Source organism: Pogona vitticeps, chromosome 1, assembly GCF_051106095.1.
Source record: "Pogona vitticeps strain Pit_001003342236 chromosome 1, PviZW2.1, whole genome shotgun sequence".
Classification (NCBI taxonomy): domain Eukaryota; kingdom Metazoa; phylum Chordata; class Lepidosauria; order Squamata; family Agamidae; genus Pogona; species Pogona vitticeps.
In genome coordinates this window covers 175,301,651-175,590,008 of record NC_135783.1, presented here as the reverse complement: position 1 = coordinate 175,590,008, position 288,358 = coordinate 175,301,651, and the positions used below count along the sequence as shown (strand labels likewise).

The 288,358-nt window shown below is 41.3% G+C and overlaps 2 protein-coding genes and 1 long non-coding RNA gene across 10 annotated transcripts; 2 read left to right on the top strand and 1 right to left on the bottom strand.

Moving 5' to 3' along the window:
- Positions 1 to 105,485: 105,485 nt before the first annotated feature.
- On the bottom strand, positions 105,486 to 246,836 carry IKZF2 (IKAROS family zinc finger 2). 6 transcript variants are annotated; one of them, XM_078379150.1, is made up of 9 exons: positions 246,334 to 246,836; positions 243,587 to 243,635; positions 242,899 to 243,003; positions 172,882 to 173,151; positions 161,618 to 161,785; positions 137,453 to 137,590; positions 122,673 to 122,816; positions 117,346 to 117,906; positions 105,486 to 116,046 (listed from the first exon to the last, which is right to left on the bottom strand). In XM_078379150.1, exons 1-9 carry the CDS (start codon positions 246,349 to 246,351, stop codon positions 116,033 to 116,035), a joined length of 1,467 nt encoding a protein of 488 aa, XP_078235276.1. In that variant the 5' UTR covers positions 246,352 to 246,836; the 3' UTR covers positions 105,486 to 116,032. The 6 variants fall into 6 exon arrangements, with proteins under 6 accessions (XP_078235276.1, XP_078235279.1, XP_020636325.2 ...); XM_078379153.1 differs by having other exon boundaries at positions 172,960 to 173,151; XM_020780666.3 differs by having other exon boundaries at positions 105,486 to 117,906.
- Positions 143,942 to 207,409, top strand: LOC144586116 (uncharacterized). Its single transcript, XM_078383842.1, has 3 exons — positions 143,942 to 156,117; positions 201,471 to 205,336; positions 207,386 to 207,409. The coding sequence occupies exons 2-3, from the start codon at positions 202,688 to 202,690 to the stop codon at positions 207,407 to 207,409; spliced, it is 2,673 nt and encodes an 890-aa protein (XP_078239968.1). The 5' UTR covers positions 143,942 to 156,117; positions 201,471 to 202,687.
- On the top strand, positions 244,955 to 252,965 carry LOC140701646 (uncharacterized). 3 transcript variants are annotated; one of them, XR_012080565.2, is made up of 3 exons: positions 246,843 to 247,439; positions 248,096 to 248,374; positions 248,643 to 252,965. It is a non-coding gene; the product is annotated as an uncharacterized LOC140701646 (long non-coding RNA). The 3 variants fall into 3 exon arrangements; XR_012080566.2 differs by lacking the exons at positions 246,843 to 247,439; positions 248,643 to 252,965 and adding an exon at positions 244,955 to 245,986 and having other exon boundaries at positions 248,096 to 248,570; XR_012080563.2 differs by lacking the exon at positions 248,643 to 252,965 and having other exon boundaries at positions 246,837 to 247,439; positions 248,096 to 248,570.
- The last annotated feature ends 35,393 nt before the right edge of the window (positions 252,966 to 288,358 follow it).

Genomic DNA, 288,358 nt, shown 5'->3' with positions numbered 1-288,358 from the left:
GACTGCAGAACTGCAGCCAAAATCCATATAATACATCCTAATATGGATTTTGGATTTTATTTATGGTCAATAGAGCTCTCTGCATGTTCTATATGGATCTGTACGGAGCAAGTATGTGCATCATTAGTGAGGATAACACAAAGCGAAACAACATTTGTTGTTTTCCATTTGTCCTGCCCATGAGGATCAAAAATAGGAATACAGAGAAAATGGAAACCAACGTCCATCTTGCTGCAGCAGTCTCAAAAATTTATTCTAAAATTCTATCACTATATAACATTAAGGAGGTATGCAAAAATATTGTATCTGTGTTTTTCAAGCTTCTTATTTGCAAGGTTGCATTTCAACTTTGACTTCTCTAAATAACAGTACACTTCTACAGAACTCCAATGTCTTAACAAGATTTGGGCACATGTTCTTGGATGTTAGTTCTCTTCTTGTGTGATACTAGAAAGATCACTTGGGGTCTCATCATTGTCTAGAAGTAAAGCAATGTATTTCTGAAGTTGATCATTTGAAATCTTGAAATGGCCATGTTTTCTGGTACCTTTTTCAGAATTTGATGACACTTGCAAGCCTTATAGCCTCAGGATGGAATAATACTGGACAAATTAAAGGAAAACAGGTATGCCATTTCATGTGCTACACCTTTTTTTTAGTTGAAATGCCAGTAAATTTTTTAATTTTACTAGATGTGGTTGAAGAATATATTCTGAGAAAAAATAGGGACATATAAAGTGCATGAAAATAGGGACATATAAACTGCCTCTGTGCTGCAGGGTCAGAAGACTAGCCATCGTAAAATCGAATCCACGCGACGGAGTGAGCTCCCGTCACTTGTCCCAGCTCCTGCCAACCTAGCAGTTCGAAAGCATGTAAATGCGAGTAGATAAATAGGTACCACCTCAGTGGGAAGGTAACAGTGTTCCGTGTCTAGCTACGCTGGCCACGTGATCACGGAAACTGTCTTCGGACAAATGCTGGCTCTATGGCTTGGAAACGGGGATGAGCACTGCACCCTATAGTCAGACACGACTGGACTAAATGTCAAGGGGAACCTTTACCTTTATTAAACTGCATGAGACAATAAGCATATAGAATTTCCACAGAAACACCTTGAAATGGCATGATGCACAGAATATATTTACGTGATGGGCAATGACACACACATCTCAATTATGAATCCTCCTTGTTGAAGTTAGAACTGACAGTTTTGAGGACCTATTATTTTAGGTGCTGTTTCATCTGCCTCAATATATGATTGTGATCACATCACAGCTAGTAGTCTACACCAAGCATCTGTGTGGGATTTTATTGTCAGTCTTTACAAAGCATTGTATTGTATAGCTCATGTTCATTTAATTTCTCCCCTATTAAAATCCAGTTAAGCAAGTAGACGTTCATCACATTTCACAAGAAAGCTGGCATCAGGACAGAAGGTCCATTTGCCAGATTTCAAATACAGAACAAACATTTTTCTGCATTCTAAACCCATCAATATAATCATTTCAATGGGAAAAATCCAAATGATCCGTACGCATACTATTAGAAAGTGGAATATATTATGGCTCTAATGTATTGGAACAAGGCTCAGCAACACATGGTCTGCCATTATGCTAAGCAGCTGTGTTGGCAGCTTACTGATTTTGTGGCCAGGTCAACTGCATCGGATGAAAATGTACAGATCATTTAAACGGCCGAGGGTGAGTGTCAGGAGTTTCTTTGGCTCTGTGTGTACCTCTTCCATGCAGTTGACTGTCAAAGCTATAGTTTAAAATACGTCCTCGGCCCTCCAATATTTCCTTGCCCATTGCAGCTGCCCATTTGGCCATCCTTAACAAGAAGGGCTTTTTTAAAAAGGGCATCCTTCTTAGGCTAGGATGTTGCTTGAAGAAAACTTGCCTTCCTAGTCTCATCCTGACTCACTTCCTTAGTGGTTTGGCTCTGGCTCAATCCATTTCCAGCTCACTTCAGGCAACTGACTCAGTCTTAACTGGCAACCGGTGATGATTTTACCACCTCCATTATGTACCATGAGGGTCCATCTGCTGGAAAGGTTGAACATTTTTATCATCCAGAATTCTTGGGCTGGCTGTTTTATGAGACCAAATATTCTCTCCGTATTAAACGGCATACCTGAAGACAAATAGAGAGACCGAGTGTTGTCATAAAAAGGCATTAACCTACTCTCAAAGGGAAAAGCCCCAGGGGCAAATGCAATTCCAACCTAGATGTATATAAAAAAGATGGCAATAAACTTCTCCCATGATTGATGCACCTGTTTCAAGAAATGTGGATACAAGGCAAAATCCCTTAGGGCTTCATCTGGAGACCTTTATAAAAGGAAAGGCAAGCATCAACTCTGTGACAGCCACCAAGGCATCTCTCTTCTAAATACTGCTGGGGAAATTCTGGCAATAATCCATCTGAATCACCACACAGGACATTTGAAGAGAGGCCTCTTACAAGAATGTCAATGTGGCTTCCATAAGGAATGAGGGACTGTTGACATGATGTTGGCTATCCAACTACTACTACACGATGAGTGTCACGAGCACCATGTCAACCTCTACACAAGGTTCATAGATCTGACTAAAGCTTTTGATATGGCATGCAGAGAAGGTCTATGGATATTTATGAGAAATTTATCTGTCCTGAGAAGTTCATGCACTTCATTTGGGAATTCCATGGTGATTTGAAAGCTCAGGTTACCAACAACGGTATCTTCTTTGATCCCTTTCTTATTGCCAATAGTGTAAAGAAAGGATGTGTTCTTGCTCCAACTCTTTTACATTTTTGCAATGGTTTCAGATGCTTACAGGGAAACAAATCCCTGGTGCTAACTTTTGATATTGCACTGATGAGAAATTCTTTTATCTGTGGTGTTTTCAAGCCATAATGAAAATCTCATTTTGTCCAGCGTGTGATCTCTTGTTTGCTGATCACTTCACTCTTAATGCAGCTGGATTTCTGGATGTGTAAATAAGTCTCAGTCTATTTTTCTCATCTCGGAACTGTTTTGTCTTGAACCAAGATGGTGGTGATGTACCAACTTGTTCCAGGTATACCTTATAAGGAACCAGTTCTGAGTATATACGAATCTTTCTGTTTGCAGTGGATAAGTTCATGTATCTTGGAAGTCCTCTCTCCCACTGTGTTCTCACAGGCCATTAAGTGACCTCACAAATCTCTAAAGCCAACATTGCCTTCAGAGGACTTCAATTCACTGTGTTGAATTGACATGGAATCAATCTTTAACCTGAAGATGTGTAAAGCTGTTGTTCTATCCTCCTTGCTTTATGGATAAGAGTCGTGGACCTCTAACACCATAGAAGAAAGCTCAATAACTTATATCTTCCCTGTTTACCAGTAATACTCCATTTCAAATGGCAGAAGCCCTGAACCCACAAGTCCTTGAGCAAACACAAATGACAAGTATTTTTACGATCTTCAAACAACAATTTCAGTGGACTGACCATGTAATTAGGATGTCAGGCAGTGCTACTGTTCAAACTTAACTGCTCACTTCTTTTCCCCTAAATGTTAGCTAGACATGGGAGCTTCATATTCATATCCCTGGGGATACAAATGTAAAGCGTGGCACCTGAATTAGTGTGGTCCACTCACTGGGCTTCTCATGGTGCACGTGTCTATCATTGGTAACATCATGCTAATTATGGAAGTAGCCCGGTTGACGCTTCCCCACCTCCATGTGATGCTGACCACTCCCACAAGGGGGCAGGATGACAAGTGTCCTCGTTCAGCTGCTGAGTGGTCAGTTCTGCAGGGAGGTGGGGAAGTGCCAGCTGGGCTACCGGTACGTCCGTGATTGGCACAATGTTACCAACAATGGATGAGTGCATCAAGCAAAGCCTGGTAAATGGACTGGTCTGGTTCTGGGTGGAAGGTCCAAAGGGCCCAGCCATCTGTTCTGGCAATATTCGCATTTGTCTCCCTTAGGAGACAAAGGTAAAGGTAAAGGTTCCCCTTGACAATTTTTCTTGTCCAGTCGTGTTCGACTCTAGGGGGCGGTGCTCATCCCCGTTTCCAAGCCATAGAGCCAGCGTTTTGTCCGAAGACAATCTTCCTTGGTCACATGGCCAGTGCGACTTAGACACGAAATGCTGTTATCTTCCCACCAAGGTGGTCCCTATTTATCTACTCGCATTTGCATGCTTTCAAACTGCTAGGTTGGTGCGGGAGCTGGGACAAGCGACGGGCGCTCACACTGTGATGTGGATTCGATCTTACAGCTGAAGATCTACAGCCCTTACAGCACAGAGGCTTCTGCGGTTTAACCCGCAGCAGCACCACATCCCTCTAGGAGACAAATATCCAATGTTAAATCTGATGCAAGTGGGTTTTTTTTTAAAAAAAAAACAACAAAACAAAGGGCAGTCTCTCTCTCACTCTTATGTGTCTTGATGTGTGTAGATGAAACATCACACATCAAACTGTTGCCTTCTCTTTCCAGGTTGCTCAAATGCTTCTGATGATATAGACTGACTTCATTAATTGCTTGACAGAAACATTTCAGAGTATGAGGAAGATATAGTAACTCTTATTTATTTATCTAAAAGTGGCCAAAATCCTGTTGTTTAATGTAACAAATTGCACTAAAGTTAAGCCATTTAATCTAAGGGGATTTTGTGAATCAGCTTCTCTATAAGTGCCATTGATTCAAATCGACCTAATCTAATTGTGATGTTAACCACAATTAAAATAATTTAGTAAATCACAGTTAAAATAAGCCCATTAAATCAGTGGAATTTATGGAGGAGCTGACTCACTAAATCCAAGTTGATTCCATGAGCCTACTCTAGGGTCATTTAGCATACTAAACAAAAGGATTTGGCCAATATTACAAAACCATGTTTACACACCTTATTCCATAAATATTAGCATTGAATCCAATGGCATAAAATGTGTAATAACACCAACATCCAATATGCAGCCTTGTAATATTGATGCCTAAGTTATTTCTCTTTACTGTGGAATCTTCCCCATCATTCAAACTCAGTTGGCAGCTATATCCCTGATATTTATTTGGGGATGTTTCATTGCCACCTAAAATTCAACAAACGCAAGACCAAGCTTCTCATCTTTCCTGTCAATCATTCTTGAGAACTGAAGAAGAGACATGGTAATCAGAACAAAAGTGAATGTAGTCTATTACACAATGATCAACTGGTTAGTTAACTGTGGGTAATCTATCAACTGCAACTGAACCTAATGATCCTCAGAAATTAATACGTAAAAACACATTGCTTCTGACCATGAGGTGACTGTCATACTACTGATAGTTATCCAATCTCTTACTCGTCGTCGTTTAGTTGCATCCGACTCTTCGTGACCCCATGGACCAGAGCACGCCAGGCCCTCCTGTCTTCCACTGCCTCCTGGAATTGTGTCAGATTCATGTTGGTTGCTTTGATGACACTTTCCAACCATCTCATCCTCGGTCATCCCCTTCTCCTCTTGCCTTCACACTTTCCCAACATCAAGGTCTTTTCCAAGGAGTCTTCACTTCTCATGAGGTGGCCAAAGTATTGGAGCCTCAGCTTCAGGATCTGTCCTTTCAGTGAGCACTCAGGTTTGATTTCCTTTAGAATTGATAGGTTTGTTCTCCTTGTAGTCCAGGGGACTCTCAAGAGCCTCCTCCAGCACCACAATTCAAAGGCATCAATTCTTCGGCGGTCTGCTTTCTTTATGGTCCAGCTCTCATTTCCATACATCACTACAGGAAAAACCATAGCCTTGACTATTCGGACTTTTGTTGGCAAGGTGATGTCTGTGCTTTTTAAGAAGCTGTCTAGGTTTGTCATTGCTTTCCTCCCGAGAAGCAGGCATCTTTGAATCTGTCACTGCCTCCATATCTTCCCCGTCTATTTCCCAAGAGGTGATGGGACCAGTGGCCATGATCTTAGGGTTTTTTTTATGTTGAGCTTCAGATCATTTTTTGCGCTCTCCTCTTTCACTCTCATTACAAGGTTCTTTAATTCCTCCTCACTTTCTGCCATCAGAGTGGTATCATCTGAATATCGGAGGTTGTTGATCTTTATTCGGTCAATCTTGATTCCAGTTTGAGATTCCTCCAGTCCAGCCTTTCACATGATGAATTCAGCATATAAGTTGAATAAGCAGGGGGACAATATACAGCCTTGCCATACCCCTTTCACAATTTTGAACCAATCAGTTGTTCCATATCCAGTTCTAACTGTTGCTTCCTGTCCCAAATATAGATTTCTCAGGAGATAGCTAAGGTGGTCAGGCACTCCCATTTCTTTAAGGACTTTCTGTAGTTTGCTGTGGTCCACACAGTCAAGGGCTTTTGCATAGTCGATGAAGCAGAATCTCTTACTAAACCTGTTCAAACTGGCAGGCATTACTACATCTTGTGGCAGTGAGTTCTATAATTTAATCGTACACTGTGTGAAGAAGTACTTATTTTTATCTATCTGGGACAGCTGTCCTTCCTTCCTTGTCTCCATTAATAGTGTCATAATCATTTCCTGTTGAATAAGCATAAATATGTGGAATTATCTTTGATTCCTCCCTTTCCTCCTCCCACCCTGTTTCCGTCATGTCACTTGTTTCTTCCTGTGCAGTTTTGCAAAAATAATAAAAATTTAAAAAATGCCCTGTCACCAGAAACACTAGTTTGTGGATGAGTCATCTCCCATCTTAATTATTGTAATCTTGTCTCTTTTGAACCTCCATTACCAGCTCTAAGTTCTTTGATTTCCATCCAACCTTCTGCTGCCAAAATAATTCTCTCATTGCTCCTCTTTCAGCACTCAGACAATGTGATATGCCTTCTGATATCTCAGTACTGACTTCAGGTGAGCGCCTGGAAACTGCACGTCTTCATCTCAAAGCCCTCCATGACCTTCTCGTTGCAACCTTATATCCCAACCTACCCTAGGCCATGGCCTTCACTCCTTCAACTCCACCATGTCAGTTGTTCAAGGTCATTATGTCCCTTTAAACAAATGTCCTTTCTCCTTGGCTGCTTATTCTGCCTGCAGCTGTTTCTCAGAAAACCTGAATGTTTCCTGTCCCTTCAGCTTCTCTTTTCAAAAGCTGTACTTTCTATGCATCCCTTGGCACTCTCTCTTAAGTTCTCATTTGCTACTGAAACTCTGTCCAAGTATCTTCAACTCAGCTTAGCAACAAGGAGGCAAATCTTCAGTTATTTCATTCTCATAGGTGAGAAATGAAGATTTAAAAAGTTTTCTCCCTGCTTGGTAGGATTATGGGGGATTTTGTACTCTTCCCCCCCCACCCCATATGAGGGCTTCTTTCTGAAAATGTTGTGACATTGGTTTTTGCTGAGAAATTTGTATTTTGCGACATAAATGTTATATTCTGTCCACATAACACAGTATTTGTGGTAAATGCACATATTTTTGCTAGCATGTTTTTTTTCCTTTTGTGCAAGTTCAAATATCTTTCAGCTGTTGACATTTTTTTCAGCAAAATGTCTGGATCCATTGATTTTTTTTTCTTTCTGTTTCTGGACTGTGGAGGATACCCAGAGCACCATCTACAACAGTGGATCCCAACCTTGGGTCCTGAGATGTTCTTGGATTAATACTCACAGAAGCTTTCACCACGAGCTATACTGGCCATGATTTTGGGGAGTTGTAAGCCAAGAACACCTGGAGATCCAAGGCTGGGATCCAGTGATCTACAAGAAACATGGGCACAGACCGTTGGCCAAGCAGGACTGCAAACTGAAGAGAACACCTACTAACCATTAGGTAATACTAGTAATTTGGCTTCAATTGGTTTCACCTAGTGCTTAGATTGAATTTTATCCGTTATTCTCTGTTAGAGGGTTTGCCATGTTTCTGTGTACAGTGGGGTCTCTACTTAAGAACGTCCCTACTTAAGAACAATCCAACTTAAGAACAGCTCCATTTGCTAAATTTTGCTTCTACTTGAGAACAGAAATCCAAGATAAGAACAGGAAAAAAAAACCTTTCCTGCTCTTTTTTTAACCTTAGGTCATCTTAGGTTAAAAAAAATTCTCCCCCTAGTGGTAGAGTACGTATTAACCAGCTTTGCATTAGTTCCTATGGGACCTCTACATAACAAAAAAACAGCCAGAACGGATTAATTGGTTTTCAGTCCATTCCTATGGGAAATTTTGCTTCAACTTAAGAACATTTCAACTTAAGAACACCATTCCAAAACGGATTAAGTTCTTAAGTAGAGGTTCCACTGTAGTTTCTATGGACGGAAAAGAGCAGATACGGATTAAATGGTTTTCAGTGCATCCCTATGGGAAATGCAGATTCAACATAAGAACTTTTCAACTTGAGAACCACCTTCCAATACGGATTAAGTTCTTAAGTAGAGACCCGACTGTAATGCCAATCCCTATCTGAGAAGGAACATTGGAAAGTAAGGCAAAGTGTGTGTGTGTGTGGGATGCTGCCCTTTGTTTGGTGAGTTACAAAACATCTGAACATTCGAGAGAAAATTGGACAACCATCTGTCAGATCTGCTTTAATTTGGGTTCCTGTTTTCAGCAGGGGGTTGGACTTGATGGCCTGATAGGCCCCTCCCAACTCAATTAATCTATGATTCCATAATCCAACCAATGGCCACCAGGAGTGCAATCTGAACACTCCTTACCAACCGTCAACAACCCAGGACAATGGGTGGAGAAGGACTGCAAAAGAGGGATGGATATATCAGGAATCTCCTACCAACTTTCCTCAGACTGAAGAAGCTACTTGAATGCATAGCAAAACATTTCAACCTAACAAGAAAGAAGTCCAGTTGCCAGGTCTCAACTTCCAGATAACCTCACCTGGATGACTGAGAATCTTCACAGATATATTACACTCTTGACATGCCATTACTTTTTGAACTTTCATTTATGTGTATGTGTGTGTTTTACTGGTCTAATAAAGGTCTAACATAGCCTCGCCCTATGGTACATGACACCAGATAAATTATCAAAAATATATAAAGGTACATCAAATGTATGTTGGAAATGTAAATTACAAGAGGGAACCTTATCTCATATGTGGTGGACATGCAGAGAAGCAAAAAACTATTGGATACTAATACATGAGTGTTTGCAGAAAATTCTAATATGCAATATTCCATTTAAATCAGAATTATTTTTATTAAATACCTTGCCAGAGACTTTGGATAGGAGAAAGAATCATTTGGTAATACATATAATAACTGCAGCCAGAATACTATATGCATGGAAATGGAAGAAAACTGAAATACCAAACCGTGAAGAATTTATGGAAAATATTATGGAAGTGGCAGAGATGGACATATTAACAGAAGCTTTAAAAGACAATTCAATCCACAAAGTAACTGAAAAATGGGGCCTTATATATAAATGGATCCGTTCTATAACCTGAAAGCCAAATGTGATAACTTTAACACAAAATAGTCAAATAATTCTAGTTAGAAGTATATAAGGAGCTAACAGATAAAAAAGTTCTTAATGTAATTATATGTGTAAGTACAGATAATATGTGATAAGAAATGGCATTATATATTCCCTGTTATCCCGATTCATTTCCCCTTAACCGGGGTGGGGTGGGGTGGGGAGCCTTCTTATTGAGGATGAGAAAATTTGGGTCCATTACACTGTTACTCAAACTATTTCCTTAGTTTATCATTCCCCATTTTCATCTGTTATTGCCACTCCATGCTGGATTTTAAATTGCAGTCTCATCAGAGGCCTGCCCTTTGTTGTGTTTACTGTGTAGTGATCAATGTACATTGGTAGTGCCTCATCATCAACATTATCATACTTGTCATCACCATCATCAATGTTGTTATTGTCAAAACAGTCCAATATCCACAGACTCCAGTTAGAGTCCAAGGAGGGTGTTGATGATGAAATTTATGAAGCAAATAAAGCATTGACCTAGAATTATCAGTTGTTAAGGATGGCTAAACATTTGAGCAAGAGGAACACAACCAACTTAAATAAATTAAATATGGGCCATTCAAATGTACCTATGGGTACTGTGCTCCTAGGAATGCACACACTTTTATATATGTCAAAAGTAGCATGTTATTTATATGATGTCAAGTGTTATGATTAAAAGACATGTAAAAATACATAAAGAGTGTATTTACCACAAGATACATTCATGTGCAAAGTTAAAACTAGGTAACCACAAGATACTTCTACGTTCAAATTATGTTTCGCACTACAGTACATTGTTAAAAATTGCTCCTGCTGCTTATATTACAACCAAATGTTTTATTTCATATTTAAACAGTTATTTTCACTGACTAATTTTCTAGTGAATGTTTAGTTTCCATGAATGAAATCCACAAGAAGCCGTTTATTTTTGAAACAATGAAATATGAGTGCTCTCTAGGAAGCAAGCTACTCTGCTATAATAATAATTTCTTAGAACTGCAGAGCTGGAAGTAACCCTATGGATCATCGGGTCCAGCCCCTGTCAAGAAGGTACACCAGGGAATAAGAACCGGCTCCGCCGCCAGAGACCTAAACCATCAAACTACCAATCTCATATGCCTGCTAGATACAGAAATCAGTTCTACTAAACTCTAGTGCTGTCCCACCATGATGGCACAACCTCAGGCCTCAGACGTGATGTGTATTCTGATCTAGCCAAGTTTGTCCCTATCCAATATCCTACCAAGACAAAAAGCATATGCCACAGATCATCTATATACAACACGATTCAGCATTTGACTTCCAGTTACATGCTAATAGCTTTGCCAATAGCCAAAATTATTGACAGTGAGTGGAAGGTCAAAAGAATTATTTTCCATCTGCTTATTTTCTAGCATCCAGGGAGAAAAGGGTTATCACTCCCACAGCAGACCTAAGCACATTGACTTGAAAACTGAGCGGCACTTGCTTTCAAGTAAATGTACACATGGTCAGACTATGTTAAGGAAAAAAACTCATACAAACTGACCATTTTGTTCTATTGCCATCACTTCTTCAATACTTTCACAAGAGCATCACTTCCTGCTATGGGACCCCACATGCACAGTTTATATGACATCAGAAACATTTGCTCTCTTTGAATTTTCAGAATGTTGTCACATAATTACATTAAAAATGTAATGGTGAAATAAAATTCTGATAGCTCAAAGAGAACAAAGCCAACATAATATGGGTACCACAAGAACCCTTATTTTATTTATTTATTTATTTATTTATTTATTTATTTGATTTATACCTCGCCTATCTGGCCCAGAAGACCTTATCAATCCCCTTTAGGATAGCATTTTAAATAATACATACTTTTGACACGACATTTTAGACACTAGATGTCACTGTTTCACTTACTTTTATTGAGATTTCATTGATACAACTTACTTTATCCTGTGTTCCAGTCCAAACGTCACATACCCAAAGACTTGGAGCTCAGTTTCTCTCAGCAACAGATACCTGCTTCTGAACTAAAAAGAATGATCTCATGCGTATTGTCTAGGAGACTGGGGGGGGGAAGGGGGAAAGCAGCTTGGGATTTGGCTCCACTGAGTCTGTTAAAATGTAATACATTTGCAAATTGCCACTTTCTGAAAAAATTATCTTGCAAGCCAAAAAAAAAAAAAAAAAAAATAGTAAAAGAGCACTAAATGCAGCCTATAAACAACTGGCATTGAATCCAGTGGCGATGGTTGATTGAAAGCTAGAGAAATGTAAAAGAAAATAAATTTTCTATGAATCCCCCTTCCCATGGTGGCCTACCCCATTCCTCAAAGCAATGCTGAAGAGAAACACTCTGAGGTCACTTTTATGAGAAAATATTCTAGTATAGGGCCCATGGCAGAAAATACCCTGCAAATACCCAAAATGAATAAATAAATGTGTGTGCACACACACACACACGTGTGTGTGTGTGTGTGTGTGTGTGTGTGTGTGTGTGTGTGTGTGTGTGTGTGTGTGCATGCATGTGTGAATTTTCCACTACAAATTTTGCAGGGTGACTTTAGAATCTGAATTTCCAACCACAATTAAATCAGAGCAGAACTAAGAATCTTGGAACCATTGCAAAAGATAAATCCACTAATGTCTAATTACAGCACCCCTAATGGTTGCTCCTGCTTTTTCAAAAGTGTTTTTAATAATTGGAAGTAATTGTCTTAGTACCAAGACAAGACAGGTGTCTTATGATGGATTTGCTACAAGAACACAATGTTGCAACACAGCTGTTAGATACATTCAGTGCCTTCTTACTTCCAAACCTGCAGTTACCCAGTGCTGGTGTTGAATAACAAATGTTACTGAATATTATTACAGCAGAAAATATTTGCCATTGAATTTGGTGGTGCTGGGAATTTATTTCAGTTCAGAACTGTCTTCCAGCCATTCTCATAGACTCCTCACCATGCTTCCAACTTTCTAATTGTCATTATGTGCTGTCAAGAGACTTGTGGTGACCCTATGAATCACTGGCCTTAAAATGATTTTCTCACTAACAGTTCTCCCCATGTCTTACATACTCAAAGTCCTGGCTTTGCTTATTGAATCCATCCATCTCATAGTCTTCTTCTTTTCCTACTGCCTTCAACTTTTCCGAGCATTATTGCTTTTGCCAGAAAATCTTGTCTTCTCATGATATTCAGTTTCAACTTTCAACACAAAAGAGATTGTCTTGTCTATAAAGGGCATTTTTATGGCTACAGGGGTTCTGGCAGATTCATTGCATCAAAGGAAACAATAACCAAAGACATAGTTTTGGAAGAGGTAGCCATGTTAGTCTGCAAGCATACAGTATCAGGCAAAATCTAAAGATACAAAACAAAGCAAAGCAAAAAAAGAGTGACACTTAAAGGCTAACTATTATATTTTGATGTGAGCTTTCATTGACACATCCACTTCAGACATATGGAAACAGACAAATGGTCTAGGGCAGTGAAAGCTCACGATGGGAATGTGCTTTGTTTTTATCTTAACATCCTTCTGGTCACCAATAGTGTTGTAAATTCACCAAGTATGAGTCCATACTTAGACTGGAGATTGTTAAACCTAGTTTGGATAACCATGGTCTATATTCACCTGCTAGAGTAGACCAATTGATTAAATCGCTGAAGAGTGCATCAATATTTGAGTAAACCCTAATGATTCAATGGGTCTAATTTAGTTGGACTACCAATTGAATTCAGGACCATTTGCCAGGGATGATTTAACTGTGGCTTTCCTGCATGAGTGGCCTCCCACTCTATAATTTTTTAACCACACAGGCATGACTAATCTGTGGTTATTGGTCTTGAGTTTACACTTTAGATTAGGAACATAAAAATTTCCTTTGTAGATGGGTCAGATCAAGGCCTGCATAAAGCAACAGTTTTGACACACCAATAAGTGAGCTCTCTCTCTCTCTCTCTCAATCAAAGAGAGAGGACATTGAGCCAGTGTGCAACCAGTACTATGTGGTGCATTAAAAATTGCCATTTGGCCACCTATTCATCACATATCACTTTCTACAATTGTGATCCATGTCTTTCTGCACCACGAGGTGGAAACATCTGACATCCTTTTGGCACCCTGTAGTCACCGCTTATATTTTCACATGTCAAGGTTTAAAATTTGTATGTCTAGAGTGTTTAAAAAAATTTAAGGGGGTAAGTATAAAGATAAAGCAGTGAAGGAAAAAATGGATTAGGAAGGAAAAGCTCCAGGTTGATTCACATTTATTTGTATATCATATAATTAACAGAAAATAATATGAACCTGACCATTTGAATCCCGGAGCGATTCCCATGTTATTTGCCAATGTGGTTGGCTCTTAGTTCTAAGCAAACAAAGATCAGTTATGGTGGCATACAAAAATAAATACCGATAAAATACACTCCAACTTTAAAAAAAACAATGTAAAGGCACTCTTCCCTCAAATTTTTAGAAATGTCATTTCTAAGAGTTTTGGTACTTAACTGGATCCATTGATTTCCCATGAAACTGGCTATTCATCTTCTTCTGAACTTTACATCCTATGTAAATTTAAGATATTCTGTACATTTTAAGGGTAAACATTGTTGCAACTCTAGGCAAAGTCCATATTACATAAGATATTGATGTGGTGTAAGAATAAAATATTATTAAGTGTCCTACTAAAGCACTGTCCTACTAAAGCACCCAACATCTTTATTGTAACCACTAAGTCAATATTTCTAAATCAATCTGTGATCTATTTTCCCCCACTAATGCCTGTGTGAGGAGAAATTATTGGTTAATTATATGAAATGATCTGAAAAGAAGCAATTACCCTATGTGGTTAAGAAATACTCCAGCTACACCTTACCTTTTATTAGACAACAACCAAAGAGGAAGAAAATGTGGAATAAGGGTTTGGTCCACCAAGACAAGTGATACCAACTGCCTTTGGATCAGAAACCTATGTAAATAATTCTCCAGACAAAAAAACCCCAAAACTATTATATTACTTTTGAGATAATTTCATATAATTAAGCAATAACACTCAAGTTAATCATTAAAAACCATCAGGGAATAGCAATAGCTCTCATGAAATAGATGTGTGTATCTGGCCAGTTCAAACAGATCAATTATTCTGCCATTTAATTATGAAGAGTTCTAGCAAAGTTTTTTTTTTAAAAAAATCAGTGTTTATAAATGACGAGACCTTCTATTTTGAGCAGGAGGATAAGGCACACTTGATAAAGAGGCACCTTTCCTTAACTAAAAGCTTCGAACACGGATTGTGGAACATAGCAAGGACAGGTGTTGATTGTGCCTCTTCCCCCTGTGTATTTGTATAATGCCAATAAAGGCATCATCATCCTATCAAGGGCAGTGTGTTTCTTGTGTATGGAACTGGCTAGTAAAAGAGCACCCAAAGTTCCATCCGGGGACCGGAATTGTCCTGGCACCCACCCTCCTGTCCTCAGCAATGTTTGTGCCCCCCACACACCTACTTTGAAATCATTGTCACCATCATCTGTTTCCCGTCTGTGCACGGAAATAAACCAAAATATTTGTAAAACCCTGCACTACACGGTAGAGGAAATACAGCTTTCCAAATATTTAAACTTTTAGCAGTACTCAGAGGCACAGAAAGGACCACAGGGAAAGAAGCGGTAGCCCTTTCACAGTAGAAAGATCAATGTTAACATGCTTATATCACTCCTGCAAAGCCCAGTGTTGCAAAGGTCATACAGATTCACAGCTGGTGCAGAAAATTGTAAAACTTTACTGAAAGGACAAAGGCTAGGCTCATATTTGAAATTAAATCTAAAAATAAAGCTGCCCAGCAGAGGAGCACGTCAAAGGCCTCTGCGCTTTAGATGTACTTGGTAATGATACAACCAAAATAATCTGCTACGACTAAGTAATCATGGAGCATTCTTTTAAGCAAAGGTTGGCAAAGAATCCTAGGAAATCCAATTTTCTGGTCTACTTCCCTCCCAAAGTTACACAGTGGCCATCTAATGATCCATTTATTGCAAATGCTGAAAATTCATTATTTTCCTTTCCAGGCATACTGCTGTAGGACCTTGAGTCACTGCAGGCTGGTTGAGTCAGAAAGGAAAGTGTCGGGGGAAAGAGCTGGCTGCCCTTGGTTTACGCTCTGCCTCAAAACTTAACAGAGGAAGTTATTGGTATCCATCACATGTCTGATGGGTGATTGCCTTCCTTTATCCCAGAGCAGAGCATATGCTTCCTTGAAGATTAAAAGGCATATGAACAGAATAAATGAAGTTACCTAGACAATGAGAACTGCCATTTTTTCCTTTTAAAAAAGACACCTATTCATTAAAATAACTTAAACAAAGAAATAATTAAAAAAAAAACACCAGTTTGCATTTTTCCTGACTGTAAGCAGGCAGATCAATATTTTATTTCTCATAAAATATGCCAGAGTAGGTGTAAATGGATCGGCATCTGGATGTCGTAAAGATTTTAGAAGGGGGCTAGGTAGGAAATCTACGCCCACATCAATCAGACAGCTAAACCGGATAGAACAAAGACCATACAAACAAAAACATTCATTCAAAAAGTGGAGGTAACGTAAAATAAATAACCTACCATAAATAAATTTCACTCTTTATGTATTTATGTTTTAATAAATGGCCAAAAGCCCCTGGGTTGTTTAAATTGGTAGCAAAACAAAACCAAGGAAGAAAAATAAAGGGGAAAAAATAAAGAGGAAGAAAAATAAAATAAAAACAACAATGCTGCCAAAAACAGCTCTGTCTTCAAAGAAAAAGTCTTTCAGAGCCTCTGCGATGTTCACATGGTGAGGACTTTCTGGGCAGAACATTCCAAAGCCCCTCCTCACAAGCAACCCCTAACCGCTTCTCTGTGTATTCCTCCATGGGTCTGTGTGGGGCATATGCCAGGTCCATGTCGGCTATCTTCACCACATGGAGAAGATAGTCAAAAGCAGGCCTGTGCCAAGGCATTTTGTTGCTTGAAATGATGGATAACATGGCAAGTCCTTTACCTTCATGTATAAAACCGGACCACACTGTCAGTTGCATCTTATGTCTAAGTGAGCAATGGGACGGTGTCATCATGGAGGTGAGCAGGCTGCCTCAAGGACTACAGGGCAGGCCATGGAGTACACCCAGTTCTGTCTTTAACAGCCTTTGTGCTGTTTCCTGCTCCTGGTCATCTGTCACCTGAGGCACCTGCATCATTCTGACCAAGGATAGGGCTGCCCTCTGTCTAAAAAGGTAAAGGTAAAGGTTCCCCTTGACAATTTTTGTTCAGTCGTGTCCGACCCTAGGGGGCGGCGCTCATCCCGCTCTTCAAGCCATAGAGCCAGCGTTTGTCCGAAGACAATCTTTCCATGGTCACATGGCCAGTGTGATTTAGACACGGAACGCTGTTTACCTTCCCACCGAGATGGTGCCTATTTATCTACTCGCATTTGCATGCTTTCGAACTGCTAGGTTGGCGGGAGCTGGGACAGGCGACGGGAGCTCACTCCGTCGCGTGGATTCGATCTTACGACTGCTTGGTCTTCTGACCCTGCAGCACAGGCTTCTGCGGTTTAGCCCACAGCGCCACCACGTCCCGCCCTCTGTCTAGACAGTAGTTATTGCACATGATATTTATTTGGCCCTCCCTGTAGGGGTGTCTTTGGCCTGTTCAGTCCTAACAGAGTGTTTATTTTAGTATAGGAAAGGAGGAAGGGCAGTAACAAAGAGAGACTGGCACAGAGTCTTCACTTAATCACAGTTCAAGAATGCTACTTTTTGGAGGCCATCTCCCAGAGTCCAATAGCCAGGCAGGCCACCGCTGGCCCTATTGACTAGAGGATTCTGAGAAACACAGTCCAGAAATTAACTTTTCAAAGTGTTTGACATGATTAATATAAGCATGGTGTTCTCCTTGGCTGTTTTCTTTTTATAGTTGCAAAACCATGAAACCCTTTTTCTGTGCCTAGTGTGTCATGCTGCCATAATACACTTTGCCCCCAGTCAGGTGAGAATGATTCTCAAAATCTGCCTTGTTTGTTTCCTGAGGGGGTCCTGGACCAGCAAAAAACCTCTTACCGTGAAATGATGCAGCAAGTGTAACCTTCCCTCACCAACTCTTGTTGCATAATAAATCAGATTATTTAGTTACATGAGACAAATAATCCCATGTATACCCTCACTATGCCTGAAAATAAGTTACAGTACTAGCAACATACGCACATAACAATCTGGTTCCTTTTCACAACACCCAAATTCTGCTGCCTAAGGCAACTGCCTCACTTTGTTAATGGTGGGCTCCATGGTATCAATGGAGCACAAACCTATGGATGAAAATCTGGTTTGTTTCATCCTTGCTTGGGCTGATACAAAACTGCAAAATTGTTCTTTTTGTCCCGCAGGAAGGGGGAGACATTTTGGTTTTACTTTGGGTCAAGAGGAACACATGAAGAAAGGAATTTTTTTTGCTGTAGTTTAAGCAAAACTGCACAAAATGACATTTTATAAATAATTCTGCAGCTTTGTTGCATGGACTTTTAAGGATTAGATGCATCAGTGGGATTGCTTACCTCTTTAGACAATTCTGCCCTTATTCTCTGTCCTTTTTCAAAGAGAAAGGGCACTAGTTTTACACAGAGATAGTTTACAAATGTGGAGATTTTGAGCACAGCCCATTCTGTATGTGGAAAAAGAAATTAGCACCCTTCATTTTGCTATTGCCTAGACAGGTGAGATATCTCACAAGGCTTGAAAATTTTTCATGAAAAAGTCTTATCATGTCATGATAAGCAACAAGCTGGGAGCTGAGGCCAGATCAGCCACCTAAGTAAAAACATGATGATGGTGATTGCAATGATGATGATGATGATGGCACATCTCAGAACAAACTTATGCATAGCATCATGTGTATGTTGGACAAAGTGGAGATTTAACAGAGAGGGCCTCAGAAAGCTACAGTGTCCGAATATACAGTGTGTATACCATATACTCTTGACAGTGTATGGAAATAATAGGTCAAAAACTAGACTTTCATCCTGGAGATATGAATCCATAAACTCATCAGGCAGCCTTTGGCAAGCCATTCCCTCACAGAGACAAATCTCCTATGTAAAATGGTAACAATAAATCGACTAGGGGAAGTAGGGACATCATGGAATGCAGTATGTACTAAATTCAGGGAGATGTGTTTCAAATGGTGGTTTTTAATATTGTTATTTGTTTAATTGGTTTTAAATTTATATTTTTGCTATGTTTTTAACTGTGTTTACTACAGTGGTGCCTCAGCTTACAAACTTAATTGTTTCTGGAATATGGTTGTAACTCAAAAAGGTTGTAAGTCAAAGCACCATTTTCCATTGGGATACATTGAAATGCAATTAATCTGTACTGGCCGAAGAAAATAAATAAATAATGAAAAAATCACTGCAAGAGCCATTGGAAACACAATTAATCCCTTCTGGCTGAAGGGGGGGGGGGAAGCAATCAAGCATACAAGACCTATCGGAAATGCAAAGAGAACAAAGGGAGCAGGTCAGAAATGCAAAGAAAACAAAGGGAGCAGATCGGAAGTGCAAAGAAAACAAACCAGGTTGGAAATGCAAAGAAAACAAACAAACGGAGCAGGTCAGAAATGCAAAGAAAGCAAAGCAAAAAGCAAGGGAACCATGCAAGACCCATTGGAAATGGGGAAAAAACTCCAAAAAGCAACCAACCCCCCCAGACCAAAACCCCCCAGACCCGACCCCTCCAGACCCAAAACAAAAAACAAACATACCCCCAAGACCCAGCACAGCACAGAAACAAAAACCCCCAGCCCAAAACCACACTGCAAAAACACCCAGAACAGTCTTTAAAAAGCAGAAAACAGCACCTTACCTTACCAGGCAGCCTCCTCTGATCACACACTCTCTAACTGCTGGGGCGAAAGAGCTACAAAGAAGCAGCCTCATCACCACCAACAGTTAGCAATTTGAATTTCCACCTTTTCTCACTGCCTTTTTGTGTTTGTAACTCGAACCTCCGGTCGCAAGTAGAAGCAAAATTTTGTGGCCGGAGCTGGTCGTAACTCGAAATGGTCGCAAGTAGGGACGTTTGTAAGTCAAGGCAGCACTGTATGTTATTTTGATTCTCTCTGATCTCACTTTTGTTCATTCCCAGTGATTGCAAGCATTGAAATCAACCAAAATGGAGTAATGCTACCTGCACCAATGAAGCAGACGTCCCTGAGAGGGAACCAAAAGGTGCAATTAGGACCACTCTCAGGGTATTTATTTATTTATTTATTTATTTATTTATTTATTTATTTATTTATTTGCTTTTTACCCCGCCCCTCTAGACAACGTCTACTCGGGGCAGCTTACATGAGTTAAAACACGTTAAAATAGCATATAAAATGGAATTATACAGTTAATTCTAAGCAACAGATTTCCAAGAGGGCAATACACAAAAGAAGAAAAAGAAAAGGAAAAAGAAAATCACTTAATCAACTGAGGGGAAGGCTTGTTTAAATAACCAAGTTTTTAATTGGCTTTTGAAAACACCCAGCGAGGGTGTCAGCTGTATTTCAGTCGTGGGGGTGTTCCACAGCCGAGGGGCGACCGCCGAGAAGGCCCGGTTTCTAGTTTTTTCCTTCTGGGCCTCCCTCGGCATCAGACCCCCTCAGCCGTCCCTGCTGGCTATGTCAGGTGATTTGGGTAGATCCGGGCGGGAGAAAACCATCTGCCAGATATTGAGGTCCCAAACCGTTTAGGGTTTTATAGGTAATCATTAGCACTTTGAAGTCGATGCGGAAACGTAGGTTGGCTTTCTCAAGCAATTGCATTATTGGATTGCCAGAAAAGGGAATGAGCCAGGCCATCCCTGCAGCAGACTGAACAGCAGGATAAAACCCACTTTGATTGCACCCTAACTTAATTTTGTTGGTTCCAGTTCTGAGTGAAAGGCAAGACACAGACCAAATAATTATATTACAGATGTAGTTCACAAGTTAATATAATATAGTGTCACCTATTACTTAAGGTTCCCCCCTCCATTGTCATAACAAGTGATTATTAAAGGTTGATTTGGAATACATGTATGTCCAGTATGGGTTCAAGGAAGATTAATATAAAGTGGAAAAAGTGCTGACAAAATAGCACAGGTAGGTTTTTTTTAATGAGAAGAAGTTGAAAGAGCTTAATTTCTAAATTAATGGCACCTACAATATATGCTGGAGGCCAATCCCTCCTATAAAACAGATGGCTACTGTAAGATTTAATGCCTATTTCTAGAAAACCAAATGTCTTGAGAAGGCGAATGTAAAATGTTCAATCATGCAATTTTTTTCATTGAAGGAAAAGGAATTCTTCCACATTCATGTCCATATAAATATAATTATCATGTGGTTCTGAGAGTAATTTGGAGATTCACTGTGGTTTCTGGCAAAAATCATCTACATCTATTAGCTGTTTCTTTCCCCAAAGCCCTCAAACAAATGGAAATATCCTTTGGAACAATATTTGCACTCATTGGCTAATTGGAAACATCCCCCCCTGCTGGTGGGTATTTGATGTCTCTTTGATGGATCTGTGGTGGGGCATGCAGCTTGCTCTCTCCTTATAGAGAAAGAACAAAATCTCTCTCTCTCTCTCTCTCTGTTTTTGAGAAAGGAACGAGAAAGGAACGAGGTACCCAAGCAAGTCACATTTTTCTTCCTTTCTATGTTCCTTCCCCTCGAACATTTACCTCTTCCTTCTTTCCTTAGCTCTCTTCCAGGTGTTTGCTCCCCCCCTTCCCATGCTTCCTTTGTTTAATAGTTATCACATCAGTAGAATGCGATGGGGGAATGCTCATTTTCATCATCGCCTCCTCACCTTGTCTATAGGAAATCTTCCACAACTGGTTTTGGGGAATCCAAAAGAAAAGAGTGCTAAAAATTATGTCAGTGGAATATTATAGTGAACCTTATTTTCTCTCTACAGTGCTTGGAGCACATAACTTTAGAAATTAAATCAAATAATCAAATAAACAAATAAAAAATAAAAAATAAACAACAACAACAACAACAATAACAACAACAACAACAACAACAACAATAATTAATAATTAATAATAATAATAATAATAATAATAATAATAATAATAATAATAATAATAATAATAATAATAATAATAATAATAATAATAATAATAATAATAATAATAATAATAAATTGGTTGTGACCCGTTCTTTAAGCTTAGCTGTGTAACTGAAGGACCAATTTTGCTGCCCTTTATTATGGCGGAGTCCTAGACTTGTCAAAGCTTCCTTTCATTAGCTAAAGCTGATTCTTTCTGAAATGTCAGAAAGAAAGGATCATAATGCATTCTTTTGTATAATTCGTTCCCACTGGGAAAATATTCTTTAATCTGTCAGTTAATAGTTCAATAGGAAACTCAGCATGGAAAGTAATGTATCTAATTCACTAAATGAGATTATTGCCGTGTGCCACAATATGTTCTGCTTTTCTTGGGAAGGTGTCTAGAGAGACTTACCGAGTTCTTCGAGTCACTCGGTGAAATGTGGCTGTTGATTGTTTGTCAGCCATCTGGTGACAGGGTTTCTCCGTTTTAATTAGTCAAGTTGTGCTGTAATAGGGAGAAGCTGTGTGAATAACTGAGCATAAAGGGAACAACACACCACACAAGATCAGCAATGCAGAATGAAATTATCAGCCTAATGAGCCATGAAATGATCCATTCAGTTGCACGGGAAGTTAACAGCAGCCCACATTAGACTCAGTCATGGTTGACAGCGCTTTCTCAGGAGAGCCCAGACAGGTAAGAGGGAAAGCATTTACATTTCTCATAGTTGCCTCTATCCTACAGAGGTGGGGAAACTGTTGCATGGATTTTAGCAGCACATTGGAATAAGCAATGAATCCATCACTTAATTGGTTTGTGGGTGTAGGAGTAAGATTAAGGAGCAAGATGCCCTCACTGGAACACCCACATGTTCACCTGCACCCACACATCACAACTCATGCTACTTCTTTCTCACCCACCTTGCATCCCTCCCAAAGGGATATGGAAGATGCCCCACCTATGGTCCTGTTTTGATCTCCCATTTCTGCGGAGTCTCTTGTGGTAGTGAAGGGGGAGAACAAACTCTGGTTGTGATGCTTGCTGGCCCCAAACTCTTTCTTTCAATGTGTTGAACACTGATAGGCTCCAAAGGGGGGAGAGAGAGAGAGAGAGAGAGAGAGAGAGAGAGAGAGAGAGAACTGTGCACTTCTTTCTCTCCTGAGAGTGCCTCCAGAGACTTGGCCTCCTTGTAGGGCCATCTCAAGCAGGGAGCAGCAAGGAGGAGCTCAGGGAAGGACTTGTAAGTGTTGAACTTTCTGTCCTGTATCCTCTCAGGCAGACCATAGAGCTCCAAACATCCTGTTCTATGGTCAGTGCTGAAATAAGATCCCACAACCAGCCCAGCCACCTTTTCTACCTGGGGGAAAGAGCACTGGTAGTGCCATCTTGTAATTTATCTTGGGGGAATAGTTATAAAATTAAACAATTTGAAATGTAATAATAATCTTAGAACAGCAGAGCTCGAACCATTGTTCTAGCATCGTAGCACCATTGAGAGTGTCCTAACCTATGGCATTCTGGCATGGTTTGGGTGTAGCTCTGTAGCGGACAAAAAAGCTCTACAGAGAACCATTAAAATTGCCCAGAACTTCTTTGGGCTCCAGCTACCAACCCTGGATGACATCTTCACATCCCGCTGTCTGAGGAAGTCACACCGCATCCTGAGAGACTCTTCCCATCCTGCTTATAACTTTTTTGAACTGTTACCATCTGGCAGAAGATACAGAACAATTAAGACTCGGACCACACGTTTTCTCAATAGTTTTTATCCCAGAGCTATAATTGCAATTAATAATGAGCTTAAAGACCACCAGTAGTGAATAATTGGTTGGACTGTGTTACGTGGCCTGAGGTGTAGATGTTTGTATTTTTAGTGGGGGACTTTTAGTGGGTGGGGAGTGTTTGGGGAATTTTATATGTGTGCATGTGTCTGGTCTCTGGGTGTCTGTGAATTTCGTTGTATGGGTATACTATGTATATACTTACAATGACAATAAATTGTTATTATTATTATTAGAAGGCACCCTATGGTTCAGCCCCTGTCAGGGAGGCACAGTGGGAAAAATTACAGCAATCACACTATAACTATAAAGCAGTTATAATGTTAAATTGCAATGAAGTTTGAGTTGGGAAAAATGTTTACATGTTTCTTTGAAAGTTAAGAAGCATGGCACATCCATTTTTTAAAAAAAATCTTAATAGATAGGTGGTTTCTGAAAGCCCACATACATAGGAAGATCTTTGCCTACTGGCAGAAGGACAAGAGGGAACTAGGCAGGCTTAGTTTCGCTTTGAAGGGGGCTTCATAATCTGGGAGGAACCATCAAGAAGCCCTGCTCTTCAAACAGGTCTCTAAGAGTGACAGGACTAAGGACTTCTCCCACACATCTCAAAGCCAGAGGCCCTTCAGACAGCCTGGGCCCAAGACACATTGGAGCTTGTAGATGGATCACTTTTCTACTGCTCTTAACTTAAAAAAAAGATTGTGAAGTAGTGGTGGGAGGCTATGAACTGTTTTCTCAGAAACAATGTTTCAAAGTGATGCTTGAAATTCTCAGAAATTCCCAGGGGCAGGAAGGGCAAAACAGAAGATGGAAAAACAATAATAACATAATGGAAAGGAAAGTATCTGCACATACTTCATCAGAGATGGTTCAGTATGTACTGTTTCAAAGGACTAACTCAGGTACCATCTTCTCCTTTCTTTCTGACATTTTGTTACTTCCAATCCATTATTTCTTCTAGCCTTCTTTCCAAACAGCAGATGTAGAGTTTGGCCAAAGCACTTTGAATTTTGCATCCGAGAAAGCCCCATGTTGCCTGGGGGATTTGGGTACGGGTAGTCCAAACAAAGTAACTTGTTCAATCTCCAAGCCAATGTCATGCCTAAAATATGGGGATCCAGAAAGGTGAGCTATCAGGGTCAGCATAGATGAGCTTCCTCTATATAGCTAAAATGAAAATTTTCAGAAAATTTAGATGAATTCTCTGAGGATTTATTCTTCCTCCAAACTATTAGAGAACTGTGGAGCATCTCTGAGAATATTTTATGAATCCCATCCCACTCCTGCACGTGTCATTTCATGACCTACAAATAGAGAGTGGAGAATTGCAACTTTGGATCCAATCCAATGCCTTTTATTATTGCTGAAGTGAGCTTAAACCTTTATCATTCATTCGTGCCCTCCGTTCTTAGCATATTGGTTCCTTCAGTCACCAAAAGAACATTTTTGTTCAATATTAACTAAGAGAATAAACCACAAAGTATCATTTTAACTGCTGAGAATTTGCCCTCTCCCATTGAAATATTGGGCATTGCACCTCCCCTCCACCTCTATTTAGCTTTCAATAAATAATGTGAGCAATATCAGAATATCACTTTTCTACTTGGCCTATAAAAAGATGAGCTGGATAGTTAAATAACTGGAGCACTTGGCCAGCAGCTGGAAGTGCAATTCCTTACTGTCCCTTGTAGGAGAAGAGCCAGCCTGTGTAGCCTTGGGAAAGTGTCACCATACGTTAAAATCTACTTTATGATTATAAAGGAATTAACATCTTCATAAGGTTAGTGTGGTGTTGTGGATAGTGTGTCAAAGTATGACTTCAGAGACCTTCTTGTCCTCACAGAACCATAAAACTCACTGGGTGACCTAAGGCCTGTCCTTCTTGCTCAGTCTGACCTACGTCGCAGGGTTATTGTAGAGATATAATGAGAAAAGATGGGATGTAAATGTAAATAACAGCACCAACAATGAGGAGGAAAGTGAGGAGGTGCCAGCCTGTGGATGTCTCACTCATTTTAAAGTGCATTTTATTCCTCATGCTTAAAGTATCATGAGAACACACTGTGATTATACTTGTGCAGGTTCCATGAATAGATGAGCATTAAAAAAAACCTCTTTAAAATCTTGTACTAATATTGTTTGAGGAAACAAAAAGTTCTGCTTTAAATTGTTGGCAAATATTTATGCAGTTATTTCCTTCTTTTTCCTCTTATTGTGTTGTTAAATAATGCCACAAGAGGGAGCTAATGGGCCATGTTTGCTCCAAATTTTTTGCGCTGTAGTTTGCCTTTCAAGCACCAGCTTCTTTGAGGTGAGTGTTGACTTCCTTTAGACAGGAACCAAATATTCAAGTCCTCTTCTGCACCTAAAAACATATGATTAAAGTCAAAATCTATTTTTTTCTGCACTAGAACAAATCAGGTTGAAGGACATTTATCAATAAAGATTCAGAGAAAAAAGATAAACTCAGTAACTTCAAGAATCGTTTAAATACCAAATTCTTGGCTTCAGTCCTCTCAGATCTAGATATGTTGGCATTAAATGTAAATGTGTTACCTTCTCAGCAAAGACTACAACATCAAGCACATGCAAAGTGCAAACTCAAGGTGCATACTCTGAAAGTATGTGCAGGGTGGATGGGTGATGGAATAGCTAGACTACAAAAATTAAACTATTCTGCAAAAACACTCATAGACTTCAGCTGATTTACACGGCAAATCATTCTTACATGTTAATGAGCTCCACATAAGGAGAGACAACAAGAACAACAATCAAAGTTTCTCATGGTATTTCCAATGGTATACTTCCATTCCATCCACCATAAGTCCTCCCTTCCTCCTGAAACTCCTGTACAACCTACAATTCTGATATGGAGGGAGGGGAAATCCTTTGAGGCAGATGTTTTTGGCACCACAGACAGCTGCAGAAGGAGGCAGAAGGTACAAAAGCTGCCTTTGCAATGGTATTAGTTAAAAAAGCAAATTACTGGGTCATGGCCATATTTTCTTTACAAGACACACAGCTATGGAGAAGGTGATGTGCAATGTCCTGGCAGTGTTCTCCCTGTAATACAATGCTTATTGTATTGTAAATAAATATATATAGAAGGCCATCTGCAAACAACAAAGTCTCTGGCTTAAATATTGCCTTTCCCATCTATGCCTTATAGGACTAGGTACTGATCAGCATCACAAATTCCTTGTCAGGTTCACTGAAAGATGGCTTTGAACTAGATATGGAGATGAATAATTAAAAAAAAAGAATTGCGATATTCATAGAAAATTGCGGATTCATTGCCTATTCATTGCTTTGTATTTGTCAATTCTGGAGACCCTGATGAATACAAAGGGATAAATATTTACCCACTTTTTATTCTTCCCCATAGGCAGAGAGGAAAGGCTAGGCTCTTCCGGCAAGCCAGCTGATCAGCAGTGGTGGTGGTAGAGGAGAAGGCAGCAGGACAAGGCAGGGAGGTGGCAGGAGCAGTGGGAAGGGGGCAGGAGGGAGCCTGTGGGGGTGGGGGGGCTCTGCCTTTTTTAAAAAACAGGCACAGGCTTTCTAAAAAAAAAAAAATCCCAGGCACCAATGAACCAATTTGTGATTCATTGCTAAAACATTAGTAAATTTGTGGTTCGTGATTCATCAACCTCGACGAACCATGAACTAAGAGGAACCACCATTTTGGTAGTTCATCCCCATCTCTACTTGGAACCTTAAAAAGTGATGAGAGAAAATAAATGAGGATTGGCGCTTTCAGGAAAAGATTAATTAATATTGTTAGGAGTTGAGAATGGAGAATGATTCCTCTTCGTTAGTTAAACCTCTTCAACTACAGCCAAGAAGGTTTCCCCTTAACTATCTGGCCATTCCTCTTCTGACTGGCTGATTGATAGTCAGTAGCGTAACTGCATGAATGTTATTACACAGGCAGATAGGTAAAAGCTCTGGGGACTTGTTTACTCTATCTGTGCAATGAGAGGACTTGATTGGTACTTCTGTTACCTCTGTTCCAGGAAAACTAAAGACATAGACACCCATCTATCTCCTATATCTCTGTATGTCAGAAGGTGAAACAAGGGAATTATTTTGTCACAGAAACAGCCATCTTTGTAAGCAAAACATCCAGATGCAATTCCAGCAGAGATCTATATGAAAGTTGGCAATTAACTTCTTTAATGATAGATGCACGTGTTTCAAGAAATGTGGACACAAGGCAAAATCCCCAGAACATAAAATGTGGAACAATTGTTACTCTTTACACAAGGAAAGGCAAGTGCCAACTCAGCAGCAGACACAAAGACATCCCATTTCTAAATATTGATGGGAATATTCTAGCAGGAATCCTTCTGAATCTCCTGACAGGACACTTTGAGAAAGGCCTCTTACCAGAATCTCAATGTAGCTTCTGAAAGGAATGAGAGGCTGTTGACATGATTGTTGCCATTCAACAACTACAAGATGAGTGTCACAAGCAGGTTCATAAATGTAACTAAAGCTTTTCATGTGGTGTGTATAGAAGATCTATGGAAAATTATGAAGAAATTTGGATGTTCTCAGACATTCATGCACTTCATTCAATAATTCCATGATGCACGCAAGCTCCTGTCATCACCAGGAAACAAATCCTGGTGTTGTCTTCCAATATCACACTCATGGGAAATTTCTCAATCTGTGGCACTTGCCATCCCTGACTAAAGTTTCATTTTGCACAGTATACGAACTCCAATTTGCCCATGAATAATGAATCATAATTAACTCTTAATTCAATCACAGTTCTAGATATGAAAATAAATATTGACCACCACTTCTAATAATTTCAACCTGAAGATCAATGCCGATGAGTTGTACATTTTGAAGGGATTAAATATTGATCATGTAAACTGGGAAGCTCTCAGTCAAGACTGAAATATCAGGGGAAATGCCATCAAACAAGAGGCCAATTTATTTATTTATTTATTTATTTATTTATTTATTTATTTATTTATTTATTTATTTATTTATTTATTTATTTATTTATTTATTTATATCCTGCCCATCTAGCCCGAGTCTACTCTGGGCGGCTAATAATACTAAGAATAAAATAAAATAACAATATTAAAAACAAAAAATAATTTTTTTGAAGAAAAAAGCATCAAGGATCCACAAAGAAAGAAAGATTAGAAAGCAAAGGTGTAACATCTCAACAGTTCAAGGGGTCCAAGATCAGGCTCTTTCACATGCGACAGGACTTTTTTTTATGTCCCTTATGCCATATCCAATCATTGGGATATCTACCCCACTGTTATGTGCTCTGACTGGCAGCTGTATTCAAGGCTCTAGGACAGGGCTGTCCAACCTTTCACCTTCCCTGGGCCACATTAGAAGATGAAAATTTGATTTGGGCCGCACATACATTTGGTTTGGGCCGCATGGGAGGGGCAGCCCTAGCCGTCCTCTGCAGCCCCCCTCCAAGTGCGCTTACCGGCAGCTGCGATCTCAGACAGCAGAGGCTGCCAGCTTCGACTCTGGCGGCTTTATGGGGCCGGGAGGGGGTCCGCCTATTGACGGGGATGGCGCAATGCAGTCACACAGCCCCCTTGTCCCCTCCCCTCCCACTCCTTCCTTCCTTCCCTCTCTCCCCCTCTACTGTTGTGACATGCCCCGGCCACATTCCGGCCGCAAGCGCCAGCAGTGTAACCTGAAACTTTGGAATTTCTTTAAAAATAAAAAATTGCACTGGGCCGCATTACGAGCTGACCTGGGCCACATGCGGCCCTCGGGCCACAGGTTGGACAAGCCTGCTCTAGGGCAAAGTTCTTCCCCTCCTGCTTCCAGCCCTGCTGCCTGACAGCCTTTTCAATGGAGCTGCCAGAGTTCAGATTTAAGAGCAATTGCCTTCAAAGCCTCTGCTCTGTTGTTAAGGCCATTACCCTCCCTTACCCACAGCATCCAGATAACTGAACATCCCTGTTTTGTTAACCCCCAGACTGTGGCAGTTTCCTACCAGCATCCTCATAGTGACTCTGGGACTTTACATGAGATAAAAACTTCAGCTGATATAGTCTCTCAGATAAACTTTGTTCATCTTACTGCTGCTAGCAGGCAGGAGAAACTTCTTTTAAAAGCTACATGCTGGCACATGTAAACACCAACACTTTTGACCTTCTCTTAGATTTTTATGTCACAGTTAATCTACACATCCCACTTCCATGTTGAGTCTAATACCCACACCTTGCAATTCACTGATAAAAGGGGAGTGATGAACTCCCCACTGACCAGTAGATTATGTTTCTTTCTCTTTTTTTACCTGAAGGAACCCATGCAATACCTACCAATGCCAACATAAATTCAGCACGTTTCTTACTCCTGAAATAAGCTTTGATTATGCCCAAGTATTTATTAATTATATTTATTATATATTAAATATATTAGTGCACAGCATTATTCTGGGTGGTGAACACAGTGGTAAAAGCCAAAAACCATGACAAGAACAAAATGAAATAATAGAGTTATAAAATAAAAACAAACAAACAGAATTTAATAGCTTCAATTACAATGGTGCAACAGTACCATATGAGCAATAGGGCACAAGGCTAAAAATTCAGATGAGGTTGCTATCAAAGTACTTTAGGCATCTGTCTTTATTTATTCATGATGGAAATACATACCCCACCTTTCAACTCGAAACCAACTCTTTGAGAAAAACCACACAGAAACTGACCAAATTGTTTAGAATATCTAACTCCGGTGCTCCCATTATTTTTCCTTACTTGTCCTGTTTGCCTTTCTCCTTCCACTCCATTCTTCTTATATTGTACTCAAGGTACCATTGGCTGTCATTTCATAAAGTGGGATGTGGTCTGCAAACCAGCCCATCCCTGAGCCATACCTACCTTTGTCTTTTTGGCTCTCTGTGAGACGCTACTGTGGTTTGTTTGTTTGTTTGTTTGTATTTTTGGTGAAAGTAGGACTGTTCCATATCAGTTCCAGCATGTATCATTGCCGGGATTGAGCCAAAGTGGATGGTTTCAGCTGTCCGCTTAAGTCATCTTACAATTTTGGGAAATAGAAAGCTTTCTCCCACTCCTCCATGGAGGGGAGGGGAGGAAGCAAAGGGTGTTCTTTTTAATAGCCATTATAAGGGAGCACTGATGCATTATGCCTCTTAGATTTTTTTTAACTGAAGGCTTCCTCCCCCTACCCACCCACAGAAGAGGGAGCAAGGAGGGGAATTTTGGAGTGCCCTCCCCTTTTTTTCTTTTTCATTAAATGGAAGAGAGGACAAACAGGGTTGCTTGAAAGTGTTATGTGATTTCCTGGCCTGAAACTACCCAATCCTTCCATGTGGATTCAAGGATCACTCCAAATGATGTAATGCACCTCAAAGCAATCCTGTTTAGCATGATGTAGCCTGATCCAGGCCATCTAGTCACACCCTCCATGCTGGAATGTCAAATGTTAAAATGTCAGGCTTGAATCTTTGCACAGAAATCTGAAAATAAGTTAGTCTGTAATTCATTTTATATTCCCTTACCTCTCTCCTTAAATATGGCACACAACTTTGTAAGATTGAGAAACCCCATGGAAGGTAGTTTGTTTCCTGGTCAAAGAGCCCCCCCCCCCAGTCAAAGGACAGCTTGAGCAGGACTTTCAGGATCTTACACCTGAGTTACCTCAGAGTATCATGCCCCCATTTTAACTTGTGCGACACAATGATATGAAGAAAGGAAAAAAAGAAAGAAAGAACATAGTCCAAATGTCTCTTTCATCCCTAGTGTTCAGATTTTCCACAGTTAGACCATGAAGTTACCAGAAAGATTGTATGCATGGGAGGAAGAAAAAGCAAGTCCACCCAGAAAGGTGCAAAGCAATATATTAGATGATTCCCCAACCAGGAGAAGAAAATAGCGCCATTAGCATTGAGGGACTATGGTAAACATACCTCCCCCAAGCAGGTGGCACACATTTAACCTAGTTTGCCCATGTACATCCCCCTTTTGATTCTCATAATTTAAAGTCAGGACTCAGTATAGCTGATTTCCACACTGTTCTAATGACTGGATGAATGTAGGTGTATCCTTGAGTCAGGGTCAACAGATTAGAGAATGGTTGCTGCTCCTTGAATCCTAAATTTATTTTTTGTTTCATTTAAAGGAGAAAGACAGATGCGTATCCAGCTAGGCCTGTTCTCTGAAACTGTTGGGGCTTTCTTGTAACACAAAACACAATGTTCCAAAAATATATTTGTACAGTTCAAAATTTAAAGATGTAACATTTTTTAATATTAGGTGATCTTAAAAAAAAACTTATTTGGAAAAGTAAAATGAATAGTTAAGCATCCTTGAATGCTCAACCGAGATCAAAGGCAGCCACTTGGCTCTTCCTTCTCCCCAGTTATTCTGCATAGTATGTTGTTCACTTGTGTGTCCAAAGTGAAGGAATTAATCACTGAACAAATCTTGTGAAGTTGTGAATGTTGTGCTAAAAGTGCTGATGCCAGCTGTACCCTGTGCACACAAAACAAAAACCACAATACAACACAACACATTCTTAGGTATTTTCTGCATTCAGGTTTTTTGCCCTCTTACTCATTTTTCCCGCTAACGTCCCTCTGTACAAACATTTTTTTTGGAATTCAAAATTCGTTAATCGTTAATCCTATCATATTTCAAGCTCTGAGGATTCTTCTACAATTTCTAGGCTTTTGAAAACTACTGTTTGTGGACTTTTAAATGTCATGGAAAATGATGCTAAGACTCAAAGGAGGTGTGTGCGCACACAAGTAAAATACACAAGTGCATCATAGGGGTACATGCTTGGCATGCATATTATGTTCACAAAGCACTATGCTGTCACCTGGAGGTGGGGGAAATCCTGAAAACAGCCTTGTATTAAATAAGTACTGATTGTTTGTTCCCAATTGTTTTGGAAGTGCAAGTGCTAGGAGCAACCCCCACAGACCTACATCAGTAGCAGGAAATTACTAGCTGCCTTCACGTACCATTATTTGGATTCAGTGGAACTATCTTCTTTACGTGAGTACTGAAAACAGAAATAGCAGGACAACAACAGTAACACAACCACAACCAAACTACATGCTACAAAATATACAAGTCTGCATTCCATTCAGCAACACAGTGCCGGAGTAGAAATTCCTCGTAGGAACAATGAAATCACGTAAATATCTCCATAATGGGCTAGGAACAAGTCCCAGGTATCTTTATCATCCAAGATAAGAAGGTCCACAGCACAAAGAAAATGGCTCCGGGTGTATGATGCTTAAGGCCCTAAAATAAACGAAGTAGCCTCCAGGAGAACAGCAGCTTTGGCCTTCTCCAACCTTCCCTTGCCCTTTCTAAAGTAGAATTTAGAATCATAGCCCCTTCCTAAGATCTCCCCACCCACAAGACTGAACCAAATAGTCCAGAGGGGGGTACACTAGCACATACAGTAATTTGGCCCAGAATGCCTTCAGCATATTTATGTGTGCACATAAAAATATCGGAGCTCAGAGGTTACTCTTTTTTTTTTTTTTTTTTTTTTGGACAAATCCCCAAATTCCCCAACCAGTATGATGTCCAGAACGTAACCTCTGGAAAATAACTTCTGAAAGATTTGATTCTTTTGGTGGGAAGAAACCAATGAGTGACATCTCTGGACTTTGGAGTATTTTGTATGCTGGGGGAAGGAATGTATCATGAAAAATAAATTACTACTGCTCCAAGGAAAGCTAAGGCCATGAGGGGGACCCCCTCTTATTCCCCCGCCCCATGATTATCCTGGGAACAACACTACACCATGACAACAGATTGTTCATACATTTGAAAGTTTGTCCCTAAATGGAGAAAACAGTGGTTGGATTTGCAGCTCATTGTGTCATCTGAATTTTGGAAAGGATTTTCCTGTTCCAGCTAACAGATGTAACCTTTACTGTCCTTGAACTCCTAGTTAATAACTGCAAATAATTCTATTTTATCACAAAAAAGGTCTTCTCTTCTCAGAAAGCACAAATCAATAAACAATCAGATAATTGGGTACCTTCCTGGAGCCTGTTTTAGGCAGAGTATAAAGCCCTATTGGCCTGAAAATTTGTTAATATGTGAAAATAATTAGGTCAAAATAGGATTTCTTTCTAAAAGATAAATTTTAGTTCACTGCCAAGTAAATGGACTGGCTAGAGCAGTCACCATGTGACAATCTATAGGCTGCCATGATCCATTAGATCAAGAATCATCACAATGATATGTCCTAGTGTTAAAATATGCCATTAATCTTACAAACAGTTGAGTCAGTTTTGAGTTAAGTAAAACTCAGGAGACACATTATCCAAAGGATTATCTCCCTTCCTGTTTACGTATTTACCTCTTTGCCCATATTGCATATTTTAGCTGAACTCTTTTTTTCAATAGTCACATTCTACTCTCTCTCTGTCTCTCAACTCTCCTTGTGTTGTTCTAAAAGAAACCTACAGTCTGAGCTTTTTAAACAGTAGTCATGTCTGGTATCAAAGGACACCGGCCACCAACAACCAAATGTAGATGCCAAAGTCGTGTCTGAAGAAGAAAACTACCGGCCTGGATCCCATATGGTGCTCGGTTTTGTTCCCTTCCCTTTCCCTATATCCCTCTGCATGACCCGGACATCATCTCCAGCCTTATGGACAAGGTTTTGGGAGTATAAGAGGGGTAGCAGTGGGAAGGAAAAACACTTTGTTGTCCAACTTCTGCTGGATTCCACTGTGTCATCAGTGGAAGCCCAGGATTAGGTCTTGCCCACTGTTAGCTGCGGTTGGCGCATACTGAAGACCATAGTCTCAGAGACTGCTAGCACATTATAATTCAAGAAGATCTAATAATAATCATGTGCTGTCAAGTTTGTTCTGACTTATGGCAACCCTTTTTCAAGGTTTTCCAGGTAGAGAGTACTCAGAAGTACTTTACTTTTCCCTTCTTCTGGAGGTGCCCTGCCCTTTGGCAGGAACTGTGTAGCCTGCCAAAGGCCACACAGGCTGGCTCTATTTGCAGGAGCTATCCAACAAACTAATTCAAGACCTAGTGAAACCTTTTTGCACCCACCTCTTTAAAATACTCTATGGCCAAAATACTGGGCCTACTTTAGTTGTGGCTTACTTCAGCACAGTATGTGGCAGTTAGAGTAGACCCATCTGAGTCAATTGAATATACAGTGGAACTGATTCACCAAATCATTATTGATTCAAAGTGATTATGTTAAGGAACAGGATTTTGGCCTATGTGTGCCAAGTATTGCTGTTTAAAAACAGATCTAAAATGGGAAACTTTTTCTATTGAGACAAAATCCTTACGTTGTATGGTTATAGAAGCTAGTGGCAGGCCACTGTGAAGTTGTCAGATGGTAAAGGGGGGGACTATTGATGACATTAGTGCACAACCAGTAATATTGCTAAAAACTTAAGGCAACTCTTATTTATGTCTGGTGAAGAAAGGCCATAGATAGCAAAAAGCAGATGAAGCATTTCCTTGTTGTTGTTACCAAGGTGACAATGACCCCTTCTGAAATGCATTCAAATGAGGCATTCATACAATTACAGGAAGGAGACTCCCATGACAAAGCTGCTGGATGAAAAGTGTGGAAAAGGTTTATACCAGGAAGTTGATTGGGCAAGACAGATAAATCCCATTTTATCTCTAATTTACCACACACAAAGCCTATTTAAGCCCAAAAGTTATAATGAACACTCATTTAGGAGAGCACGTAAACTCAGGGCATTTTAAAAGAATCATACATTTATTGTGGCTGCCCTTGAAAAGAGTCTGCTTCCTCAGGGACAGAGATCATACATATTTGGTGAAAATGGCACTTTCCTTGGCCACAGAAGCAGCTCTTGCCATAAATGTCTTATTCCATGTAGAAATCTTCTCAGGCAAGTCATTCACACATATCCCAGCTTAAACGTTAAGAGAAATGATGATTCGTCTTGCACACAAAGTCACCTGATTAGGGGAGGAAATCCAAACTAAACCAAGCAAATCAAGCCCACAGACAATAGCCTCCTCCAAAAGCCAAATTCAAGCCTACCTTAGGCGTCATTCACCTCTCACACTGTGGTGGGTGAATGTTTTTCCTGGTCTGTGCACTGCAGTAACTGAAGCACTACCCCAGAAGATAAAGCAAAATATATTTTGATCTCCACAGAGATCAAAAGAAAACCCTCAGTTTTCTACCTTATTTGCTTTATTTTATTTATTTAAACTATTTTCAACTCTCCTTTCTCCTTAAAAAGGTGGCTTAGAAGAATTAGAAGGCAGTATTTAATTTAATAACAATGGGTATACAATACTAAAAGGATCAATGAATACAATACCAAAAAATAAACAACACTAAAACACATTCAATGCAGTAAGGTACAGCAACCTATTAAAACACACACACACACACACACACACACACACACACACACACACACACACACACACACACACACACACACACACACACATACAACACTTGGCAGGCAGCCACTAAGGGGAAGCTTGCCTGAAGAAAAAGATCTTCATCTGCTTGCGGAAAGACAGTAAAGTGCAATTTCCAATGGGAGAGAATTCTAGAGCCTAGGAGCAACAACAGAGAAGGCCCTCTCCCATGTCCCTATCAGATGCAGATGTGAAAGTGGCCGGACCAAGAAGAAGGCCTCTCCTGATAATCTTAACACTTGAATAGGATCATAAAGGAAGATGTAGTTATTTCCCATTATAAAAAGGAAAGCCCTCAGTTTTCCATATTTGCCTTCAGGGACAAAGGACAATTAACTGGAAACTGGTTTGAGGTCTGGATTAAAACCAGAAAGCAATTCCAGATTTGGGCCCTACATTTGCTTTTTCTTCAAAACATCTATGGTCACTGAAGAATTTTTATTATTTTTTAAAAATTGGATTAAACCCAGTCCCATGTAATTTGATCCTTACACACACTCCAATGATAATAGCACCTGAAGATTTTCATTTTCTTCTATAAATGTGTTCCAGTCATTTGCTAAAGAATTAATTTGTGAGTTCATGTGCTTTTATTCAACTGAACAAAGTTGTCCGTGCAGCTTATTTTTTCCACATTTTTCCTCTATCTTCTCTAATATACCTCCATCTTAAGCCTTCTGACATACCTTAAGTTCACATGCCTACAAGCCCCTTCCCCACAATGATTTTGGAGACTTGTTTTTTTTTCTTGCTTGAAACCAATATTTTCAAATAACTTATGATTGATTGGTTGCATGGTCCTTGAATACCCACCATCTCTTCTTTCTTATTCCATATCAGGATTCGGAACTGCTGAATTTTTAGGACATTTCCATTTTAGACATATTGAATCTGCTTTATTACATTAACATATCCTAGAATGGGAAGATGGTTACCAATAAATCTTCTTCTGTTGTAGATAATACTGTGCTATAATTTTAGTTACACAAGGTTATTATTTCTTTCCAACCTCCCACCTGAGCTGTACAACATAAGTGAAACTAGATTCTTAATATTGAAACCAGCAAGTTTCAGATTAGCTAATGTCCCAGAGGTCTCAGGTTGCTTTGACTATTTAATGTTCCTAATTAATGGTGCAATGCATTTGACACCTTATAATCAGTATAACTATCATCATGATATTTTAGACCACCTGGAATTTCAAGGAGGAAATTCCCTGCTATATAAAAACACAATTTTCACGATATACTTCTTTTTGCAGTGAATGTTAAATGTATTTAGACTTTTATATCCTAGATTGAAATGAATTCACACTAACAAACTCATCAGTGGATGGAACATCAAATGGAGGTGTATATAGATAAACCAGCCATCTCCAAACAAGTACTCTAGACAAAGCTTTCATCCCTGACAAGCTAATTTCCCCTTAAAACTTAAGTTTCTAAATCATTGTCTGATAAGAAGCCAAGAGACAAACATGCTTATGTGGAGCAGCATGTGGGCAGAAAAGCAATGTATACATACTTGAAATTAATAAGGAAGATCTGGATTCTAGTAAATATTAATTCACATATCATTATTTTACAATGGAACACTAAGCATGTTATTACTTCATAAATTGTTGTATCTTGTGAAAAAATATATGGACCAGAATTGTTCTTGTTTTAATCATGTGGGTGATGGTCTGTCCCATGCACAGTTGTCCTTTCTCAGAGTTTGTGTGAGGAGGTATTCAAAGGCAGAAACCTCATTGCTCTCCATGGGGCAAACTTCCTCTCATGTAACTGTGAGCTGGAAGTCGTGTGGAGCTCTGTAACCATGAGCTGGTATGGTCTACATTGCCTTAACAAGGTACTGGCTATAGAGTTCAAATTCTCATGGAGGTGGAAAACCCGTGTCCTGATTGTACTGTTGGAAGTTTGTATGGATATTTCTTTGGAATATTGTTAAGGTGAAAGGGATTTATTTACAAGGGGTACAACTGAGTGAGTTCTCACAACATGCGCCCATTCTTATGTCAGAGGTTTGGTTTCTGAATGAATAGTCCTCTAATCATTAAAAAAGAGAGTGGGAATACACTCATCTGGAACATAAAAACAGGTGGGCCAAATGGTAGTAGTGTCTCAACAGGGGGGAATTTTTATTCATGGAGCTACCTTCCCTCATAGGAGAGCTCCCAACAGAGGCCAGGCCATTCTGTTATGAGAAATAGGACTACGTTACTCACATCTCTAAAGACCTCAATGAGAGCAAGCTGTCACCACATAACACTTGCCATTTCCTGCATATGCAGATGTCTTCGATATTCCATGTCCAACCGTAGTGAGGGGACATTTAGGTGATTTGTTTCCGAAATACGAATTTGTCCTAAGTCTTTTGTCAGTTGCCATTTGTATACTGCTGTTCTCAACTGACACTTGTTGAATTACTTTTATTTTTGTGCTTATACCTTCAAAAAAACAACTAACCTGGTTAATTGTTTCTACCCTCAAAGCTATGGTTTTCCCAGTAGCGATGTATGGAAGTGAAAGCTGGACCATAAAGAAGGCTGAAGAATTGATGCTTTTGAATTGTGGTGCTGGAGGAGACTCTTGAGAGTCCCCTGGACTGCAAGGAGAACTAACCTCTCCATTCTGAAGGAAATCAACCCAGAGTGCTCACTGGAAGGACAGATCCTGAAGCTGAGGCTTCAATACTTTGGCCATCTCATGAGAAGAGAAGACTCCCTGGAAAAAACCCTGATGTTGGGAAAGTGTGAAGGCAAGAGGAGAAGGGGACGACAGAGGACAAGATGGTTGGGCAGTGGCATCGAAGCTACCAACATGAATCTGACCAAACTCTGGGAGGCAGTGGAAGACAGGAGGGCCTAGTGTGCTCTGGTCCATGGGGTCACGAATAGTCAGACATGACTTAATGACTAAACAACAAAGCAATCTTCCTTGGAACCTTAAGGAAGTAATGATGGTATCTGTTTAAGAAAAAGAAATAAAAGAAACCCTTGCAGCTTGGGATTTATTCTCTCACAGAAATCCTTTGCTTATCACTTCAGATGCTATGCCCACCAGTCTCATTTCATTGTGATCATCTGCAGGACACAAAGATGTTAACTCCTCTTCAACTGGATCAAGAGAAAGAAAGACTGAGCTTTTTTCAGCCCAGAAGAACAGGAGCAGTCTGAAGTCCTCCAAAGGTTTCCCTGTCAAAGGTAGCTCATTTGAAAAATGTTATGAGCCCGTCACCAAGAATACCTGGCTTGGGAATGGCAGTGGGTGGGTCTCTGGATCTGAAGGCCTTCTGTTTCATCACTCCCATGAAACTTTGGTCCTCTTCCTTGGCCCAGAGAAGCGCCACTCCTGTCGATGGAGCTGAAAGTTATTTAGGGGTCTTGGGTGGAGTTGTTACTAAGGAATAGAGCTTTCAAATATTTGCTGTTTCCCACTTTCAGCTGTCCTGCCTTTGACTAGAGATCAAAGCTTGTAAAAACATCCAGAAAGTAAACGGACTAGTCTAGCTTGCTCAGGTAAACATACCTCATGTAATCATGACTGCCAGAATTTTCGAAGCTGGGATGACTATGGAGGCATACCAGGGCGTTCCATTGAATTAAATGAGACTTAATCCCAAATAAGGAGGCTAGGGGTCCGGGAAAGAAGCCAGCAAGAAAGGTACATTGGCATGTAAGCTAGTACCTGGAAGGAAGCGGAGGCAGAAAGGAACAGGTAATGTTTTAAGTACAAAGTCTCACAGTCCCTTTTGTGTTAATTCAGAAATAAGTTGCACATATTTCAGTCAGACTTACTTCACAAATACATGTGACTATGATTGTACCCTCAATGTGAGTTTCTGCCTGATGCAAGGAGCTTCTTGTACTTACATAATGTGATTTTTTGGTCATTGCACTCAACTTGTGCAACTACATAGATAATGAGATACAAACTTTACCACAAGACCCAGTGTGGGAGGAGACTTGATATATAACCATGTACAATATACTATATTTGTTACAAATGACTGGTTGTTTGTAATTAATTACTTCTATGCTCTGGGCCCTCTGCCCAGAGCATAGAAGAGAGTGCTTGAAGCACTATGGGGCGGTATATAAGCAGCATGATTTGCTTCTGCTTTCCCTAGTAGATGGGCTGGCAATGAGGCAATTCCTGTTGGTTTCAATGAGCCGGGAGCCAACTGCTACTCAATTTGTTCGTAGTTATCAGCCAGTAACTCCCTAGCTCTGATCTATGATTAAAATTATGACAATTAGTTCACTGATTATCAGCTACATCGATTAAGCTGACCAGAGCTAAGGATATACGACACATACAAAGATACAGGAACAGATCTATGTCTCACCACTGAGACTGCACTGGAGACTTTAGATATGTCTAATTGCTTCTGCAATATCAAGTAGAACAGGATAATAATTCACTTAAATAAGAGATTCATGCCATGTTCTGCTTTAATTGTTATTGTTTCCTGAAATTCTAATACAGGGACATATAATAATAAGAAACTGAAATATTACTGCTGGAAAATTACACTTTGCTACCTACTGCAAAAATCATTTAGAAACTGTAATGTATGAAGTGTATAGTCCCTTTATATCAATATTTTATGTTCAGCTTTAGGGATCCAAGTTTGCAGTTAAATGTTTCAGTCAAAGTGGAAGAAAGAGCTCACAAGCCAGAAAGTGGTGTGGCATGATAAAAACACCATTATCTAGTATGTTTCTTAAAATCTCCAAAATCCATTGGAGAGGTATACCTTAATTAATAATACTAATTATGTGCTGTCAAGTCCATTTGATTTATGGCAACCCCTTCCAGGGTTTTCCAAGCAGAGAATACTCAGAAGTGTTGTACCATTCCCTTCTTCTGGGGACACCCTGGGACTGTGCAGCTTGCCCAAGGCCACGCAGGCTGGCTCTACTCTCAGGAGATACAGTGGGGAATCAAAGTCCCAATCTCTGGCTCTGCAGCCAGATACCTGAACTACTGACCTATTAAGATGGTGACCAAAGAACAAAAGATAAAATACATTCACACCTCACCACTTTCATGGGTTCCCAAATTTGATGTGTATCTAGGAATGCTGGAGATATTTCCATGTGTATGCCAGGGTTAAACCTCCTAGCTTTGCACTTGGAACATGAGTACCATATTTTCTCTGATCAACTTCTTCCGTCTTAAAGAGTAAAATAGAACACAGGCATTTCATCAGTACAGTGACAAGCTTGGGAACATTCACCAAGTTGCCTGTGGGAACTAAAATGGAATGGAAATGGTGACCTGCCACATTCTCTTGTGTTCAACCAGACGGGACATGGAAAAAATATATTCTGGCCATTTTTTGCTTTGGTCTCAGAGAGAGTGTTCAACATTCCTAAGATTTGTTTTTGGGGTGGGGGTGAGTTATGTTTCTGGAATTACATTAACTTCTGCATTGTTATACACATTAGTAGTAAAAGAAGCATTAGAGAGGTTGTTTGGGAACAATCAGTCTATCCTTTTAAGTCTGCTCTTTGTGTGTGTTTAGTCTCACAAAGGGGAAAGGACCTGTAGTCATTTTGCACAATTATGAAAAACAATGCCAAGGAAAAAAAATGGTTGTCATCCCACTCTTGTATCAGTTGCAGAAATTTTCATGAGTTCTGGAAATTTCTTTGTCAGACAGTGCCACTCTTTTAAGATACAAGGGAAGTGATACATATTTGTAACTTTTTTATTCTTGGCATTTTTTTTTCTTTTCACATCATCAAAACTCCTTGCCAAAATTTTCTCTGCACCTGCACGATTTCCCAGCATAGATGAGAGAGAGAGAGATAATCTCTTTTCTTCTTGTGTCTTTCTTGTATAAAATGTGGGGAACGTTATGGGCACAATGTTTTTATAGTATCTTCTGCAAGTTTGATAGTATCTCTCACATTTTATCTTTCTTTTTCTTAAATCTTTTCTGTTTTTAGTGCATTGACTGCTCTTTGTTCTCCTGTCCTGCCCTGCTACCTGGACTGAAGATAGATTGTTATAACCCTATGTCCTCATCTTCTCTTCCTCTGAGGAGGTTTTGGCTAGGTCAGGCATGACACATCGCTTTTCATGATCCACACAGTCAAAGTCACAAAATGATTTTCTTCAGAAATTCCTCAGTATGCTCCAGTAGCTAATGTATATTCGCAATATGATCTCTAGTGCCTCTTCGTTTTCTGAACCAAGTTTAAATATCTGGCATTTCTCACCTCATACATGATAAAAGGTTTTGCTGCAAAATCTTGAGTTCACTTTGCTTACATGTGAAATGAATAAAATTGGTCTGATCTCCCTTTTTGGGGATTGTGATATATATTGAAAGTTCATTCTGTGGGTCTTTATTTTGTTTTTAATATTTATTGACATATTTTTGTTAAGGCTTTCACAGATTCAGATTGATGATCTATTTTTTTTCCAATTGCTTGGAGAATAAGTTCACATTACTTTCTAATACTGCAGGTTCTTCAACAAAGGATTATTCTTAAAAGCAATCTGTCATATTTGTATCACTTCTATATAGTTTCTCAGTATATTGTTTCTGTGTTTTCTTTATTTTATCCTGATCTGTGAATATATATCCTTGTCAATCTTTTAATATCCCTAATCTTGGTTAAAATTTCCTTTCATTTCTTTGATCTTAAGGAAGAAATTTGTTTGTGTCCCCCCTTTGTTATTTCCTTCTTTTTTCCCCCTTGCTGGCAACTCTGATGTGTAACAGAATCTAGCCTCCTGATGGAATTGTCCCCAGTGTCCTTGACTCATTCAACTTTCCTCATCATGTTAAGGCATGTGTTCAAGAGGAGCTACACAGTTGGGTATCCTGAGAAATCAGTAAACCTGATAGTGTGGAGAGTTTCCATGTATAACAGGCTGTCTCCTCTTCAAACAATTGTTCTTCACAGTTTCTCAAGTAGAGTAAGGCTAGAACTATTTCTCTGCTCACTTTTTTCAAATTGCCCCCTATTTCAAATGCCTGAGTAGAGCTGACCTGGACTTTCAGCTGAATCTAATTTTACATTCGTACTGGATATATTCCCCAACACATCTGAGGTCAGCAAGCTAGCTTACTCCCCATTTCCCCTGTGTCTATGAAGATAAAAATGCTGAAACTGTAACTACTCAACTTGTTCTGACTTATTTCTTTACACTAGTTTTTCTTTTTTTGGATTTGATTGTCAAACCCAATGTACAGAAAGAAAAGAGGGTTTGTTTCGGGGGACATCAGCCATACTTCAGGAAGAGTTCTTGGCTTTATTAGTTGAGCACAACTTGGTAAGAAAACAGAGTGCCAGCTGGTTTCTTGATTGCACATTGGTTTTGTTGTCTCTTTTAGCACCAAAGAAAGACGTATGAGTCCATGTAGTCTAAGCACCAAAAATAAACGCCAAGGCTAGCATCAGGGCAGGTGCCTTGGGCTGGCATCACATGTCAACGTGATGGAGAGAACAAGAAAAAAAATGAAGGAAGAAAAAGAGAACCTTCTCCACATTTGAGACATCTGCCCACTCATTGCCCTACGATCACATATGACCTGAAGCAACAGTATTGAAAAAATTTACCAAATGGCATCTACTGCCCACCTCCTCTTTCCATTATAGTGTGTTGCTCACTTGTCCCATGAATAATGTGTCTGTCAAGGAAGATGCAGGGGGAATGGTTGAAATTTTGAAATGCACAGAAGTCAGCAAAATCAGGGTCAAGCCACACATTACATTTTTAAAAAGTAATCAGAGAATATTGGCTGGAATCTTACTGGTGTTCACGTAGAGTTTACATAATGTGCTGCAGCTAAATGCAGTGGCTTGATGCAGCAGAGGGACACATTTCAGTTGCAGAATCACACGTGTGACCAGACACTCGAACAAGACATACTGTGGCTCTTCATCAACTATCTTCAAATAAACAAACCAAGGTATACAACTATTACAATAACAATAATAGTATTCTAACCATTGTGTTTTTAGAGTGGATTTCAAATGTAATATGTGAATAAAGCACACATATACTTAGAACATAGATCAGAAAAGTTATGACTGGCTGTGACTGCCAGTAAATGGTACACACCATTGCAAACCTTTGCCTCTGGTCCTGTGTTGTGTGGAAGGACTATTAGGAAATCTTCCAAAGAGACAGGAAAAAAAAATGAACTTTCTTTCTAGCAGGGGGGTTATACCTATAGCTCTGTGAATGTACAGGGATATATATGTCGGTGACTAATCTGCAGTATGGCAATAATGACCAGAGTCCTACTGGAGGCCTAGCAAATCAGGTGCTGAATGGTCAGTGAACTATAATGGAAATCCCATTGAGTCTACTATAACTGGGACTTACTTGGGGGTGATGGGACCATGATCAGGTTCACTATTACGATGTAATGAGTATTTTTTAAAAATTCTTCATTCCCATTGGTTTGGCTCTTCTTTACTTGATGAGACACATCCAAGAGACATTTTCAAGCACTGTAAAATGCCCTTTCTAAAATTCCAAAATTCCAAGAGAAAGACACTTCTTTTAGACTCATCAGATCTTCATAGATTAGTGCAAACTGTCTCTGTGCAAAACAAGTGTCCTTTCTCTTTGAGAAGCAAACCACACACACATGCACACAGATAAAGCATTGGATACTGTATTGTTCTTTATAAGGACAGAAGCATCTGCTCTGATCCATCTAACCCTTAAAAGACAAAGCAATGATACAGCAACCATCATCATTTTGCACAAGTTGGATTTTAAGCCTTAATATGTTATTTGCCTTTAAGCATTATTTGTTTAATTTTGCCTGAATTCTGCAAAATAAATGAATGAATGAATGAATGAATGAATGAATGAATGAATGAATGAATAAATAAATAAATAAATAAATAAATAAATAAATAAATAAATAAATAAATAAATAATAAAAAACCACAGGGAAAAAAAATCAGTTTTTCCTCTTGTTTTCTTCTCTTTTCAAGAGCTCCATAAAATACCTCTCCCTCTCATAGGGGTGGAAGAATAATTTTCCCAAGTTCCTCACAGGCAAGAACGAGAGAAGCGAGGATTTATATGCCGACACTCTTGCTGCTTTGCAAGTAGGATTCCACTTTGGTTGTTTACGCTTCTGCTCATCATTTAACTTAACTGATACTGCACTTAGAGCTGAAGCATCATGAAGAACAGATAGTAAAGCTCAGTTAATTGGAAAAGATGAGCAATTAGTCATGCTGAAATGACAAATGATAAAGCGGTTCAATTGCAAAATGAGCAAGCTTCTGTGTGCAAATGTAGTCACCCTTGCCGACTCTTTATTTTGCTCAAAGAACAAAATGCTTGTAAAAGTCTCCCTTCCCCTCTTGCCTTGTCTAGCCTCCCAAACATTCACACTTCCCTGGGCCACAAAGAGAGATGGCCGAGGAAACATGTGCCAATGTTGAGGAGGAGAGAAAAGGCAGGACCAGTCTTGCTGCGTTCAGATTTCTCAGGTGACTTGTTTCGGCATAATTCTCCGAGGCACTCAATGGGGGGGGGGCAGCCACTGTTCAGTACTGTCTGCACTGAGGCACAGCCTTCTCCAGGGTTCCAAATACAGTAATAAACTTTTTTTTGCTCCGCCAGGGATGCCTGCTTTTGAAGCTGGGCCATTAGCATGCGAACCGTGACCTCAGATGCTGAAGTAGAGAGATGCAAACTGCAGGCTAGGAATTCCGTACGTAGAGCAGAGGTGTATGACTTTTGACCCTCCAGATTTTTTTTTAAATTGCAAGTTCCAAACTCCTGCCCTAGTAGCTGGTAGTTGCTGTCCAACAACATCTGAAAGGCCACAAGTTGCCCTCCCCTGTGGTACCGATACAGGGATTTCAAAAAGCATTATGAACACGGCCCACGTTGGAACTTTTATTATGCCCCTTAAAATGCTGTGGTCACTCTGTGAAATTATCAGCACTGGAAAATACAATACACAGCACCACTCCTCTTCATTACTCAGTCTTTCAGACACAATATTCTGATGCTCAGAGGCTCACCACTACTATAATGAGGACTAGGAACAGACTTTTTAAACAAGTACCATGTTTCCCCGAAAATAAGACAGGGTCTTATATTAATTTTTGCTCCATAAAACGCGTTGGGGCTTATTTTAAGGGGACGTTTTATTTTTTATTTTCATGTACAGCAATCTACATTGATTCAAATATAGTCATGCCATCTTCTTCTGGTTGCTGCACAATGTTGGAGGGTGGGATTTCACTTCACTGGGGCTTATTTTGGGGGTTGGGCTTATATTACGAGCATCCTGAAAAATCATAGTAGGGCTTATTTTCAGGTTAGGTCTTATTTTGGGGAAAACAGGGTAGTAGTAATTTGTGTCAGAATATTTGCTACCACATTAATAAGCATCATTTGCTGTTCACAATATTAAAGAAAACTTTCTAAGGAGTTGTCTTGTCATATTAATAAACAAACTAGTAACGTTAAACAATGACTGTAACACATACATGGAAGTGTTTATTTATCAACTATAAGTCATTAAAATACGTTAAAATAAAATAATAAGCAGCAGGTGAGATAGTTAATTAAAAAAGAAAATACAATAAGGCGTAAGCAGGAATCAAAGAGACAAATGTACAGGGAACAAGCGAGCTCGAATGTTAATTGCAGCCAAGGCAAAGTTTGCCACGTTTAAGGTGGTATTGGCGTTAATGTCAGCCAAACTAGTAACGTTAAACAAACTAGTAACGTTAAACAATGACTGTAACACATCATTCTATTTTATAAAACATGGGTGGAGACACTTCTCCAGCCCAAGGCCCAAATCCAATTTCTGTGTGGGGTATGTGTCAGTGGTGGATGGATGGGGATGCATTCCATTGGTGGGTGTGACCGCTGCAGTGGGCAAGGTTGAAGGTGAAGGGAAGGGGCCAGAATATTTGTGTGTTGTAGTTTAAGGATCTCAGCCACCAATAAGTAAGCCTTAGAAGAAGCATTTCAACATTTTGATGGGGTTTGATAGTTGTGTTTTATCATTGGTTATGAGGTTTTCTAAATGCATTGCATTATAAGATATTTGGCGCTCAAGAGATGAAGGAGTGGGACGTCTCATATATGGGCAGACAATATAAGATAAAATATGGTGAAGGAGATTTGAACAAAAAAATAGTAACTGCAGAAAGAGGGAAGGGGCAGCAGAGGAAACCTGGCAGTTAGAAGGACCAAAGAAAGCCAGCATGGATTTCATGGACGAAGATGGGTGGTACCATTACAAAGGTGGTACCTGTGACAAACCCAGACCTACTGGGATATGCCACACGTTAACTAAGCTGCCACCAACCATTCCCTATAAGAAGTCACACAGACCAGGGATGGATTTTTAACCAATAAAAGAATAAGGTTTATTTAAAACAACACACAGGGAAAATAAAATGATTAGGTGAATAAGATATAGTAACGTGGCTTAGTCTCATTCATGCATGCATACAGTTTGGTTCACACAGAACCCTTAACTTGAAGCACAGACCCTGAACCTATCAGTTCTGGCTAACCAACAGACACCTGAACCTATCAGGTTGGTACTCTGACACACAGTAGTACCCTGTCTGACACACAGACTCCCACACCAGCTTCTTCTTCCCAGCTGCTGCTTCGTCACATCCCAGCGTCTCCCCTTCACCACACAGGCTTCACATTTATATACAGTACAGCCCCTCCTCCTAATGTCCCGCCTTCCACTCCCCATAGGATGGAACTTTCCCTCCAAACCCATGACAGACAGGTAACATCAGTGCTGTATGTAACACCTCCCCTCTTTATAAGTTGTTTTGTAGGGGGAAAGCTAAGGTGCTTTTTCCCAAAAAAACAACCTGGATAAAACACACAACAACAGTTATACATACCATATCATACTTACTTATACTTACATTCTAAGTTAACCATATCAATTAGGCATTTAACCATTTACCATATACATTACATCAATTTACCTTTATTCATACAAACCAAATTCAAAAAACAGGTACATTTAACTTTTTGTCATCAATATATATACATAGTCCATGTTTCTTTCGCCATCTTCATTCTTCAGGTCTTCTTGACAAGGCGTCAGCAACACAGTTCACTGACCCTCTGACCACCTTCACTTCAAAGTCATAGTCCTGCAGGTTTAAAGCCCACCTCATAAGTTTGCTATTGTGGGTTTCCATTGTCTTTAACCATTGCAGTGGTGAATGGTCAGTGCACAGAGTAAAATGTCTTCCCCAGATGTAAGGCTTGGCCTTCTGGATCGCGTAGACTATGGCCAAACACTCCTTCTCCACGGTTGCCAAATGTCTCTCACCTTTTTGAAGTTTCCTACTCAGGTAGGACACTGGATGCTGGTCACCATTCTCATCCTCCTGGCACAGAACTGCTCCTACCCCGCTGTTAGACGCATCGGTGTAGATGATGAACTCCCGGTCGAAGTCTGGAGCCCGCAGCACTGGATAGTTGATGAGCGCCTGCTTCAACCTCTGGAACGCCTCCTCACAGTCGCTGGTCCACGGGATGCGGTCATCAGCCTTCTTCCTCGTCAGATTGGTCAGCGGAGCCGCAATCTCGCTAAACCTTGGGATGAACTTTCTGTAGTAGCCCACCAACCCAAGAAATGATTTGACTTTTTTCTTGGTGTTGGGTCTAGGCCAATCACGAACAGCTTCTATTTTGGCCTCCAGGGGTTTTATCACTCCTCCCCCTACCATGTGACCCAAGTATTTTCTTTCTGGGATACCCAGCTGCAGTTTGTTCTCTTTGCAGGGCCTAGGCCAAAGCACTTCCTCCCCTGGGTTAAAGTGCCTCTCACTGGCTCTCTGGTCATCCCAAGCTTTCTTTCTGACCTTTTGAGCTTGCAGGGTCTCTGCTGCTAGCTCTAGGTTCCTCTTTAGGTCTTTCCTTAAAGAGTCTATATATGTCACAACGTCTTGTGGGTCATCCTGGGTGATCTGCTCCCAATTTTGTTTGATCAAATCAAGGGGCCCTTTCACCCTTCTCCCAAATAAAAGTTCAAATGGACTGAACCCGGTACTGGCTTGTGGCATTGATCGATAAGCAAACAAAAGGGATTGCAGCTTCTGGTCCCAATTGTTTGGATTCTCTGCCAAGTAAGCCCTAATCATGCGCATTAGAGTCCCATTGAACTTCTCAGTTAACCCATTACTTTCAGGATGATAGGCAGTGGTTTCCTTGTGCTTAATTCCACAGATTTGCCATAAGCGTTTCATGAGCTTTGATGTGAACGATGCTCCCAAATCTGTGATTATTTCTGAGGCAAATCCCATCCTGGACATATACCCCACCAAGGCATCTGCCACTGTGTTAGTTTCAATGTTAGTCAAGGGTATGGCTTCAGGGTACCTCGTGGCATGGTCCACAATGGTGAGAATGAACCTGTTCCCCCTCTTTGTGGCCTTGGGCAATGGTCCCACAATATCCACCCCTATGCATTTGAACGGAGTGTCAATCACAGGCAAAGGGCACAACTTTGCTTTGGTCCTGTCGCGGCTATTCCCCTGCCTTTGACACACATCACATTGTTTACAGAACTCCCTGATCTGCTTCCCTATGTCAGGCCAGTAAAAATTCTGTGTGATTCTCTGCTGTGTTTTGTTCACCCCTAAGTGTGCAGCAAACATGTCAGAGTGCCCCCTTTGTAAGATCATGGGGCGATACTTTTCAGGTACCACCAGCTGACTTCTGATCCCATCTCCCCCTTTTGAGATATTCCTCAGGGTCTCTCTATACAAAATCCCCTTTTCCTCTAGAAATCTCACTGGGGTTTCAGGTGCTAGCTGGGCGTCAGTCACCTGTTCAAAACACTTTTGGAGAGTGGCGTCTGCCTTTTGCTCTTGTCCAAATCGGCTGTCTGTGGTCAAGGTTTCCACCACAGCTTCTGAACTCCCCCCACCTGCTTCCGTCTCTGGCTCATCCTTACCCCCCTGAACTGTCCCCGTGGTGGCTTGTGAACGTGTAATCACTAGCACCCGTTTCACATGTTCAGCCAGGTCATTTCCCACGAGCACGGCTGCTGGCAGAGTCGATGAAATCGCTAGCCGCCAAACTCCCCTCCAGCCTTGAAAGTTGACAGGTACCTCCGCGACTGGCAGTGAGATTATCTGCCCCTCAATCCCTGCCACCTTCATGCTCTCATTTGGGATTACATATTCCCTAGGAATAATATCTGGATGGCACAGGGTCACCTGAGAACAAGTGTCCCGCAGCCCCCGATACTGACGGTCAAGTATTCCTACGTCCACCCCTGCTGTTTCAAACAACTGGGAATCTGTCCTCACCAACAGGCAGCGCCTGACCTCTACAAGAGGACCATTTTCCTCAGCCTGATCAGCAGATGTAGCTGTTCCAGATTGAGTAGCCATGGCAACAGGCTCCCTCAGTGACAATGAGCCTTGCTCTTTCTGGACACAGAACACAGCTTTTGGCTTGGTTCCACTCGAATCCTGAGGCACCATTCCTTTTAGCTGCTTTAATTTCTCACACTCTGAGATTAGATGGCCCTTTCCCTGACAGAAATAACATTTTCTGGTGTATTTTGATTCTCTCTCATCTTGTTTTGGTTTTCCCTCCAAAATCTGAGGTCTTGGTTTCATGTCTGAGGGCTTCCCTTCACCATGGGCCCCTCCCCCTTGCTGGCTTTTCCCTGGTCCCTGAGAGTACTTGCTGTAGGTTTCTTTGGGTTTACCTACAGATTTCCCCTCACCCAAGGGCTTTCTTATTTGGGAAATAAAATCTGCAATCTCGGCGGCTTCTGCCACAGATTTCGGTTTCCTTTCCCTCACCTGGAATTTCAGTTCCCCATGCAGGACTGAATAGAACTGTTCCAGCGCTATCAAGTCTTTAAGCTGCTGGTAGGTCTCTGTCCCCTCCTGAGATAGCCATTTCTCAAGCAGCCTCACCAATTGGGCCCCCACTTGGGTAAAAGTCTGCTCTGGTTTCTTTGTGAGGGACCTGAATCTTTGCCTCAGCTGTTCCGCATTTATCCCATGTCTTGCAAACACCAGTTTTTTAAACTCTGCAAAATCTTTCATCAGTTCCTCAGGCATCTCGGCATAGACCTCAGCCAGGCTACCACTGATTAAAGATCGCATGATGGTCATCTTCTCAGTTTCCCTCACTGAGAAGTCCACAAACGCTCTTTCCACTAGGGAAAAGAACACCTCAGGACAATCTCCCTTGTGGTACACAGGGAATTTCTTCAGGTCAGCTTTAGACAATTGGCCTCCCTCAGAATCCCTATTATTATTATTGTTCTGATTCATCAGTTCCAGTTTTCTTAATTCAAACGCCATTCTCTCTCTCTCCAATCTTTCTTCCCTTTCCATTCTCTCTCTCTCTAATCTTTCTTCTTTTTCCAATTGCCTTTGTTTCTCTTCCCTTTCTATTTCCCTCATCCTCAGTTCATGCTGTTGGGCTATGAGCAATTTTCTGAGTTCTGGGTTCTGTTCTCCCGTGCTGTCACCTTGCACTGAGCCAAATTCATCCTCAGAACCTTGGTCAACCTGGGGGTCTTTCACTTCACCCATTTCTGCCATTTGGCTTCGAGTCAAGGGCATAATCCCCCCTCAGAACAAGCTGCTTTAAAAAGTCAAGCCTCAAAATAAAACGACCACTTTTTTTTTCTTTTGCCTCAGAACCAGCTTTCCCTAGAGATTGCTGCTGTCCTTCAGCACTACTTGCAACTGTAGCAAGCTAGAGCCTACCCCCCTCTGCTGGGCCTCTCAGCAGGCAGGCTAAATCACTTCTACTACACAGCTTTGCCTCAGCTTTTTCCCGCCAAAAACAGGCTGCCTCAGAGCACCCTAATCTAGTCTCCCCAGTTGGCACGTTCTTCCACTAGCGCACCTCCCCGTGAGGTACACCTAGAAGATTACCTACGCGCCTCAGATTGTCCCTGTCTAGACCCCCCTTGCTCTGGGCACACTTGCCAAGGCTTTGCTGGACCGCTGGACAACTGGACCAGTCGTATCCCACACGCTGGACACCAATCAATGTGACAAACCCAGACCTACTGGGATATGCCACACGTTAACTAAGCTGCCACCAACCATTCCCTATAAGAAGTCACACAGACCAGGGATGGATTTTTAACCAATAAAAGAATAAGGTTTATTTAAAACAACACACAGGGAAAATAAAATGATTAGGTGAATAAGATATAGTAACGTGGCTTAGTCTCATTCATGCATGCATACAGTTTGGTTCACACAGAACCCTTAACTTGAAGCACAGACCCTGAACCTATCAGTTCTGGCTAACCAACAGACACCTGAACCTATCAGGTTGGTACTCTGACACACAGTAGTACCCTGTCTGACACACAGACTCCCACACCAGCTTCTTCTTCCCAGCTGCTGCTTCGTCACATCCCAGCGTCTCCCCTTCACCACACAGGCTTCACATTTATATACAGTACAGCCCCTCCTCCTAATGTCCCGCCTTCCACTCCCCATAGGATGGAACTTTCCCTCCAAACCCATGACAGACAGGTAACATCAGTGCTGTATGTAACAGTACCACCCAGTCTGATAAAGACATCTGCAGGAGCTGAAAGCTAGCTTCTGCTGGGGAAACTTTAGTGATTTAATAAAGGCATCAGCCATCCCTGTCTTCAGATTGTGTACAAGGACTACACTGCCTCCCCCACTTTTTTGTTTGTTTAGCAAGGGTGGTATTTTGCTTTTAAGCATTAGATTTCACAAATGTAGCACCACCTACTGACATTAACGTTAAATGACACCTTTAAAATGTGTGCTTGTATCTAAAAAATGGCAGGGAAATATGCCCTGCATTTCATTTTAGACAAATATATTTCTGTTCTGGAAAAAAGAATTGAGAAATGATTAAAGAATCAAACAGAACACAGACAAGATCAACAAAATATCTTACAGATCTCAGTACATTTTTTACTGTCATCATCATTTTTAAAACATCATCCTCATCAAAACAGCGTATTAGCTGGAAATGCAATATCTTCACCAGAGCAGTGACCCTGCATGTTTCTTACAAACAGTGCAGAGATATATTAGTGTTTGGAAGTAACATGCTGAAGTAATGACTTCCCAGTAATGTGCCACTTTTGGGGGAACAATGGGAACATGATGTTACTTGGATAAATAGCTAAAAATGGGAAATAATGTTAGATTTGGAGGTAGTGAGTAATGGCCCACATATAATTTATATTTTGGAGTATCATTTTGTCACATTTGGTGGCTTTGGGGGTCATTATTTTAAACCATTAAAAAAATCAAAAGCAGTGTGTACTTAGCATGTTGCTAAGAAGTAATACTGCTCAATAACCATGAGAAACAAGCAAGTGACATTGACCAACAAACTACTCCTAACGAGAAAAGCTAAGGTAGACATACTCTGGAATAACTCTGACATTTCCTCAACCCCAAAGGTAAGGGAGTCTTCCTCCAATATAAGAAGTGCCTGGTAAAAATTGGCTGAATGAAAGTGTAAGTCAAGTCATGTCACTTAAAAGTGCAGACCAAACAGAGCCTTCAAAACCCAATACACACTTCTGTCCGGAATGGGTACCAGAATGTGGTCCCAAGAGCTGCTTTGTGGCTTCCTGCATCACTCTTCTCTCATCAGGTAGGACAGGTGAATTTCGTAGGACTCTTCTGCTTTTAAGTCAGCATGTGTGGATTTCTTTTTATTTTATTTTTTTGCAGTAATGATAGTATTTTAATAATATTAGAATGTTGTTCTTAGGGTCATTTTGGGTCTAGTTGCATTCTTCTAGCTAGATGGGATGGGTGAATTATGTTGGCTTCTCCTACTCAAAAATTATCATTTCAGACTATTTTCTGAAATATTGTGTTGTTTTTTTTGCCTAGAACAGGTATTGGTTTGGAGGCAATAAATGGTTAATGAAAGCAATATTCATACAAGTGATTCTTAGTGATTTGGTACTGCAGTAGCCAATGGGCAATGTTTGTGAACCTGTAAGGCCTATAAACACTGGCTGGGTACGTACCTCGGTGAGTTAGGCATTGGGAATTCAATTCCTCTCTCTGCATCTCAGTTCAGCCCCTCTTTGTGTGGCATTAGGCAAGCTGCACAGTCCCAGAACGTGCCCAAAAGAAGAGAAAAACCACTTCAGAGTACAGTATTCTCTACCTGGAAAAGAGTTGCCGTAACTCAGAACTGGCTTGACAGCACACAATTATTATCGAAGCTTGCAGGAGATATGAGATGCTGTGTTCGGGCACAGAACGTTTCCTAACCGAATACGTTTCATATAGTTAGAACTCCTGTCCTTAGTGAACATTATGGATGTTGTGGTCTACCTGGGAGAAAAAAAATGACACAGAGGAAAAGCCATGAAAAAAGTGTCAAAAAAGGCTTGTGAAGAAGACAGAAATGTCCTGCTAAGGGTCAGTGGTGACAACCAACTTGCTATCCTTTGTAAACCCAAACATTCATTTTAAACATAATGATTTAGTTAATAAATGAATAATGCTATTTCAACATGCAATATGTTTTTGGGTTTAAACATAAAAGCAATGAATTAAACTCCCATTTTTTTATGTTTAACACCAACAAATTAATTTTCAGACCTAATGTTCCAGGCTTTGATCATTATATATTTTGGGAGAATCAAAAAAAGATGGTCTTTTGTGATGAAGGACAATCTATAGATATTAAACAGAACAAAAATAATATTGGGCATGATTCAAAGTTAAGCACTTTAAAATCTTCCTGGTTTCAACAGGCTGGACTTTTTATTTGCAAGTTAGGAATGGTTGAACATTAATAATTGTCATATACTGAAAAAAAAACAGGATTCAAGTTCCAAGTCTACTGATATTTAATTAAAACAAACTGGGATTTTATTCATCTGTGCATATCTCTTAATTATTGAGGAAATAATGGCTTTGGTTTGAACTAAGTAATTATTAAACATTGAGTTCATCAACAGATTTTCAGCTGCAGTCAAAACAAAATGAAAGAAATGCATGTGTAGTAGTAACAGTAAGAAAATACAATGAATGAATGAATGAATGAATGAATGAATGAATGAATGAATGAATGAATGAATGAATGAATCCAGATTTAGAAAAAAAAACACCTTTCTGAATACTAGGCAAAGACTGAAATACTCACCGATACAAATGACAAAGGTCTCAAGAATTCAGGTCAACACATTTCTGATTCGGGCTGTCATAGGTTCTTTGGGCATGAACATACCTGTCATGGTCGCTGCCTACCTTTCCCCTTCTCATCAATTTGCACATTTGGGGAAGCAATCATCTTTTCAAATGTTGGGCAAGAAACATCTGTTTTCTATAAAAAATGCTCTATGGAATGAACATTTTGGTGGATTTGCCATCACTGTCAAGCAGTTTCTCCCCCCGCCCCCCGGGTAAACATACCTAGACGACACTGATTGTGAGAACACCTTTCTTCTCTACCACATTTACAGCTATGCTCAGTGTCACGAAGTCATTTTTATACTGAAAAATTGCTTGTCAAGTGAATAGAGGATCCCTGTGAGATCAACCTATCATTGTTTGCTGGTGAAGTTCTCTCACGAAATTATTTTCCGTACCCTATATTTTCCTATCCCCAGGCTCTGGTGGATTAGCAACAGGTTGGCTTCATGATCCAATGATCCAGATGAAATATACGTATCTAGTAAAAAGAGACAAAAGAACCTAGTTAAATGCTCTTCCCTCTCGTTGCTATAAGACACTGCATGTAAGACCTCTTCTAAAAACATGCATAGGTTTTATTTTATCCCCTTATCATTTTATCTCTTTATTTGTTCAATCTGTATGCAGAACATATAGGGAAGGCTAGGCTAGATTCAGATGAAGGAGGAGTGAAAATTGTGGGAAGAAACATAAATAATTTAAGATACGCAGATGACATCATCTCACTGGCAGAAAACGACAATGACTTGAAACAACTTTTAGTGAAAATGAAAGAAGGAAGCAGGACTGCAATTGAACATTTAGAAGACAAAAATCCTGGCTACAGAAGAACTAAATTAATTACTCTATGACTTTCTATGCTAAAGTAAGAGTAAAGTAGGCTCATCTGAATCAGTCAAACTTGTGGAGAAGTTGATTCACCAAATTGTGTTGATTCAATGGTGCTACTGTAATATGGTTTACTATACCAAGCAACAGAATTTTGGCTACTGTGTGTCCTTGAGACACACACTATCTCCAGCATGACCTACTCACAGGGGGTAAAGTGAGGAGAGGTACACAATTTTGAGTTCATTTGAGGAAAGGTAGGATATAAGTCTCACCGACAAATAAACAATAATATAAACAAACACACAACACTTGTTGCATTGCAGGGCATGTGACTCAGCCGATATGTGTTGGATCAATTTGTTAGCAAAAGCAACATCAAGAAAAAAACATACTGAAGATATAATGACAAGCGGGGGGAATGGAATAGGTGTACACCCTTGGTGCCACTTACAGTATATTTGGAAGAAGTAATGATCTTTACACATTAAAACACCAAGGCTGGAAGAGTAGTTATGACTGAAGCAAAAATATTTATCCTGAAAAATTCTTGTATTGTTTCTTCTGTGAATGCTATTAACTCATAAGCCACACACAAGCATTTTAAAAGTGACTACTAATATTAAATTAATTATAGAATTAACTTTAATGTTGGAAGACAGACAGCTTAAGGACACAAATCAAAGAGCTGTCAAAGCTGTCAGGTAATTAAGAAAAAACAATTCACACCCTGGTAATTGCTATTAAATTCACTTTTTATAGGAGTTCAGGGGATATGACTCATCTTTTCGTGTTTTCAAAGAGACCTGTTCCTCTGCTGTTTAATGTACCTGTGCGGTTTCTCAGAGTTCTTGGCCACAATCCAGAGCGACTCCTCTCTACAGACGAGTGGGGCTCCTCGGCCTGCTTGCTGTGGAAGGAGGAGAGGTTTTAATCTTCTGCTGTGGCCACAAACAGGAGCTCCACACACACAGGGGCTTCTACATTAACCAGGGCTATTGGAATAAGTATTTGGAGAAAACACTTATTCGGGTTATGAATCTTTCTTACATTTTCAAATGTGAAACCATCCACTCTAGGGGAACCAGCCCTTTCACAGTTTTCAACAACAGCCCCTCAATAGACAGTCTCAGTCAGAGTGTGGTGCAGGTCATCTTTATATAAGTGTGACAGGGAACATGTAGCCCTTTCGGTATTCTTGGACTCAAAACCCCAGCATCCCTGACCAATATGGGATGATAGGACTTGTAGTTCAAAAAACTAATATTTGGCACCGCATAGCCATAGATGTTTATCTCTTGATTTTTCACAAGATAGGCAGCCCTACAGGAATGTTCCTATTTGCTCAATTTATTTACTTATTTTTAATTCCACCTCCAACCTCTTGAAAACAACTGAGGGGAACATCCATAGGCCTTTCCCTTTAAACTCCCAACAACCATGTGAGGTGGAATTTATTTATGCATTACATTTTATAATAATCCACTAATAATTTTTTTATGGATGGTGTAGTCTGTTCAAAATACAAAATACGAGGAAACACCATAAAAATGCAGAACTGTATGAGCACTACAACGGTTCTTAAAAAGAATGAGAGAGTATAAATATCTTATCTTGCTACTGAAAAGAGCATAGTGGAGGCTCTGGGTGCACTTAGCTGGGGATGGCATTCTATAGACAGAATGCCACCACTAGAAGGGACTTCTCTTTTCTACCCAGCACTTTACCTCATGTGGTGGATACAGGTTCAGTTAAGGGGAAGTGAGTGGTTTACCCAATTAGCTTGGTGGATAAGTGTGAGCTGATCTTGGCTTCCCTCAGCCTAAATCCGACTCTCTGTTTTCTGAATTACATTGGCCCAACTCAATCTATATCCACACAAAATGAGGGGAATGTGCTAACCCAGCCACTCCGCTGTTGCTTTCAATATGTGAAAATGGCAGTCTAAGACGCGGATGCTCTATTCTCTGCATAGACTCTCCATGTGAACCAAAACAGGAAAAAATAAGGGTTCTTGCTGATGTGGAACACTTACACACATAGAAAGGCCACATGCTTTACATCAACATTTTCTGTGTATTCTTCATTGCACGTGGAGAACACATGCTTAAAGAGTGACTGAACAGGGCTATGTGCTATAATAGTAGGACCCTGTTTCACCAGCATGGAGGAAACATGGAGCACATATACTGTAGAGCAGCAGAGTATGGTGTGTGTTGTAAGTTTAAAAGTAAGTAGGCAATTGATGTGTAGCTTTGGCCATAATATCACAGCTGTTGTTGTTAAGTCATGTCCGACTCTTCATGACCTCATGGACCAGAGCATGCCAGGCAGTCCTGTCTTCCATTACCTCCCAGCGTTTGGTCAAATTCATGTTGGTAGCTTTGATGACACTGTCCATCCATCTCGTCCTCTGTCATCCCCTTCTCCTCTTGCCTTCACACTTTCCCAACATCAGGGTCTTTTCCAGGGAGTCTTCTCTTCTCATGAGACAGCCAAAGTATTGGAGCCTCAGCTTCAGGATCTGTCCTTCCAGTGAGCACTCAGGGTTGATTTCCTTCTGAATGGATAGGTTTGATCTCTTTACAGTCCAGGGGACTCTCAATAGTCACTTCCAGCACCACAATTCAAAAGCATCAATTCTTTGGTGGTCAGCCTTCTTTATGGTCCAGCTCTCACTTCCATACATCACTACTGGAAAACCATAGCTTTGACTGTGCAGACCTTTGTTGGCAAGGTGATGTCTCTCCTTTTTAAGATGCTGTCTAGGTTTGTCATCGCTTTCCTCTCAACAAGCAGGTGTCTTTTTATTTTGTGGCTGCTGTCACCATCTGTGATGATCATGGAGCCCAGGAAGGAAAAATTTGCCACTGCCTCCAAATCTTCCTCTTCTATTTCCCAGGAGGTGATGGGACCAGTTGCCGCGATCTTAGTTTTTTTGATGTTGAGCTTCAGACCAGTTTTTGTGCTCTCCTCTGTCACACTCATTAAGAGGTTCTTTAATTCCTCCTCACTTTCTGCCATCAGAGTGGTATCACCTGCATATCTGAGGTTGTTAATTCTGGTTTGGGATTCCTCCAGTCCAGCCTTTCGCATGATGTATTCCGCATATAAGTTAAATAAGCAAGGAGACAATATACAGCCTAGTCATATCCAGTTCTAACTGTTACTTCCTGTCCCACATACAGATTTCTCAGGAAGTAGATAAAGTGGTCTGGCATATTGAGTGTAGCACCTTAACAGCGTCATCTTTTAAGATTTTAAATAGTTCAGCTGGTATGCCATCACCTCCACTGGCCTTGTTGTTAGCCAGGTTTCTAAGGCCCGCTTGACTTCACTCTCCAGGATGGCTCAAGTTCAGCAGCCACACTATCTGGATTGTCCAGGACATCCAGATCTTTCTGGTATAATTCCTCTGTGTATTCTTGCCACCTCTTCTTGATGTCTTCTGGTTCTGTGAGGTCCCTACCATTTTTGTCCTTTATCATGTCCATTTTTGCACAAAATCTTCCTTTAATATCTCCAACTTTCTTGAACAGATCTCTGGTTTTTCCCTTTCTATTATTTTCCTCTATTTCTTTGCACTGTTCATTTAAGAAGGCCTTCTTGTTTCCCTTCTCTTCTCTGCTTGTTGGCCTCGTAAAGCCTCGTAGGACAGCAACTTTGCTTTCTCCCATTTCCTTTTCTTTGGGATGGTTTTTGTTGCTGCCTCATGTACAGTGTTATGAGCCTCTATCCAAAGTTCATCAGGCACTCTGTCCACCAAATCTAGTTCCTTAAATCTTTTCTTCACTTCCACTGTATATTAATAAGGGATTTGGTTTGGATTATACCTGACTAGCCCAGTGGTTTTTCCTAGTTTCTCCAGTTTAAGCTTGAATATTGCTATAAGAAGTTGATGATCAGAGCCACAATCAGCTCCAAGTCTTGTTTTTGCTGACTGTATAGAGCTGCTCCATCTTTGACTGCAGAGAACATAATCAGTCTGGTGATGTCCATATGTAGAGTCACCTCTTGTTTGTTGGAAAAGAGTGTTTGTTATGGCCAGCTTGTTCTCTTGACAAAGCTCTATTAGCCTTTGCCGTGCTTCGTGTTGAGCTCCAAGGCCAAACTTCCCTGTTGTTCCTTTTATCTCTTGACTCCCCTCCTTTAGCATTCCAGTCCCCTATAATGAAAAGAACATCTTTCTCTGGTTGTAAGTCTTCATAGAATTGGTCAATTTCAGCCTCTTCAGCATCGGTGGTTGGTGTATAAACTTGGATTACTGTTATGTTGAAAGTTCTGCCTTGGATTTGTATTGAAATCATTCTATCATTTTTGAGATTATATCTCATTACAGCTTTTCTCACTCTTTTGTTGACTAGGAGGGCTACTCCATTTCTTCTACAGGATTCTTGCCCACAATAGTAGATATGATAATTGTTTGAATTGAATTCACCCATTCCCATCCATTTTAGTTCACTGACACCCAGGATGTCAATTCTTGCCATCTCCTGTTTGACCACATCCAGCTTACCAAGGTTCACAGTAGTGCACTTCAACAAGAGAGTCAGAGGGAGAAATGATTGACCTAAAATCCAATTATTGGTTTGAACCTGAGTAGACCTAATGAACAAATGGGGCTTATTAAGCTAACACATATGGAAACCCCACTGCTTCAATGGGACAACTCTAGTTATCATGAATAATTGGATTTAACCATATAGCAATACATTGCAGATCTTTTCTAGTAATTTTCAATGCCCAGCTTGATCAAAATGTGTGGAAGTTGTAGTCAGAGGTCTTCTACTGACCAGGTGCAGAATTATATGTTGAGATTGGTTCTTCAAATGCATCCTGCCTGAAACAAAACAAAACAAAGCTAACCTGAAATAAATTTTCAGAGAGAACTTTTTTCCCAAGATTTGGTGGGCCATTGCCTGTAAAGTTTGAGAGATTATGTGGGCCAAGGGGAGGGACTGCCAAAAAAGTATTTTTTAAACCATTTCCCCTAAAATTTTGTTTCACAGCCTCTCATATCTGCAGACAAATCTGGAGACAAAACAATGTTTCTCTCCTGCCTAGCCACTTGCTGCCAACATCCTTCATTGCCTGCTATTTGAACTTTTTCACACCCCAATCTCTGTGTCATTTCTTTGGCTCACTGAGCTGTCCCATTTCATCCTCCTTATTGGCAAACTTTGCATCATGCCACCCATTGCCAGCAGCTGCCCTGCCTGCTTTCACATTCACCGTGCCCTCTCTTCCCTCCCAACTGCTCCAGATGCGAGGGCTGTTTTCTGACTTCTTTGCACAGGTGCTGATGCACAGTCTCTCAGGTGACCCTGTGGGGTTAAGAGCAGACCTTTTCAAAAACTATTAGTCACATTTACACTCCCTTGCTTCACACTAACCAACACTAAATTGGCATTTTTAAAATGCCTTTGCATTCTTGGTGCATCTGGGTAAAAAAACCTAAATAGAATATGTTTTTGCTAGTCTCTGCCACTTCCTACACATCTTCACCTCAAATGCATTTTAAATACATGCTCCAAATTAATTTTTGCTCTCAAGATGTACACCTCTAAACTGTCTCCCCCCCCCCTTTTCAAAATAAGCAGAAACCAATTGCCTTGTAATTCTGGGTCTCATGCCTTTGAACATTGCTAAGCCTGTCATAGCTATCTCTCAGTTGAATAACTGTAATGAAGGCTGTTCTGAGTGTCCTGTCCCATGATAAATGAAGGCTCACAGGGATAGCTGGATGCAGCAGAAGTACTTACTGGTATGACACAGCCATGTTAGGCAAGGCAGTATTGTGTCAGCCATGGCAAGGTCAAACCTGGTGAAGCAAAGCTGTGGTAGAAAGAGCTGAGTCAGGTCCAGGAAGGCAGAGTTATGTTTAGTTAGGGATGTAAAGTGATTTGTTCTACTTAATTTAGGCTGTCCTGACCTGATAAGATACCTGGATGGGAAATGTGTAAGTATTGCCAGATTCCTCACCCCCAGCATGAAAACAAAGCAAGTGCTATTTGCCCCATGAAAGTCTCTGTGATTTGCATAAAATGCCTCTGAGGAAAACTAGTGTGTTTTCCCACTGTAAAGTAAAGCACATAGAGCAACTATAGAATGATTCTCTGGTTGTTAAGAAAAACTCAAATAGCACCAGCAATGGATCCACTCCTGATATTCCCTGAGTCTATAAAAAAACAGAACAGAACAAAACAAAAACCCAAATATGTTTCCGTTCTCTCCTTTTGTTGAGAGCAGCACAAAATACCTCACTCTCTTGCGGGGCAAGGAGAAATGTTTTCGTGGTTTCCTCCTCACCTATGAGGGGGAAACAAGTGAGGATCTACAGTACATCCTGTTATTTAGGCCAGGCAGAGTCTATCAGAATTCTCAACAGAGCACCACGGGGGTGTGGGATGGTCTCTTTCGCCCCCATGAGGGAGACCTGTTGCCTTATCTACATGCAGAGGATGTAGCCCATTTTGCCCTCATGGGGCCACTGTTGACTTCTGCAGACCATGATTTCTATGATGTATATACGGGGCACACTGGGAGTCAATGGCTGCAGTCTCATAGCAAGTCAGAACTAGAGTGTGTCCATTGAATCAGTGGCACTTACCTAGGTGTTTACTCACCAAATCCCCACTGCATGACTGGGCTACTGTAGTTGTGACTTTCTGCTGGATTTTAGCCAGTAAGTTTCTTCCTGCAAAGTTTCTGAGTAGGGGATGATGGCTCCTTGAGAGATGCTTTTTCCCCCATCTGTGTCTTTTTCTGAGCTTTAGCGAAGCTCAGACAATATGGCAATAATCAGCTCTGCTTGGTTTCTGTGAGAAGAATCAGGGTGAGCTGATTGCCCTGCTCTCAAAAGAGAGGGAAGGAAGCTAGCCTTGAATGCAAGCTTAGGTGGAAACTCAAGTTGTGGTTCTTGTGGCAACCTGCTCCTTCTCTAATGCTCTGCTTCCCACCCCCTTAACTTCTTTAAAATCCTCAGAAGGTATCCAAGGATTTTGACACCACAGCCTTTTTTCCTGCCTATGATCACGCCAGGGGAATGGCAACCTCCATTATTTCTGCCCATTGATATTCTCTGCTGGGCACAATATCATTCATGTACCAGATGCTGTTGCATCAATATGCTGCAAGGATGGTCTGAAGCTTTCCAAGAAGCAAGGTATATCAAGGAAGAAGCCATAGCTGGAGTCACCAGACTTTCCAAGGTCTGTTTACTCCAAAGTGCTCTCCAAGTAAGTCCCCCTTCATTTGGAAGTCAGGACGGGCTGGCAGGAAGGCATCCATGTCCTTTAGGGTCTGGTTATTCTGGTAGACTATTCAATAGGGCAGCCTTATTTTCTGGGTGAGTATATTTCTGCTTAGCCATCTTTAACTCCAATGAATCCTACATTAAGAGGCCTGTCTTAAATCTACAACTGATTCAGAATTCAACAGCCAGATTTACCTCTAGCAATAGGCACAGGGAGCATATAATGTACTGCTGGCTGATGATCCATTATTGCAGCTGAAGCCAAAGTCCTGGTGTTTACCTATAAAGGTCTTTATGGTCTGAACCCAGGAGGCAATACCTTCTTCCATGTTTACCTGTCTGCTCTTTAAGATCTGATCATGACAGCCTTTCACCAGTCCTCTCATTTGTTAGGCTACTGACACCTCCTGAATGGCTTTAAAAAGGAGGAAGGGGATGGTTATTACTCTGCAGCTGTTACATGGACAGTTAAGAACTTGCTTTTTTGACACTTTGTTTGCTTTGCCTCCCTCCCCTCCAAACTTTTATGGTGTTACAATTGTATTTGCATTATTATATTTGTGTCGCTAATGTTTTAATTGTACTCTGCTCTAAGATCCTTTGTGACTGAAAAGAAGCCTATGGCATTTCCAAATGAATCTATAAGGGATGTATTAGATCTGAATGGGCCACGGGAGTGATGTCGTTGTTTTTAAAACTGACAAAATCTAAGGCTACATTAATAGACCACAGCATCCAGATTGCATAAAGTTAAGGAGCCCCATTCAGGTGTTATTGACTAAACATCTGATGAACAGGAGCCAACTAACTCCATCCTCTCCTTGGACTAGCCACACCCCAAAGCCACTCACCTTTTATATACCTCTAAAGCTTTCTGGTGGACAAAGCAGAAGATCCCTGGGAGCTGGCCCTTCTGCTTTATCTTTGGATATCTTCTACTGAAAATGGAATTGGATAAGAGTGCCTCACCTTTCATGATTCTAGAACCTCTCAGTGGGTCACTGATTAATTTTCAAAGGTCAGATTCAATGGAACTCAGTGTTAGATTTTTTTTTTTTTGCCACCCAAAAATCTAAGCAGTGTTTGAAGCTTGAAGTTGTTTCTGGATAGAATTTGTTGTACCTTTCCTACCCATTGGAGTGTTGCTAGAAGTCTAATTAGTTAAGAGGACAGACACATCACACTCATGGCAGTGGGTGAAACAGGGAGTCTTTGTTATTTTTGTTTTAATACAATCTCATCAAAGTTCAGAATCGAGAAAGAAATGAATTCCATATATTCCTACGGTGTGGTTCTCTGATTCTCCCAAACCTCAGTGTTTCTGAGCAATCGTTGATCCCAAGTAATTTCAAGTGTCTACCACATTTTATATGACTAAGCACTGAGAGACTGTTCCACACTGTGTTAGGAAGGGATGCAGGGGCCTATTGATGGGATCACTTTGCCAACTCATTGAAAAGGAGAATATGATGAGATCTCTCTGCCCCCTGCTGTAGCTGCCAAGAGGGAAAGCCCATAAAAACAAAGGAGCTACTTTTCCCACCCAGATTAGGAATGAATGATATGACAGGTGACAAAATGGCTGATCCTACAAATCTCAGGTGAAGGAATGAGGATTCTAACTAGCCATGATGGTATCTACCACACCCAGTTACAGCAGTATGACACCATTTTAGCTGCCATTGCTCTGTCCCACAGATTCCTGGGATGGATAGTGTGGTGAGGTACACAACTGAGTATTCTGAATGTTCTCAACAGGTACTGTCTAGCTGAGAAGTCTTTGTATCTCACTAAGCTACAAATGCCAGGAAACTGTGAGGTTAAGCCACGAAAGTAAAAGTAGTATCAAACTTCTGTGTAGGTTAGATATATTATCGGAGTGTCATCTTTAAAACAGACCCATTGGAATAATTCATCACATTATCATGAGGCGGACTTCCAAGCATATAATGCAGCAGGGAGGAAAGGGTGGATTTCTCTTGGAAAAGAAGGGGATTTTAGGAACAGAGGAGATACCTGATGACTTGGCTAGGCAATGGGAGTACTTGACTTCAGATCCTAACCTTCCCTGGAACTTTGCATGCAGCCAGGCTAGAGTCCCACAGGCCTCGTGCTCCCACAAAACCAACATAACAGCAAAGCTTGAGTGACATTGTAAGGATGTCACATCCCTCCCCCTTTAAATCTGCTTTCAACCAGGAAGTTCACATAAATTGGACACTGAAAGCCAACTGTACAGAAAGTATAGTCCCGCCAAGACATGGAGACAAGGGCTTGGAATAGAACAAACCTTTCCCTTGCTCCCGCCCCAAGAAAAACCTAAGCTGGTTCTAGTAAATATTTACCTAAGGAAGATTGCATCTGATAACAGAGCTGGAAGCTTTTTCAGGGTGACCACAAAGGTAGGATTAAGGTTGTCTGGGTGGGATTGGCTAAACATGCAACTGTTACCATGGAAAGCTGGAATCCTGTTCTACTGGTGTGTTCGGCTGCCACACTGGAATCTTTTAATTGCAACAAAGCCCCACATCTTTGTAAACATAATGAAACTGGATTTTAAAAGAAGGTGGGGAAGGAGAAAAGGGTCACAGGGAACTGCTTCTGCCCAACTCCAATGTACAAATCCTTGTATGCAAGATTTCTTGTATGCATACAAGGAGTAACTCCCTACCCTTCAAAAAACGTTACGCCCAGTAGCAAGTACTGGTATCATCATACTATAAAATATTTCAATTTGAGTTCTCAGCAGCCACCTCTAAAATTAGGGTGCATGTGTCCTTCCTTCCTTCCTTCCTTCCTTCCTTCCTTCCTTCCTTCCTTCCTTCCTTCCTTCCTTCCTTCCTTCGTCTGTCTTGCCTTTCTGCATCCCAATTGAAAAACACTCAGTTCAAAAATGGATCATGTATTTCCCACATTTGCTGATCTATATTACATGCCTGTTCAAATTATGACATCACCACAAATATTTTTCCTATAAGGAACCTTTTACAAATTGAGTTCCTTTTCAGTTCCTTTTGTTAAAAACTGGTGTTGCCTTTGTGTGATTCCAAATTGTCATTAAATGGAGTCTTTTTGCTGGAACTGAACTTCCTGAGCTCAGCTTTTGTTTTGTTAAAAATAGGTTACTAGCTCCCACTGTTACCTAGAAAAGATACTTCAGTGAGCCTGATAAATTTGCAGAAGGCTTTAAGAAGGTTGTCATGTTTGGAAGGCCAGAGTTTGTATATGGCACTCCTGGTTCTTTCACATGGTTTCCAGTGAGGCTTCGTTTCTGATATCCTGACCTGCTCATTTGTACCCCAACTTTCTTGCACCAATTCTTCAAAAAACCACAAAATTAATATCAGGCAAGATGCAGATTTGCATAATATATTAAAAATATCATCTCTGGATCTTCTGAATAGACAAGCTAAATGGGAATTGAAGATGCATAGAACAAGCCATGCTGGCAAAGAGGGTTGTTGCCTGCTTGTTGCCCAGAGACCCCACTTCTGTTACTCTGAAAACTCTGGGGTAGAGAGAGAAACCATAGCTATTCAGCTCCCTGCACATGGTTGAGGGGTCAAATCTGAAACCACGCTTCCTGCAACAGAGGAGGGAGAATAGCAGATGAAGTGCCTGCACAACAAAACTTGTGACAGTGGCTGTGTACGCTTGTGCTTGCCCTGATGTTTTTAGGCAGTCACAAAGGATTTCCAGGTGGACATCTCCCAACTCCAGAAATCAGTATTCAGTAATGATTTGGTTTTCATCCAGATGACACAACATTTGGTGGAACAGCAAATACCCTGGAAGACAGAAACAAAATTCAAAATGACCTTGATAGGCTGGAGCACTGGGGTGAAAACAACAGAATGAAATTCAACAGGGATAAGTGCAAAGTACTGCACCTGAGGGGCATAAAACCAAGATGGGGGGATACTTGGCTCAGTAATACTATGAGTGAGGAGGATCTTGGAAGTGTTGTGGATCACAAGCCCAATATGAGCAAACAATGCAAAGTGGCTCCAAAAAGGAGGCAATGTTATTTTGAGCTTCATTAACAGAAATTTGATTTTCAAATCCCGTGAAGTACTAGTTCCCCTTTATTCAGCACTGCTTAGGCCTCACCTTGAGTACTGTGTCCAGTTGTGAACACCACACTTCAAGAAGGATGCCAGCAAATTGGAACAAGTTCAGAGGAGGGTGACAAGGATGAACAGGGGGCTGGAAATTAAGCCCTATGAGGAAAGACTGTAACAACTGGGCATGTTTAGCCTTGAGAAAAGAAGACTGAGGGGAGATATGAAAGCAGTTTTCAAATACTTGAAAGAGGTGGGACAGGATCTCTTCTCAATCACTCCAGAGTACAGGACACATAATAATGGGCTCAAGTTGTAGGAAGCCAGATTTAGGCTGAATATCAGGAAAAACCTCTTAACTGTTAGAGCAATACAACAACAGAGCCAATTACCTTTGGAGGTGGTGAGTGCTCCAACTCTGGAGGCATTTAATAGAAAACTGGGCAGCCATCTTTCAGATCTGCTTTGGTTTGTATCCCTGCATTGAGCAGGGGGTTGGACCTGACAGCCTTTCCAACTCAACTATGCTATATCAGTGCTACCTCTAACCTATGCAAGAACTATAGAACTGTTTCCACTGGCAAAAGAGGGAATACAGTGAGTCTGAGAATGGCAGCAGCTGAACCAGGAAAAATAACCATCATTAGATCAATTTCCTTCTCTCTGCTGGCATTCAACAGTCATACATTTGGGTATGTTGAATGACATATTCATATACGGAAATGAATCCACATTTTTTTCAGCTCCAGCTTGGCTAGAGATGCCGATGGCTACAAGCAACAATGTGGCTTTCAGGTTCCCAGTTTCTAAATGTGAACATCAGCTAGAGGTGCCATGCTCCAGTTCCTCTGTAACCTACCTCTAATTACAGTATAAACACAACGGGCAGAGCAGCAGGGTGACTTTCATGGATTCAGATATCATCTTGTTTCAGCTTGTTCTTTGTTTTCTTCCCTTTGGAAGACTAGCTGGGCTGAAGGAAGAGAAAAACCAACTTGTTTTAGCTTAGTTTTAGCTATTTGAGCACTTCCTGTGCTTCAAAAATCAGGAAAGGAAACAACAGGAAGATATAAAAGAGTCCACATTCACTAATGACAAAAAATTGAAAGATAAATCTGTGGACAACCAGCCTTATCCCCCTTGTCCAACACTTATATTCCTTACTTGTAACACAAATAAATTGGTTTTCTCTTCCGACCATATAAATCTTTTACCCAATACAGATATTGCAGACATGGTTATATGTATCAATATTCCTTCTTCCTGTCTCTGATTCTGTTTAGCTTATATACCACCAGAACAGGGCATTCTAGGTGTTCTGTGGTAGATGGAGCAAAGCTCAATTACTGAAACCTATCTATTATAAAATAAAAAGAACCGGCTTTTAGGTTCCTTCCTGATCTTTCTCCAACATACTTTGCAATGGGATGCTCCGTTTTAGGCCTGCAGGCAGATTGTTGTCTAGTCGTTAAGTCGTGTCTGACTCTTCGTGACCCCATGGACCAGAGCACACCAGGCAGGTTTGGGCTAAACCTGATAGAATTGTTAAATCCAGTTTGTACCATGACAATAAGTATTGTCAGGATCAGTATAGTAAAAAGAAGCAAAGCTTGAATGTATACAGCTGAGGTAATGGGAACAGCTGTAAATGTAATCCTAGGATTGGTCAATACTGGGATAAAACTAGCGGACCATGCATACACAATCTGTGGGTTATTGGTGGTGATGCTGGTTGGTGTGTTTGTGGAGAAGAGTCATCGTGTTCCTGTGCTGGAGAATCCTGGAGGAAGTCATGTCTACGTGCTTGGTATTGAAGAGGAACTCTGGCTACTTGGATGGAATGTATGGTATACGACTACTGAACTTGTTTACTGGACATTGACTCTGATATATGCACTAAACTCTGTGGAAACTGTTGTGCATTACATTGGACTGAGAACAAAGACTTAGCTGTAAATATATGTGTATATTCTGTAAATAATACAATATCTGCTATCAACACTGCTCTGATGCTTGGCGTCCTCATCATCTCCGGGAAGATCTTTTGGTTATGGCTTCCTGGTTTATACCTGTACTAGCGCTATTCTGTCACCCTCCTGTCTTCCACTTCCTCCCAGAGTTAGGTCAGATTCATGTTGGTAGCTTCTGTGACACTGTCCACCCATCTCGTCCTCTGTTATCTCCCTTCTCCTCTTGCCTTCACACTTTCCCAACATCAGGGAATTTTCCAATAAGTCTTCTCTTCTCATGAGATGGCCAAAGTATTTCAGCCTCAGCTTCAGGATCTGTCCTTCCAGTGAGCACTCAGGGTTGATTTCCTTCTGAATGGATAGGTTTGATCTCTTTACAGTCCAAGGGACTCTCAATAGTCACCTCCAGCACCACAATTCAAAAGCATCAATTCTTTGGTGGTCAGCCTTCTTTATGGTCCAGCTCTCACTTCCATACATCACTACTGGAAAAACCATAGCTTTGACTGTGCGGACCTTTGTCGGCAAGGTGATGTCTCCACTTTTTAAGATGCTGTCTAGGTTTGTCATCGCTTTCCTCCCAACAAGCAGGTGTCTTTTTATTTTGTGGCTGCTGTCACCATCTGCAGTGATCATGGAGCCCAAGAAAGTAAAATCTGTCACTGCCTCCATAACCTCCTCTTCTATTTGCCAGGAGGTGATGGGACCAGTGACCATGAGCTTAGTTTTTTTGATGTTGAGCTTCAGAACATTTTTTGCGCTCCTCTTTCACCCTCATTACAAGGATCTTTAATTCCTCCTCACTTTCTGTCATCAGAGTGGTATCATCTGCATATCTGAGGTTGTTGATATTTCTTCCAGCAATCTTAATTCCGGCTTGGGATTCCTCCAGTCCAGCCTTTCGCATGATGTATTCTGCATATAAGTTAAATAGAGACCTCTGGGTAGTTTGGGCGGCATATAAATTGAATAAATAAATAAATAAATAAATAAATAAATAAATAAATAAATAAATAAATAAATAAATAAGCAGGGAGACAATATACAGCCTTGTCGTACTCCTTTCCCAATTTTGAACCAAGCAGTTGTTCCATATCCAGTTCTAACTGTGGCTTCCTGTCCCATATATAGATTTCTCAGAAGACAGATAAGGTGGTCAGATACTCCCATTTCTTTAAGGACTTGCCATAGTTTGTTGCGGTCCACACAGTCAAAAGCTTTTGCATAGTCAATGAAGCAGAAGTAGATATTTTTTCCGGAACTCTCCGGCTTTCTCCATAATCCAGCGCATGTTAGCAATCTGGTCTCTAGTTCCTCTCCAGGCAGATAGTAAGGCACAAAACCAGCACTATTTTATGGTTAAAAGAAGTATCATCTTCGATCTTCTTAGATATGGACAATCTGAAATAGGGAATCCAGATGTATCTTTTAAACCATTGTCCCCAAGTTTTCAGTTTCTTCCTTTTAGCTTCAAAAATAGAAACTGGGTCATTACAATAAAATTAAAACAAAGAAAATATTTTTTTCAAAATGTGCAGAGAAATAATTCACAACAGAGAAGAATCAAAAAGATACAGAGAATCTCATCTCAGAAGAGGACAGCACTAGTGCTTGGTTTTGTCCTCTTTCAGATGTTTTGAGCAACCAAGATAGCAAGTGCCACTGAGGTTCCACAAGAGGTATCATTTTTCCTTCTCAAGCCAGTATTACACACTGGCCTGCCCTTTGCTTTCATGGATCTGAGTGCACATGGGCATATTCATTTACACATGTGACTCTGACAGCCAGTTACATTTTTAACCACATGACCAGAGAAGAAGAGGTTTTGCTATTGATTGATTGACTGGTTGGTTGGTTGGTTGATTGATTGATTGATTGATTGATTGATGATTGATTGATTGGAGTTGCTGGGCATCTCCAAATAGCAAAGGAGAAAGTCTTAGTGAAGAACACAGAGTGGTGTTTAATGTTGCATGAACTTGGGAAAGCTGAGCTTTGTGAGTGGTTTCTCTGCCTCTTTAACCATGTGTAAATTTCTGTTCTTGAACAGCATGCTCTACTGCACGTCATTGCCAGGAAACCAGGTGGATTCTGGAAGTTGTATAACAACTGGATTCCTTGCTTGCAACTTAACAGCTTATCTTGATGTCAGTCCTATAATGCTTTGGAAACAGAAATGCTTTGGGAGTAGGCCTGAGCACCATTACCACAAAATAAAAGTGCTCAATAATCTTATTTTTCAAATCTGTATAATTCCTATGAGGCACAGAGTATTGTTCTGTCTCTTTTACAAATAAGCAAAAGAATCAGAGTAGACGTGTGCCAACTTCCATTTCATTCTCCTAGAACCAGTATTCTGTTTAGCTTAGTGTCGAGAAACCAGTGACTCTGTCAGTGTTCTTGGACTGTCATTTCCACCAACCCAAGCCAACAGTGAAGGATGATGGGTAATGCATTGTAGCAACATTTAGAGGGCCACAGTTACCTACTCTTATGTGTATGTTGAGCCAGCAGTTGGGTGGATTACATTTACAAACTGCAACTCAGAGATAAGCTTTTCCAGTCAGACTGAGAGGAGAGGTTTGACTGCTATCAGCTGCATGAATATATGTAAGGAAAGGAGAACTGTTCTGCCATACAAAGTGTTTCTACTCTCCAGCAGCAAGTTAACCAAAGCTGCAATTATAGGCACATGTACATAAGAGTAAGGCCCACAGGACATAGGAGGACTAAGTTCAAGGGTTATGCACCATTGATTATGCTTTGATGATGATGGCAATTTCACTCTAAACTAGCCATGCCATCATATACCCTAATTCAATTAATTGTTTAGTGCAACCAGGTCATCCCATTTAATAATCTCTAATGGTCTAGGATGTATCCAGTGGAGAGTGATTGGCACCAAACGAGCAGCACAAGTGAGAAGTAGTGGTTATAAGCTTCAATCAAATAGGGAAAAAGTGAAACTAAACCACTCTTAAAAGATAATAGTTGACATCTAACACAAATAAATAAAAACAACCAGAAAAGCATAAAATAATAAAATAAGCATTTTGAAGCAAGCATTGTTGAGATTGTGAAGTAGGCAGTATGTTCCGTCTTTCCATGACTTGTTTAATGAATTTAGTGGTCCGACAGGATATATAATAATCTGTGCCAGCTAGGAGAAATAAAACTCTACATAAAGAGGAGCTGTTCTTGATTATTATGGGATCTGTAGTCCAAGGCATCTGGGGAGCAAATTTCCCTCCCCCATTCCTATAAATGTGTTACTTTGGGGGGAGGTGTAACAAGCACATAAGGACATCATTTTGCAAAGTAATGGAACAAGGTATAGTGCTGTTAGTGTTAAAATACAGCAGGTAGCATGTTATTCCTAAAATACAGTATTGTTCTAGGGTAGGGACTTTGGGCATTTTTCCATGTTAAATTTATTTTTGTAAAAATAATCAGAAGTATCAAAGAAGTAACAAAACCATCAGCAACCAACAAACAATAGGTAGCATGTTACTTTCCCAAAATGCTAATGTGTTACTTAAAAAAATTGTAAGTTCTGAACATTTGTCATCCCTAAAGCCTTTCCTTCTCCTCTTCTTTTTTTTCTCTTTAAATTCCCCCATTCTGCTTTCCCTCCTCCCGTTGATACCTGGTTTCCCGGAGCGAAGCCGGGGCTGTGTGCCTGGAGCGGAGTTCGCAAGCGGGGGTCGGAGTGGGAGCAAGAGTCTGGGAGTGGGCTCCTCCGGCTTCCCGGCCGAACTCAAAGGCTCGAGTGCTTTCTGTTTGCCATCGGAGGAGGTGGGCGACCGTCGGAGGGGCGTGGAGGTGACCATCGGAGGAGTGAGAACCCGCGGAACGGCGCCGGACACCCCCTTCCCTGGAAAGCGAGCCCGACTGGAGGCGCAGGGGGAGCTCAGAAAGCCTTGTCCCGGGGTTGGAGTAGAGGTGGCGGTGAGGACGGGGCTGCCTGGAGCTGGAGTTGGAGCTCGGGACCCCAGGATCACTAGCAACCTGCACAATCGGGGCTTGATCTCGGAGATGCGGAGATTTCTGCCGGCTGAGAGGGTCTGTTGGCGTTTCCTTGGAGGGGACCTGGCGGTGGATGATTAAAGGCTTGTGGGACTTTAAAGATCAGGTGGAGAATCGGGGACTGGTCTTAAAGTGGACTGGGAAGGATAAGCATTAGAGCCGTGGCAGGAGTTGGCGGGTGCTACGAGACCGCGAGCCACGAGATCGGTGGAACGCCGGAGGGTCAGCACACCAACGCCATGTTGGTGTTCCTTTCCCCAGCCCTTCTCTTCCCCATTTTCCCCGCTCGTTGTCCCCCAGCCTATAAGGACATCACTCTAACTGTTACACTAGGGCTGAGAATGGTGGAGTCTGTGCCTTTTTCAATCTGGTCCTCCGTGACTCTGATACTGTTTGTGCATAATACTGGGAACTCTGAACTAAGAACTGTGGTTTGGGAGCTATACCCCTTAAACGATTGTAAATCAGTGCTGCCTCAGATAACATCAAGGACAAGGACACACGGGGGAGAAAGTCAGACCTGGGATGCAGGTGGGGGGATAGTTATTATAGATACTTAATTAGTTGTTCTTTTATTATAATAATAATAATAATAATAATAATAATAATAATAATAATAATAATAATAATAATAATAATAATAATAATAATAATAATAATAATAATAATAATAATAATAATAATAATAATAATAATAATAATAATAATAATAATAATAATAATTATTATTATTATTATTATTATTATTATTATTATTATTATTTTATTTTATTTTATTTTACTATTATTATTTTATTTTACTGCATTGGGTTCATGCATATGTACTTAATGCACATTATTTTTATTTTGATGCACTTTATATTTTATTGTTTTGATTATTTATTTCAATTATTATTAAGTTTGACACTGTTACTTTATATCTTTATTGCTTGTATTTAATTTAGTTCTTGTATAGTATAATTTCTTGTTATTTTTTGGTTTATCTGTATTAGTTATTAGCTTTTTTTTCTTTCCTTCTCTTCTCTATTTCTCCTTTTCGTCATGGAATGGGGGGCCCGCTTTCCCAGCGAGGGGCCACAAAACATCTCTGTGACCATGGGTAGAGGGTGATATGGCGTTGGCTCCGTCCCTACTCGTGCCAGAAGAACTTTGAACAGATGTTTAAAGGCTGTTCCTTGTTCTGAGTCGGAGACCAACCTTCAATATCGAGGTAACTAGACCAGCCAGCCCTCTACTCTACGCCTGGTGTTGTTGAATGCCAGGTCTGTATCTAACAAAACCCAACTAATTTACGACCTTATCTTGGAGGAAGATGCAGACCTAGCTTGCATAACCGAAACATGGATTGGCGGTGAGGGGGGTCCCCCCTAGCTCTCATCTGCCCGCCCGGTTATGCTGTCCAACACCAGGGTAGACTGGAGGGACGGGGGGGAGTTGCCATCATTTACAAATCCACCTTGGAGGTAGCTAGGCGCTCCTCGGTGGTAAAGCCGGGTCTTGAGGCCCTCCATGTGTGGATTGGGGCCAGGGACGGTATTGGGATCTTGCTGGGCTACCGTGCTCCCTGCGACCCAGCCATTTCCCTACCGGAGCTGGTGGACTTTGTCTCTGCGGCACTGTTGGGTTCCCCGAGGCTATTGGTCCTGGGGGACTTTAATGTGCATGCGGGGGCAGGGACGTCCGGTCCAGCTCTTGAGTTCCTGGAGACCATGGCCTTCTTGAACATGTCCCAACATGTCAACGGCCCTACACACGTGGGTGGCCATACATTAGACCTGGTCTTTTCCACCAATGGGAGTGAGAGTGGTCCGATGGTGACTGACCTTGAGTCGGCTCCCTTGTCATGGTCGGATCACCACCTAATAAAATGCACCCTCAAGATGGCTCTCCCCCCCTCGCAGGGAGCAAGGACCTATTGTCATGGTCCGCCCTCGAAGGCTACTGGATCCGATTGGATTCCAGGATGCCATGAGAGGGGTTACGGCTGACCTGGCTGGTGCTCCTGTCGAGGCTCTGGTCGACGGCTGGTTCACCACCGCGGCTAGTGCCGTAGACACGATCGCGCCTAACGCCCTCTCCACCGCAGAGATCGCCCGGCGCCCTGGTTTAACCAGGATCTCCGGACGTCGAAGCGGGTCAGGAGACGGCTAGAGCGCAAATGGAGAAAGGACCCGACGGTTTTCAATCGTATAGCTGTTAAGGTCGCTACTAACCTTTACCAAGCCAAGGTAAAGGCTGCCAGTCGAACCTACCTCACTAACCGGATAAGTGAGGCATCCAACCAGCAGGTGGAATTATTCCGTATAGTACGTGACCTATCCGGAATTGGCCCAGGTGATAGGCCTCCCCCTAGCTTTACACCGGACCAATTTGCAGCATTTTTAAAATCTAAAGTGGAGGCCATCCGCCGGGACCTTTCCCCTTTTTTGAATACAGTGAGTCGAGCTGAGATGTCCAGCGCTCCGTCTTGTCCGGTGACTTTTGACTCCTTTCAGCCCGTCTCGCCCGACACTGTGGCCAGGACGCTAGATCGCTGTCGTGCCATTACCTCCTCCTTGGACCCTTGCCCGGCCTGGCTAATCAAGGCAGCCAGGCCTTCAACAACAGAATGGGCTACTGTAATAATTAATGGGTCTTTCCTAGAGGGCAGATTTCCTTCTGCCCTCAAGGAAACACTCATTAGGCCCATCAGAAAGAAACCTAGTTTGGCGGCGGACGAAATTGGCAATTATAGGCCCGTCGCCAATGTTTCTTTCTTGAGCAAGGTAGTCGAGAGGGTGGTGGCCGATCAGCTTCAGGCGCTCCTGGATGAAACAGATGACCTGGATCCATTCCAGTCGGGCTTCAGCCCGCGCCATGGAACAGAAACGGCATTGGTCGCCCTGTGTGATGACCTATTGAGGGAGGCCGACAGGGGCAAAGTGTCTCTGCTGGTCCTCCTCGATATCTCAGCGGCCTTTGATACCATTGACCACGGTATCCTCCTGGGGAGGCCCTCTGAGTTGGGAATTAGCGGCCTCGCATTGGCCTGGCTCCGTTCCTTCTTGGAGGACCGCCCCCAGAGAGTACAGCTTGGGGAGGTTGTCTCGGCCCCGTGGAGCCTCAATTGTGGGGTCCCACAGGGGTCGATCATCTCCCCAATGCTGTTCAACATCTATATGAGGCCGCTGGGGGGGGGGGTCATCAGGAGGTGTGGGGCACTGTGCCACCAATATGCGGATGACACACAGTTCTACATCTCCTTTTTTCCAACTGCAGGAGATGCCGTTCTGTCCCTTCAGCGTTGCCTGGAGTCCGTACTGGAATGTATGCAGGAGAACGGGCTGAGGCTGAACCCGGACAAGACGGAGGTACTGAGGGTGGGCGCCCCCACACCTGGGGATATGGGAAACTCCCTCACTTTCGGGGGGGTGACTCTGCCCGCCAGGGATGGGGTCCGCAGCCTGGGGATCCATCTGGACCTGGCGCTCACCATGGAATCCCAGGTGGCGTCCGTGGTCCGCACCGCTTTCTTTCATCTTAGGCGGATAGCCCAGCTGGGACCCCACCTTGATGTTGGGGCTCTCACCACTTTGGTGCATGCGCTTGTAATCTCAAGATTAGACCACTGTAATGCGCTCTACGTGGGGCTACCTTTGAGGCTGCTGCGGAAACTACAGGTGGTGCAGAATGCTGCGGCCAGATTACTCAGTGGAGTGAGAAGATACCAACATATCTCCCCCACTCTGGCCGCATTGCATTGGCTGCCCATCGGATTCCGCATCGACTTCAAAGTCTTGATGCTTACTTACAAAGCCCTAAACGGTTTAGGACCTCGATACTTGATGGAACGCCTTCTCCCACCAAGATCTACCCGTGTCACTCGTGCAAGCCAGGAGGTGAGGCTGAGGAGCCTAATGCCGAGAGAGGCCCGGAAGGAAAAGACCAGAAATAGGGCCTTCTCGGCGGTGGCTCCTCGCCTCTGGAACAACTTACCTCCTGAGATTCGCGCGGCTCCCTCGCTGGGCATGTTCAAGAAACAACTAAAAACGCTGTTGTGTAAGCGGGCCTTTCCAACAGAAAACTCCTGACGATTTTCTTTCTATATCTTTTTAATTTCTATCTCTCTTAAATTGTAACGTTTTAAAATTATGTTGTTGTTGCTTGTTGTAAGCCGCCTAGAGTGGTCTAGTACGACCAGATAGGCGGGATAGAAATAAAATAAATAAATAAATAAATAAATATTCATTCTAGCAACCCAAACAGGAGAACATCCAACAGAAGAGCACTGAAAATGAGAACAACAGTCTTTAAATAGATTTCATGGCTCATCTAGCCTTTAGCATCGTTGGATACTTGACACATACTGTACTAGCCAAAATCCTGTTGTTTAGCATAGTACATTGCAGTAGAGTAGGTCCATTGAAAGAATGGGGTTTTAGTGAGTCAGCTCCTCCATAAATTCCACTGACTCTAGCTGGGGCTTACTATGCTAAAGTAAGAAGCAGCTAGAGTAGTTTGAATCAACTGAACTTACATAGGAGTTGAGTTGCTAAATTCCCATTAATTCAGTGGGCCTACCCTAGTGTTACATACCATGCTAATCAACAGGATTTTGGTCATTGCTTCTTCCTACAGAGGTTACAGGAAAAACATGGGATTTACTACTAATGGGCACAGCTCTCAATAATACACGAATAAGCCAACCTTAAAAACACGCAAGTTCTTAACCAAAGAAACTGGTCAGGACAAAAAGAAATGAACGAACAAACAGCTTCAACGCATTCACATGTCAGTAATGGGGTGGGGGGAGGGTGGTAAACATTGCTTGTTAAGGCAGAAACTCCATAAATAGGAGAGGCATGGGAGTCTTCACAGCTGAATGGGACAGATGACTGCCTTAATAAAATAGAAGGAAGGGAGGGGGAAAGACAGTCAGAGCAGTGGATAAGGAAGAGAATAGGAGACGTTAATTCACTCTGAAACTACCAGAGACCCACCCATGAGGTATCAGGTTGGTGTTGTTCTGAAAGGATTAACCGGACCTCGCCCTTTTGGGAATTCTCAGCTCTGTTTTTGTTATCGTCACCCAACTAAGGTGTGGCAATGGAAGGAAGGGTCACATGAAAGGTGAATGAGATGTTAGCTGTTCCCGCTTGCCCCTAGCAAGGAGAAACACGGAACAGTCAAATCAGGTGAGGTGAAAACAAGACTGGAAAGGCTCATCAGGCAGATCACTTATCCATACCAGCCTTCCCTTTGACAGGTTTTTTTCCCCTTGTTTAGTCATCCCCAGGTAAAGCTGCTGTTCTCCACTTGCTACCTGACTACATACTGACTGCTCTTTCTCCCCCCTGCCCCCCCAGTTGGGGGTCATTGTCCCATTATACTACCTCAGTGCAAAACTCTTGTGGCCACAATCCATAGGGGAGGTGGCCAAAGCGCACGTTTGGGATACAGGAAGTTTCAGTTGTTGCCCTTCTACTGCAGGACACGGATGTGTTACATTCTTATACTGTAGCTCCCAGAATCCCCTGTACTTGGATGAGTAGCAAAATGTTTTAACCTAACAAGAAAGAAGTCCAGTTCCCATGACTGAATTTCCAAATAACAATAAAACAATTTCTGTTCCACCTGAAGAAAAGTCAGCAATGAGAAGGAATCCTCTCCCACACTTTTGAGCATTGTGTGACTGCTGACATAGACTAGGAGTATCCAAGCTTTTGCCCTGCAGATATTTTGGGCTACAGCTCTATGAACCACAGCCAACCTGGCCAGTAATCAAAGCAAAGCAAAAGCAAAGTGTGCTGCTTAGACACTGCTCCATACTGCTTCAAGCACTCTCTGGGTGGTTTACAACTTAATTACACAGGCTACACATTGCCCCCCCCCCAAAGTGAGCTGGGTACTCATTTTACCGACCTCAGAAGGATAGAAGGCTGAGTCAACCTTGAGTTGGCTACCTGGGATTGAACCCCAGGTCATGAGCACAGTTTTGACTGCAGTACAGCAGTTTAACCACTGCGCCACGAGGCTCTGGGATGATAGCTGATGTAACCCATGCCATCTGAGAGACAGCAGGTTGCCTACCCCTTTTTGTGGATAGCACTGGTCTAGTTGGGCTTGCACTTTGGCGCAGTGAAAAACAACATCTCATCTTCAGGGATAATAGAACATATATTCCTAGGTTCAGGGATACAACCTCAGACAGGCAATCCATGACCAAAGAGTGCTTAGAAGTAAACTCTCCTGTAATGCGCTTTGCTCATCTCTCACATCACAAGAGAGTCACTCCCATGGGGTTGTTGTTTTTGTTGTAGTAAAACCCACTTGGAACTTTGTGGCCCCTGAATGGCTCATTTGTTTTATTTTGCACAAGCTTTCTCCTTTAGATGCCTCCATGCCCTAAAATGCTGCAAGCCTCTTTTCTATCATCATAAGGTAAATGATGATGTGAACAACAGTAGATGTGCCACTGCCTGGCAGTGGAAATCACGGGTTTTGCTTCCTAGATCCACCACTGCAAAAAAACATGAGGAAGAAGTTAGAAAGAGGTCATATTTCCCGTAGAAGATTATGAGTATTGGACAAACCATGTATCCTGGTTACATCCCTTTAGGCCAAACCATGAGAAACCAGAACTCTGTGTTCCAGTATGCCCTTGTTTCCCGCTGATTTAGCGAGCAGAGACTGCAGGCACACAGATTAGGTTGCATTCTCAGGCCCTGGAGGAGAAGGGAGTGGCTCAAATCAGTCAACTCCTGATCCCTTTGCTCACTTGAAAGAGCATTGCTGACAGGCTGGGAAGGCACACCAGCAGGCTGATTCTCCTTAGCTGGAAGGAGGGGGGGCAAGCAAGCAAGATTGGAACATGGGGGGGGCAAAGAAAGGAGAGGAGTGACTGTGAGGCAGACGGAGGATTTTTGTACCATTTGCAGGCCTATTTCGTTTATTATTTCAAGCAGCAAAGTGGTTTTAGAAACTATAGAAAGTGACTTTGTTGATCTAAGAATAAGCACATGTTACTGCTTGAAATTATTTCTACAAGCAGGCTGGTTTAAAGAAAGTTTAAGGAATTAATTAAAGATATGTGAAAAGAGCTGGCATTTCTTATAATATTTTCAGTGGTTTCGCTTACTAACAGAATACACTGGCTAAAATCCTGTTGCTTCGTGTAACAAATCGTATTGTGCTGAAGTAAATTGCAGTTAGAGTAGGTCCATTTGAATCAATGGAATTTATGAAGGAGTTGATTCACTGAATCCCTCTTGAGTCAACAAGCCTACTCTAGTATGATTTACTACACGAAGCAAAAGGATATGGCCATTGAATAGATTGTACCACCACTGTTGGCTTCAAGATTTCACAACACGAGTTTTAAAAAATATTTTTAAAAACCTCTTTTCAGGTAGTAGCTGTGGCTATATCATTTTTTAAAAGGATGCATAGTAAATCTGGCTCAAAAAAACCAAACTGTGATATGATTAGTTCTTTCCTCCACCCCATATTCCACCAGTCTAAAGTAATTGTTTAAGGTTTTCAGACAAATCGTAGATAAACACTGGAGTGATTTCAGACTGATTCCTTCTATCACAAAATAATACGCATTATTCTATAAATTGCACATTACAGTGGCGCCTCGCAAGACAAATGCCTCGTGCAATGAAAAACTGGCAAGACAAAAGGGTCTTGTGATTTTTTTGGTGACTCGCAAAAGGACAAAAATTTTCGTCTTGCGAGGCGTGGTTTCCCATAGGAACGCATTGAAATTTAATTAATGTATTCCTATGGGCGAGAAAAGTCAGAAACAAAAAATGTCAGAACAAATTCACTTATGAGGTACTGTAGACTGAGCCCCGCTCCTCACAGTGCCTTGGTAGCCCCAGAACAGCCGGACTCTGTGTGACCAGAGCGCCAAACAGCTGAGAGGTGGCAGCCATTTTGTGGTCATACAGCTATGTCAATCTTTTAGTACCTTACAAGTAAGTGTCATGGAGGCAGTCTGAATGGGGACCCAAGCTTGATAGAGGTAGGGGACTTTAGTTCCCCCCTCCCCTCCTGGCTTCCCAATCTAAACTAAGGGATCTTGTACCTTCCATTTGCTCATCTGCATCAAGGGGAGCTCTTTTCCTGTGCAGCCCTCTTTCCAGACTGGGAACCTAATGTTGGGCAAAAGGGTAAAACCTCGTACCTCCATCACTGCCCCCGTGGATTCTAGATGCGTTGACATGTGTCCGGCCTAAAGGTGATACTGACAATCAAAGTTATGGCTGTTTAATGTTTCTAGCGTTAAGGATATGTCTGGTGGAGATGAAGAGGAGGGGAGGGCTGTGTGTGTGTGTGGAGGGGGGGTGACAAATAAGTCCCAAAGTCAATCTTCCTTCCACTTCCCTTTGGCCAGGTGGGGGCTCTCTTCCTGTCTCTTTCCCTTCAGAGGAAGAGGCCATAGCAAGGTTCTGTATGGCACCCACTTACTGTATATTTAAAGGAGAGGACTTTCCCCAAGGCAGATTTCATTGGATATCAAGCCAATGTTGTTACTTTTCATGTAATGTTTATTCTAATTAGCAGCGAAGAACCGTCTTATGACAATTTATTTATTTGCTTAACTTATTTAACACTCCACCCTTCAGATCTCTCTGGGCAGCTTATAAGGGTGTTTTTAGAAGTCAGGTTTTTTAAAAAAATACAGACAAAATGCTACCACAACAGAAGGATGTGGTTCAATTTGTGCATAACAAATCCAAATCTACAAATCTAATCATAAACAAAAAGGGCGGATTATGCAGGAATCCAGGCATAATGACAACTCAAGCTTTGCCTTTACAAGGACAAGCAAACGTGATTCTCAGACTCATGCTTTCCTTTTACCCATTTACCCTCCCACTACCCGAGAGGCTGGATTCTCCATGCTAGGACTTGGCAATGGCCAGAAGGAAGACCAGTTGCCCTTCAGGTCCCTCCTCCTCATCCCAGTAATGGCAGGTTCTTGTGATTACTCCGTGAGTGACACTTTGTGTACGCAGGGACATTCCTTTTCTATTACTTTGTGAATTCCCGCTCTTAAAATTGGTGGCTGATGACTTACCTTTGGGTAAAGAGGGATACAGGAAGCAGCCAATCACTATTATGGGCATTGAATAACCAAGAAAACCAGGCTTTTGGGCGATACTAAAATAAATAAATAAATAAATAAATAAATAAATAAATAAATAAATAAATAAATAAATAAATAAATAAACAAACAAACAAACAAACAAACAAACAAACAAACAAACAAATAAATAAATAATATTTTCCTCATCTTGAACTATATTACTACTGCTGTTTTTTATTTTATTATATTGTTTTTATTTTATCTATTATTGTTAGCTGTCCAGAGTAGACTTCGGTCTAGATGGGCGGGGTATAAAGTTATAAAATAAATAAAATCAATCAATCAAGGTAACTCAAAATAGCAATCCTTTCTGCAGCTTGAAGTTCTTTTTGCTGCCTCTTGTCACCTCATTTTACTGCATGCACAGCCTAAGTCTCTATTGAGGAGTTTTGAAGTTCTGCTAACATTTTATTTTTGTTATATAGAGGAATTGCAGTGGTCCATAGAGGAGAATAGCTACAAAGCTCTCCAGAGTCCACCCCTTTCTCCTTAAGGTCTCAGTTATTCACTCTGAGATATCTGTATGAAAAAAGAATAAAAAAGTTTCTTTACTTCCAGTTACTTGAAATAACAGACTTCTGTATGTTGCTCTCTTTATTACACACATACAAGCAATCAATTGAACAGATCAATAGCAACAAACAACTGCTACCAACCAACAAAGAGAGGGATAGAACATTCAGTGGAGAGGCGGGATTCTGTTTGAATTTCAAAAGCTGGAAGGAACGACCGATTAGTGCTGGATAGACAGATAATCACCCCAGCCCAGAAAAGTCCATCCAGTCACTCAAACTACAGACCAGCATGCAAGGTTGTAAATGAAACTCCAACAGTCTCAACTATAATGTGTTTAGTGTTTTAATTTAGGAAATGGGAATTAAAGGGATGGACATGGACGTGTGAAGCGTTCTACAAACAGAGTGCCTCTAAACCAGTGGTTCTCCATGTTTGGAGCTCAGATGTTCTTGGACTAAAACTAAAAATCTTACACATTTTGTTGGGATAGAGTAAGGTGAACACCAGACGCTAATTCCCAACACTGGCCTGTTAAAGCAGCATTTGTAGAAATCTGGTTCAGATGCAGTTTGCCAGCTGAGGGCCAACCCCATTGTGCTCATGTTCCGTGTGCTCACAATGTAGTTCTCTGAAAACTAATTGGGATTTCAGGATTGCACCATCAGCCACTAACATGGCAACATTAGCTTAATGGAAAATTTTTAAAACAACCAGCCTTTTTCCCCCCTAAGGCAGGACAGTTTCCATGTGTTTTGCCTTTTCCATGGAAGACACAAACTCTCCAGCCTCCTGTTCTTAAGAAGGAAAGTGCCACGCCTGTCTGGACCATAATTATTTTTGAAAAACAGATTTATGGTGCTGAATGCTGCAACATGAAATTGGCCCATGTTTCATCAGGGGTTTCCTCTGCGTTTACAAAAAGTGAACAGGCAGGTTTTCGTCCTCTTTTAAAATAGTGGCATAGCCGCAGAAAGCAGAAACAAAATACTGAGGGTACAGATCCCAGTTTAGATATGAGAGACCTGTGGGGTAAGGTGCCTTGCACAATCTTGAAAAGTTACACTCAGGGCTTTCTCTCTCTCTCTCTCTCTCTCTCTCTCTCTCTCTGTTTCACTTTCACAAAAATGAGAAAGAATTTTTTAAAAAGCTTCTCCAGACAGAACAACATATTTCCCCATCCAACTATGTTTATAGATCAGTGTTTTTTTTTTTAGATTGTGGGACAACATGCACATTATAGTACAGAACACAATGTACAATAATGGAAGAAATTGAAGAGATTTTTGTGCAAAAGAGTGGCTAAAAAGTCCTTGAAGTACATAGCCTATTGTTAAACTAATCTTTTTTTAAAAAAATCTGGAAAACAGATTAATGGGCAAATAGCTTTCACATACCTAGATGTAAGCAAGGTTTGTGACCAGATAAGATAGTCTCAACAAGAAATTGTACAAGTATAGATTCAAGCTGGACTTCTTGAACATTTGACACTCAAGGCAAATTTCCTGTGTTTGTGGTACAAGAAACACCAAGTCATCTGTCACAGAACCAATGTATAGCACAGAATTGTACATCACCTTCTAGATCATCTTTATTATATTGGGTACAGACCACACCTGTGTGGTCTTAGACCTGGGAGAAGTGACATTTAATGTGCCCAGGATCATATATTTTGGCCAGGAGTAGCTGAGGAGATTAAGGCCAGATCTACTAGAAGGTAAACAAGATACGGGAGGGCAGAAGTGGCAACCTTCCGGATGTTTCTCCTATCATCCTGACCACTCCCCTACGTTGGAGGATATAGCTGTGTACGCCTGGAAAAGTGTCCTTCCCCTCTCAACTGGCCTGATGCCAGGGATGTTTATGGCAGTTACTATCCATTTCCCCAGAAAGCATTGAAGAACAGTATGTCCATGTCTTATTTCTTTGTGGGGACCAAATCCAATCCACCGAAGACTTATGACATGGAAGACACTCATTCTCTTAAAGGAGAAATGGGTTGAAAACGCACACCATCAGGAAGCCTCATGCTAGAAGCTGGATGTCTCAGCTATTTGTGTTAACTTGCCCTGCACTTCGCTCAACACTGCTTTGCTGCAGGCAGTACTATTAATTTCTCTCTTTAATAAGTGCTATCCTTGTGCCAGGATTCCAACAAGCATTTGTACATGCACAATATGAATCACAAACAAATTGAAAGCAATAAACAGATGGGAGATTTATCACACTTTACATAACCAGACTGCACTCTTATACAGCAGGAGCAGGGGGGATGATTAGCCTCTTGCTCTTGGGCGTATTCCGTGGGAAATTGCAGGTGCATTTCTCATGGCTGTAAGAACAACAATAACAGTGATTATCAGGAATTCCTGAAGAAGGTCAGTCATAGACCCAGAGGGCAAGAAAGACCCTGCTTGACTGGCTACCACCTGAACTCAGTGTCAAGTTCTTGACCTTGCAGACTGTGGGAGTCAAATAAAACAGAAGATCAAAAGTGCAGGATTTTCCTTCCATTTATTACTTTAAAAAAACACACCTCTAAATAATAAAAACTGTAGTACTCACTTAAACCTTGCTGAGCAATAAGGAAAGTTCATTTGTTCCACCACCAAGATGGTTCAGACCATGCCTTTACTCACTGTAGGTGTAATGTGCACAAAATCCTTTATTAGAATGTTTTGCATTGGCCAGTTTCTCTGAGCACAGTAGATTGCTGAGATCTATTCCATTCGTGTTTTCAATGATGAGGACCCATTATTTTCTCTCCAGGCCAGCAGGCATTGCATAGTGTGATCAGATAGCCTGCATCCTCCATCCTGCAAGTTGATGATCTTGAGGTTTATGTGCACAGTTATACATCTGTCCAAGTTTGGGATGTCTAGATCTCTCTCCATTGCATCTTCTGTCACTTAGCTTGAGAGAGTGTTCAAAAGTGTGTGCACTGTTGAGAAATTAATTAATTGTGTGCTGATCCTAATGAACGTATCATCCACCTGTGGATTTTGGACTTTGTTTTCTTTTTAAAAAGAAAGTTCTAGACTCTGAGACTATTTCAGAGTGCTTTCTCCCCTGAAGGCTGCTGATTAGAATGTACTGTGCTCCTCTGTCAAGCAGCAACACAGATAAAAGCCCCCTCTTTCTATCCTACCATTGGGTTTTCACAGAAGGACCTCTCTGGAAAATCTTAAGTGTCCAGACAGTTTTAAAACAGAGACAGTGAGCACCATATATAGCCAGGCCCCAAGCAGTTCACGTTTTTAGAGTTTAAAACCAGCACTTTGACTAAGGTCTGGAAAAGAGGTCCAGGAGAGATCTTTTAGTAGTGAACCAACATAATCTGGGCACCATGTACCAATACTAAATGACTAAATACAATATCTGGGACAAAGGCAGGAATCCCTTCTCTGCATGATTTTAATAAGTAAATTTATAAGTAAATTTTATAAGTAAAATTGAAAGGATCGAGTCAAGCGTGCAAATATTCCACCAGATTTAATGGAGTACATTGTTCACATATACTTTAAAATTTGTTAATTAATATAACATAAACCTACTACTACACAAAAACTATGAAAAAACAATTAAAAATAAAAAAAACAATAAGATACAATTGCACAGGTGCCCCCATCACTTTCAGGACTAGCATTAAACTTCATTCAGTCCATTTTCACTCCAAAATTTCATTGTTTCTTCCCTTGGTGTATACCCCTTCCCTCTCCGAAACACATATTCCAAAAATACATTCCATATCTTCTTAAAATCATTATTTTTCAATGGCCTCTTCTTATTTTCATATCACATGTCAGTTTATCATTAATTGCCATATCCCATAATTCTCTATACCATTCCTCTAAATTAAATTGATTATCATTTCTCCAGTTTCTTGCAAAAATTAATCTTGCAGCTGCAATCATTATTACTATTAAATCCTTATTTTCTTTCAACAATTGATCCTTCTTAATCACATTCAGTAAAGCCATTAACGGAGACATTTGAATATTCAATCCAATTATTTTGGATATTTCTTTAAAAATTAAATTCCATTCTTTCTTTCTTTCTTATTTCACATAACCACCACATATGTAGGTACGTCCCCTTCTCTTTTTTACACCTCCAACATAATGTTGACACACTTTTATCTATTATATTCATTTTAACCGGCGTTAAATACCACCTGCATATTACAATTTTCTTTTATCCTTACTGACATGTTCTTCATAATTCTCTGATCCCATATTTTATCCCATTCTTCACCTATTACTTCTTTATCCAAATCATTTTGCCATTGCATTTTAAATCCTTGTGTACCCTGTTCAACTTGCATTAATAATTTATATATTTGGCTTACAGTTCCTTTTCTTTCTGTCTTTTCCTCTGATTTCGATCTTTTTTCTATAATCTCTTCAAATTTTGTCATTTTTCTACCTTTCCCCTTCTTTAGTATTCCATTCACTTGTCCACCTTTCTAAATATATAAATTATATTTAACCATGATATCCCCTCTCCTCCTAATACTTTTTTATGTCTTCTTTATCTCTTATCTTCTCTCTCCAATCTTTTAATCTATTTATCTCTTCACTTTTTAATATATTCTTAAAGTTTTTTAGATTTTCTGGAAAATTCCTTAATTCCACCACCTGAGATAAAGGAGAGATCGGTGGACTCAATAAATCTCTAAATTTTTTCCAGTTTCTTGTTCACATATACAAGCTACAACAACTGAAAGCCCTCTACAAAAATTGGACCACATTGTGCTCAGGAATTCGCTCCTATTGATGGCAATGCATGAATTAGAGCGTTCAGGTCATGAAGGTTATGAGTGACTTTACCCCCAAGTGTCTTCCAGATATATCACAGCTTCCTCCCAACTGCTCCAATACATCTTCCCTGGGACTAAATTGAAGGAGATCCCACACACCTCAGGAAAAAATGCTCCGCTTTCTGGTTATAAGGGGATGGAGGGGTGAAATGCCATTTTCTTCTACCATTTCCACAGAAAAAGTCCAGTAAGGAGCTGTAATGATGATTGTCATATCCTAGAGTTTGGGAGAGTGTTGTTGTTGTTGTTGTTGTGGAGGTGGTGGTGGTGGTGGTGGTGGTGATGATGATGATGATGATGATGATGATGATGATGATGATTTGCAGAACTCTGGTCACTCCACCCCCACCCCCCAATTTAGCATGCTTGCTGAGAAGTTGTGGCAGCTATTCTCTGAAAACAAACTCTGGTCACATCATATTATCACACACTTCATTGCATGCAAGCCCAAATCAAGCTTGCCTAGCCACAGTTTGACATGACGTCTGCATGAAACTATTACATGCCTTACTTACGTGTGACATTTATGAAATTAAGTTGTGCATATTTATGACACTATCTTGGAAATAAATAATTTAATGGATTCCCCCTGTAAACGTGCTTACATTCATGGTTTAAAAACACACTTGGGGATGTTGTCAGAATAATGTTTATTGTAATCCACTCTGAATATTTTGAAAGGCAAAGAGGAAGAAATCTTGAACCCTAAACTTGTCTTACAAAACTCTTGGGACTTGCTTGTAGTCCATACTTTCCATACTCATGTCTGACCTTTCTTATATATGTACCAAGGCACTTGCCTCAGAGACATTTATCCTCACAGCACCTCTGTGTAAAATATGGAGTCTTAACACAGTTTGTAAACTGAGCAGGGATTTCAACTTCATTCTCAGACATCATTCAATCGGAGGACAACTATGTTTTGTTATTCTTCTATCAAGGTCACTTTGTTTTAAATAACTTTAGAAAAGACAGAATTTAATAGATGAAACTTTTCCTTATCACGGGATAATAGAAAAAAAGCAGTGCCTGCCAAATTCAAAACTGAAAATTCAGAACTGCTTTTCAAAAGTGGGCCCTACTATTTCAATCTTGTATGTACCTGTCCAGGGTCTTCAATGTTTTTTGCCTCTATTCACAACTTTTAGAGAGTGTTTTGGGTGTTCTCACAAACTGTTTAGTTTCAGGATTGTCATTTTAAAAATCTATATTACTGTTCACCACCCTGAGTGAAATTTTGTGAGGAAAAGCCAGAAAATGTCCTGTCGGAAACCCTGAAGAGCCATTGTTGCCAGTCAACAATACTGGATTTGATGGGCAGAGTAATGTGGATTTCTATGTTCCATTGATAGATTACTTTGCTACATTTTCACCATCAAAGCTAATCAGGATCCTGACTAGAGATGGGGGTATTCGTATACGAATATCCTCCCCACAGGTATAGATAAGGAGGTCCGGCCTCCTGGGGCCAGACCAACCACTCACGATTCTGCCACTGCTGCCGGCTCCGGGCTCCATTCCTATCTGTCAATTGCTCACGATGGATTAGCCACTCTTCAACCTGGCAGAGAAATTCATAATCCCACCTTCTGCCAGGAGTGGCTAATTCATCGCGAGCAACGGAGCGATAGGAAGGCACCACGGAGCTCGCAGCAGCAGCAGAATTGTGAGTGGTCGGTCTGGCCCCAGGGGGCGGACTCTCGTTATCTGCACCTGTGGGGGTGAATAAATACCCCTATCTCTGGTCCTGACTCACATGGATAGTCCCCATGGTGAGGAGCCTTGATGTTTGGCAGGGAGCTTTGAATTTTAAAGGCTCCACCACCTTTCCATATGGAGGCTCCCAAAAGCTTCTCCAGGTCAAAGGGAATCCCAAGGGAACCACAGAACCAGAATTGACTTAAACAGCAGGAACAAATCAGGCTCAAACTTCCCTCTCACTCTCACTTTTTTCATGTCTGGAGCACAAGAAAACTTTTATAAATGTTGGGGATTGGAGTTTTCTTGTCTTGACCTTACAGATAAGAGTGCCCTCAGACTTTGTGCTTACAAAAATATTTTAGTGCTGTATCTTTGCTTGTACTGATATCAGGATCAACTGAAACAAGGAACTCTACTAATCTTATCCGTCCAGTTCCTTTTCCAACCTACTTCCTCAGTATGGTGACCATATTTATGATAACGTTCATTTCTTCACACTTTTATTAGTTCGTAATCACTTCCCCTCACATGCACGTGTGTTTCATGAGGGTTGAAGGCATGACAAGGCAGTAACAGTGTCACGATAGCTTCACAGAATGGCGGTAGTAGAAGTACAGAAGGGATGAGAGCTCCATCTTCTTGATCCTTCTTAGTGTTGGAGGTTGTTGGAAGCAGAAGCATTCCTAGCACATTACCAGATGTCGTTGGGATGCAACTTGCCCTCCTCCTGCAGATTATGTTGCACAGCAAAGGAGGAAGACATAACAACACACCTTTCATGTCAGTAGAATAGAACTGATATCTTGCCAATTCCTGTGTATGTTAATTTGGAAATAAGCACACTTACTCCTAAGGAAATGTACAATAATCGTACAACCTTAGTAAAATTGAAAGATTCCATATAATTCACTGAATTCTAGTTTGATGGCTGATTGCATGGTATTGCCTTCTGGGAAGAGAGGGCCTAGTGCTCTCTCTTTTATGCAACCCATGTAATTGTCCTTGACGAAAGATTACATTAAATCCCTTTTTGGTTAATGTAGAAACACCATGGAGATGCCTGTCCAAATATGGAATGTGTGCAATTTGCTGTTATTTTTTTCCTGCATTAGTGAGTTGCTGCAAGTGCAAAATACTTTCTCCCCATCCTTCGATGGCAATCCCTATATGTATACTTTCACCTTCATAGGAGTTAATATGTTAGGGAAAACTGTACCTGTAACCACATGCTCAGTTATCAGCTGGTCACACGGCAGCTTCAGAGCCACACTGGAACTTCAAAGTCCTTCTGGGTTACAAGTACAGTGGTGCCTCACTTGACGATGTTAATTTGTTCCAGTGAAATCGCTGTAGAGCGAAAACGTCGTAAAGCAAAATAAAAAAGCCCATTGAAATGCATTGAAAACTGTTCAATGCATTCCAATGGGTTGAAAACTCACCGTCCAGCGAAGATCCTCCATAGGGGTGGCCATTTTCCATGCCTGTGCAGCAAGGAATCTGTCCCTAAGCACAGTGGGGGGCCATTTTCTTCAGCCGGTGGCCATTTTGAAACCCAACAATCAGCTGTTTTTGATCATCGTAAAGGGAAAATTGGTTCCCGAAGCAGGGAACCGATCATCACAAAGTGGAAAAACTCCATTCAAACCATCGTTTTGCGATTGCAAAAATGATTGCAAAAACATAATCATGAAGCAGATTCATCGTTAAACAGGGTAATCGTAAAGCGGGGCACGACTGTAGGTTTTTCCAACAGGAAGGAGATCTTTGGCTACAAAGGTTTGAATATGTAGAAAAAAATGGGGAGCTCTTCCTTTAGACCAGAGCATACTGCAAACAGAAAGGGTTGTCTTTTTGCAGATAGCTCTGGTCTAAGAAGAGACATTCGGTTATTTTGACTACTTCTTTTGAAATCATCTTTTTGGAAACAATTATAAGAGGGGTTTTGTCAGAGAAACTAATAATTAGCCTCCTTTTAAAAGTTTATTAACCCATGCTTACATTCTGATTTTGTTTTATTGTGTGACAGAAGCAAACAGAGAGTATTCCATTGGTGAAGCTCGCAGGATAACTCAGTGACTCAGGCAGTGGAGGCAAAAAACCAGGAGTCCAATTCCCCACTGTGTCTCCTAGGAGAAGGGCCAACCTACGTAGCCTTGGGCAAACCACAGACTCCCCCAGGTGCTCCCAAAAGGAAGGAATTCTCCTAAACCACGCCTGAGTACTCTATCTAGATACACCTGGAAAGGGCCACCTTATGTAGAATCAGCTTGATGACATGTAATATTATTCCCTTGACAAAGATGCCAGCAAAGTATTAAACATTTGCTCTTGATCAAGATTTCTTCCACAGTGTAAAGTCAGATCATTTTATTTAACAAATTCTTCATTCTTTCTTTCCGCATGCCTTATATGAGCAGATATAAAATGATTTTGAACTTAAATGACAGATTTTCCATTTAAAATTTCCAATGCTCCCTCATGTTCTCCTTTTTAGAAGCCCATGCAACAGGATACTACCTATTATACTTTTGTGCAAATGTGCATTTTGTACAAAAACTATTTTTGAAAAATAATAACAAAAGAAATCTCTTGCCATTTCTCAGGCACGGTGTTTGATTTTAAAAAACCACACACACACACACACACACGCACAATTTTTCATTTGTCTGTACAAGAATGACACAAATAAGGATTGCCACTATACTTTTCTCTCAAATGTACCAAAAGCAAAAATAGTCCAATCTTCTGGTCAGTTGCTGATTATCCTAGCTATAATAGCCCTGAAATACCCTTTTTGAACATAATGGTCACTGCTGGTGCCCCCTGAGATTCGTGCGGCTCCCTCCCTGGGCATTTTAAAGAAACAACTAAAAACATTGATGTATAGGCAGGCCTTCCCAACAGAAAACCCTTGACGATCTTTTTTCTTATTCTGTTCTTTTTTTTTATTATTTACGTTTCTGCTGTAAAGTCTTAAAATTACATTGTTGTTTTTACTGTAAGCCGCCTAGAGTGGTCTAATATGATCAGATAGGCGGGATAGAAATAAAATAAATAAATAAATAAATAAATAAATAAATAAATATCACTGTGATTGTCTGGTACTTTTCTTTTTCCAAAAAGGGGGGGGGGGGAGTGGGTTTGCCAAACACCAGATTTAAGAAATGTCTTTGAAAAGATAGTCCTGGTTACAGTATATGAAACACGTTCCTCTATCAGATTACTTGCATGTAAACAAGAGTTTAAAATATCTGATATTGTTCTTAAGAGCTATCAGCCACACAGAAAGCAGAGGCTTCCCCCAAAGAGACTTAATTCATTAATATCACTCTACTGATTCAAGTCACTGTTAGACACCATGTTATCACCTGAGAAATAACAGATTAAAAAGACAAATGATGCAAAAGCAGGGAGAAGCAGAGAGTAAAGAAAGCTAAGGACTGGACAATATTAAAAAGCACTTAGAAAAATTTGGGGAAATAACGGGATTAATTATTAATTGGCAAAATACACAAATAATGATGTTTAATCATAATATGCAGGAACAAGAAATGTTTATGAATAAATATAGTTTTAAAAAGTGTAATCACATTAAATATTTAGGTATAAATATAGTTAAAATAACTCAAAAATTAAAGGAGAAAAAATATAATAAACTGAAAAGTGATATTAAAGATAAACTGCAAGAGTATTCTAAATTGAAATTATCATGGTTTGGGAGAATCGCTATGATTAAATTGAAAATATTACCAAAAATTACATTTTTATTTAGGATGCTCCCAATACAATTAGAAGAAGATTTCAAGTATTGGCAGGGAGTAGTTAATGGATTTTGTAATCAAGGTAAAAATCTAGAATAAATAAAAGATATTGGTATAAGACCCAAAAAAGGGTGGTTTAGGTATGACAAATGTAAAAAACTATTATACAGTGGTGTCCCGCATGACGATGATAATCTGTTCCATAGAAATCACTCTCTTGTGAAAACATTGTCTTGCGAAAACCGTTTCCACATTGGAATGCATTGAAACCCTTTTAATGTGTTCCAATGGGGAAAAATTGTCATTGTTTTGCGAAGATCGCCCATAGGGAAGCCATTTTGTGAAGCGCCGATCAGCTGTTAAAATGGCTGTCCTGCAAAGCATCGGTCCTGAAAACACCCGTTTTGCGAAGCACCGATCAGTGCCAAAATCATCATCTTGCGAGAAACGGTTTGCGAGGCACGGACCCAAACACTGTCCAGCGAAAATCGTCCATTGAAAACACTGTTTTGCGAATTGCTATAGCAATTGCAAAACCTCATCATCATGCATATTCATCGTTTTGCGAGGTCATCATCTAGCGGGGCACCACTGTATAGCAAATCAATTAAGATTTATTGGAGAGAATATATATAATAAAGAAAAATTAATTTGGTGGGATATGGAATCATCAGAAATAAATGGGAATGTTGAAAATACTTGTTTAATGTAGTAAAAAGAAATACAATAAATCAGATATAAAACCCCTGTTTAAGAAATATGTTAAATAAATGAAATAGATATAGAGAAAAGTTATATCCCTCAACTTCACCATTAAAATTAGTGACTGAAATAGAAAGTTTTCCTACAAACATAAAGGGTTTAGTAGGATTGTTTAAGGAAAGCAGTGTTGCAAAACTGAAGGACTGAATGACTAAAATGAGATCGAAGGAATTGATTATGGTTAAACCAAACTAGTAAACTATCATGGTATTCAGCTAGACACTTGGACAAATGTATGGTTGAAAACTAATGGTAAATGTAGAGAATGTACTAAGTACGAACAATTCTATCATCACATGAAGATATGCAGAAAGATGCTTTGATGAAGGGAGAAGTAGAATATATAATATAATTTCAGTACAAGAGGGAAAAGAGTGGGGAACAGAAGGTTTGAAATTAATTTGAGAAAATGACTTAAAGACAGAAATTAAAATAGAAATTAAAATTGCTTTGTTGTCAATATTTGATAACTTAGATCTTGATTCTTACCCAAAGGAATTGATTACTAACTTTATGACAAGTGCTAGAATATTAATAGCTAGGTTTTGGAAAGACAAAAATGATATTAAATTAGAAGATTGGTATGGTGAAATATGTGGCATTGCATTGAACTCAAGATGAAAAGAGGGGAAATAAGTTCTAATTTTTTTATGCTATATGGGGTAGATTTGTTGAATTTGTATTAGTGAAAAGAAAGGGGAAAGCCTCTAAACAACAATCTATATAATTTTGGAAAGGAAATTTGTAATACTGTAAAAATATTGTTCAATAGGGTCCCATGGGTATGGGGTGGATGGTAGAATTTAGTGTATAGCAAGCACTATTATTTGTATTTTTGTATTTTGTTGTTGTTTCTGTTGTGTCTGTTTACAAAAAAAAGAAAGAAAAAAGCTAAGGACACAGTATATGGCATTTGTAACATATCTGTAACATAAACTAATCTTGCATTTAGCAACGCACCTGGTGGCTTTTGACAATGTCAAATTCCATGCAAGCAATTGGAAGGACTGATTGGCAGATGAGAGGCAGATGGTTCTGCCATTCTCCCATGACCAGTAGAGGAAAGCAAGGAGGTGACCTGTCCCTCATCTGCCATTTTGTACAGTAGGATACCCCATCCATGGTACATGGTTTACATACGAGTGAAGTTCGTGCCTTCTATGCTGGCCACAGAGGAGGGAGCTTCTCTGTTCTATGGCCATCTGGAAACTGTGGGCTACCAGCCTCTTACCAAGCTAGAGACTGGTGAAACGTCAGGAAGAACAACCTTCAGAACACGGCCAAAAAGCCCCAAAAGCCCACTACAACCACCAGTAAAAAGAGTTCAGGATAGTAATTTTTACAGGCTTCTTTATTTGCAGTAAATAAAGCTCAGAATTTTTTTTAAAAAGCTTTAAGAATATATTACAGCATGCACCAACCACTAGTTAACAAATGAACTACTGTAGTGGTTTCTGCACTCTGAAAATTATTTAGTCTGCCATAAATATTACATTGGCTTTTAGCCACCCTATGAACAAAACTCTATCTCCCCTTTCTGTCCAATTCCAAGGAAGCTCTCTTGGTTCTAAACCAGAGCCCGATGAGAGTAATGGGATGGATGAGAGCAATCAAACTGAAACTTAATCAAGACAAGATCAAGGCGTTCCTGATCAATTGGAAGGCAGATGAGGGAATAGGGACACAGCCTGTGCTGGATAGGGTTACAGTCCCCCTGGAAACTCAGGTTCACAGCATTGGTGTACTCCTGGATTCATCCTGGTTCTGGCAGTGGCACAGTTAAAACCGGTCACCAGCGGTGCCCATTCCTTGGGATATCTGATCTGACTACAATGACAAATAACTTCATTACCTCCCACTTGGGTTACTATAATGTGTTCTATTTGGGGCTGCTTTTGAAGATCATTCAGAAACTACAGCTGGTTCAAAATGTAGCAGCCACACACTGGGGCCAACTGGGGCCAACAAGGGAGCATATCACGCCTTTGTTACAACAACTGTACTGGCTATCAGTCCATTTCAAGGCCCAATTCAAAGTGCTGGTCATTAGCTATAAAGCCTTATGTACCTTGGGTACAGGCTACCTGAAAGATTACATCTTCCCAGATATGGATGGATGGATGGATGGATGGATGGATGGACGGACGGACGGACGGACGGACGGACGGACGGACGGATGGACGGACGGACGGACGGACGGACGGACGGATTGCTTGCTTGCTTGATTTAACTTATATGCCGCCCACACTACCCAAACGTCTCTGGGCGGCTTACAACAATTTAAATGCAGTAAAAAGATAAAAAGATAAAATGATTAAAATACAGTTAAAATACAGTACTCTAAAAATCGCCATCAGGACCCACAGCTGATACTATTTCAACTAAAAATCTTCTGGAACAGGAAGTTTTTGACCTGGTGCTGAAATGTCACCAATATTGGCACCAGACGACTCTCAGTCGGGACGGCGTTCCATAGTCTGGGGGCAGCTGCTGAAAAGGCCCTTTGTCTACAAGCCATCCTTCTTGCCTCCTTGAGGGATGGCTCTTTCAGGAGGGCCCCCTGGCTAGATATTAACTAGGTTCATATGGAAGGAGTCGGTCCTTCAGGTATCCAGGGCCCAAGCTGTTTAGGGCTTTATACGTCAAAATAAGCACTTTGAATTGGGCCCAGGCAGCGACTGGTGGCCCAATCTGAACAGAATCGGCCTGATGTGTTCCCTAGTGGCCCCACCACTCACCAGCTCGATTCTGAACCAGTTGTAGTTGCCGGACTGTCTTCAAAGGCAGCCCCATGTATAGTGCATTGCAGTAATCTATATGGGATGTTAGCAGTCCATGCGTAACTGTCATGAGACTCTGCTCCTCAAGGTATGACATATGAGCCTTGTCAGGACTTAAAATAATCAGAGGTAGCCTTCCTCTCGGTCCCATTACCAGTGAAGAAAAGGCTGTTGGGGTAACGGGAGAAGGCCTTCTCTATGGCTGCTCCCAGGTTGTGGAATACTCTTGGAAGGTTAGCTTTCCCCCCTCCCTTTTATCTTTTCACCTGAAGAGTCACCTTTTCAGGCAGGTTTTTAAAAATCATGACTGCGTCCATGACTGCCATTTCTTAGTTAATATAGTTTTCATTGTTTTACATGTTTTTAATCATTCAATGTATTTTAATCAGTTTTATAGTTATTGTTTTTAATGTACAACTTACTCTATTTTTAATTCTATTTCTTTTAACTTTGTGAGCCACCTTAAGTCACTTTATCGGGAAAAAAGCAGCCTATAAATAAGACAAACAAATAAAATTAACTAGTTAACACATTAACTAGTAACACACAATGGACTTGTTTTTTGTTGTTTAGTCGTTCAGTCATGTCCGACTCTTCGTGACCCCATGGACCAGAGCACGCCAGGGTCTTTTAGCAATAGTTTAATTACAGTGTTCTATACACAATTATTCCAGGGCCAACATCTGCCGAAAAGTCGCCACCGCTATGAGGGGGGAAATAGGGAAGTAACTTGGTAGCTAGATCAGCATTTCCTGCTATGTTTGTTTCTATGCTCACAGTAGGGTGATCTCTGGCATCTCTAATAAATAGCACAGCAGAGATCACTAGAACAAACAGGAAGTCCTCTGGATACAATGCTGATACAACCTGCACTTGTCAGCAGGATTCTGCCTACAGATTTAAATTATATTCTTCATCGTGGTCTTCTGTGAATGCACACAAAGGGTTAATACCAGCGCCAGCGTTGGGCCTCTCGGAACGTTTTCTAGCTGCAAGAGAAAAGTAACAATGTTTAGGACTACCCCTACTGCGCACGCCCAGCCTAACCGTCCCTCAGTTCCATTTTTCCGCCTAGCGGTTTGGAGCCTCTCGTCTTAGCTGCGTTTATTGCTGCGTTATTGCGATCTATCTGATTTTTGGCTTTGACCTTTGCTTCGCTCACGGACTACCCTAGCGCTTTTTCCCTTCAACTTGACGACCCGGTGTATATTCTGGCTTACTCGGACTGTGTTTGGACTGCTCTGCCTTATCCTTGGACTTGTCGTTTCGGTTTCCTTACTACCCTATGTCCCCTTCAGGGCCGTTCAGCAGGTGTGTGGTGTGCGACCGCAAAATCCCCCATCAAGACGGCCACGATACTTGCCTGTATTGTTTGGGCGAGTCGCACAATCCCAAAGCTTGCCCACACTGCAAAGCCTTCACTAAGGCCGCTCTCAAGGCTCGCCAACAGCGCCTTAAACTTCATCTGTGGGAGTCAACGTTGTCTTCCACGGCGCCCTCTGAGGGGGAAATGGCTTCCACTTCTCGAGCAGCTCCTGTTCACTCAGTCGTCTCCAAAGTTTCCAAAATGTCGAAGAAATCCGCGTCGTCGAAATCGGCCGCTCCTGCTTCACCCGAGCCTCCGGCTCCGAAAGCTAAGCCGTCGAAATCGTCCAAAGCTAAGGCGGCCGCCCAGCTTAAAATGACATCTATTCCACTTTCTCCGAGCTCGGGTTCCATCCCATCGCCAATTCTTGAGGAGTTGTCGAGGCGCTTCGGGGCCTCGGCCGAGGCACCCGCACCTCCTCCTGCTCGACGTACTGAAGTGATACCGCCTTCGGGAAGGTCTTCCCCGACGCCGAGCCAGTTAGTCGCCGTCACTACTGGCCTCGCTTCTGCCCCACATAGCCCTTTTCCTGCGGGCCAGGGGTCGCCTCCCGTGTCGATCTCGTCCGTACACTCGGACTCGAGATCTCCTCGAGAGAAGATACCTCGATCACCTGTGCGCTCGAGGTCTAAATCTCCTCGAGGCAAACGTTCTCGCACGGAGAAGCATGGCTCCCCGAGTCGGTCCCCGTCCTCCGGCCGCTCGAGGTCGAAGTCTCCTCGACAGAAACGATCGAAGAAGAGGCATCGAGCTTCCACTCAGTCCGACTCTAGCGATCGCTCGGACTCGAAATCCTCTAAGCGTAAACGCTCTAAGAAGAAGCACCATTCTCATCGACGTCGTACCAAGCACCGACGTCGGTCCTCTTCTTCCCGTTCGGCGGATTCCGACCGCCCTAAGCGTCGTAAGCACCATCGACGTCGACGCGGCCGTTCGCGGTCTCCTCCTTCGTCGTCGACATCCGCCTCTCGAGACCGGTACCGCAAAAAGATCCGGTACATATATGTCTCTTCTTCTTCGGAGTCGACCCGACCTCGACGCCGACGCCGGGCCATTCGAGCCAAAGACCACCCTCTTCCGGTACCGGTTGCCCCTCCACCGCAACCGGCCCCTCCCACCTCGGCACCGACCGTGGTCTCCGTTCGACCCCCGACAACGCAGGTCGACGTCGAGAAGCCCCCTCCAAGGAAGAAGAGGGACGTCTTCTCCTCTGATCCAGATGAGGTGTCCACGGAGCGGTCTTCTGACTCCGATCAGGAGCCACCCCCACCCTTACCACCGCATGATTTACCTCCGGGTGATCTGGTGCTTTCCGATACTGGCGATACTCACGCTCCTTCTCCATCTGAGGATTTTTCTTCTTACTCTCAGATGATGTCCAGGCTTGCCAAGACGCTTAAATTGGACTTGAATCTCCCTTCCCCTCCGGGAGAGGACTTGTTCTTTGGAGACATAAAACGAGACAGTACCGCTCCCCCCAGTATAGCCTTTGTGCCTGTAGTTATGGAGGCCATCAAGGAATTCTGGGCTCAGCCTGCGGCTACACCTAATGTCCCTCGTCGCACAGAACACTTCTACAAGATTCATGGGGCCGATACTCATTTTCTGCTCAAGCATCCCATTCCAAACTCACTCATTGTTGAAACAAGCTGTTCAAGGCCTTCGGCCAAGGCTCATGTTACTCCAGTCGACAAGGAGGGTAAAAAGCTGGAACTCATCGGCAGGAAAATCTACTCCCTTGTCACCTTGCTACTTCGAGTCATAAATTATCAAACTGTTTTGGGAGCTTATCACAAACAATTGTGGCTCAAACTTTTGCCTGGGTTGAAAATGATACCTGAAGACACCAGGCAAGCTTTTCTCAACTCATATGAGGAAGCTCAGACGGTATCCAAGTATGAACGTCTTTCCATCAGACATGCAGCAGAAATCTCTGCCAGAGTCCTCATGTCTGCCATCTCTATCCGGCGCCATGCTTGGCTCCGTTCTGCGGACATAATGGAGGACGTCAAATCAAAAGTTGAAAGCCTCGCCTTCGACGCTACCGGGCTGTTCAACGAAAAGACCGACTCCCATTTGGAGGACCTTCATAAGGCTAAGAGAACTGCTAAGTCTTATTCTGTTCAGACTCAATCTAGACAGCGACGCCCTCAATGGCGTAAATCTTATGGACAGTATCAATCTTCCCAACAATACCGTCCTTACAAACACCTTCCTCAGCAGCGCTCTGGCCAGTCCTCTTCTTCTGTCCAGGGCTATCAGGGATACCGCCCTCGTCCGCCCCATCGCCGCCAACCTTTTAAGCCACCTGGCAGAAAACAAAAACAGTATCTTTGACTTTCGGCCCCCCGTTTTCACCCACTCACCACCTACCACCCGCCTTCAACCGTTTCTTCACAACTGGTCTGTCATCACAAACGACACTTGGGCTCTAAAAATTATTCAGCACGGTTACCAGCTGGAGTTTATAAGATCTCCTCCGCTAGGTTTCATAACTCATTCTCCCTTCGACTCCTCGCTAGAGGAAGAAATATCATCTCTCTTAGAAAAAGAGGCCATCTCTACAGTACCACCTCACGACGTACAATGCGGGTTTTACTCCCGCTACTTCGCCGTCTCAAAAAGCGGAGGAGGCATAAGACCCATCCTCGATCTAAGACTCCTCAATACTTACCTGCGACCCAGACGGTTTCGGATGCTTACCTTAGAGTCCATCATGCACTTGCTGAAAAAGAGCAACTGGTTCGTCCTTATAGATCTAAAGGACGCATACTTCCACGTCACTATTCACCCCGACCACCGCAGGTTCCTTCGGTTCATCTTTCAGGACACGGTCTACGAATTCCAGGCCCTGCCATTCGGTCTGTCCACAGCTCCCCGGACCTTCACCAAGGTTATGGCTCCGGTGGCGGCTTACCTTCGTCTCAGGGGCATTCACGTTTACCCTTACCTGGACGATTGGCTCGTAGTCTCCACCTCGAGAAGGCAATCCCTGAAAGACACAAGATTCATTCTGTATCTTCTTTCCAATCTCGGTCTCACTGTCAACAATCAGAAATCCCGGCTCATTCCCTCCAAGACAGTTCAATACATAGGGGTCTGCTTGGACGCTGTAAAGGGTCGAGTCTTTCTTCCCCCGGAAAGAATACACAAGATTCGACGAGCCATCAGGAAATTTTTCCCCGGTGCTCGGGTGACAGCCCACCATGCCCAGCACCTCCTCGGCCTGATGTCTTCTACGACGCCGGCGCTAGCGCACGCTCGCCTCAAACTCCGGTCGCTCCAATCTTGGTTTCTCACCCTTTTCGACCCCATGATCGACAGTCAAAGGAAACGCCTTCGTGTCACCCCGGAGCTCACCAGACAACTCCAGTGGTGGATGTACACACCCCATCTCACGGTTGGCCGGCCCTTTCGTCCACTCCGTCTCACCGTTCAAGTTACAACGGACGCCAGTCCGTCCGGCTGGGGGGCGCACTGCGGGCGCCGCACCATTCACGCCCTCTGGACGCCTCAAGAAGCCATGTTCCACATCAATTACCTGGAACTGCTGGCGGTTATCAAGGCCTTCAAGTCCTTCCTCCCTCTCCTCCGCGGCCGCGGAGTTCAGCTAGTGACGGACAACACTACCACAATGCACTATGTCAACAAGCAGGGAGGAACCCGCTCTCATTCACTCCTGTATCTCTCCATCCTCCTTTGGGAATGGTGTTACCGTCATCATATCTACCCGGTGGCCATCCATGTAGCCACGGAGGACAACACACTTGCCGACACTCTGAGCAGGCTTCACTATCAGACTCACGAATGGGAGTTGAACCCTCTGGTCTTCCAGGACCTTTGCAACCAGTGGGGGACCCCAGTGCTGGACGTGTTCGCATCCCCTCACAACGCAAAATGCTCCCGCTATGCCTCCCGGGCAGGTCTCGGTCACCACTCGCTCGGCGACGCATTCATGATTCCATGGAACCAGGGTCTCTTGTACATGTTTCCACCGATCCCGTTAATACAGAGATCCTTGATCAAACTCCGACGCTCGATGACTCCGGCCATCTTCATCGCACCCTTTTGGCCTCGCCAAGTGTGGTTTCCCACTCTAGTCAGCATGGCTGTGGACTCAGTAACCCTTCCAATGTGGCCAGACCTACTGACCCAGGAAGCAGGCAAAGTCCTTCACCCCGACCTCGACACGCTCCATCTGACGGCGTGGAGGATCGTCCAGAAATTCAGGAGGTCTTGACCAATGCCATCAAACCCTCCACGTCTCGCTTGTATGCCTACAAATGGAACAGCTTTCTGAAATTTACCCAGCAGAGGGATCTCACCTCCTCACCTGTGTCTCTTTCCACACTTCTGCAGTATCTCCGTTACCTGTTTGATTTCCACCTGTCTATCTCTACTATCAAGGTGTACCTGGCTGCGGTTGTCTTCTTTCAGCCCAGAGCTTCTCCCTCATCCCGCTTTTTCTCCCATCCTACCGTCAGGATGTTTTTGAGGGGTCTCTCTAACCTCCGACCTCCCGTTCGTCCTCCACTCCCTCAGTGGTCCCTCCATTTGGTTCTGCATGCCCTATCCAGACCCCCATTTGAACCTATGGCTACCTGTGACCTCAAAATGCTCTCTTTAAAAACGCTATTCCTAGTGGCTATCACCTCTGCTCGTCGAGCTAGCGAGTTGGCAGCTCTCCGCCATGACCAACCTTTTCTTCAGTTCTTTAAGGACAAGGTTATGCTTTACCTGGACGTCTCCTTTCTTCCTAAGGTGGTCTCCGACTTCCACGTCAACCAGCCACTTATTCTGCCGACTTTGTTTCCGTCTCCGACGACTGATGTTGAACGCATGCTCCACATGCTCGATGTTCGACGGTCCTTAGCTTTTTACGTATCCAGGACCAAAGACTTTCGCCTGGCCAACAGACTCTTCCTTTGCCACTTTGGCCCTAAGAAGGGTTGCCCGGCCTCGCCGTCCACGCTCTCTCGGTGGCTCGTGTCTACCATCGCCCTTGCCTACGAGCTCAACCACAGAGATCCTCCACAGGGACTTAAAGCCCATTCCACCCGGGCTGTTGCCTCCTCCACTGCCTTACTTCGTGGCGTCGACCTGCCCGACATCTGCCGGTCCGCTACGTGGTCTAATGCCTCTACCTTCATAACCCACTACAGATTGGACGTGAGGGCAAAAGAGGAGACCAAATTCGGGAGGGCAGTGCTAGCATCGGCTCTTCAGTGACAGCCCACCATCCGGTTAGTAAGCGTGCTAATCACCCTTTGTGTGCATTCACAGAAGACCACGATGAAGAAAGAAAGGTTACTTACCTGTAACGATGGTTCTTCAAGTGGTCATTCTGTGAATTCACACAATCCCGCCCGGCCTCCCCTCTGTCTGTCTGTCACTGGCATCTCTCTGACTCGAGGGCCTATGGCGGACAAATGGAACTGAGGGACGGTTAGGCTGGGCGTGCGCAGTAGGGGTAGTCCTAAACATTGTTACTTTTCTCTTGCAGCTAGAAAACGTTCCGAGAGGCCCAACGCTGGCGCTGGTATTAACCCTTTGTGTGAATTCACAGAATGACCACTTGAAGAACCATCGTTACAGGTAAGTAACCTTTCTTTTTATGGGTACATTTGTTTTTCTATGAACTTGCTCTGACCTATGCTGTTGTTCTGTGTTGTCACGTTGCCTCCTACCTATGGTGGCCCTAACAGGGTTTATGAGGTATGTGAGATGTTGAAGGAGTAGTTTACCTCCACACTGAGCAGGAACTTGAATCAAGGAAGTCTAGTCTGACATTTTATCCACCACATCACACTGTCTATCACTGATCTATACTCTTGGAGTACTTTCTCCTAGATATTCATACAATCTTTTAGGATCTGTTAAGAATGATTCTTTCTCTTCAAAACACAAGTTGAAACTGATCAAACCCAACACTCATTTTTTTTCCTGTTTGCTTGACACTTTTTTAGCCATCGTAAGGCTATTATGAGTAAAAACAATTCCTTAGCTTAAAAGAACTGCAGATCTAAAAAAGCCCATTTTTCTTGCCATTCTCTTCCTCAATAAAGAATTTCTTGTAGTTTGACAGAAAATGAGAAATACAGTAGATGAGAAAAAAGCAATAGGGCTAATGCTGTTTGGATAAAATATAAGCTGTTGGGCAATTGGATGCTGAAACATTTATCTAGAAAAAGAGGCCTAGCCATGTTTCCATCTTGATAAGCTATAGACTGGATTTTTTTTTAAAAAAAGGTCTTTGAAGGCTGATCACAAGAGAAAGAAATTGTGGCAAATATTGTGAAGGTTCTTAAAACCAAGATTTTCACAGTAGGCTTGGTGGTAAGATAGCCATGCACACTTAGAAGTGCACAAAACCCGGAGCTCTTAAGTGTACACAATGTCAACAGCATATGTATATTTCTGTAAAATGTGCTGAAAATTGTTTCTGTGTAGATTTTGTATTTCAAATGCAATAAAGAACTCACTGTTGTTTATGTGTGGTCAAGTCACCTCCAACTTCTGGCAACCCTATGAATGAGTGATCTTCAAAATGTCCTGTCCTCAAAGATTTCACTAACAAACCAAAAATTATTTAGCAAAAGTGTGAAGAATAGGATTTTTGAAAACTTTGAATGCTCCAGCATTTCTCCCACCCGTCCTGCTCTTCTCTGAAAAGCTTTAATCTTTGTTAGGTTAGGAGGAGGAGGAGGACATGTCTGGTTCAAGGAACTGATCAATCTCTCCTTCTTGGGATAAGAACTGGCCCCATTTGCTTTAAAAGGGAGACTGGACAAACTTGTGCTGAAGGGGTATACTCTGAAGACCTTATTCATTGATAACACTCTATTCTGGTACAAGTTCCCAAGGAGGGGGCTACTATATAACTCCACTCTTGAGCCAAGCTGCATTTCATGATCCACTTCAAATGGCCCCATTTTGGTACCAAGACTGTTTGTGTCCCCCTGCTCTCCAAGCAACTGCTTTAGCTATGGCTATCATTCACTAGCGGCCTGGGGATACAAAGGTTAAAACTTGCTGCTTGCTTCCAGGTCCACATTCCTTACTCATATTCTGAAGTTCAAATCAAACTTTATTTTAAAGTGCAAACCAGAGTTCTACCTCAATGTGGAATTAAAACATATATGTCCCTGTACCACCAAATAAATGTTGGGCTGCCCAACAGCCAGGAGAGAGTCCAGTCAAGATTTACAGGCAACCTTTCCTATCAGTTGAGTTTACTGCTCCACCGGTCCTGTCGTATTTTGCCCAGGACATTTGAGAGGTTCTGCGGGAGACATTTTTGAACAACTTGTGTCTCTTCCAAATTAAAGACTGCCCATTGGGAACACAACAGTGAGGACCACCTCACTCCCCCCAACACACATCTCTGCACCTGGCACCACACATAATCCCTCCGACTCTCTTGGTGATCCCACTGTCAAGTTACATATGACAGTGGGGAACTTACAGTCACTATCATATACGATCAACATCTTCACCAAAGCAGTTGTTTGCCTCCCACATGGCTGCTTGAAAGATTGCATGGTGACACAAGAATCTTCCCATAACAAACTATTCATGTGAGAAGTTTATTTTTATTGGTAAAATATTAAATAGTATACAGAATTAAAAACTGCACATACACATTTGAGAAATAAGTCTTGGACAAATTTTATGCTTGTTCCTGAGATTCCCTACATTTATTTCCAGTAGCTGTGCACAGTACAAACGTCCATAATATAATCATTTTCACAAAGTATTACAAAGTTTCTGCAGCTTTGTCTTATTTATATACATACTCAAACACACCTTCTCATGCATTTTCAGCACTCATATCTGTATACAGTGCACACATACATGTGTTCAACCATTTGTATGCATGTAAGGAAAGAGAAAAATATGCCCAGTTTCAGTAACTAAGCTGTCCAGCAGTTGTATATAGACTTTGACAGCAACCATGGTGTCCATTACTCTAGAACAGTCCATTTAGATTCAACTTTTCCATCTCTTCTCTCAGAATGTTCCCAGAATGTGTGTATGAGGACACACTGGATCTATGTGACTCATATTTAAACCCATCTCTTCCATACCTGGGGTAGGAAAGCAGCCAGTTGGTCATCATCCCCACTTGTAGGAATGTGGCCATACTTACAACAGGTACCACTCTCTTAGCAATACAGAAAGAGAAAGAATCTGTTGTGACTTAAAAGGAGCTCTCCCAAGCACATTGCAGCACTCTGGCCACTGCCCCGTTTGTCTAAGAAGACAACCAGTTCCGACAGATCCAGCAATTACCACTATTGGCATTACTATACCAAATGGACTCTATAGACCTGGTCCAAAGCCCTTTCAAATCCTGTAGATGTCCCTCCAAATCATCTTATTCACCTTTGGCCGTATTGTTTGAGCCAAGAAACACTTGCTCATATCTGAAAGTCAGCATCCACATTCATAGCTTAAGGAAGAAAGTATTTTCTCATAATAATTACTTAATAGTCTCCACTATGTGATACATGTCAAATTCAACCACTGTATAGGCAAATTTGAAAACCTCTGAATACCATTTACTTCCACTTGTAAATACCCCTAAACTGATGTGTTCATATTTGACCTCCCCCTCCCTCCTAAAAACAGCCCTCTAAATATCTGCCAAGGAAAATAAAATTTGGAATGAGAAATAAATTATATAAATAAATACAATTGCTGTAAATATTTCAGCTGTGGGGCAGGAAGTTACAAAGGAGCACATTAAAATTTAGTCACGGCAACATTTGCAACTGATTAGGGAAGAATTGTGCGACAAGAGGGAAAGTGCAATTTTGTCAGGAGAAGATGATTAGAAAACATGGCGCGCGGAGCATGCAGAGATGAAAGATATAACAAGAATTTGGACATTTCACTTTCTTTTTTTTGTACTCCAGCCTCCAGAAGCCCCAGCTAGCCTATGTTGGCTTGGGAATTTTGGAAGCGGTAGTCCAAAAAGTAACATTTTCAAACTTCAGCTATAACATCCCTTCTGAACTTTTCTGTCACTATGACAGAAAAATACCACAGACACTCATTTAAAAATATGAAAGAAAACGGAGCGCTTATTCTCAGAACACACTTTTTATTCCTGTGGATAAGTATGCAAAAGAGATAGTTATTGCTGTTTTCTTTCTACTACCAGCACCAAAGTTCACAGGTGTCTTCTTAAGACTTATCTAGAATACAAATACTGCACTATGAACCAGACAGTATATGCTTGAAATGCTAGAGAGAAGAATGTTATGTTCTCTTCTATCTATTCATACTGAGTGGCAGCTCCTGCTCTTTGCAACAGACATCCAGAAATCTGCTCCTCAAGGGCAAGGGCCACTGGCAAGGAGGACAGTCAACAGCACCAAGATGCATTTAGTAGAGTTCTCCCTTGCACTGACCCTCGGAGAAGAAACAGCAGGATACAACCGATTAGTTACTTTCTCAATAACTAATGCAGCTGCTGAAAGATAACCACAGGCAATCACAAGCATATCTACTCAGAAGTAAGTCATACTATATTCCCATTTGATGTATCTGAGATTTCATGCTTAACCATCAGCACCCCACTTCTCTGCCTGTGCCAAAACTGAGAGAAGCAGAGGAGTTGGTGGTAAGGAGAAGTGCTGGCGAGGCTCACCGGCTACCTGTTATTTGTGGACCTTCCTTCAGAATCAAACTAATTCAGAACTCCTCATGGAGTGCATTGGATGAAACATGGAGCTAGAATTTACGATTTGTTCCAGTGACCACCAAAATCTGGCAGAAGGCTCTTAAATGTGCTTTGATTCCTTAAATAAAAATGATTCTTAAACTCTTGTTTTCTTTTGGCAAGTGCTTATAAGGTTAAGTTTGCTAATTTTGCACACATGCACAACACCCTCCCAACCATCAATTTAAACCAGCCACTATCAAGAGCTTCCTAACAAATTTTTTACACAGATTTTATTCTGTACCTACATACATATTTTACAGCACAGTGGATTCCACTTATTGGGAAATAGGTATCAAAATACACTAGTTATATAAATAAAACATGATATATAAAATAAGCCCTATCACCATTGACAAGGCAAGGAGAATTCAAAATAAGCTACTCTAACGAAAGAATGCCTGTTCTGCACTTCTTCCAGTGGACAGGTGTCCCACTAACAAATTACTCCGGTGACCATGCTGCTGAGCCTGATCAAAAGCATTTCTATCCAAAGGGCATTTTCAGAGGTCATGTGCAGGCTTAAGATCAAACCCTTTGGAGGAAGTGAGGGACTGAAAATGTTAAGTGCTTTACCCAATTTAAAAAAACACACAAACACAAAAAAGAAAAATACTTGCAATCATAAAAGGAGGAAATATAAACACCTGGCCTTCACAATCAACCCAATAGATTGTAGTGATCAAAGGCACACATATGCACAGAATGCTATCAGGAAATGGCATGTCTGAACCCCTGAACTGGATCTCCCACTACTGAGTTACTGTCACTTTGTAAAAACTTTTAGATAGACTTTATTGTTGCCTACTAGCATTGCAAACATGAAGATTAGAGGAAACACAACTTAGGGATCTTTTTGTGCTCTCTCTCTTTAAATGGTCACACTCCCACTTACCCTGTTTCCCCAAAAAGTAAGACTTAACCTGAAAATAAGCCCTAGTATGATTTTTCAGGATGCTCGTAATATAAGCCCTACCCCCAAAATAAGCGGTAGTTAAGTGAAACCCCGCCCTACACCATTGTGCAGCAACTAGAAGATGACAACAGGAGTGTAAAATAAAACATCCCCTGAAAATAAGCTCTAATGTGTTTTTTGGAGCAAAAATTCATATAAGACCCTGTCTTGTTTTTGGGGAAACACAGTAGTTCTTAACAAAACCATATGCTTGAAGAGGTTTACTAATGGCTCCATAGAACTCTGCAAGAAATAGTGTATCGTTGTATTCCAAAAGGACAACACTAGCCACCACAACCAATTTTTTCCTTGAATTTTGCAGCTGCTAAGACAGCAGTGGGTGTGTCTTGAATCACACTTTACAGAATCACAGCAGTTTGATCCTACTTGAGCTGCCACAAATTCATCGTATGGAATCCTGGGACATCCAACTTGGTGAGGTATTTAGAATTGTCTGCTGAAGTTCACAGGAATCCACTGGAACTCTCTAATAAAGAAATGACAACCCCCAGGATATTTTAGAATGGAGCAGTTGAAGTGGTATCATATTGCTACAACTGGGCCATGTAGATACACTCTTAGTTCAAGTAAGAGAATAGTTAGGTTCAGTGGATTTAGCCAATGCTCCAGAAATGATGTGCACTTTTGGGACATCTCACAAGGTGCCATGGGTTCTCCACACAAATGTGCCAAGGAACCCAGCAGACATGAAAGGAGGAAGATTCCCTGGAGGTAGGCCATTTTAAAACTAATGTGTTAAAAACACTGGTCTTATGCTTTACTTTCTGTCCCTTGTTAGTTTGCTTCTGAACAAAGAATGCTTAACATACTAGAAGACTTTCAGGGAAAGTATTGCACACAAATGGAACAATCAGTCTGACTTTTTTTCCCCTCTTAAATGAAGCAGTATGAATATAGGCTCCAAGCCTGTTGAGAAGTATATTCTAACATTAAGGTCTAAGAATGTACATCAAGAAAAAAAATCTCTGTGGGTAGAAACCCTTACCCAGGAATAGAAGGGCAGCAAAAGTGTATTCTTCCACTGGGGGAAGACGGGGAATGGCATATTTAAATTTTCAGCATCTTTCTAAGCAGATACGCATTCAGTTTCCATTTTTTTCATAAAAATATACATACTTTAAGAAAAAAAAAGTACAACCAAAAAATAAAATCAACACAAAGGAAGGCAATACATATTACAACTCCATAGCTCTGTCACCTCTAAGTACCATAGGTCTGAAAATGTTACAAAGATCATTTACCTTTGTATTTATATTTATATATATATATATATATATAATATGTGTGTAAGTATTTTTTTTATCAGATCAACTGCATTTTCCCATTTTTTAATACAAAACTACATTGAGTACAAAAATATGTAAACAGACTGTACAGCCATGGAACAGACAACCAATTAAAGTGTAAAAGATGGTAGCTTACAGCTACCAAAAAGACCTAAACTAGTCTGTGACTAAAAATAACAGGAGGAACTGGACATGCAGATACTGTAACAAAAGAAGAGAAAAGTCCTACAAGCGAATTGAAAAGGGAACACGGTGACAAAACAAGAGTGCTTGGTAACAAGTAAAATCACTGTTCACAGTTTCATCCTTTCCACAACAAGAACAAAAAAACCCCCCTTTCTTTCAGCCCATCTCATATACTCATATCTACTTACACTACATATTGTTGAGGAAAAACGAGAGACACACAAACATGAAAGGAAGGATCCAGCCCTCGGAACTCATGGGAACATTAAAGCATGCTCCTAAATATTTCCCACTGAACTGAACAGGAGTTAGAAAAAAAACTTCCAGAAATGGGATCGTACCTCCAATGTTTAAATGAAAGATGTATTTTAGAAACAGGCATGTTTGAAATTTGTTTACAAAAAAATTAAAATAAATAATTCAGCTTTCAAACTCCAGTTTTGAAGTCTAGTTTTCAGACCAAAGTCTTCCACCTGAGCAAGTCCATATTTATACACAGACTCCCATCAGTTTCCGCCTCCATCTTCATGTGGTATTGGTGGCAGTCCCACAGGCACTGTGGTAAGAAAGGGCAAGGTCAGAAGCCCTCTGCAGGGGCCTGAAATGGTTGCTAAGTTTTGTGGCAAACTTTTGAGAATTTATATTGAAAAATAACCATGTTTTGGCACCGTAACTGATTTCTAAACTCAGGGCCTATTTCTTTTTGACAACTACATGTTCAGTTTATCAGTTCTGAATTGGTGGATAATTTATTTCCTTTATCTCAAGTATCGTATTGTCCCCAGATGCAGACACCAAAGAAGCTCTATTATCTACCTTAAAAAAAAAATCACACAAAAATGCTCAAAACAAAAAAGCAAACAGACTGACACATAGACGTTCCCTTGTAGCCTAGTGGCTTTGAAGCTCCTATGGAGATAGATACCAACTGCTTTTCTTTTTGGTAGCAAGTCTTTTTAATTTACAGTCATAACAACCGTGTCTGTAACGCAATTATGGTCAATCCCAAATTCTGGGATACGATTTTCAAACTGTATTCTGGCCAGGGAAATTAGAAGCATTTTGAGGATTCTTCCATTGAAGACCATGAACAAAGGACAAGCTTCCCAAAAAGACCCTGTGATCACCACTGCCTGTTTATGCCCTATATTTTATTGGGGAAAAAAATCCATTCTAGATTAAAGTTTCAGTTGAAAAGGGCTGAAACTTGTACATTCCCAGAATGTTCCCCAGCCAGTTCATTTTCAGAATCCCCCCAGCCACTATGGGCAATGGCCATCTGGTGGGAGGATTTGAGAGGGTGTGATCTGAAGAGTAATTCTTCCAAGCGCTAGAATCAATGGGTTCCATGTAAGTGTACAGGGCAGGGAAGGTGAATTCCGGGGGAAAAAAATCTTAGAAGTTGCAAAAAAGCCACTGTTTTATGACATATTTCTAGTCTGCACTGTCAAGATCTAAACAAAAACAGAATGTACTGTATGTGCTACGTTTTTCTTTGTTTTTCTCTCTTTTGTATTGATTGGCTTCAATTTTTGTAGGCATCATACGATCACAATAAACATTTATTATTATTATTATTAAACAAAACAGAATGGAAAAATTTAAAAAATCGTATTTTTATAACTTGAAGCAACTATTTCACATTTCAATTTTCAGACTGCTATGCAATCTGCAGGTTTGGTAATGAACTCAAGGGGCTCTAAAGTACAAAAATCAGGTTCGTATCACTTCAATGTTTTCATCAGGTGAAATGGCTGCTCAAGTGGTTTTTTCTGAAAAGAGCTTTAAAATAATTAATTAAAATTGAACTAACCAATCTGAGTAAAAAAGAGTACTTCCATTTACTTCATTTTTTTACTGTAAGAACAAAAACTAATGCTTGTTATTAATAGGAGTATCACTTATTTTCAAGTAAGAACTACAAACAACTTTACATTTCCCCCCACCTCTTTAAATTAAGAAAATAAGGATTTAGTTAAAAACCAAGAAGGAATCCTGTGGCAAATTAAAGACAAATAATTTCTTATTTGGCATGAACTTTTGTGTACCACATGTGCAATTTTTAAACTTACTGGAAATTAAAATTTTGTTTCTTGAAAACTGCTGAATTTCCAAAATGCTGAGCTGAGACTGAATTCATGGCAAAATCTGATTAACTGTAACCAAATTTCAAATACCTCTGTTAAAATCTCACCATTTAAATTTTTCAAAAATTTGTTTCACAAGAATTGTAATCATACTGAAATAATTCACTTTATACATACTGCCAAGCTTCAACAACTATTCATGCCACCGAAACTCCATGATATTTTCACCAAAACTATTTTAACATGTTTTTAAGGACTGCAGCCTTACTACGCCAATGCGGAATTCAATTATACCATCTTCAACAATTATTCTTGCAATAATACATTATACCAGTGTTTCCCAACTGTGGGTAAGCCAGGTGTTCTTGGACTACAACTCCCAGAAGCCTTCACCACCTGCAGTGCTGTCCGGGGTTTCTGACTGCTGCAGTCCAAGAACATCTGGGTTACCTAAGATTGAGGAACATTGTTTTACACTGTTCTGATTAATATGCTACAGTATTTAATAAGGAGAACAGGATATTATTATAGTTCAAGCCCTCAGTGTAGAAAACCTGTTCTTAAATATGTATAGGAAGAGACTTTTTGTGTGGGGGATAAATGCAAAAAGAATAAAAAGAAAATGCTGGAATCTTAATACAAATGGTAACATATATTACTGCTTCTGTATGAAGCGGCAGATATTTGTTTTTTTGCTTTGGTTTGGAAAGGGGGCATGCCTTCTTAGATGAGAATAATGTAGGCCTGCCATGACACTCAGCAAACATTTGGTTTATATTGAGCCCAGAAACATTGCCCATGCAGTCTGCAAGTTTGGTAGTGAAATCAAGAGGAGCTAAAATATTTGGAGAGATCCCTAGGTTTTTGGACTTTCATTGAACCTGCCACCACTGTGAAGGCTGATATACTTCTTTTACTACAAGAAGGCATAATGAGCTGTAATTTACATAGTTCTAAATCTGTCCCCTATTTAAGCAGGGAGGGGGGGCAGACTTGGACAGATGGAATGTTAGAAATAGCATTCTAGTGGCACCTAGAAGTGTGTGTGTCTGTGTGCATGTGCACGCACATGTGCTCATGCAAGAACACCTACAGTGTGGTGGGAGGTTCCTGTGCCCCACAGTCTCTCCAGAACATTATACTGCTTTTCTAAAAAGCTTTACATGCAAAAAAAGAGGCTTTCACGGAGTACTGACACAGGAAGACCAATAACAGAAATATTGCTTTTTCCCTGGCAACTAGTTTGCTCTTTAAAAACCATTCCCTACAGAAACCTATATTTTCTTTCTAGATAAATTTCCTATTCAAACACAATTTTGCTTCTTTCTCTTACGTTGATTAGCAGAAGAGTCATTTTTTCCACCTCTCACCAAATCCATGCTGATAACCAAACAGTCATAGGAAGAAGAAAAATCCAGGAAACATTTGCCATATAACAGTATCCAGGATCCCAAATTCTGCTTTTCTGAACCCGCAACAGGTGCAGATTTGTACATAGGAAATGAAGACCATGAGCATAATTATGTCGGAGCTTTGCATCCCAAATGTTTGCTCTCAAAATTCTTCCAAAAACTGTTCTAGTGTATTCCATTATGGAATGGAGAGTGTGGCATTTTTTTTTCCACTTCCAGTTTAGGAACGTTTTTAAAAAACTTATAACAATAATGAGTGGGGCCATTTGTAACATGACCAGCAGAAAAGAAAGCACAAAGGAACTAATATAGTGGCATATAATCTTTCTAGAGTTTGTGTCATCTGGAAGTCTGTAAACCACAAGGAAAAAACCTTTCCTTTTTAGAAAGGAGAAGGGTCAGAATCCCTTAGAACCACACCTGTGTTTCAGGTACCCTTTCTCCCCTTAGCTGCCTTACAGACAATGACTCCCTTGCAACCTACAAACTTTTTTTCTTTTTTCAGAACCTAGACCATGAAGGTCAAAAGGTAGCCTGGCAAACATGTATGAGAGCTATTTCAAAGTAAATTGAGAGACACAAGGGGCACAATGCAGTGGCTTTTCCTCTGTGAACCACTTATTCACCGAAGTCTTAATGGTTGTGTTTTGTTTTGGTTTTGAAATCCAAACTAGTCCAAAGAGCAATCTGAGTGTTTTTGGATCTTCTGCAGAGGTAGCTCAGAAAAACAATCGAGTATACATTCAAAACAGTGAACTTGTTTACACAATCACAGTCTGTACCCTCTTAATTCACCTTAACATCTCATTTGAAACATGAACGCAGGATTAACCAGATGTTGAAGTGAGCTGTTAGTTAGGAAAAGCCCATAGATAATTCTTGACTTAATTCGGTTTAATTTTGGAGTTAATTTTCATGTAAACTATAAAGAGGCTAACCAGTCACATCCAATGCGGTGCAAGCAGGCTTCTCTTCAACAGGACTCTCCCCTCCTCCCTCTCCCAAACAGCTCTGAGGGGCTCCTCAACCCTACAAAACAGAGTTGGGGGGTATGTGTGGGATGCAGGAGAAGGAGAGCATTTCTGCAGAACAGCATTTTAATGCTGGGAAGTATGTGCAGAATCATCTTTCTGGTCTTGGTGGAAAACGGGCTGCACGGGTAACCATGTTCCCTGAATAAGAGTTCAAATCAATGTCACTCACTTCCTATCTACTTTTGACGCAGGCTGGTGAACAGAAGAAAGACTGTTCAGTACTTATATTCATAAATCAAGGAACAAATATAATAAGATTATATAGGGTTTAAACTGCTGCTGTTTTAAAACTACCAGGCAAACTCCAGGGTGGTTGCTTACTCTCCTTACCTTGTACTGAGAAGGGCTAAAAGAATATACGTTTCTTCTTTAAATGTATTTTGGAGTCCGAGTAAGGTGTTTGTTCTGGGTAGGATGCTAAATCAATAACTCTAGTACGCTCAAGGTTTAGAAGCAATCTTCAAAGTATTCTATAGCATGCATTTTTTTAATATCTAATCTCTTTGTAGTTCTGCAACATGATGTGCAAAGATCTTAACTCAAGACTGGGAAAGCTAACTAAGGATATAGAAAAATGTGAGGTAGCCACTGATTAAAAAAACGACAACCAAGTAATAAGGAAAAAAAAAAAACTAGTAAAATTAAGAATCCAGACCTTTTGTTCACCTACATTTATACAGTCAACAGAGGGCTTGTTTAGACAGCCACAATTCAAAATCTGTAACCTCTTAATGCACTTTAATCATTCATTCGCTAATACGATCAAGGGATTAACTAGAAGCTAAAGAGAGTTGTCAGTCAAGAAACTAACCTCTGGATAATTCAGGGCTCTTGATTCAGTTCTGCATCTTGAAGTAAATGATCATTGTAAACAATAAGAGGTCATTATCACTGGTAGTTACCTGGGAGGAGAATTCACAACTACCTGTAAATTCCAACTACACAGTAACCCAAAAATGACCCAAAATTGCAAACATGTTGGATGTGGGTGTGCTTGTGCATATGAGACCAAAGTCTGTTTCACACATGACAGTTTTGCTAGATGATTTTGGGAAATATTAACTGCAGTACATGAAACAGACGTTGATCTTGCTAGGTGTACCTCTATTTTGAAGCTGCCACATGCTGTGGTTTCAAAACTGTGTGTCACGCAAATAAGAGATTTGTGAAATTTTGCACATCCCCCCCCCACAGCTTTTCGTAGAAGTGGCAGGTGTGAAGAGGCTGTTATGTTACCTGGAAATGCCTGCATTTGTAAACGGGAACTGTTGATTCATGATAACAACCCTGAACCATCCACAACTGCAACAAAATCAGGTATTCAAGATTATACAAGAAAACTCAAAAGAGTGAACAGTAGAAGACCAACCTCTGGTGCTCGTCTAACTGTAAGCATCATTTTAGATGGCTGCTAAATGGTTAACACTGCAGAAAATAAAGTGAAAACACAGACAGATTTCATCAGTAAAATGCATTGATGATCAAGATATTTGAGATTTTAAAGCAAATTCTAAAGCAGCAGTAGGTGTTACACAAACTTTTTATTTCTGAAATGAACACACTTACTAAGAAGTAAATTCCTGAACTAACTGGAACTTACTTCTAAGTAAATATGCATAGGAGCCAATTCTTATGTATCTAATGAACTAGACTGGAAAAGGGTTTTCTTTGTACACAAGGCCTAATTAAGGCTAACCATGTGCTCATATACATTTAGAAATTTATGTTTACTATGAAGAAGCATACCGACAATTGTCTTTTTTTACTTTCTTTTTTAAAAAGTGCATGTTAGGATAAGTAAAATACGTTTATAGGATTTTAAATGTCCTCTGGGTTGTCATGTCAATATGCAAATCAATCTTCTGTTATATATCATTCGGTATTACAAGTAACCTGTTCTCTTCCAGAAGAACACTTGTGCTCCTAAATCTACAGAATATCAATTAGCTTCATATGAAATTTTCCCCACCCATCCCCCATAATAACGGACAACTCTAAAATTTAGTATTCTATCCAGATCCTAGAGCTCCAAATGTATCTACACATCTGAAAGGGCTTTTCTCTGAAATTTATCTATCCAAAATTCTTTGTCTACTCAAAGCTGACAACTTGCTAAGAGCACCTAATGGAGTTCAGCCGTACCCATGATTATTACAAAATACATGGAAAAATATTGTGACAGAAGTCGACTGCCTTTCAGTTCCCACTCAAATATGAACACCAATTTTCAGATAGAGAGGGAGAGAAATAGATGATGATGAGGAGGAGGAGAAGAAACAACCAAAAACACATAGCCCCCCTCACTGAGAACAAAACAGAACAACTCTCTGGTCCCTCCCTTTCCTTCTTTTTCAACACACTACTGGTGCCAAGTGAGACTAGATACACAAAATAAGATTAACAACAAAAATAACAACTTTTTTTAAAAAATAGGAACAAGAACAACAGCAATGACAAAGAATGTGTCAACGTCTGAGGAAAAGTGGGATTGTAAGTGCAGTTATTTCTTCATGTGCAGTGTTTGTTTTTCTACTTCAGAGTCCCCTTTGGAAAAGAAGGCCTAGTGGAACGTATGCTCCCCTCGAACAATATGTGAGGAGAACTCATAGCGGTCCTGACTCCGGTAGCCACAAATGTTGCATTCTAGAGGGTCCCGGTAGCCATGACACCCCATGTGGATGGTGTACATGACATGGTCTAGGAAAAGAACTCGACAGTGCTCACATTTAAAGGCCCTTATCTGCTCTCCTTCTCCATTGAAGACCTTGTAGATATCCTTTAAAGAGCCCTTAGATGATTTACTGACATCCAAAGCCTTGGAGTCATCCTTCATGTAAGCTGGGCTTTGCTTTCTTTTGGGATTTAAGGCAGGGTTTCCTTGGAAGGACTGGTGGTCTTCATGGCTGCTCTCTGAGTCAGAGGAATCCAGGCAGCTATTGCTTGGAGAAGCCTCTCTTTCCTGGGGTTGACTCTTTGGTCTGATGAGAGAGATAGGTCCGTCCATGTTATTTTCAGTGCTGTCAGTAGTCTCTCTGCTCATTGGCCTTTCTATTCTGTTAGAGTTGTACACCTGAGCATAAGCTGAACTTATGACAGGTGCCACATCAGCTATTGTGCTGGGTGCGTGCTGCATCAGTGGGTGAAGTCCCTCTGCCCCAAGGTAAGAGATTGCATTGTTGATCGCTTGGTCCATCATGTGAGTTTGCATCAGCTCTGCATCTCTCTCATAGGGTAAGCCTGTGTCGAAATGAAGGTCTGGGTAACCATACCTCATGAGCTTCTCACCTACATGAAAAAGGAAAGTAATGAGTGAAAAAAAAAACAATTTAACAGGAAAATAAACACAGATTGGATTTAAATACTTATTTTGCAAAATGTGACCTACATAATGTCATTTTTAAAAAATCATCTGCAGCACCACTTGATACATATTATCTAAGAAGGAAAGCCCACTGGCCAAAATCCTATAAGCAAACAGAGAACAAGCAGACCACCCCCCTCTAGAGGGCCACCCTTTGCAAGACCTTTGCCTGTACTGGTTGTGAAAGTGGCTGTGTGACCAGTCACACTGCTGAGAGAGACTGCTTGTGCAACTGCTCGTGTGCATGTTTTTGTTTTTTTCTAATAGGATTCAGGCAATTCTTTAACAGGGCTTATTTCCAGAGAAGTGTCCGTGGGACTATGAAAAAAAATTATTGGACGGGAAGAGTGGAATCTAGAGGTTGGGAACCACTGCTTTAAAGGGCATATGTCTGATATGACACGGGTACACTATTCACATTTGACAAGCTGCACATATCTGCTTCCTATCTGTCATGCATGCTGGAGTACAACGCATAGCGTGAGATGCAGCCCTCAGGCAGAAAAACATCTTGAAATCAAGAAAGAGAGGCATAGCTTGTTCAAGAGCTCTTGAAATATAGCCGCCTCATCTCAGAATAAGCTATCACGCAAAAATAGCATTGCCACTTTGTATGCGGTGACAGAGTTTTTTTTTGCAACCTTTTGGTTCCTTTAGCACTACCAGAGATAACGAGCAAGAAATGTGGAGCTAACACAGCACCCCATTTCCTTTCCATGTAAATGAAGACGGTTAATTCAAAGGAAGACCCCCCAGGATCATAAGTTTCCAAAACAATTCCAAGCCTCTCAGAGCATAACATAGCTAATAATCTACTCTTGGTACTTTTTACAATGGCCTAGACACTTGATTTATTTTAGAGCCTATTACAATTTTACAGGTCTGAATTCTACTGGTGTTTTATGCCACATAACTGTACAAATTACAGTGGTGAAATGCCACTAATTAATGAGGTCTAATCACACTCCTGACCATGTGTCAAGTCATGTAACTAGAACAACCTGGAGTGCAAGTAGCAACTCATCAATTAGTGCCAATATGCTCCAATGATTTCTGTAACTGCAATTATGTTGGAATAAATTTCCCCATAGAACTCTGGCCTGTAGATTATAAATTATTAAAACAGTTACTACATATTGCTTATCATACAAATCACAATGTTCTTGCAGAAAAACATGCAAAACAAAACCATGTTAAATGTAAAGAGAGAGAGAGAGAGAGAGAGTTATGTATTGTTGTGTGCACATGTGCACACATGCATGTATGGGCACCCCCCAACACATATGAATAAATCAAAACACATTAATCAATTGCATTTTGTCTTTGTTGATTTTCTCCTAGCAACAGTAAAATCTATATATTTTCATATTTTACACTGTTCTAATACCCGGAGCAAATCCAAGGAAGAGCCTTATGGCGCCTCAAGGTGAAAGGTGGTATTTATTATACAGCTTTCTTTACTGTAGCCTATTCCTTCAGATGGAAGGATGTATAACAAACACAAATCTTCTAATCCCTGACAAATATGTGCCTCAACACATGAAGAATTTTCTGCTCTTCAAAAAATGTGTTTTTTTTTGGGGGGGGGGAATGTCAGCAGCAGCAATAGCAAATAAATAAATAATAAAAAGTATATGTGTGTGCGCACGCATGTGCATCCACACATACACACACAAATCAAATGCATTTTGACCTCAAAATGCGTTGACCTCAAAATGCATTTTGTACAAAACCTTGCATTTTGTGCAAAATACAAAATTATTGTGCAAAATACAAAGTCTTCATGCAAAATCAACCCTCTGAAAAGAAAATTGCAAAAAAAGTAGGAAAACATTTCTTATCTTGGCTAGTAGGAACAAAATTCTTTTTTTCATTTATATAAGTGAAAATGAAAATATGGGAAAACCCACACTCTTACTCAATGGATAAGCAATTTACACATATGTGTTTTTTGTTTAAATATAGGAAAAAATGCAAAATACCCAGAATGAAGTTACTCTTACATTTCATAGTCCAGCTATCACCTCACAGGCATATAAATATCTATCTACTGAGATGGAATTTCCTTTGAGGAAGTGGGCTGCGGTCCACAAAAACTCATTATGCCAAATGAAATTTCTTAGCCTTTTAAGACTTCACTAGGTTGGCTGCAACAGATACAAACCAGCACAACAACTCTTCTAGAAATTTCTGCAACATTCGCTTTATTCCTGAGCTAAAGTAATTTTCCAGAAATATATATTGTCCCAGTATTGGATGCCATTTGGGAAATACTGGAAAACTTTATCTGTATCCTCTGAGGTCAAGTTGCCCGTAACATTCACATTAGACTTTTCTCCAAAATTCTAGATCAATGATATTTTTTGCCAGCCCACTGCACTAAGCCATGCACTAAGCCATTGCACTCCACTGATAACACCAGGGAAGGTCACTGCCTCTGAGTGTCATTGCTCCATCCATTACAAAGGAATGACTTATCTTTACAGGTGTTATGAGGGTTAATACACAATTATTGTATGACTGAGGGACATATGAAGTACATTAAAACAGCAGATGTTTTTAGAAAGACACATAGAACTTATCATGGAAAGGATGGCTGAAATCTTGTTGCCTAGTGTAATAAGTTGCACTAGAGTAGGCCCACTGAATCAGTGGTACTTGGTGAGTCAACTTGTCTGTAAGTTCCATTGATTCAAATGGGCCTATTCTGGTTGCAACACAGCATACTAAGCAACAAGATTTCAGCCAATGTCACACCAAGCAGCAACATTTATAAAAGACATTCTTATAAAAGGTCACTCTGCAGAAGATGATATCATCCATTCAGTCGAATGTGAGAAAAGCTTCAGTTTGTGTACCACCCCCCCACCCCCAGTTATGCTGATTGGGAGACTCTGGAAATTATAGTCCAAAAAAAGTAACTGCCCTCCACTTTGCCTGCTGCTGGAGGAACAAAACATTAGTGTTGTGGTGGCTCTCACACTACCAAGTTAATATAAAAACTGAAAAAAGGATAGATAAAAGTTCTACACAAATGCCCAGCCGAAATTTAAACTACCATGTGGTTCAGTCAACTGGATTCTTAAGGGGAAGTCAAAACTTGGCAATTAGGTGGACAGAAAATGTCAGCAAAACCTGAGCTTGCTACATACACATTTATTTATCCTATGCCACAGTTTTCAGTATTCACACACCATTCCACACCATTTACACTCAAGTTGAAGAGAATTTTGAAAATCAAACTTTTCAGCAAGGTAGCACTTTGGGTTAAACACACACACACACACACACACACACACACACACACAAACTTTGAGCAGAGTTTTGAATAAGGCTACCTTGCTTCCCATCTTTCTCCTTTCAAGCCTCTATCTCTTTTAAGCATCACATCTACCTAGCTCCCTCCCAGATTTCTTTGAGTTTCAGTGTCTACTACATTATCTATACAATTGTTTTTGCCTCCCCTGAAATCATAATTTTTGTGCAAACATCTTATGTTACGTACTTCTGAACTTTCAAATTTTTGCAATTAGGCTTCTTTCATTTTTGTTTTTATTCTGCTGACTTGCTTGCTCTTTTGTTTCAATTAAGTTGAAATGTTGTAAATTACTGAACTGATTTAGAATAGTTTAAAAGTTACTTTTATTGATCGTACCCTATCATGTGGTCTTTAGACATAGGATGAGATAGAAATATGTTAATAATTTAACAACCAATTAACTAACAGGGCTTTGTGAAATTATTTTAAGTATATTATTGATTGAACATGGACTCAGATTGCCCCCCTCTCCTTTCACACCAAATTTTAAAGGTTTTCTACTCTCCTCCTCCACTGACTTTCCATTAACTCTGCACTATATAGTGGATTCAATACACAACCATCTGTCCCCTCTACCCAGTTCATCAGCATCTTACATCCTTTCATATGGTACTACAGACAGGCCAGTAATGTCTCACCCCTGGCTTTTACAATCATCTTCCCCATTTCTCCACTTTTAATCACAGAAATCACAACACACGTTAAGGCTTGATAGCCTACTGACTGTTTTGGGAAAACAGAAGAGAACATCATTTTAGCACCAGAGAATGCCAACTATAGTTCAGATGAGACTAAAGAGGCAATGTTCTTTTAACAGTGGAGACACCTGTTTTAAACAATGCTGTGCCACAAAATAAAGATTATAGAAACATGCCGTGTTAAATATGGACACTAGAGTAGACTCACTGAATCACAGAACAAATCAATTGGTGAATGGTAAGTCAACTCTTCCATAAATACATTCATTCAATGGTTCACTCCAACTGGGACTAACAACTGCATTTAGGTTTCCATACTGCTTTTTAAAACTATCAGTAATGCAATGTGAAGGTATTTCCTTTCTGACTTAAGTAGCTGTGAGCAATCTAGTCTGTTTTCTATGCTGTAGTATATTTAATCTATACTCTTATTCTATTTAAAACAACCCCCCCCCCGTTTTCAGCACCTACTGGATCCTGCACAGAAGATCACATTGTGTCATATGGACCATGCACTTTTCTAGATCTCCTAGTTTTGCTTGGAAACCTTGCCCGTTGTTTCCCCTTCCCTCTAGAAAGCACCAGTCCTACATCAGAACATTAAAAAGTCTGCGGTTTAACAGTAAGCTACCCTTTTTGCTACAAACAATGAAAATGCTCATCTGAAGCTTACCCACAAACTTCTGTGGGGTGGAGCTTTTACGCTTTCCCATGTTGCTCGTCAGCTTCTCTATAACAGCAGGTCTCTCAAAAGGCACCAGAGTAACATTGTTGTCCATCCCAGGTTCTTGTTCCTTACAATCTTCCATAGTAGGTACTACATGAAACCAAAAAGCCAAATCAGAAAGAGCTACCTACACTTCCAAGGGAAAAATAATAATAATAATAATAATAAAAAATAAATGAAATGTTCAACATTTTTGAGAGCTTTGCAAACTATATGGCATCCATGAGCACACTTTGGGAATCATTCAGTGAAGCGTGCCACCTTTGGTCTGTGGGGCACACTATTAGCTCTTCGTATCTGAAGTCAGACTGAAGGAAATAGTGGGGAGGATGAGAAAACAACTGCACTGTCTTGCATAGCAACTTGTGAGAAAGGATGATGGTACAGTAATGATAAAAGAGGGAGAGGCATCAATACATGAAAATGTTGCCAATGTCACTCTGGAAACTGCCTTCATGATTTCTGGAAAATTATCTGCATGACTTGGAAAATTATTTCCACTGCCTCAGTTCTAATCATGAATTAAACAAAGGTTAAGTTGTATTCGCGAAGGCTTTCACGGCCGGGATCTAATGGTTGTTGTGGGTTTTTCGGGCTTCTTGGCCGTGTTCTGAAGGTGGTTCTTCCTAACATTTCGCCAGTCTCTGTGGCCGGCATCTTCAGAGGACAGCAACCTGTGCCGGCCACAGAGACTGGCGAAACGTTAGGAAGAACCACCTTCAGAACACGGCCAAGAAGCCCGAAAAACCCACAACAACCAAAGGTTAAGTTGTTCACATACTCTACATATTAATCATATTCTTAACTATAACTTTGATATCTCTGTTATCATAGCAAAGCTAAAAACACGAACTGCTTCAGCTTAAGATGAAATAAAGAGCCATCCATATTAAGAGTGAAGGTTGCTTTCTGTTTCCTGTTTCTAAAATGCTACCAGCTCCCCATCACACAAGATGCTTCCTAAGTGGTTGTCTGATTCTTCTCCACAACATAAGAAGAAAAAAGTGGAGGCTGAGAGCCCTAAACAAAGCCAATGGTGAGGAAAGGGGAAAATACAGAACCTGGATGAGGCAACACCAGCAAAGGCATGGCAAGAGTCAGGAAGGGTGGAAGAGATAGTGAAAGAAAGAGTGATACTACGTAGACATAGTCTTTCCATCACACAGTACAGAGGGGAGTAAAATCCGTATCTTGCCTTCATGACATGTTCAACATAAAGGAATACAAGGAAGGGAAACAGAAAAATTAGAAGCTCAGACCTTCACATATGCATATTTTAAAATGTTTCCATAGAATTTGGTGTGTCAATTCCTCCATTCATTCTAATAGACCTATTCTAATTATAACTTCCTTTAGCACAATAAGTTACTGAGTTGACTCACCAAATTCCCATTGATTCAACTGGCCCACTCTAGCTGGAGCTTATCTATATTAAGCAACAGGTTTGCTTAGCATAGTATATGTATTATTAAATGTAATATATGTGTTATTTATTGCTTGATTTGATTTCTATCCTACTCCTAACATCTTCCACAAAAATGCACACACATATACTATCCCTAAAGCGACCAGAATTACACACACATTTATCTATATTAGTTTTGAGGAAACAATGTCAAAATAACACATTCACAGATGTGAAGGGAAGAGACTTGGACATTTTTCCCGTCTATTTCATGTCAATAATCTTTCCCTTGGCCCTACCATGCAGCTGATTGATTAATACTTTTCTTTGCCTGGCACATACCATTTTCCTTTATTCTGGCTAAGTACTGTCTTCAGAAGCAAGGATATTAGTAAACTGACCATAACAAAGCTCCACGTTCCTCAGGATAATATCCTTCCATGGAACATGGCAACATTCAGTCTCTGTACAGATTTAATGCCTGAAAATGACTCCACTCAGCACTGAAAGCAATAAAAGCACATTACTAGGAAAGTTTTCATATACCTCTTCTATAAGATGTAGACAAGATCAGTGGCAAGCACAAAATCTGCAGCTGATATGCACATGTGTTAAAACAAATTAGTGACACCTTCTAAAAATGCTTCATAAACTTGTCTTCCTCATATGTTTGGTTGTTTATTCACTTAAAACAACATCAGGGTTTTAGCCCCCTTTATCCCAACAGCTTTCGGTGACATCCTTTTGTGTGTGTGTGTGTCCAAAAACACAGCAGATCAATACCCAACAAATGTGAAAGCAACATCTAAGGTAATTTGGAATACAGTGGTGCCTCGCATTACAACGTTAATTCGTTCCAGCAAAATTGCTGTAGAACGAAAACGTCGTAAAGCGAAAATAAAAAAGTCATTGAAACGCATTAAAACCTGGTTAATGCCTTCCAATCAGCTAAGAACTCACCGTCCAGTGAAGATCCTCCATAGGGGCGGCCATTTTCGGGTGCCTGTGCAGCGAAAAATGGCTCCTAAACACAGCAGGGGGCCATTTTGAGCACCCGGTAGCCATTTTAAAACCCCGGCGATCAGCTGTTTTGATTGCCGGGAAGCGAAAATCGGTTCCCGAAACAGGGAACCGATCATCGCGCAGTGAAATTCCCCCATTCAAAACGTTGTTTTGCGATCGCTTTTGTGATAGCAAAAAACTCATCGTAATGTGGATTTGTCGTTAAACGGAGTGCCCGTCTTGCAAGGCACCACTGTATTTTGAACTTCAGAGTGTGCTATGAGTCCAGTAAGATACAAGAAACCCATCAATTTGAACACACTTCACCAGCCACACAATGAGGCATGCCAGGTGCCTGCCACATGCCCAGGCTGTTTTTTGCATCTCTAAGTGGATAGCATCTGATGGTGGCTGACTTGAGCCCATGAAGATGCACAAAGTAAGACTGGATGAGCAATGTTCACACAGGTCTTGCAAAGTATATAAAAGCAGAACTGGCAGGCTCCCTAAAGGCAAAAAAAGTGCTTAATCCATGCCTTACCCCAACCCTGACCCCAGTTCCAATACTTACAGCATGAAATCCTGTTGCACACTTATGCAAATAGTTGACATTTGGAAGCAAATAGCAGTAAGTTTAGAAATCTCCATAGACCACATCTGTAACTACAACAGATAAGGTCTATGGAGATTTCTAAACTTCCAGCAATTTGCCTCTAAATGTTATGCTGTAACATCCCATAGTACTCTGAGTGGTGCTGCCTCCTTCTTCCCACAAGCAGAAAGTTCCCCACAGGACTGTTCAGCATTCCACGCTAATACTTGGCTAAAAGCCAAACATTAAAGGAATCGTAGCTGAACTAAAGTTTATTATTTATTTAAAATATTTATATCCCACCTTTCTTCTCAAGTGGTCCCAGGGCATCTTACGATACCAAAACATGTAACATAAACCCAACAACAATAACCCACAGCAGTCCCATTTTTTCAGAGACTTCCTTTGGGCAACCTGTTATTGAGAAAAAGCCAGCCTCGAAAGCAAGGTCTTTGCCTGGCCTCTCGGTGCAAAGAAGACCCAGCTTGGGAGCAGCAACAGAGACAGCCCTCACTTGTGTCCGCCACCTGTCAGGACGCTGGGACTCAGAGAAAGGCTTCCCTCTGAGGATTTGAAAACCCAGGCGGGCTCGGAAAGGAGCTGCCGTCTTTTCAGGCAGAAATGAGAATTAACAAATGGGCCAGATGCTAGGTTGGACGTCGCTGGCTTGGAAGCTGGACTCCCTGGCATCCAAACTCTAAATCCCCCTCCACATGTTTATGCTCAGGAGTGAGACAGTGGGGATATGAAGATACAGTCCCACGTGAACACTATAGCTTGCATCTTGTTACATTTCTGACACTTGCTCCACATTCTGATTATTTGTGGCACTCATCTCGGCAGGCACCATTCATAGAAAGCAACTCTTACTAAACACGTTCAGCCTAGGATATCCTCGAGCTAACTGGATGGCAGCAGCACTGTGATTATGATAATTAAAGAGAGAAACTTGGCACGTAAAGAAATAGATTTCTAGACAGGCAATACGATAAATCATCTTGATTTACATGCCCTGCAGGAGCTTACGGAACACTTCCCTGGGCCCTCTTCAAAACTGCGTCTGAGACAAGACAGGAATAGTCTTTTATAGAAGTACAAGCAGCTCTCAAGGCATCCAGAGGTTTCCTGCTCTCTTAAACTCCTTCACCTTCCCCCCCACCCCCCCACCCCCACGCCATGCACTTTATGCCTGGGATTCTTTCCAAGGACACTGGTGACACAGAATGCTTCTGGCCCCTCCTCTGAACCAGTTATTTAAAAAGCAGCTTTTCCAATTAAGACTTTAGAGCAACTTTTTACTCCTTGTAGAAACCGAGAGCACCTCCAGAGGCAGCAGTCCTAATGCTCCTAATTATAGTTCTTCCACTGCAAGCTACAAAGGGGGCTGCAACTGACCCCCTATCTATCCTTGAGGGATCTAACACTCTTCAGTGTGTGCCTCTTGCCATGTTCCATATCCATCTGGATGGAGTGACACAACTCTGGCAGTCTTGTTCCCTGCTTCCCTTCCCTATCCCAGATGGTTACCTTCTGCCGACAGTTTGAAGTGGATGCTACTCAGTAGCTATTTTAACAACCCGTGTGTGTGTGTGTTTATGTACACGTGTCTTGTTTTTCTATAGCTGCTGAAACACATTAACATGGCTACTTTTTTAGAACTGTTGCAGTCTGAGAATGACTAAATTCTTGTCACTTTTGTACCTAGATTGACACCTCAGTCTAGTCAGTTGTATAATGCAGTCTAATCACTTGTACAAGTATTCTTAGTGTGGTGTAGCGGAGAGAATGATGCACTATAACTCTGGAGAACAGAGTTTGAATCTCCCCTCAGTCATGGAAACTCATGTGGTGGGGGTGGAACTAGTAAAATCACCCTTTAAATATCTCACTTGCTTTGAAAGCCCTTATTAGGGTTGCTGTGTGTCAGTTCTGACTTGACAGTACAGAACACAATCAGTTGTACAACATAGCTAGAAAACAAGGAAGGGTGATTAAGCCAACAAGTCTGTTGCGCTATTCCAGCACACCATACCTGTGGGAAAAATAAAATGAACGTTCCACTTGGGGCAAGAAGGTTGAAACTGAGCTTGCTGCTGTTGTTATGTGCCGTCAAGATATCTCTGACATATGGTGACCCTATGAATGAGTGATCTCCAAAATGTCCTGTCCTCAACAGCCCTTCTTAGCTCTTGTAAACTCAATCCTATGGGTTCCTTTAGGGAGTCAATCCATTTGGTCTTTGTCTTTTCCTGCTGCCTTTCACTTTTCCCAGCATTATTGTCTTTTTCTAGGGAATCCTGCGTTCTCATGTTATGCCCAGAGTAGGACTGCCTCAGTTTCATCATTTTTGTTTCCAGAAATAGTTCAGGCTTGATTTACTCTAGGATCCACTTGCTCATCTATCTAGCAGTCCAGGGTATCAGCAAAACTCTCATCCAGCACCATCCTTCAGATGATTCATTATTTTCCTGTCAGCTTTCTTTCCTGTTCAGCTTTCACATCCATACATGGTGAAAGGGAATAAAAGAATGTGGAGAATCTTGGTCTTGGTCTCCACTAATTCCTTCATTGCTGCCCTTCTGAGTCTCAGTCTTCTGATTTCTCGACTGCAGTTTCCATTTGCATTGATGATTGAGCCAAGACATGCAAACTTTTTTTATTGATGCAGTTTCTTCATTTTCAGTGTTAAGCTTGTATAGTTCTTCTGTAGTCATGATTTTTGTCTTCTTAATGTTCAACTACAGTCCTGCTTCTTTGGCACTTTTTAAAAAAACTTTTGTTAAAAAGTCATTTTAAGTCACTGCTGCTTTCTGCCAGTAAGATGGTGTCATTTGCATGTCTTAAATTATTGATATTTCTTTCACCTATTTTCTCTCCGTTATTTCCTTCATATCCTGGCTTTCCGTATGATACGTTCTGCATACAGATTAAATAGATGAGGGGATAAAATGCACCCATGTTTTACACCTTTGCCTATAGGAACTGTTCTATTTTTCCACATTCTGTCCTAATAGTAGCTGCTTGCCCACAATACAAGTTATGAATCAGGACAATCAAGTGCTGAGATACACCCATTTCTTTCAGAACAACCCATTGTTTGTCATCATTCACACAGTCAAAGGCTTTACTGTAGTCTGTAAAGCATAGACTAATCTCCTGAAATTCTTTGGTGTGTTCCAGTAGCCAGTGGATGTGTGCAATATGATCTCAAGTACCTTTTCCTTTTCTGAATCCAGCTTGAACATCAGCATTTCTTGCTCCAAAGAAGGCGAAAGCCTTTGTCGCTTGCACAGGAAATTAAAGCAATGGTCCTATGCACTCCTTGGCATCTCCTTTCTTGGGGATTGGAATGTATATTTAACACTTCCAATCTATAGGCCATTGTTTCATTTTCCATATTTGTTGGCCCATTCTTGTTAGGATTTTGACAGTTTCAGTCTTTGTGACATGAAATAGTTATCTTGGTATTCCATTTACTCCTGGTGATGTATTTCTTACCAGTGGTTTCAGAGCAGTTTCACTTTATTTTCTAGAGCTCCATGTTCTTCATCATAGTATTCTTCTTCAAAGGAGTCTGTCATTCGTTTATCTTTTAATATAAAACAACAGTATACTGTTTCCCCTTCTCTTTATTTTTTGCTGGTCAGATGGTGTGTTTCCTTGTTGGTCATTCAGAATTCCTAACCTAGGATTAAATTTCCCTTTGATTTCTTGGATATTCTGGAACAGATCCGTTGTTTTCTTCTTTTGTTGTTCGTTCTCTCTCTCTCTTGCACTGGTTACTGTAATAGTTTTCTTTATCTCTACATGACAGTAATTGTGAAATACCATTCAGCATTTTGACTCTATTTTGTCACCTTTTACTTTTCCTTCTTGCCTGTCCTTTACAATTTTAAGTGTTTCTTCTGCCATCCATTTAGGTTTTTCTCTTCTTTTTACTAACTTCTTTTTGCATTCTTCCTTAATATTATCTCTGATTTCAATCCACAATTCTACTGGTTCATGGACAACTGAGTTAAGTAATGCAAATTTGTTCCTCATGTGGACCTTAAATTCAGCAGAAATATTCTTTAGATTATATTTTGGCACTACAATTCTTTTACTGATCTTTTTCAGCTTTACTCTAATGTTGGATAATAGTTCATAATCAGTACCACAATCTGTCCTAGTCTTGTTTTGGAAGACTGAATACAGTTTTTCCATCTCGTCCTTCCAATGACATAGTCTATTTGATTTCTGTACTGACCATCTGATGATGTCCATGTGTAGAGCCATCTGTTTGGTTGCTTGAAGAACATATGTGCAATAAGATTGTTGGCTTTACAGAACTCTTTAAGTTATTCTCCTGCTTCATTACTGTTCCCTAGGTCAAATTTTCCAACAACATTTGGTTCTGCTTTTTTCCCTACTTTTGCTTCCCAGTCATCTTTGGTGAGTGATCAATTTTCTCTTGGATACTTAATAGAATCATCATAGACATGGATTATTGTTATGCCAGACCTTACATTATAGCCCCTTAACTGCCTGTGCTACAGTTTACTTCACTATCAGTGCCACTCTGTTTCTTCTGGATTTGGAGACGAAATTGAGAGTAGAATGCTTTGTAGTTGTCTGATTGAATATATCTCATCCCAGTCTAGTTTAGTTCACTGATACCAAGCTGCAATGGTAAAACATTCCATGTCTTGCTTTATGATTTCCAGTTTATCTTGATTCATACTTCTCATGTTCCATGCTCCAATTGTATGTGTTGTGCAACATCGGACTTTCCTTTTATTTCTGTGCATTTCAGTCACTAGACAGCCTTTCAATTTCATTCTAGTTGCATCATTAGTGTCCTTTGCTCTTTTCCAGTAGCTGATTAAATGCTTTCTGACTTGGGAGTCTCATTTTCCAACACTATTGCCTGTTTCATTTTGGACTGTCCCATCATAAATTTTTAATGGTAAGGAAAGTTCAGCAGGGATTTGCCATTGTCACCTGCTGCATAGTACTAACAAGTATTAGCTTGGACATCACTGCTGTTGCCTTCTCTGTCGGTGTCACCTTCAGCTACTGCTGCCGCCCAGTTGCTGCCTGGAAGATGGTGGCTGGATCTCAGTCTTATATCTCAGTTGTGACCATTCCACCTTGAGTCACTCTGCTGGAGTTCAGGTTCAGAATTGCTAATGGGATTGCTCCCAGCTTCAGTGACAAACTAAAACCCCTTCACCATGTTAAGGTATGCTTCCAAGAAGGGGAAATTGTGCTTAATGGGTTAGAAATCAGGCTGTAAATTCAACTATTTCATCTGAGAATGGCTGAACTCTAGTCTGTAGAGAATTTCAGAACTAGGTCTAATCAGACAACACAATCTAATTCTAACCTGACTACATGCTCAAATTAACAAATTCACACATTAACATTAAATCCATTACTTTCTCCAACATTATGGTGGCTGGGTGGACCAAGTGCTTTATCTTTATCCAATGCTTTAAAAGTGATGCTTTAAAAGTAACACTAAGATCTTTACTATACATTATATGCTTTAAAAGTAATGCTAACACACCCATTCTCCCAAGGAAAAAGCCCCCCTCAGACCTTCCCATGAGAAGCAGATCTATACAAGGCATTCATAATCTAGGACATATGACACATGTCTCTGGACTACAGCTCTCAGAAGCCCTAGCTAGTGCAGCACAAAAGAGTTTCTAGCCTTGCATAGTTCATAGAAGAATAAAGCGTAGGGGGAGAGTAAAACAACTTACTTTCAGGAAAACTTATGCGCTCAAGAAAAGCTTTTCTATACAGTAGAGAAATGGTTCGGGAAGCTACTGGCTCTCTGCAGAATTAGAGTTCTCGGAAGTGCATAGCTGTTGCTCCCCGCGTCCTCCCCCCTCGTGACTGGAAAGAGGAGACCCTATTGGAGGACACATATCCATCCACAAACTAATAGTCTTCATGGTAGAACTACCCACCCCAATTAACAACTATGTTACACAATTTGTAATCCACTTGGGGGGGAAAATGCCAGTTTGGTGAAGATAATCTGAAAGTGACAAGAGGAGCACTTCTGAAGGCATCAATAACAAATTATTGGTATTGGCTTCTTCAGTTACCCCAGGACAGCTGGCGTGGTGGACAGATGGTTGGACAGGAGAAATGGGTCCAAGTCAGAGATACTCACTGAGGGAGTTAGCAATGGGTAATGATCCCTTGACCATCTCACTTACAGTACTTTGAAAACCCTATTAAGGTCCTGATGAGTCAGCACTTAAAAACAATAGTAATAAACAATGTGCTACCAGGAGTCATTGGTGACAACCTACATGTCATTCTTTGTAAAGTTCAATATTTATTATAAAACCAACAATTTAATCAACGAATCAATGATATAGTATGGTCAATGAATCAAATGTTTTCAGGTGCAGGTCTTAACATTTCTCCCAATTCTAATGTTTAATTGCAGCAAATTAATTTCCTGCTTAACATTTCAAGCTTTGATTTATATGCTTCATGATTATCATAGTTGTGATATTTCCCTCTCCTCCATTTTTCACCTTACCTCATCTTCTCATTTTTTAAAAGGCATCTATAAATTAATTTTTTTTTTTTAAAAAAAAGGCACTACTCTTGAAATCGTGCAGTGGATGGTGGTAGAGGACTTGGATCCATATCCCTTTCAGCTGCCTACTGCACTGTCGAAATAAATAAATAAATAATAATAATAATAATAATAATAACTGCATCCCAAGAGCACTTCTTATCTCTTTTAACTTCTACTGCTTTGTTTTGTGGAGGAGCCTTGCAGTTCAGTGGATAAGCTGTAGTACTGCAATTAAAAACTCAGCTCACCACTAGAGATGGGCACAAACTGAACCACGAACCGGGGGGTGGGGGAGAAACCATGAACTGGTTGTGGTTTGGGGATCCCATTTTGCCAAAATGAAGGAAAGATTATAAAGTCCTCCCCGGCCTGAGCACTTCATCTTGCTTCAGCAAAACGAAATGCCTGCCCCCTTCCCTTCCCACCTCCCTACTTTGCCTTGAAGCCGCCACCTCCGCTGCCCCCATCCTGAGAGGCAACAGGCCCAGGTCCTCACACGGAAGCCGGGCCTGCTGCTTCTGTGCAGGCGTCTGTCGCTCAGCTGACAGGCAGACACAAGGAGCCAGGCCTGCTGCCTCTTAGGATGGCGGCAGCAGCAGAGGCTTCAAGACAAGAGAAGGAGGCACTGGAAGCAAGAAAAGGGAGAGAGGCAGGCAGTTCCCCCACGGCACAAACCCGAAAAATGAACCACAAACTGGCTCATTTTCCAGAGGGGTTGTGATAGTTTGTGGTTTGTGGGTAACCACAAACCATCACAAACCACAGTTTTTTCCTCTTTTTTTTTTTCCTTTTTTCTTATTTATTCATGCACATCTCTATTCACAGCCTACATTTAATCTCAACAGTTTCAGGTAGCTGGCCTCTGGTTCACTCCTTCTGAGGTCAGCAAACTGAGTACCCAGCTCGTATATAAGCAGCACACTTTGCTGCTGGAGAGTTCCTCCAGCTGGTCTTGCTAGCAAGAGCTTCCAAGTTCAGAACATGTAGAGGCTGTAATCCTGTTGCACAATATAGTAAGTCACATTAGAGGAGACCCATTGAATCAGTGAGGATTTGGTGGGACAATTCCCCTGTAAGATCAATTGATTCAAAGGGGCTGATTCTGGTTGTGACTTTCTTTAGCGTAGCAGGTCACAACTAGAGTAGGCCCATTTGAATTGATGGAGCATACAGAGGAACTGAATCTGCAAGTACTCAGTGATTCAATGGACCTATTCCTGTGTCCATTTTCCTATTTTCATGGGAACTACAGAACCAACAGTTCATTTTGTTTATCTTTCTGTAGCCAGGCTGCCAAAGGGGGCATTTTAGAGCCCTTTTACTTTCTGAACTTATTTACTTTGTATTATTTGTACAGGATACTTGAGTTGTGACATACACAATGATTTATTGTTTACCACAGAAATCTAAATGCCAGTCGAACAAGCAATGGAAGGTGGGATGGCAGAAATTTAAAAAACAAAATTCATGTTTACTTTCAAAATGACTGGCATACACAGGTGCAAAAATTATGCACTTGCATATTACAGTCATTTTAATTTCTCTTGGTCATATAAGGTCTAAGTCAAACGATGTGAAAGTTCCAGAACAGTTTTGTTATTGGTAATTGCAGGACAAAGTTCCAAACAGAGTAGTCCTAGAACGAGCTGGAATTTTTAGCATGTGTACATTACTGAAACAGCGATGTCTAAGTTGGCTTGGGCACATCGTGAGAATGGCTGATGGTCGGATTCCAAAGGATCTCCTGTATGGAGAATAAGTGCAGGGAAATCGCCCCAAAGGGAGATCACAGCTGCGATACATGGACATCTGCAAGCGAGATTTGAAAGACTTAGGAATGGACCTCAACAGATGGGATACCCTGACATCTGAGCATTCAGCCTGGAGGCAGGCATTGCATCAACCTCTCCCAATTTGAAGAGACCCTTGTCCAGCAGGCCAAGGCAAAGAGAAAGTCACAAAAGCAGCAAAATCAGGGTGCTGGACAGGGGACAGATTGGATTTGTCTTCAGTGTGGAAGGGATTGTCACTCTCAAATCGGCCTCCTCGGTCACACTATACGCTGTTCCAAATCCTCCATACAGAGCACGTTACCATAGTCTTTCGAGACTGAAGGATGGCTAACTAATTGCTTTATAATCCAAACCTACATGTGTACTTAGAAGTAAGCACCATTGTGTTCAAGAGGATTCATTCTCATTGGACAACTGCATACAGGAGAGCAGCCTTAAATTTTTCATTTAAACCACCCTTCTGGATAACATTAACTATATATGCTTTTATGCTGTGTGAAAATCCAATGAAAAGTAAACACAATAATACAACAGAACATCAAACAAAATCAACACCCTTACTGAGCATGTAAGGACAAATGTTCTCCTGAGCTCCACAAAATTTAAGCAAACTTCTTTCAGATTGTTCACCTCAAATATTTTCAGTTCAGGGCCTAAGACAGGCATGCCAGCCAAAATAAAGTCTGGAAAGGGAGGGTACAAATATGGTAATACAGTTATCAGAAGTACTAATATGCAGCAGATTAGCAGCAGAATCTCAACATAGCAGGATTGGTCTGAAGAAGCAGCTCTCCTTGCACTGTTTTAAAAGACAATAGTACTCATCTAGATAAGTAGAAATTGCTTTATTACTATGAAAACAAAATTAAACCTTGAAAAGAAATCCTCGAACTACTGTGATGATGGACAGGTAGAGAATGGTGCCATTTGTAATAGGCACTATCCAGTACCGGTCCTTAAGTGAGATACTCCCCTACCCCCCCCCCCCCACACACACTTTGGGATTTTTCCTAGGGGCAGTAGAATGAAACCATTCTTATCTGCATAAACAGAACATGACACATTAAAAAAAACATAGCAAGAGAGGAAGAATGACCATGGGCACTGAAGGAAATAACAAAAGTAATACCACGTGCAAGCCTCTGAAATGGCATCAGTCTATCTACAACCAGGTCATGTTGCTCAGTATTTTGTTTGTTGTTGTTATTACAGTTTTATTATTATTTTAATGTTGAATGTCTTGTTCATGTAACAAGAATTTTAAGACTCTGAAAAATCTAATTTGGAAATTCTAAAAAAACCTGACAAAACAAAGAGGAAGACATTCAAGGGAGAGGTTAAGACTTGTAAGCACATTAAATGTCGCAACATTCATGTATCTGCTGGATACCTTAGTGGCTTAGGTATCTAGCTGTGGGTCCAGAGGTTGGGAATTTGATTCCCTATTGACAGAGGCTCGACCTAATGATCCACAGGTCCAGGATCATTATTATTGCATTTGTCTATCTAAGCACAGAAAAGGTAGGTCTGAAAGCACCAAGACAGGTTACAAAGCTACATGCAGGAACAGGGGAAATGGAAGCTTTCTGAACTCTGTTCCAGAAGCCTCTGTTGGCAGTACATGCTTATTCATCAATATCAAGTCTCACTACAACCAAAATTGCATTAACTCTTCTTGGTGGCACCAATTCCTGACTGGTTGGAATAAAATGACTGCCTCCAGCAGTGTCCACTAAAGGCTCTTTGGTCTAACAGAGGCTTTTAAGGAGTAGAAGTGGGCAGAGAGGCAAACCGGCTTGGGGGACATGGGAAAGACTGAAGGAAACTGGACGGGAAAAGGAGATATTGGTGAGCCTACTCCATGGAGATTCCCAAAAAGCATCAGATCAAAGCCTCTTCTATGAGTGGAAGGAAACAGTTCTATACAATTGTTCTGTACTATCTGTATTGTGCTGAATACCATAATGAACACGGTTAGGCTTTCTTTTGGTACTTTTTCAGAGGACATGTTTCCACAGACATTCAGAAATGAGGTGAGTGATCTCAGCAGGGCCAAGGGCTATGCTTCCGATTTGCCAGCAGCCTGAGGGCCACATTTCCAGTTTGCACAGTTCTTTCTTTCCTTCTTTTTAATTTTTTAATGCAGTGATTCTGTGTCATGATGTTTGTTACAATGTTTCCTTGGGTAACGGGAAAATGGGTTTAATTTTTACCCCCAAAATTTATTTATAAAACTGAAAATGCCCCGTTCTACTTTCTAGGGGCCAAAAATAAAAAAAGAGCTGCTGCAGCTCCCGTAGAACATGGAAAAATAGACCTCTAGAAGGCAAAAAGAGAATTTTTCATCAAAAGAGAAAAAATAGGGGATATGTTGGAGCCCTCAAGGATTCTGAGGGGCTGTAAAAATGGTTCTGGGCTGTACCTTGCCAACTCCTTTCTACAAGTATTACTCACAGCAGTGGAAATGCGGAAACTCAAGCAGTAATCTTTGGAAAAATTGTTTTCCGAGAAACTTGTGTTTCTTTCAAATTGCTTTTCAAACTTTACCTGTAGCAAGTCAGCCACTCTGAAACATTATGTAAAACATTTCACAGGTAATGTTACTGTACTGGCCTGTATAATCAGCCTCATATTATGCTTGCTTTGTTTCCCTGTTGAATTTATATTATATCTTTCCCACAAAAATAAGACACAGAGCAGCTAACAATTAAAAAAAAACATGAATTAAAAAAAAAAAAGAAAGAAAGAGAAAGTTTGCATTGACACAATGTCCACCAGAGCTGCAGGGCCAAAGATCAAGAACATATTCCAAGACAATCCAATATAATTTCTGGAAACCTCTTGTAATACTAAAGAAGCAACCATTGAATTATTGCCAGGTTTAATATTTGAAGGCACATGAGATATTTATTCTACGTATCAAAATGTCTCATTCATTTGAAAAAAAATAGTTAGCAACTTCTGTTCATTCTTATTCATTCCAAATCCACCTGTGTACTACAGTGAACAGAGTTAATCCACCTACTATTTCTTCAGATAGTCTGTACCTCTGGGGGCAATAGAAATAGATATTTATACTCTCTCTGTTGTCCCTCCTTGAATACTGTTCTACTACAACAAGGATTTCTGTTAGATAACTAATATTACTATAGTTTGTAACAAGATTTTGTGGTGCTTATTTTTCAAAGCCTGAGTTTATATTTAATCTTTGATTCTCCCAGGTGTAAAAAGCCTACCTTCTGTGAACATTGCATTTTTTGTTCCTTTTGGTGGGTTACAAGAAACAGAAAGAAAAATGGAAAAACGATCAGAAAAGGATACCAGATTCAGAATGTGGCTTCCACTTACCATGGTGACTCATGACTTGCCCAGCAGCCTCTATACTGACATTCTGCAGGTAGTTGTGACAGCGTTCCTTGTGTTCCTCTAAAGAACTGCGTTGCTTGTAACTCCGTCCACAGTAATTACATTTGTGAGGTTTACCCACTGTGGAAAGAACCAAGGCTTATGTTAAGTCATTCTGCCAGCACACTTTCCAATGGCATTCTGATATTATAGAAACAGAGTAGGAAAACATCTACAAGTTATTCCACCCTCTAACCTTTGCTCACTTCCCTTTTCTCTACCTCAGTGCACCATGACATTAGCAGGCTTTCACCCACACCATGATAAGAGCAGCTATGAAATGTTGCAGAACTACGCTGTACACCATGCAGTTGGCTAAAACAAGTTTGTTCCTTTACAATGAAAAAAAATGAGACACAAGTCCCAAGACAAGATACAGATAAAAGCTTCTCTGGGAAGCTCTAGTGGACAGCTGGTTTAACATAGCTATGGGCATGAAGAATTTAAGCATTAAGTAGGTGATCATAGTAAAATATTAGATTCCAAACAGCTCTGCAAAGCCAGATGGAGAGAGGAATGGATGCAGGTCTGTTGATAGGAGCTGAGGGCATCTTATTCTGAGGACACTCCACAGAAGACATCTCAGCTTTACAGAGCAGCAATTCCTAATGTTGGGTACCCAAATGTTCTTGGTCTACAAATTTCAGAAATCTTGGCCAGCACAGCTAGTGGTGAAGGCTTCTGGGAGTTTTAGTCCAAGAACGTATGGGGACTCAGCGTTGGCAACCATTGCTTTAGAGGGATTCTCAATAGGCAAAATCCTCTCCTCCACTTTGTGTCTCCTCTAGTTGGGCTACAATTTCACAAATGCACTAGTCCACATTCCCAGTGCAACCAACATTAAAGAAAGGAACATTAAGTGAGGAAACACAGATGGAACAACCCTCCAAGCTTCTTTTGATTTTTTAAAAATAAAGCACAAATGATATTTCCTCTCTTGCTCATTTTCAAGTGTCATGGAAGGAAGAATGTACATGTCTCCCATCTGGGATAGGTCCACCTCTCACTTTGTACACAGTCCCAACTAACAGAGGTGCCAGTCCTCCAGAATGCACTAAGCATGCCTAAGAATGCCTTTTAGTGTTGAATATACCATCCCCGAACCCCCACCCCCAAGGATAAACAATAGAAGGGAACAATCTTTGATCATCTGATGGATACTCCAATCAAATTTAGCTCTTCAATTTGATTCAGAGGCACACAAAACATTTTTTATCAACTCAAATGTCTTTAATTTCTTTCTACTTGTTTGGGAACAGATCACTAGCTGAATGCAAATTTCATTCAATATCGTGGAAATGCTAGTTTGAAATGCTGTTCAAAGCACAGCAATGAAAGTAAACAACATGGTACCTCCTAACATTTCACCACTGAAACCCTTCAATTATTATTCCGTGTTTGTAATGTCTGTTCTGAAACTATAGATAAGTACCCCATCTTCAGCACCTAGCTAGAAAAGTCTCCTTTCCCTGATACCTCTATTTTCATTTGCCTGACAAGATTTTCTGCTGAAGTGTTATAGTACTATTAAGGTAAGGCTTCCTTTTTATATCTATAATTTAAGAATGTTTAATATGTCATTTAATCTCAGCATAGATACAAAAGAATTGAAATGTCTGGAATTAAAACAATGTGTAGCATTGTGCACTGCCTATCTAAACAGCTGTTAAGGCCAAGAAGATGCAGTGGAAGGTCGTGAATTCATGCTTCTTCTCTTGCCCATTGTCAAGCAATGTTCCCTCTACAGTATTTTTCATTCCTGCTGCACAGAAAACTCACCCCATATGTGTGTAGAGGAGTAGGGCTTCATCTGAAACAGGAAGTAAACAAGCCAGCTGCCGGCTGCCTGTGAGCAGTCCCGATGGAGCTCTGCATGTGTGCGTGCTCCTTAGAAGGAACATTGCTGTCAAGTATCATGGAAGACACTTTTAAAAAAGCATTCCCAAAATCTCAGTAGGGGTCATGTAAAGATAGAGATGTACCAGAGACATATACTAAAAGAACAGTTGGACTGTGTAGGTGTCTGATTTTTATCACAAAATCCAATCTAATTCAGACTGAAAATATTCAGTAACGCATAACTGGAACCAGGACAAGCATTTGTCTGCAGGGGGCGGCCAGTATTTTACCACTGAAAATGAAATGTTGCTAATTGTTTACACAAAAACAGATTAATTAAAAGCTATTCTGTCAGCTTGAATGTTAAATGAATATGCTGAGCATTTCAGCTTTCAACTATACCTTTTAAAAATACCCTTCTTTTAATTCCCGATCTCCATCTGTCTCCTTCATTCCACCCTGCAGGACTAGTGAACACAACCAACTCAAAGGAACTTCTCACTGATCAATCTAGATTAAGATTCTCTGAATTTAAGAAAACTGATATTAAAAAAAACCCGACTTTATGTATTTGCAAACGAGGGACTTAATTGCTTTGCTACCACACACCACACCTACAGAAGTTACAGCTATTAAATAGTTCCTTCCTTCAGTACAACTCTGAACAGGACCCTCATTCTTTGAGTCTCTGTGTCTCATTGGCCAAAATCCTATCAGGTAAGCCTGATGGTTTAACACAACTGGTATAAATCTCAACGATGAACTGCCTCAAGTTAAGGAGTTAGCCTAGGCATTTGCTGTTGTGTGTTGAATGGCATGACACCATACATAACAGCAAATGCCCAGGTGAGCTTCTTAACTTAGGTCACTTTGCCAGGAAGATTTATGCCAATTATATTGCCAGTAGGCATACCTAACCAGACTTTAGCCAATGAGTTAGAATTATACAAAGTCTGATGAATTTACCTTCCACGAAATTCATTTTATTGAATCCATTGAACTCAATGAGATTTAACTTGAGTCATAGCTACTTTTTCCATTAGTTTAATCCAACCTATTGTGTGAATGCCACATAACTTTTGAAACATGATTCAACCTCGTATTTGCTTTCAGGAAATCCTCATTTTTATTGTACAAGAGCATTTCTCAATCTGTGATTGAGCATCACCAGTGAGACCCAGCCTACTTTCAGATTTCTGACCTCCCATCTGAAAATAGTGCTTCAGCCTACCTACTACCACTAGGAGAGGAAAGAATGAGAAGAACCGACAGTGTGAGGTGGCAGATTATAAATTAAGTGTGAACAGAGAATGGGAGAAGAAATGGAAAGATGACTACCAACACTCTGAGAAATGTGGAGGTGTTTGGGAAGCAGAACAAAATACAGCATCCTGTGCTTAGAGTGTCTGGATCAGCAAATTCTGCCTGAAACAGAGAAGCTGGCTAATGATACTTCCAGAGCTAATGACAAGGATCCCACTGGATATTTATGTGCCTGCAGGAACCACTGTGGAAATTGTTGACCCTAACTGATGAGGTTCCAGCTGCATGTGGGTTGCATGTCCAGTTTTGCACTTGATTGTGCACACATCTAGCACCTTGTCAAATAGCCACAAATTAGCAGTAGGAATATTCATGATTCTTTTTGCATGTGCCTAAGCATCCAACAGAATTTTGGTCAATGTCTATAACAAACCAATAGAATTTTGAATTACAGAAGTCCATGCTGCAAGGAAATCACAAGGCAAAGGATTTAACAATTTTCGAAGAGGGATTGGATATCCTATCAGTAAGCGAAGCCTGATAATGCCAAATTCTACCTCCCTCTACAATCATTTGGCAACTCTTCTTCTGTTTCTTGATTGTTGAGACACAATCCTTTCCAGGGCCTTTCTCAAAAGGTCCAGAGGGTAGTAAGTTTAAAAATCAATAATACTAATGCTTATACCATCTGGATATATCCAAATTTACATATTGTGAGTCACCTTGAAAACAGAAATGCGGAAGAGTTGAATAAAGAAATCATTCAAACAAAAGGGATGAACAAACAAGCAAATAAATAAACAAGCACAGCATAGAGACACTCGGCTAAAAGAATTAAGATCAAGTATTAAAACTTAATACAATACTAGCAGAATACTTACTATCTTAATGTATTATTTGATATCATATTAATATTTAATATAAATAAATACGATCAAATCAACTGTTGCTTTTTTCCTTTCCCATTCTGATTGTTTATTAGTTTTATTAGGTGTTTAGTTACTGTATTTTATCACTGGTGGTTTTAATGTTGTTATGTGCCCTGGGATTTCTATGAAGTATGGGATGTAAATAGAACTAAATAAGTACATAAAATAATTGGATCAATATAAAATATCACAATGGATAATATTAGTTTTGACCTCATACTCTTATATTACTCTGCAAAGTGAATGGCCATTGTTTCTAAATCAAATAATTAAGAATACAGGGCTCCAGACTCATATCTAGGTTGCAATCCTGCAATCCAATAAATGTGTTCCAGAGACCAGAGCAAGGGAGGATCTTCCCTTCAGAAGTTTTTGACAACATCCAATGAAGCTCTAGCCCTGGAGGGGAAGTAGGGACATGAGATGTCCCATCCTGGTGTCTTCCAGCTACTGCAGTATTTTTCCATGGCTGCCCTGCTCCAGGTCAAAACTCCAGCCTCAAAGTGAGGCTAAAACGGGTGTACTTTTTAGGTGAAGAGGGAGAGAATCTTTATCCATTTGATCTACAGCTCCCAATCACACCCTTGACATGAACAGAAATATAAATTCACTTCAGAGCATATTTAACTTAGTTCATGTCCACGGCTTGCTTGCTTTTTTGTTTTATGGAAACCTCACCTCTGCTCATGAATTATTGGGGATGGGGAGGGGCCGAAAATGCAGCCCTGTGGCTATTTCTGCCCTGCTGGCAATAGGCCCAATTTAAATATGACCAAGTATTTTTAACCAAGATTCGTTTTCAGCAAATGAAGCTAGGTACATGATTATTTGATTTTATTCACTGTTGATATTACAAAGATCACAATATCAATATCAATATTCAATATCACTGATATTGAAATCAGTATCCAGGCCCGTCAATCTATATTTAAACATTAAAGATTACAATAAATTCCTTGCCCTAAGGCAACCAACTTTTTAGCATTAACAATTATTTTCATCTCAGGATAAGGAGCAGCAAAATGGTACACACAAGTTATAGATGGGAGCAATTATCGTTGTCCCTTTTCAACTGAAAGTAACTCTAATACCACATCCTGAACTGCTCAGTCAGGGTGAGTTTTAATTTAGACATGAAACTCTGACACCGTCTGAGGCTTGCAGGTGCTGCCTTATCATCACTATCTATGTGCTAAGTGCCTATTTACGTATCTATGTTAGCAGCAAAGCTTGGCAAGAGATACGATTTTATTTGTCTGTCAACAGGAATAAATGGATCTTCATTTACTTTGCTTCCTTCTGTATTAGTTACTACTGCCATCTTCAAGATGAAGACAGGGCTTAAATAGAAAACCCCACGACGACACTCAAACACATAATTTTTATATGATTCAGCTCAGTAAGGATACATCAAACCAGTAAATAAAAGATGTTTCTCATTATGCTGTTATTGATTTTGAGTTGTAATTCAGAATCTATTACAGAAGAGGAATTTCTGTGGCACTATTTTACTTAATAGAAATTTCTTTTCGCAGGGGGTAATTCCACCTTTCGTCATTATGGAAGACAATATGAAAGTACACATTGAACTATTGGACTCAAAGAATAACACGAATTAATTAACAATTAGACCAATTTGAGTCGATATTTAACATAAAATCTGGATTTCATGTGGCACACCCTTTTTTATCTCAAATTTAACCAAATCTTTTCTACCTAAATTGCTGCCACTCCTAAAAAAACATGAAATGGAGTGGACAAAAAACAACACTATCCTTGTGTTCAAGTTGCCACTAGGATTACTTTCTTCTCCTCCTCCCCCTGCAATCCCCAGTGCCATATACGGTATCTCTGTGACATATGATTTTTACATTTCACACACTTCCTGTTTTCTAACATACCCTTTAAGCACCTAAGGTGCACACCTAATAACATGTAACTTATTGCCATTTAGGACCTTCAGTTGAAATACCAACAGGAGAAACATGTGACAGGAAAATTACTGTATCATGTCAAGTGATTACTACTTTGTTATATCAGATACAAATTACAATAATTTTTTCATGACAAAAGTATGTTTAATTGACAAGATAGGATTTCATTCTGGACTTCTCACTGTGGGAAGGCACTAACAAGTGTGGACCTTACAAAACAGCAGACCAAGTAACTAAGACATGGACAGGGTTCATTTGGAAATGGGCAGGAACAGTAGCAACTGTAGCAAGATTGAAGCTAGACTGCTCATTGTAGCTAAATATAATGATATCCTAAGACTGGGGTCCCCAAACCCAGGTCCGTGCCCATGACACAACCAGACTGTGGAGGCAGATCTCCCACCCACCCCCTGCATGCACTCCCCCACGCAACCTACCCTTATGCACAGGCCGCCCCCGCACACGTTGGTGCCCCGCCCACCCACGAGTGCACCTCACTCATCCGCACATGGGTGTGAGCGTGACCTGCCCATCCACAAGTACACCCCGCCCATCTGCCCAAGCACCCCCACCCATTCGCACATGCACGCAGGCGCACCCCACCCATCCGCGAGCATGGAGGTTTCCCTCCCGTGCATGGACTCTGCCCCCCCCCAACCAGTCTGTAGTTCAGAAAAGGTTGAGGACCACTGTCCTAAGACATCTGGACTTAATTCCTGGTGACAAGGTATACAGCTCTAACTAAGTAATTTGTTTTCTTTCTGTCCAAAGTTCTTATTTTACAGTTCACATGCAAGTGGTGAGGGGAAAACTACACAGGTTGATGAAATTCCTCCTGTGACTGTGCATGATAAGTGACTCTTAATACTCAAAAGATCCATCTCACTGAAAAATCTCCACTTGACCTGGCCACAAAGCACAAACAACATGTTTAGAGCATGGCAATGGCTTGGAGTAAGTGCTTGGAGTAAGCGCATGGCAATCTTTTGCCCACAGTGGATGCTTCTCACTACTCTCTTTACAAGACATTCATATGAATGACAGGGAGAACTTTCTTCAGTTCTTGTTCCCATAAGAAAGTGGTCCCAACCTTGGGTGCTCAGAAGTTCTTGGACTACAACTCCCAGAAATCCTAACCAGCACAGCTAGTGGCGATGGCTTTTGGGAGTTTGGGCTCAAGAATATCTGGGGACCCACAGTTGGGAACCACTGCCACAAGGAATTTCTTCCATATAACCTTTCTCTATGGTGTACACCAGTGTTTCATAAAATGTGTTCCATGCTGCTTAGGGGTGCTGTGAAACCTGGCCAGAGGTGCCACATAATCCTTAGAATTGACTGGACTTTCCTTTCTTTTCCGCAACGCCTTTGCTCACTGAAGGAAGACATGGGGCCTGATCCATGTCTGCACCCCAGTACCCTGGAAATGCTCACCTATCTGCCCCTGCTGCCTTTTGGTCCCAGGCGCAGCCCTTTGGGTGCCCAGCTAGCAGGAGAGCTGCCTCCAGGTCTGGGCCACTCCTGCCCCATGTATGCCCTTTGCCAAGGACTCCACCTCTGCAGCCAGAGTTGTAGTTGCAGCATGCGTCCCTGCTTCTCCAGGAACCACATCAGTGCCCAGTCCAGGTCCCATGGATCCCTTTGCCTCAGCACCTGTGGGAGATTAGAGGAGTTTCCTGCCCAGGCAGAGGAGGGGAGGGGTGCTCCGGGAGTGTGCGCAGTGTGTGTGTGTGTGAGATCCTGCCCCTCCCAACCAGTGTGAAAGCCCGGGTCCCATCAATTCCTTTGACTCAGTGCCCGTGGGGCATTATAAGAGCTTGCTGCCCAGGCAGAGAAAGGGAGGGGAGGGCTCCCTTGGCAGTGGGCACATTGGGTTGAGATCCCACCCCTCCTAGCTGGCGCAAACATTTGCTAGGAAGTGATGGAAAGGAGGGTCCCCCACAGGCCCCCTTCTTCCCCCACCTGTAGTCCAAATGGCATACCAGCCATCCCATGCTCTCACCCTTTGAGGAGAAGTCTCTGCCAAGGCTGAGTAAGAGGGGGCAAGTGCTCCCATGGGCCTGGGAGGGGTTCCTACAGGGGAGGGGACCCCATCCTCTCAGTTGAGGGGGGCAGGTCAGGTCAGGAGAGCTGCCTGGGACCCCTGGCCCTGCCTTCCCCTTGGCCTCAGTTTCCCTTGATGCCCATCTGTATTCTTCCCTCTCCCTTCCCTTCCCTTCTTCCTCCTCCTCTTTCCTTCCTTCTTCAGTTCCAAACCTTGGGTTCCCAAACATCAGTGGAACTTAGGCTGTACTTCCCCCCTTCCTTCTCCCCTGCTTCACTCAAAGTATCATATTGGGGGAGCCACAGCAGTAAGTTCAGGGAACCGTGAGTTGAGAAAGTTTGGGAAACACTGGTGTACACACATGTCAGTATATGCAAGATGTTCTCCACTCTTGTGCAATTATGGAAGAGTTGATGAGAAAAATAAATATCACCATCTTGAATTATTCTTAGAGACTATGTATATATCAGTCGAATGACATGCATTTTTTTTATTGCAGAGCAATTTCTAAAGTTTGTACCCAATTCTGCAGTGTCCTTTTGCATCCTGACACTATTTTCAATACTTTTTCAACAAAGAAATAAAGCAATGGGCACTAGTCTTACTACTCTGACATTTTGTGTTAATCAAGGTCACTTGGACCAAACTTTTCAGAGCTCCAGGTTACTATGATCATGCCAAACCCTGCAGTTTCTACTTGGTAAAAATGAGCTTCAAACCCATGATTGTGCTTCCCTTTTCTTGATCCTTTCACAGTGGCTCTGCCCAGAAATGAGAGATTATTAACAAAGTTCAGAAAGATTTACTTTTGGACTGTAGCTCCCAGAATCCTGCAGCCATGTTTGGCTAGAGGATTGCGGGAACCGGCATTTTGACTCTGTGTTTTCTGTATTATAGCAGTGTAGATTGCAACTAACTCTGTGAGCTTTTGTTGATCAAAACCCATGTCTTTTTCAAGTAGCAGAAAAAATGGATACTTGGATAACAACTGATCTCAAAATTGCTGCTATCGCTGGCTGTAGTCTCCTGTTCTTTTTCAGAACTGTTAACTTCCTCAGACCTAGCAATGGAAACAAGCAAGATGAACGACAGTGTTCTTCTCCTAGCCTACAAGGTTGGCAAGGAGTGTCTTGATGCTCTTCACAGGCTGCTTTTGTCGGTAAGAACAATATTTTTTTCTAAAAATGCAATTTTTTTGCACAAAATTATATATTTTTCCACAAAAGCATGAAATTGGTGCAATTTGCACAACTGTCAGAATTGTGCAAATTATTCATAGCACTACTTTGTTTGTTTATTTATTTATTTTTTGCTTCTGGTCCTTGGTGATGCATCTTTAGTGCTTGGTGACTTGTACTTAAATACAGTTTTGCACTCCATGCTCCTCTGAAGCACGGGGCAGTCTTTGAGAAGGGGGAGCATGATAGCTAGAGTTCAGAAGTACCAGAAAAGCCCCAATGGAGCAATAAAATTCCCACTCATGTTTTTTTTTTAATCCAGTGCATTTTACCTCTGCAGTTTTCCTAAGTGTTTAGGTAATAAGTTATCTCAGAACACTTTCTGGACAGAACTATATACATGACAGTTTATGAAAGAAAATTAGTGTACCCCCAGCGATGTGTATCTTCTCTTATTTTATTCTCAAAGATGAGAAAAAGAAATGGATGACTTTTCTACCCACTGGATATGATTTAAAAGAATTGTGTGCATTGTTTAAACATTCTTGGGCTTCTTGGGTGGAAAAGTCACAGAAATGAGTTTTGCACAAAAACCTGGTATTTTGTGCAAAATACATGTGTGTTTGCCCAAAATGCTAGCTATCTTGATAATGCTGCTGCTGACGAAGGAAGGAAGGAAGGAAGGAAGGAAGGAAGGAAGGAAGGGAGGGAGGGAGGGAGGGAGGGAGGGAGGGAAGGAAGGAGACCCTGGTATTTTAACTCTTCTACAAAATTGAAATATCTCACAGCAGTGAACTCAATATTGAGACTGAGTATAAAAGAGAGATGATATTGGGGGTTAGGGGAAATTATCTGGTTAAACCAATAGAGGAATGTGCCTATGTACCTCCAAAATGAGAGAGAGCACATTCCTGAAGGAAAGGCAATCTTAAAATGCGCACATATTCACCCTATAAGCTAAAACATTGTTCATATATCTTAAGCAAAGCAGGGTTTAGCTCAATGTGACATAAAGTAGAAAATTCCTACAAAAGTGGTAGACAGAGCCTTTAAAATGCCTCCAGGGACGGGGGAAGCATTTATTGGTTTAGTGAAGAACCTCTGCTTGTTTGGCAGTATGCTTATGTTCAAGAGTATAAAATGCAGCAATTCCTGTTAGGCATATTGCCCTTCCGAATTCCTCTGGAGAATTTCCTGCCATCCCTTAAAAGATTATAGCTTTGCCTGGGCTGCTTCTGTGGATTTATCTGTATTGTTTCTTTAATTATATCTAGTTGTGATATCCAAGGACTGAAGGAATTCAAACAGTAAAGCCACACAAAACAACAACATGCAGGTAGGATGAAAACCAGACCAAAGGACAAACAACACCCTTAAACTAAAGGATGAGATAGAAAAGGTTAAGGCAATGACAGCCAAATCAAGCATTTACTTATTACTGTAGTTAAAGTAGCACTGGAGGGTTTTGCCATAACTGTAGTCAGTCAATATCACATCCCAACTACTGGCCAGCTTTTAGATTGATGCCATAAATATGAGTTGAACTGTATTTGTTTTGGCCTTCTAAGTAAGCAAATGCATGTGAAAGTGGTCTTTGCATGAGTGAACTGATATTCCCAAACGCCCCCACTCCTCAACATACACACAGGTTGGCTGGGCATAATTAGCTGACTCTAAATAAGGCCAGTGAGCACGTAAGGATGAAGGAAAATGAGCAAACAAGGAAGGCACCAAATCTAACTCATACATTTGCTCCTCCTCCTCACATAAGCTATATGCCAAGGCCCCTTAAACAGTAAGCAATCACTGCTGGCAGATTTTTAAATGCATCTTCACTTAATATATTTGGCCAAAAACTTTAGCCAAGAACATTAACAAGAGAAATCTGAGCAGGGCTGTAGTTGGTACATTTAGTCAGATAGCAATACCCCAGTGCTCTGGAATGGCCCCTCCCTCCGTAAGGTACTGTATCCTCTACTCACAGAGATAATCATTCTCTCAGTCAAATGCCTGCTTCACTGCTACTGTTCTATCTATCTATCTATCTATCTATCTATCTATCTATCTATCTATCTATCTATCTATCTATCTATCTATCTATCTATCTATCTATCTATCTATCTATCTATCTGTCTGTCTGTCTGTCTGTCTGTCTGTCTGTCTGTCTGTCTGTCTGTCTGTCTGTCTGTCTGTCTGTCTGTCTGTCTGTCTACCCACCTACCCACCCACCTACCCACCTAGCCATTTATTTATGAATTGACTTGATTTTGATCTGACATCCAGGTTTCTTTCCTTTTTGGGAATTCTGGTTTATTAATGTTAATTGGTTCTCTTTATTTATGTCCTGTGGGCAGGATTGGGTAGTTGTGTTTTAACCTTTGTTAGCCACCCAGAGTAGTGCTTGGGCACTAAATGGGCAGGATGTAAATGTAATAAATAAATAAATTTAAAATAAGTTTATAAAGCTTATATACCTCCCTGCTTAGTGAGATCAGTACTTGGGACAGTTTACATGTCAAAAAGCCAAACACCCGATGACACCTGAAATGTAAATAGAATCCAAAGAAAATTACAATAAACCAATTAACTACATAAACCAAATAAGTACAACATAACAAAATATAACAAAACGTAACAAAACATAATAAACTACAGGTCACCAGTCCAACTATGGCAGTATATTGCTGAAGACCTCCCTAAACAAGTTGGTCTGAACCAGTCTTCTACAAGTTGGTAGGGAGAAAGCCTCCCTCACTTCCAAAGAAAGTGTAGGGGGCGCCGCCACTGAAAACTGTTGGGTCTGTACTTACTTCAGACCAGGAACCCTTGGGAGGCAGAATCAATAGAGATGGGCAAGAGGAGCAACCCCGTGGTATTGCACGGAAGGGAACCCAGGCAGGAAAAGGAAGCCTCCCAGAACCTAGAGACAGCCCTTGAGCCACAAAGCGCTAGTGTTACTTGTATGCGTAATTCCGTATACTCCCTTTAGCAGCAAACCTCAGAAGACGCATAGGCCAGCCTATAGTATGTGCAGGTGCTCCAAATCACATCACTTCTTTCCCTTATGTCAGTGCAAGTGGCTGTCTTACCATCAAGGAAAGAGTTGGCAATTCATCAAGGGCTTGAGGGCCCTTGATGAATTGCCAATGTAATGTAAATCTTCATTTATCTGAGGCAGCCTGCCAAACTGTTTGCTTGAACTTACTGAATATTTTTTTTCCTTGAGAGTATAGAAGCATCTTCTTTAGTCTATCCATATGCTATGAGAAAGCACTAAATATGGAAAGCAAAGTTGTGAAGGATGGATGTTACTGAACACACCCGGGAAAGCTATAATTATAAAGGCTGGTTGTGTGAAAGGCAATGGGAGCATTAATTTCTTTTTTTCAAAAATAAATATGTTACTTACATGTTGCTGTCATCCTGTGGTACCTAAGCAATGAGGCCACATGAACGATGCAACAGTTACAACACAAAAGGAGTGAAGTTACCCCTCAATACATTGCAGACGAAGTATAACTTTACTGTAACAATGAATTAATTCCAAGTTAATAATTATATGTTAACTATTCAAATTATGCCATTGGCACTAATGAAGAGTTGCTAAAAGTGTGATTGTACCACTGGGTGGGGCAATATCTCATGCGTTCTGGGAAGGACCAGTTAGCCTTTCCTCTTGACTTGCTTCCCCCAAATTCTCCCTACATAATTAGCAACCATTAAAGCACCTTTTTACAGCATGGGGAGATTTTAAAGCCTAAAGATAGCACACTGACTCTAATACTTTAGCTGTCCTAAAAAGGTGTGTGTGTGTGTGTGTGCGCGTGCGTGCGTGTGTGTGTGTGTGTGTGTGTGTGTGTGTGTGTGTCAGACCAGTAGCATAAATTCATGGGACACTCAGGAAAAATAAATAATAAATTAGACTTTTGGATTGCAAGTGTATTTGGAGTTTTTACAGGACATGAAGTAGGTGGTGCCTGAGAACCCTAACAACTGACACAATGGATTGGTGGGGAAAACAGGACAAAGACACAGCAATACCATCCATACAATTGGAATCCCATTGAAATTCATACTGAGTAGAGACTCACTCGTACCAAAATGAGATTTATTTTATAGTTCTCTTTAATGTCATCCTCTAGTTCTAATCACTTTGCTCGACGTCATTCTACACCAAATTATGCAGGGGTGAAGTCCGTCCTGATCTGAAGGTAGGTCCACAATACGAGAGAGAAGAGCCCTGCTTTGAAATGCTTTCCCCAAGCAGGTCCACTTGACACCAAACATGTTGTCTTCTACTCACCAGTTGAGAGCATTTTTTAAAAAAATTACCAAAAGTCTTCTGATCAAAAATCTGCTTTATGCAGCTACAAATCACATGTTTTAAACTGAAGTTGCCCTAATGTTCTTTGCTTATCTTTATTATTCCTCATGTTATTTGCTTTTTAAACCTGTCAACTACTCCTCAATGACTGATGAGTGGGATAAGATAAAGTATACCGGCCAGCATCTTAATGCTGGTCAACTTAGAAATAGAAACACTAAATAAATTAATGTGCAGAATACAGTTTGTCACCATGTAACATAAATTCACACAAGCATTACCTTGCCTGGTGTTGGGCCCAGACAACACGGACTACACAAATGAACTGCATAATCGGTAGCACAGTTCCTGTTGTGATTGACTGAATAATGCACCACCAAAAGTGCTTTGTGGACAACACATTCATCTTGCTGCGATTGTAGCTACCATAGGTGTAATCTTAAATTATGTCCACATAGATATGCAATAGGATTTCAGCCAATGAGTCAGCTCTCATATAAATCTCATTAAGTAAATATTAGAGATGGGCATGAAGCACTTTGTGCTGGGTCATCATAGATCATCAATGCAGTTCCTTCCTCCACAGCTCCCTCACTCACCAGTTGGCACACACTGCTCATTCTCTTCCTGTCCTGGCAGGAGCATGGACTTTCCTCCTCCAGCAGCTGCCCACTCATAGGCAGCACTGCAGGAATCCCTGCCCCGCCTCCTTGTCTGAATGGGCGGCTGCTGGAGGAGGTGCAGAAGAGAAGTCTTGCCAGGACTGGAAGATCATGCAACAGGGAAGGAACGAGCCACACAATACTGGCTGGTGAGTGGGGGAGCTGGTGAGATGTGTGGGAGAAAGGAACGTATAGCACCTGTGGTGGTACACCGACAACTTAAGACAACCTGGTACAAAGTGTTTCGTGCCCATCTCTAGTTGTCTACTCTAGATAGGATTAAGAACATGATTGGAAAAAACTGGCCTGAAGCCTACAGTATATTTTTGATGGTGTAACACTAGTGGCAAACTTTCAGAAGCAAACAATCTAGAATTAAAAAAAAAATCAAAGTAGGCATTTTCTATCACTCACAAAAATTATCTGTGGTGGGAAATGTCTATGCCAATTATAACTTAGGGAAATTCATTTCTGGAAGTTATGCCACTGACATGCTTCTGCTGGAGGTTATGCTGGTTCTGACAGTTGTTTAATATAGAGAATAAATACAGTGTAAATGGATAGTAGTTTGCCTTATTAAATCCACAGGGCTTTTGCAATGCATGTAATGAAATGCGCAGCTTTACAGTGTGCACTACATATGCCCACAAGCGCTACCTGACATATTATTTGGATAATCTGTTCCTAGCATCTATGAAATCCAGAACCAATGCTTGGCAAGAAGGAACAGGTTTGTGGGCAAGCAGGTTTTTCTGACTCACCTGCACGGATCAATTGGAAAAAAAAAAATGAAAAGCTAGAGGGTGGAGATTACATACAGACAAGGGGGAAAAAGTCACAGGATAAAGAGTGAGTAATGAAGCTGGCATGGAGCCTTGCTACACCACTGCCAAGTTCTGAGCATGCCAGTTGTACAGGCTTGGTTCATTAAGAGAAAGGGAATAGGAGGAACTAATTGGAAAGCTACAAAACTCTGTATGCAGTTTGTTTAGATAGATCTCCTGAACAGGGGAACAATAAACAGAGTTAGATGTACTTTGAACAATATGACTGGCTAAACCAGAATATTATCTAACACCCAAATCTAGATACCACTTGGCAGGCATCTCAAGCAAATGATGTTGGGGGCAGTAGTGGCTGCCTCCTGACTGTTCCTCCAGGAGCATCTGGTTGTTCCCTTTCACTGAGCTATACATGTCACCTCTTATCCTGGGGTCTATAAATGACCTTGTGCCTCAATTGTGGTCAAGCACACCATCTGATTTTCAGTATTAAAGCAACGTTCAATGGTGGACCTAGTCAGCTTTATTCAAGAAACAGGAAAAGGTGACATCTTGTCCTTTCCTTCAAGCAGCAATAACAAAACAAAAAACGCTGTCCCAGTCCTTGCTGGATGCCATATAGAATTTTTTTTTTACATTTTCCCTGCCATCTGACAAATGAAAACATTAGGATTGGTTGCCTTCTTTCCTAGCTCAAAGGTCAACTGCTAATCACACCTTGAGTAGGATCACAGAATCACAGAATTTACACAAATCTACCATTCAGTAGTTGAATCAATGGGTCTATTCTAGTTAGGAGTGGCATGAGATTTAAACCTTAATATCCTCCTAATAAGCGATGTCACCACGAGGTATATTGTTTGCTGTTGTTTGCAACTCAGTTGCATTGTTGGCCATTGTGACTTCTGGTAAAAGACTGTTTCAGTGTGTAAAGTGCTGCTAGTGTTTTAACTCTTTTAAATACTTTAGGAGTTCAATTTCATCATATGGGACAATTCCTGCTCATATAAGACAGAACTTGGAAAAGGTGTTTTTGGAGTTCTGCAAATCCCCCAGTCAACTAGCATAGTTTTTAAAGATACTAACCCCTGCAAGCAATGTTCTGCAATCAACTTCCATGAAGACTTCCCTGTACTTTCTTAAAATAATAATATAATAGGAATAATCTTAAAACGCAGAGCTAGACGGGACCCTATAGATAACCAAGTCTAGCCTCTCTCAGGGAGGAACAGTAGAGAACTGAATTCCCAACCTCTGGCACTGCAAAGAGATACCTAGACCACTGAGCTATCTAGCAGAACCCACCTCTATGATTAGAAGAAGACCAAGCCTCTGGTAGAAGAAGACAAATATCAAACAGATGAAGAGTACATCTGTCAAAGGAGAAGCAGGTGAACAGATACACATTCGAGTGTACAAAATATAAGTATATACCTAATTCTCCAGTGCAGTCCCTTCCAAGAAACAGTTCACATTGTTTATCCGTCACTAGCTTCAGAAATTAGTTCTCTCAGCTAAAAGCATGATTGACTGAACTACTGTCATATAATTAGCATGCATGTTTTAAAAGATCCCTTTTATTTTGATATCTAAGGAAATATAAGACAGCTTGTCTGGAGAAAGATGGGTATTTATTTTTAGTCTGTATCCCTGCCAGAGAATTGCACAAGAGGGAACAATGTAGCCAAAGCTCCTTAAATCCAGTCCTTTGTATCTTGATTGGACTCCTCACATTACTTGGAAAAAAAACCCTATTCCTAATGCACTGCTGTCTGGTAGGATTTTGCTGTGCAGCTGTATATGACACTGGCATTATTAAAGAGTGACACATTTGTCTAGGGGTTGTTGTTTTTTCCAATAGTAAGCAAAGCTTTCTTAGGTAGACAAGAAACCTCAATGCTATTCGATATTGACAGACATCTGACCGTTGTAATCACTGTGAATGAAAGGCTATGATTTTAAACAAAGTCTGTTTGCTCAAGATGGCAAAACCCTTTACAGCTGGAGGGAGGGACAGAAACTGGATCCAGATATGAAGGTTAATTTTGTCTAGGAGTGCATCTATATTATATGGTTACAGCAGCTCTAAGAAAGCACCTTTCAGCTCTCCTGAGAAAATTCTAGGTACTTTACCAACTACAAATCCCAGGATTCTGTGTGATGTACCCATGACAGTTAAAGCAGTATCAACCTGGCATAACTCTGTAATGTCTATGCTCCAAGAGAGACAAAGAACTGTGAGTTGTAGTTGGAGATAGTTGAATGTGAGGCACAAATTGCAACAGATTGAAACAGCTGAAATCTTTGGGAAACATGCAGAATTAACAGCTCTGCTACCTCAGAGGTTTACTATAATCGGCTGGCAGACTGAGAGTAAAGGCAGGTAGGACAAAGGGGCCCACATTTCTTGTGTTCTCTCTCCCAAGCAAACTAAACCTCCTACTGTGCTATCTGCAAAACATCTCACCAGTTGATGAGGTAGGAAACTTAAGACTGTTGTGAGAATGTGCATGTGGTGCAACTCTGTAGTTTCTCAAAGACAACAAAAGATGTCCTTCAAAAAACACCCCCCCACACAATTTTTCATAAGGATTCCTTATCCTTTCCATAGAATATAAAAGGGAAAGCTGAAAGTTTGTTCTCTCTAAGCTATTTCCCCCACACATCTGACTAAGATCTGCAGAATACATCAACCTTCAGGTCACAATGAAAAAAAACCAACGCTCAACATAGATGAGGTACCCTGCCTACAGGCTGGTATGTGAGCTCTTCGTATTGTGCCGCAGGGTGACATATTTGCCTGTGAGTTCCTTAAGTTCATATCTCTCCGAACACTGAAGAGGACTTGCTCTCCTAGATCAGATGTTTTCAAGTTTTCTGTGAGGAAAGGCCTCGAGTCTATCCAAATCTTCCTCTTGCACAGAAGACAGTGATTATTCTTTGCCCCTGATCAACCCACTTTAAAACCCGTCAGGTTGTACTCATGCTGACAGTTACTAATCTCAGTGTGCCTTAATTCCCTCTTGGTTCTCACTAAGAATCAGGAGAGTTAACTTTTCACGTAATTACAATAGGATGAAGTCGCCTAGTGACCAGTGCAGACTTGAGTTCTTATTTTTCACATTGTAAGAGCTGCTTGGCACCATTTGTGTTCTGCTGCTTCTAATTATTTGTTTTATTGTGTTTTCACTTAGGTAGGTAGGTAGGTAGGTAGGTAGGTAGGTAGGTAGGTAGGTAGGTAGGTAGGTAGGTAGGTAGGTAGGTAGGTAGGTAGGTAGGTAGGTAGGTAGGTAGGTAGGTAGGAAGGAAGGAAGGAAGGAAGGAAGGAAGGAAGGAAGGAAGGAAGGAAGCTGCTGTAGGGATGAGTCTTGTGGTCCTGAAACGTCCAGCTTCACTGACCAACAAAGTTTGTCATAATAAACTAAGGAAATTAGTCTTCACTATGTCCTCAAAGAAACACCAGAAGTTATTGTCTGATCACAGCAAAATTGTCTACCTAAGGTGCCTTTGTGTACTAGCACAGTGGTTCTTAACCTTTGTTACTCGGATGCTTTTGAACTGCAACTCCCAGAAACCCCAGTCAGGACAGCTGGTAGTAAAGGCTTCTGGGAGTTGCAGTCCAAAACTCCTGAGTAACCCAAGGTTAAGAACCAGTGTACTAGCAGAAACAAAACTATTCACAAACAAATTTGTCACACCTTCATAATGCCAGCGTCATATACAACTGCACAGGAAAATCCTACCAAGCAGTGGTCTGGTAGAATTAGCTTCCCAGTAATGTAAAGATTGCAATCAAGATATAAAGGACTGGATTTAAGGAACTATGGCTGCATTTTCCCTCTTGTGCAATTCTCTGGCCGGGGTACATACTAAAAATAAATATCCATCTTTCTCCAGACGAGGTTTCTTATGCTTCCTTAAATATTAAAATAAAGGGTATTGTTCTAAACATTCATGCTAATTACATGACAGTAGTTCAATCAGTCATGCTTTTAGTCTAGAGAACTAATTTCTGAAGTTATCACTGGATAAACCATATGAATGATTTCCTGAAAGGGATGTGCACTGGAGAATTAGGTACACTGCTACTATTTGTACACCTGAATGTGTATCTAAGAGTTGGTGACTCGGTGGTAGAGGGTATACTAGAAAGACTGAGATTACAGGACACTTGAAGAATTCATGAACTCTGATGGGAACTGAACTGATCGGCACCCAGAACTGGAACATGTTATCATTTTTCTAGTTCAACTCCCATACATTTCAACCACTGAGAGTTGTGATTTCAAAAAGTAACAAAATGCACCCATATGGATTTTCACATACTTATTTTGGAATAAAGATTGTTCAGAAATGCAGTGCTCTTAATAACATTTTATATTTGCCAACTTAAAATTTGCATATTTTCCATACCCCCACAAAAACTGCAGATCAAAACAGAAATGGAACAGAATGGACTTACAAATCAACTTACCCCACCTGCTTGACACAGGGAACTATCCAACTCTTATAAAGATCCCCTGTGGCATTTGGCACAGAGGGACACTTGGCCAACTTGAGCAGCATGCACAAAAGACAAGGAACTTGAACAAAAGTTTACACTATTGTCTCAGTGTGTAAAAAGAGTTGAAGATGTTTTTTCCATCATCATTTTCCCACTGCACAGAGCCCTAACTGATCAGATAAAGGAAGAAAAAGTCCAGTACAAGCCCTCTCTAAAGTACCCTTGTCCATTTTCTCTTTCCTAGAAAATGGAGAAATCACACTGAAGTAACTTCAAGGAAGATGATCTTCCTCTAAGACTGTTAAAAATACTACTGTTGCTACACTTCCAAAATACTGTGGGAATCAGAGGCTGGCTATGAAAAGGCACCTCTACAGAACTATTAGATTATATTTGTTTTCTTTCAGTCAAAAACCACCTCAATGACATACTTTGTTTAGGACCTCTTTAGGAAGGCTGCCATCTTTTTTTGCCATTTTACCATTTTCCTTCACCTATTTTTATATTTTCAGTTTTAATATGTCACCACCCACAACGACTGTCATACGACCATCTAGCACGAGAACTGCAGTCTGGCCTTTATTTAAGAAGATATAAATCTCTTCCTCTCTGACACACATAGATCAGAGGAGCACTGTGTGCCTGTGGCTGAAGACATCACAGCACAGTTATTCAGAGCATACGTGTAAGCTGACAGTTCCCCATGTAAACTTTTGTGCAGTCCGTCTGGATTAGCCACCATGAGGAAGAGAAGACAGCAACAGTAAAAAATCCCACTTTGATTGGGGAATGGGGGAATTGGCCAAAGTGTTCCAACCAAGTCAAAAGCAGGTCCATACAGTGGGAAGCCATAGGATAAAAATTCAAGACCTTGTGCATACATTGAAGAGTAGGAATTGCAGGGAGTGTCAACCAAGGTTCACAACAGTTTTCAAGAGCCAGGGTTTATTTGCCTCCAGTAAAGAAGCTCAGCTTATCAGTATCACAGACTAAGCCACCGCATAAAGTCAACAGCATGACACACCAGTTAGGATATTTCGAGAACAACTGCAATGTGTGTGGGGTGTGTGGGTGTGGGAATGTATCCCAAAACTTTACTGACAGGTATGATCCACTGAAATCAATAGGATGCTACTAAGGGATGCATTTGGTATTAGAAAGGACAGATTATAGTGAGAAGAGAATGTGATTTAAATTGAAATTTTTCTGTGGGTAGTCAATGGGGTGAGATAGTCCTTCCTTTCTTCACTCCTCTTAGTTTCAGTGCCTGCTTTGCATTTTGTGCTAAAGTGCTTCCCATCTGATCTTCTTCATTGTTATCACAGACAGTTTGCTCTGCTGCAGACAACTGAGAAGGATAATGCAGTACTGATATTCCAAATCTCAAAAAATCATCTCTGTTTTATTTCTTGGGTTTGTCACTTCACTGTGGGACCTTTCCATGCAAATTCACTCCTGCCCTAGCTCCTCACTTGCATACTGAAACAATCACAGTCAGCACCTTCTTATAAGAACTGCTTGCTTGCTAAGAACAAACATGGTGATACGGTTATTAATATCAGCATTTCTTTGAGCTGAACAATAATGGAAGTTACACTGTGAATGACAAGATGTAACAGGCTAATTTAATACAGTAAGATGGGCTGAATTCAATCTTACGTGTTCTACCAATATGTTTTAAATATCTAAAGTCATACATTCAATTTTTATACCACCCATCTAGCAAATTGCTACTCCGAGCAGTGTACAACAAAATAAAGCAAACATTGTAACAAAAAATTCAAACATACAAAAATCAAAATAGACAGATAGCAAGAAATTGCTATAAGGCAAAGGAACTCCCATCTTCTTCCTCCACACATTCAAATGAGGAAGACCTCCCCAAAGACTTCCTTAAAAAGCTGTGTTTTTAGTTGTTTTTTAAAGGCACCGGGGGGGGGGGAGACATCTGTTGTAACTCCTGCAGCAATGCATTGCACAAGGATGGTGCCACAGCTGAGAAGGCCCAGCTTCTGGTTGTGGTTTTCTGACCTTTTTGAGGTGTTAATATTCATGGTCTCATGTCTGTGAGGGCCTAGTCAGATGGGGAGTTGAAACTGACCGACAAACAGTGAGGTCCCAAACCATATAAAGTTATTATGGTACACTAACAATATCCTAAAAGTGAAGGATTGCAGTGAAAAAAAATATATAATGTCTCTTTTCTGATACTGAGAATGCCCTGCAGCATGAAGTGATTTGCTGGATCAAACCAAAATGTACTTAACTTGGGATTCCTATCAAGCAATAGTAACATTGCTAGGCATAATAAATAAATAAATATGTATAAATAAACTTATAAATTTAAAATTTATAAATATCAATCAATCGATCAGGGTTTTCCATTTAAAAGTCCACCAAAAATTGGCCAGTGGTATAGAGAACACTGAGAAGATTGTCTTCCCACAGGAATAAGGACCAAAAGTGAATAAACTGAAGTGCAACATATGGCTGCAGGAAGATCTTTATCCTCCCCCAGTACTGTATCATTTGGGTAAAGGAGCAGCTGCCTTCAGTGAGAGAAACTAGAGCTATGGTAACACCTACTCAAAATAGTAGATGAGAACTTCAGCACAAAACATTTACTCATGACAGAATGTGGCCAATGTGTATCCATTGTTCAGTGTTTGATACAACATATGCCAGTTCAGGTTGACAGATTAAAATCAAAAAGCAACAGACACGGACTGGTTTGTTATGATGATGTTATCACATGTGAACTGGGACATTCACTTGCACCTGAGCAGTTTTTGCCTTAGAAGATTTATTTCATCCTGCATAGGCTGCTAACTTCTTTCCCAACAATAAAAATACTATGATTGCTATCTCAAAACTTAGGTTTAGCATTATCAACATGGAAGTGATCTGTAAGACAAAAGCAGAGCACCCCATCTAAACATGTAGAGGCCCTTCTTATTGTCTGTCTTATCAATAGGAAACAGATCTTTGGGGTTTAACTGCTGGGGATTGCTTTATGGCTTTCCACAGCTACACGGTAATCTTTAAAATCTCCAAAACGTCTTAAAAGATCTTTCCCCTCCAACCATAAAAGCCAATTCTTGACTCAAAGAAATGACTTTGTTAATAATAGCAATACTTTGAAATCAGTATTAACAGGAGTGAAAACGCCATGTAAATAGTATAGCATCACTAACTTTTAATTTGGTTTTACTTTGCTGTAACTGGCTTTTAATGAGAGATAAGCCACCTTCAGTGAAAAAAAAATGGGATATACATTCAATAATAATAAATGTGTGCTGTCAAGTAAATTCTGACTTCTTGTGACTCTTTTTCAGGGTTTCTAGGTAAAGAAAAATTCAGAAGGGCTTTACCCTTCCCTTCTTCTGGGGGCTTCTTGGGACTGTGCAACTTGCCTAAGGCCATGCTATCTAGTTCTTCTCGGATGCACAACGGGGAATTAAACTCCTAACCTCTGGCTCTGCAAACAGATGCCTAAACTATATATATATATTCAGCTTAAAATAAATACAAAGACTGTGACTAAATTGAGGATGGGCCATGGCTCAGTGGTAGAAGATGCAGAAGATCTCAGGTTCCAATTCTTGCTATTTCCAGGCACCCCAGGAAAGAATCCTTGGTGAAATCTTGGCCTGCTGCTGTCATCAAAAGTCAACCGTCATGGCTAAATGGATGAATGGCACAAGATTATGTCTTATGCTCCTAAATCCAGTTTCCATGGCCTCAGCTTCACCCCAATGTTAACTCTGGCCCAACTCCATTTCATTTACCATTAAACTGATGAAGTGTGCTAACAAAATCGAAAGCTTCTACATTACTTTGTGGCAATAGTTTTGACCTAATAATTGAACTGTCCTAATATGGACTGTGGCATTTTTTTAATTTTAATTTTTTGTTATGACCAACATGCCTGCTTCTGTTCTTTGCTGTTTATTGCTTCAGTTTATCACTGTTAAAAACCATTAGGTGACATGTGGACTTTGGAACCTGTTTAGCATAATCATCTAGCACTGAAATAGGAGAAAGCTAACAAGATAGTTTTTATATACAGCATTTTAATATGCAAGCCCGAAAGCACTGAAGAGATGTTCCCACTACAAGCAAAAATGTTCTTGCGGGCCTATGGAAAGTAATACCATTAGTGGCTCTTAAGTTCTTGAACTTCAAGCAATTACGTTTCAACCTTTGTTGCTAGTAAGAAATATGAGGCTTTATAACCTATGGTTTTATTTTTTAAAAAACAAGAATGATCTGTGCAGCACTACTTTAAATCTCACTACTCCCCCACAAATCCACTCAGAGGTATACCCTTCCAGTGAATTCAGAAACAACAGAATTTATTTCTCCCAGAGTTTCTGAGCTGGTGTGATAATCTCATGTCTCTGTTACCAGGCCATATCCACTAAATGTATTAAGAGGTAGAGTTCTGCAGTCCTTCACCTTCCAAAACTATCAGTTGCCACTTTAAGCAAAGGTTGGAAAAGCCTCCAGGCCAAATTCTGGAGACCCACCACCAGCCAATGTAGACAGCACCGTGCATGCAGTATTACTGGTCAGACCTTTAAAATGAACCTGTTCTGCAAGTTCAATGTTTAAAAGAAATACAAATGCCAAAGATCTTACAGACTCACCTGAGTGTGTCCTGAGGTGTCCTGTGAGGGCGTCCCTCCTTCGGCAAGCATAGCTACAGAAGGGACATTTGAATGGTTTTTCCCCAGAGTGTAATTTGATGTGCCTCAGTAGATTCCCCTTTTGTGTGAAGGACGCTCCACACTGGTTACAGTGAAAGGGACGCTCACCTGCAGTGGAGAAGACAGCGGAGACAACGGCTGAGGAAAGCCTGGCTGAGAAATATACAAATCTGCTCTACCAGTATTTAGATCAATACACACCTACAAGTGTATTAAAAGTCTGACAAAGTTGCAGAACTTTTCTCCTCAAAACACAATACAGTTAATAATAACAATTCCATCAGTTAACATATAGCATTGGTGGTAGAGAGGACTTGGTCTGAAGGCCCGGAGAAGTGCTGCATCTGAATTACTTTCATTACTTGGTAATCAAATCCTCTAATCTGGTTGTTCAACAACCAGCACCATTTAAAATTAAATGCCTGGTGGTGATGTAATTTAAGTAATTCTTAAAGCTGAAAACAACGCTTCTATGGGGGCGATTCTTGGTAGCAGAGCTCACTTGCTCTCTGTGGTGAAAGATTCAGGTTCAGTCTCTGACATCACCAGCCAAAATATATTCAGTTAGCAGGTGGCATCTCCCCAGAACCCCTGAAAGCCAAGAGTTTGGATGAACCCATGAAATGATTAATGTTCTTATCACCCTGTAGATTCAAAGAAAACACTGTTCTGTTTGTTACATTTATACCCTACTTTTCTTCCAAGCCTAGGACTCAGCTTAGAAAGCCAAGACTTCCAGGGAAGGGTGTTGCACCACCTAGGAGCAACTGTCGAGACGTCTGTCTGTCTCTCTCTTATGTTCTCATGAAAGGGGCCAGGAAGAGTAGCAAGACTGAGAGATGTGCCTCCCCCACAGATACTAAAAATTGGAATTTCTGGTCCTTCAGATGCCTGGACTTAAGTCATACAGGGCTTTTAAGGTCATAACCAGCTCTTTCAATCATGAACTGAAATAGAATACCATAGTCAATAGCATTGAAAGTCACTCAGAGATCCCACATAACCAAGAGGAAGACACTCCCCCCTGGAGCAGATCACTCACCAAGGAAACCCAGGCCACCCTTTTCCCATGACCAGGCCTCAAACCCATCTGAAATGGATGCAAGATAACACATTTTATCTAGGAATCACTAAAGCTGAAGCATAACCCATGCTCTGCCACCTGAGATGGAAGGTTGGAGACTGGCCAATAATCATCCAACATGGCAGAGGGCACAGAGGGCACAATTGAGTAGCTTAAGTGGGTCGGGGGGGCAATTTTTGGCCCAGGATTTTCTGAAGGGCTGCACTAACTGGTGATGAAAAAAGGGCAATTTTGCCTGTTAACTGCTGCGGCTGGGGGGGGGGGAGGGAGGGAGGGAGGAAGCTGCCACCTATTGACAAGATGACTCGCTGCTGAGGAAGAAGCATCTTTTTTTCTGAGGGAAACCACTTTTTTCGTTGCAGTGTCCTGATTAGTGCAGGGGCTGCCAAAAATTCCCAGTGAAGGGCCAGGCGTGTTCAGGCAGGAGTTTATTCCAAAGGTGGGGAGAAACCACCAAGAAGGCCCAGGTTTTGGTCTTCTCCTTGCGGGCTTATCTCGGGGTCAATGTTCTCGACCACCCTGCCTGGGAAGATGGAGTAGGTCAGGCAGATGTCACTGGAAGAGAGTTTTCATTGTGCAAAGGCACTCTTGGCCGCCCCTGAAACCTGAGCATCCAGGCTCAGAGATGAATCCAGGTGCATGCCGAAGCTGTGCACCTATTTTTTCAGAGGGGATGCAACCCCATCCAGCACAGGTTGCATCCCTATTCCTTGACCTGTCTTTCAATTGATCAGTTGTTGTTGTTGTTTGGGGTTTGTTTTTTGTTTTTGTCATTCAGTGTTTGTTTTCTTCTCTTTTTCCCCCAAATATTCTGAAGATGGACATGAACCAGCAAAATGGCAATTCATCTTGGTTTGTGGTTTGCCGAAGTCCACAAATTTCTGAACTTTTACCAAACTAACCATGAATCAGTTTGTTGGCCCTATAAAGTGGCTGGGTTGCGTCTCAAAATGGTGGTGGTGGTGGAGAAGGTGGCAGTGGCACCAAAAGGCATGGAAGCAATGAGGGCAGTGGGAAAGAACTTTTTTTTTAGAAGCAGCCCCAGACTCTCACAGGTTGGGCTGCCTCGGCACATGCACCCATCTCTCAGCTGAGAGGCAGGCGCACATACAGAGGCAGTCCTGGGTTGCCTCTCAAAAAATAAAAAATAAATTTAAATTTAAAAAAAATTGAGAGGAAGTCTGGGGCTCTCAAAAATTTTTTTTTTGAGAGGATTGGCCCTTTTATATAGCAGATGAACTCAAGAAGCAAGTTAATTTTTTAAAAAAATTGAGGCAGTCTGGGGTTGCCTTTGCCCATGCACCTGCCTCTCAGCTAATGTGCATATATATTAATTTTTTTTTAAAAAAAAATTTATTTGAGAGCCTGTGGGAACCTCTGGGCTGTCTCTCAAGCTGACAGTGGCAGCAAAAGGTAGGAGGGTGACGGGGGCAGTGGGAAGGGGCAGGGGACAAGCTGTGGGGGTCGGAGGAACAACCCAGGATTTTCAGGAAAACGCTAAAAAGGTTCATGGTTTGGGCCAGTTCGGGTTCTGTGGTTTGGAACCCTTTGTTTTCCATTACTTTACCCCAGTGGTAATTTTTGTGGTAGCTACCACTGTTTCTGTTTGGATAGTTGTGATTACAGTTGTTTCAGGGAGGAAGAAAAGAAGGTTTCAGATGAAACCTCTTTCTCATATACCTGGTTTGTATGTGCAGGGACTTGTTTCATGTGGAACTGAATTCACTAATGTGAATCCCAACCACATCCAGGACTGGGTTTATCCACATCAGTGACAACTAAACTGCTAACAATATTTGATTGCCAGGCTGATGCAATAATGCAAGTTTCTTTAATGATCCTGCCACTGGTATGCTGTGCAAAAGGGGTCTCCGAGATAGCAAGAAATTAAGCTGAATGGAATATGACCAGTGAATAAGGGCTCCTCTAAAACAAATGGCAGAACTACAGCTCCGCATACTGCACTACAGCTTCACTTCCTTCTCTAAGTGAAACTTCCACAATCATTGATGTTCCACAGATAATTCAGGTGTAATGATTAATTATTGTAAAAACTTATATCAAAGAGTTTTGGAAATGATCAATGGCCACTTGCTAGGGAAATCATTATCAAAGATGGGAACTGAAAAGTGCTTGAAGCAGAAGAACGGTCTTGCCTATAACTAGATCACAAGATGTATAAGATTTAGGTTTTTGTTACAAAATCTGTTTGAAAATTAAATTTCTGTGCTTTTGTTCCCAGACATAACAGTTTTGGTATGTGATATTGAATTGTTAATCATATAGTCATACCTTTCCAGTTTTTCTGTGGCTAATGATTTTGGGACGTGGTGGCGCTGTGGGCTAAACCGCAGAAGCCTGTGCTGCAGGGTCAGAAGACCAGCAGTCGTAAGATCGAATCCATGTGACAGAGTGAGCGCCCGTCGCTTGTCCCAGCTCCCACCAACCTAGCGGTTTGAAAGCATGCAAATGCAAGTAGATAAATAGGGACCACCTCGGTGGAAAGGTAACAGCATTCCGTGTCTAAGTCGCACTGGCCATGTGACCACGGAAGATTGTCTTCGGACAAAACGCTGGCTCTATGGCTTGGAAACGGGGATTAGCACCGCCCCCTAGAGTCGAACACGACTGGACAAAAATTGTCAAGGGGAACCTTTACCTTTACCTAATGATTTGCTCAGACCCATTTTTCCACAATTTCAGTGTAATTTGATGAGTGGCAATACATTGTTAAGTATCAGGTCTCCTTTCCACCCTCAGTGGTGCCCCGCTTGACGACGATAATCCATTCCAGGAAAATCGCTGTTAAACAAAATCCTCGTCAAGCGAAAAAAAACCCCATTGGAATGCATTGAAAACCAGTCAATGCGTTCCAATGGGGAAATACCTCATCGTCCAGTGAAGATTGCCCATAGAGAACTGCTAATCAGCTATTAAAAATCGCTGTCTTCCGAAGCAGGAGTCCGGCAAGCAGCCATTTTGTAAAGGGAGGGAAGTTATTTTGCGGAGGGAAGCCATTTTGCGGAACCAGAAAAATCGTTGTATAGTGAACAAATGGTTCACAAAGCAGGTTCCTAATCAACGTAATGTGGATTTCCCCCATTGGAACCATCATTTTGCAATCGCAAAAAAGTCATTGTTAAGCTATTTTGATGTCATGCGGGGTAAGTGTCTAGCAAGGCACCACTGTATTTATTATTTTGCTGCCTGTGGCAGTGACAGAATAGCTAGTACTCTTTTTGCAGCAGGTTGACCACCAATTCCCCCTATCCCTGCCCTGGTTTTAGTCTGAGTTACATCTGGGGATGAAAAATGGCAGCCCCCACTGGTGGTGAATATTTCTTTCCTTCAGAGCAGACTGGAACAATGCTATATCTAGGGGAATAATGATGGCCACCAGAAGAAAAGAAAGAAAGAAGCCACGTCACTGCAGGTTTTGCTGTTCTCCAATCTGAGGGTGGTGGTGGAAATCTTGTATTATGTGAAACTCCCCAAGCTGGAAAGGGCTGAAATTTTATTTTTAACCATTTCATTTCTCTTGTGGAATATGCTAGTAGTAGCCCTAGATATTCCAGAAGAAGGGAGCTGATTTTTTTTTAAGCTCAGTTGGTCATAATAGGGTAACCCAGATGGAATGTGTGAAGTATCTATTAAAATAGTTGCAGCCAATAAATAGTCATAGAGCATCTTGGGCAGGGAGCAGGCCCAATGACAGAATGGGTGGGTGGGGAGCAAAGTGTATAGGTTTAAATATATGTTTTACCTATGTGGGCATTCACTCACAAAGTTCACCAAGCAAAGCTCAATTCTTTTCATATTATCTGAGGTACAAGCCCTTGTGCAACAGCTTTCCTGCCTGCAAAGCACAGTTCAGTTGCATGGAATGACTATCATGCTCCAGTATTGTTCATACTGGATTGCTGTAATGTATTGTTACTGGATCTGACCTTGAAAATTCAAATATTGCAGAATGTGGCAGCCAAAACTGTAACCAGAATAGCCAGGTGGAATTAAAGTATATTTCTTTAAAATATTTTTACCCCACCTTTCTCCTAAACAAGGACCCAAGGTGGCTCACATCATTAAAAACAGATTAAAAGCTAAAAATAGAAAATTATTCAAATGTTAGAATAAGACTTTTTAATGTAAATAATATTAAAATGTTAGGTACGAGCATTAGTATAAACAGATTTAGATCCAACAAAATATAAACCATCCTGTTTATTGTCTCCTAGACAGTCAGTCACGAATGAAAAGTCAGTCTGAAGAGAAAGGTTTCACCTGCTTGCAGAAGGACGGCACGATGAGGCCAGGCTGGCCTCCCAAGGAAAGGAGTTCTGGAGTCTGGGAGCAGCGACAGAGAAGGCCGTCTCTCACGACTCCACCAAGTGAACTGGTGAGGGTGGTGGAATCAAGAGAAAGCTGATGATTCTAACACCCTGCTAGGCTCGTAGAGGGAGATGCAGATTTTGAGATAGCTTGGACCCAAGTCATTTAGGGTTTTATAGATTAAAACCAGCACTTTGAATTGTGCCCGGAAATATACTGGCAGCCAGTGGAGTTGCTGTAACAGTGAGGTTATGTTCTCCCTTAAAACCAGCCCTAGTTAACAATCTGGCTGCAGCATGTGTGACCTGCTGAAATTTCCAAGCTGTGTACCTGTGTTTTCAAGGGGAGTCTAACCCATCCTTCACGGGCAAGATCCCTTTTTCTTGATCTGCTTTTTGACTGACTAGGAGCACCTCTGTCTTGTCTGGATAAAGTTTCAGTTTATTTGTCCTCAGCCAGTCTATTACTGACATCAGACAGTGATCTAGAACTGAAATAGCTTCCTTGGATTTTGATGGAAAGAGAGAGGGTCATCCACATACTGGTGACATTGCGAATATACAGTATAGTGGATGCAAAACCATTGTGAAGGAGCTGCAGTAGTTGTCTACTGGCTTTTGAAGTCAAGATGTTGTGCTGGCCTTTAGAACCCTAAACAGCTTTAGAGGCCATGTTTTTGCAACAATGCCATTCCCTACACTAGCCTGCCCATGACATCCAGTGGTTCCTGCAAGTACCATGGGTAAAGTCAGTTTCAAAAAGGGAGAAAGTCTTCCCAGTTCTGGCACCCCAGTAGGGTACTCTCTTTGTGGTAGCAGAACTGGCCTCAATGGTGCAAGTGTGTCAATGATAACTTAAAAAAAAAACAAGACAAAAATAAACCTTATTCTTTGCCAAGGGATTTGGAGGATTTATTCTGTTTGGATCTGTAGTTTTTCTTTATTGCTGTCACAATGATATGTTTCTATTGTTTTATTGTTTTGACTATAATAGTACATGTCTTTGGTATCCATAGAGATGGAGGGATTTGATTTTTTAAAAAATAAACAAACAGAGTATTACTTGATTTTGCTAATTATACACACTGGTCAGAACAGTTTGCTTTGGCAGGTTGCAAAGAAAAAAAATGCATACACATGTACACACAATGCACACAGACAAATGTATAAAATGAACAATAAACTCTAACATTGGAAAAGCTAGTGGAGTACAGGAAGCATAGAAAACCAACTTTTCTTATCACACGCCTAGATTATGTCTTTGTGAGCATGTCATTTCAAAAGCCATGGGGGTGGGGGTGGGTGAGATGGAGAAAAGCAATACTACAGCCCCCTTCTAGTGTCCAGCTTTAATTGAAAAAAGAAGGAAAGAGATGCTCAAGACTTTATACTTATGGCAGGGTAGGGGTGGGGGTGGAGAGCAGGGCAGGAGGACATGCAAACTGCAATAGACCAAAATGCCCACAACTCATAATACAGCCAAGTTACTTTAAACGTGTTAGGCTACCTGTGCCTATGATCTTTCCCTGTCCTGGACATTGCCCTTTTGTCTCCCTTGACTCATGAGGCTTCGCTCCCCAATCTCCCAGGCTTCTCTGCTTAGCCACATGCTCCACTGGTTTGTCTCTCCAAAGCTTGAGCTTCATAAAACATATTCTGAGAAGCCAAAGGCTTTATCAAGTCAGCTGTTTTAATGCTCACCTATGCCTCAACTAGTTTTCTACTTAGCAAAACTATTTTGTTGGTTTGGACAGTGAAGCTCCACAGCATAAAGCAGTTTTTCAAAAAAGGCCAAGAAGCTATTAGGGGTGGACACTAACATCATTCTAGAGAAGGCTGGCTAGCTAATTACACTTCACAGCCACAATAGCTGCATACTTACCTACTTATCCTGCACTTCTTACATCACTGCCAAGTACAAACTCCCTTAGAGAGACCAGCCAGGGAACCTTGTGTGTGTGTGTGTGTGTGTGTGTGTGTGTGTGTGTGTGTGTCTGTGTCTCTGTGTGTCTGTGTCTGTCTGTCTGTGTGTCTGTGTGTGTATGTGTGTGCATACATGCAATGGATAGTAAACAAATTTTGTGCACCTTGTTTTCAAAGGGATTTTCATGTAGCATAATCAGTTTCACCAAGAGGGGGGAGGTAGGTAATTTTACATCCTGGTCTTCATGATTTCATGGGCCTGTCTTTTCTATGGTCATGTGTAGCAATTCCACTGGGAATCATCATTCTGTCCCCACCTCCAGTGTCATTGTGTTCCTAATACGTTAGGACAACATAGAGCAAAAACTAGTTTGTCAACGCAAATTTCACTTGAACAGTGGCACTGTCATGGCTATAGGAATAAAATAGCATCTGCTTCTGCTTCCTTAGCGCCAAACCCATTTATTTGGGAACCAGCACCATTTTCTTACAGAAAAAGACAGCACATATTTTTAAAGTAAATAAAATAAAATGACTATCTGTAATCATGCCCATGCTTGCTTAGCTTGGCTTTAAAATGTTTTTTGTTTGTTCGCAATAACAAAAAAAGGTGTTACTCATGTTTTCCTAGGTGTTGATGACGAGATCTCCTCCTGTTCTCTGGATGAGCATGAGTTAGAGCCTTGGGCTTGAAAGCGCTGGAACTCCACTCAAGTAAGGGATATAATTTACTCGTATTTTCCCAAGTTAAAAAAAAGAGAACTTGCTGCAAAACGCTACCACATCAGAGGGAACTTTTGCACTCTGGTATACGTTCTATTGTGATAGTTTTCGTGTAGGGAATCTTTTTTTAAAAATAAAATACCATCTCCCATCTGCAGTTTGACGTGGTACAGTCTATTCTCACTTCTCAGAACTCTACAACATCATTTTGATCCATGCCTAGTAAACTTTACAACAACCCAGCAAGAGACAGAAGTTTGAACAACCTGTATGAGAGATAGAATTTACCGTTCCATGAAGAGCCTCATGGCGCAGTGGTTAAACCGCTGTACTGCAGCCAAAATTGTGCTCATGACCCGGGGTTCAATCCCAGGTAGCCGGCTCAAGGTTGACTCAGCCTTCTGTCCTTTTGAGGTCGGTAAAATGAGTACCCAGCTCACTGGGGGGGGGGGCAATGTGTAGTTTGCATAATTAACTTGTAAACCGCCCAGAGAGTGCTTGAAGCACTATGGGGCGGTATATAAGCAGCACGCTTTGCTTATATAAGCAGCACTTTTGAAATGAATGTAAGGGGCATAAACATGCCCAGAAAACCTCTTTTTCTACAGTAGGAAAGTTCTGTAGAATAAAACAACTTAGCAGTGTCAGGGGTCAGTAAGAATAGAGAACAAATGTACACATTGGGGGGGGGAAGAAACACATTTCTGTATGGTTGAGAACATCTGAATAGTAGATGCATCTCTGCCTTTTTTGCACAGAGGGAACTATTCCTCGATATAGGAACTCTAATGGCTCTAACAAGGGCAGTGCGTTACATAATCTCTATTTTATTTTATTTATTGGACACAATGCTACTTTTGAAGGAAAAATGATGTCGAAATGCCTATAGTGCAAAACATCCAAATTAGTTCTACATTTACCTGCTAAAGTAATACAACTTAACATTCTAAAGTGATCTAAAGTGAATGCCTATGATTTGTATCTGCAGTACATGGCACATGGCTCAGTGGCAATTAGTTTGCACCACTACCCCCCCTCTCTCTCACTCACACACACACACACACACACACACACACACACACACACACACACTCACACACTCACTCACTCACTCACTCTCACAGACACATCCACCACCCTGGAACACACGAAGTCATCTTATACTGAATCAGACCACTGGCCCATATAGTCCAGCATTAGCTATTCTCATGGTAGCAGGTCTGCAAATTGTCAAACAGTGAGAGTCCTGCCCCAAACCTATAAGCCAACAGCAGGTTCTTCTCTGGTTCAGCGGTTCACAAATTATGCTGCAGTGTCTGTAGAGTTCTCAATGAAGATAATCTTAAATTTATGTACCTGCTAAGTAGAGTACTAGGGACGTGGTGGCACTGCGGGCTAAACCGCAGAAGCCTGTGCTGCAGGGTCAGAAGACCAAGCAGTCGTAAGATCGAATCCACGTGACGGAGTGAGGGCCTGTCACTTGTCCCAGCTCCCGCCAACCTAGCGGTTCGAAAGCATGCAAATGCGAGTAGATTAATAGGGACCACCTCGGTGGGAAGGTAACAGCATTCCGTGTCTAAGTCGCACTGGCCATGTGACCACGGAAGATTGTCTTCAGACAAAACGCTGGCTCTATGGCTTGGAAACGGGGATGAGCACCGCCCCCTAGAGTCGAACACGACTGGACAAAAATTGTCAAGGGGAACCTTTACCTTTTTAAGTAGGGTACTGCCTCAGATGATGGGGAGCATTTAAATTAATTGTTGAAATATCATATTTCCACACAATACACAGTCTTATTGGCTATGGCTCTAGGCTTCACTGCCCTGATACAGTTTAGGGTAGGGTGGGCAATGAGTAGTTCCGCCCTCACCCCACTGGCCATTTTTGTAGCGAAATAAATAGGTAAATAAAAGAGGTGCTGCTGCTGTTGCCTACTTTCTGGAGCTGCAACTTACATTTTGGACCAGTCATTATTTAATACCTGTAAGTTCTATTTTTAAAACAATACTGAATTTCCAGCAATTTCTGGTTTTATTCTTTTGGATTTTGCATTTTTAGCAATCTGTACTAAACCCTGGAGGATTCTAGGGGCAGATGATTGGCCCCAGTGCTGCCCAAGCAGCTCACTCCAGTTTAGGACACCCATATGTTTTGAATGGTTATCACTGAACAGTGCCGTTTTAAGTAAATCAGCCTGCAGTTTAAGTTCTACAAGGATGTCTTCCTGTGTGAGTGTAGCACTGCTAGGGAACTCCTGCAGGTCAAATGCACATCAGTACACCTCAAACCCAATGACTTTGGTCAATTAACCTGGGAAAAACAGTGTAAGAACAGGTACTTGTTTTGAAAAACTCACAATGCAATATTTTTTTTTGGAAATACAAGGATGTAAGAAGAATTCTGCAGGATCAAATCAAAGGTCAAAGTAAAACAGAGACCAGCCAGAGATTGACAGAATGGGAGAAAAAACGTAAAGGACAGTGTATTGCTTTGATTCTGACTTGGTACTACTGGCATTGTCAATTTTCTTTAGCAAACATGAGGAGTTTCCACTGAGGAAGAACAGTAGACTTGACTGCTAACTTCATCCTAGCATTACTGCAAGCCATCTACTACTGATAGCCCAGTATATGTAAATATTAGTATGTACAGTATGCAAGGGCTAAAGGGCCTCCATGGAGGTTATTTACCATGGAGAATTTTTTTTTATGGATGAAGCCTTCCATTTGGTGTATGATTTTTCAGTGGCCCCCACATTGCAAGGTATGTCCCAATGTTAGCCACATTTTCTACTGATCTCTCCTAAGAACTAGGGAGAACAGAGGGCTCTATAAAGTCACTGGAAAAAAGGGAGGTCAGCTTTAAATGGACCAATGTGCAATGTTTCTCCACAATGAATGAAAGGAAGTTGGAATAATATTCCAAAGGCCATCCTGACCGTGAAGTTAAGCAAAGCTAGAAATCTATACTCTCCAGTCTTGTTTCCTCACTAGCCAACAGACTGATACATTTTGAAAGGGGAATGATATTTCTTACTGCACTTGATTATCAATCGGAAACCAAGAAAGGCAAGAGAACAGATGTCAGATAATATCAATATCAGATGCCAAAGGCAGTCATCACGTTTTCTTTCAGCTGCTTACCAGTGTGACTCCTTTTATGTACCATAAGCACATTGGGCCCAATGCAAACCATGCCACAGACGTCACATTTCAGTTTACCATTCGGTAGCCGGATTCCTCCCTCGCCTGACAGCTCCTGCATTTTCCTGTTCTCCACCATCTCGTGGTTCTCCGTCAGAGGTTCTTCCAAGCTGCTGCTTTCCTCATGGCCCCTGATCCCATCTTCTCGCCCGAGGGGCTTCCTGTCAGAATCCTCATCATCACTTTGCATTTCTAGCTTTATGGAGTTTGCTGCAAATTAAAAAGAAGGAAAATAGAGGTTTGTTTCCCTGTACAATGTACTCATTAGCCATTAGAATAATGAACAAGCGTACTGTCGTATTAAAGACAAATCACACAAAAGTGATACAAATAACATTTTTTTTGATACCTGCAAATTTTACAAGACTTGAAAACTTGCTATTCAGCCATGTACCCCAAATTTCAAGAAAAGACAACCTCCAGCAAAACTACAGAGTGGAAGACACTGAGCATTTATCTGGTGTCTAAGCATGCAGCCGCAGCTACAGAAATTATTATTGTCATTGTAGCATTCACCCCTTATTATGTTAAGTAGTCATGCATATTCATGTTGCAGGCTAATGTTGCTGAGAGGCGGAACCGAGAGATCTGTAAAAAGAGGTGGAGTCAGAGTCAAGAGGGAGATGAGAGTGGAGATAGAGTGTGGTATTTGGGAGATCTGAGGTGTGATTAGTCAGAAGAGTGAATAGTAACTGTAAGCTCAAATAGAAGATTGTTATTGATGATTGAGAAACCTGAAGAAGATACTTATGAATGATAATCAAAACATCTGTAATCAATAAACTTGTTTTATTTAAAAGACAGTGAGGTTTGGACCTTCATCTTCATCCTTCCATAAGTAAAGTATGTTGATTTTGGGATCAACTGGTGGCAGAGTGTGAAAAGGAGTATTGGGGGTTTGCCTTCGTGTGCTCTGTGTTTGGGGAGTCAGGCAGGGGCCACGAGGTGCGAACGCCACAGTCATCATCACTGTTATTGTCATTATCATCTAGTTACCTACCTTTGTAATCTAAATACACTGTCATAAACCAAAGATGCCCTCATCAATCCAAGTCAAAGCTGGGAGCAATTCTGTATTATAAAACTACTCTGCTCCTTGTGTTTGCATTTGCACTACAGAGACCATGGCAAGTCAGAACCAGAAGCCCTCAGCAAGGTACATCCACCACAACCCACAGGCTTCTACCATGCCAAAAGTATCTCCTGCTAAAGTATTGCACCACTCTAGATGGTCTAGATGGTTAGAAAGAATCATATTTAACACAACCAAACGACATTTATTTGGGTTGGTGCATCCTTCAATGACAGAGGCTCATGGGAGAGAAGAATATGCTGTTCTAAGATTGGAGCAGGGACTGCATATATTAAATATCTTTGTTAAAAATATCACCTGTAAGAAAAACATTTGGGCTTTTCAGGAAATAATAAATGAGCAGGATTATTTTAGGACAGTGTGAGCTAATAATCTTAAACAAATACACCAAGCATCTAAGAAAGTGCCTCTAGCGTAACCAAAGCCATTCCAGCAGGTACAAAATGTTGATCTTGGACCTACACGCTGTAGGTCAGTTACAGAGTGAATCCAAATAATCAGGCTTAGTTTGCCCCTCTTTAAAAAGGGAGTAGCAGCCATGATAAAGTTAACTGTGTCCAAAATAGGTGAATTGGACGCATTTTACCAAGTAAAAAATTGCTCTATGAATCTAATTTCCAGTGAAGCAATTTAGTGAGTTGGCACATTTGGCACTTAAGACATGTGGGAAGCTGGCTGCTATTGGTTCACAGCTTGATCCACATAGCTGTGGACCAGCTCATCTGCTTGGTAATGCTTGTCCAAACATTTATACAGTGTTGCCTTTCCAACCTGATATACCGGGGACCCTTTTCAATGAGAGGTGCCAGGGAATGAACTTGGCATCATCGTTGTTTGTTTGTTTGTTTGTTTGTTTGGTTGGTTGGTTGGTTAATTAATTAATTAAATTAAATTAAATTAATTAATATGCCGCCCACAGTACCCAAAGGTCTGTCTGTTTTATCCTCTCCCACAAAAACTCTGTGACAAAACAAAAATCTGAACCGATTGTCTTCTATTTCTGAAACATAACCATCAGGGCAGCCATTCTCCCGGAAGAAAGAGGAATCAGGCGTGCATGCAAAAGAGCAAGGGGAAGGACTGGTTCCTTCACTCCCCAAACCAGAAGTGTCTATCTGAGTACTTTCTAATGGTTCTTTTTCCAAATGGCCTTTTTTGTGGGGCAATTTCTGAACTTGGTGTGGCCTGTAGCGGATGCTGAGGGCCTAATTTTGTCCCCTCAGATCTTACCTACTCCTGCCATAAAGGGCTACCCACTGGCAATTCTTTCTCCAAAGTCAATCCAAAAAATAAAAACAGCTCTTAGCCTTGGAGCTTGGAAAAAAAAATACTTTTTAAGACTATCAATGTAATGCTATCTGAGTGGGGGGGGGGGGGAATTCAGGGCTTTGCAGTTCAAAAACGTGACTGTTCCACACTCCAGAGTAGCAAAGAAATCATTAGCAGTGTGTTAATCAAGGGGAAAGCTTCATTTTCAGAATGAAGTGGTGCATCGTGCCAGAGAGCAGATCCACAACCATTTTCTGACACCAAACCTCAACAAACCTCAAGGTTAACTGACAGCATCTTTGTGTAACCTGCAATAGTTATACAGCAATCGTCCCTTCTGAAGCCTGGAAAGACTCCCGTTAGGAAAAACAGCAAAACAAACGCTGCTAAGTCAGCTCTCAAGCAGAATCTTCCATCTGGGGAGATTGTTCAGATACAACTCTTTCTAAGGACCTCTGCAGAAGACAAGCTGCTAACTCCCATCGGCCACTGCCAATCACCCTGGTGCCTAAGCCCATGTTATGTGTGCTGTTAAACATTTCCATCATCTCCTTTCCAAGCCCTTACTCTCAAGAGGAACCTGCCACTAGAGCTTGTTGCTGTGTGAAGATTTCTTCACCACCTGGGGACTGAGAGAAAGAATTGCGAGTCTCCTGGGAGGGGAATGATGCTCCCACAGAGATCTCCTCCTCAGCTCTTTGCAGGCAGTTTGCTACTTAGGTAATTTCCCCTGCCTTAACATTAGTTCATTCTCTCTCTCTCTCTCTCTCTCTCTCTCTCTCTCTCTCTCACACACACACACACACACACACACACACACAGAGAGAGAGAGAGAGAGAGAGAGAGAGAGAGAGAGAGAGAGAGAGAGAGAGAAAGAGAGAGAGAGAGAGAATTTATACAGTACAATTTACCTGGAGTGCAAAGCTAAGCACTTGTGAGACCAAATGACATACAGGAGATCTTAACCTGATCTTAATTGCTGACATTCTTAATGTTGACGTGACTGTTGCTTTATTTGTTTCAGTTTATCTAATTACTCTCTCTCTCTCTCTTTTAAACTCTTCTATGGGTGAGTTTGGTTTCAGTTATTAGCTTCAGTCCAAAAATATCCACGGATCCAAGGTTGGGAACCACTGCAATACAGAAAGCTATGGCCTTTAGACTGAAAGACCTGATTAGGGTTCTTAATGACAGAGCCATTTGGAAGTCATTCATTTATTGGTTGCCCAAAGCTGAGAGAGACTTGGCCGTTAATTGTGTGCACACACACATACACCTTTCCACCTCTACATGTAGAGGCCCTCTATTCTTCTACCATTTTAAATCTCTTCACAACTCTACAAAGATACTCCAGTTTTACTCTAGGGAACAACTGTTGGCTTTTGATGCTTTATTTGACTTGGATATTTACCGGGTATGTTTAGAACCGATGGCTTACACATTTGGCTGCGGAGCCAGAGTTTGGGAGTTTGATTTTCCACTGTACCTCCTTGACAGAGGCTGGATTCAGTGATCTATAGCAGTGGTCCCCAAACTTGGGCCTCCAGATGTTCTTGGACTTCAACTCCCAGAAGCCTTCACCACCATCTCTGCTGGCTATGAGTTCTGGGAGTTGAAGTCCAAGAACATCTGGAGGCCCAAGGTTGGGGACCACTGATCTATAGGGTCTCTTCCAGCTTTGCAGTTCTAAAATTATTGTTAATATTAATTTATGGATCAAGTGTATATCCCCTTTCTGCACCAAAAATAAATCTCAAGGCAGTTAACACCTAAAAACAAAAGACAACTATAAAATTTACAATTAAAACATAAAAGTAAATTAGTTTTCTAAACCAGAAAATAAATAATAGCACCCATCAATTAAAACCTACTTCACTAAACAGCTAATGACTGCCTGAATAAAAACATCTTTGCCTGACATTGGAAGGATAGCAAAGTAGACTTTGTCTTTTAGGGAGTTCTAAATCCTGGAAACAACTACTCAGATTGCCTTCTCTCGTGTTCTCAACAAATATGCCTCCAATGCAGGGTGGCCACTGCTCCACCATCAAAGAGGAGAGACAGACAACATAAAAAGGGAGGACAATCTTCACAAAAAAAAATCGAGGACATTTTGTATTACATTTACATATGTTAATTCAAATTAATATATGTAAATTTCATTACAATTATACATTATTAATATGATTTAAGGGGAAACACATTACTGCTTAGTACAGTGCATAAGACTGTGACTAGTAAACCACCTTGGGACACACCATTGAGAGAGAAAAAAGGATATACATCAAATAAACACAGCATAGTGTTTAATAGATCTCTGAAATGTCCTATGCCTTGCATTTCCTTAGCTGCGTACTGTATGGAAAGAAAATAAACATAGGTCACTGTATTCTTGTTGAAAAATCTAGCTATGCAACGATCAGTTACTGTATTTCAGATAATTGGTCTGAACAGCATTTTCAGAATGTCCATTCCTGGGAATGACCTCCCATATGAAGTTAAAAAAGAACTGGCATACCATGTCATATCCTTCCTGCCATGCATCAGTAGGCATATAAGTGTGTGTGGTTTGCATCTGTTCTTTAAAAGTGCCCCCTCTCCCCAATTGTTTCATCACAATCTCCGGCATGTCATGATATTTTAACCCTGTAATGTACATCCCTTACTCTAAAACATTATTGTGGCATTTGAAGGTGAATTGGGGGCTATTATATACATTTTACAATTTATGTAACTATTTAAAAAATAACTGAAAAGAGACATGTTGCACATCTAACGAACAGCGAAAATTAGGGCAATGAGTAACATCTTAAAGTAACAAGGAAGTTTTAAAAAGTAACATTCCAAGTTCTGGTCTGAAAGAGAAGGATTGTTCATTAAATACATTAAGCTCAATTCAGGCAGACAACACTTTATTCATATTATGACATGGAAGGAAGGGCATGCTTCTACTGTGGTATTGGAAGATTTGTCCCCTTAGTGTCCCTAATTAATAGCCTGGCTTGCCCAATTGGGCTACATATTGCCTAGCTCAAATCAGAGTGCTGCACATTTGGCACCCAATCACTCTGGAACATACACAGGAATCCCCATCAATGAAAAAAAGAGGATTGCCTTGGTATCAGTTGCACAGGAGAGATTGGACCGTACTATGGAGAAAAACACCAGGAAGGTTAAGGTCAGGATGAAGTTTCTTCTGTGGGCGAAGTGACTGAGCAGCTATCTCCTCCCACTAAAAAATAAAAAGGGGGGGGGGAGAAACCCACAAATCCAGTAAATAGAATATCTGCTGAGAAGGTTTCTCCAGTCTGTGTCAAAGAACCAGGATGAATAGAAGACATTTGATTTAAAAATGAGATGAAAGGATGAATGAATCTCTGTTCTCAGCAGCTGGAAAGAGAAATACAGTAACAGAGTTTCCACCCACAAAAAAAAAAAGAAAACCCCTGAATCCAGCAAATCGACTATTTGCTGAGAGGGTTTCCCCAAGGGGTGTTAGAGTCCATAACTCTACCAATATCTGCTTTATAATGAGCACAGATATATCAAAATATATTTACTGAGGTGTAAGATTAATTTAATAGGAGATATATTTGAGCAGTTCAAAGAGCCACAGCAGGGAAAAAATACATGTAGTGTGAGTTCATTCTCAATTTCTGAAACAAAAATAAGACGTAGAATTTACCGGTCATTTATATCCCCCATCTTCCCTCTTATTTTGCCAGCTGGGCCTTCCCTGAGGACAACTCCTACCTCAGCTCACATTTAGGGTGACAGAAGCCTGTGAGAAAAGTAGAACTTTATGTTATATAGCACTAGGAGTGCAAAAATTACCAGGTTCAACTCCCTGCCGAAGCTGGAAATTCAGTAAGAGGAATAATGTCAGTGGACTACACTTCCCATAATCCTCTGCCAGCATTTATTGCAATGGCTCATTTCCATAGACACAGTGCAGGTACATCTGAAAATGTTTCTTTCAATAGACTTCAGCTGTACGTAAAAGGCTGTGTTCTCAGCAATGCAACATTTACCCAAGAATCTGTGATCCAGCAGATCCCGTGGATGGATTATTTCTCATAAAGAATAGGTCAAAGCCCTGAATCTTCTTTTTGCTTTACGTCTCTAGGGTTTGCAAGACCTGAGTTTGACTGATACGGCTTATTGGAAGTCAATCACTCAAAGGTTCACCATAGACTGGAGACAACATGACAGCACAGAACAACCTAAGGGCTAGAAATGTTCATTTTTCTTTTTAACAAAGGCTTGGAATACAGGACAGATAAAGAGGTAGCAGGAATGGGTGATGTCACAACTCTGTTTTCAGTATAACATCATACCCTGAGCTCAGTGAGAATCTTGCTGTTTTGTTAGGGCAGATATATTCGAGGCAAACTTCTATAGATTTGCTGCTGCCACCTTTAGATAAATCTGTAGGCCAGGAGTGAACAATTTGTTACCTTCTACATATTGCTGAACAGTAGCTCTCATGATCTTGGACCGCTGGCTGTGGTGGTTGGGGCTGATAGAAACAGCCATCTGACATGCCCTGACCACCTCAAACTTCCCAATCCTGATCGAAGCCGAAAACTGTGTGATGGAGTTCTTTACAAAAACTATATAGTCAAGATAATCTAATCTTGCAAAACTGCTATACCAAATCTGGTATAAAAGTGTACCTACAACAACGCTGTCCAAAGAGGTCAAATAGCCCTTCTTTTAATTCACAGATTTCAAATCTGAGGCACACATCTTGTGAGATCATGCAGGCAATTATGAGAGGAGCCACATGGTCCTTCCATATACTACTCAAAGTATGATATACATTAGGGGGCATGCAATGTTCATTGAAATAAGCTTAGACACCAATTAAGAATTGTATTGGACTGGAAATTTGCTGAATAAAATATGTTGGTATGATCTTCCACAAGACAGCAGGCTGTTGTACTGTTAGCTTATGAAGCAATCTAGTCTGCTAATTTTACACACCCAAATAGTAATACCCAGCAAAGCATAACTACCTTCCTGGAAGGAATCATTGGGAGGGGAAGGAGGTGACAATAGATTAGCTTGGCCTGACGTCCAAACATAAGGATGTTGAAACCCATTGTGGTCAAGCAAAATCTTTCCTCATGTCTGTGCAGTGATACAATTATACAGTGGTGCCTCGCACAGCGATGATAATCCGTGCAGCAAAAATTGCTGCAAAGCGATTTCGTTGCTATGCGATTTTTAAAAGCCCATAGGAATGCATTGAAACCCCTTCAATGTGTTCCTATGGGCTTCAGACTCACCTTAAAGTGAAAATCCTCCATACGGCAGCCATTTTCACTGCCCGGTATGTAAGGAATCTGCCCCAGAAAACAGCGGGTGGCCATTTGTTTTTACCCAGAGGCCATTTTGGAACCGCCGATCAGCTGTTGGAAAATCATCGCTAAGCGAAACAGCGAACCGATCATCGCAAAGTGATTTTTCCCATAGGGAACATCGCAATGCGATCGCTTTTGCGATTCCAAAAAGTTAATCGCTATGCAATTTCTTCGTTAAACGGGGCACCCGTTAAGCGAGACACCACTGTGTTATCATCAGTCAAGCAAGGTCCAAATAGGATTGCCAGAGAAAATGCCACTCAAGAGTAATCCTGTGTGACAGTTACCACAGGAGAAGATGGTGGGGTGTTATGAATCTTGAGGGAAGAATCCTTCTTGAATGACTAGTGGGGACGGCTAGCAGCAGGCAAACATCTTGAAGACCTGGGAGACTGAGTACCACGGAGCAGAAGGAAGCTCTGCCAGAAGCAGGTTGGAATTTGGAAGAGGTACTCAGGAAGAGTAGCACTCATTTCACATGCTAGCAAGGTTATGCTCAAAATCCTACAAGGTAGGCTTCAGCAGTGTGTGGACCGAGAACGCCCATTAGTACAAGCTGGATTTCGAAGGGGCAGAAGAACTAGAGACCAAATTGCTAACATGCGCTGGATTATGGAGAAAGCCAGAGAATTCCAGAAAAACATCTACTTCTGCTTCATTGACTATGCAAAAACCTTTGACTGTGTGGACCACAGCAAACTATGGCAAGTTTTTAAAGAAATGGGAGTGCCTGATCAATTTATATGTCTCCTGAAAAACCTATAAGTGGGACAGGAAGCAACAATTAGAACAACTGATTGGTTCAAAATTGGGAAAGGAGTACGACAAGGATGCATATTGTCCCCCTGCTTATTTAATCTATATGCAGAATACATCATGCAAAAGGTTGGACTGGAGGAATCCCAAACTGGAATAAGATTGTTGGAAGAAATATCAACAACCTCTGATATGCAGATAATGCCACTTTGATGGCAGAAAGTGAGGAGGAATTAAGGAACCTCTTAATGAGGGTGAAAGAGAAGAGCACAAAAATGGTCTGAAGCTCAACATCAAAAAAACTAAGATCATGGCCACTGGTCCCATCACCTCCTGGCAAATAGAAGGGGAAGATATGGAGGCAGTGACAGATTTTACTTTCCTAGGCTCCATGATCACTGCAGATGGCGACAGCAGCCCCGAAATTAAAAGATGCCTGCTTCTTGGGAGGAAAGCGATGACAAACCTTGACAGCATCTTAAAAAGCAGAGATATCACCTTGCCAACAAAAGTCCGAATAGTCAAAGCTATGGTTTTTCTAGCAGCTATGTATGAAAGTGAGAGCTGGACCATAAAGAAGACCGACTGCCGAAGAATTGATGCTTTCGAATTGTGATGCTGGAGGAGGCTCTTGAGAGTCCCCTGGACTGCAAGGAGAACAAACCTATCAATTCTGAAGGAAATCAACCCTGAGTGCTCACTGGAAGGGCAGATCCTGAAGCTGAGGCTGAAATACTTTGGCCATCTCATGAGAAGAGAAGACCCCCTGGAAAATCCCCTGATGTTAGGAAAGTGTGAAGACAAGAGGAGAAGGGGACAAAAGAGGACGAGATGGTTGGACAGTGTCATCGAAACTACCAACATGAATTTGACCAAACTCTGGGAGGCAATGGAAGACAGGAGGGCCTGGCGTGCTCTGGTCCATGGGATCACGAAGAGTCAGACACGACTTAACGACTAAACAACAACTCAGGAAGAGCACAAGCCACTCTCTGGTCCCTTAGCAGCATACAGGAAAAAATGAGGTTCATCTACCATTCTGCTTGATTCTGGGGCAAGAAAAGTTGCAGGTGAGAGCTCCCACATGTACTCTGTATGTGCAATAATGCTTACATGTGGCCTGTAGCTTTATATACATGCACGGATCTTTTTAGGAAGCAACAACGGGGCCCCTAACTGACCAGGCCATAAAGCCTCTAGGCACCAGAGCTACTATTAATCCTAGGGTAAGATAGGGTAGGCCAAAATAGTGGACCATTAGTCTTTCATTACAACAATTCTTGGCAAAATAGAAGCAACAGAACTTCTGTAAGTAACCCTCTGAATAGTGGGAACCAAAGTGTTCCATAATTGAATATATAGAAGCTAGATGTTCTAGGGATCAAAAACAGGAAACTGGAATGGTAGGTAGAAGCCATCTGAGAAAATGTTGCTGTATAAAGAGCTGCCGAGTTTTCAGCAAAATCATTTGCAAAATCTGCAATAAGAATATTCAGGATAATAAACTTCTTACGTCATACTTTGCTGCTTTTTTCAGGCCTCTACTAGGTTCCTTATTCTATCAGTTATCATATTCCAGAAATATGTAATTAAATGGCCATTTTATATAGAAATTCTGCCTGCAAGTTCAAGGTTTACACTTATACTACTTTGCTGGCAGTGACAGATGGCATTGCAAAAATACAAAATAATTTAGAATACAGACTTTACTTCAGTTCCATGTGTGTCACCATCCTTAGCATAAACAAATGGCATTGTGGTATCTCATTAAATCTATACATCTGTGTAGCGACTTGCAGTTTCTGGATATTTTCTGACATAGTGTTCAAACCAACAGCTTTTGCTCATATTTCTTTTTCTCAGAATGGCATCTTTATGCTACAAGAAAGGAAAACAAAAGCAAAGCCATACAGTAAATATTTCTGAGTTGCTCATATGGAGTATTTGCCATTCATCTCATCTCCTTTTCTTTAAAGATAACATGCCTAGCAGCAACTCTGTCTGTACTCAATCTGAATGCATAGCCATTTCTGTTTATTTAAAAAAAACCACAGATCATGCAACTAGCCAGGCTACAATACAAAACCAAAAGTGTGCTAACTGATTTGAACAACTTAGCAGTGATTAAAATAAAGGTGTCCACATTTCAGACAAATCAGTACGGATGGATCGATAGTTCTAACTGTTAAGGTCAGAATTAAGAAAGCCAACAGCACAAGAGTACAATGGAGCCAGCACTTTAAAACTCAGGAGAGAAGTGTCAGTGCCAATCCTTGGATGACAACAGGATCAGGAGCTGGGAGCAAAGTCTTACAACCAATCAGACAGAAGGAAGATAGCTCTACAACATCAAAGCCCCACATAAACCTGAACTGGCATTTTCCCCAGTCCTTACAAGACAGGAGGAAGCAACAGATTGCCTAAGGAATACTGTATAAACAAATCAGGAAACCTTCCAATCTGTAGCCGAGTGATGAAGAATGTGTGTGCCTCCTGATGTTGAATTACAGCTTCCATCATTCTCAACAGCTGGCCATGCTGACTAGGGCAAATGGGACATGCCTCGATACAACTGGATGAATACAAGAGAGAAACCAGAAGTTGTGTAGCACTTCTAAGACTAACTAGTTTTTATTATCCATAAGCTTTGTGTGTCCAAGTGCATATTGCCCTCTTTTGAAACTGCAAAGTTCCTATATGGCTGGAGAACAGAGCAACAAAAAAACCCCAGTGAGGCTCCATCAGGGAACTAGAGTTAAACTTTAATCTAACCACTAGGCAAGCTAATTGGAACCAAATTAATAATATTTCCCAGTGGTTGGAAGCAGCGGTTTCCTTCAGTTTGCAGTCCTGCTTGGTGGATGTTAAGAGACCACACTGTCTCCTTGGTGTTGCTATGGCAAACAGCAGTGGCTCAAAGTGTTTGGACTTGGACATCTGTAGGTAGGGGAGATTACAAAAAGGCAGCGACCCAAGTTGTCAACATCTTCTTACCGATCGGCTAAAGATTTTTTTTTTTACACCAGCAATTAGGAAGGGAAGAAATCCAACAATGCCATGACAGTATCTTGACAGATACTGCTTGACAGCAGTAGAATCAAGACCAATTCTAATTCCAGTCAAGTTTCCTAATTCTAACACTAAAATATTCTTCATCCTAGTTTGTGTTGTTCTCTGACAAGACATGCTTCACTCCTCCGCTGAGATGTAAATGGATATCTCTTTTACTGGATCAACCTTGTGATGGATTTCTTTTTTAAAAAATTAAAAGCTGGCATTAAGTATAGCATTCCCCGGATGTCTACAACCTATGTACAGAGATCCTCACTCAAGAGAGATCATAAAGGTAAATCCATTCCATTCTACAGACACCCCCCCCCGCCTCATCATGAATGGCTTTTAAAAATGCCCTTCACTTCCACAGTAGGTTGTTAGGTTGCATGAGCTGGTTACGAAACGAGTGGAGTACACCAGTCCCCTATAGAGTTCTTTGGATCCTGTTTTCCTTTGGCCATGGAAAGCAACTTGACTGGCTTTTGAACAATATGGAAATCAACACATGGTGACTCAGCAGTATACCCTAGTCACGCCACTCTTCCAAGACATCTTGTTAGCATCCAAAAGCTCAGGAAAGGCGCCCCAGGGATAATAATTGGTACAAGATATTTCAAATATGAGATTGTGTAAAGATAAGGCATGTCTCCCTTTCTACTCTATAAAATGCTATTTTATATCATCTGCTTTCCTGAATAGGGGCCTTTCAATAAATGTGTGTCATATAGGATATAATCTGCACTCACATACAATAGACCCATTAGAGCAGGAAAAACTGAAATAGAAATAAACAGCCTTGAGATTACAAAGCGCCACAAAGAACATTTCTATGAAAGAAGACTTGATGCTTATACATTTCTTTTCCTTTTATGCTCAGTTTTCAATTAATATGGTTCAGTCTTCAAAGAAGATCTATTTGGATTTTTATGTGAAACAGTTAGGAACCCATAATAATTAATAAAGTAAAAGAATCGTCTACCTGAACTTCAGCATATTTAAAAGTGCCAAGAAATTACCATGTGCAAGACAAGCAGGGCTTGGGAGCACAATGATATACAGTACAAGGCAGCCCAGATAACATTTGCCTGTTGCAGCCCATCCTAGGCAGAGCTTGGGAGGAGCACTTTATAAGAAATAGGGTTACCCATTATTTATTTTACAATTTATTTACAATATTTTATTTACAATATTTTTTAGCTGCAGCATTATGTGTTGCTTTTCGGGTGTGTGTGTGTGTGTGTGAGGTGTCACAGTGGCATAGCATCTTCTTAAAACATAGTCATTTTTATTTCATTTTAAAGTGAAACAAGTAACATTTACCTGTTACTCTTTAAATGTTACTTTCGGGGGGTTATTTGTGGGGATTTGAAGAACATTTTTGTATGTTTAAGTCATTTAGAAAAATAGAAAGTGACAGTAACATAATATATATAGCTAAAATAATATGTTTCTTTTAAAAAAAACACAAGAATGGATAAGAAGGAATAACATGAAGGCAGGCATGTCATGTAATATATAAATATAGGGATCCCTATATATTAGATGCAAGATAGTCCAACATAACATATTTGCCTAAATGAAGGCAGGTACCTCATGTTGTACCTACATAAGGAAGACAACAAAGAGAATCAGATCCTAATCTTGTGAACACCATTACTATTTTCTGACATAAACCAATAAAATACGGTTTTGAATACCATATAAACACAAACACAATCTGTATGCAATTGTCTTAAGCATTTTTGTACTAGCAAAGGAGACAGTGATGCCTTCGAGAGGTGTCTCAAGCAAGAGAACATGAGGATTGCTATATGGTAGTACCTAATGTTTTACCAGAAATATTTATAAATTATTCTGCCAGAATAGGGAATAAGACTGCAAAAGCATTAAAGAGGCAGCCTGTACAGTGAAAGAGAACAGAGGAGAGTCCTCTTTCTTGGCATGAATTGATTGAACTAAAAGGATGATAGGAGGCCAAAGGGGATGCAGGACTTTGTCTAGGACTGAAGCAGCTAAGGTTTGCAGTTCTTGGCATAAAATTGCTTAAATTTGAAATGTTGGGAAATTATGCAGCTCTGTCTAGGTTATTTAGCACATGATATCTCTGAATGTCTTCAAAAGCATTTTAAAATTAAAATTAGTGTTTTACAAATTAAATTAAAGAATTAGAATTCACAGTTCTGAAGTTTGAAATCCAAACCATATTTATTTAAAAAATGCTAGGTAGGAAACGATGGAATGTAGAAGCAAAGTTTCTTCTGTCTTGTGAACTTTGTAATTTGCAAGTCAACATTCAACTATTTATTATTTCATCTTTAATGTTTGAGGAATGTCAGCTAAATTCTTAGTGAGAAAATGGTTCTGGGGAACAGCATATTGTAGCGATGGAGGACGTGAATGCCTGTTTCCTGCTAGAATTTGTGAATTTGTGGGAAAGAATATAGTTCTGGAACGTCTTATTCTTTTTCATTCAGAATCACTCATCATTTATGCAGAAGACTATTAGAATACCAGATGCTGCATTTCCACATTCAAGCACATGGGCTGCGTTCCTGTTGCCCAGGCAAGCCCCAGATCGAAGCAGACAGCCCCTGTTTGGTTTTGGTACCACCTGCAGCTGCAGTAGAAAATTCTGGTGTTTAATTTTTTTTTTTTTAAAAAAACCCATACTGAAAAGCAAGGAAAGTTAAACAGGAAGTTAGAACACCATTTAAGTCAGAACCTGTTTTGTTTCACTTTGATTTTTCACTGACCATGTGTGACTGCACCAGCGGCATTCTTCTTTTGATTGACTTCAAATGATCAAGATGAGTCAGTTTTAACATGTTGGGGGCTGTTTTTCTCCCTCTCTTCCTTTTTTGCCTCTATGCATTTTGGTGTTTCCTTCTTTTGTCAGCAGGGACATGGTGGCGCTGCGGGTTAAATCGCAGAAGCCTCTGTACTGCAAGGTCAGAAAACCTGTAGTAAGACTGAATCCACGTGACGGAGTGAGCTCCCGTCGCTTGTTCCAGCTCCCACCAACCTAGTGGTTCAAAACCATGCAAAATGCAAAATGTGAGTAGATAAATAGGTACCACCACGGTGGGAAGGTAACGACATTCCACGTCTAGTCACGCTGGCCACGTGACCACGGAAGATTGTCTTCGGACAAACGCTAGCTCTATGGGTTGGAAACGGGGATGAGCACTGCCTCCTAGAGTCGGACACGACTGGACAAATTGTCAAGGGGAACCTTTACCTTGACCTCTTTTGTCAGCAACATGCCTTGCCTGTGTCCTGGCATCCGCTAAAGCAAATTCGATGCTGCTGCATGAACAGGGTCCTCTCTTCCATCTGCAACCTGGCCTTCAGTACACGCAATGTCTATACCTAACCTAGCAGGACTAAGCAAGCAATCATAGCCACTTGAGAGAGAGAGAGAGAGAGAGAGAGAGAGAGAGAGAAGTGAACCAGTGTAAGGTTAAGGGGAAGAAAGCTTATGCCACTCTTTTGCCATGCCCCAGGAGAGCTGCCTGATGGTGCAGAGACAGGGAGAGGAGAAAAGAAAGTTTGGAAATGGCTTGCCCTCAAATCTAACCATTTAACAATCCTCATCTTGTTGCCTACAATCTTGCCAGGTTCATCCTGACAAGGTAATGACAATGATAGCTCTTTGTGTGACCTTGGTATTTCAATGGCAGTGTGAACATTTTCTTCAGGAAGTAATTGGCATTCCTGGCGAGGTTTGTTTTCGCTTTTTTGAGGGGTGCTTCAGAATTACTAGGAAGGCAGGCGCACAGATTCATGTCAGCTCACCAATACCCAATGACATGAGCAAAATAAATTCCCCATATTCAGTATCTAGAGCAGAGGTGAGAAATATTAATTTCAAGTATAGCTCCCACAGTCCTTTTCCCATGAGCCACGCTGGCAGCAGGTTTTCGAAGCTAAAGTCGACAATACCTGGAGGACCAAATACTCTTCACCTCTGGCCTGGGAGAAATCACTTTACTGTAATTCTATATATCGTATATCAAGTTCTCCTACATTAAACAGCTCATACATCAGTGGTTCCAGCTACTCCCCAAGAGCTTAGGCTGTTCCCCAGCTACAGCTACCCAAAATCTGTTTCAGCACTGGCGATACTAAAGAATGAGCCCAAGACATTCTGAACTGCAAGCCCCATTTTAAGGATGCAGTCATTGTATCTGCATACAGCACTCCTGCCCCTTCCATCCACTGCCTTGCCTTGCCCTGTTTACTGGGAATTTCTGAATGGAAAATGTGCCCAAATCCAGTTACAAAGCTCCACAAATCTCTGTAATCTTGCCCATCCACGCGCAATTAGATTTTACCTCCAAAGCTTCCTAGCAAAGAAAGAAAGGCTAGGGGTGGAGAGCCACAGTGCACGTGACCTGATTGCCAAACGTCGGAATAAGGCAAGTAACAGACTCCCCCAATTATGAAACATTGGTTTGTATGGTGAAAATGGGGCAGAGATGGAACAACAACCAATTTCTACTTGATACTTCAAGCATTTCTCCGGCCTTTGCAGAACAGAATTTGATCTTAAGAGATGAAAGAGCTGTTTCATCTGTTGTTTCTCCTTTCAGGAATGTGGTTGTTTAATACTAGGAAAAATGTTACTAGGAAACAAAATACTAAAGTTGCCCCAGGTGATGTGCAAAGAGTGTCTTGAAATTTCTTAGAACATTTTCCAGGTTGAAACCAGTTTGTCTGGGGATGGGCCGGCCGAACGACTGCTTACTTTCCAGCTTTCCAGATTGCAATAGGATTTTTCTTTAACATTACCCTGTTTTGGGAAATTAAACATAATCTTTTAAGGATTTAAGCAAACTTGGGTCCTTTTTAAGGAGAAAGATGGGTTAAAAATATTTTAAGCATTTATTTATTTATTTATTTATTTTTATTTATATCCCGCCTATCTGGTCGGATTAGTACCAAATTCAGCCAACACACAACACCCCCCTTCTTGTCCCACAGAAACATCATGGTAAAATGAACCCCCCCCCTTCCCACAAATTTCACTGTCAAATATTATAGTCCGATGGAGCAAGTACATTTTTCAAAATTCTGTCCTATTTTATTTCTGTGTTTCAAATAAATTCAGATTTTATAACATGAAATTGTCCAACAACTAGAAAGGAGGCAAGGAAAAAAATCCTAAAAATACTCTAAAACTGAAAAGGTTAAAAAGGACCAGGAGGGATAGTCATTTAAGAAACTAAAACATCTGGAAGTCATTGAAAAGTATACAAAACAATTTTTGTTGGCTAATCAGCAAAATACTTTTTCTTCACCCCTGATTTATATACCATCTCACACTGCTCTGGATGGTTTACAGTTTAAAATTTCAAAATCCCATAGATCCCACGTAACAACACATACAATAATATGGTGGGAAAAAATCATACCAAAAAATGGGGGGAAGAGAACAAGAAAAGAAACAATAATAAAATATCAATACGTATTAGCAGCAGCTGGGAGACTCAGTTGTTGAAGACAGCTTTGAATAGTTGTTTTCAACCATTTCCTAAAGGAGGGAAGAACTTGTCATATCTCTGTTGGTAGCCTATTCTACAGAGGGGGCCACCACCAAGAAATCCCGATTCCTTGCCTTTGTCCTTCTGGCTTCTCTCAGTGTGGCCACTTTCTGCAACATGGTTTGAGAGGAGAAGGAGAAAATGGGTAGGCATGATTTCTGGGGGAGGCATTCCAACAAGTATGAGGGTCCTAAGTCATTATAGGTTTAATAGGTTATAACCAACACCTTGAATTGAGCATGGGAACTGACAGGGAGCCAACGAAGGCACACCAAGATCGAGAATATATAATCAAATTCACTAAGCTCAAAAATCAGCCTGGTTGTTGCATTTTGGACCTCCTGAAGTTTCCATACTGTTTTCAAGGGCAGCCCTACATAGAGAACATTACAGTAGTCTATATTTTTTTTTTTGAGATTACCAGTATGTGAACCACTGTTACTTATCTAGGTAGGGGCGCAACTGGGCAATCAACCGAAATTGACTGAAAACACTCTTGGCCAACGACAATACTTGAGCCTCCACAGAGAGTGCTAAGTCCAGGAGTACCCCAAGTTACAGAGCTGATCCTTCAGACAGAGTTTAGCCCCATCAAGGCCACGTATGTTTCCCTCTAAGCTGCCTGGTGACCCTCCTAATAGCAGGATCTCCATCTTCTCTGGATTCAGTTTCAGTTTACTGGTCATTACCCAATCCATTATCAACACTACATAGCATTCAAATACCTGTACAGTATCACCTACAGATGTGCTGGTGATAGCACACCCGAAATCTCCCAGTGGCTTTTTTTATTTAAAAGCATTGGGGAGATGCTTTCCTTAGATCATCTTACATGGTGTGATGTATTCAAACCCTGATTGAAATGGATCAAGACTATCCATTTATCCCCAAAACTCCTGCAACTGATCAGCATTACCCCTCAATTAACTTGGCCAAGAATGGGAACTGTACAGGACTAAGCTGAACAGAATAGTAGCAAATTCATTGCCCTCTACATTGTTTTATAGTCTTGGTCTGGTTCTGGGTTCTAACTGTAGCTGTAGTTCTTGAGAGTTAGATGTCAACGCTGGCTAAGGTCCTGCTGCATGAGTTGTATTTGTAGAAGTGTGATGACGTCACTGGCAGGGGTAGATTTTTGTAATTAAAGACTTCTTATTTCTATCCCCCAATCTGTTTGACCCACATGTAAATAGGTTCATTGCATCCAAGCTGTGGCAGCCCTGAGACAGAAGGAAGAAAATCTGGAACTGCTAGTGATATCATCACCCTTCCATGTGTTTAACCACTACAACAATATTTCGGTCAATATAATTTTTATGGTAAGAGAAATATAATCTGATTTAAGATATTTGGTGCTGCAATGACATAAGGAGTTAAGGAAAATGATCACTCTTGGGAACGGAACAGACTTTTGTTGGATTTGACTTGCTGAAATTTCTGAGACTCATTGGGAGAAGAAACAGATTGCATCTTAGAATTTGAGCAAAATAAAGTGAACACAAAACTGTGCATTTTAAAATACTGTATAAATAATTTTAAATGAACACAATTGGAAAAAAATTTGAATGCCTTAACTAATGGGGAATATGTGAACAAAGGCACACACTAAGAAACCAGATTTTCACATGGAAACCCATAAAATGTTTCTTAATATGATATGAAACAAAGATGGGAACAAACTGGTCATGGAATTTAGAGAAACACAGCGAAATCAAGACTGAGATTTTCACATCACTAATCACTACGATAGACAACATGAAAACACACGTAACGATCCTGATTGCCGAAATTACATTCACCAGATGGGTACAAACCCTTGAGATTATTTTACTAGCAGTAGCAGTTCTCAGATTAAACTACTTATACTCAGGGGAATTTAGTTAGCAAAAGAAGAAGTAAAAATCAGAATATGTATGTGTGTATTGTCCACTCCCTACACATATGTATATATTTTTAGCTATTTTGAAATAGTGGTCTCAATTGCTCAGTCTTCCATTATACATTATTACTTATAAAAATAAGTTACAAAAAATAAAAAGATCTATATTGTATACAGATGAACTAGTTCAGTGATAGAAGCTTTGATGATTACAGCATTATGGTAAACAGAATAAATAACAACTTATTGTCAAGAATAGAAGAAAGACAGAAGAACAATACATTTAGCAGATCATGCAGCTTTTAAAGACAGGATAAAGTCCAAAATGGAGAAACCAGCAACTACTGATGAATATCTTCCTGATTCATATTAGTATTGTGGTGCATGTGTTTGTGCATTCATTATAGTGTACAACAATATGAACCAAATAAAGGAAAACCTATATTAAATAATAAAGTGTCTGGTCAACTGAGGTGCTGACTAGAGATGGGCATGACTCGAAAAAAATGGCAATTTGTTGTGATTTGTAATTCATCAAAGTTGACTAATCATAAATCAAGAATTTATGATTGTTTGATGAATCAATTTACTGATCCATCTTGACTTTAAAACCCTATAAAATACAACAACCACCCCCGGAACACCTAGAGACACCAACATTTCAGAGGTGCCTCCTCCAATGTTCCTCTACTAGTCCTGCAAGTTTGGTGAAGATGGGGTTTTGGACATTAGAGTTACACAGCCACAAAGAGTGTCCCTGAGGAAAGCTCCCTCCAGGTACCTAGAGAAACCAAAATTGCAGAGAAGCTTCTCAAGACCCTCCTCGACAATCCCTCCAAGTTTCATGAAGACTATGTTTCAGAAGTCTGAATTCTACACCCACAAAAGGTGGCCCCCAGGAACGTGCCCTTTAGCAGCTGGCTTGAGGCAGTGCTGGAATCTCACCCAACCTAGCGGCTAAAGGACACTTTCAACAACTAGCAAAAAGACAATTAAGTTAATTTTTAAAAAAAGTTTATGATTGTGGGATATTGTGCTTCAGCACTAACAAATAAATAAAAAAAAAAGAAAATGGCTTGGAAGTGCTACAGTATCATGCCCATGTTGCCAAGCTTTGCATAGCAAAGGGCAGTCTGAATGTTGACAATATCCATGGCAGCAATCAAAATGGTCTACAGCAGGGGCCTCAAACATGTGGCCCACCAGACGATAGTTTGTGGCCCCTGCCTTGCCTGCCCCCCCCTGAAACGCCCACGTGTCTTCTGCTGTCAAGAGTCAAAAAAAGCCTCACTGGCTGTCTCCCAAGATCGCACCTCTTGCACCATCCATTGGGAATTGCAGCCTGCCAGCCAGCCCACCTGTCTGCTGGCTGGCAGGCTGCAGTTCTGGATGGAAGGTGCAAGAGGCGCTGTCTTGGGGGAGAGCCGGAGAGCAAGGTGTGCTGTTGGCTCTTTTCCCCAAGCGCCCGATGCCTGAGAGTGGAACTCACTCCCGGCCCATCCTCAAAGAGGGCCTCCAAGCCGCCAACAGCAGCTGCCTCCACCTCCACCTCTTCCAGGGAAGAGGCTCTCTGGCTCTCTTTCTCTCAGCACCCCCAGCACCAACCCTGCCAGTAGCCGCCTCAGCACCTGATGGTGCTTCCTCCTCCTGCTTCGGCTGCCTCGGCTCTGGAGGCTGCCTGGGCTCGCTTCGCAAAGTTTGCTCCTCTGTTGTGGTGGGGGTAGCTGCTGCTGTTGCTGAGTACACCTTTTTTTGAGGGGGGCACTCAGAGGAAGGTTGCCAGACCTCCATGTATGTGTGTGTTTTTGTGCATGCGCGTGCGCACCTGTGGGGGCCCCACCCCATTCTGTTTAATTCTGCAGGTACCGATGGGGGCTTTCCTTCTTTGGCAAGGCTATTCTGTGAGGGTTTTTTTAAAAATTATGTTGTACCCTCTCCCCCCCCTGCTTGGCGGTCACCAGTGCTCCCTCCTCTGCTTCTTCATCCTACCACTGGTGGTGGTGGTGGTAGTGAAGAAGGAGCCAGAGGGGGTCATGGCAGGTGACGAGGGCTCGCACGCCCCTATCCTCCTCCCCCTTGGAGCCCCAGCTGGGATAAGGAAACTCCTGGGCGGCTTCCTTGGGCTCTTGCTCCACCTGGCGGAGAATCTGATGCGGACCAGCCTCACCCAGACTCTGCCTCCAGCGGCCCCCAGGCAAATTGAGTTTGAGACCCCTGGTCTACAGGGTACCCTCTTCTGCTCACTACCATTCACAAAGTGGCACCACAGGAAGGAAAATCCCAGAACCTCATTTCTTTTTAAATCACTTAACCACTTCTCTCCTGAACACAAAGCAATCGTTAAGGCTGTTTTTCAACAAGTACGGGGGGGGGGGAAGTTTCATATCTTCCACTGCACTGTAGCTTTTCCTTGTCTTTCATACATACTTCGTACATTCCAAGTTCCTAATCTAACTTTCAACCCAGAGATTGTTCGCACCCTCTGGCCATTTAAAGAATGCTGGGAACTGAGTGCCTTTTTATATTTCTGTCGAGTCATGACAACTATACCTGGAAGACATAATGTGGTGGTTTTCCACTGCTTTCCACATGCCTGAGCTATGACTGATTGTACTCGCTTCACTTCTATCACACCCATGTTTTTGTATAGTTTTCTATACTAAAGCCAAACTGGCACACATCATCTTTGACCTCCAGTTGGTATTGAAATACTGTTCAGAGACAAGTTGGCTTGGGAGGCCCTCTGCATCCTCAAGACTCCACAGGGCCCCCTGGTCAAGCTCCTCTGCCTAAAGCTCTTGGCTTTTCCAGGAAGTGGTTAATTAACCGCCCTCCCAATTCTCCACGTGGCTCCACCATTTTACAGTAAGCAATTCCAAAACGGTACTTAACAGCAGTAAATGTCAGAAACACAGTATTTCCACAAGGCACCTCAGTGCTCTCTCTTTTTATTACTCCAAGGTCCACCCCACAAACTGGTCTTTTTTCTCCCTTCATCTGAATATTCACTAAGCTCATTATTCAATCAAGAATTTATACCACTGCTTAATACACGGGGGGGGGGGGGGATGGTATTCCTTCTTTAGATATATTAATATGTTTGGATACATCATTTTCAGAGCTGTATTTGTCCAACTGTAAAGTTAGAAGAACAGGAGGTTCATCCTCTAATCTTTGAAAATTCAATGTGTGTGTGAGTGTCACAGCATGTCATCACCTAAGCTAATTTTTTTTTTTTTGAAATACTGATTGCAACACATATGGTTATATGATAGAATACAAGAAAAGTGATAGCTGCTTTGTGTACAAAAGGTGAACTGTGTAGTTTATAGCCAAGGGAAAAAGATCTGACAGTTGGAGTTTAACTGACATATTTTACAGAATAATCAAGTAAATAAGTATGATCCATTTGTTTGTGTGACTAGATTCCAACTACCACAGGGCCCAGCTGGACTCATAGAAGAGTCATTTCCTATACATAACCAGCTCAGTTATCTAAGTTGGGTAATAAGTGGTATGTGTGCATATGAGGGGTTGCCTTTATCAATCCTGGTCGGCCATCTGCCTTCAACCTGGAGTGTCTGTCGGATATAGTACCCACTATGCTTCAGGTGGGGACAAACATCAGTTGGCCAGTCCAGGTTGCAGAGAAGCCTCTTGGTACAGTGGTTAAACTGCAGCACTGCAGCCAGAACTCTGCTCACAAGCCGGCTTGAGGTTGACTCAATCTTCCATCCTTCTGAGATCAGTAGATTGCCTACCAGGGGGCAATGTGTAGGCTGCATAATTCAGTTGTAAGCTGTCCAGAGAATGCTTAAAGTGCTATAGGGCAGTATATAAACAGCACACACTGCTTTTTTGTTTTAGTTGCTTTTTTACATATAGAACCCCTCTTTGCAAGCAGGCAGGCAGCTGTGGGGAATAAAGGAAAGGGGCAGGCAGCTGTGACAGTAAGGGTATTGGTGCCCAGTTAGGATGCAGAAAGAGAACCTCACACATGGAGAACCACAGACCACCAAGCTGGAGGAGGAAGGAATTTGTGGTGATGCTGTGGAGGAACCAGAACTAGCACTCCATGCAGAAGGATCATTTTACTATGCCGATGTGGAGGACCCCCGAACAGGAGACCTTGTGCAAATTTGCCTGCCCAAAGGCAGGGGCTTTGAACAGAGATACCGTGCCCACCTTGACTAACTATGCCCTGAAGCCCACTTCAGAATTTGGTGACTGGCAGGGCAACGGGTCCCCAGGCTGACCCAGAGAAGGTGCTAGAGGTACAAGTGCTAAAGGGAGTGTCATCAGTACCTTCAAGTACAATAAGGGCCCATTTATATAGGCTGTCCCTGCGAGGCACTGGATGGTCAGGACAGACGATTAAGCCACACCAGCCACGGGCACTAGACTTGTCATTTTCAGTGGAGCTAATTGGAGGAGAGAGGCCAGGAGCAGGCCAGGTGGCTTGTGCCAGTAACTCAGCCCCCAGTGTCCAGACAGGTTGGGAGGGGTTTGTTGTTGCTTCATCTCAGACCTTTTCTGAGAAGCTTCTGCCCACTACTTCAAAGTTTGGCAGGGGTGGCAGCACTCCCAGTGCAAAACCTGAGTTTTTATGTCTTACTAGTTTGGAGATCTTTTGAGGCAGACAAATAAACAAACAAGCAAGATTTCAAAAATCTGAAACCCACTGTGCATTTTTTACTTTTAAATATGATTTCCTCCAGCTCTTACATGGAGTTCCCAGTGCTCTTCCACCTACAGACATGAGGGAACGTGTAATGGCTTAGCATCAGCAATATTATGTCATCAAATATCATAGACTATGTACTGAAAGCAAATCCCTCCCCACCCCCTCAGTGATGAACAGAAGTCACAGCATTGATTAAACATATGCAGGAGCTAGGGGTTCATCAGAGACTGAAGAAATCAGCTGTAAATTTCTGACTAGGACTACAGGAAAACTGAAGTTACCCATGGAAAATACTATATGGGATTATTGGGCAGCATTCAACGTGGTGGGTCAGAAATGACACAGGTGACTTCACAGCAGGTTTTCACTGGAGAAGAAGATAGTGTCATGGAGCAGGAAGAAGGAATTTAAGTGCAGATTAAAATTACTGCACAACGAACTTTTGGAGAGTAATAATTGTGTAATAATTATAATAATCACCATAATAATTGTGATGGGGGTCAGTTTTAAGAGGACCTATTTCATAGGACTGAAACCTGAAAAGTCTAAGTAGGCCACATGCTTCCCCGCTCCATTGCAGTGAAAGTAAGACCTTTTGTTTCCCCCTGTTTTAAAGGGTGGAGGACTATGTACAGGGAAGCAATAAAGAGGAAAAAAAGAAAGACAGAGAGGGACACAGAGGTCTTTGAGCCCCTTCTAGGGAATTCCTAATACAATTTTGTCTCTTTTCTAACAAACCTCATTGTACAGATGAATATTCATGACATATCATTATGAAGAAGTGGTGAGTGATATAAGAAGCACATGAGTAATTAATATATTGCTATCCATTAATGGCGATGATTCCCATGCAGTTTCTGGTTCTAAGAAATTGAATGTTCAAGGGGCGAAATCAGACCATGGCATTTTAAGGAAGTGTTGAGGGGGTGAGTAACTGCCAGCTTTGAAGTAATGCATTTAAAATTATTACTTACTACTGTAACAATGTCCAACAACATTTGTTTTAAGCATCATTGCCAGAGTTATCTTTGCAATATATCAGTCATGAGTGGCAATTGTTTCAAAATATTATTTTTTTTTTGGGGGGGGGGGGTTGAGAATTTTCTTCACCTTTTGCCATTCTTATTTTCACTGCTATTTTATAAAAATAAACAGGTAGTAATGCAATCACATATCAGTAATACGTTGTGCAATGTGTTGCACTTATTAAGTACCCAAATTAGCAATGCTTTTACTCATATTCAAGAATATTCTCAAATGTTTCCTCAAAAACAAGACTAAAACCAGCTTCCAAATCCCATGTCATAGGTCTTCACATGTACGGCTGAAAAAAATTATCCAAGGAGTTTGTGCCCATTTTCTAACCACTGCTTGCCAGTTTGTCTGAATAATTTCAAAACCAAGAGAGAATACAGACATACCCATTTATAAAAAAACAGTGGAATTCACTATGAAGTGAATTAAGGGGCTTGTATACCGAACACAGATTAATTTTACAGTTTGTACAACACAAGGGCTGGCCAGTTTTTTCCATTAATCTAGTCAAGTTTAGCTGTCATGAAGGTACCACATCTTTATCTGTCCCAATAATGTCCTTTATGCAACTTTTGGTTGGCAATAACTGCCAGTTACTTTTTATCTCACAGTGAGTGATAAATTAGCATACCACCCAAATCTCCCAGTGGACCTTCTTGGCTTTCTTATGGCAACGACTATAGCAATCAATCAAGTTCCACTCAGATTTATATTACACTAGATTAGCATATAATACTGAACTCCATCATCTTGCCATTTTTGTGAACAGAAGAGCACAAGGGAGAATCAGGAGAACAGTGTTTGAAGCTGAGATATTCATGTGTATTTCACTGCTCTTTTCTAATTCTCTTCAATTAACTCCACTTTTCATGAGAATGGTTACAAATATTGGCTTTGGAAAAAGACAGGATATTAAACCAATTCCAAGTTATAGTTTAATACTGTATCCTGGTTTATTCCAAGTTGGCAATAAGAGTTTCCCAGTTCAGATGAAACTATTGAAATGCATTGTTAACTGAAGATTTCCTTGTTTGCTTGCTTGCCTACATGAAGGGAAAGCAAACAGGTGATGCGCACAGGCAAAAAAATGTGTTCATATCTCAGCTCAATATGCCAAGATATACTCGCCAAAGCACTGCCATAGAGACTTGATGTGAAAATGATAGTTAGGTTGTTAGAGAAGATAATGTAAAATATATTCAAATGGTGAGCTATTTCGAAATATCAAGCTCTTCCACTGACTTCATATTAGTGGCATCCGTCATTCTGGTAAACGCGAATGATGACAGAGCTTTCATACGGTGTTCTATCAGAACAACACTTAGTTCTGATGAATGAAACATTCCAAAACCCCCTATGAGTGGCCATTTTCTTGCTATTTCCTTATGCTCAAAACATTTTCCATTGAGAAATAAGGGTCTAATGAAAAGAGCTCGAGAAGACTGATGATTAAGAGAGATGTTTCTATCAGTCCATGAAAAAGCGCCTAGATTCAATATTATGCTGTGGTTTCAGAGCTTCAGATTCACAAATCTTTCTAAGCTTCTGTTCAACTATCATGATTTAGCAACCCCAAACTTACTGTTATTCTTCTATGCACAAAAAAAAAAGTTGAGGTAAATTCTTTACAATTCAGAGAAAGCTGTCGGACAAAGCTACACACATCCCACTGAGTTCTGAATGACACCCTTGTTAATTCCCTTCTACACCATCCCAGATGGCCAGTGATTCACAGCCCAGGGCCAGAAGTGTTATCTTACTTTCATTATGAAATGGGGGAAACATTTTTTCCCACCTTTCTCCCTGTTTTGCATCCATCTCTGTAGTTCAATATTCTTGTTCTTCCACATTTTCTAGCTGTCTAAAACCATCCCAAGGGCATCTCTGCAAGGATTTCACAGAACCAATCATTTCTATGTTTATAGTTCATTCTTTCAAAGATATACTCATCTCATTAAAGTTTCAGTTAATGAGACAAGCAAGATTTTGTACTAAGAGGTGGCTTTAACATCCTAAATTCTCAAACTGAGCTTAGTATGAGTTATGATAAAAATGTTCCTGTACAGGAAATATTGTTCCTTAAGGATTTCAAGGCATTGTTAGTTGATTTTATCCTGAAACAAATCTGAGACCTGAAGACCAGAGCAAGAATTCCATTAATGATCATTTTCGGATTTGTCTGAACTAGGAAACCTTGTTTCATACCTCTGGAATGAAATGTTTATTTTATTTGTTTGTTTGTTTGTTTAATATCCCACCCATCTAGACCAAAGTCTACTCTGGGGCAGCTAACAACATTCAAGAAAAATAAAATAAAATAAAATAACAACATTAATGCAACTGAAGATAGCAAATAAATTCGGTATTGACAGGAGGGAAGGCCTGCCTAAAAAGCCAGGTCTTGAGTTGGCTCTTTAAAACACCCAGCGAGGCTGCCAGACAAATTTCTGGGGGGAGATTGTTCCAGAGATGAGGGGCCACTGTGGAGAAGGCCCACTTTCTTGTTCTTTCTCTTTGGGCCTCCCTCAGTGTTAGGCCGCTCAGCCGCCCATCTTCACTAAAGCGAGTGATTTGGGTAGATTTAGGTGGGAGGAAGCGTTACACCAGATATTGAGGTCCTAAACTGTTTAGGGCTTTATATGTCATCATTAGTAGTTTGAAATCAATGCGGAAATGAACGGGCAGCCAATGCAAGGCCGCCAGAGTGGGGGAGATATGTTGATGTTTTCTCACCCCAGTGAGAAGTCTGGCTGCCACAATTCTGCACTATTTGGAGCTTCCGTGTCAATCTCAAAGGTAGACCCATGTAGAGCTCATTGCAGTAGTCTAATCTAGAGACTACAAGCTCAACCAGAGTGGTGAGCGCCCTCACATCAAGACAGGGATGCAGCTGGGCAATCCGCTGAATGTTAAACCAATCATATAAAGAAGCCAAAAAAAATTTCATGGAAATGATTAAAATAGGGCTTAAAGATGTTTTTAAAAAAAAGACACAGCATAGTAATGGTAAGAAACCTATTAGGTATGCCCATCAATTACCTAACTCTTATTGGCATAAATCTGACTGGTGAGTTGCCCCAAGTTAAGATGATGAGGATAAGCATTTGCTTTTATGCCTGAGGTACAGTGAGGTCTTGACTTGAGAACTTAATCCGTATTGGAAGGATTAAAGTCAAAAAGTTTGCAGGTCAAATCTGCATTTCCCATAGGAATGCATTGAAAACCATTTGATCCGTATCTGTTCTTTTCCGTCCATAGAAACTAATGGGAAGCTGCTATTCCGCCTTCGACCACTAGAGGGGGATATTTTGTTTCTTTTTTCCTTAGGTCAAGAAAGGTTCAGGGAAGACAGGGAAAATACAGTCCAGGCAGTACCAGGCAGTCTGAAGACTGTCTCCCAATCCACTCTCTAAACGCTGGGAGGAGTGAGGAAGCAGACACACACCCTTTTCACTGGCCAACAGTTAACTGAAAGTTCAAATTTTGCACTTTCCCTGCCTCCCACGTGGTTTTTTTCAGTTCGTAACTCAAATCTAAGTACGCAAGTCAAGTCAATATTTTCCTATGAGAGCAGTTCGTAAGTCAAAATGTTTGTAACTCGGGCCGTTTGTAAGTCAAGACCCCACTGTATGTCATTCAGCATGCAACAGCACATGTCTATGCTGACTCCTGAATTTGTAGAAATTCATCACTGTGATTTACACTAATTTAGTTAATGCTGGCACAATTACATAAGATTCTCACTCTCATCCTTTGCTGCATCATACAGTCATGTGAAAAACAAAGTGCATCCTCTTTGAATTCTATACTTTTACGTGTCACGACATAATAAAAATAATCTGGTTCTTAGTGTTACATACAGCACTGATGTTACCTGTCTGTCATGGGTTTGGAGGGAAAGTTCCATCCTATGGGGAGTGGAAGGCGGGACATCAGGAGGAGGGGCTGTACTGTATAAATATGTGAAGCCTGTGTGGTGAAGTTCAGAAGAAGAGACGAAGCAGCAGCTGGGAAGAAGAAGCTGGTGTGGGAGTCTGTGTGTCAGACAGGGTACTACTGTGTGTCAGTCAGTACCAACCTGATAGGTTCAGGTGTCTGTATGGTTAGCCAGAACTGATAGGTTCAGGGTCTGTGCTTCAAGTTAAGTGTTCTGTGTGAACCAAACTGTGTGCATGTATGAATGAGATTAAGCCACGTTACTATATCTTATTCACCTGATCATTTTATTTTCCCTGTGTGTTGTTTTAAATAAACCTTATTCTTTTATTTGTTGAAAATCCATCCCTGGTCTGTGTGACTTCTTATAGGGAATGGTTGGTGGCAGCTTAGTTAAAGTGTGGCAGATCCCAGTAGGTCTGGGTTTGTCACATTGATTGGTGTCCAGCGTGTGGGATACGACTGGTCCAGTTGTCCAGTGGTCCAGCAAAGCCTTGGCAAGTGTGCCCAGAGCAAGGGGGGTCTAGTCAGGGACAATCTGAGAGCGCGTAGGTAATCTTCTAGGTGTGCCTCACGGGGGGGTGCACTAGTAGAAGAACGTGTAACCTCAGATTGGGGGCTAGATTAGGGAGCTCTGAGGCAACCTGGTTTTGGCGGGAAAAAAGCTGAGGCAAAACTGTGAAATAGAAGTGAACTAGCTTGTCTGCTGAGAGGCCTAGCAGAGGGGGGTAGACTCTGGCTCGCAACTGTTGCAAGTTAGTGCTGAAGGACAGCAGCAATCTATAGAGAAAGCTGGTTCTGAGGCAAAAAAAAAAAAGTGGTCGCTTTATTTTGAGGCTTGACTTTTGAAAGCAGCCTGTTCTGGGGGGGGGGGATTATGCCCTTGACTCGAAGCCAAATGGCAGAAATGGGTGAAGTGAAAGACCCCCAGGTTGACCAAGGTTCTGAGGATGAATTTGGCTCAGTGCAGGGTGACAGCACGGGAGAACAAAACCCAGAACTCAGAAAAATACTCCTAGCCCAACAGCATGAACTGAGGGTGAGGGAAATGGAGGAAAGATTAGAGAGAGAAAAAATGCAGGAAAGGGAAAGGCAAAGACAATTTGAATTGGAATTGCAGAGAGAGAAAGGATGGCGTTTGAGTTAAGAAAATTGGAACTGATGAATCAGAACAATAATAACAACAGGGATTCTGAGGGAGGCCAATTGTCTAAAGCTGACCTGAAGAAATTCCCTGTGTACCACAAGGGAGATTGTCCTGAGGTGTTCTTTTCCCTAGTGGAAAGAGCGTTTGTGGACTTCTCAGTAAGGGAAACTGAGAAGATGACCATCATGCGATCTTTAATCAGTGGTAGCCTGGCTGAAGTTTATTCAGAGATGCCACAGGAACTGATGAAAGATTTTGCAGAGTTTAAAAAACTGGTGTTTGCCAGACATGGGATAAATGCGGAACAGCTGAGGCAAAGATTCAGGTCAATCTCCAAGAAACCAGAGCAGACTTTTACCCAAGTGGGGGCCCAATTGGTGAGGCTGCTAGAGAAATGGCTATCTCAGGAGGGGACAGAGACCTTTCAGCAGCTCAAAGACTTGATAGCGCTGGAACAGTTCTATTCAGTCCTGCATGGGGAACTGAAATTCCAGGTGAGGGAAAGGAAACCGAAATCTGTGGCAGAAGCAGCCGAGAGCGCAGATTTTATTTCCCAAATAAGAAAGCCTTTGGGTGAGGGGAAAGCGATGGGGAAACCTAAAGAAACCTACAGCAAGTACTCTCAGGGACCAGGGAAAAGCCAGCAAGGGGGAGGGGCCCATGGTGAAGGGAAGCCCTCAGACATGAAACCAAGACCTCAGATTTTGGAGGGAAAACCAAAACAAGATGAGAAAGACTCAAAATATAGCAGAAAATGTTATTTCTGTCAGGGAAAGGGCCATCTAATCTCAGAGTGTGAGAAATTAAAGCAGCTAAAAGGAATTGTGCCTCAGGATTCGAGTGGAACCAAGCCAAAAGCTGTGTTCTGTGTCCAGAAAGAGCAAGGCTCATTGTCACTGAGGGAGCCTGTTGCCATGGCTACTCAATCTGGAACAGCTACATCTGCTGATCAGGCTGAGGAAAATGGTCCTCTTGTAGAGGTCAGGCGCTGCCTACTGGTGAGAACAGATTCTCAGTTGTTTGAAACAGCAGGGGTGGACGTAGGAATACTTGACCATCAGTATAGGGGGCTGAGGGACACTTGTTCCCAGGTGACCCTGTGCCATCCAGATATTATTCCTAGGGAATATATAATCCCAAATGAGAGCATGAAGGTGGCAGGGATTGAGGGGCAGGTGATCTCACTGCCAGTAGCGGAGGTACCTGTGAACTTTCAAGGCTGGAGGGGAGTTTGGCGGCTAGCAATTTCATCGACTCTGCCAGCAGCCGTGCTCGTGGGAAATGACCTGGCTGAACATGTGAAACGGGTGCTAGTGATTACACGCTCACAAGCCACCACGGGGACAGTTCAGGGGGGTAATGATGAGCCCGAGATGGAAGCAGGTGGGGGGAGTTCAGAAGCTGTGGTGGAAACCTTAACCACAGACAGCAGATTTGGACAAGAGCAAAAGGCAGACGCCACTCTCCAAAAGTGTTTTGAACAGGTGACTGACGCCCAGCTAACACCTGAAACCCCAGTGAGATTTCTAGAGAAAAAGGGGATTTTGTATAGAGAGACCCTGAGGAATATCTCAAAAGGGGGAGATGGGATCAGAAGTCAGCTAGTGGTGCCTGAAAAGTATCGCCCCATGATCTTACAAAGGGGGCACTCTGACATGTTTGCTGCGCACTTAGGGGTGAACAAAACACAGCAGAGAATCACACAGAATTTTTACTGGCCTGACATAGGGAGGCAGATCAGGGAGTTCTGTAAACAATGTGATGTGTGTCAAAGGCAGGGGAATAACCGCGACAGGACCAAAGCAAAGTTGTGCCCTTTGCCTGTGATTGACACTCCGTTCAAATGCATAGGGGTGGATATTGTGGGACCTTTGCCCAAGGCCACAAAGAGGGGGAACAGGTTCATTCTCACCATTGTGGACCATGCCACGAGGTACCCTGAAGCCATACCCTTGACTAACATTGAAACTAACACAGTGGCAGATGCCTTGGTGGGGTATATGTCCAGGATGGGATTTGCCTCAGAAATAATCACAGATTTGGGAGCATCGTTCACATCGAAGCTCATGAAACGCTTATGGCAAATCTGTGGAATTAAGCACAAGGAAACCACTGCCTATCACCCTGAAAGTAATGGGTTAACTGAGAAGTTCAATGGGACTCTAATGCACATGATTAGGGCTTACTTGGCAGAGAATCCAAACAATTGGGACCAGAAGCTGCAATCCCTTTTGTTTGCTTATCGATCAGTGCCACAAGCCAGTACCGGGTTCAGTCCGTTTGAACTTTTATTTGGGAGAAGGGTGAAAGGGCCCCTTGATTTGATCAAACAAAATTGGGAGCAGATCACCCAGGATGACCCACAAGACGTTGTGACATATATAGACTCTTTAAGGAAGGACCTAAAGAGAAACCTAGAGCTAGCAGCAGAGACCCTGCAAGCTCAAAAGGTCAGAAAGAAAGCCTGGTGTGTCCAGAGAGCCGGGGAGAGGCACTTTAACCCAGGGGAGGAAGTGCTTTGGCCTAGGCTCTGCAAAGAGAACAAACGTCAGCTGGGTAGCCCAGAAGTAAAATACTTCGGTCACATAGGAGGGGGAGGAGTGATAAAACCCCTCGAGGCCAAGATAGAAGCAGTTCGTGATTGGCCTAGACCCAACACCAAGAAAAAAGTCAAATCATTTCTTGGGTTGGTGGGCTACTACAGAAAGTTCATCCCGAGGTTTAGCGAGATTGCGGCTCCGCTGACCGATCTGACGAGGAAGAAGGCTGATGACCGCATCCCGTGGACCAGCGACTGTGAGGAGGCGTTCCAGAGGTTGAAGCAGGCGCTCATCAACTATCCAGTGCTGCGTGCTCCAGACTTCGACCGGGAGTTCATCATCTACACCGATGCGTCTAACAGCGGGGTAGGAGCAGTTCTTTGCCAGGAGGATGAGAATGGTGACCAGCATCCAGTGTCCTACCTGAGTAGGAAACTCCAGAAAGGTGAGAGACATTTGGCAACCGTGGAGAAGGAGTGTCTGGCCATAGTCTACGCGATCCAGAAGGCCAAGCCTTACATCTGGGGAAGACATTTTACTCTGTGCACTGACCATTCACCACTGCAATGGTTAAAGACAATGAAAACCCACAACAGCAAACTTATGAGGTGGGCTTTAAATCTGCAGGACTATGACTTTGAAGTGAAGGTGGTCAGAGGGTCAGTGAACTGTGTTGCTGACGCCTTGTCAAGAAGACCTGAAGAATGAAGACGGCGAAAGAAACATGGACTATATATATATATTGATGACAAAAAGTTAAATGTACCTGGTTTTTTTGAATTTGGTTTGTATGAATAAAGGTAACTTGATGTAATGTATATGGTAAATGTTTAAATGCCTAATTGATATGGTTAACTTAGAATGTAAGTATAAGTAAGTATGATATTGTATGTATAAATGTTTTTGTATGTTTTGGATTCAGGTTGTTTTTTGGGAAAAAGCACGTTAGCTTTCCCCCTACAAAACAACTTATAAAGAGGGGAGGTGTTACAGACAGCACTGATGTTACCTGTCTGTCATGGGTTTGGAGGGAAAGTTCCATCCTATGGGGAGTGGAAGGCGGGACATCAGGAGGAGGGGCTGTACTGTATAAATATGTGAAGCCTGTGTGGTGAAGTTCAGAAGAAGAGACGAAGCAGCAGCTGGGAAGAAGAAGCTGGTGTGGGAGTCTGTGTGTCAGTCAGTACCAACCTGATAGGTTCAGGTGTCTGTATGGTTAGCCAGAACTGATAGGTTCAGGGTCTGTGCTTCAAGTTAAGTGTTCTGTGTGAACCAAACTGTGTGCATGTATGAATGAGATTAAGCCACGTTACTATATCTTATTCACCTGATCATTTTATTTTCCCTGTGTGTTGTTTTAAATAAACCTTATTCTTTTATTTGTTGAAAATCCATCCCTGGTCTGTGTGACTTCTTATAGGGAATGGTTGGTGGCAGCTTAGTTAAAGTGTGGCAGATCCCAGTAGGTCTGGGTTTGTCACACTTAGCAGGTCTGAAAATTAGGTAAATACAACCTCAGATGAATAACAACATATGACATATTACACCGTGTCATGATTTATTTTACAAAAATAAAGCCAAAATGGAGAATCCATGTGTGAAAAATTAAGTGTACCCTATGATTCAATAGCTCAGAGCGCCACCGTTAGCAGCAATAACTTGAAGTTATTGTTTTCTATATGACTTTATCAGTCTTTCACATTGTTGTGGAGGAATTTTGGCCCACTCTGTTTTACAGAATTGTTGCAGTTCAGTGATGTTTGTGGGCATTTATTTATTATTTATTTATTTAAAATATTTTTACTCCACCTTTCTCCTTGAAAGGAGCCAAGGAGTCTCACATCATAAAAAAAGGCAATATACAAAGCTAAAAATAGTAAGTGTACAAATATTAAAAAAGAATTAAACAAGTATTAAAAATGGTAAATAAAATCAACAAATATATATACAATCTCAGATGAACAACAGTGCATGACATATTACACATTGTCATGATTTGTTTTACATAAATAAAGCAAAATGGAGAAGCCATGTTATTTGCATCTCTAAGGCAAATACAACTGTAGATGTTTACCTTAAACATGTCAAGTTCCTCAGGACTAATCAAGATATTCCCCCTGTATACTTTCCCCTTATTTCTAGGAAAACAAGAATAAGGAAGTGTAAAAACTGTAATTATTTGTGGTAACCAGAAACGTAGGTTCCGGAAACCAGTCAACCAGCTTAGTGACCTAGAATGAAAATTCTCTTTTATTTACTTTTATTTTGTGTTCAATTCCACAATGTCTGTGAGTAAAATTACATTTCCCTGTTCTACAAATACCAGTTACATGGCATATTTCAGTAGCTATGCCATGGGATGTTTCACAAGTATATACGCCAAACCTCTATCAATGTTTTCAGCCAACAACTATTGATACAACTTTCACAAGTTCAAAATTGCAATCCTTAAAACTTTTTTGTCAATAAAATCCAGTACAGTTCCTTTCCACTCCACTTACTTTCTTTCTATTCCACCTTTCTCCTTAAAAGGACCTAAGGCAGCTAGACCAGCGGCTTCAACCTCCTTAAATAGTCTAAATGCACTGTCACGCATGCCCCCAAAGTATTTATTTAAAAAAATTAAAGCAAAGATGACTGTAAAGAAAAAAAGAGAAAGAAATAGTCTCACAACTTATAAGCATTTTACATGCCTTGTAATTATATACAGGCAGGAACTATTATATCTGTAACAAAATAAGCAAGGTGATAATTGACAACATTTGTTTTTGATTAATTGATAATCATGCTAAATGTTCTATATTAACTGAAAATTATAAGAGAACAAAAAAAAAAACACAATTGTCTCTATTCAAGCTGAAACAGCCTCGCTACACTGTTATCAGCAACACCATATTAGAGTTTCTTTTTAAAGCTCCTTTCAAAAAAGAATGACCATTTTCTGGTCCTCCTGGGATGTCAAGATGTTTTTCCACTGGTACCAGAATATTGCCATTTCTGATGTTAAATGTATATCCATTTATTTTTCTGCATTTAAAAAAAATCCCCACAAACCTGTTGTAGTAGACCTGCCCTAGCTTACATATAGCCTACTAAACAGTTACTCATGCTACACTAAGAGATCAAACAACTCTCTCTCTCTCTCTCTCTCTCTCTCTATCTATCTATCTATCTATCTATCTCTTTAATTATCTCAGAGAGAGCAGACGATGCAACAAACCCACATAACCAGCTCAGTCCCCATATCTATTCAGGGAACACAATCTAGCAGCAGTCTATCAAGCGATCACTCTTCTTGAGATCCTCCAATTTAACAGTGAGTGGCATATGCCATCTTTTGCCAGCAACCCCATTCTGCTTTCTGCCTGTTCCTTACAAAATGCTATAGAGGAGCAAAACATAGTAATTTGAACATCTTCTCGAGTAAAAAAAGTTGTGTTTAAGAATTTAGAGTCCCAGCAGTGACCGCCTGCTTTAAGACCCAAGAGTCCTAACAGATGGGACAGAAAGACAGACGGACAGAAATTTATGTTGACAGTAGAACTCTAGTGCGAGATCCAGTTAGCCTCCTCTTGCCCAGATTAAATGTACCCACCAGAGAGTTTGAGACAATGTATTGGATCATCCAATCTGTAGGAAAGGGCACTGGAGATTAGCTGTCCTCAGTATGTCAAGTTTTCAAAATAGAGACAGACACCTTCAACAAGCAACCATAGCAAGAGGTAGCACTCTTCACTGCTGTAGTCCCAAGACTGCACCAACTTTCTTCCCTGAAAGAACGTTGCACCAACATTGTGCAGCTGTCTTGGATTTCTCACCTGAGCACCCCACTACAGAGATACTATCATACAGTGTTATGTTTTGATGCTATACTTAGCTGCAAATAATATGAAACTCTTCAGTAACAACAAAGCAAAAAGAGAATATCGTACAGGAAAATGATAAAGACTGGGCATAAAAAGTAAAAAAACCAAGATATTGTTTTGCTATGAAAAACTGTGCCTACAAAATAATATTATTGGCAACCAAGACGAATGTATCCAGGGCTAAACCCAGCTGCTAATCCCTATAGGAGTAAACTCACTGAATAAGGCCTATTAAGTCAAGGCTTATAGAAATCCCACTCATTTATTGAAATTACTTTGGTTAGGACTAACAACTGGATTTAGCCCATAGTCTTTATTCCTCAAAAATACCAGCTTCTCTGTTTTCTTCACTACCCTATAATACTCTGTACAGCACTATTCTAATGCTACGATCATGGAAAAGTTCACAAACAAATGTGGTTGCTTTCTTCTCCACCTGCCTTCACGTTGCATCCAGTTTATGCTGATCTAAATTGCTCCAAGGTGCAGGAAAAAGGGCAGATTCATTCTGGCTTTTCTTCCTCCTTTGGACCATCTGAAAAACATGCCGTTCTTTCAAATAAAACTTGTTGCAGAAAAATAATACCAGTGTGAGCTTGCGCCATTTCAATTTGCCATTTTCTACAGAAGATCTACTGTTTCTTCATGCCTTGGATTATATGCACAAATTCTTTGACTTTCACTAGCTTTATCTACAGCCTTAAGGCTTACAACATCCTAACCTCTCACTATATAGTTTCAGTAATGCATTACTTTTTTTAAAAAAAAAGTTACATTGAATGAAGCAACTGTTATAAAAACCTCAGACGCTCATAAATGCCAGAGGTTGTGTCATTTCTCACTTATTGCAGCCATGGAAGGAGAACGCCTGTTAACCTCCAGCTCCTGGAACAGCCCTGTTTGTTTCAAACCATTCCATAGGCATCCTGAACCCAGTTCAGCCATGCAGGAAGGTGCCTATCCTTCTAAGGCAGGGGTCTCCAACCTTGGGCCTCCAGATGTTCTTGGACTTCAACTCCCAGAAATCCTGGCCAGCAGAGGTGGTGGTGAAGGCTTCTGGGAGTTGTAGTCCAAGAACATCTGGAGGCCCAAGGTTGGGGACCACTGTTCTAAGGAGTTGCATCCTACACCAGAAGATATGATGAACCTTAATGTGAAGTTTAGCTTATGGGTGTATTCCCCCCCCCCCGATGCTGCACCAGTACAGTAAACAGTCATTCTTACCAACTGTCTAATTTATGTATCTGTGAGTTTGGAGGAAAGTCACATGAGTCATTTCACAATTCACACACCATTATGGGGCACTTGTATTTCCTAACCATTTTTTCCATATAAAAAAGCAGTAATGTGTGAAAGAAACCACAGTGTTCCTCACCTGCCTCCACCTCCCACCACCACACAGACATTATACTGAGATGCCTCTCTTGATTTTGGCCAAGCATTACAGATTGGCAGAGCAGCAGGCTTCTTTTCCGGGGTTCATTTGTTCAGTTCGTGTGTCCCTAAAGGAACACATTCGGTGTCGGGGGCCAGAGGTCCTACCTGGAGTCTCATACATAATGCACACATAGAACCTTACACACAAACATCCTGGTACACAAGTATGGTGCCCACTGAGATCAAGGATGTGTTGAACTGGGGGTGAAGGAGAAAACTTTACCCAGCTGCATCAAAAGGGTTGTTTTCCTTCCACTAGTAGCAACAAGAGTGGTCTCAGAAGCTGCACAACATAAACCCCCACAATCATCACACCAGTTTATCGTCTTTGCTAGAAGGGGGAGTGGGTGGGGTCCCTCCAGCTTCGGGGACCAAACAGAGCGTGTACATATTTTTACAGCCCTCCATCATTTTTTTAAACCCAAAATATTAAAATGTTTAAAAGTTACACACATATAAAACAAGCAAGTCTGTGTCTATGCATTTTGGGCATTTCGCGTCTTTTTTCCAGTAAAGAATACATGCAAGTGTTTTTGCACAAACCGTGCCTTTTGCAGAACAAAGTATGCCAAAGAAGAGTACAAGCCTATATATGTGTACTCAGAAATACATTCCACAGCATTCATTATATCTTGCTCCCAGGCAGGTTTGTCTTGGATTCCTCCTAAAATGTCTACAATCAAACAAAACCTTTTGAGAGGTTTCTAGTTTCCCTACAGTTAGAGCCTGCTTTTCTCAGGAATACAATTTTACAGCATCTACCACTCTTTCAAATTAAGGTTAATTCCAAACATCAGAATAAATTAAAGCACTTGGGAAATAAATAAGTCATGGACATAAAAGAATGCTGTCCAAATTTAAACATGAGTTTTAAAATGTTGTGACATTTGAGGGTATGTTTTGAAATGGGTGTTACATGCATAAATCTCATTATTTGTAACAAGATTAGCGACTGATATTTTGAAAAACAATCCTCAGAATTTTAGTGTAAATGGACTGATCTACCATTCTTCTAAATTTCATTAAATTCCAAGGTATAACTTGCAACATTCTCACACATGTACTAAGCACAATGCACAAAGAGATGTTTCTACCGAACTGTTTGCCTCTTCCTCCTCAGTACATTAGCTGCCCATGCCCCAAAGGAGGCCAGAAAATAAAGTGCAATGTTGTCAGTGAACTACACCTCCCCACATTACAAGAGCTCTTGCCAGCTTGCTAGGGGAGAATCTGCCACATAGGGTGTATCATGGCTTCACAAACTGTGATTTTTCACGCCATAAACAAGCACTATGGATATCTGCTTCTCCCTCGTGCCACCCATTCCCTCCCCTCCTTTTACTGCATGTTACCAATGTTTGGCACAGAGATCCTGCTTGTGTTAAGTCACAGTTCCCTGTTACATCTGAACCAGGAAACTCTGGCTTAATGTTAATTGACAAACTAGCATGATACATCGACATCATTTCTGATTCAGAGATTCTCCATTAAACTATTTGAGTATTTCCAAGACTAAAATTACACTAAAAGCTTCACATATGATCCTATATGATTTATTGCTCAAAATGGATGGTGTTCATGAAAGAATCAAACTGTGTCAAAAGCTGCATATTGAGATGCAAATATTTACTTCTATATTCCACAGCCCTCCAAAGGGACTTAAAGGTATTTTCCATTAAATATGCTATTAAATCCTTAATGGATTTCTGATCAATTCCTCTTCTAGGCCTACATATGTCTTTAGTCTTCTTTTTCCAAATAAAATTATCAATCTAGTCTTGATTATTTCATCAAAATGTGCATAAGGGATGTTGGTCTATAAATATCTCCTTTCACAAGTACATATAAAAGCCTGGGCATGAACAAAATTCCCTATTTTAACACACAATTAATTTCTAGGTATCTTAGCAGCAGCAGCAGCAGAAAAGGGTTGATTCCTGGAATGGTAGAGAACTAAGTGACAATGATATATAGAAAAAATGTCTGGAGTATATACTCTTTTCCCCTGAAAAGCTTTCACTCAGCTTGCGTAACAACAGCATTGCTGGAAGAATTTTTTAAAAAGGAGAAATAATGAGGTAGAAGGAGAAATAATAAAGTGATTGAGCATTTGTCATTGGCAATGATGATGAACTGCCAGACAAGAAGACTCCCTTCACCCCATCTTCCCTGTACCATGGACCTACTTATCAGGTCAGGAAGTCTGAAGCCTGAATGCTTTCCTGGTTGCCTCACCAAAAATGTCAAGGTCAAAGGTACAACACTCGGAACTATGACTTCAGAGCACTAAAGAACTTCATAACACTCCTTGGTAGTTTGAGTCTGTGGTGATCTGTCACTTGTAGTGGACTTTCCTGAGGTGCATTATTTGCAAGGACCTTAAATGTTATCTTTTAGTGGAAATATGGAGTACAAGTGTAATAAATGAATAGAACAGAGCAAGTTAGCATGCAACACAAAAGTGGTAGACCAAAGGGAAAGACAGGACCTGCAGGTGGATGAGGAATGCATTTTGGGGGATATTCTAGCGTATGACTGTTTGAAACCCCAATCTCCCAGAGGGACTATGAGCTGCACTCTCCATCCCTCTAAAGGAAAAACATTGCAAAATGAAAGTCTTGGAAGAATCACAGCGATATTCATGGGGAGGATATATGGGTGAAGAGGTTTCAGCTTTAAGATACTTTGGACCATGGTTTCCAGCTTCTACATGAAATCACTAGGGTTAGTACTTTGGAGGGGCTAGAGTAATGTCAGTAGTTTAGAGGTCATGCAGTTTTTATGTCTCATAGGACAAGCTTCCTATGAGGTACTGTGAAAGGGTAGTATGCTGCTACTCATTACTGATAGATTGGCAGGCAGGCAAGCAGATAGACAGATGGACAGATGGACAGATTCTGCCAAGGAAGGCAAGATTTTCTCCCTCAGTGGATGGAATAACTTGTTCTTCTTTGGGTACTGTTCCGCCTGGAGGGCAAGCAGGCTAAAATGAAGCAAGATGGAGATACTGAAAGCAGGGAAATCTGCTGATTACAATGGAGGTTTGCAGCACGCGGCAAGAGTCAAGTGTGCAGTTTCAGGATGCTGCTAAATCTGACACTATCAATGGAAGCAGAAGTAGCACCAGGAGGGCTTTTATCAGCCTCAGCTGGCTTGCCAGCTGGAATCTTAGTTGGAGAAAGCGAAAATTTCCATGATGATATATATGCTTCAGTTACCTCTGGTTGGGGTGCTTTTAAAGATAGTTTCTGCCACTACAATTGGTCTGGAACATAGCATCAAGAGAACAACTCACACACCTTCTTTACCAGTGGTGCCCTGTTCGTTATAGGATCATTTTTAAATGTCAGTTTTAGCTTATAAAACCATAAATACTTCGCATTTAGCAGTCTGAAGAACTGTCTCCTCATTTTTGAGTCTGCCTATGCATTAAGGTCAGTGTTCAAGGCCCACCGAACACTGTCATACATGCAAAAAGAGCAAGATTAACAGGGAACGGGGGTGAGCATTTTCATTATTGACCCTATACTTTCAAAATTTGTTTCTCATGGAAATCCCTTAATAACAAATTGTGTGCCATCAAATGATTTTTAAATTAAGGAGATCCTCTAGGAATTTCTTAGGTATGAAGTATTCAGAAGAAGGTTACCAGTCCTTCCTCCTGGTCGTACTCTGGAAGCCAACCGGTGGCACAACAAAGAACGCCATCAGCCACACACACACTCTGGGTGATCTTCCTTGGCCCTTCTCCCAAGAGGCACAGGGAAAAGGCAAATTCCCAGCCCCTATGTTCCACAGCCACGTGTTCCAAACCCACTGAGCTATACTAGCCTGACAATCCCTTACGAGTATGCCAAAATACTCTTTGTGAACAATTCGGTGTGCAAAGGCTGCACAATGATTTCCTAGCACTACCTATTTGCCCTTTATGCAAATGGTCACATGCCTGATTTTGCAACCAGCATGTAACTGCTCTGAGATCCTCCTTTGACAAAACCAAAGATACTGACCTAAGGATTCGGGGAAAAAAAAAAAAAAGAAAAATCCAAAGCCCTTGTTGCTCTTGCATACGGAAGAGCAGAATCTGACTTTCAGGATAGGAAGATTATTGATTTCTTAATGGATTACTACTGGACAAAATTTACACTCCCACCAAAAGCATCAATCTTGGGATCATAATTACAAACCTCTCTCAGTGTGTCGAGCATCCTGAGTGAAGCGGGGGAGGAACACCTTATTACTATATGCCGGGAAATGGCTCCTTTCCCCCTCTTCTCCTGTCCCAACCACATTGTAGAAATGCTTTAAAATATAAGCCATTACGGTATAAGTAAAAGGCTGAAACATATATCTTTGTATTAAAGTTACACGATCAAGAGGTAACTGGGATTTATTATTATCATTATTATAATTTGGAAGTACTTGGAAGAAATAAATCAGCAGGGGTACACATAAAGGGCACCCATTTCTTTCAGAACAACCTATAGTTTATCATGATCCACACAGTCAAAGGATTTGCTTAGTCCAGTGGTTCCCAGCCTTGGGTCCCAAGATGTTCTTGGACTACAGCTCACAGGAATCCTGGCCAGCACAGCTAGTGGTGAAGGCTTCTGGGAGTTTTAGTTCAAGAACATCTGGGGATCTAAAGTTGGGAGCCATTGCTGCAGTCCATTAAACATAGACTGGTCTTCTTTTGGCATTCCTTGGTGTGCTCTCGTAGCCAGTGGATATTTGCAATATCTAAGTGCCTCTTCCTTTACAGAATCCAGCTTGAACATTTGACACTTCTCATGACATATAAAAGTCTTTGTTGAAATGTACTGAGCATCACTTTGCTTGCATATTAGAGCACTTTGCTTGCATAGGAAATTAGAGGAAATTGGGTCCCATTGTTACTGCACTCCTTGGCATTTCGTTTCTTGGGGACTGGAACATATATTGAACATTTCCAGTCGGGGGGCATTGTTTTGTTTTTCATATTTGTTAGCATATTCTTCTTAAGATTTTGACAGATTCAGTCTCTGTGGCTTGTACTAATTCTATTAGTGCCCCATGTACCCCTGCTGATTTATTTCTTCCAAGTACTTCCAAATTAACTTTCACTTCACTTTTTAGAATTGCAGGTTCTTCATCATAGGATTCCCTTTCAAAGGAGTCTGTTGTTCCTTTATCTCTTCTGTATAGGTCTTCAGTATGCTGTTTCCACCTTTTATTTATTTTATCCTGGCCAGATAGTGTGCTTCCCTGTTAGTCATTCAATGTTCCTAAACTAGGCTTAAATTTCCCCTCTCTTATTTCTCCTATTTTATTTTTGGTTTTTTTTTCTATTTCTTTACACTAGCTATAGTAATTGTTCTCTTTCTCTCTACGTGACAGACTCTGAAAAGCCGTATTCAGGATTCTGAACCTACTTACATCTCCTTTTACTTTTGTTTCTCGGCTGTTCTCTAGAAATTTTAATTTTCTTATGCCATCCATCCAAGTGTATCTTTTCGTTTAACTGTAGAATTCTTCTTCTTCTCTTCTTCTTCTTCTTCTTCTTCTTCTTCTTCTTCTTCTTCTTTGTTATTATTATTATTATTATTATTATTATTATTATTATTATTATTATTATTATTATTATTATTATTATTATTATTATTATAGAAAGACAATAAGTAGAATTAATAACTGCACCTTAAATAGAGCAGGCCCTACTTTGACATCTAGTGTTGCCCCACAATTCAAGATTGGTTTCTACTCAACTTATTTATTTACAATATTTTTTAGCCGCACCATTACCAGTGGCTTCTGGGCGGCGTACAACAATATTAAAACTTAAAAACATTAAAAACATTAAAATAGACAATATAAAATATCCTATATTAAAACAATTCTTAAAACATTAATATTAATAAGTCCTGCTGCTCATGTGGCCAGCTAGAGAATACCGTTTAATTAAAATGCTGGCTAAACAGAAAGGTCTTTGCCTGGCATCGAAAAGCCAAAAGTGTTGGAGCCAGGTGGCTCTCTATAGGGAGGGCATTCCAAAGTTGGGAGGGAATAGCCGAGAAGGCCCTATTTCAACATGCCATCCCCCTCACCTCTTTCAGGGATGGCACTAATGTTTGAAGTCCACTTTCCAATATCTTTAGTCATCCCACCCATTCCTATATTGGCCTTCTTCACTGCTGCCGCACACTGGGTTGACATTTTCATCGAGCTGTCCACCAGCACACCAAGATCTCTTTCCTCATCCGTCACAAACAGCTCAGAAGCCATCAGCTGATAAATAAAGTTTTGAATTTTTGACCCAATGAGATCCTTCTGGAGCTCTTCACAATCCCTTCTGGTCTTCACCACCCGGAAAAAGATTTGTGTCATCTGCAAACTTGGTCCCTGGGGTACACCACTTTTCACCTCTCTCCATCATGAAAATTGCCCATTGAAACCTACTCTGTGTTTCCTGGTTCTCAACCAATTCTCAGTCCAAACGCCTTCTGAAAATCCAGACAGACAGTATTCATTGATTCACCCACATACACATGCCTGCTGACCTTTTCAAAGAATTCTAAAAGATTTGCGAGGCATGACTTACCCTTACAGAAGCCATGCTGATTTCCCCTCAGCAAGGTTTGTTCTTCTATGTGTTCTAAGATTTTATCTTGGATGCGGCTTTCCACAATCTTCCCTGGGACAGATGTTAGGCTAACCGGCCTATAGTTTCCCAGGTCCCCCCTCCTTCCCTTTTAAAAGATTGGTGAGACATGTGCTATCCTCCAGTCCTCTGGCACTGTGGCCATTTTATGGGACAAGTTGTATATTTCAGTTAAGAGATCAGCAACTTAATTTCTCAGTTCCTTAATAACCCTTGGGCCCAGTGACTTATTGATCTTCAATTTATCAATTACTGTGTTTCCCGAAAATAAGACAGGGTCTTATATTAAAATTTGCTCCAAAAATGCAGTAGGGCTTATTTTCAGGGGATGTTTTATTTTTTTCATGTACAATAATTATATTTATTCAAATACAGTCATGTCATCTTCTGGTTGCTGCACAAGGGTGGAGGGCAGGATTTCACTTAACTAGGGCTTATTTTGGGGGTAGGGCTTATATTACGAGCATCCTGAAAAATCATACTAGGCCTTATTTTCAGGTTAGGTCTTATTTCAGGGAAACAGGGTAGATCTAAAATATCCTCTCTTTTAACTTGTATCTGATTTAATTCATTAGTCAGGAGGGGCTGTTCGGGTAGCAGAATCTACCCACCGTATTCTGTCGTGAAGACATATATAAAGAATTCATTTGATTTCTCTGCAATCTCCAAGTCCCCCTTCACCCCCCTCTTTACCTCCCTCATCATCCAGAGAGTCAGCCGCTTCTCTGGCAGGTTTCATGCTTCTAACATATTTAAAGAAGCTTTTATGATTCCCCTTTATATACATTCCTCAAAGTCTTTCTTTGCCTTCCATATTATCTTCTAACATTTCTTTTGCCAGAGTTTGTGTTCCTTTTTATTTTCCTCATTTGGGAAGGATTTCCATTTACAAAAGGACCCCTCCTTGCCCTTCAAAGCCTCTCTGACTCCGCTCGTTAACCCTGCTGGCACCCTCTTGGACATACTTGGGCCCTTCTTCCTTTGCAGTACAGTATGCACTTCCGCTGGGCCTCTACTACCGTTGTTTTAAACAGGCTCCAAGGCACTCTGGAGAGACTGGGTTCTTTTTGCCTTCCCTTTCAACTTATTTCTAACCAGTTTCCTCATCTGAGGGAAGTCCGCCCTTTGGAAATCCAGGGTTTTTGTGTCACATTTGCTTGTCACTCTCCCCCCCCCGCCCTGTGACATGCCGCATGGTCACTATTCCCTAGCGGCTCAGTGACATTCACGGCCCTAACCAGGTCCTGAGTACCACACAGTATTAAATCCATAGTCGCCTGTCCTCGGGTGGGCTCCATGGCAAGTTGCTCCAAGGCACAGTCACTTAGCATGTCAAGAAACCCGGTCTCTCTTTCTTGACCTGAGCATGCATTGGCCCAGCCGATGTGAGGATAACTGACGTCCCCCATGATTACAATCCTGTCCCTCTTGGACACCTCCCTGAGTTGTCTCCTCATTTCAAGGTCCCCCTCACATTTCTGATCTGGAAGATAACAGCAAACCTCCCCCCACACACACACTATCACATAACTCCTTGGACCTGGTAGTTTAACCCATCTTGATTCTATGATGGAGTCAGACTTGCCATCCATCTCCATTGTGCTGGATTCTACTCCTTCTTTGACACAGATGTCCACCCCACCTCCAACATGCCCCTCCCTATCCCTCCTATAGAATTTATAGCCTGGGTTTGCGTATCCCACTCGTTCTCTGAATTCCACCAGGTTTCCGTTATGGCAACTATATCAATGTTATCTCTAGCCACCAAATGTTGCAGCTCTCCCATCTTTGCTCAGACACTTCGTGCATTTACATAAAAGCACCTGAGTACAGGGTCCCACAAGAAGGGCTGCTTGTTTGTTTCTTTTCCCCCACATCTTTTATAGCAAAAGGCAGCCTGAATGTTGACATCACCAATGGCAGCAGTCGAGATGGTCTACAGGATACCCTGTTCTGCTCCCTACAAGTCACAAAGTGACACCACACAAAAGAAAAACTCAGAAGCGGACTCCTTTTTTTAAATTCAGTTAACCACTTCTCACCCAAACACAAAGTAACTTTCAGGGCTCTTTTAAACAAATTTGAATGGGAGTGAGCAAAAAAGAGCATCTTGTGGACCATCTTGAACACTGGAAAAGTCAATATTGCTTGGGGAGGGCAGTTGGAAGAGAGAACAACCTGACATAAGATGCTGTTCGTTTGCAAGATCTGAACAGAGCTGTTAATGATAGGCCAGTTTGGAAGTCAGTAACTCGTATAGTCACTACACATCAGAAGGGACCTGGTGGTGTAACCCCTATAAAATATTAGAAATGGGTAGGAATAAGAAAGAACAGGGATATAAATAACAAATTTTTGAATCAAGAAGAGCAGGAGAATTGAAGAGGCCAGAACTGCTGTTGCTACTTGGGACTGCTAAAACCCTTGCCTACTTGGTCTAAGTTTTTGAAAATTTTCCTGTGTTATGGATACCCAACCCAGTTCAGGAAGATACCTTGGATTTTTGTCTGACTTTTAAATCAAAGGGACACTTGAACTTTGCAAATTTTACAAGCAACTTCTGTATTGTTGTTACCAAGGACTTCGATACACAAATTACTCATGTTGCCTGTTATATGAACGTAAATAGCAAGTGACTTATTTTGTGAAACTGTGTTTGCATGATTCATCAATAGTAAGCAAACAGCCTCACAGAACCTAAAAGTATTACAATGGCACATAGCATCATTGGAGGGTGTTTTTCCCCCTCAATTACCAAACAATTATATAGTGACAAGATTGGTGAATAAGCACCAAAACTCTGCTAACATTATGTAAGACAATCCCCAGCCATAAAAAGTTTTCCTCAGTGTCACTTAATTTGGTCCTGACCGGCAAAATGCCCTCCAGTAAGAGGTTCCCCTGGCTTTTACCTTGTGTTCATTTCAATGCCAGGTTTATATTTTTCAGAATTTTGATGAATTATCAATGTGTTCATGTTTGTTTAGATTTTTTTTCACCATTGCCACTTCTATTTTGGATTTATCCTTAGCTGTTCTTAATCCCACTAGGTTTTATCTTGTACTTTATTGAATACTTACATATTAAGGATTTAACGATAGCCTGTGTTTTTCTCAAGCTATTGGGTAGGACAGAAATCAAATTGGGTCTTGAAAGCGGCCAGACTGTTAACAACTGACTGGGCAGCTGCCATTATTAATGGGTCTCTCCTTGAGGGGATGCTCATTAAGTCAGCTTGGAAAAAGCCCAACCTGGTGGCTGACGATGTTCATAACTACTGCCCAGTTGCCAATATCCCCTTCATTAGCAAGCTGGTAGTGGCCGATCAGCTTCGGGCTCTCCTGGGGGAAACCAATGCCCTTGATCCGTTCCAGGGCAGGTTCAGTTTGCAGCATAGCACGGAAATGGCACTGGTCACCGTGCAAGATGACCTTCTGAGGGAGGCTGATAAGGGCAAAATATCCTTGTTGGTCCTCCTCAACCTGTCAAAGGCTTTTGATACCATTGACCACGGTATCCTCCTGGGGAGGCCCTTTTGTTTGGCGATCAGTGGTCAGGCCTTTACAACTGGCTCCGGTCCTTCCTGGAGAACCATCCTTAGAAAGTACAAATTGGGGAGATGCTGTCCGCTCCATGGATTCTCAATTGTGGAGTTCCGCAGGGGTCAATCATCCACCCAATGCTATTTAATATCTGTATGAGGCCACTGGGGGGAGGTCATCAGGAGTTTTGGAGCTTCGTGTCACCAATATGCGGATGACACCCAGCGCTATCTCTCCTTCCACCCTTCTGCAGTGGATGCTGTCCCATCCCTTGAATGCTGCTTGGATGCAGTGCTGGGATGGATTAGGGAAAGCAAATTGAGGCTAAAACCGGACAAGATGGAAATCCTGTGGGTGGGAGCCCCTGGTGTCTGTGGTCTGGGTGCTTCCCTTTCTTTTGGGGAACCACTCTTCCCATGAAGGATGAGGTGTGCAACCTTGGCATACATTTGGACCCAGCACTATCAATGGAATCCCATGTTTCGTTTGTCGTCCATTTTGCCTACTTCCACCTAAAGCGGATTGCCCAACTGAGTCCCTACGTTGACACCAGGTCCCTCATCAAGTTGGTTCATGCATTGGTAGTCTCGAGATTAAATTACTGCAATGCCCTCCACGTGGAGCTGCCCTTGGGGCTGCTACAGAGACTTCAACAGGTCCAGAACTTGGCAGCCAGACTATTGAGTGAGGTTAGACAATGCCAAGATATCTCCCCCAACAGGGCTGCCTTGCACTGGTTACCTGTTTGCTTCTGTTCCAGCTTCAAGGTGGAGGTGTTAACCTATATGGCCCTCAACAGTTTGGGTCCTCAATATCTGGCCAAACACCTTCTTCCGGTTAGGTCTGCCCATCCAGTAAGATCATCTCAGGCAGGGCGGCTGAGAGTCTTGACCCTGAGAGAGGCCTGGAAAATGACCATCAGAAATTGGGCCTTCTCAGCGGTAGCTCAGCAATTGTGGAGTAGCCTCCGCCTGGCCACTTCACTGGGCCCCTGTTAAAAACTACTAAAAACCTGGTTATTTAGACAGGCCTTCCCAGATCAAATAACATCCTGATGCAATAGTGCTTCCAAAAACGTAACATCTAAACTACCATCATGTTTTTATGTTACTTCATTTTATGACGTTTCTTGTTTTATTTTATGGTATTTTTGTTTTGCACTTCTATAATTTATGAATGTTATGTTTTGTGGTTATGTTATTGTTACTGCTTGGTTCTTGTAAACCGCCCAGAGTGGCCTTGGCTGCCAGATGGGTGGTATAAAAAATCAAATAAATAAATAAACAAACAAACAAATTAATTAATTCATGCGAAAATGACAGGCCCAAAGAACTTGTCCAGGGCACTTTATAAAAAAAATATGGAACCACCTTTGAACAGTCCAAGTGCTTATACTTCCAGTGATGCCTAGGCACCAGGCTCTCTCTGGCAGCTCTTTCTGCCAGTCCTGGTGTGGGGTGGCTTTCTGTCGTTGACAAAACTGTACTCCCTTCCTGCTCAGTAATCCTTTCATCCAGTGTTTCATACTTGACTCTAGGACAGGACACAAATGAGAGGGCTGAGCCCTGGAGAGTCTGGTGCGGAAGATTATGCCCTTAGACAAAAGGCCAGTTTGGATGACTCAGTAAGCCTGGGGTGTGCAGGGACACCAGCTTATCCATTATAATCAGTATGCGAGCGCAGCCCAGTTACTCCTGTTTGCAATGGAAGCAAGTGAACAAACAACAGATCTTCATTCTGTGGCTTGGTTCACTCAAATGGGACAGCTTTCTGTCCTCCCTCAACAAACCAGAAAAAGAATCCAGATCTTATTTGTTTCTCTGGTTTGTTGAGAGAGAAATAAACCAGGGAAGAGAAAGAAAAAAACCCATCTTCAGATGACACAACAGAACATGGACAAAAGCTCTCTGGTTCATTTGGCCACTCCTGCCGCAAGTGGCTCGCTGACAAATTAGGGCTCTGATGTTTTCCTTTTATCTTCCAAACTGGGACAAGGTCATGAAGATCAATAAATACATTATTCATTATTATTCCACAGTTCTGGAGCTTCCTTACCCTGGAGACTTGCCCACAGCATCTTTTGGAAGAACTACCAAATCTTTTACAATTAGTAGCCACAAATGTGCAGGCATTTTATGCTTTGTTTGCCTGCCTACCCTCAAATAACAGTTCTCAGGCTCCTTTGGTGGAATTAAAGGCTATATATGCATAGTTTACTTTTGGAAGTGTAATAAATATAAGAGCCTACACTGTGCGACACATGAATGCATTGGGCTAGTAGGGCTAGTACCCAATGCCATTTACAAGCTTGCTGGAAGTGCCCCCATTAATTTCAACATGTAGGGGCACTGCAACTGGAGAATAGGAATATGCTCCATCAGACAGATCTTCAAAAAAAAAAAACCGACACCATTGTAAAGGTGTAGTATCTTGAACCGAATATTGTCCGTCCATCTCCTTCTAAAAATAAATGGATTGTTTTTATATTTTCCTTTTGTTCATTCTGTAATCTTGAGGCATGGAAAAAGCAGAATGTCAGTCAAAGAAAGTAGAAAGAAGAAGAAATGCATAGAACCAAAAGACCAGGGAAAATATCTCAACCCATACAGACATTTTCTCTTCTTGGCTACAAGATGTTCTCTTCAACCCAAAGATTCTTCTCAGATCCTTAGCATGTCACAGTAATGCTACTTTCATTTGCCTTTCAGGGCAAAATGGCAGCAAAGAAAGCATCTAGAGCCTCTGACACTATACTGAAGATAAAGTTGATTTGAATCATTAGCCAATCAACACCTTGCTACAACAGCTTATTTAAAACTTGAAATTTTTAACCTCATCCCAGTTCTACCTACCCTGTAATGCTGAAGAAAGTGCCACAGATAGCATCAGAAAATAGTTATTGTAAGAGATCCCCTTAAGCAATAAAATTAATTTGACCTATTTTATTACTGAATTATTACTCCCACACAAATCCTCTACAGTAGATATTTATCAGTGTTGACATTTGTGAACCAGTGATGCAGTCTCTGTAGCAGGCAGTTTTCTTTATCAAAGGTGCTCTGAGAACTGATGTAAACAACTTGATGACAGCCTAATCAGAATCTTGCCCTACAGTATTCTGCAACCCGCATTCCACATATATCATAAATTATACAAGTCAATACAAAAATATCTAAATTTGCTTACTTTATGTATTAAAAATTGCTCAAGTGCCTGAACAATTTTCACATCAACATTACAACTTTAGCAGATGATGATAAAGATAGGGATGCTGGTGGAGGAGGAGAGGTGTGGAAAATGAGAAGTCCATAAAGAGAACATATGATTAGAGGTCATAAGGATGAAGGCATTTAGAGCTCTGAAGTTTGATTTTGCAAACACCAGACCATTTTTCAGCTACTTCCTGCAAAGTTCCATTGCTGAGTCTATGGAGTCTAAAATGCAGAGCAGCAACACAGAGTAAAACTGAACAAGTGCAGAAATGCAAATCTACCGGTATATTTTTCTACTAGTGCATTTTTGTTTTCCTAGGAGGTCTATGTTTGAACTGAGTTAATTTAAAAAATTAAGAGACGTTGAGTCCCTGCCATTATGTTTTCCTCTGTCTCCTTGTTCTTCTCTGTCCTACAGCCTAAAGTCACTGAATTGTGTCCTGATTTAGGTGCAAGCAATTGGACTACTGGACAGAGATTTCTATGCCCTGTCATCTCTTAGAAGTCCTCCTAAAATACCACATACTACACTGAGGGTTAGAGGACCCTACCAAATGGGATAGACCACAATGATGAAGGGACAGATACAATGTCACGTTTTATACTGTTCCACAATGTTGGCAGTGCACTTTTATATATGTCTACTAAGAGGTTAGAAATAAACCCACTGAGTTCAATAGGGCTTCATATGAGGCAACTGCAACTTACCTTACTAAACTTTTCATTTAAACATGCAGTCCTGACCACGTTATTCAGCTTTGTACATTTCCAGGAATTATTAGATTGCGGCTGAAATCCAATAGTAAATTGCAGCTTGAGTAGGTCCATTGAATCAATGGAACCTAAGGAGGAGCTGTACATTCCTGGAGCAACAGGCCTACTCTATTTGTGACTTACTACTGGATTTCAGCCTATGAAGAGCCTTCAACATTTTTCTCATATGACCTGTTTAAATAATTAAGGCATTATATGAATCTCATTTTTGTAGAAACTCTGAGGATCTCAGAAGCCTCTCAGAACCCTGCAAGCATTACTCATCTCTGGTTCTTGGTTCAAGAGTTTCACATTTTCAATTTTTTTTTATGAAACCCATGACATTTATGCAGCAAGAAACAATACTGCACTAGTGGAGAAAGGTCCACGATACAGGCTAGAGACATATGCTAGAACCTATATTAAGGCTTATGCTGGGACAAATTAATGTTAGCAAAAAATAAAGCCCTGTACTTTCCCATCACTCTTGCATCTTCAGGTCATCCAGCACAGATGGTCTAAGTGCTGTTTGTTGTGTCAGGTGCCACTACATGTTTAGGACAACTTGTAACTTCAATTATTGACATATACAGAAAGTAACAAAGACAACTTTAAGAGTAACAAGTTTCTAAGAACAAGGAAAGAATATAGGATAAATGTTGAACCTGCTGAGTTTTTTGATCTGGATTTCTAGAAATGTTCACAATTCTAATGAATCTATAAATTATTACTTTCAGAACTGCATTATAGTTTGTATATTGATGTATATTTTCCTAGAAAATGTACTCTGGGGCCATTACAACTATAGTCACACCACTACAGTTTCCATTTTCCATTCCCCATTGGTGTATGCAATATTGCTGCAGGACACCTTCCAGATACCACTAGAAGTGATATCCAAACTTTTCAACTTCTGGCTCCCTTGACTTACTGGCCACGGCTCCCCCAATATACTTTGGGTGAGAGAAGAGAGTGGGGAAGTCCAGGCTGAGTAGTACTCCGCAGATTATATGGTGCCCCGGATGGGTTTCTTGGCACCCCAAAGTGCCACATCACACAGGGAACCACTGCACTTTCTCAAAACAGAACTTCCATTTTATATTTTCCAAAATGCCAAGATCACAACAGAGGAAGAGAGACTCAAGCTGGGAGAATGAGAAGCATGTTAAGGGGAATCTCACTATTCAACCGTGAACTGAATGAACACTCAGTCCAGGGTGGCAGCCAGGAGGGCATTTACACAGTTAACCCCTGGAGCTGATTTGGCCACACTAATACATATCTTAGTTACATCCAGTTTGCATTACAGTCACACACTATGTAGTACAGAACTTGGAAAGAAACTGGAATCTTTCAAGGAACTATTTGGAAAATTGTTAACAACAGAACCAAAATAAAATTGGTAAAGACAGAAAGTAAAAGGTGACAGAAATAGGACTGGAGACTTAAATGTATATTTTCAGTTACTTATAAGAGAACTAGTACAATAATTATTACAAACACACACAAAGGAAAAACAAGAGGTGTCTTCCATAAGATCCAAGAAACAGAAAAGAAATGTGAACCAAAATTAGGGATGGTGAATGATCAATGGAGAAATGTATGATCTGATCAAGACAGAGTAGAGAGAAGTAAACAGTATAATTGCACAGAAGAGTTGCAAGGATGGCAGAACTATTCAGATACAAATAATTTGATGAAAAATTCGCAAATCTAAAAAGTTGCTCTCAAAACTGGTGAAACAACATAAGTAATCAAGAGTAGACCAACACAACTATTCCAAGCTACAGAGAATGAGAATCTATCAAAATCCTGGTAAGAATGCACCAACACATATGGAAAACAAAGCAATGGCCACAGACTGGAAATCTCCAATATACATTCAAATCCGAAAGAAAAAAGAGAAATTGTCCTACCTATAGGACCATAACACTAATCTACCAAAATAAAAATCAAATATTATAGGTCACGCTAGAGCATGATGGTTTGAATCAATGGAACGTACGGAGGTGCTGACTCATTAAATCCCCATTGATTCACTAGGCGCACTCCAATGTGATCTACTATGCTAAGCAACAGGATTTTGGCCACAGAGTTTCTTTAAGTTAGAAATGATTCTATTAGCAGATAACATTGTCATTATTTTTTATTGTTGCAATTAATTATATTTTACCTGTATGACTTTTGAAACTTTAGTTGGCCCTTTATTTAGAGAGAGGCAGTATATAAATAAAATTAACCAGTGAGGAATGGATAAATGGGTGTCTCGCATTAACCAGCTTATTGGTTCCCTCCCTCTTCACCACACTAAAGCCTTGTCATTACAGTTTGTTGTTGGTTTTTTTATTGATATTTATATGGAATTTATGAACCATGAACAGGTACTTGAACTGCTATTTACTCCTGTTTTTTAATTTTTTACCAGTCCTACCTATGCGCACTAAGAAGTAAATCCAGTATATTTATACCTTATAACTGCTCCCATACAGTGTGATCCCATGCACATTTCAACAGAAGAAAATCCTACTGAGCTGAATGGAATTCCTTCCAGGTAATGTGCTTAGAACTCAACCTTAATTCAGTAGTTCTAAATTCATGTTTAAAGAAGGGAAGTCTGCCCATTGATCAATGCAATGTTTCCAGGCATTGGCAACTGGACAGTTAATCCATATTCAACACACACACACACACCCCTTGCAAACTGCACCTGGCCCCTTTTGACAAACCAGAAGTGATTGGTTTCCCTGCTGTTCTGGAGTAAAACAAGAGACAGAGGGGCACACCTTGTAATAGATAAGGATCAAGACCCCCTCCTGGGCTTGTGGAGGTATTATATCCTTTCTGGAAATGTGATGGAGGAAACTCCAGGAGTTGGCCTAAATTCTTGAAATCTGTGAACTGTAAAATTACCGCCTCTGATTTCAAGCCTCTCTCTCTTAAAAAAAATAATAATAAGTGGGCAACAGAATATAAGTAATGCTGATGCTGCACCAAGAATTGGGCTACAATTTGCTGTCTTCATTAGAGCCCCGTACCAAAGACAGCATTCTGTAGCAGCCCCCCAACTGTGCAAATCCTTCCTCAAGGAGAAGGAGAGAGCTCTTTGTTTTAAATCACAATTAGGATGAGAAATAAAATTTGCAATGTTTAGTCAGGTTGCTAGACTACCTTTATTTTGTGATTGTAATTTGTTGAATCCATTGCACTGTTCTACTGTTGTTCTAAATTGCCAAAAGCCGTAATTAGGCAAAAATATATATACCTATTCTAGGCAGAATCCTATTGGAAGTAAAAGCTGTGATATAAATTGCACAGTAAATTGCTGCTAGTTGACAAGTTGCTGCTTCCTTCTCTAGTCATTCACCAACTCAGATGACTGGTGCGCAACAAGGTATGCAAACACTGACTTTTTAACTCCCAGCAAATCGCAGGAGCAGTTTAGATCACTGTACTTACACCAGTATAACTAACCAATAGGATTTTACCTTTTAAAGAAATATTACAGATATATAATGCTAGAGAAAATCTTTTTTAAAAAAAATCATTGCAATTAATTAAATTGTCTATTACAGATGGTCTGGAGAGGCTACTCAAGACAGTCAATGAAGTAAATAAATAGAACTGTCTGAAAATCAGTGTTATGAAAACCATCTTCATGCTAACCAGTAAAAAAGCAAACATCCAAGGAAAAACAGTTAAAGATTCAAATGAAAGTATGAAGCATGTTGGGCAACTGAGACTGAACGGAATGATCCCTTAGAGCAGTGGTTCTTAACCTTTGTTACTCGGATGTTTTTGAACTGCAACTCCCAGAAACTCCAGCCAGCATACGTAGTTGGTGGTGAAGGCTTCTGGGAGTTGCAGTCCAAAACTCCTGAGTAACCCAAGGTTAAGAACCAGTGTCTTAGAGAGTACAGCCTCACAACAGAAGTCAGAACAGAGATTGCCTAGAACAGCTTCCTTTTGGTGAAGAAGGTAACCTTGAAATTGGCTTTGAGAGTGCATTTTGTCCAGTTCTGCATCCACTACATGGCGCAGAATCATGGAATTTATTTTTAAAAAATGTATAGAAGCATTCAAAATGTGGATTTATTGCTGAAATGAAACAAACTTCTAAACCAAGAGGGTGACCAACAATCAAAATATTAAAGCAAGTGATTAAAGACAAACCAAATCATGAAACCTAAAACGCAGAAAACTAGGAACACTCCGATTATTGTTTGGAGGAAAATCAATGGGAGAAAAAGTACAGGAAGCAGAAGTTACTGGCTGAAGAACTGGGCAGACTGGTTTGGATACAGCACAATATCGTTGTATTTAGAGCTGCTGCATCCAATGTGAGGAAAGATAGTCACAGCGAGTACTGTCTAGCCTCCAGTGGGAGAGGAAGAAGAAGAATTAAGCCCCCTCCTTCTGAATTTTCTACTCTACTCAGGCTGCTTCATGGGTCATGTTCTAAAACACCGAAAACCGTGTTCTGCTGAGAAAGGAGCAACCATATATTTCTTTGCATGTATATATGAGCACATGCACACTATAATTTCACTTCTATTACTAGTAAGCTGTATTTAACAAGCATTACACCCAGTAATGAAATTTGACAAACTTATGGTGTGAGGGAAGAAATAGTCTCAAACAAGTTTTACAGCATTGCTGTACAATTACAGTATGCAAATGAAGTGGAATCATGTCAAATGCCTGCAGATGAGTCATGTCTGGTGTAATGATCCTGCAAGGGAGAGACAGTTCCAGATAACTGTTAACCAAATAAGAAGCCCTGCTCTTGAGAGACCAATTTAAAGGGGAAGAAGGGTGCAGAGAAATTTAGTAAGTTCATCTTGTAAAAGCCAATAGTTTGTAGATGTCTTGTTAGCATTTTGTATGACATACTAGTAAGAAAAAAGGAGGAAATATGTAGGCGGTGGGACTGTGTATTTTCTCTCTCCATCTTTCTCATTCTCACCCACTGACCCTTACCAGCGTGCCAGAACGACAACTGTACATAATGGTATTTTTCCTGAATAGGTAAGTATAAGATTACACTGTATACTTTATTGGGTGTTCTGAAAAAGCTGTACGTTCTGACATCTGAGAAACATGAGGCACATTTAAGTTTAACCAATTGGTCATCTTGTTTATTAAGACTTTGATATGTACCTCCCTAAAGCTCAAATCTTCTTTCACATTTACTAAATAAAATATGACTAAATGTAGTCATATATTTTAATTTTTAACCATTATACATGACTATATTATAAAATGGTCCTAAGGATGATCTTACAAATTTAACAAGCTAAAATTCAAAACAGCGTAATTACTAAAATGATCACAATTAAGTCAAATCACAATCCAATAAATTACTGAATACAATGTAACAATAAAATAACAACAGTCCTTTAAGTCTGCCTTACCTCCAGAAAACATGCCCAAATGGAAATGTTTTAACTTCCAAAAATCTGTCAATATGAAGACCTTCCCACATCTGTTGTGCTTTTGTCTGATCTGGGTTCAAGACCACTGCACCCCAGAACATCAAGGAGTTCCACGTGACACTAGCCATTAAAAGACCAAGCTAGACACAAGATCTCTTGATCTTTCATTTATTCACACAACTGTCCCATTCATGTTGTGGTGTCATTCATGTAAATTACAATAAAGAGCTTATTTTATCTTAAGTTCCTTATGCAGGTAAATTGTCATATACCACCTCCACATAGTTCCTGCCTTCAGACACTTTGCTCCTCACTGCAGACATAGGGAGAAATAGTGACTGTCCCCTTTACAACAGGTTTGGCTGGAAAACACCAAAACAAGCTTGTTCAAACAGCTGAATGAACAGCCACTATGTGGTATTACTCTGGGTGATTTAGCAGGGTGTGTCTGAAACTAACAGGATGACTGTTACATGGAGGTACGGGGGGGGGGGGGGGAGGGTGTGACAGGCCCTGTGCTTTATTACAAGGCAATCTCCCCCAAAACCCATTAATGTGAATGTAATCGTACCACAGAACTCCACCTTCACTGTAACCTTCAAGGAGAGAGAGGAGCGGTTTAATATCTAAGCAAGTGACACATGGGAAGTACTGTACTCAAAGGGCTTTATAGAGTTTACTTATTTGCAAGAATCAGTAGCCAAGAATGGGAGGGAAAGAATTTCCCTCTTTAATTTAATTAATTTGTTTGGTAGTTGTGTCATCTGCAAGCCACAACTGCTGAAATTCCCTCTTCCAATATATACCTATCAAAGGTTCAGCAGCTCTGTCTTCGTTTTCACGCGCTTTCTCTTCTATTGGACTGTTCTAATTGCTTTCTCATGTTTGTTGCGGTTTTGCCTAAAGCACCACTTTGAGACACAAACATCTGTGTGTATATTCGCGAAGGCTTTCATGGCCGGAATCTAATGGTGGTTGTGGGTTTTCCGGGCTCTTTGGCCGTGTTCTGAAGGTTGTTCTTCCTAACGTTTCGCCAGTCTCTGTGGCCGGCATCTTCAGAGGACTCTGTGCTGTCCTCTGAAGATGCCGTCCACAGAGACTGGTGAAACGTTAGGAAGAACAACCTTCAGAACACGGCCAAAGAGCCCGGAAAACCCACAACAACCATTTGTGTGTGTATTTATCTTTTGTTTTTATTTATTTCGTTTAAATTGCATTCTTCTCCTAACACAAAGGACGTAAGGTGACTAGCAAAATGTTTCAAAAATACATACCACTAAAAACAAAAGAACTCAAGGGTTCTCACCCCATCCCCTGCTCCCAAAGGAACAGCCTACCTGCAGAGGTAGAGCCAAGGATCCACCACGTACAGGAATAGGATTAATAGAAAACAGAAAGTTGGCAGTTACAGGAGAGAGGAGAGAAAAGGGAGTGTACCTGGAGTTCAACTAAAGAGCAGCCTCAGTGAGCAGCAAAGCTGCGACAGCGAATGTCTCAGAATCTCTGGATTGGCTGCCTGTCCTGTTGGCTTCGCTTGGATTTTTTGAAGATCCCATGCGTGAAAGGCCATGCAACAAAAGCATGCGTCCTGTGTGTCCCTGCCTCCTGACAGGATGATGCGATCTTGCTCCATGTTCCAGACAGACAGCTGTACCTTCCTACGGGACACTCCCTTTCATCCGCCTCACCCGCTCTGGGTTTTGGTTTTTCTTTTCCAACTGACACTCAGCATTCCAGGGCTCCTGAACAATCCTCACGGGCCTGCCTTTTGGAGGTGGTTTGCCCTTTTCATTTTTGTGGTTAGAATGTACTGCTCCTTTGCAAAACCCAGGATTCGTCTGGGCAGGACGATCTCTCTCTCTTATTTCTTAGTGAGCACACTCTGGTTTCAATCCCATTACGACTCACCTGCTGCATTAGTTATTAGAGAAACAGATGATGGAGACGCTGTGTGCCACCAGTGTTCTCTGTCAAAGGAAAACTAAATGCTGTCTGCCTGTCCTGGGAGCCTCTCCTGCCCAAACGTGATGGGCGAGCATGTAAACAGTATATCTGCACTACAGTTTGTGTGCAATTTGCTAGTTCATCAGCCCGCATAGTCAAAGCTATGGTTTTTCCTCTAGTGATGTATGGAAGTGAGAGCTGGACCATAAAAAAAGCTGACCGCCAAAGAATTGATGCTTTTGAATTGTGGTGCTGGAGGAGGCTCTTGAGAGTCCCCTGGACTGCAAGGAGAACAAACCTATCAATTCTAAAGGAAATCAACCCTGAGTGCTCATTGAAGCTAAGGCTCCAATACTTTGGCCATCTCATGAGAAGAGAAGAATCCTTGGAAAAGACCTTGATGTTGGGAAAGTGTGAAGGCAAGAGGAGAAGGGGACGACAGAGGATGAGATGGTTGGACAGTGACATCGAAGCAACCAATATGATTTGACACAACTCCAGAAGGCAGTGGAAGACAGGAGGGCCTGGTGTGCTCTGGTCCATGGCGTCACAAAGAGTCAGACACAACTAAACGACTAGACAACGACAGACTGCAAAGCTTGCAAAAGGATTTCAGCAAGAAGATACACACATATTCGCTTCATTCAGGTGTTAAAAACACACAGAACCCTCAGGTGTACAAGGGAGCATTCCAGCTGAACCCCTACATGAGGAAGGCAGCGTGTCTATAACAAGAGAGTTCAGCTATCCATAGAGATACTCAATGTGAGCTGGGTGTCTGATTTTTCAGGTACCTAACTTACATGGAAAACCTCCATGGATAGCTAGGGCTCTCCTTCAGACCCACCTGGTATGCAGGGGGTGGCGGATAAAAGTGATGGCAGAGAATTCTCCCATCTAAATGTGACTACCATCCCTCTGTGAGCCTCATAGATGAGCAGCAAATGGAAGACTATTCAAGGGAAATGTTGCTACATTAAGCGTGTAAAATATTTTGCCTAAATATCTTCTCCAATATACAGTACCTGGCTGTAAAGAGGTTTTCTATATATTACTTCAAGTACTGTAATATGTTATTAGAAATGCACTAACATCAAAGCGACTTATTTTTCCCAAATCAACCAAATGAACAATCATCACATACAATACGTACCCCACAAGGGATATTTTAAATTTCACACAAACACTGGCATTTCCTCAGGATTTTAACATTTCATTTAATATTATTTAATGTTTTATTGCAAAAGCAGTCTTAGAAATCACAGTACATATGCCAGCAGAATCTTGTGCCTGTATTTTACATACAGAAGCTGACAATTAATAAAAGTTGTCAATAGAAAGCAGAGAAAGAGAGTTGTGAATATATCACAACTGGAAAGGTGGGTAATGATCATGGCTGCTAAAACCTGCAGGAGAGACAGAATGAAAACAGCTGATATTATTACACAGTTAACGAAATCACTCTGGAAAGGACTGAAGCTCAGTGACCCTTATTTTATTAGAGCTGGGCCTCCACTTTTGCTTTAGAACCAGGGATATAAAAATGCATGCCTTGTTTCAGAGTTGAAATGCTGCTCGCCCTGCTGCCATTGTCAGACTTTGGCAGCAGGCCATCAACTCGAGCCGGGGCGGAGGGGGGGGGGGGGAAGTGGTCAGTGATGGCTTTGGTGGCAGCCAAAATGCACATCTCATGCATTGGATATTGCTCACCTGTTATCTAGAGCAGATCACCCTCCCTGCCCAAATAGATCAAAACAGATCAAATCACAAAGTGGCCAAGTGGCCTAATTCTCACTGAGGCAGTAGATTGCGGGTAGAGGTTCACGTGACAGAGCAGTCTTTCAAGTAACACAATCGGTACCCTAGAAAACAGTATGCTAACAGGGCCCGCCCTGCCATTAGAGAAAGTGGGGTAACCACTTTAGGCAGCAGATGTTGAGGGCCTGGAAGAAGCAGCCAGCTGGCAGGATCTTGGTTAACAGAGCGCCATGCTTCAGGCAGCCTGCCCTGGACCCCCAAGCTATCCTGCTGCCCTCACATCTAGGGGAGGCTGCTGTCCTGTGGCGAACATTGAAGTGAGGTTTCCTGCCAGTCTGGTTGGCTTTTGTATGTGGAACGGAACAGGATGAGATTGGGAGGGGAATCTTCTTCCTCTTTTTATATGGGCCCTATGCACAAAATAAATATATAAATACCAACACAACCTTTTTTTTAAAAAAATTGAATAGCATCCAGTCATGTGAGGCCCCACCTGCAGCGAGACATTTCTACAGTCCAGACCAAGGTCCCTAGAATATCAATGGGAACAAATCCAAGGCACCAAGTAAGGAAAGGGAGTTTACAAACAGGAGCTGACAACTCATAGAAGTTACCAGTACAAAATATCCAACAACTGCAGCAGAGCAAAGAGCATTGGTTGAGACAAGCAGCCTTCAAGGGCAAGCTGCAAACAAAGAAAGACTTCAAGTCAGACACCAATCTGACCTGGGGAAGGGCTGTATCAAACTCAGAAGATAACACGACTATCACAGCACAGTGTAAGAGAGGGAAGGATGGTGGGCCCTCTTCTAGGCTCCTAACAGGATACAACTAATGCACGTGTCAAACTCAAGGCCCGCCTAGTTATTACTTACATTATTACTAAAACCGGTAATAACCGAATGAGGATGATGATATTTAATTTGATAAAGAGTAGATACATTTATATAGTCTTACAGATAAAATTGGCCCTTTGAGGGCAACCATAACACCGATGTGGCTCAAGGTGAAATTGAGTATGACACCTCTAATGCATCAAAATAATCTGTGTACATCCATTAGACTCTGGGTGGATCTAGACCAGAGGTTCTCAGTAATCTATACATATATATGTGTAGGGGCCTACAGAAGCTGTGTAACTGAGATACAGTTTTTTATAAGAACTGCTGAGAAGCCAGTCTCTTTCAAGTCTGACGTGCTGTCTTAGGTGCCGTCTCTCCTACCACCCCTGCCATGGATTATCCACTTACAAACTCTGACATGCCAACCCTAACCTGGGGACACTCAGGATTTCTGCAAATCCCTCTTCCCTTTTCCCCACCAACTGGTAACTGTAACAGAACATAATACATTCTGTGCATGTATCAACATCCACCACTGAAGAAGTGAGATTTTTGTTTCTTTTATGTTACTGCTTATGTTTTTTGACACATCAATTTGGTGTGACGTACACAGACGGAAGGGGGGAAACTGCTGATCTGGACGATTGTTTCACAAATGTTAACAAACCACTGTGTGGTACGTAGGTTGTCCATATTGTATGTCGGGCAGGGCAGAGAAGCCTAACACTTTCCAAAACTGTAGCAAACATTGCATTACTAAGTGTGTGCTTGGGTGACACAGTAACATGCAGCTTGGAATAGGGTTATCTGCTGTCACTGGCCTGAGTCCAACTGCTGACTGTAATTAGAGTAGACCCAGGGAACTAAATGGATTTACTGAATGTTGACTCACCATTTAGCAATTGATTTGGTGTGCCTACTGTGGCTAGGACTAGCACGTGAATTTAGGCCACTAGACTCTTAATCCTTGATCTAAATGAAAATAGTTTTCTATAGTCAAAGGTGTCAGACAAGGGTGCATTTCATCCCCTTCTCTGGTCAATCTGCACGTGGGAAATATAACATCGTACAGAAAGCCAGACTAGATTCAAAAGAAGTAGGAGTGAAAAACAGGGGAAGAAACATCAATAATGTAAAAGATGCAGATGATACCATTTTACTGACAAAACTGACAAAAAGCAACAATGACTTGAGACGCCTTTTTAATGAAAGTGAAAAAAAAAAAAGTGCCAAAAGAGCAGGTCTGCAGATGAACATTAAGAAGACCAAAATCATGACTACAGAAGAACTACACAACTTTAACACCAATAATGAAGAAACTGAAATTATTAAAGATTTTGTATACCTTGGTTCAACCATCCATCCAAAAAGAGACTGTGGCTGAGAAATAAGAAGGGATGGAGACTCTGAAGGGCAGTAATGAAGGAATTAGAAAAGATTATCAAATGTAAGGATATGTCGCTGGAGACCAAGACCAAGATCATCCACACTTTTTTATTCCCAATTACTATGTACAGATGTGAAAGCTACAGGGCAGTGGTGGTGAACCTTTTTGGGTTTGCATGCCCAAATTGGGGGGAAAAAATCCCAGCGGGCAGTGTGCCACCACCACAGTAGCAGTGGCGGCGGAACCGGACGTGGTGACGGCAGAATGGAAGTGGTGTCGGAAGGGGGAATCCCGGCATGGAGATGCCTCCAGACCCCACTCCAGATCCGCCTGCCGAAGCGCCAGCACTGTGGCTGCAGCCGCCTTCTCAGGTTTGGCTGCATTGGGGGGGGGAGAGAGCTATGTGGTGACCTGTGGCTCACGTGCCGGCAGAAAGGGCTCCACATGTCAGCTGTGCCATGGGTTCACCATCGCTGCTATAGGGTAAAGAAAGCTGACAAGGAAAAAATTCTTTGAAATACGGTGATGGAGGAGAGCCTTGTGGATACCTTGGATTGCCGGAAAGATAAGCAAGCAGGTCCTTGATCAAATCAAGCCTGCTCTGTCTCTGGAGGCAAAAACGATATAACTGAGGCTGTCCTACTTTGGGCACATGATGAGAAAGCAGGATTCTCTGGAAAAAGACAATAATGCTGGGAAAGGTTGAAGGCAGCAGGAAAAGAGGGAGACAAAAATACGAGATGGATTGAATCTCTAAAGGCTTGAGCTCACAAGTGCTGAGCAGGGCTGTTGAGGTCAGGACATGCTGGAGATCGCTCATTCATAGGATCGCCATACGTTGGAGAGGACTTGATGGCACGTAACAACTCTCTATCCAGCAATATTTCCTACTACCACTCCTCACTTTTTAGATTTGCATGTAAAATCCCATAATGAATGCTCACACGCTCTTATCGTCTGGAGACAGAGAATTAAAACTAGTTCCTGTGTGCACTGTATTTCCTACTGGACATGAAAATAGGTGACAAGGCAATTTTTCTAGATTTTTAAATGTAGATTTTCATTTTAGAAAGAGTGTCTACTTAAAAAAGCACAACAGTATTCTGTTAACAACTGTCATGTCTTCTGGAGAAACCAGAAGGACCACCAACTTTACATTTGCACTGCATCCTTTTAAAACCACATAATCTGACAGCAATCTTTCTCTTCTAATACTACAACAAGCCCAAGCCAACAACTAACAAAATGTTAACTGTATTTATCATAATTTATGTTGTTCTGTAAATTTAACAAGTCTTCCACTGTTAGTGCATATCAACATCAGATCAAATCTAATGTGTCCCTAGGTTCCATCGTCGGAAACCCAAGAGATATTTTATAACTACACTTATCACATCCTATTTAATCAAACCACCCAAGATCATTCTAAAAATTCAACTTATTCATGCAACTGGGCAGGAATCAAAGCAAGGAGACAACAGCATCAAACAAGAGCATACTGAGGATTCTTGTACACGGCCAGTTTAAAGAAGGAGTCCCTGAATCAACTGTGTCATCATCACAGCCCAATCTGCCAAACATCTTGAGCCCACATCAGAGTTAGACCTCTCTTGCTACAGTCATTCAGGGCTACCCATATCACACAGAACTCAGCACAAGAACTCCACTAGGAACAATGGATGAATCTTTTGTTCCGTGAAAGCCAATGAATGGGTGGTTCATTCAATATTTACATGCATCTGGATAGACATGTCCATCCACTACTTATATTTGTTTTCAGTATTCACTTATAAAATTTCAAGAAGATATTGAAATTAATCATTCACCGAAGCATGTACAGTTCTTCTTTTATCAAAGGAGAAACACTGCTCAATAAATATAATATCATTAGTTAGCTGAAACAATTCTCATGTGGCAGGTAGGATTCCTCTCATCATAATAGAAGAGATCTTGGCTTCATCTCTAATCTAAGTATGTGATATGTAATTATAGATGTGGTAATGAAAAGATGAACCTGACAATGATGAAACATGTGCCAAAAATATTTGACCGGGAACCTTTTGGAAGCAAACCTGAAAACATTACTAGTTTAGCCAAGTCTTACTCACTTAGAATTGCCACAGGCTAATAAATATGGGAGGAAAAAACCCTTCTCCCAAGCATGTAATTTTACTATAGTTGGGTGAGAATGGTTTGTTTCTGAAGCAGTTGTTTCCCTCTCCTGTCTGGTACACACACTGTTTACAGTACATAAAAAAAAGCCAAGAAAATTGGCTGTTATGGCCTTCTTCCTTGTTTAAACTGGATACAAAAGCAGCCAGACTAAGGTACGGGGTGCTATTCTAACATGAACTAATTAAAAAAGCCTCTTTGCACATTTCCCCACTATTGTTGGAGGAATGAAATCCTGGAAGAGCAACAGAAATTTGGGAGCTATTTAAAGACAACACAATTCCTTCTCCTGTTCATCTGCCACTGCACAGTTAAGCTATAATTATCATGAATACTGGTGCAGTATGAAAACTAGCTTCTTTCATGGCTTCTTACCATGGGAGCCAGGTCTGTACAGGTGGACGATGGCACAAGTATTCGTTCATTCACTCATTCATTCATTCATTTGATTTATATACAGCTGGCAGCCAAGGCCACTCTGGTCAGTTTACTACAAATAACATAAAACTACAAAGTAACAAAATAGCAAGCAACAACAACAACAATACATAGGGATAATATTACAGTAGAGAATAGTTACTGTTGCCTGTGTGGAAACTTTGAGCAGTGCAGTGTAGCAATGTGACTCTCATAGCCTCTTGCCCTTAGTGACAAAATGAGGGGGTTTGTGGAGAACTTTTTATTTAAGAACTTGTAATGCGGCATATTGAAGGTCTAGGGAAATGTTTATTCATACTGGTCAACAGCGATAGCCAAATACACAACAGCAATGCGAGTAAAGACAGTCTACAGAACCAAAGATAGTGCACAGCTATATAGGAAACTCACAGAGGACCATAGAATTAGTAACTTAAATTGGTATTCCTTGAACTTTCTTTCCCAGGAAGTTCTTTGGATATTCGTTTCTCAGGGTTTCCCTTTGATATTCTTTCAGGATGAAGCCCAAGTATTTTATTGTTTCAGCCTACCTTTCCTAAAGTTAGAGAAGGTAGGTGATTCTACCCTTCTCATACAATGGCTGTCTTCCCACGTTTCATTAAAGGACACTATAACTGGATTTTGTTACATGTGTGAAATTCATTGCCTATTTTATATAATTACTAAATCCTAATATATATGGTTATATTTCAAAGTTGCAATGAGAGGGATCTCCACAGGGGATCCCCCTTTTCTCTGCAAGAGACGTTTTTTTCCCCCTCACCCTGAGAAATTTCAGAGGATTTCTTTGATGTTTCATAGTCATTTTTTTTTTCACAAAGAAACAACCGTCTGCACAGAATTATTACAATTTCCATGCAAGTTGGCAGGTTTCCTGCACAAGACTCCCTGAAAAGGGCACTAGGACATGAAGAATTGTTTTTTTGTGGAAAGCTAAGAAAAGGTGCTGATGCAGGGGGAAGTCTTAGCCTGACAAGATTTGGAAAATCTCCATGAATGATAGTGTTTTTTAAAAAAAAAAAATATTCTTCATGTCTGTAGAGGAGTGATAAGCCAAGTCCTGTGTTCAGCATTTCTGTATCAATCTAATGATCCTGAACGGTGAACATTTTAAAACCACAGCTACTATAGTCATGCCATCACCTGTTGTCCAAATCCAATTGCCACACAGTATGCGGTACCCTAATCATCAGAATGCACCCATCAAGCACCCTACAGTCTAAGTCTTTGTATCATCATCTTTTGTTTTAAACAGATTGTGCAATTCAAAGTCCTCACGAGAAAAGGGAGAATGCAGTTTCAAGCAAAGGATTTCTAAATTCTCGAAACAAATAATTTCCAAATATGCAGAAGAGCTGAGTAACAGAACTTACATTTTGGAGGCAGTTTCAAAATTTAGCCCCTGGCATCTCTTGGTAGGCCTCTGTCTGCAACCCTGGGGAGCCGCTGCCAGTGACTGCTAGTTAGGTGGGCCAACAATCTTAATTGCACAGTAAGGAAGCAAGTGTCCTTCCTGTGGCAAACTGAAGGCAAACAGGCTCTATTTGCCACAACTTTCATGGACTGCATCCACCATGTATCAGATGTATCAGTGGACTACAGCACTGGTTCTTAACCTTGGGTTACTCAGGCGTTTTGGACTGCAACTCCCAGAAGCCTTCACCACCAGCTGTCCTGACTGGGGTTTCTGGGAGCTGCAGTTCAAAAGCATCCAAGTAACAAAGGTTAAGAACCACTGGACTACAGTATACAAGACCATAAGCCAAATAAAACCTGTTAGCCTTAAGGATGTCACAAGATTCTTTGTTGTTTTCACAGCAACAGATTGTGAAGCAACACAGCTAACTCTCTCAAAACCTGAAGACAACTGCAGTGCCCAGATGCTTTCAAGATTGCTATGGATTCCTTGCTTCAAACCGAGCAGATCTTGGAGCAGCTGAAAACACATACATCATCTATACACAATGTGACGTCCTTCAGGTATTTTGGACTGTAACCCCTGTAAACATCAGCCAGCACAGTCAAGGGTCAGGGACAATGGCCCAAAGCCTTTGGAGGCAGTAGGTTGCCTAGCTTGGCATGTACAGAAATATAAAAAGTCCCCAAGTTCCATCCTGGTAATCTCCAGTTCTAAGGATCCAAGCGAAGAGCTCTGGGAGCACACCCTGCTTAGAAGCCTTACAAAGCTGCTTAATTTATCTAACTTTTACCCCTGGAGCGAACCCAACAACGCACTTCTGGATTAGCTGAATAAAGGATCATACTCAGGATGTGGCAGGGTCAGATCTTGTGAGGTTTAAGAGAAAAATAGGTGTCGAAATTGTAGGATACAGGACAAATGTTTCAACACTCAGATCAGAATGTGTTTCAATGCACCAGTCACACCCTATAAAGTGTTTGCATAAAGATATGTGCTTTCCATTCAATTCCGACTTATGGTGACCCTTTTCAGAATTTTCTAGGAAGAGAATACTCAGAAGTTGTTTCTTCTGAAGGCATTCTGGGACTGTGCAGCTTGCCCAAGGCATCACAGGCTCGCTCTACTTGCATGAGTAGGGAATCTAACTCCAAGCCTCTGACTCTGCAGCCAGGTACCTAAACCACTGAGCTGTCCAGCCAGCTGTAATGTAAATAACTAGCAACTTAATTAAAAACAAACAGAAGTCCTATCAAATAATTTTGATGCTATCTACCCTCACAGAGAATAGTTGGTGTGCCTGCTGCGTTTCTATGCTCAACACCCAGTAGTTATGCAACCCTGGCAAACGAACCCCTTGTGCAGTTGCTTGGGGTCAATGAAAGGTTACAGTGAATGTCTAAAGATGAACCTCTTCAGGATCACAGTCTTGAGTCCTTCGTACGCAGACAAAACTCCGGTTCCTTGTTAACTGAGTTGCATTTGTACCCATAGGACAAATCAGAGACACAAGAATGTACCCAGAAGACATATGGAAGAGCACCAAACACATGCACCCATACAACTCATCTTAAAAAGGACGAAATTAATATATCCAGCTATTTTAAATCCAGCCTATTAAATACGTATAACATTTACTGACTAGGGTTAACTAAATAGGGATAGCATTTACTAACTAGGGTTAAGAACATAGCAGATATTAGGTGTTTTAAAAGAACGAAATATTTGCCTGATTGCAACAAGATCATTTTAACTCAATAAGTGAATAGGACAGGGGTTTCATGTCTACATGATAAAAAGGATTTAAGTCAACAAGGGCTTCTTTTCTTCTCAATAATAAAAAGGAAATAAAGGAAGTGAATAGTAAAGTTTTATCACTCAATAAAATGTATACCTGAACCCCAATGCCACAGGTTTGGAACTGACTAACTGTGCTGAATTATGAAAGACTGCTATATAAAGTTCAGTCTGGAATACTAGCAATCATACTCTTTAGCAACGTGCATATAGCAACCAGATATTTCATAATAACCCTCAATTTTAAAGGCTCATAAAATCTGTGTATTACTCATAATTTGCTAGAGGACAAGAGAAATGGTTGAATATAACACCTTCCTCTCAATCAGGGCTGATATGTAGTCACATTCTCTTATTATAACAAGTTCATTCTTAAAGCTTCACCTTTTAACTATTTTTAGCAAAAATAAAAATTCACTTTACAGGAATATGTATGCAAATGCATAACCAGGAAAAGTGAACAGGTGAGGGGGGAAAGTTGTAAATTCAAGGTGCTCAATTTTATAGGTCAGATGAATATTAGATATTCGAACCAACAGCGAAATAATCCTTGATCCTTTAATGAAGTAATGTAATGTATTATATGGTGAACATCAATATTCTCTAAGTACAAGTTAAATGTTTGAAAAAGTATCACACCTAACAATGAAGAAGTCATAAAAGGAGTAAAGTTTTAGAGGTTATGGGAGGCATTCTGAAGAGCCACCAAATATAGCTTTAGATTAGTCTGGACTGATTTTGGTCTTCATTCTACCTTTGCTCTGGAACGCTGCCAAAAAGGGGCTTCAAAAGGAAATACAACAATTACTAGAATAGTCTTTGGTTTCTCCTACCTTGTTTAAGAAAGTACCAGCACCCATAAACCACCAAAGGATAACTCGGATTGACAATCCAGCTCAGGTTTAGATAAGACATTGGCATGAACAAGAGCAAATCTGCCCTGTCCCTCTATTCTTTATCAGCAAACATCGGACAAAATCAATTTATCTCCTACACCAAAGGCTTTTAAAAGGTGACTTACTGCTTGTCAAGTGACTTGGTGAGGTATGCTGCCCATTGGGTGTGCTTGAGGTGAGGTCAATTGCCATGTTGGAGTGCTCCATTTCAGGCGAAAGTTCATGGTCACCTGGCCCAAAACAAAAACAAAAAACCTATCAGCTCTATGAAGAGGGGGAGAAATGTTTGCAAGCCTAAGAACATCTGCTTGCAAAGGAGCAAAACTGTTTGACTGCTCAGTTCCCAGCATTAATAGACCCAGGCACCGCTTATTATTACTAGGGGGTCCTTGTTGTGGCCAAAATAAAAATGATTGTTTCAGAACCATAAAATTCATTGACAGTGACCTCGTAAGGAATTGGAAAGAGCAGAAAGAGCCGCTTCCTGGCTTGCCCAGCATGAAAAAAAGATTTCAGATTGCTGCCCTAGGTCAAAGCAAGAGAAACATCAGCCTGTACTTGCACCCGCTTGGTTTCATGCTTAGTCACTTAATTTTGCATAAAATGTAGAATTTTTTTTAAAAAGATGCCCCGTTTGTGCACATAGTTTCATTAAATGATCGGTTTTTAGTATTTGCAGTGACACAACCCATTTTTTTTTCTGAAAATAAGCAGTTCAGTAAAGCAGACAGAAAATATGTTTGCAACATTTTAGTTCCCAAGGAGGAAAAAAAAAGCCCCAAAAGCACAAAGGAAAATAAAATGAGTACTTACATGGCATGTATCCATCAGTAGCCTCTGCTTCCATAGTCAAAGTGCAGTGCTGCAAGGCAAAAAGTACACTGTCAAAGATGCCCTTGCTCTGTCAGCCATTAAACATCTGCGCTTCTATGCCTCTTTTCTTTTTTGTTTCTTTGTAGCTGTTTTAAACAGTTTGAATAGCACAAGAGCCTCTGCCAGGAATCTTTCTGAAGGCATCTAAGTTTGCAAACAGGTAGGCAAGGTAAGCTTGCATTCTGAAAACAAACCTATGGTGAAGAAGAAGAAGAAAATTGCTCTCCAGCCAGAGTTTCCCATTTGGATCTGATATATTTTGAACCAAGGAGTTAGTGCCTTATCACAGCTCTAGCCATAGTTAGGCTGCAATCCTAAACACAGGTGCTCTGAAGCCCAACCAAGGGGAGGGGTACCTACCAAGCAGGAACTTTTGGGATTTTGCCTTAAGTCTTGTCAGATGGCAAGGTTAAGTGCCAATTCACTTGTGCTGTGGCATTTTTTTAATTCAAACACGCAGAGACACACCAACAGTGAAGTGACATTTCTCCAGTGCAGTTGCTACACCTTTGACACAGGTACCCTTGATTGTAATTTATCTAACGAACTTTTATCCCTGGAGTGATCTCTACAACATTCCTAGACTGCACACTTTATAGCAATCTCAAAAGTTTCTCAAGGCACTTTGGTAACGAGGAGCCAGATATTACTTTCCAGAAACCTAAGTAACTGTATTAGATGACGCCCACTAGCTCACCACTTAATTAAAAATAAAATAAAAGGAAAAGGTCAGCAATCAGCAGCATATAATTTTAAGAGGAAACTTCACAGAGAAGAAAAGGCAAGGTGAAAGAAGAATTTCCATTTTTCTTCCCAATCCCCAGCCCCTTTTTGCCTTTAGTTTCAAAACTCTCACTACACCAAGCAGTTAAATTATTCACAATGAGCCATTTCTGTATTGATCGTCAAGTATATTTAGCCCCAGCTCCTGGAATTTCTCCATTACTTACTGGAAAACAGGCAGCTTCATTTCTTGCCTCCTAAACCACTTCCCTTCACCTCATCCCCCTCCTTTAAAAAAAAATTAAATACTTTTCTCTGTGTTCCTCTTTGACAAACTGCAGATCAAATTCCCAAGATACACTCAGTATAGATTTCAATAAGCAAAGCTGCCTCCGATCTGGCATTTGCATGCCTTTAGAAAAAAATAGTACCTAAGATTAAAAGATTTTAGCAGAAGGACAATTCCCTGAATTTACCTTATCTTTCCCCCTTCTGCAGGTAACATACACAGGAAGAAAGGGGAAAGTTGTCTAAAGACGGGGGGGGGGTAATACCATCCCAGCCAATGAGATGGGGAGAAGGAAGAGGCGAGGAGGGGGGTTGAGAGAAAAGTTATAGGATAAAAAATAAAGTTTGTTCACCATTTCCAGCTTCTGATGGCAGCTTCTAACCCCTCCTCTGAGCCAAGACGGAAAAGACAGAGGGGATTATGGTGCACTGGGACTGTAGCAAGATGGGGAAGCGTCCTGAAATAAGCCAGCCCCTTCTTCGTCTCTCTCTCCCCCCCCCCTTCCCCGCCTCCAAGAGTTGAAGAGAAGAGGAAGAAAACTTACAGGTAGGTCATTCAGAGCAAACAGATCGGTGGGGAAACAAAGCAGTAAGGAAGAAGGAAGCTGCCTCTTTTTCCCTGCCCACCCACCTCCCCCCTTTTCAGGATCGTCTGGTTGGGAATGGCACGTACTTTCAGGAAAGATGAAGAACAAAAAGGGAGAGGGAGAGAGAGAGAGAGGTCAGCCAAAGCTACAGCAATGCGATTAACCAGACGAGAGAAAACTTGATCCACCGGTTCCTTATGAATCGAAAGAAGGGGGAAAAAATCTTGGAGGAAAGAAAAAGGGGGGGGGGAGACTTGGAAAGGGTGGATCAAGGAGTTTTTAAAAAGGGGGGAAAGGGGGGGGGGGAGCAAGAAACCAAGGCGAACTTCACAAGGATTGTTTTTGGCCCTGGGCAAAATAAGGAGTTCTTAATTTCACCTGGGTATGTGTCTGCCTGTGTTTCTTCCCGCGGCCACAGCAGAACCTGTCAAAGTAATTTAAGCCTCGCTTTTTAAAATATAATGTGTGGCATGCCAGAAAATCTTAAGTTAGCGTTCAGCAAGACTTGATCACCCCCGCCTGCCTCTCTCTCTTGCGAGGAAGGCTTGTTGCAAACTGCAACTGACAAGCCCCGTGTCAGGTTTTCTTTTTCTTTTCTTTTTTTTTAAAAGCGAGAACTGATTAATCGATGAACACCCTAGAAAACAGAACCGTCTTCTCAACAAGCATCCTTTTTAACAGATAATGCCTACTCGATCGCTCGGATCGGCTGACCTGTACCAGGAAAAAAGAGGAGAAAAAGGTGCACGCACAAATCAATACCCTGCTTTTCTCCCACAATTACGAACGGTCTATTATGGGTTGGAAATAGCAACAAGTCATTGTGATCCTGGTGCAGGAGATGCTCCATAATTACGCGCTGCTCTATGACAGACTCTCCTCTCCGCCTCCTTCCCCCTTTGCAAAACAGACACACACACACCAACACACGAGACACACACCAACACACACCAGACAGAGATCGCCAGGCAGCCCTCCCCATCGATCCGGGAAGCTGTTCTTCCTTCACCCCCCCTCCAGCCGCCCCCCACCTCCACCCCCACCCCCACCGCCTCCCAGCCAAAGAAATACCCCCAAACAAAGATTTACCTCATCAGTGCGTGTCATAAATCAATTCCATCACCCTTGTTTGTTTGTTTGTTTTGCTAATAAGCCTTTCCTTTCCTTTTTGCCTTTTGTTTGTTTTTTCTCCTTTCCTTTCTTTCTCTCGTCTTCCCTCGCCTTCCCTTTGCCTAACGATGGTGTGTTTGTGCACTGCAGTTGGTTATGGAAACTAAGGCAGTGGATCTGTAGCTAAGGGTAATCCTGTTTTTTTTTTTTTACTTCCTCCATCTTCAGAGAGCAGGGTTAGCCTGGGACAACTGGTCAAACCCCGAGAAACCGATCCGGCAAACTCACACACACACATACACACAGACACACACACACGGCTTTCGCTCTCACACACAGAAGGGGGGGTGGAAGAGAGAGAGAGGGAGAGAGAGGCGCGCGCGGGAACCGACCTTCTGCGCATCTCACCCTCAGACATTTCTCCCCCCCCCTCAGCCCGGGAGAGAGAGAGAGAGAGAGAGAATATCGTGGGAGGTGGGAATGCGAGGGAAGGAGGGAGGGAGGGCTGGCTGGGGCAGCCTGGTCGTGTGTCTGTCTGCGCTCGGCGAAGCCGCTCCGCAGACTCGGCAATCGATTACAGGACAAGTGCTGCTGCTGCTGCTCAGCCGCCGCTCCAAGAACACGCGCGCAGCCCCTCCTCGGCTCCCGAAGACACCGCAGAAGGCTCTTAAGGTTTCCTCGCCACCCAGAGGTGCCATTCAAGACGCTGGGTGGCTGATCCGACTTAACCGGCGGCACCCGTCGCTCGCTGCCTGCCCGCGTCTCTCTCTGCCCTCCCAGAGGGAAAAACCAAGTCGCCGCCGCCGCCAAAGCAGAGGAGGGAAGGGAGAGAGAGAGACGGGGGGACATCAAGCCGGCGCTAAAGTTTTCCGCGGGTTGGGATCAGGTTGGGCTTCTGCAGAATCCGGCGTTGCTGGTTCAAGGATCGTTCCTCACAAGCTCGCTCTCGAGGGCAAGACAAGAGCTGGAGAGAGGGCGGCCTGTTTGTGGCGTTAGAAAGCTTAAAAACATTCCCTGCCCGGGACTTCTTTAAACTTGGGAGTTTCCTGGTCATGAGCGGCGTGGAAAAAAAATCTCTGGCTCCGGTGCGTGAGATCTTTATTATTATTATTATTATTATTATTTAAAGTTCTTCCGCCAAGCATGCCTGGAAGCTGGCTCCTTCGCCACCGTCCCTAATCCCTGGATAGATCTTGTGGTGTGCTGGTTATCATTGGAGACAGGGGAGAGGCCTTCTTCACGTGCTCAGAGGAACGCTCATTTTCTAGGCACATGATTCTGTGGTGAGAAGTGACCCTAAAAACATTTCTAAGACAGAGACATATAAACCCTCACATCATATAGTTGCAACTCAGAAATAGATTCCATCTTGTTTGATGGGGATTACTTCCAGGAAAGTGCAGAGAGTTTGTTTGTTTGTTTTATTTTATTTTATTTGTATCTCACCCATTTGGTCTATGCGACCACTCTTGAGTTGGATCCTCAGCAAACAAGCATTTTAACCATTTCTGTTAATGAGGAAACAGTTATTTTTCTTGATTGATGTCTCTTATGATATGCATGTGCCTTGTTTTAAAACAACCATTATGCTGCTCTTGCTTCCAATGTACCATCTTACCCATGTGAATATCCATTTCACACTAACTGAATGAATAGAGTAATCAATCCAAAGTTAAATGAAAAACAACTACAGTAATTTCAGTCAGTGACTTTGGGCACACTTGCTATTTCTTCTCCACAGATCTGCAACCAATAAAATAAAAACAGGACAGAAAGCTTAACTGGAAGTAGGCTAGCAGAGGATGAACATATTGATGTGGATACCCTATGTGGTACAGTGAATAAAGTGATGGACTCAAATGCAGGAGGCCTGAGTTCGAAACCTTCCTCGGCTATGGAAACTCACAAGGGGGACAGATTGGTAAAGCCACTCCTTAAATATCTCATTTACATTGAAAGCCCTATTAGGGTCGTTATAAGTCAGTTCTGATTTGATGGTATATAACAACAACAAACAAAGGTATGCTGAGGATACAAATACAATATGTAGTTTAATTCACTAAGTTTTGTCTTGGAATTAAGAATTAAATACAGAAGTTACCACTTTTTTTCAAGTTAAAATGAATTTGCTCTGCAATATGTTTTTAAAGTATTCTTTGTGGATTTTGTGGTATTTTTTTAAAAAATTAAGTCATCAGCTACAGTATTTACCAAAAGTTTGATATTTATAAATAATAACCGACTATCTATACTCAATTTTAATATTTTATTTCTCACTATTGTTACAGGGATGAATATTTGACAGTATTGATGACATCATAGTCTGTTTCAGATTTTCTGTCACAATGGAACTCTTTCCACCTTGACATGTCTGCTGACTCACACAGACCTCCATCTCCTTCACATATTATCAATTATCCTTCTAGAGGAGGGGCATGTCCCCCAGGAGGGAGCGAATAAATTCCTATTTGTGATTACAGAAGAAAACTATTTATGCTTATATCAAGCTGGCTTCAGGCCTGATTATAGGACAGAGATAGTGGACTGGACGGGGGAGTTGGTTCTGCTGGACCTCTCAGTAGCTTTTGGTATTTTTCAATGCCATCTCTCTGAGATGGGACTTGTAGGCTCTGTTTCATGGTCACTCTGGTTCTTCTTGGAGGGGAGAGCTCAAAAAAGTGGTGCTGGGGGGTGGGGAGAATCTTATTCAATGCCCTGGCCATCAACCTGTGGCTTCCCTCAGCTCGGGTTTGTATCCCCATGCTATTTAATGCATACATGACATCATTAGTAGGGATTGTCCAGAATTTTGGAGTTTGGTGTCCCCAGTATGTGGATGACACCCAATGCTATTTCTCTTTCCATCTATGTCTGAGGAATATGTTTTGGTTCTAGATCAGTATCTGGTGTCAACAATGGACTGGATGAAGGAAGATAAACTGAAGCTTAATCCAACCTGGCAAAAGAAAATAGGAATTCAGCCTTTGCTGGATGGGTTTACACTCCCCCTGACAACTCAGGCTCACAGTTTGGGGGTGCTCCTGGATCCATTTCTGGGTGCCTAGATCTTGCACAGTTAAAACTAGTGTGCCAGCTATGACTGTTCCTTGAGACAGCTGATCTGGCCACAGTTACACATGCCTTAATTGGATTAAGTGCACATGTGTCCAACTCAAGGCCTGCGGGCCAAATCCGGCCTGCCCGGCCATTTCATGTGGCCCTCTCAGTGTTGCCTACTACTGTGCAGCATACAATACACAGGCACTTACTCGGTCACCCATAAGGCTCCACAAGGATGCTGGGAATCCGCCTAGCGGGACTATTCCAGTATTCCAAGCAGCAAAGAGTCAGAAAGTGCAGTTGCTTGGGCAATGTACAGCGTCTTGGGAAATGTAGTCCTCACTATTGCCCACTCCTGTTCTTATCTGCTTGCCATTATTTCTAGACTTTGATCATAGACTTTTACTTTCAGGGCTAGTTGTTACTTACATTATTACTAAAACCAGTAATAATCAAACAAGGAGGATTATATTAATATGATAAAGAGTTGATACATTTGTATAGTCTTACAGATACAACTGGCCCTTTGAGGGCAACCCTAATGCCAATTCGGGTCAAGATGAAATTGAATTTGACACCTCTGCTGTAGTGCATTCCACTTGTGGGTGCCTTAGAAACCCCAGTGGGTCCAAACTAGACATGGGCATTATTTGTATCTAAGATGAAGCACAGCGCCACAGATGGTGTGGATTCCCTCTCCCCCTCCCCATGTGTTGCCTGTGTCCTCCTTCGGTAGTGACACATCAATCTAGGCAGGAGCCTAGCCGGCCCATCCCTGCCACCTCAGGCAGCTGACCACTCATTGGCTGTGCGGGGGGATTCCCTATGCCACCTCCTCACTAGAGTGGTCAGCTGCCTGGGGAAGTGGGGCCAGCCTAGCCAGGCTCCTGCCCTTGCTTGTGTGCCACCACCAAAGAAGGACACCAGCAATATGCAGAGCCTGGTTAATGGCCCAGCTGGCCCAGGAGGTGGAGGAAGGGAATCTGCACCATCTGTGGTACTGCACTGCATCCTAGATATTTATTTATTTATTTGATTTTTTACCACGCCCCTCTAGACCATGTCTACTCGGGGCGGCTTACAAAATAAAACAGAACAGTATAAAAATATATAAAATCATAAAATTACAATTTCAATTAAAAAAAAATTAATTTAAAGAGAGGATTACCAAGATGGAATAGCAAAGAAAAGAAAAAAGGAGAAAGACTTAATTGACTGGAGGGAAGGCCTGCTTGAATAACCAAGTTTTTAACTGGCTTTTATTTATTTATTTATTTATTTATTTATTTATTTATTTATTTATTTATTTATTTATTGGACTTATATAGCGCTACAAGCACTCTCCGGGCGGTTTACAATTTTTAATTATACAGGCTACACATTGCCCCCCCAGCAAGCTGGGTACTCATTTTACCGACCTCGGAAGGATGGAAGGCTGAGTCAACCTTGAGCCGACTACCTGGGATTTGAACCGCAGGTCGTGAGCACAGTTTTAGCTGCAGTACAGCGTTTTAACCACTGCGCCACGAGGTGTTTTAAAAACACCCAGCGAGGGTGCCAGCCGAATTTCAGTGGGGAGGGTGTTCCACCGCCAAGGAGCCACCGCCGAGAAGGCCCGGTTTCTTGTTTTTTCCTTCCAGGCCTCTCTCGGCGTCAGACCCCTCAGCCACCCCTGCTGGCTATGTCGGGTGATTCGGGTAGATCTGGGTGGGAGAAGACGGTCTGCCAAATATTGAGGTCCCAAACCGTTTAGGGCTTTATAAGTGATCATTAGCACTTTGAAGTCAACGCGGAAATGGATGGGCAACCAGTGCAAAGCAGCCAGAGTGGAGGAGATACAGTATGCTGGTGTTTTCTCGCCCCACTAAGGAGCTTGGCTGCTGCATTCTGGACCATCTGAAGTTTCCGATATGAATAACGAAGCACCCATGTCTAGTTCAAACTGCTGTAGCCAGATTGCTAACTGGGGTAGAACACAAGGATCATGTAACTCCCTTGTTACAGCAGTTATACTGGCTATTCATCCATTTCGAGGCATAATTCAAAGTGCTGGTTTTGACCTATAAAGCTGTTAATGACTTGGGTTCAAGCTATCCAAAATACCACATCTCCATATATCAGGGGTCTCAAACTCAATTTACCTGGGGGTTGCTGGAGGCAGAATCTGGGTGAGGCTGGGCCGCATCAGATTTTCTGCCAAGCAGAGCAAGAGCCTGAGGAAGCCACCCAGGAGTTTCTTTAACCCGGCTGGGGCTCCGAGGAGGAGGAGGGGGGGCGCGAACCCTCATCACCGGCCACAACCCCCTCCAGCTCCTTCAGTACCAGCAGCACAGCAGGACGAAGCTGAGAAGGGAGGGAGCGCCGGCGACTGCCTAGCTGGGGGGGGGGGAGGAGGAGGGCACAACATAAAATTTTAAAAACCTCACAAAATTCTCCTTGCCAAAGGAAAAAAGCCCCCACTGGTACCCGCAAAATTGAACAGAATGGGGCAGGGCCCCCACAGGTGCACAGGCGCATGCACACACACACACAGAGGTCCGGCAACCTTCCTCTGAGGGGCCCCCTCAAAAAAGGGACACTCAGCAGCAGCAGCTACCCCCACGATGACAGAGGAGCAAACTTTGCAAGGCGAGCCGAGGCGGCTGAAGCAGGACAAAGAGGAGGAGGATGAAGGACCAGTGGGTGCTGAGGCGGCCGCTGGCCAGCCTGGTGCTGGGGGTGCTGAGAGAGAAAAAGAGCCGCTTCCCTGGAAGAGGCGGCAGCAATGGCAGCTGCTGGTGGTGGCTTGGAGGCGCTCTTCAAGGACAAGATGGAAGCGAGCTCTGCTCTCAGGCATCACTTGGTGGTGGCTCGGGGGAAAGGGCCAGCAGCGCGCCTCACTTGCCGGCTGTCCCCCAAGACAGCGTCTCTTGCACCCTCCATCTGGAACTGCAGCTGGCAGACAGGTGGACTGACTGGCAGGGTGCAGTTCCGGATGGAGGGTGCAAGAGGCACTTTGGGAGACAGCCGGCGAGCAAGGCGAGGGTTTTTTTTTTTACTCTTGACAGCAGAGGATGCGTGGGTGCTTCGGGGGGGCAGGCAAGGCGGGGGCCACAAACAATTGTCCGGCGGGCCACAAATGGCCCCTGGGCCACATGGTTGAGACCCTTGCCATATATGAATCTCTCAGTGTTTTAAGATAGTGTATATGTCTTTCTGTCTTTCAACCCTACCACTCTCTCAGGTGCATTTGTTGAAGACATGGGAGAGGGGCTTCTCTGTGGAACTCCCTCCCATGAGAGGTCAGGCTGCACAGACCTTTCTTTTCAGGCAGACTTCTTTCCAGTAACTGGCTACTTACGAAAGGGGCTTCGAATCTTATTCTAATTTATTGTGTTTTTAAAATTGTATTGAACTGTTTCTTCCTACCAATTTTAAACCAATACTGACTTAATTGTTTTTGTACATTTGTAACTAATGTAACTTTTTAGCTGTTTTAATATTGTAACGTGCCTTGGGCCCTCATTGATAGAAAGTATAGAACATTTGAAATAAAATACATTTCATTCAAATTGTTTTGTTTATTTTAAATTGTTGACTTTTTTTCATTAAAAGCAGTTGGATGATGGTAAAGGAGAGATATTATGGTTTCTCAAAAATTGAAAATAAGTTTGATCACAAAGAAGTTTGGAAGCCACTGTTCTACAATAGCCTGATAACGGTGCTTCAAAATATATCTAATATTTTAATATTGGCTATAGACTGGGGTGAAAATCCATAGTAGTTAGCAAGCTATCTTCCATTTCCAACAGGAAGATGAGGATCAGCCAAAATGCTTCCAAAGAACCCAACTGTCCCTGTCCAAAATCATTTGAAAATCTGTGGTATGTCATACCTGACAGTAGTTCATGACAGCTAAGAGACAATATTTAATATTCAACAGTTGATACATAGCTGTGTTTTTCTCTGATGAGAAGTATAGATGTATTTAGTGTTTGAAAGCTCATGGTTCTTGTGAGGTAAGATTTGAGGTGTATGAAACTGAATGGGATAATGGAGATCCAGAAAATCTGTAGCCTTGAATTCAGAGCCACATTGTGTAAAAATTTCCAATTCCATCGGTTCCACAGCCCCTGAAGGCTACCCTGAGACAATAGGAACCTCTAAAATCTAGGGAGGGGCTCAAGGATTTTTTTTAAATTCACCCGAACCAGATGTGACATCTTCATTGTGCGGTGTAGAGTTGTGCAACAGGATATCAGCCTACGTGTTCCTTCCTGTCTGCCTAGAGCCACACAGTTCTAAATGTATAGAGAGGATTCACCATAGTGCTCCTTTTAGTACTACTGAGATACTAACTATTGGGTTTTCTACACATAACAGCAGAACACTACAGATTTTTGAGGTGACAGTATGGAAAATATCTATTCTTATTATTTGTGGAGTGGGACTACTACTGAAAAAAATCTGCACGAAGAAGCAGGCTGAGAAAGAACCATTACCATTTTGTATTGGAATATTCAAAATGGCGCATGGACACTCATATACAACATGGAGTGACACAATCCATTCTGCCATCTAATGTCAACTGATTCTGTAGATTGCACCATAGGCTATATGTATGTGTGCAGATCAACTATTTATACATATCTAAAGTGCATAAAGTTCTGTGAGAAGGCTGTGCAGTGGAGTAGGACGGGAAAGAGCTTGAAGGCAGGCAGAGGAAAATTGAAAATGAATACATACAGCCAAACACACGTGGATATTAGTGCTTAAATGTAGCAATGATGTTTGCAAAAACAAAACTGTTCCCCCTCCCTTTATATCTGTGCAGAGCCATCCCACACAGTTGTTTTAAGTGGTAAGACGTCTGTTTAGAACAGCTCATTGTAAAACGTTTGCACACTGTGGATAAAAAGCAAATTACTACCTGCTTCTGTGAAACTGGGTGACCTACAGTCAGTCAGACTCACTCTCAGCTTAACCTGTCTCTCAGGGAGAGGAAGGAAGCTGCGGGCACAGCCTTGAACTCTTTGGCTAAAGATGGAATATCAGTGCAACAAGGACATCATACATGTTCAGTCTAGACCAGGGGTCTCCAAACTTTTCACATGGAGTGTCACATAATATATATTTTTATATTTTCGAGGCCTGAAGGAATGTGTGCATACGTGCACTCCTGCACACCCACGCTCCCAACCTCACGCATGCATGCCCACCCACATGCCCACACTCACACATGCCCATCCACACACATGCACACACTCCCACCCACATGCACACAGCTGCTCCTGCCCGCCCACCCACATGCACACAGTACCACCCACATGCAGGCACTCTGGCATGCATACCCCACTCCTGCGCACCTGCAGATGCACACAGACCAGATAAAAAAGCTGGACGGGCCAGGTGTGGCCCACAGGCCATACTTTGGAGACCCCTGGTCTAGACTGCAAAAGGAAGCACCTACCTTAAGGAGGATGGGTGTAGATCATTCTGGTTTTGGATACATCCTTGTTTACTGATGTCCGTGTGGCTTCTGCTGCTTTTACCAATTTCAACATCATCCATTTGGTGTGGTCCCAAACATCAACAGAGAGTCTTGTAAGTGTCAAACAGGAAAATATGTTACAGCTATGATATCTCCATCAAAGAGGCCACATCTTCAGACGCTATTTGCATGACCCCCAAAGGTAGTGGTGACTTGTGGGGCTTACGATGAAGATCACCAAGGGCAGGGAGATTCATATGGAAACGTAATGTTCTTCAGTAGCATAAGGAGCTTGGACTTTGTCCGTGACCTGCATTATCCAAGTACTATACTTTCTTCTTTTCACTGGACACTGTAAAGCAATACAAGATCTAATCTACGCATTATTCCCTCTTTTCCCCTACATTACACATGTCCTATAAAGTATTCCCTTTTATGCTTATATGCAGCACTATCAATAAAAAGACCTATAAAGAAAATAATGAGCCTCTTGAATATTTGCAGACCTGTCTTATAATTTTTAAGAAGCTAGTATGCATAGCAGTAATTGTTTTCCATTACTATAAGTCACCATTTTCATGAAAATTATGGATAATTGGAAACATATGTAATGTGAGGGGACCAGTGTCGCGGTTAAATGAGATGTTGATAATTATTCCCTGTAATCAAGTGATTTTCCCTTCAGCAAGAGGGGTTCCATAGAGATGTGTGCCTCAGGAACCAGATTAGCAAAGTAAGGTTGTGTTTATCATTTAATTACCAATCACAAAAGCAAAACTCAATGAAATAATGAGGAGGGCAGGCACACACTATGACAAACCGATATCTTTCTTAAGATATCTGTCTTGAGATTACTTGAGGAAGGACCATTTCTAAATATGTGCGAAATGGATCCTCTAATTTAACCTTCTGTGCCAAAAGATCACAGCATGGACTTCTCATTTTCTTGAAACAAAAAAAAAAAAAAAGCTCTCATATGGAAAATTCCCTCAGCAGACAATGCCCTTCCTTCTTATCAAGGAGGAAGCTTCTGCACTTATGGAATTCTGCACACATCATGAGAACAACTAGATCAAGCCAATATTAGCACAACCACCTGAAACTTGATGATTAGGAACTCCCAATGACCATGTATGCTACTGATAATGTATCTCAAAAAACCATGGCCTAGCAAATGTTTTGTCCCAAACCATGCTCTCCGCTTCTGTTTCAATACACGGTGAAGCTCTGGTTTAGGTGTTAGTGGAGGAGCAAAGCTCCGAAAGAGTTTCAGAGGCCAAGGCTGAATTGCAACAGAGCAATGCTCTTGCATCAAATGGTTTCATGGGAAATACGAATCTTGTTGATAAATAACTCAGACAAAATTTTGTTTGGTTGAGTTTTCATCACAGGTTTCACTTTGGAGTGCGTGATGTTTTGCATTGAAAAGGCCATGCTTCCCAGCTTGTGCCGGGGGGGGGGGGGAGAGTGTTGGTGGTACATACCTTGTCCAACTTCTGTTGCCAGGATTCCACAAATATTCTACTTGTATGTTCATTGTAAGTAAAGTTAATATTGTGAAGACATGTTCTGCAGTGCTCTGTCAACTAGAGAAAGTAAACGCAGTAGGACTTCCCCAAGACCAAGAAAGGAGAGACATATACGGAGAACACTTAATTGCCCTTTCTTTTGCAATTTCCTCTCATCTGTACAGAGAAGAAAGAATGGAGCTTTAATTAAATATTACAAGAAATATTAATGTAATGTTTGTTGCTTTTACTGTCGAGCAAACGTACTGTATGTGAAGCTGTAGCTAGTTACCCCACAACTCTGGTTATGTGTGGTAACTAGCTATAGCTTCACGTGCATTTGCTAACTGTGCAATTAAATTGAATTTCAGCCCCAGCTAAAGAGACCCATTCTAATGAATGGAACTTGTTAGTTAATATAACACAAATCTTACTGGTTTCAATAGGTCTTCTATATTTGAAGTGAAAACTAGATTTAGACCATGACCTCTTGTTTATTGCATACTCCCACATGTGCCCAGTCATAAGAGAGAGACATGAAGGTGAGACACCATCTGGCAGCAGCTGACTGCCCACTCCATATCTGGAGCCTCTTATTGCATATATGGTGGTCCAAACCCCATCCTGGGAGGCAATCAGCTGCTCCCTAATGAGATCAATGGGATAATGAGACCTAAGGGTAGATTGCTAGGGGCCCTTTTTCCTTCTAGGACTCCCTGGGAAGCCTCTGGAAGAGACTTCTCTTCTCATGAGATGGCCAAAGTATTGGAGCCTCAGCTTCAGGATCTGTCCTTCTAATGAGCACCCAGAGTTGATTTCCTTCAGAATGGATAGGTTTGTTCTCCTTGCAGTCCAGGGGATTCTCAAGAGCCTCCTCCAGCACCACAATTCAAAAGCATCAATTCTCTGGTGGTCTGTTTTCTTTATGGTCCAGCTCTCACTTCCATACATCACTACAGGAAAAACCATAGCTTTGACTATTCACCTTGCTGTTGGCAAGGTGATGTCTCTGCTTTTTAAGATGCTGTCAAGGTTTGTGATCACTTTCCCCCAAGAAGCAGGAGTCTTTTAATTTTGTGGCTGCTGTCTCCATCTGCAGTGATCATGGAGCCCAAGAAAGTAAAATCTGTTCCTGCCTCTATATCTTCCCCTTCTATTTACCAGGAGGTGACGGGACCAGTTGCCTTGATCTTAGTTTGTTTTTTTTTATGTTGAGCTTCAGACCAGTTTTTGTGCTCTCCTCTGTCACCCTCATTAAGAGATTCTTTAATTCCTCCTCACTTTCTGCCATCAGAGTGGTATCATCTGCATATCTGAGGTTGTTGATATTCCTTCCAGCAATCTTAATTCTGGTTTGGGATTCATGCACTCCTGCCTTTTGCATGATGTATTCTGCATATAAGTTATATACATTAAATAAGCAGGGAGACAATATACAGCCTTGTCATACTCCTTTCCCAATTTTGAATCAATCAGTTGTTCCATATCCAGTTCTAACTGTTGCTTCCTGTCCCACATATAGATTTCTCAGGAGATAGATAAGGTGGTCAGGCACTCCCATTTCTTTGAGGACTTGCCATAGTTTGCTGTGGTCCACACAGTCAAAGGCTTTTGCATAATCAATGAGGCAGAAGTAGATGTTTTTCTGGAATTCTCTGGTATTCTCCATAATCTAGCGCAGGTTAGCAATTTTGTCTCTAGTTCCTCTGCCCCTTCGAAATCCAGCTTGTACTTCTGGGAGTTTTCGGTCCACATACTGCTGAAGCCTACCTTGTAGGATTTTGAGCATAACCTTGCTAGCGTGTGAAATGGCTGCTATTGTATGGTAGTTGGAGCATTCTTTGACACTGCCCTTCTTTGGGATTGGGATGTAGCCTGATCTTTTCCAATCCTTTGGCCACTGCTGAGTTTTCCAAACTTGTTGGCATACTGAGTGCAGCACCTTAACAGTGTCATCTTTTAAGATTTTAAATAGTTCAGCTGGTATGCCATCACCTCCGCTGATCTTGTTGTTAGCCATGCTTTCTAAGTCCCACTTAACCTCACTCATCAGGATGTCTGGCTCCAGGTCAGCAACCACACTATCTGGGTTGTCCGGGACATCCAGATCTTTCTGGTATAATTCCTCTGTGTATTCTTGCCACTTCTTCTTGATGTCTTCTACTTCTGTGAAGTCCCTACCATTTTTGTCCTTTATCATGTCCATCTTTTCACAAAACCTTCCTTTAATATCTCCAATTTTCTTGAACAGATCTCTGGTTTTTCCCTTTCTATTATTTTCCTCTATTTCTTTGCACTGTTCATTTAAGAAGGCCCTCTTGTCTCTCCTTGCTATTCTTTGGAAGTCTGCATTCAATTTTCTGTAACTTTCCCTATCTCTCTTGCATTTTGTTTCCCTTCTCTTATCTGCGATTTGTAAGGCCTCATTGGACAGCCACTTTGCTTTCCTGCATTTCCTTACGAGCCTCCTTCTTCAGACACTCTGTCCACCAAATTGATTTCCATAAATCTGTTCTTCACTTCCACTGTGTATTCATAAGGAATTTGGTTTAGATTATACCTGAGTAGTCCATTGGTTGTTCCTATTTTCTTCAGTTTAAGCTTGAATTTTGCTATAAGAAGCTGATGATCAGAGCCGCAGTCAGTTCCAGGTCTTGTTTTTGCTGACTGTATAGAGCTTCTGCATCTTTGGCTGCAGAGAACATAATCAATCTGATTTTGGTATTGCCCATCTGGTGATGTCCATGTGTAGAGTCGCCTCTTGTGTTGTTGGAAAAGAGAGTTTGTGATGACCAGCTTGTTCTCTTGACAAAACTCTATTAGCCTTTGCCCTGCTTCGTTTTGAACTCCAAGGCCACAGTTACCTGTTGTACCTTTTATCTCTTGTCTCCCTACTTTAGCATTCCAGTCCCCTAGAATGAGAAGAACATCTTTCTTTGCTGTTGTAAGTCTTCATAGAATTGTTCAATTTCAGCCTCTTCAGCATTGGTGGTTGATGCATAAACCTGGATTACTGGGATGTTGAAAGGTCTGCCTTGGATTCGTATTGAAATCATTCTGTAATTTTTGAGATTGTATCCCAGTACAGTTTTTCCCATTCTTCTGTTGACTATGAGGGCTACTCCATTTTTTCTATGGGATTCTTGCCCACAGTAGTAGATATGATAATCATCTGAATTTAATTCGCCCATTCCCACCCATTTAGTTCACTGACGCCCAGGATACCAATGTTTATTCTTGCCATCTCCTGTTTGGCCACATCCAGCTTACCAAGGTTCATAAATCTTACATTCCAGGTTCCTATGCAGTATTTTTCTTTGCAGTATCGGAATTTCCTTTCACTTCTAGCCACGTGCGCAGTTGAGCATCCTTTCGGCTTTGACCCAATCACTTCATTAGCTCTGGAGCTACTTGTACTTGTCCTCTGCTCTTCCTCAGTAACATGTTGGATGCCTTCTGACCTGAGGGGCTCATCTTCCAGTGTCATATCTTTTAGCCTTTTGTTTCTGTTCATGGGTTTTTCTTGGAGTGGCTTGCCAGTTCCTGCTCCAGGTGGATTGCGATTAGTCAGAACTCTCCACTATGGTCTGTCCATCTTGGGTGGCCCTGCACGGCATAGCCCATAGGTTCTCTGAATTACTCAAGCCCCTTCGCCACGACAAGGCAGCAATCCATGAAGGGGCTAAAATCTGATACCAACACTCTAACCAATAGTTAATCCTGTTGTGTGGTATAATTGTAGTGTACTAATGATACCATAGATAAGTCATCAAAAGTCTACTCACGCCTTTTCCCCGCTAAAAGTAAAGAGTATTTAAGATTAATTGAATCTACTAACATTGTGTCATCAGAACCTGGTATTACTACAGTATATCTGCAAGATATTTAAAAAATAGTGCTAACAAAATTCTCTCCGTATACTGACTGTGGAAAATATTGTTACCTTAAAATAGAGCCATCCATAATGTATGCAGTAAGTGATAAGATGTTAATTCTGATTAGTCAAAAGTAAAGATAGTTCATAAAAACATAACATTTATTAGCAGGAAGAGATTATTCAAGTCATATAGCTATTAAAGATATTGGACCACAACCTTTTAAATCTGCATGTTAATTTTCATTGTGTGCAACTGGGTTCATTTACTGTGGCATTTCAGATGAAGGAGTAGTTCATGCTTTTTTTCCATTATGAGTATGCATCAGATAGTAAAACTTGCTCCTAATGCTTCATTTGTTACTTTAGCATTTTGGAAAAACTCTTTAATATCCAGGCGATAGTGAGCTTTGATGGCGGGAAGGTGACCATTTAGTACAGGGGAGAATTGACTCCCATTGAATAAGAAAAGAAGACAGTTTTAAAAGATTGTTATTAGAATATGTGAGAACTTAAAATATGGAGGATTGTGTAAACATTATCTTTGCAAAAATTAGCTATATTCTGACAACAAGCCAGTTTAGACATGCAAGAACAGAGAATCTTTCTCCTCCCCATTTTTCTTCTGGAATCCTAGAGCTGATGAACCAGCCTAGTTCAAAAGCTCAACGTTGTTTCTGAAACAAGAATGGTTTCAATAAATAGAACCACACTTATTGGTATATCTAAAGACCAAACTAGATGTGATCTTAATCACACCTTTATATGATAGTTGCATGATTGTATTTTTTTAAAAAATTATGTAACAGAACTGGAGGGATTTGCAAGATTGGGATTGTGGGTGGAAACAAGATGGCCTTTGACCGCACACCATGATCCCAATAAAAACTGGGTGCCAAACTCCTGTTGTCTGCAGTGTATTGACAAGAAGCCGGTTGCTGTTCACAGAAGGCTTGCATAACTTGTTGTGGCTAATTGCACCTAAGTGCCAAGGCGCCAAGGTGCATCTTGATTGTGCAAGTGGGCACAGGATCAGGGATGCAATGTAGACATGCCCCAGCAGTTCATCAATTAGCCAGAGTTAGCTGCAGCAAGTTAAGCAAATCTTACCCTAGCACCAATGGGATTATGACCAATAGGTCAAAAGCTATTGTCACATGTATTTTACTATTCATTGGGAGGGTCCATCACAGTTAACCCAGGTCCTGTGGATGTAACTATGGCCCCTGCTTGTCCTGTGTTGTTGTTTTTGCATCCTGATGACATGGACACAACCCTTGGAGAGGTGAAGGCTACCACATGTCTGCTGACCCTCACCCTTCCTGGCTTATAAAAGCTGCAAGAACAGCACTGGTTGAAGGAGTAGGAGGAGTGGTGGACACATCTTTGCAACAGGATAGGCTCCCACCATGCTTACGTAAAGGAGGCAATATTAAGACCATTGTTCAAAAACCCTCCTTGGATCTCACAATACTGTGCTGAGTATTTACTACCGAATAACTAATATTCCATGCATGGGCAAGGTGATAGAGCAGGTTGTGACTTCTCAGCTCCAGGGGTTCCTGGATAAGATGGATTATGTAGATTCATTTCAATATGGCTTCAGGCCTTATTGTGGGACAAAGATTGCTTGAGTCACCTTGGTGAATGACCTGTACTGGGAACTGGACAGAGAGAGCGTGCCCCTGTTGGTTTTGCTGAACCTCTTGGCCGCATTCAATACCATTGACCATAGTATCCTTCTGGGCCGTCTCTCTGGGATGGGACTTGTTTTATAGAGGCTATAATCCTTCCTGAAGGGGAGAACCTAGAAGGTGTTGCTGGGTGACTCCTGTTTGACACCCTGGCCTTTTGTGTTCTATTTTGTACCGTATGCGACTTAACATCTATATGAAACCACTGGGAGAGGTTGTCTGGAGTTCGGTGTTACCAGTACTCTGATGACACCCAACTCTGCCTCTATTTTTCATCTAGATCCAAAGAAGCTGTCTCAGTTCTAAATCAGCATCTGGTGTCAGTAGTGGACTGGACGAGGGTGAATAAACTGATACTTAATCCAAACAAGACAGAGGTGCTCCTGGTAAGGTGAAAACTTGATCAAGGAATTGGGTTGTAGCCTGTGTTGGATGCGGTTACACACTCCCTCTGAAAACACAGGTGGGCAGCTTGGGGGGTGTTCCTGGATTCAGCTGTGAGCCTGGATGCCCAGGTTTCGATAATGTCCAGGAGTGCCTTTGCACAGTTAAAACTAGTGTGCCAACTATGCACATTTCTTGAGAGGTTTCATTTTGCCATGGTGACACATGTCTCAGTTATATTTCAGCTGGATTACTGTAATGCACTCTACATGGTGTGGCCTTTGGAAAGTGTTTGGAATAGAGATGGGCATGAAGCTAAAAATGAACCAGTAAATTCATCAAAAATCTCTGATTTGTTGATTTGGATCAGTTCAGGTTTGTCCAAATTGGAGAACCCAGACTTTTCCAAACCAATGATTTTTATGGCGATTTATGAAGTTCCTGGTTTGTTGCCCCCCAACCTGCCCCGCCCCTTCCGACCGCCCCCATTGCCTCCCTACCTTTTCCTACTGCTGACTCCTCTTCCTCCACTACCACTGCTATCCTGAGTCTTGCTGAAGAACAGTGGCCTTTGAGTATGTCCTTTGAGTACGTCCCCAATATTATTATTATTATTATTATTATTATTATTATTATTATTATTATTATTATTATTATTATTATTATTATTATTATTATTATTATTATTATTATCATCATCATCATCATCATCATCATCATCATCATCATCATCATCATCATCATCATCATCATCATGGCCTCTCCCAATTTGAAGAGACCCTTGTCCAGCAGGCCAAGGCAAAGAGGCAGTCACAAAAGCAGCAAAATTAAGGAGCTAGACGGGGTACAGATTGTATTTGTCCTCAATGTGGAAGGGATTGTCACTCTCGAATTGGCCTTCTCAGCCACACTAGAGACTGTTCCAAGTCCTCCATGCAGAGCACGATACCATAGTCCCTTGAGACTGAAGGATGCCTATTCCTATTCCTATTCCTATTCCTATTCTTATTCTTATTCTTATTCTTATTCTTATTCTTATTCTTATTATTATTATTATTATTATTATTATTGATGATGATAATGATAATGATAATGATAATGATAATCATCATCATCATCATCATCATCATCATTCATAAATTGGTGATTTGTGGATTTCCATGAACTATGAACCAAGATAATGTGCCCTAGTTTGGAAATTTCAGCAAATGCTGCAGCCAGATTGCTAATTGGATCTGGTTGCAGGGAACATATAACTTGCCTCTTACAACAGCTCCACAGCACAATTCAAAGTGCTGGTTTAAAGCTCTAAAGACCTAAATGCCACCTAGAGTGGACGAATCGCCCAGATAGGCGGGGTATAAATAAATAAGTAAGTAAGTAAATAAATAAATAAATAAATAAATAAATAAATAAATAAATAAATAAATAAATAAATAAATGAATGAATGAATGAATAAATAAATAAATAAATAAATAAATAAATAAATGAATGAATGAATGAATGAATGAATGAATAAATAAATAAATAAATAAATAAATAAATAAATAAATAAATAAATGGCTTGGGTCCCAGCTTTCTAAAATACTGTACCTCATTACCCTCTAGGAGCTGGCCCAGACATTAAGATCATGCGGGGGGGGGGCTTTCTCTCAGTCCCGCCACCTCCACAGGCGCACTTGGTGGGGACATAGGAGAGGGTCTTCTCTGTGGAAGTCCCTCCCATGGGAAGCCAGGCTGGCCCCATCTTTGCTGTTCTTTCAGGGAAGAGCAAAGGCAGAGAAAAAGTCCAACTGATAAATCCCGATTACCACTCCCAGCTAAAACAGACATATTGAATTGATGGGATTTACTTGAGAGTTGCCTTGCCATTCAGCAATAAGAGTAAAGAGGTCCTGATGATACCTCTTTGTGGAGAAACCCAGGGTGTAGATGCAGTATGACTTTGAAGGCAAGGCAAAACATGCCACCCCATTTGCGTTATGACCACAGTTCTTGCGGTGACATGAAGCCAGTTTGGATGAAGTACACACTGTATTTATTTATTTATTTATTTATTTATTTATTTATTTATTGGACTTATATACCACCCCATAGCGCTACAAGCACTCTCCGGGCGGTTTACAGTTTAATTATACAGGCTACACATTGCCCCCCCAGCAAGCTGGGTACTCATTTTACCGACCTCGGAAGGATGGAAGGCTGAGTCAACCTTGAGCCGGCTACCTGGGATTTGAACCCCAGGTCGTGAGCACAGTTTTAGCTGCAGTACAGCGTTTTAACCACTGCGCCACGAGGCACTTTCTGGAACTTATGGAGTTACCGTCAGCCAAAGTTAAGCTCTTGACAACTGAGACCCAGAATGGTCTGTCCTGGCTGCTGGTGGCTTGCCTGCTAGTGCCATTCCTGCTCTGCTTCCTGTGATGCTTTGGGGTGGAGATGGAGAGATTGAACCCGCAGGGCATATGGTCTACCATTGAGCTCCAAAGCTCTTATATGCACAAAGTCCTGCTTCACTAGGCAAAGAAGAGATCTGCAGGAAGTCTTCCTTTTATTCATTGTAATGGCACAGCAGCTTTGTCATCCTTTGTGTCACCCTGTACGTCAAGATGATCTAAATCCCCAGAAGAATCAATCACAGAGAATTGTATGGAGGCACCCCCACAACCGTTTCAGGGCAAATCTCTCCCTGCTTGGCCCGCAAACTGCCCTAGACTATGCCTGCTGTGAATTCGTGGTAGTACATAGAAAGTATACAGTCCTATTCAGGTTGAGTCCATTACACGGAAGACTGTGAATGACCTCTGATTTAACAACTCCACGGCTTCAGCCTGAATAATATACATGTGAAAGCACACTGCAGATAAGTTTGCAAACACTTGTGAAACCTGACAGAGTAACTGATCTTCCGGAAAAGAGTAATAGCTGAAGTTCAACATTTTAGCTCCTTGAATTACAGTCTGAGGTTAAACCTTTACAGACTAACTTTATTGTTTGTAAAGTAATTATTAATTATAGATTAAATACAATGGGATGAACCAGGGTGCACAAGAAACTATAAAATTATATACATGAGGTGGGGAGGTTGGTTGGTAATGAAAAAAAAAATTACTCCAAATTCATTTTGAAAATAGCTATGGTTGATCTACTTGTCTATCCTAAAAAAAAATCATTTTCAGAATTCAGCACAGCATTGAGTTTCATTACATGTTTATGACCCTATTACGTGATACATTTTTAGATCGCTGTAATAAAAGTGAGTTGGTAAAACTTCATTATCTGTGGTGTCAGAGGAAGAATAAAATCTAACATCTACAAAGTTTGTCCATAATATTTGTTGCAATAGTGCTTCCAGGAAGGGAAGCACTTCCTCTGTCTGCATTTAACATCACAACTCGCCACACTGAAGCTGTTTGAAGTTAACAGAAAAAAGAATGAGAGGAAACTTCACTAAACGGTTTGAATCACTGTTACATGATTTGAGAACAAATGGCTGGGCTTTCACACCTCCACTGCTAGCTGCACTGGTAAATTCTACAGCAGTTCTAGAAGCTGGATTATTACTGTACTTTTGTACTTTTCAAGTGTGGATACTATACAGTGGCCTGAATTCCCCCCCCCCCGTTTGTGTCTGCAAAAGGGAAATTGCATACGTCCTAGTGGCAAATTCCCACTCATAAATGAGGTGCTAGTTGCATTTCTGAATTTCTGCCAAATTCTGTGATCAGGCAAGCACACACCCAGGAAAGCAGCTAGCACCTTGTTACTGAATGACAATTTGCCACCATACTTTATGGGATTTACTTATTTACTTATTAAATTTCTATACCACTCTATTAGTGGAAAATACTACTCCAGGCTATGTACATAATATAATAACAGAATCCTCTCCTCCACTCCTGTAGCATAAAATATAAACAACAGTAATATTGAAAATAACCATAAAATAGCAATGGAAGACTGTCTGGCAATGACCAAACAAACAAACCTGAGATTAAAGTGCAAAGTCCTATAGGGTTACTGGAACACTGGCTATGGAATTGTCTTCTTAAAAGCCATCTTAAAAAGCTCTGCCTTTAGCATTTGAAAATGTAACCTGTCAAAAGGGTTCTGCCTATAATCCCTGAAAAAAATATTTACAATTTATTTTGGCAATTGACAAAAAAGAGAGGCTTCTCCTACATATATTTTCTGAGAAACAGATCTTTATAATAATATCAGGATGTTGTGCCTTCCTTAGTGCTTGTCGCTAGCACTGTCATTCTTTCTTCATTCCGTTTTTTCATTCTATATGTTTCTCAGAAATTGCTGCAGTCCAGTGTTTTCTATCCTATGTTCTTCCGACCACATTTAAAGAGTTTGTTTTCATTTTTATTTGCAATAAATGAATTTGCTGCTTTAGAAACAGTCCCACTGGGGTGGAATTTAGAAGCCTGGAGGAGGAGGAAGGCACATCAGCAGCACCCACCTATCACTGGCCAGAGCAGAGGAGAGCTGAGCCCCTGGCCACGCCGTGTTCTCCTGATTTTTCTTTTAAAAAGACTTTCACATCATTTGGTGAGGCAAGCGCAGACGGCCTGGTGCTGAGACTCCATGCACACTAGCCATCTTTTCCGCAGATGGCCCTGGACTTCATCGTGCACTCAGAGGATATGATGCTTATGGGCAGAGCGGCGACCTTGGTAGCAGCAGACACTCACAGAGTGAGCGTTTTTCTCAACTAAATGTTTAAAGGGGAGAGATGATGGGAAATGTTTTCCCACTACCAGCTAAGCTGGAGAGGGAAGCATGCAAAATGACTGGTGTGTCCAGAAAGGGAGGAAGGGTGTCAGACCATTGAGAGAGAAAGCAAGGCAGAAAAGCAGAATCCTAGAGAAATGAAGATCAGCAGCTGGAGAACAGAGTGGCACTTGGGGGTGACCCTCCCAACTTGGTATACCTACTGTAGGGAGACCTTTGGAGGTCTTGAACATTACTTCATCTGACTAGGAAAAGCTGAGTAGCTCAAGGAGTTGGGCACCTGCTTCAAAACCAGAGGTCAAGAGTTCAGTTCTCCCAATGTGCCTCCCGAGAAAAGAGGACGGTGATGTGGCATTGGGCAAGCTGTATAGTTTCAGAGCAATCCAAATGAAGGCTGTAGACAAGAAATCAGAATCAGAAGGGTAGCAATTAAGGTTTTAGAAAATACTATCAATTGTAAGGATGTGTCACTGGAGACCAAGACCATCCACACTCTTGTATTCCTGATCACTATGTAACGGTGTGAAAACTGGACAATGAAAAAAGCTGACAGGAACAAAAGGATTCACTTGAAATGTGGCGCTGGAGCAGGGATTTGCAGATATCCTGGATTGTGAAAAAGACAAACAAGTGGGTACTAGATGAAATCAATCCTAAAGTATATGTCTGGAGACAAAAATGAAAAAAACTGAGGCTGTCCTACTTTGGGCACATAATGAGAAGGCAAGAGTCTCTGCAAAAGACAATAATTCTGGGGAAAGCTGAAGGCAGCAGGAAAAGAGGAAGACCAAACATGAGATGGATTGACTCCTTCAAGGAAGCCTCAGCCTTGGATTTGCAAGAGCTTAATGAGGTTGTTGAGGACAGGATATTTTGGAGATCATTCATTCCTAGGGTCATGACAACTTGTAGGCAACTTGATAGCACATAACAACAGCAACATCAGCAACAAGAAGATTCCCAGGAGAAGAGCCAGCCCATGTTGCTTTGAGCAAGCTATATGTTTCCAGAGTGACCCAGAAGAAGAGAATGGTAAGTCATTTCTGAGTACTTTATACAGTAGGACTCCTGTATCCATGGGATCAGTATCAGCAGCTTAACCTACACATGGTTTGCAGCATCTGTATATGCTATACAGTATATAACATACAAGGCCACTCCATTGTGGCCATTGTCTTGCCCCCTTGTATGTTGTCTATGTGGTTCTCTTGTGTCCATGGTTTCAGGCATCCATGGTAGATTGTGGAGCTGATTCTAAGTGTATCCAGAAAATTCTGAAAAGGGTTTCCATACAGTAAAAGTTGGGAGTCGACTGGACATCACACAATTATTATTAAGAGATCCTGGTGCAAATATTTTGGACCAAAAGGTTTGTTTTGCCAGGATTCTGCTAATTTAGTGTAAGAAAAACAATTATAACTATGAAATTGTAATGCAGAAGATACTTGTATTTAAGTGTATGTTGGATGATACTCATATAAATTTTGGGTGGGTGATATCCAGTGTTCCAAGGGCAGCCTATAGACCTTACAAAGCTGCACCCGCTCCTTGACCACACCCCTCATTTTTTTCCTTATAAAAACTATGTGTTTTTTTAATTGAACCCCTTCGTGCCCGCTCATGGCCATTTTTAATAAAATAAATAAAATTGTGCAGATCAGTTTCAACTTATGGCAAACCTTTTTTGGTGTTTCTAGGAGAAGAGCACTCAGAAGTGGTTCACCATTCCCTTCTTCTAGGGGAATCCTGGAACTGGGCAGCTCGCCCAAGGCCACACAGTCTGGCTCTTCTCCCCTGGAGGCACTGTGGGGGGGAATCAAACCCCCAACCAGATATCTAACTCACTAAGCCAGATAATGAAGGCCTCTCAAAACAGGGCAAATTACCCCTGTGCCATCTAGATGGCGTAAGAGGACTTCTTGAGCCACTTCCCCTTCTCCCCCCCCAAAAAAAGGTTTAAAACTTTTCAGGGCAGTGTGGGGGATGCTGAGGGTTGCATTTGGGCCCAGAGAGTACACATGGGATATTTGATGCATTTGCCCACCCTTGTGATAAAGAGAATTACAATTCTGTTTCTGCTTCAGTCATAGAAAACCCACTTTAAATTCTGCACAAATGTTTCTTTCCTCCTCACACCTGCAAAAAAAGGAAGTCCAGTCTGCTATGACATTTACAGGGGCTCCAAAGACCAATTTGATTCAAATGAGTTTTAACTAACGTTAGGTAATGTTATTGGCTGCATTGCTGATTTATTACTGTGACTTGAGGTAATTATTCTGATGTACAGAAAAGACATATGGATGTGTAGTTGTTTCTTTTGGATGTCTGGAAATGTTTACTGAGATGTAACTTATTAGTTTTTTAGGCAATGCAAGATTCTTGTTTTGGTAAACCCCATTGTGCTTCAGCAAAAACTATTTTTTTGTTTTGTGGTTTGTTTGTTTGTTTTGTATACTCCAGCTTGAGAGCCCCTCCTTCTGAAAGGAAGCCTAAAATGTTTTAAGGGGATGAAATAAATAAATAAATAAACAATCCATAATATGTTGCTGTAAAAAGACAGTTTTTAATTTTAAGGGGTGGCTGTAAGTGCAGAGAGAAATATTCAGAGAAGAGGCAGAAAGAAGATGGGTCAAAGAAAGGATGTAGCACATTTTCAGCCCTGTCAAACAGGACATGTTTTCAAAATGGCTGATTTATTATACTCGAAAACTGCTCATGGGTGGATTTCACACCAACATTTAAAAAAGAAAAGAAAAGAAAAGAAACCTCAGCCACTGACTAAAGCATTTCCCTGGCTCTGATCTTATAGACCGAATACAGCATACTGCTGTGGTAATATATGAATATACTCACAGAACTTATTTCAAATCTTCCTCCATCCATCTTCCTTTTGAAAATGACTTCCATCATAAAATGTCACATCCCACAACATTTTATAAAGTGCTGTGTTCTGTTTGGATCTAAACTTTGCAGAAACAGTGAGTGAAATCCTATTGCTCAGTGTAGTAAGACATGACTAGAGTAGGCCACTGAATCTGTGGAATTTGTTAAGTGAACTTGTCCATAAGTTCCACTGGTTCAATGGGCCTACTTACTATGCTAAGCAACAGGTATTCTATTCATGGAGATTTTTGAGGAGAAGGTGGGAGAATCAGACAGCTATGTCCAGAGATGAGAAACATTCCTTTTTGGGTGACAAGTTATGGAATCCCATATACTGGCCTTGGGATTTGGAGAACTTCCTCCCCATCCCCATGGTATGGTTTATATTTCTGATCAAGGCACCCTTGAGTTTCAAGTTCAGGGTTAATCTGCCATTTTTGAGGCAGATAGAACAGAGAGAAAATTTCCCACCATTGTCAGTCAGCTTTATGGACTTCGAAATGTCCTGCTGAAGCATACTTTTCTGATAGGTTTTTAATCTCTGACTTTGAATCTTTAGCAGACAGTTTTAGTGATCTTTAAGAATAAGTGCTTTAAATTTAAAAAGAAAAGAAAAGAAAGACCCACTGACCACTGGAAATAAAAGGGAGTAGAAAAAAACTTCAAGATAGATAATCAGCTTGCTGCAAAATCTCTGAAGAAAAGGGAAAAAAGCTCCAAAGTCAATTAGATATATAAAATCTGCCAATAATATTCTGCTTTCCTCCAGTAGGTGTCTTCCTCTCCTCACGCACAGTCTATCCAGTTCAATACATTGTGCATCCACTTAACAACGGCTTCTCCTTTCAGCAGACAAAGCAAGAGGGGGGGGGGAGTTTTCTCTCCGTAGAAATAAACCTGGCAATGATATTCTGCTTTCCTCCAGTAGGTGTCGTCTGCTCCCCATACACAGTCTATCTAGCAGAGTCGATTGTACATTGTAAATCCACTTAACAAAGTATGTGGCGGGGGGGAAATTTTCCCCCCACAAAGATAACATGTCGTCTCAAAGCTTCGGTACTCGATCTGTTATTAAAAGTTCTGTCAAGTACTTTGCCACAGTCAAACAGGATCAGTCCACAATTATTTAGTTCATCAGCAATTCCCAGGCACAGTCTTATTTTTCTGACCTTGGCACGGTCCGGCCAGAGTTAGTTTCGCTTTTAGGCTAGTTCATTAAAATAGGACCGTGCTTCAAAAGATTTGCCGCTTCTAAGCTTTCTTTCGGTCTTATCTCTTTTATCAGTTCGTTAGCTTAAAAGGCTCCAAGTTTTATTTATTATTGTCCATTTTTAACTACAATCATCAGCTCTCCTCTTTCCTCGGAAATTCCGGAGTACTCACTGCTTTTTGTCACCAAAATGGCGCTTCCGTTCCAGCTTGTGCCTCGTGGATCTCTTCAGAGGGAAAAAAGACAGGCCGCCGCCCCTCAATTCTTCCTCCGATGCCCACGTTCAGTCCAGAAGAACTTCTCCTAGCTCTTCCTCCACCCTTTTGGTGTCCTAAGGGTGCCAAGCTGGTCGGTTTTCGGCATTCCTCAGGAGCTTCACCCGAGTGCAGCCAAACAGTGCAGTGACAAGCTCCGCCGCATTCTGCACCACCTGAAGTTTCGGCATCAGCCTCAAAGGCAGCCCCATGTAGAGTGCATTACAGTTGTCTAATCTTGAGATTACGAGCACATGCACCAAGGTGCCCCCGTGTCGAGACAGGGCCGCAGCCGGGCAATCCGCCATAGGTGGAAAAAGGCGGTGCGGACTACCGATACTACCTGCGTTTCCATGGTTAGTGTCGGGTCCAAATATATGCCCAAGCTGCAGACCCCACTCTTCGTGGCCAGGGTCACCCCCCCCCCCAACGTGAGAGAGTCACCCAAGCCGCCAGCCACGGGGTACATTTGATTAAAAGCAATAAAGTATAAATACTCAGTTTCATTCCTGTCAACATGCTTACTTTGAAACAGCTTCTGTCTGTCCAGTGAAAAAAAATGTGAAAAAAAATATATGTTTTGCACTTTGTAAACTCCTTTGTGATGGGCAGAATGAAGAATGGAGGCATACCTTTTTTTCTGATTATAACTAGCCTCCATATGAAAACTCAACATTTCCTGCCTAGAGGGAGAGGTCCCTTTCCCTCCAAGTTCCAGGGTTTACTCCTTCTTTAGCATTGGCACCTAGCACATTCATGTGCATGATGTCTTTAATGGGAAATGTGTAATGGAAGAGGAGAAGAGCATCAGCATTGAAATTGTTTACTCATGACTTATTTCTTAATTGCAAAGATTTATTTTAGCCACACAATTTAATGCAATGATACAGATGACTCATTGGTTAGATAGGGTAGCCAGCCACACAAGCCATCAATAACGTCAACATCCATGCCAGGTGAATAGCTGTATGAGGTCAACTGAAAAGACAATGACTGAAATCCTCTTGCTTAATGTAGTTAAGACACAAATAAAGTAGGCCTATTTGAATCAATGGAACGTATGGAGGCGTTGGCTCACCAAATCCCCACTGATTCAGTGAGGCTGTTTCAATGCAACTTTAGTACACTGAGCAACAGATTTCAGCCTGTATGCACAAAATCTCCAAATCTCTTCACAAGGTGTGATCTTACAAAAACAGGCAGGGAAGAAGAAAGAAAAAGGGAGGAGTATTGATCTCAAAGCCACATTTTCCTATTAAAATGTCTCAACTTTTGGCATCCTTCGATTTCAAGAAAACAGGTAGACTACATGATTATAAAATCGAGCCTTTCCTCCTTTTCCATCCTTTCCTCCAGCACCTAGATTTGCAACACTGCATTTGATGAAAAGATCAGGTGATTTCAGAAGCTCATACAAGCTTGAAAATACTTTTATACTTTTTCCATTGGCACCAAAATAGACGTGTTCCCCTAGTATTCCTTCAGCTAATTTATTGGTGCTGTATTTTCACTGGCAGGAAGAAGGAAAGGCACTTATGAAATTATCTGCCTCAGGTGTCTAAGTAACTTTTCCATGGACACCATATATACTTTGGAGAGTGGAATGAAAGCCATAACATTTGCAGCTCCCTCTCAGGCAGCAAAATGTCTTGGGCAGCCACTCAAAAAAATGGGTGTGTGTGAGAGAGAAAGCCAGAGATCCATTTGTGCAAATGAAGTCGACAAGGCCCCAAACTCTAAGAGCTGTTTTTGAGAAACCTTTTGAGAAACATTATAGATTATGCCATCCATCAGAAGATGTTCCTGGCATTATTTAAATTGATTTAGTAATTCACAAGATTAAAATATAACTGACATTCCAATTTGCAGCCAAATTCTGTAGTTGTTTACTGAAAACACCTCACTAACAGAGAGAGAGAGAGAGAGAGAGAGAGAGAGAGAGAGAGACTATCACTGAGAAATCTCAGAGCTGTTCAATAAATATGGTGCATTATTTTCAAAAAGGGTAAGGCATTCCTAATCAAGATGATTTTCTAGAGCTCTTCTGCATTTCACATCCTTTTCTACCTCTTCAAAATCTCTCTGTGCAATGCCAGTGAAATGTATCATGCATCAATATATTAAAGCACTCTCTTGCAAACCCTCTGTCACTTTTTTATAGATTCTGTAATTTGCCTTTGTTCTTTTGTACTTGAAACAGTGAAGGTAAGGTGCACTGATGAGTGTTTCATACTTCAGCTCAAAGATAATTGATTATTTTGTAACTGCTAATGAAAATCTCTGTGCACAATTTTTTGGAAAAAAAGGGTAAGAGAGAGAGAGAAAGAATGTTATTGAAAATACTAAGAAGAGGCATAGAAAAGAAACAAGAAGATATTCCTGCAATGGTGTCCAATGGTTCTTAAAACCTGCCTTGGATTATTTTTGTTAATTTCTTCTTAAAACACTATTATGCTATGCTATGTGCATGCCCCTCATCATATTAAAATATCTGACTCTCAAAGAATTATGGACAAAGATGAAAACTGCTCCAGCCAGGCGTTGAGGGATGTGATGAATACTATGCATTGTCTGTAATGTCCAACTTGTGACAGATTATTACAGAAAAACTAGGTGCTCATTTCACTTTGCCTGGCTTTGTGCAGCTGCTGTACCATTTAGACATTAGGTGTGGATTTTCCTGGCTTAACACTACACTATTCCTAAGTTCTTCCTGTACATGCAAGTTGGGGACTTATCAAGGCCCATTTGCTGCTGGCAGTGAGAGGATATGGATCCAGAGAGCAAAGCTTCAATCCATGGCAGCTTCAGTGATTGGGGCAAACATCTTTGGAAGACCTGCTTTGCTCTTGCAGGATCTTCATGACTTCCCACCTGGCAGCAAATCTGAAGCTTGTTTTGGCTTGATATGGAGAAGATTTCCTTGGTCAAATTGGGAGGTGAACTTTCCCCTCTGGTCTGCGTAGAGAAACTAAATTCGCCTTTAGCATGCTGCCATAATCAGGCTTCTTTGGATCTTCAGAAGCTGTAGAAGCACATGAAGTAAAGGTGGAAGAGTAGTGAGAATCAGTAAAAGAAAAGCCAAAGAGTAAGGCTTGCAAACTGGAAACCGGCCAAAGAGGTGGCAAAGGATAAGAGGTATACGTGAGGAAGAGGACTAAGCAGGAGCTTGCATCTACGTAGACCCCACATCAAGTCAAGCTGGAGATGGCATTTCATCAGCCAGCATGTGGGTTGGCTGATGTCTGAATCCATTGGCTATTTTAGAGGTGGGAATTCTGAAGGTGTGAATCAGGATGCACATCTGCCTTGGAAGTCACCGAAGCGCACTTTGGAAATATTAGTATACTCTGATAGATGCATCTACTACTTTATGTCCACTACTGTAAGGTAATTTCTTTCCTCCCACTAATATACCAGTGATGAAATGTTGCAAGCATGAACTAGGTTGATTTCATGAACTAGGTATGATTTCTCACTCTTCAATATTCAAGAGCTAGTTTAACTTCTACCTTCATGGATTGCTGCCTTGTTGTGGCGAAGGGGCTTGAGTAATTCAGAGAAGCTATGGGCTATGCCATGCAGGGACACCCAAGATGGACAGGTCATAGTGGAGACTTCTGACTAATCGCAATCCACCTGGAGCAGGAACTGGCAAGCCACTCCCAGAAAACCCCATGAACAGAAACAAAAGGCTAAAAGATATGACACTGGAAGATGAGCCCCTCAGGTCAGAAGGCATCCAACATGCTACTGAGGAAGAGCAGAGGACAAGCATAAGTAGCTCCAGAGCTAATGAAGTGATTGGGCCAAAGCCGAAAGGGCGCTCAGCTGCGCACATGCCTGGAAGTGAAAGGAAAGTCTGATGCTGGAAAGAGAAATACTGCTTAGGAACCTGGAATGTAAGATCTATGAACCTTGGTAAGCTGGATGTGGTCAAACAGGAGATGGCAAGAATAAACATTGACATCCTGGGTGTCAGTGAACGAATATGGATGTGATTGGGTGAATTCAATTCAGACAATTATCATATCTACTATTATGGGCAAGAATCCCATAGAAGAAATGGAGTAGCCCTCATAGTCAACAAAAGAGTGGGAAAAGCTGTACTGGGATACATTCTCAAAAATGAGAGAATATTTCAAGATGAATCCAAGATGAATTTATGCACCAACCACCGATGCTGAAGAGGCTGAAATTGACATTTCTATATGAAGACTTACAACACCTTCTAGAACTGACACCAGAGAAAGATGTTCTTCTCATTATAGGGGACTGGAATGCTAAAGTAGGGAGCCAAGAGATAAAAGGAACAACAGGGAAGTTTGGCCTTGGAATTCAAAACAAAGCAAGGCAAAGGCTAATAGAGTTTTGTCGAGAGAACAAGCTGGTCATCACAAACACTCTTTTCCAACAACACAAAGGCAACTCTACACATGGACATCACCAGATGGGCAATAACGAAATCAGATTGATTATGTTCTCTGCAGCCAAAGATGCAGAAGCTCTCTACTGTCAGAAAAAAAAAAAAAAAAAAAAAAAGACCTGGAGCTGATTATGGCTCTGATCATCAGCTTCTTATAGCAAAATTCAAGCTTAAACTGACGAAAGGAGGAAAAACCACAGGGCTAGTCAGGTATAATCTAAACCAAATTCCTTATGAATACACAGTGGAAGTGAAAAACAGATTTAAGGAACTCGATTTGGCAGACAGAGTGAAGAACTATGGATGGAGCCTCGTAAAGGAGGCAGCAAAAAAAAAAAAAAAAAAACCATTCCAAAGAAAAGGAAATGCAGGAAAGCAAAGTGGCTGTCCAACGAGGCCTTACAAATTGCAGAGAAGAGAAGGGAAACAAAATGCAAGGGAGATAGGGAAAGTTACAGAAAATTGAATGCAGACTTCCAAAGAATAGCAAGGATAGGCAAGAGGGCCTTCTTAAATGAACAATGCAAAGAAATAGAGGAAAAGAATAGAAAGGGAAAAACCGGAGATCTGTTCAAGAAAATTGGAGATATTAAAGGAAGGTTTTGTACAAAGATGGACATGATAAAGGACAAAAATGGTAGGGACTTCACAGAAGCAGAAGACATCAAGAAGAATACACAGAGGAATTATACCAGAAAGATCTGGATGTCCCGGACAACCCAGATAGTGTGGTTGCTGACCTTAAGTGAGCTTAAGTGGGACTTAGAAAGCATGGCTAACAACAAGATCAGTGGAGGTAATGTCATTCCAATGGAACTATTTAAAATCTTAAAAGATGACACTGTTAAGGTGCTACATTCAGTATGCCAGCAAGTTTGGAAAACTCAGCAGTGGCCAGAGGATTGGAAAGGATCAGTCTACATCTCAGTCCCAAAGAAGGGCAGTATCAAAGAATGCTCCAACTATTGTACAATTGCACTCATTTCACATAATGTGGATGGAGAACTCCCAGAAGTACAAGCTGGATTTCGAAGGGACAGAAGAACTAGAGACCAAATTGCTAACATGCACTGAATTATGGAGAAAGCCGGAGAGTTCCAGAAAAAATCTACTTCTGCTTCATTGACTATGTAAAAGCCTTTGACTGTGTGGACCACAGCAAGTCCTTAAAGAAATTGGACTGCCTGACCACCTTATCTACCTCCTGAGAAATCTATATGTGGGACAGGAAGCAACAGTTAGAACTGTATATGGAACAACTGATTGGTTCAAAAATTGGGGAAAGGAGTAAGACAAGGCTGTATATTGTACCCCTGCTTATTTAACATATGCAGAATACATCATGTGAAAGCCTGGACTAGAGGAATCCCAAGCCGGAATCAAGATTGCCGGAAGAAATATCAACAATCTCAGATATGCAGATGATACCACTCTGATGGCAGAAAGTGAAGAGGAATTAAAGAATCTCTTAATGAGGGTGAAAGAGGAGAGCACAAAAAATGGTCTGAAGCTCAACATCAAAAAAACAGGATCATGGCCACTGGTCCCGTCACCTCCTGGCAAATAGAAGGGGATGATATGGAGGCAGTGACAGATTTTTCTTTCTTGGGCTTCATGATCACTGCAGATGATGATAGCAGCCACTAAATTAAAAGACTCCTGCTTCTTGGGAGGAAAGTGATGACAAACCTAGATAGCATCTGAAAAAGCAGAGACATCATCTTGCTGACAAAGGTCCACATGGTCAAAGCTATGGTTTTTCCAGCAGCGATGTATGGAAGTGAGAGATGGACCATAAAGAAAGCTGACTGCCGAAGAATTGATGCTTTTGAACTGTGGTGCTGCAGGAGACTCTTGAGAGTCCCCTGGACTGCAAGGAGAACAAACCTATAATCATAGGCACCATAGGCATCCTTCAGTCTCGAGAGACTATGGTAACATGCTCTGAATCGAGGAGTGTCCTCTCCAGAGCATGAAGCCCGGGTAAGGTAATATGGAGGATAGGCTGTTACCCAAGCAGCAGATCCCCCCTCTCCACATTGCTGAAATGGTCCAATGGAAAGGCAAGAGCCAATACAACTGGTTCCAGCAATGTCGCAGGAGTTGGCAGAACGACACATGCTGCCTTCGGGACTCCAGCTCCGGATTTTGCCTCGAGGTTAACTCCTGAAGCCGTTTCCATGAGTAGATATAGCCACAAGGCAGTGGAGGTTTGAAATCAGAGTTTTCCTTCTCCTACATGGGCTGCCTTCCATGGCTGACGAGCCCCACCTACCCGGCACAAACTTATCAATTCTGAAGGAAATCAACCCTGAGTGCTCACTGGAAGGACAGATCCTGATCCTGAGGCTCCAATACCTTTGCCAACTTATGAGAAGAGAAGACTCCCTGGAAAAGCCGCTGATGTTGGGAAAGTGTGAAAGCAAGAGGAGAAGGGGACAACAAAGGACGATATGGTTGGACAGTATCATCGAAGTGACCAACATGAATTTGACCCAACTCCGGGAGGCAGTGGTAGACAGGAGGGCCTGCCGTGCTTTGGTCCATGGGATCACGAAGAGTCAGACACAGCTTAACTACTAAAGAACAAAAATTTCGCTTCTGGAATCAGACATGATTATGTGTTTATGGTCATTTGGTAAAGTAATGTTGCCTAGTGTTTTCCAAGATGAACTCAAAGTGTTCATCTTCAGTGCTAAAATGGTAGTTTAGGATCTGAGTGTCTGGTATGGCCTGCCTATCTCACTGTGAATGAACTTGTCTGACTGCTAAGATGTATGAGAGAAGTCCCTTGAAGGACTTCCCATCTTACAGACATTTCTTTTTTGAGTTTGTAAAAGGCCCTTCTCCCGCTTGTCACTCTCATATGATGGAAGGCTGTCCCTTCAGAACCTGCAGGAGTCCCTGTTCTCTCTGCTTTGCGGACAAGACTAAAGATACTTCCCTTCAATCTTGTCCTTAAATTGCAAGCAGTCCTTATCAAGTTGTCCAATATGCTTCTATTGTTTTTTATGTTTATATGGGTTATTGATTTATATGACCTGTTTTATACCAGCTTGGTGACTTTAATAAACCCATCTAGCCATCTGCCATGTCTTAATCAAAGAATGTGGTGAAAGTACTCCCATTATTTGTCAGAATTTGGTCTGCTGCCTTTAGGGTCACAAAGTGCCAGGGCACCAGCTCACGTTTCAGGGAATTGCTATGTTTTCTTGAGTTTCCAGGCCAGGAATCAGAGCAGAAGGCAAGCAGTATTGAAGGAGAAGGAAGTGCTATTTTAGGGCATGCCTGAGGTGGCTTTAAAGCCTGGGCAACACTGTCTATCTATTCCAGGCTGGCACTAAGGCTCACTGGTTCAATGTGAAAGTATTTGTATGTGTGCTACATTTGTGCAACCCTGGCACTCAAAAAATCCAGAAGTGACTGGGCAGGACCAGGGAAAGAACCCATAGGTACTCACACCTGTATCTATAGCCCCATTTGGACTGAGGCAGGAAATGGTACACTGGCCCCTGGTCAAAGATTTTGGACTGAAATCTCAATAAATGAAATACTGCTACCTGGCAATTCTAATTGTGAACCAGGGTACATAGTGGTTCCCATTTCTTGCAGAAAGCAAATTTGGATTGAAAACTTTAAACTCTGGCTTTATATGGGTTGCACAATTATTTAACAGCTATACATGAGTGTAACATTATCAGCATTTTTAAAGAGCATGTGATTTTGACAGAAGTCTTTGCCATCTGTGCTTCCCCAATTAGAAATGCAAACAAATATGTATTTTACAGCAACATCAATTAAATGTAACACATATGTGGTGTATCTTTTTTTGCCTTTAAGAAACAAATCAGGCATGCAGTTTCATTTGGCAAAGATGAACATAAAGAGAATTTGTTTCTAGCACCCAAACGAACCTGCTGCTATAAAAATCATTTATCCCGTTTCTCAAACACAGCACACTTGATGTTTATGATTTATTATCATTTTAATGCAAAGATAAGCAATCATGAAATTAAAACCTCTCATAATATTGAAGCAAAGTTAACTGTTAAATACAGTAAGCATAACGGGAATGGTCAATCTTTGAGGTTGAAGGCTCCAGCATTTTTAATCACTGTGATCCAAAAAACTATATAACCACGATCCAGTCCCTATCCCAGCAATCGTGCATATCCGGTCTCCTGCAAGTACTGTACAGCATCCATCCCACATGCAGTTCTGGGCTAATGGACTGAGTATCTGCTGTCCCTGTACAGGGAGACTGGCCTGTGCAGACCAAGGGAGACATTGTCAAAAGAAGGAGCACAGAAACATTAGATCTAAATATGTAGGAGGCGTTCGTAAGGGAATTGGAGAATGAAAGGTATTGCCCATGTTTTCTTGGTCTCTTTCTGGGCCAAAGAGGAGGAAATTACAGGGACTGTGTATACACACATCCCTTCCTGGAAGGGGGTGCAGCAGCTGATGTATTAACAGTAGTTTTGGTAACTGCAACTCATTTCACACTCTAGCAAGGATATGCTCATAATCCTACAAGGGAGGCTTCAGCAGTATGTGGACAGAGAACACCCAGAAGTACAAGCTGGATTTCGAAGAGAGAGAGGAACTAGAGACCAAATTGCTAACATGCGCTGGATTATGGAGAAAGCCAGAGAGTTCCAGAAAAACCTCTACTTCTGCTTCATTGACTATGCAAAAGCCTTTGACTATGTGGACCACAGCAAACTATGGCAAGTCCTTAAAGAAATGGGACAGGAAGCAACAGTTAGAACTGGATATGGAACTACTGATTGGTTCAAAATTGGGAAAGGGGTACGACAAGGCTGTATATTTAACTTATACACAGAATACATCATGTGAAAGGCAGGATTGGAGGAATCCCAAACCGGAATTAAGATTGCCAGAGGAAATATCAACAACCTCAGATATGCAGATGAGTAGTGAGTAGCTGGAGCATTCTTTGGCACTGCCCTTCTTTGGGATTGGGATGTAGACTGATTTTTTCCAATCCTCTGGAAACTGCTGAGTTTTCCAAACTTGCTTGGCATATTGAGTGTAGCATTGTAATAGTGTCATGTTTTAAGATTTTAAATAGTTCCACTGGAAAGCCATCACCTCCAAGTAGGCCTTAAAAAGCATGTTAGACATGCTTTTTAAGGCCCACTTGACTTCACTCTCCAGAATGTCTGGCTCCAGGTCAGCAACCACACTATCTGGGTTGTCCAGGATATCCAAATCTTTCTGGTATAATTCCTCGTGTATTCTTGCCTCTTCTTCTTGATGTCTTCTGCGAGGTCCCTACCATTCTTTGGAATTCTGCATTCAGTTTTCTGTAACTTTCCCTATCTCCCTTGATCCCATGGACCAGAGCACACCACTGCCTCCCGGAGTTGGGTCAAATTCATGTTGGTTGCTTCAGTGACACTGTCCATCCATCTTGTCCTCTGTTGTCCCCTTCTCCTCTTGCACTCACATTTTCCCAACATCAGGGGCTTTTCCAGGGAGTCTTCTCTTCTTGTGAGATGGCCAGAATATTGGAGCCTCATCTTCCAAATAAATTGTCTTTATGGTAATGACTAGCAACTTGTTCCACTGATTTTAGCCAGACTTAATAAGCTTTTTCTAGTTTGGGGCAAATCATTTTTCTCCAAAGAAAAAACAACCCTTTAGCAACATTAAAAGCTTCTGTCATGCACTATAATGGCAGTATAACATATATAACCACACGGAGATGATAATGAGGACCTCTACTATGATAGTCACACGTGAACAAATCTGAGATTCCATATGAAATTATTGTTATGGTTGTTCAGTGGTGTCAAGTTGGAACCAACTTATAGCAATCCTAACAAAAGTGGGATACTTAAAAAGTGGTTTTACCATTTACACCTCACGAGTTTCTATATCTGAACGGGAATTCAAACCACCTGATCTCCAGAGTCCTAATCTGTCGTTCTGTCCACTAGACTTCATTGGTTATCATGGGATTATTACCAAGGGTGTGTGTGTGTGTGTGTGTGTGTGTGTGTGTGTGTGTGAAGAACCTTATTTATCTGAATATGCTTTTCAGGAAGGCCCGTAATTTACATAGCAGTAAAGCAAGATAGCTTTATGAAGGCTTTGGTGTGCACTTTGTAAATGTAATTTAAATTAGCACTCTTTGGTTGTCTATACTTTTCCTCATATTAGCACTGCTTTCTCTCACAGAATAATTGTACCTATGGTATAGAAACACTCTCGCAAACTTAAAACTCACTACACAGTTGCCAAGATGGTTCCTGAGCTTTGCTAATGAAAAAACAATGTAATTTGATAGTCAATCCAGCTTTACCTGTGGTGGTGAGATTACTAAAGGACCTGCCTCTTTTTATTTAGTTACTCTGTCCATATATATGATCTCTTCTTTGATTTCTTTTATTCATAGATATAGTAGGGCAGAAAATGACTCCCTGTACTGGATCTTTACATTGCATCTTAAGTTCAGCAACATGAGTATTACGTACTCCTTTTTGAATGACACACAGGGCAATACAAAACTATCCTTCCATAATGCATTCTGCTTCACAGAGTATGCATAAAGGGAGCTACATCAGTGATTAAAGGTATTCAAGGTTTCTGAAAGAAGGCTTCTCAATACTTTTGTGTTGTAATACCAAGAACCTAGTAAATATGAACATTGCACTAAGCCTTTAGTAATGTCCGTATCCAGTCCTTAATACATCATGAGGATCTTTCTTTAATTCAGGAACCAGTGCCAGGCATAGTAACCAGCTAAAACACTCCTTGGCCAATACACTGGAGAGAGTAAAACAGTACAAACTGCAGACCTGGAATTATACAGTATAGCCATTTATAATGTTTGCCTTTATTTATTTTATTTATTATTCGATTTATAACACCCGCCCCTCTAGACAGAGTCTACTCAGGGTGGCTTACAAAGAAGAATAAAACATTATAAAATACAATCAAATAAAAACCATCAATATATGTAAATCAATGACATAATTATATCAACAAATAGAAGATCAAGATGGAAAAAACTAAAGAAAATCAGGTGTTGACTGGAGGGAAGGCCTGCCTGAAGAGCCAGGTCTTTAAATGACTCTTAAAAACACCCACCGAGGGTGCCAGGGTGATTTCCGGCAGCAAGGTGTTCCACAGTCAAGGGGCCACTGCTGAGAAGGCCCGGTTTCTTGTTCTTTCTTTCTGGGCCTCTCTTGGCGTTAGACCCCTCAGCCGTCTCTCCTGGCTAAAACAAGTGACTCGGGTATATCTAGGTGGGAAAAGGTGCTCCGCCATGTATTGAGGTCCTAAACTGTTTAGGGCTTTATAAGTCATCATTAACACTTTGAAGTGGATGCAGAAACGAATGGGAAGCCAATGCAAGGCGGCCAGGATGGGAGAGATGTGTTGGTATTTTTTCGTCCCACTGAGAAGTCTGGCTGCCGCATTTTGCACCATTTGAAGTTTCCGTAACAACCTCAAAGGTAGCCCCATGTAGAGTGCATTACAGTGGTCTAATCTCAAGATTACGAGCACATGGACCAGAGTGGTGAGCATCCCAACATCAAGATAGGGATGCAGCTGGGCAATCCGCCACAGATGGATATAAGCGGAGTGGACCACTGATGCCACCTGGGTCTGCATGGTGAGCACTGGATCCAGATGGACCCCAAGCTGCAAACCTCACTCTTCACAGTGAGAGTCACCCCCCCCCCGAAGGAGAGGGAGTTTCCCAAACCATAGATGGAGGGGCCATCCACCCTCAGGACCTCCATCTTGCCTGGGTTCAGCCTCAGCCCATTCTCCTGCATCCACCACAGTACAGCCTCCAGGCAGTGCTCAAGGGACAGGAAGGCATCCACTGAGGAAGTTGAAAAAGAGATGTAGTGCTGGGTGTCATCAGTGTACTGATTGCATGAAGCCCCACACCCCCTGATGACCCCGCCCAGCGGCCTCATGTTAAACAGCATTGGAGAGATGATAGAACCCTGCGGGACCCCACAGTTGAGGCTCCACGGGGCCGAGACACTCTCCCCAACCTGTACTCTCCTGGGTTGGTCCTCCAAGAAGGATCAGAGCCAGGCAAATGCCTGTCCACTGATTCCCAACTGCGAGAGCCTCCCCAGGAGGATACTGTGGTCGACGGTATTGAAGGCCACCAAAATGTTGAGGAGAACCAACAAGGACATTTTCCCTCTGTCGACCTCCTTCAATAGGTCATCTAACAGAGCGACCAATGCCGTTTCCGTACCATGGCACGGCCTGAAGCCCAACTGAAATGGGACCAGGGCATTGGTTTCATCCAAAAGAGCCTGCAGCTGATCAGCCACCACTCTCTCCACCACTTTGCTTAGGAAAGAAACATTGGCGATGGGCCTATAGTTGCCAATGTCGCCTGCCGCCAAATTTGGTTTCCTCCTAATGGGCCTAATGAGTGTCTCCTTGAGGGCAGGAGGAACCTTGCTGTCAAGGAGAGACCCATTAATTTTTGCAGTGGCCCATTTGGTTGTACCATTTTGACAAAAACACATGGTACTACCTTCAGACTGGTTCTTAATTATTCATTATTTATCCATAGATCTTTGTTCTGCACTGCTTTTCTACCCTGCAGAATTGTCAAAATAATAAAATGGCTTAAATCCTATTGCACTTAGTATGGCATAAGCTTACACCTGAGGACATTTGAAGAACATTACACCCAGTTCCATGCCTGAGGGTGCAGTTGACTGTGCAGCTGCACCACTGTGACTGTGGAACTGCTTGCTGGATATAACATCTAATCCGGTGCAAATTTCAAACTGCTTGTGCAACTTTGTTATGCAGGCATAGGTACATAAAGTGATTTTAGCCAATGGATTAACAAAAGCTAAAAGCCACAAGGTCCTTGTGCAAAATCCAAAACCAAGGTATCTCAACATCTCGTTGGCATCTCAAAAATATGCTACTTGTTTAGTCCTTCATCAATCAGGCAGGGTATTGCAGAGCTTGTGAGGAGGACAGAACATAAAATGGAGACAATATTATTTAAAAACATTTTAAACCATCAATGACAGCCAGATATTTAAAGCAAACTTTCTTCAAAACCTTTTTTTAAAATGAATAGTTTATTTTTAACAAAGGGTGACAAGAAGGAAAAGGGGGATTGAAGTTAAGGGGGGAAAGGTTCAAAACCTTGATAGACTATTGATTAGTAGGCCCAGGGGTTTGTGTGCTAGCTACCTTTAAAGTTTCTTTTAATGCATTTAAAGCCAGCTGACCTATGCTATGGTGTGAGATTGAGCCAAATCACCACTAAGATAATGTGACGCTTTTATAAATGGAAAGAAGTACCAGCTACTAATGCTGTTAATGTGCCTTTTTATATAGTGGGGGGATGGGGGGGTTCTACTATGCGTTACATGAAAAAATACTTACAGAAGTAAGTTTTGAAGTTCTAGTCTAGGCAGGAGAAGGGTTAGGCATTCTAAGAAAGTACAGTGTATAGTGTGTATGGTGAACATGGGACTCAAGTTACATACCTAAACAGTAGGGAGTAAATCAATAGTAGTGCTGGTTACTAGAGGACAGGTAAATTGAGCTTACTTTGAGATATTTTTGGAAAAGGAGGTTCAAAATTATTTTCACCCTACATGTTATTTGAACATATCTGTCGTGTGGACAAGGTAATATGATCCAAGAATATTGCATTTGAATCAGCTAGTCTGCATATGCTATACAGGAGTATGAACTGCACCTGAAGCATTTTTTTCCCTAATGTCGGAGATTTTCCCCTCCCCCATTTTACAACGTTCATCATTTTAAAATGGCATAGCTATGGTTGGACTTGCCTCTATGAACCGTAACAAACCAGCCATGCAATCACATGAATGTTTATTTGGGACCCTTAGTTCAGGGCAAGTTTCTGTCTTAGTAAGCGTCTTTAGTGTTGCACCCTATTGATCTGCAAATATTTAGGACTGCAAATTTTAATTGATTAATTGGTAAGTTAAATAAAGTAAAACATTTTCTTTCGCTTAGTTTTTTTTAAAAAAACTTAACATTATTTTAAATTTTAGGTGGCAGATGCTATGAAAGAAAAGACATCCCTCTCTCTCACACACGGGAGCCAATGTCTCTGCTAAAATGGTGCCTTCAGGATTATTGTTAGATTCATATGCAAATGTATGCAAATTAATCTGATTAACTGATTCCAATGCATATGTTTTATTTGTGAAAGCTTTCTTTAATTAGCATGTTGTGAAATGCAAACAAAAATACAGACGTTATTGCAGAACAGGCTAGGAGTATATATGTAGACGGAACAAAGAAAGTTACCTATAGTGAAATACAAAATATATCGTATCTAACATCCCATTGATACAAAAGAATGCTAAAAATCTTCCTGTTGAAAAAGCACACCAGATATTTGTATCAATTATTTTGTGAGCTAATGGCCAAAACATTGTTTAGTGTAGTAAATTGTACTAGGGTAGCTGCATTAAATCATTGAGGACTTAACCACTCAGAGTGGTATAAATATACCAGATGGGCGGGATATAAATCAAATAAATAAATAAATAAAACAAATTAGTGAATCACCTCCTCCTTCAGTTCCATGGATTCAAATGGTTCTATTCTAGCTGTTGTTTACTATGCTAAAGTAAGTTGCACTTAAAGTAAATCCATTTGAATTAATGGAACTTGTGGAGGAAGAGACTTGCCAAATCCCCATCGATTCATTGGATCTACTCTAGTGCAATTTACTGGGCTAAGCAACAGCACTTTGGCTGTTGTGTTCCTTATTGTTTCAGGGGATATTCTTCCACTCTCCACACTGTAGACCTATGATTAGTTTGGAGTAACTGGGAATGGCATTTTAGCGGAAAGATCCAGAAAGCAGTGAAACATCACTTGAGGAATGTGACACTCACTTTTTTCAACTGCTCCTTTAGCCTGAACATGACAGGTATCGTAAAATTATGTCCAACACAGAGATCGTCTCATTTTCTGAGCTATAAGTTCCCATTGCCTTCTTTGGTGTTTTCCATTTATCAAAAACTGACACTATAGCCAAAAAAATTCCAGTCTCTTGTTTCGTCCAACCTGTTCCACTTGTCAGGATACTTTCGATCTCATGCATTCCATTCCATGCCGTACCCTTTTTTTTTTTAAAGTCATGCTTCAAAGGTTCTGTGCCCCCTCCCAAAATATGAATGCCTTTAAACCTTGACATTTATAATATTTATTGTTTCTGTTAGCAAAAAATATTTTTTCCGTGCTTCAAATCAAGCTATACATACAATTAATTTATCTTGGAAATCACATTCTTGTGGGAACATTTGGCAACTCCCTCTTTTACTGTCCCACTGACACGCCTTGTCCAAATACTTGTTAAAAACCTTTAGCAGGTTCCTGTTTGTATGCCTTTTTAGTCTGTGGTGTTTATTTCTAGCTCCTACTGCACAGTATCATTTTAGTGTCTTTGAAATATTTCTCTCTTTCCCATGTGTTGATTCTCTTATGCACCTTTTCCCTCTTGTCCCCTTCAAATGTCAATGACAATATATGGAGAGACTTGAGTTTGTTTAACAGTGACTTGGTTGTCTTTGGATATTGTGTTTTGTGTCAAGAAGAGCCTCCAAATGATGACGTTCTGCATGTCAGGCCGGTGTTTTGGAGGTGCTATGGATCCTTCTCATTGGAATTCATAAAATACGTTTTGCATACCTTAACAAAAATAACAATTGGCTGTCAAAAAGAGGGAACTTCACAATCACTTGCTTTCTCATTTGTAATGTAACACAGAGAAGACCATGCAAGATTTTACACACCTTCTATTAACAGAATGTTGGACCTTTGGAATCCAGGCTTTAAAACATCTAAGAAAATGTGAAATAACTGGGAAAACTGAGTGGAGGGAACAGGCAAATTGCTTAGCAGCCTAAGGGAGTCTCTTGGGGAATCCTGATGGTCAGAAAGATCATGAACAAGTACTTTGGATAAATAAGATAGATTAAATAGTTTGGAGAGCTGACTGGATAACTCTGTGTGTTAGGTACCTGATTGTGGAGACCAAGGCTGAGGGTTCGAACCCTGGAAAGGGTTGTTATAAGTCAGCATTTACTTGATGGCACATACAGATAATTTTTATTGGGTAGTTTGGAGATGAAAGGAACTCTGTGGCTGTTGGAGAAGAAATGGGCATCCTAGTGAGTCTTTTAACAGCTGGGGAAATAACGATAGGTTTTAAAGCAAGAAGGAAGTTGAAATGGAAAACTCTGAAACATGAGAAGACAAGACAAGAGAATACATGAGAAATAATTCAAAAGCAAAAGGGGGCTGCAAGAGGATATGGTGGATGAAGGAGAGAAGAAACTTGGAGAAAAGGAGGAGGAGAATTTGGTTAAGATAGAAAAATAATTGGGGGGGGGAAGAAGGGCAGAGAGGAATAAGAAAAGCCTCAGGAAAAATGCTTAAAGAAACTGGTAAAGAAATGAGAATGTGATGAAATGACAAAA

Excerpts from the sequence above, each read along its gene's own strand:
- LOC144586116 (XM_078383842.1), top strand. The coding sequence starts at position 202,688 with ATGGCGTTTGAGTTAAGAAAATTGGAACTGATGAATCAGAACAATAAT. Across the intron at positions 205,337-207,385 it reads TCGAGGCCAAGATAGAAGCA|GAAAACAAGAATAAGGAAGT; the intron begins GTTCGTGATTGG and ends CCTTATTTCTAG.
- IKZF2 (XM_020780666.3), bottom strand. Across the intron at positions 161,786-172,881 it reads ACATAAAAGGAGTCACACTG|GTGAGCGTCCCTTTCACTGT; the intron begins GTAAGCAGCTGA and ends TCTCCACTGCAG. Across the intron at positions 137,591-161,617 it reads ACACCTCAGGACACACTCAG|TGGGTAAACCTCACAAATGT; the intron begins GTGAGTCTGTAA and ends TTCTTTCCACAG.